This window comes from Leptodactylus fuscus, chromosome 1 (assembly GCF_031893055.1).
Source record: "Leptodactylus fuscus isolate aLepFus1 chromosome 1, aLepFus1.hap2, whole genome shotgun sequence".
NCBI lineage: Eukaryota > Metazoa > Chordata > Amphibia > Anura > Leptodactylidae > Leptodactylus > Leptodactylus fuscus.
Window position 1 is genome coordinate 206,315,538 of NC_134265.1, and position 288,358 is coordinate 206,603,895.

Here is a 288,358-nt window from a genome sequence, read left to right on the forward strand (position 1 = left end):
TACTCACACACAACTACTGCATGGATGGACACTTGCACTGTGCACAAACACATGGATCACATGCGCACATACATATACACGAACTACACATGTGAATGCACACATGCATACATACACATGGATCACATGCGTGCACACACATGCATACATATACACGGACCATACACGTGCATGCACACACACATACATATGGATCACACGCATGCACACACACACACACACACACACATACATACACACATACATACACACACGCACTGACAAAACACGTCTGGTATCCTTAGTGGCTGTTTGCACACCACAGTATTTTTCACGGGCCTCTGGCCCATGGATTTGGCGGTTCCATAGATTTCTTTGTGCATAAAGCTGTGATTTTTGGCAATTATGGATCAGATTTCCAGTGGAAATGGGGGACTATTTTTCCTAGATGCACCAGGAGGTTCTGGTAAAACATTTCTTTTGTAACTCAAACTTTATTGAAATTTTTTTTTTTTTTATACAATAAGAAAAGAAAAAACAATTACAAGGTACAGGGCGAACACCCGCCCTGCGAACAGAAAAAGCACACAGTGCAACACAAAATACAATCATAGAAGAAAAAAAAAAAAAAAAAAAAAAAAATTAAAGACAAAGAAAACAACATAGAAAAAAGGGAAAAAGGAAAAAGGGGGGGGAGGAGGAGGGAGGGGGTTAGTGGGACAGATGGGTGGGGGAGAGGACTAAATGTGGGGGGTGAAAGGGTAGGTAGGGGTGAGTGTGAGCAGTCAGGAAACCAGTGAGAGCGCTCGTCAGGTCATCCATACCACAGCCAGTTGGGAAGGACTCGGGAGCAACCACTGGTCAAATACCTGAGACGAACAACAAGAGCATCAATCAGAGGAGGGGTCAGAACCCAGAAGCGTCCGGTACTCTGCAGACTGTTGAAACCTGAACCAGTAGAACCAGGTTTTGATGTACGCCTCAGTCGTGCCATGCAGGAAAGACGTGAGATTTTCCATGCGCATTATCTCGTTGACCTTCGAAATCCAGAGGGAGAGAGGAGGAGGATCCACTCGTTTCCAAAAAAGGGGGATACAAGCCCGGGCAGCAAGGATCAGGAATCTAAGTAGGGAGCGCTTAAAGACCTTTACAGAAGACTCACAATGATTAAGGAGGAACAGGGCAGGGCCCAAATGGTGAGAAGTTTCAGTAAGCTGGAGGGTTATCCGCTTGACCCCCTCCCAGAAGGACGAAAGGGCAGGACAGGACCAAAAAATGTGTAGCAGTGTGCCTTCCTCATCGCCACAGCGCCAACATAATGGGGAGACCTGAGGAAACATAGCATGGAGTCTCGTAGGAACCCTATACCATCGGGACAAGATTTTGTAGCTGGCCTCCTGGTGGCGAGAGCTGATGGAAGCAGTATGAGAAAGGCGAAAAATGCGCCTATGCTGCTCCTGAGAGAGGGAAAGGGACAAATCAGATTCCCATTTCAGCAAGAACGGCGGAACAAAATCCTCTGGAGGTTCAACCAGGATTCGGTAAGTGAGCGAGAGGGAGTGGCGAAGGGGGCCAGCACCAACACATATCTTCTCCAAGGGGGTAGGTTCGACGCGGAACACTGCAGGAGCAGGGAGAGAATGTAAAAAGTGACGAAGTTGCATCCCCCCGCCAAGCATCCAAAGGGGGCAGCTCAGGAGGGGCCTGGGAATTCAGAAGTGTAGTCCATCCCCCTGCGTCCTGGAAGTGACAGGCACGGAAAATCCCATGACGGCGCCAATTACGAAAAACTCGGTCAAACATTCCAGGTGGAAAGGCAGGATTGCCCAGCACTGGAAAAAAAGCGGAATCCTCAGGGAGGAGAGTGGAGCGAACAAGGCCTCTGGAACAAATCCGAAGCGTGGGACCAAGGGTAGGGTGAGAAAAGAGAGATGACAATGAGGAGGAGTCTAACCACGGGGCAACCTGCAAAGGGATCGGAGAGAATGCCTGTTCGATGTAGACCCAAGGTTTAGAAACAGCATGCCTACACCAGTCCACGACACGAGTCAGGTGAGTAGCCAAGTAATAGGACTTCAGGTCCGGAAGCGATAAACCACCGCAACTCTTGGGACGAAAGAGAAAAGCCTTGCTCACTCGGGCGGGTCTGCCCGACCAGATGAACTTCAGTTGGACGGAAGTGAGGGATCTAAGAAAAGACAGAGGGATGTGAATGGGAAGCGCCTGCATCAAGTAGAGAAGACGAGGGAGAATGTTCATTTTAAAAATCGCGCATCTCCCGAACCAAGTAAAGGCTCCAGCGGACCATCGAGTACAATCAGCCCTGATAGACGCCAGAAGTGGGGGGAAGTTGCAACGAAAGAGATCTTTCGGCTCCGGAGTAAGATAAACCCCCAAATATTTGAGAGAAGTGGAGGCCCAATGAAAAGGGAAAGATTGACTCAAGGAGGTAGCCGCCGAAGAGGGAAGGGTCACATTAAGGGCTTCCGACTTCGAAAAGTTGATTTTAAAATTCGAAAGGGTCGAGTAAACCTGAAAGGCGAGCATCAGAGCCGGAAGAGAGACATGCGGGGAGGAGAGAAAAAACAGCAAGTCGTCTGCATAAGCCGCCACTTTGTATAAACGGGAAGAATGAGCAGCGCCTGAGATGTTCGGGTCGGCTCGAACCTGGCGGAGGAAGGGTTCAAGAGTCAGGATGAAAATGAGAGGCGAGAGGGGGCATCCTTGCCTAGTACCATTTCGGATAGGGAAGGATTGGGACAATAAACCGTTCACCCTGACCATCGCTGTAGGGAGAGAGTATAGAGCCATGATCCAACTCATCATGCGATTTCCAAGGCCAATATGTAACAGGGTCTCTTCCATGAACCGCCAGTTGACCCTGTCGAAGGCTTTCTCAGCGTCAGTTGAAAGAAGCATGAGAGGAGAGCCCGATTGTTTAGCTCCATACATGAGGTTGATAGCTTTGGTAGTATTATCTCGAGCCTCACGGCCGGGTAAAAATCCAGCTTGATCCGGGTGAACAATATTTCCCAACAAGGGCGATAAACGGGTCGCAAGGATCTTGGCTAAAATTTTTAGGTCAACATTAATTAGCGAAATGGGGCGGTAGTTAGAGCACAGAAGAGGGTCCTTTCCGGGTTTGGGGTTAACCGCTATGTGAGCACAGAGGGAGTCACGACAAAGGGCCGAGCCATCGGTGAGAGAGTTGAAAACTTTCAACAGTCTGGGGCGGAGTTCAGGGCCAAGTTTCTTATAGTATACCAAGGTAAAGCCGTCTGGGCCTGGGGCCTTACCCGTTGCCATACTGGAGATAGCTAAAGAAATTTCCTCTTCAACAATAGGAGATTCCAAGGCCGTCAAGTCCTCTAGGGACAGCGACGGGAGACCAGAGGAGGAGAGATAAGAGCGAATGCGATCTCGGAACTCCGTTTCAGGGAGAGGAGAAGGGCCAGAGTCTACAGAATACAAAGAGGCATAGTAGTCCCGAAAGGCAGCCGCAATATCGAGGGGCATGTGTAATCGAGTACCCTGGGCGGAACCGATGCATGAAACATAGGTGGAGGACTGCTGAACCCGAAGGGCCCTAGCTAGGGAACGCCCGCTCTTATTTCCGAATTCGTAAAAATGACGTCTACATTTAGCTAGAGTACCCTTCACCCTATCAGTGACAAGCGTACGCAATTCTTCTCGGGCGTTGGCAAGCTGAGAATAAACATCAGGAGTGATTTGGCGTTTATGAAGAAGTTCCAATGAGCGGATCCGCTGCAGCAGAGATTCAATGCAAGCCCGGCGTTCCTTGTTCAAGCGGGAACCATGTTGCAACAGGATACCCCGGATAAAACATTTGTGAGCTTCCCACACCATTGGGGGAGCAATCCCCGACAGTTCCTCCCTCTCAAAGTATTCCCCCAACCGGGTCTTAATGTCATCCAAGATTGTTACGTCATCAAGAAGTGATGCGTTAAGTTTCCATTGACGCTGGAAGGGAATAGGGGAGGACAAGGAAACAGACAAAGTAACCAATGCATGGTCGGAAAAAGTAATGTTGTCGACTTCCGCAGCCAATAAAGAATGGAGATGTTGGTGACGGATAAAGAGGTAATCGATACGAGAGTAGCGGTGATGGACCGGAGAATAATAGGAGTAATCCCTATCTAATGGGTGGAGTAACCTCCAGGAGTCCACAAGTTGGTGGGAATGAAGATCCCTCTTAACCCTCCTGATGAGCGAGTAAGGGTGAGAAGAGACGCCAGCAGAAGAGTCCAATGAAGGGTCTAGGACCAGATTGAGGTCCCCCCCCGCCACCAGGAAGCCCTCCACAAAGCCGTCCAACAGTCCTAAGTAAGAACTAAGAGCACGACCCTGTCCCGAGTTAGGTAAATACAAAGAAACAAAAGTAAAAAGCTGAGAGGAGATACGACCCTTGACCATAACAAGTCTCCCCTCAGAATCAGTGCGAGTCTCCAAATGTTCCCAAGGCAGGGAGCGAGAAATCAAGATACTAGTCCCTCTGGATTTCGGGTCGGGAGAAGAGCTATGATATGCATGAGGAAACCAAGCATTAGTCAACTTGTATGGCTTGGTAGAGCAATGGTGAGTTTCCTGCAAAAACACAACATGAAGGTGCTTACCTTTGAGCAGATTGAAGAGTACGGAGCGCTTCTCTGGACTATGAAGGCCTCTCACATTGAGGGAGCCCACGGTGATGGAGGAAAGGCGATCAAGCGGAGGCATGGAGGGAGACGGGCTTTCCCAGCTCACACCCTAAAAAGAGAAAATAATAAAGGGGGGGGGAGGAAGGGGAGAGGACAAAGAATTGAAGAGGGCAAAGGGGAGGGAAAAAAAAAGGAGAGAAAAATAAAAAGGTAGAGGAAAGAGAGCAGTAAAGGTATGGGGGGGGGAGAAAGGAAAGGGAAAAAGAACCGAGAGTAGAACAAATCTAACTACCCCTAGACAAATGGGCCAGGGGCACAACAACAAACAGGAAGGAGTGAGGGAGTAAGAAAAGATGGGGGGAGAAGTGGGCCCGCAAGCACCACGAGTGTACCTGGTAAGGAAGACCCCATGCCCCCACCCCCAACAAAGTTGAGAGGGATAGGAAGCACAGGGCTACAAAGTGACTCTAAGGTCCAAATAACAACATTGTATAAAAACAAAGCAAAATCAACAAGGGCCATTTATAAAGCCCAGCAGGAGCAGGATCAAGAGGAACAGAGTAGCCACAGAACAAAATAAACACAGTGAAAATGTCCACCAACCACAAAACAAGTCCGAGACCACTCAATATAAAAGGATATTAGCACCGTCCTGTGAGCAGATCAAAAACCGGCGGCATGAGGGATCATGCTTCAATGGGAAGTTGAGCTGAGAGATCCGGTTGACGGAGTGGAGACCCAGGCGGATCCGGTGTTGGAAGACGTCGTGGAGATGAGTGTCGCCGAGGTCTCTCTCTAGAGGCAGCCGAAGAAGAACGCCTGGAACCGCGGCCGCGCCTGGATACAGCAGGGCGGGAGGAATCCAGAGCAAGCCAGTTCGGGACTGAGACAGGGCGCACATCCAGGGAGGCAAACAAATCAGGCAAGTCCGCCGGGAAACGGACAACAATCGAAGACGAGCCAGCACGAACAATCAAATGGAAGGGATGACCCCACCTATAGGAACCTCCACAGTCCTTAATCAGAGTCAACACCGGCTGAAGGGCACGGCGCATAGCCAATGTGCGGGATGAGATGTCAGGATAGAGCTTGACAGAGGCATTCTCAAAAGGCACCGATCCCATATCCCAGGCACACCTCAGGATATGTTCCTTGTCTGTGAAGTAATGTAGTCTACACAGAACATCTCTAGGATTAGCAGGGTCAAGCGGGCCAGAACGTTGGACTCTATGCACACGGTCCATCATGAAGGTAGCATCCAGCGGGCGTTGAGTCGCCATATTGAAAATGGTATTAATTCGGCTGATCAGATCATCCTGAGGGCCTTTTTCTGGCACTCCTCGTAATCGAATATTATTTCTGCGACCCCGGTTCTCCTGGTCATCCAAGAGCAAAGCAATTTGTTGAAGGCGGGCCTCAGAGTGGGTTTGATTGCTCTCCACCGCGGACAGGCGTTGTTCCAAAGAGGACAGTGTTTGATCAGTAGCGTCAGCCCTAGTGGAAAGTTGAGACACATCAGATTGGATCGCACCGAGGGCCTGTGCCTGGGATTGTTCCATTCGGGAAACTACAGCATCCAGGTCTTGTTTAGTGGGTAGAGCTTGAATAAGGTCCCGAAGTAGCTGAAAGTCCGCAGAGGCAATATGGGCTGCCGAGCAGGGCAGGGAGGCTGAATCCAAGGATTGCAGGTCATGTCCAGGGAGGGTGGCAGACAGTGAAGGAGGTGGCTGCGATTGGCGTAGCGGAGGAGATGGAGGAGCCATGTCATCAGTGCCAGACCCTGTAGCAGAGGTTCCAGATCGGGACAGGAAGGTAGAGATTGATGGTGAGTGAGTAAGAGAGCGGCCCGGGGTGCGGGAAGGAGCAGTAGAGGTGTTAGGACGTCTTCTGGACCTATCACAGTGGGAAGCGACCATAGAAGGTAATGAAGGTACACTCGCAGTATCACCAGGCCTTACATGAGGCGGTCACACAGTTCCATAATCAACCTGGTACCCATGAGGTGCCAAAGGAGCAATGGGAGAAGTGCTAGTTCCGTGGGGATATACTGCAGAGCGTATAACACACAGCAAGTGGAGGAAGGTGAGGAGCCCCCCCTGATGGTGGAGTAGGGGCTCAGCACTCCCTTCACACCACTGCAGCTCACAACAACAAAAGTTCTCTGTTAGGAATGTCTCTGAAGAGGGTAAAAAAGTCCAAAAAATAAAAAAACCAGCAGAGAGTACTCACAGTGTCACAGAATGTCCCAGCAGAAAGCGTCAGGATGGGAGTCAAGCAGCAGAGGGAGGTGAGGTGTCTCCCAGCCGGCCATTCTAATCAATTACTACAATGCAGAGATTAGGAAAGGAATTTACAAATGCCTAAGGTCCATCTGCAGCAGGAAATGGTTAATGAGACAAAGAATGCAGATCAAGTCCATGGGAGGAAGCAGAGGGAATTTGCAGAGAGTGGGGGAGGGGAGGACAAGGATGATATATGAGGCTCTCCGGGGGCTGTGCTGTCCACTGGTCAAGCCCTGAGACGCTGTCCTATCCCTGGTACAAGCAGTAGAGGTCAGTTACTGGCAAGTGTGAGGGGAGGGGGATGGCAGGGGTAATGCTAGTACTTAGCTGCAGATGAAGCTTCTCCAGCTGGATCTCCCTCAATCACTGATGCACTCTGCTGATATGCACGGACCCCCGTACTGCTTCTGATCTGCCAGGAGGGAGGAGGGAGTAGTGAACAGAGGAAGGCTGCTGCTGCAAGTCAGGCCGTACTGTCTCTCTTCCCTTCCGTCCGTCGGTGTGGTCATGCAGGAAGTAGGCCCAGGCGGCTTCTCCTGGTAAAACATTTCTAATTAATTTGCTGCTTGCAGAAATTGGCTTAAACAATGACATTGCCTTGGCTGTTGCATTGTCTGAGATTGTGGCCACTCTTTTAGATGGAGGCACGCGGCTCATTCAGCACTAGGATTACCCTTTAATCTAGCACTGTCTGTAATATCACTTAGGCTGGGTTCAGACGGGGTTCTTTGGTCCGGATTATGACACGACATGTGCGACATGCCCTTCAATTTTAAGCATCTGCAGTTCCCAATCTGACTTGCATTTGCTATGACTATAAACAAAGCACAAGGTCAATCACTTAAAGTAGCCAGCAGTAATTTGGAGAGCCCGTGTTTTTCACATGGACAGTTGTACGTTGCTTGCTCTCGAGTAGGTAACCCCAAAAATCTTTTCATATACAGGTATGCACCTGAAGGTAAAACCAGAAACATTATTTAACAAAAAGCACCACAATAGCTAGTTGTGTAACTAAACCAATTTTACTCTTTTGTCTGTGAACTACTTATAGATTACATTGGAGGGAGGGGGGAAGGGCTGCACGATGTTGTTAATTGGGTGTAAATGTGTAATATGTTTGTGTAAGGTGCATAAATTTTAGTTTTTATAAAAAAAAGTTAAAAAATAGTTGTAATAGTTCATACTACATAATATGTATTGAATATATAAAATCAATAAAAATGTTAAAATTAAAGGGGGCCACACGGTGGCTCAGTGGTTAGCACTGCAGCCCTGCAGCGCTGGGTCCTGGTGCTCAAATCCCACCAAGGGCAAAAAACCATCTGCAAGGAGTTTATATGTTCTCCCCGTGTTTGCATGGATTTCCATCCCATATTCCAAAAAAGACATACTGATAGGGAAAAATGTACATTGTGAGCTCTATGTGGGGCTCACAATCTACATTTAATAAAATAAGAAAAAAAAAGTTAAAATTAAAAAAAAAGTTGTTGTTCGCATCAATGTCACGACTAATTAGTAAAATGACTAAATAATAAAAATTTAAAGTGGAAAAAAGATTTACTGTAGCTCTGACAATGTCATTTACAGTGTGACACTGAAAATTTTACGTTAGCATAACCAACAATTCAACATATTTTCCGCGAGCGAAGCTGCAGGTAATCTACTAGTAGTTTATAAAATGCAAATGGAAATCTCATCTGTCCACCTATAAAATGTTAACCTGTACTATTTTTAAGTCGCATGATAAACTTTGAAGACAATCTTATACACTGAAGCGACTTTGCTAAAACCATGCAAGAAATAATACAGATTTTCCTAAATTTTTATAGTCTTTGATTGGAATAAAATTAACTTTGTTTTTGGTTGAAACAAGTTTTATTGTTTTTTTTTTTTTTTTTTATCAGGTGGAATACATTTAACTTACGAATCCTAAAGTGAAAGAAGTAGAAAGCCAAATACAACTAGGGTACCCCACCAAGTTTGCTGCTAGGCATATGATTCTCAAGACTTGGACGGCCAACCTGGTACATTGGGGCTTGGACTCTCTAGTGTAGAATACAATGATTCACCCCAAGAGGAGATATGTAATGATTTAGGACTGGAATGTCAAGGATACTGATTGATAAAATATTTCATTGTAGTCATCTGCTGAATAAACATAATATAATAGCAGTTGCATTACTTAAAGGTCAACCAGTTGTAACTCACCCTCAGGCTCAGAGTGTGGTGATCCTGGAATGGACTCTGAAATATTTGCAAATACACTTTGACCTTCACACTTATGCATATTTGTCAAAATAGATACATTTAGATAGTCTCAATGTTGATTCTTCCTTCAAGCAGACAATGATTTTTTTTACATTTCTTTATATATTTTTGTAACCAGCAATCACATAATATGCTCCGTGGAGAACTGCTTTCTTTGGTGTGTGTTTTTACCTTCAGAATATCAACAGATAAATTGCAGAGGAAAAAACATCTAAATGTTCTCCTGTGGATCTCTGTTGCTGCCAAGTGCTTGACATTGGCCCTGAGCTTGTTTAATGCAAAGCTACCATTTTCTCCTACCTTACTTTGATTGCTAGGAATTTATGCCATAAAGTGCTGGTTTTGGCCGTGTAGACAAATACCATTAGCCTAAACCCTCTCTTTTGAGATAAAGACCTAGGAAATTTATATGTGTGTGGAGATCACTATGTCTTTGTGGATTTCTGTAAGGTAGATTTCACAGAGTGAAGATATTACCAGTTATTTACTGGCATTTATAATATATATCTCCATCTGTTTTTACACTACATATACTGATATGACCTTATCTTGCAATATACGGCTTACAGTTATTTTATGAAAACCTTTTATGAACTATTTTATATATTTTCTTATTCATCAAAAATAATATCCTGTGTTATGTCTATGTTATATAGTATCTAAGCCTTATAAAACATATAGTAAGTCCAACAGAAAGACCTGTTATCTAGAGGAAGGCAAAAAAGCCCAGAAGTCAAAAGGCAATTTTCCTCATCTTAGGGGAAAAAAAAAAAATCCTTCTCAACTCCAAATATCAGAATAAATACCTGGTTAAACCTCCTATCTCCAGAAACCGGTAACCATAACGTGTGATTTTGTTACAACCAAAAATAACAAAGGTCTTCTGACTTCGGTATTCTTGGAATCCATGTTTCATGCACCAACTACTCAGTCCCCGCACTAAGTATAAAAAAGTAAATGGAATTTGTGATGAATGTGCCTTTAAAGAGGTGTCTTTGAAAAACAACATAAGTTACATGCATGGCTACAGACATGAGGCTTACAATGATTTATGGACTGGTGTGACCTTGGATTTGCCCCATTTTAAAATAAGATAAAAGGTGATATGATGGCATTTTAGATGTTTTGTCTGGTTTGAGACCAGACAGAATTTAGAATTTTTTTTATGAATTGTCCTTCTATTGTAGACAGTCTCAGTTTAGATGATCCTATGTGTTGCTGTTTTAGGTAAAAGTATGCAAAAATATCAAAATATAGTAATATATAACAATATATAAAACTAATTTGGATGTGGAAAAATACGTGGACACCAGAACCATAACATCTATGAATGCTCATTTCAAAGACAAAGCCATTAATATGGAGTTCTCGCACTTCTTCTTTTTTTTTTTTTTTTTTTTTTTTTTTTTACTAAAGGCCACCATTCTTCTTAAAGACTTTCCAATAAACTGTAGCCCTTACCTGTAAGGATTGCAACTCTGATTACTCAAGATCCATGCATTAGGTGCAAGTGCTTTCATAAATCTCCTTCGAATTTGTTCATCACAAAAACATTTATTGACATAGTTAATTTTTATGATTTATATGTTTTAGTTTATGGTCAATGTACTTTGTTTATTACAGTTATCTGTAAAGCTAGTATATCTTTTCTGCATGCTTATACTGTCATGCCTGTTTTTTTTCCTCTTGTCATTCAATAAATTCTTTTGTATTGCCAGTTTAGTTATGATGACACTATTGCACAAATATATTCACAACAGAAATGCTGTGATTTCAAAAACTGTCACTTTTTTAAAAAATTGCAGCATTTGAATTATACTTACGGAAATACTGACATTACATATAGTTATAGTAGGGACAGAAAGTCCGCAGAGGAAAACTCAGTGGCCTTTCTGTGCAAAGCATTGTGGGAAAAAAGTATTTTTTACGCAGCACTTATTGGTTGCAGGTCACTACACGGGGCCTTACCCTTGGTTCACATCTGCGTTCGGTAATCCATTTGGGGAATCTGCATGGGGATCTCCCAAACGGACTTTTGCAAGCGGTGTGCAGTGAAAGCACACGCATTCCCATAGACTATAATGGGGTCCGTGTGCTTTCTGTGAGATCTACACACAAGTCATGCAGACAGAAAAGTAGATTGTGAGCTATTTTCCTGTCCACACGTTCCCTGTGGAAATCTCACGGCAAGCACATGGACCCCATTATAGCCTATGGGGATCCGTACGGATTACTTACGCAGATGTGAACGAGGCATTAGCCTAAGGGTAAGTTTATACAGAGATTTTTGGTCGCGGCCGCCTCAGGTTCCAGACCAAAAACCGGGTAGCCGCGGCTGAAAGCTGATGCACTGCACCGGCATCCAGCTGCATACTCTGCTCCGGATTAGGCCCAATGAATGGGCCTAGTCCGGAGGAGGGAGTGTCTTCAGGCTGAATCGTGAGGCGACTCGGCCTGAAGAATGAGCATCTCAGCTCTTTTTTCTGGCAGCCGGAAGAAACGGCTCCTGGAAAAAAACTCCTGAGCGGCTCCAATTGATTTCAATGAGAGTCATCTTTTTGGTCAGGATTTTGAGGAGGATACGGCCTCAAAATCCTGACCAAAAATCTCCATGTGAACTTACCCTAAAAGCTTAAAATGATAGCGAGGTTTCCTCTCATTAGTACATACAAAGTACAATTAGCTTATAATTTTACCCATACCAAATGCAAGACTTTAAATGCATTAAATGTCAGTATATGACTAGGTGGGAAATAGCAAGCCCTGAAACTAAAGAAAAAAAAATTGAATATTCCATTTCATTTTTATAGATCTTTTAAAAAAATATATGACCCAAGGCAACAGCAGAGAAAAACGAGAGTGGATAAAATGTATTTTATTGCAAGTTTTTGCTTCCTAGTCTATAAATCATACAACTTCCATAAAATTCATTGTCAGCAATACATAGAAAATCACAGTATACCTGCTGGCTCTATTTACACACATGGATGAAGTGTCTGAGACTTGTACCTATAGCAGGCAGACAGATACCGAGTGATGAGATGGGAGAATCACATATGAAGAATAAAACAGACAAAGAATAGGTTTTTATTTGTCACTGGAGCATAGGAGCTTGAGAAACAACACCACAGTTTATTTTTTGCTGTATTAAAAAGGTGACAGAGTAGAGAAGACCGGAAAAGACAGACCAGCACATAGAGCTTAAGTGCAAGTTAGAAATTATTAACATGCCACCCCTTAAAAGCGGAGGCATTGTGGATGCATGTACATTACAGCCATAAAGGTGCTTACCACATAACTGCAGACACTTTGCTCTCCTCAATGTCCTTTCTAGCTATACTGAGAGGCAGCCATACATAGTTTTTATTCATTTATTACAGCACCATTAAAGGTTTTCTATTAGGTTTCTTTTTGGAAATCTGTATGATATTGGCACAAAAATTCTCTGTTCCTTTATAAGAAATAGAGTTATTCAGCATTTCTGACATTTTATATAAACTTTAGTTATTTTTTTCATCTAATTTTTTTAACTTAAAAAATATTTATATATGTATATATATATATTTATATATATAGATCCAAGTGTGATGGCTGTATACATTGCAATCGGCACTATTGCTCATTCATTCCGACTCACATCTGATGGCAATGAGTTAAACAGAAATATACAGGACACCCTCCCGTTACAATGGGCAATTACTCTGCTCCCAAAATGTACTGCAATCTGTGTATAGAAAGTACATAGAAACCCTCAATTACAATACTGATGTCAATATCCCTGCAAATACATATTGGTTCTTGGGAAGAAATACTCTACAGTGAGAAGGTGGTTCTCTGATGTCTGGATCAATGATCTTCACATGGCACATTTTATCGATTAAGAGCTTAATAAACTGATTCACAGAGGAAGGTTAATTATCTAGCACTAGCTTTTCAGTGATGTTACCATGAAGATCGCAATGATAGAGAACTGAATTGTTACAAGGGAAATTGACATTAGAAGGGTCTTAGCTGTGATTTTCTGTCCAAGTGAAAAGAAGCACTAGAAAGCTATTATAGAAGACAAACAATCGGTCTTTTGGCTGCCTCATGTCTTCTTTGAGACAGGGGCACGATAACCAATCTTGGTCCCTCCATATTTGCACCGTACACATCTACAAAATATTTCACAATAGGAATCCAACCTCTTTGTAGAGAAATTGGGATGGAATATGACAGGCGAATGGTAGGACGTGTCAGATGACAGAATAGTCAGAGTGAGCCGAAATCCATTACATACATATTGGAAAAGAATCTTCACAATTATGTTGTTCTACCGGTGCAAAAGCAGGAAACATACTAAGAATACAAAATAAAAAGACTATACATTTGGTCTGAAAATGTAAAAAGCAAGTTACTGGAAAGCTCCAAACTCCAGCAAACCTGCACTTGTGGGCCCCAATTTATTCAGCAAAGCTTTGCCCTCATTGAAATGTAGTCAGAAATCAAGATTGTTCACACCGTTCTCATGAGGGGATTCACTTCTTCTCTGTTTGTGTCTCATATTATTAGTCCAGACTTCCAAGTGTCAGTCTCTTCTCTGCTCCTTTTTCTCCCTCTTTTCTATGCTGATGTTAAGCTAACCACCAACAAACAGCTACAAGACAATGATAGTCCAAAACAGAAGAAAACCAAGGCTGGAGTGAGGGACCCTGAGACTTAGGCCCGAATTATTGCTGGTGAAGATAGGCTCCGGAGACTCATAAAGAGAATCATCTGGGATTAAAGAGAAAAAAGCACAAAGATTAGAGATTGTCATGGTTTGTGTTCAATTCATAAAGCATGGACTACAAGTGCATGTGATACGTGTCAGAGAACTATAGAAACCTTGCATTAGCTGGTTTACAAACACCAATCATCATATCTCGATCATCTTCTGGAAACCAAATGTTGAGAGCCTCTAATGTCTCAGTGCACTCTTTCAGGAATCTCTGTAGGTCTCCATACATTTTCAGTGTATGGCCAAATCAGATTGTTAAGCATAAGGGGGTGTTGGATAGGGGATGGCTTGCCGGCGGACAGTTTTAAAATCCATTCATTTGAATGGGTTTTTAAAGGGAACTGGAAACCGTTTTTTCTGCATGGACACAAAGTTGGACATGCAGGATTTTGTGTCTGTCCAAAAAAATGAATTGGTTTTAAAAGCAACCGCCGGCAAGCCATCCCCCATCCAGTTTCTCCAGAGATTAGGGCGGAAACCCCTGGGGTGGGAACAATGTATTACAGAGTGTCCTGGGTGTAATGTATTTATTTTAATTTGCTTATGTGTCGTCCAAAAGCAATATACACATCATGTTGATATGTCACATTGTGAAGATTTTTTTGGAGTAATGTAGTCTCACTAAACATGATTGAAAACAAGGGCAATTCCCTAAAAATGTAATTTATGTCAAATCAATGGGTTAAAAAGCCTCCCATTGATATCAATGTGTTACGCGCACTAAACGGAACCCATTGAAGTCAACGGGATTCTATTTTGCAGCGCTGATCCTTACACGAGTTATTGTGAAAGAATCAGTGCCGCGTTACATTGTGTGTATGCACCCTAAGGGTGCATTCACATGGAGGAAGTTGGCGCTGATTCTGGTGTCGACCCCGCGTCAGAATCAGCGCTGAAAAAAAAGACTCCCATTAACTTCAATGGGTTCCGTTTTTCGCACGGAACTCATTGAAATCAATGGGAAAAAAGTGTTCCATTGATTTCAATGGGTTGCGTGTAGAAAACGGAACACATTAAAGTCAATGGGAGTCTTATTTTCAGCGCTGATTCTGGCGCAGGGTCCGTCAACTTCCTCCGTGTGAATGCCCCCTTACAGTTTTTAGATGAACTTCATGTATCTTCTCAAAAAATACAAATTGCTCGCTCTCACTTGTGCTTTCTTCAGATGACAGTACTGTGTTTAGATTAGTATACTGCATATTTATTTCTAAGCCAAAACTAGGAGTAAAATTGAATATAACTGAATGGTTTCTAACACTGCTGATTTTGGATCTACTCCTGGTTTTAACTTGCATACACTAATACAACTTACAGAACAGAATACTGCTGTGTGAACGAGGCGTAAGTTCACTTCAACATAATGTGCTGTGTGACCATTCAGGGACTCTGTGCCCCATTCCACCCAGTTTAGGCTATGGTCTATGAGGTCCATGGGTTTCCGTTGGTAACTGCTTTTTTAAGCGGACGGGGTTTCTAGATTTTCAGATGCTTACGCGGAACTGAAGATTGGAATGCTAGTGTGAACCTAGCGTAAGAGAGCCTAGGGAGAGAGGGGTCAGACTCCTACCCTTTTGCAGAAATTTGTGACCAACACAAGCTCTGTTGCAATCACTTCCTTACTGGCCCTGATTAAGTGCCATTCATTGCCACACCCACCATGAGTGTGATGTCATCACTGATGAAAGCAGTATTTGTTTAAGGGGGCATTCACACGGAGTAATGTGGCGCTGATTCTGGCACGATAACTCGCGTAAGAATAAGCACTGCAAAACAGAATCCCATTGACTTCAATGGGTTCCGTTTAATGTGCGTAACACATTGAAATCAATGGGAGGCTTTTTAACCATTGATTTCATTGTGTTACGCCCGTTAAACGGAACCCATTGAAGTCAATGGGATTCTGTTTTGCAGTGCAGATTCTTACGCGAGTTCTCGTGGAAGAATCAGCGCCACGTTACTCCGTGTGAATATCCCCTAAAATTTTATTGACTGTCAGAGAAGCCAGGAGGAAGAGGGGACTGGTCCTGATCACCAGACAAGTCAGCATCTGGTTCACAGCAGTGATCAGAGACAGCAGAAGCAGCAAAGTAGGCAAACATTTATTTATTTGATTATTTATTTTTTAATACTAGCCTCTCCCCTGTCTCCATTAGACAAACATTCTTTAGTGAGTGGTCAGAGGGTTTTATGCACATTGACGGGCTGGCTGTATGGCAGATGCATAGGGAGAGACAAAGAGATAAGCAACATGTGCAAAATATGTAGTTGCTTTAGCATGTGTGGGATTCAAAAACCACACGCATTTTTTTAAAAATGCATTTTTATTTAGCAAAACAGCATGGTGTGAACATAGCCTTTCTCTGAAGTGTTGTATCATGGGACCAGATTGCGTGATTGTGCTTTACAGTCATTCTCAGTCAATATATATACGTACAGATATACATGCATATTTTTATATGCACATACATTTGCATATATATATACATACATAGGCATAGGATTAATTGATTTTTCATGTTTAAAGCGTTTTCTGTCAAACATCTTGGACACTAATATGATATATTATAAATAGTTTTGTTCAGAATTTAATTTTGCATTCTCTACCTGTAATATTTTTAGCTTTGAGGCAGTTTTACCTGCAATTTCTGCAATAATATGGGAATTAAAAGCACAGCTACACATTGTACAAATTCAGATCCAAAATGAGCCAGTCACAGATGAGGCTGTGACTGATCATGAGCTGAATATGGTAGCCATCACAGTGTATCACATCTGTTGCTTTAATCTTCCTTTGTTTTATTTGTTGGTCAATCTACAGAAAATAATGGATTATGATGGGAGCCTTCAGATATTTGTCAGCAGAGTATGGTATGCGAGTTGTGATACTGCATGAAGAGGGTTATTCTGGCCCCAGATCGCAAGAAAGGTTGGCTATAATCAGGGTATAGTTGTAAGAATTTTACAGAATCATAACATAAGACAGGCCCAGATCGAGTTGGCACAGAAAGTCAATGAAAAAGGAGGATAGAGGACTAATCCTTTGCCAACGAAAGCTCACCTCGTGTGATGTTCAGGTAGCAACATCAACTGTTAGGAAGAGATGTTTGGAAGCAAGTTTGAGAGGGTGCAAGGCCTGAAAGAAGCCATCTAGAAAACAGCCAAGGCAGTAGTGTGTGTGTTTGTCTCCATATTCTGATATTATTGCTTTAGGTATGTATTAGTATTTGTATTTAATCCCATAACGTTGGCTGTTCTCTAGGACTTTGTTATACCACCTTTTTCCATGTATCTCTAATGCATATAGGCATTTCTTTCTATTTATTACTGATCTTTATTGGATATCTGAGCTGCTCTATTGATTCTTTCGCATATTTAAGCATATACCTATAGTGGTTTGATAATATTTGAATGGCTGAATCTGGATTTTTTGTACATGGTCTATATTTTGATAATCTTATAGTAGCATTTTGAGATTTTACTTCCCTTTATTCATTTATAGCTCTACATTTATAGTTTGGGATTTTTTCATACTGTATAACAGCTAATCCATATACAATTCATACAAATCAAATATTTTCTTGCTTAGCTCTATTGTACCCTATCCAGCGTATTGATATTTGTGGCTTACACCGAATTTATACTCAGGGGAAGAGGGTTCTTCGTTATCACGACACTTTTTTCAGCATGCTTGTTTGTGCACTCTCTTTGTGATTTATGTAATATTTATTTGGGTTATATGTATTTTAATTTGTTACTGGAATTTTCCTATATGGATGGACTCTGTGGATGTTTCTTTTCGGTAGTGCATGTATATGGTTTTTATGGGACCTTGATATATTAGAGGAGTTTTGTTTTTCCTGAATAAGGAATTACATCTGAGGGCAGGTTCACACCAGCGCCCGATCTCCGTTATGTAGGTTTCTGTTTCCTGCCTGAGAAACTGGACAGGAGACGGAAACCAGCAGGCAGTTTTCAAATCCATTCACTTGAATGGGTTTGAAAAGTGTCCGCTGGTGAGCGCCCCTGAGCGTTTTCTGCTCTTCACGGCGAAACCGTTTTTTTAACTGGACACAAAGTCGGACATGCAGGACTTTGTGTCTGGTTAAAAAAAGAAACGGTTTCGCCGTGGAGAGCAGAAGACACTCAGGGGCGCTCACCAGTGGACACTGAATGCAGGTTTCCGTCGTCTGCCGACAGAAAACAGAAACCTGTATAATGGAGATCGGGCGCTGGTGTGAACGTGCCTTAAGACGTTTAACCCTTTCCCGACATCCACCGTACTAGTACGGCGCATGTTGGGTGTTTAACTATGGTTACACAGTAGACAGCCAGCGCTAATGCCTCCGATAGATCCCTAGGACAATGACCCCAAACACACCTCCAGGCTGTGTAAGGGCTATTTGACCAAGAAGGAGAGAGCTGGGGTGCTACACCAGATGACCTGACCTCCACAGTCACCAGACCTGAACCCTATTGAGATGGTTTGGGGTGATCTGGACTGCAGAGTGAAGGCAAAAGGGCAGACAAGTGCTAAGTATCTCTGGGAACTCCTTCAAGACTGTTGGAAGACCATTTCCGGTGACTACCTCTTGAAGCTCATCAAGAGAATGCCAAGAGTGTGCAAAGCAGGAATCAAAGCAAAAGGTGGCTACTTTGAAGAACCTAGAATAGAAGATGTATTCTCAGTTGTTTCACACTTTTTTGTTAAGTGTATAATTCCACATGTGTTAATTCATAGTTTTGATGCCTTCAGTGTGAATCTACAATTTTCATAGTCATGAAAATACAGAAAACTCTTTGAATGAGAAAGTGTGTCCAAACTTTTGGTCTGTACTGTACATATATTTAATTTTTATAGAATTATTTTCTATATAGTCTATATTTTAAAAAAGACCTAAAAATTCTGCATGGTTTATATGTTGCATGTGATTTCTGCTGCACTCACTTCACTGATGATCACAGTTATCATGTGTATGTTTATAAAACACAAAATCCACCAGTCACAATACATGATTATACATTTTATATACTCCCTTCTCTGCACAGGTCACACAGCATGCCTATTAGCACCAGACATACTACCATGAGATCCAAGGTTCACATCAAGGATTCTCCATATAAGTACTGTGGGCAAAAAAATTTAAATACTTACTTGTCGGACGTACGTAAACTTTCAGCCTGAGGCAAGGTTTATCCACCAAGTTTGGAGGGGTGGAAGCTAGAACATAAAATATATACACACTTATTTATTTATTTAAAATTTTTTATATGTAATACAATAAACACAACTATTATTCAAAACTTTTGTTAATCTTATACTGTATATCCTACTGTAAGGTCTTATTCCCAAGTCAGTGTTATACATCGTGTTTAAGTCAAAACTATAAGCAGGTCAAAAACACAGAAGATATGCAAATATGTCTCCATTATACATTTGTGGGAAATTATCACATACTTTATATCAGTTTCTGGTGTAATATGTATGACATAAGTTGCTAAAAATAAAGTGAACAGCCTAAAATTGAGAGCTTTTAATCTTTTTATGCATCTTATCCATTATTTTAAAAGTATGATTATTATTTCATGAGTATGGTATGATTACAGGCAAGAGATTTTTTTTAAATATTATTTGCACCAGAAGGGCAAATAAGAGCTGAAATCCATGCTACTCACTACCTCACGTAAATTGCAGCATCTACCATATATACTCGAGTATAAGCTGATCCAAATATAAGCCGAGACCCCTAATTTTACTACAACAAACTGGGAAAACTTATTGACTCGAGTATAAGCCTGGGGGGGGGGGGGGGAGGGAAATCCGCCATTGCAGATAAAAATTCTGGTCCTGTGCATTACAGTTTAGTAACTCCATGTGCCTCATAGTAATAGCAGTTAACCCCATCATGTCCCTCACATTAACCCCCTATGTGCCTCACATAACAGTTACTGATATGTGGGACATATGGAGGTAACAATTAGGTATCTTCATAATTAAGGTCCTTTATTAGTACCCCCATGTATCTCACATATTATTAACCCATATATGGGGCACACAGTGGTTAATATGAGGGACATGATGGGGTTAACTGCTATTAATGTGAGGCACATGGAGTTAATGAAATAAATTAATAACCCCAAATGCCTGACATTATAATAGTAACTCCAGCAGGTACCTGTGTGTTATACTTTCACTTTATTCTAGCTTCCTCTCTTCGAGACAGGGCAGCAGCAGGGGCCTCCCGGGCTTTCATCTCACTTGCTAGAGAAGGGGGAGTGTCCTACATCATTACTGTAGCACTAAAGGACCCCCCCCCTTCGTTTAATTTATGCAGGTCCTTGAAGGTCCTGTGCTCCATGCCTCATTTTGCCAATGCAATGCATTGGTTAAGGAACCGATCAAGGCCCCTGACCAATGCATTTGTATTAACAAAATGAGGATTAATAGTTGGGGCTCGGGGCCCACCGGGGGATTCACCGGTTCCCCGGTGGGCCAGTCCGACCCTATATGTAATTATTAATAGGTGTGCAACTTTCTGACATCAACAATGAATACCTTTGGACTGGTGTAACAATCGGTGGTCTTAATAAATACCGCAAAAGTATTCATACCCCTTGAACTTTTTCATATTTTGTCACCTTGCAACCACAAACTTAAATGTATTTTTTAGACATTTTAAGCGATAGACCAACACAAAGTAGCTAATAATCGTGTAGTGAAATGAAAATGATACATGGGTTTCAAAATTTTAATCAAATAAAAATCTGAAATGTGTGACATACAAAAGTATTCAGCCCCATGTTCTCTGAAACCCCCTAAATAACATCCAGTGCGCACAATTGCCTTCAGAAGTCACTTAATTAGTTAATAGAGCCCAGCTGTGTGTAATTAGTCTCAGTATAAATACACCTGTCATGTGAAGTCCTCAGTGGTTTGTTAGAGAACACTAGTGAACATATAGATTATAAAAACACATCCCAAGGAGCATTGTTCAATCCATCATTCAAAAATGGAAAAAGTATTCTACATCCGCAAACCTACCAAGACATGACAACCACGTAAACTAACAGATCAAGCAAGGAGAGCACTGGTCAGAGAAGCAGCCAAGAGACCCATGGTTATTCTGGAGGAGCTACAGAAATCTGCAGCTCAGGTGAGAGAATCTCTCCACAGTACAACTATAAAGTCTGGCATTTATGGAAGAGTGACAAGAAGAAAACCATTGTTAAAAGAAAAACATAAGAGGTGCTGCTTGCAGTTTGTTATAAGCCATATAGGGGACATAGAGTACGTGGAAGAAGGTGGTCTGGTGAGATGAGACCAAAGTTGAACTTTTTGGCCTAAATGCAAAGAGCTATGTGTGGCGGAAAAGTAACACTTCTCATCACCATCCCCACTGTGAAACATGGTGCTGGCAGCATCATTCTATGGGGATGCTTTTCTTCAGCAGGGACAGGGAAGCTGGTCAGTGTTGATAGATGGAGCAATCCTGGAAAAAAACCTGTTGGAGACTGCAAAAGACTTGAGACTGGAAAGGAGATTCACCTTCCAGCAAGACAATGATCCTAAACATACAGCCAGACCTAAATCCCATTGAGCATCTGTGGCAAGACATGAAAATTGTTGTTCACAGATGTTCTCCATCCAATCTGGCTGAGCTTCAGCTATTTTTCAAAGAAGAATGGGCAAAATCTCAGTCTTTAGATGCGCAAAGCTGGTAAAGACATATCCCAAAAGACTTGCAGATGTAATTGCAGTGAAAGGTGGCTCTACAAAGTATTGATATAAGGGGGCTGAATATTTTTGAACGTCACACATTTTATTTGGTAAAATTTTGATAACCATGTATCATTTTCCTTCCACTTCACAATCATCTGCTACTTTTTGTTGGTTTATCACTTAAAATCTCAATAGAATACATTTAAGTTTGTGGATGTAAGGTGACAAAATATGGAAAAGTTCAAGGAATATCAATACTTTTGCAAGCCACTGTGCCTCTGTGTAGTCTCTATTCCTAGTTTTGGCTTACAAACACTGATGCAAAACACTGATGTGTAAATATGGCTTAACAACATAAATGAACAAACTTGAGCAGATGAGCCACGATGACTGCCGAGATCACTGCAGGCTGCACTGCAGTTGCTTCAATAGGACTAGATTGATACTGAAGGCAGAAGTATTTAATTCAAATTTTATATTGGGCCATATCTAACAATAATTCTCTCAATGTGTTTATATATTGACCAAGTGACATTAGTGTACTACTATATGGTCAATGGGACCTAAATCTTCTCAGTCTTTGTGAATACAGACTTTCTCTAACCATCTTAGCAGTGACAGTCTCTTTTCTTAATTGCAAATGGATACAATCATGAACCCAATAATGTTCTATGCTTTGTCATTTGTCATGATTTCCTTATTGTGAATAGGTTAAGTAGGGACACTACATGCACGGAAAGATAATGTCACCACTAAGCTAGTTAGAGAAAATCTTTAACACTCCGCATAATATCTTAACTATTTACATTTGTAAAAATGTTTAAAGGGGCTCTATCATTTTAATAACATGTTTTTTGATATTCATATGCCTGAATAGCCTTTAAAAGGGCTATTCAGGTGCTGCTACTCTTTTTTTTAAAAGACCTCCCCCATTTTATTACATACCGGTAAAACCAATATGTAAATGAGCCTGTCTGTGCACCCTGGGCGTTCCTCCAAGCCTCCGTGACCCCCCTGCGTCATACCTTCAAACCGCCCCCTCTTTTGCTTGTGCTCCGAAAATTCCTCCTCCTCTCTCCATGTAAACACCTCCAGTGTCTTTAATCTCTACCCTGTAAATTGAAATATCGGGCATGCGCAGTAACGCTCCCTTCTGAGCACTACTACACATGCTCGAGTGCCATTTTCTTGTGTGCTTTCTTCCATTGTCCACAAGAAAATGGCACTCGGACATGTGCAGTAGCACTCAGAAGGGATAGTTACTGCCCAGGCTCATTTACATAATGGTTTTACCAGTATGTAATAAAAACAGGGGGGTATTAAAAAAAAAAAAAAAAAAAAAAAGAGTAGCAGCACCTAAATACCCTTTTTAAAGGCTATTCAGGCATATGAATATAAAAAAAAACATTATTCAAATGATAGAGCCCCTTTATGGCTAAGGCCCCACGTAGTGAGCCTCAACCAAAAAGCACTGCGGAAAAGACTACACACGAAACACAGTGAAAATTTTATCACAGCAATTTTCACAGAAAGACTGCAGAGCTTTCCTGAATCCCATCCACTTTGCAGGTACTGTAATATTTGCAAAGTGGGGCCCAGGCCTAAAGGAGTCATAAAGATTTTTTTTTGTTAGGACCAAATAACAGGATGCATCAATATACTTCTTCTTGCTGCTTCAATCCACTCATACTGATCTCTATGGGAGTGCTTTATTGCCTGGTCAAATATGCGGAGATAAGCAGCTTCATGGAGTAAAGAAGTGAGACACTAGACAGACTGTGTGACACAAAACAAATCCTATAGCAAGGAGAGAATTTTCACACAGGGGAGAGTGGAGAAGGGAGGTGTACACAGAGTGAGAACAGGCAGATGAATCATGGGAAATGTAGTTTATCCACAGATTCACTGCATGTAAATAACAGTGATACAAGCAGCAGCAAGTACAATAAAGCACAATGGAGCACAAGGGAACACTTAGTATTTAGCACTGCTGTGGTTGTATTTGCAGTTAATTTCTGGCACCTGGATAATCCCTTTAACTCTTGTCTACAAATTTAAAAGGAGGCTATATAACTCCTGTAAGGGTAAGTTCAGTTTTTTGGTTAGGATTTTGAAGCAGTATCCGCCTCAAAATACTGACCAAAAAGGAGTCTTTCCTGGGAGCCATTTCTTCTGGCTCCCGTAAAAAAGAAGCAAGATACTCATTCTTCAGGCCGAGTTGCCTCGCGATTCAGCCTGAAGACACTCCCTCATCCAGACTAGGCCTTATTCATTGGGCCTAATCCGGAGTGTAGTGTGCGGCTGGATGCCAGAGCAGTGCACCCTATCATCCGCGGCTACCCGGTTTTTGGTCCGGAAGCCGCCTCAGGTTCCGGACCAAAAAACCCGGTGTGAACTTACCCTAAGGTTACATTCACACAACCAAGATGCAAAATGGCTTTCACAACTGTTTTGCACTTGGGTGGCACTCGATTTCACAGATCCCTCATATATTCAGTGTACGGAGGGATCCATGAAAACAGAATTCACATGTATTTTATAGGTCCACAACACTGCCTAATAAATATTTTATTAGCCCTTTGTACTATTAATAAAACAACAGGATAAATGGACATATTTCTCCTCCTTTTTTACCATTTTCTGAATATTATTAAAAAAATGTAGATAATTCAAAAATAAAAGGACACCAAAAAAAAAATAAAAAAATGCAAGCATCATTTGAATAACCCACACAAACAAAAAAAGTTATAGCCTTCAACACCTTATGAACCAGAATTTATTTTTTGATGGACTGTTAACAGTGTATCAAAAGTGAATTTCTGAATAGCCCTACTGTAATGGGGCAGATTTATTAAAACAATATAATAGCAAGACTACCTTAGTGTCCCATAGCAAAGAACTAAGTAAGCAACTAAGTTTTGCATTTAAACCATCATTTTAATAATAAAAAAAAAAAATAAATTACTCCAGCATGCCCAATTATATATAAAATATAACTTTTACTTCAAAAATGTAAAAACATAGTACAGACATGGATCCAGGCACGTACAAATGATCTTGTCATTGATCCATGTCTGTACTATGTTTTTAAATTTTTTAAGTAAAAGTTACCGTATTTTTCGGACTATAAGACGCACTTTTTTCCCCCAAAATTTTGGAGGAAAATGAGGGTGCGTCTTATAGTCTGAATGTGGGGGGAGGAGCGGATTTGCAGCATGGCCGCGCTACTGCCACCGCTGGTTTTCTTCAGCGGCAGGAGCGTGACAATCTGCAGGCCCCGGCAGCTAAGACACTCCCCGGCATCCGCCGGTCTATTACAGCAGATGCCGGGGACTGTCTTAGCTGCCGGGGCCTGCAGATTGCCACGCTCCTGCCGCTGAAGAACACCAGCGGTGGCAGTAGCGCGGCCATGCTGCAAATCTGCTCCTCCTCCACAGGTCCCGGCAGTCAGTTAGCCCCGGGGCCGGTCCCCACCGGCCCCATACCTTTAGTGATGCAGGCCGGCTCCTGCACGGCGAGGCCGCAGGAGCCGACTTGTTCCGATGACAGCTGGGAGCCTAATGAAGGCTCCGAGGCTTGTCATAGATATATATTACTATCGCGGCTGGTCTATGACACTCCGCGATAGTAATGTATAGAATCTCCCATAGACGGCAATACACTTGTATTGCCGTCTATGGGACTTGCAATCAAATGATTGCAGGTTCAAGCCCCCTAGGCGGGGGATAATAAAATAGTAAAAAAAAAAAAAAAAAACACTTAAAAAAATATAATAAAAAAATAAAATAAATAAAAGTTCACCTCCTTTCCCTAGAATACATATAAAAGTATAACAATACTGTGAAACATACACATTAGGTATCCCTGTGTCTGAAAATGCCCGGTCTACTAATATTTTTATGTACAGTGAACGTCAAAATCTAAAGTGCTAAACTGCCGGGTTTTTCTCTCTGTTTTGCCTCTGAATTAAATAAAAGGTGATCTAAGCAATAAACATTTCCCAAAATGGTATATCTAAAAAGTACTTCTGGCCCCACAAAAAAAACGCCCTATACATCCCCGTACAGCTGCAGGGTCACCTGTCAATGTGGCCTTGCAGCTGTTCCAAAACTACAACTCCCATATATTAAATATTTTACCATTTTTTGCCTGAAAATTTTTTTTCCCTATTTTTCTCCTCTAAAACCTGGGTGCGTCTTATAGTCCGAAAAATTTTATATATAATTGGGCATGCTGGAGAAATTTTTTGTTTTTTTTGACTATTGCCTACCCCGTGAAACAGTCCGGGGGTTTCTCCGTGCAGCCCATTTGCTCGTAAAATAGATCCAGCAATACATATACAGGTCATTCCATGGTGGTCAGAGCTGCATATATTCTGCTTTATACATCATTTTAATAAATCTCCCCTAATGTGTACTAAGAATGTGACAGCTGTTACAAAAATAGTTGTTATATGGCCATGTTTTATTAACCAAGTAAGGCCATGTAACAAAAACCACTGGTTTTACAGACCCTGCAAAGTGAATGGGATTCTATCAAATCCACACATTGCAGCAAAATACCTGCAGCAGAACCGCTGCGATTTTCAAAACTGCAAAGTTGCAGCATGTCAATTATGCCTACGGAAATGCCTGCAGTTTCCCTATAAGTATAATTAAGCAGAAAGTCCACAGAAAACTTTCTGTGAAAAGTGCTGCTCAAAAAATATAAAAAAAAACAAAAAAACAAGGAGCCTAGAGTTCTGAGACGTTGTAATCTGTCATCATTATTAGTTAGCCATTAAAAAGGTATCAACTACTGAAGACTATTAAGTTGTTTTTTTGTTTTTTTTATATATATATTTCCTATCCACTGGCTAACACGGTACGAGAACAAACATTTTCCTTATGCTCAAAAAATAGTAATGTTTTTCTGCCACGGTTTTTCCTGCAGCACTTTTTTGCTGTTGCTCGCTACATTGGACCTTAGCCTTAAAGATGCACATGCTCCCAGCCGTCAAAATGATGTAAAAGAAATTGACATTCCCTAGACCAGGCCCTCAGCTGTGAATAGAGATCAGAATGGGTACTTGAGGCCAGGATCCCAAGTGGCGTAAATGCTGCGGTTTGGCTGTGGCAGAAGTGCCGCAACAAAAACCGCTGCATTTTACAGTCAATGCAAAGTGAATCTCATCTGCATAATGCAGAAAAATGTACACAGCGGAAATCCTGCGATTTACAAAACCGTTGTGGTTTTGTAAAATGAAGCATGTCAATTATACCTACATAAACGCCGGCGGTTTCCCTATAAGTATATTTGAAGCAGAGAGTCTGCAGAAGTTACCTTTCTGTGAAAAGCGCTGTGGGAAAAACCACAATCCCTTTCTACCGCAGTTTTTCCCGTAATGCTAGTCTAGTCTTTTAACTTTAACCGGTGAGGCAATAGCAATACCATAATGGCTAAGCCCATAGAAAACACACAGTAATAATAAAACATTTATATTTAATTTAAACCAAAAATGGTTAAAAATAACCAACAATGTAAAAAATATTGTAAGGGCAGGTTCACATCTGCGCCCGTGCGTGCTTTAAGCAATCCTGCTGGGTTTCCGTCTTCTGCCCCGATAAACTGGAAAGGGAATGGAAACCCGGCAGTCAGTTTTCAAACCCATTCAAATGAATGGGTTTGAAAAGTGAGCGCCCATGAGCATTTTGTCACACACAAAGTCCTGCATGTCCTACTTTGTGTCTGGTTAAAAAAACTGGTTTCGCTGCGGACAGGTACAAAATACTCACAGGCGCTCACTTTTCAAACCCATTCACTTGAATGGGTTTGAAAACTGACTGCTGGGTTTCCGTCCCCTGTCCAGTTTCTCGGGGCAGAAGACGGAAACTGGCAGAATTGCTTAAAGCGTGCATGGGCGCAGATGTGAACCCGCCCTAAGGGCGGGTTCACATCTGTGCCCCAGTCTCCGCTTTCAGCTTTCCATCTTCTGCCGACAGGAGACAAAAACCCAGCAGACAGTGTCTGCCTGGGAGCGCCTGGGAGCATTTTGTGGTCTCCGTGGCGAAACCGCTGCATGTCCAACTTTGTGTCCGGTTAAAATAAAAAAAAAAAAAAAAACGGTTTTGCCGCGGAGACAAAAAAAAAAAGATCACAGGCGCTCATTGTCGGACACTTTGCAAACCCTTTCAAATGAATGGGTTTGAAAAGTGACTGATGGTTTCTGTCTACTGTCCAGTTTCTCAGGCAGAAGACGGAAACCTGAAAGTGGAGACCGGGGCGCAGATGTGAACCCGCTCTAAAGTACACAGAGAGGGGAAACAACATCTCTACACATGTTCACATAAAGAAGGCCTGAGACTGTATAGATACAGTATAATTATCCTAAACATCCCCAATGGTATAAAATTATATATGCTCTAGGGGAGGAAATGCTGTCAATAAATCATCAGGGTAAGTTATAAATACATATAGCCATATGTAGCGGAAATGCACATCTAGTTGTTTAAATAAACCATAGCAATGGAGGACACAAGGAGAAAGATGTATATAGACCAGCCACACCGTGCATATCTGAGGCTATATTGCTGTGATGGACTGTGTGAGACCTTTCAATCAAAACCAAAAGTGACCGTTCCAACAATTTATGTTATAGAAGGTCTACTGTGGGCAGGACAAGATGGTCTAATCTACGCTGCCCACAAGTATAAATGAGCTGGCACCCATGAAACGCTTGTCAATGTTCCATTTGCCTTTCTGAGACTTCCTCATGGTTGACTATATTAGGTACTATCCCCTGTACACTGGGAATGCCCAACAATATTGCTTGTTCTTTAGATGCTTTCACCATGTTAAATGTCCATCACAATGTAGCCCTGTCATGCTTAGATCCTCACACTAATTTTTTTTGTGCTCCATCATATCAGTTTCTTGAACTGACTATTCAGTTACAGTTACTACACAGAAATGAGCAGCAGCAGTTGCAAGAGATCATAAGTCTAAGATCGATTGTAGTATATATTATAAAAACGTAAATTAAGCATAAGTGAATATGGGTTTTTGGCACTTGTATAATCCTGCAATCATAAAAATTGCAGATATTTGTTATATATGCTCTAGTGCCTTGTTTTTTTATGCGCCATGTCAAGTATACCCTGCTTAAATAAATTACTATAAAGTAACCCATAGACTATAATCAAAAACAGGGTTATTAAAAGCACAGCATGTGCACAATCTAAGTACTCCCTAGAGACATAATGTGTACACCCTGGGGTTCCTATACAACAGGTGAACAACCAGGGTACTAGAGTGCTAGTGTTCTTCTGACAGATGCTATGTAGACCTCCTCACATAAAATGACTTTATAAAGGAGCCTGGAGACCAGACGGACCTGTTAGAACTTTACTATAGGAAACTGACATTTACAGGTATATTCATGAACATGATCAAGAAAGATGTGAGATTATCCAGAATGTTGGTGCAGCTCTCTCCATACACACAATGAACCTTAAACCCATCAGTTAACAGGTTCCTTTAAACTTGAAATAGTTCTGTTTTCCTGTAGCAAGAGGCCTAACTTCTCATTGCCTAGTACATTTCTCCCTGTGTGTGTTCCATACAGGCCAGTGTAATTAGCAAGCTCGTTTGTCCCTTGTGATTCTGCAGCTATCAAAGTACTTAAGTAGCTGCTGCGCTAATAACAAATTAGTATTCAAGTGTCTAATTTACACAAATTTCACCTTGTCATTGCTTTGTAATTAGTGACAATTATGGTAAAGCGTAAGCAAGTGGGGCTAGCTCTCTATAAAAGCTTCCCCTATGGACGCATTTCAACAAAAGTTCTGAGCTTGGAGAGGGATAATAAATCTTTTTAGGTGGCTTTAAAGAAGGGTCATACTTCACTTGTAATTAATCTAGAGTGCATATATTAATCACAATCTATAGTGGGAGTGGGATATTATATGGTATCATATGGCTGAATTCAAGAATCAGTCCAGCAATTGGGCAGCACATGGATTGTGTCAGCCTTGGGCAACAGAACCCAAGTGGGCCCCTTTGTGCCACAACCCATGCAGTGGCAGTGTTTTCCCCTAAAAACCGCTGCAAGAAAAAGACAAACAAAAATTAGGTGTAATAATGAAGATGTTCTGTAAAATCTGAACCTTTGCATCACAACGATAGAAAACCATGGGTGATATCTGTAGTTATAATTGATTGTTTCTATAGTTAATATTTGCTTGTACCTTGTTAAAGCAAATATAATTAACTTTGTAAGGTAACTTATTACAGAATAACGCCTCTTACTCTACTTCCTAGGCTCATTTTCTCCTACCCGACTCACTGAATTCATTCCTAAATCTGTCTTGAAAGACAAGATGGTTTCATGCTGCTCATAGAAATCTGTTTTGTTGTGGCAATCATTAAGAAGAAATGACCATAGTCTAAGGCCTCGTTCACATCTGCGTTAGTAATCCGTTTGGGAAAGTCTGCATGGAGATCCCCCGAACGGACTCACCAAACACACTGGCAAGCAGTATGCAGTGAAAGCACACAGACCCCATAGATTATAATGGCGTCCGTGTGATTTCCGTGCGATGCCATCACGAATCATGCGGACATGAAAGTAGATCATGAAGTACTTTTCTGTTCACATGTTCCGTGCAGACACCGCGCGGAGAGTACACGAACCACATTATAGTCTATGGGGTCCGTGTGCTTTCACTGCACTCCACTTGCAAGTGCGTTTGGTAGTCCGTTTCAGGGGGGTCCCTGTGCAGACTCCCCCGAAAGGATTACCAACGCAGATGTGAACGAGGCTTTACTTGAAGGCAAAACACATACAGTTACTTGTGTATGAGAGACATCATAAAGGACACTGCAGAGTTCTTATAGGTGAAGCTGCGGTTTCTGTATGGTCTTTCATCAGACATAACACTTTCTTATTAGAGATGAGCGAACACTAAAATGTTCGAGGTTCGAAATTCGATTCGAACAGCCGCTCACTGTTCGAGTGTTCGAATGGGTTTCGAACCCCATTATAGTCTATGGGGAACATAAACTCGTTAAGGGGGAAACCCAAATTCGTGTCTGGAGGGTCACCAAGTCCACTATGACACCCCAGGAAATGATACCAACACCCTGGAATGACACTGGGACAGCAGTGGAAGCATGTCTGGGGGCATAAAAGTCACTTTATTTCATGGAAATCCCTGTCAGTTTGCGATTTTCGCAAGCTAACTTTTCCCCATAGAAATGCATTGGCCAGTGCTGATTGGCCAGAGTACGGAACTCGACCAATCAGCGCTGGCTCTGCTGGAGGAGGCGGAGTCTAAGATCGCTCCACACCAGTCTCCATTCAGGTCCGACCTTAGACTCCGCCTCCTCCGGCAGAGCCAGCGCTGATTGGCCGAAGGCTGGCCAATGCATTCCTATGCGAATGCAGACTTAGCAGTGCTGAGTCAGTTTTGCTCAACTACACATCTGATGCACACTCGGCACTGCTACATCAGATGTAGCAATCTGATGTAGCAGAGCCGAGGGTGCACTAGAACCCCTGTGCAAACTCAGTTCACGCTAATAGAATGCATTGGCCAGCGCTGATTGGCCAATGCATTCTATTAGCCCGATGAAGTAGAGCTGAATGTGTGTGCTAAGCACACACATTCAGCACTGCTTCATCAAGCCAATACAATGCATTAGCCAGTGCTGATTGGCCAGAGTACGGAATTCGGCCAATCAGCGCTGGCCAATGCATTCTATTAGCCCGATGAAGTAGAGCTGAATGTGTGTGCTAAGCACACACATTCAGCACTGCTTCATCACGCCAATACAATGCATTAGCCAGTGCTGATTGGCCAGAGTACGGAATTCGGCCAATCAGCGCTGGCTCTGCTGGAGGAGGCGGAGTCTAAGATCGCTCCACACCAGTCTCCATTCAGGTCCGACCTTAGACTCCGCCTCCTCCGGCAGAGCCAGCGCTGATTGGCCGAAGGCTGGCCAATGCATTCCTATGCGAATGCAGACTTAGCAGTGCTGAGTCAGTTTTGCTCAACTACACATCTGATGCACACTCGGCACTGCTACATCAGATGTAGCAATCTGATGTAGCAGAGCCGAGGGTGCACTAGAACCCCTGTGCAAACTCAGTTCACGCTAATAGAATGCATTGGCCAGCGCTGATTGGCCAATGCATTCTATTAGCCCGATGAAGTAGAGCTGAATGTGTGTGCTAAGCACACACATTCAGCACTGCTTCATCAAGCCAATACAATGCATTAGCCAGTGCTGATTGGCCAGAGTACGGAATTCGGCCAATCAGCGCTGGCCAATGCATTCTATTAGCCCGATGAAGTAGAGCTGAATGTGTGTGCTAAGCACACACATTCAGCACTGCTTCATCAAGCCAATACAATGCATTAGCCAGTGCTGATTGGCCAGAGTACGGAATTCGGTCAATCAGCGCTGGCTCTGCTGGAGGAGGCGGAGTCTAAGGTCGGACCTGAATGGAGACTGGTGTGGAGCGATCTTAGACTCCGCCTCCTCCAGCAGAGCCAGCGCTGATTGGCCGAATTCCGTACTCTGGCCAATCAGCACTGGCTAATGCATTGTATTGGCGTGATGAAGCAGTGCTGAATGTGTGTGCTTAGCACACACATTCAGCTCTACTTCATCGGGCTAATAGAATGCATTGGCCAATCAGCGCTGGCCAATGCATTCTATTAGCGTGAACTGAGTTTGCACAGGGGTTCTAGTGCACCCTCGGCTCTGCTACATCAGATTGCTACATCTGATGTAGCAGTGCCGAGTGTGCATCAGATGTGTAGTTGAGCAAAACTGACTCAGCACTGCTAAGTCTCTGCATTCGCATAGGAATGCATTGGCCAGCCTTCGGCCAATCAGCGCTGGCTCTGCCGGAGGAGGCGGAGTCTAAGGTCGGACCTGAATGGAGACTGGTGTGGAGCGATCTTAGACTCCGCCTCCTCCAGCAGAGCCAGCGCTGATTGGTCGAGTTCCGTACTCTGGCCAATCAGCGCTGGCCAATGCATTCTATTAGCCCGATGAAGTAGAGCTGAATGTGTGTGCTTAGCACACACATTCAGCTCTACTTCATCAGGCTAATAGAATACATTGGCCAATCAGCGCTGGCCAATGCATTCTATTAGCTTGATGAAGCAGAGTGTGCACAAGGGTTCAAGCGCACCCTCGGCTCTGATGTAGCAGAGCTGAGGGTGCACAAGGGTTCAAGTGCACCCTCGGCTCTCCTACATCAGAGCCGAGGGTGCGCTTGAACCCTTGTGCAGCCTCGGCTCTGCTACATCAGAGCCGAGGGTGCGCTTGAACCCTTGTGCACACTCTGCTTCATCAAGCTAATAGAATGCATTGGCCAGCACTGATTGGCCAGAGTACGGAATTCGGCCAATCAGCGCTGGCCAATGCATCCCTATGGGAAAAAGTTTATCTCACAAAAATCACAATTACACACCCGATAGAGCCCCAAAAAGTTATTTTTAATAACATTCCCCCCTAAATAAAGGTTATCCCTAGCTATCCCTGCCTGTACAGCTATCCCTGTCTCATAGTCACAAAGTTCACATTCTCATATGACCCGGATTTGAAATCCACTATTCGTCTAAAATGGAGGTCACCTGATTTCGGCAGCCAATGACTTTTTCCAATTTTTTTCAATGCCCCCAGTGTCGTAGTTCCTGTCCCACCTCCCCTGCGCTGTTATTGGTGCAAAAAAGGCGCCAGGGAAGGTGGGAGGGGAATCGAATTTTGGCGCACTTTACCACGTGGTGTTCGATTCGATTCGAACATGGCGAACACCCTGATATCCGATCGAACATGTGTTCGATAGAACACTGTTCGCTCATCTCTATTTCTTATGTTTCGGTCAAACCTGACCAAGGCACCATTTTGAGGAGGATTGACGTCCCCTGTAACTAGATCCATTGGCAGCAATACATTAACCTGACAGCTAAGACCCTAATGAAAGCTCCTTGGCTTGTCATTATAGTACTTCTATTACAGGTTGCACTATTTTTAAGGGGTTAAAATGTAACAAAAACTATATAAATTTGGTATCGCTGCAATCGACTCACATAATACAGATATCATGTCATTTTGGCTGCACAGTGAACGCTGTAAAAAACAAAACCTACAAGAAAGTCATGCAGAAGCAGTTTTTTTCTAATTCTATCACCTTCTGAATTTTTTCCCTGGCTCCTCAGTACATCACTAAATCGTACCATTATGAAGTACAGTTTGTCAGATTGTTAGAACCTACATACAGCTATGGCTATGGTAGGAAAGGGTTAAAGACTTATGCCAGTTCCATGGTATTGATTGCCTATATTCAGGATAGATAATAAACAAGAGATCGGGGGGGGGGGGGGCCTAACGGAAAGAGCCCTGCTGACCAACTGTTTGAAGGGATCGTGGTGCTTGTGTGCTCCCTTCATTTCTATAGGACAAGGCTGTAATTACATTGCACAAGTGTTGTAAAACAGATGGCGTAGATTGTAAATACTGAAGGGGCCCCTTTAAAAAACTGGTTATCAGGGGTCCTGGGTGTTGGCCCCCACTGATCTAGGTCATCAAAAGCAAGTAAAGGCAAATTTAGAGGGAACTGAGGGGTCTATGATACCTTTACTGTTGTCTCCCTTGTAAAGATAACACATTGGCACTAATCTCTGCTGCCTGGAGAGTTCAGTACAGTGACCTTCACAGGCAGCAGAGATGTCAGAGGTGTATTTGCTTTTCAAGGGAGACAGCCGTCACGGAATCAGCCTTTCTCTAACTGCTGTCAAGATTCTGCTGGATCCTGACCATTTCCAGCTGGCCATAAGCCCACTACTTCTCTGGGCCCTGTTACTTGTATATCTCCTGCACAACACATATCTCTATAAGAAGACCAGTGCTGGAGGAGAAATCTACTGGATACACTAGATACCAAGTACATAACCCCTTCACTACCAAAGATCACCAGAAAAGATAACCCCTAGACCACAAAGAAATTAATCCCTTCACTATCCTAGACCACCAGATACATTAACCTTAAGACCACCAAGGAAATAACCAAATAAAATAAGGTTAGATCACCAGCAAAATTACATTAACCTCTGCAACACCAGGTATATTCACTACTTCAGGAATATTCACTACACCAAACCACCAAGTATACAGTCATTGCAACCTTAAACGACTAGAGAAATGAAAGGGAATTCCCATGGTAAGAAGTTATCGCCCGTTAGTAGAATAGGGTATAACTTGAACAATCGATGAGACACTCACAGATCAGAACAGGGGAGTTTTGAATGGATGGAGCAGTGATCAATGGATGGACACTACTCCATTCATTTCAATAAGAGATAGCTGAGAGCTGTATTTCAGCTATCTCCGGTGTTTTATTTGTAATAAATAGAGAGGTATAGGTCCATCCCAACCTCCACTCCATTCAGAACATTCTCCTGCTTTTCTAATCAGTAGGGGTGTGTCCACATTATCACACAGATAAGTGAAAAGGGCGTTCCCATTGTAAGAAGTTATCGCTTGTCCACAACTGGAGATGGCCAAAGAATTTTTTTTTATATATTATATATACTCTTGGGTGGTTGGGTGATTTTTGGATCAAATGAGTTTTTCACAAATTGGAGTTTAAATTGGGTTAACACAGAGTGTTTGACATTGTCAGGGCTCCCAGGACTCTATTCACCCCATTTGAGCTCTCTAAGTCAAACAAAGCTGAAATTCTATCAGAGTGACAATAACATGTATGTCTTTGGGAAAAAGGATGGTAGGCAGTGGATACAAACTGCACCATTCACCAATTTTAACATTTAAAACGCTCCTATAATTGCACAGTTTTGAGGAAACATGATTGGCTATGTTTTTTCATATACACATGGAATTTATATTGGAAAAAGCAATGGTTTTGCGGGCTAGAGCAAAGCAATGGTTTTGTGGGATAGAGTGCCAGTTGGTCACTGTTACTATTATGTTTGTTTTGTATATTTTGTACACCATATGGAAATCATCAAATGTAAAGCACCATGGAATTAATGGTGCTATATAAATAAACAATAATAATAATGATAATAGTTTTATACTAAAATTATCCTGTTTTGGGGACTTCTGCAACACGTTTCAAGAAAAAAATAGTTTTTTGCTCGCTTTATTTTGTTGTTATTATGCCAACAGTGTGGCAATGGCAGCTACAGAATTTTCTGAAAAATTCGTGGCAGAAGAATAAAGATGTCATAAATAATGACTTTATGGGAGGATATGCCACAGCAATGTAGCGTTAGAGGTGAAGGGGCAACAGCTAGAATTTCAAGAAAAATGTGTGGTACACAGTCACTGGCCTGCCAGGTCAAAAGAATATCTAAAAAGCTACTAAAGATAATTATCATCATGTTGTAGGAATGAATTATAATCGTGTTGGAGAAATAAATGAAAGACGGGTGCAGACGTGAAGTATTGACTTAAAGAAAAAAATGGTGGTCTGCATACAAACTGCTTGCTCATAGGAAACGTGGAATAGCTTCTGTAATGGAAAGGATTCTCTAATGAGAACTACACTTGAGAGTATGAAGAGAACCTGGACTGTCCTGCCTGTTTTTGGGACTTGATAACTGCAACAGGTTTGTTAATTTGTTATGGTGTGCAGGGTGAAAAGTGGTGAAGGAGAATTTAAAAAAGAATTTTAAGAAAAAAAATTAATCAGCCTCCACCTCGACTTTAAATATCAAGATCATCTGCATCCAAAGGAAACTATTCCTCCTCCTCCAGTCTAGAAGTTCTAGGTCCTAAACCACAACGAGCCAAACCCAATTCTTTATCTTCCTCCAGTTCCTTTTGTACCACCGCAGAGAAGTCATGGTGACCAAAAGGTAGACGTTGTTCTTCTCTCATCTATTGTTTTATGAGTGCAGGAATTACCTGTAAGGTAACCTATAAATTAAGCCCTTCCCGCTCTGCACCATACTATTACGTCAAGTTGAGCATATAAGTAATGGTCGGCTCCATAATTGTATGGTGATTTCACGCTGCAGACAGAGGAGCTGGTCTCAAGTGTATTACAAGCACCTTTAAATTTAAAAAATAGGTAATTTAAACAAAACAAAGTGAACAAACATGTTAGGTATCCCTATGTGCATTAAATTCTGCATGATCCAAAAATAATGTTTTTTAACTCATCACAAAGCACAAATTAAAGTATTTTGGTTACCTCGCCTCCCTCTAAAATAGCAAATGAAAGTTATCAAAAAGTCTTACATACCAAAAATTGGTATCAATAAAAACTACAACATGACCTGAAAATAAAGAGCTCCATCAATACAACAGTAAAGAAGTTACAGACGTCAGGATACGATAACCGCTTGCAAATTAATTTGAGAAATATTCCATTTTACTTAGTAAAAGCTGTAAAACATAATAAAAGCAATATAAGTATAATAAGTATAATATCACAGTCATCATAAGGACCTGCTGGACAAAGTAGCCATGTTATTTTTAGAGTTAACCACAAAAACAAAATGCAAAACTAATCATAGGATAGTAGGTTTTTTCATACGGACCCTCCAAAAATATTAATACAATCTAATCAAAACATTATATGTAGCTCAAATTGGTGCCAAATGAACCTACAACTTGTTCAAAATACCCTGGCCTCCTTCAAGAACTTCAAAAGACAAGGCACTTCTCTTATGAAACGATTTAAAATAACATTGTCCGAGTGGTTTGTTGCATTCAATAACCATTCACTACCGTCTGCTGCTCAAGCTCCATGTGTTCTTCAACTTGCAGTTATGAAACAAGGGGAGAGTGGAAGCAATGACTTTCTCTGGAGGCAGAAAAAAAGTACCAGTGAAGAGGAACCGTGGGAGGTGGATGGGCCCTGCCTGGTCCGGCATTAAAGGCCTGGTGTCAATACTACCACCTGACCTTGTTGAGTTCCTGGACTGCGATCACTGTCTCTCAAAAAACTGACCCAGTGGGCCATGAAAGCCATGTATTGTCCATGCCTATAATTACTACTCCATGTGTCGATGGTGGCATGCAGCTCTTCCCGCCTCGACATATACAAGGAGAGGTCCACATTCTCTGACATAATGGCAGCTAGGTCTCCTCCAATGAGGATGAGTGCTATATAAACTAAGAGTATACCAATGATTGTACCGCCAATAACTTGGCCAGGTACGAATAAAAGTTGCAGACCAGCCAGATGACAAGGCGCATATTGCTGTTTCCTGGATACACATTCCCTTACTGACGCCTGACTATGGAATGGAGAAGGAGGAGGTGAAGATTAAAATAAAAGACCATGTGCTAGGAGTGGATGTGGCTTGCCTGCAAAGAAGATCAGGATGGTCTCGCCCGCTTTGCTTGCCAGATCATTTAGCCAAATGACCTGGTGGTGCCATTTCATGTAAGTACAGAGAGACCTAGTTACTACATTTGTGCCTGCACTGTCATTGATTATTTTCTGCTTACAGAAAAAGACCTGGTCGAGAAAAACAGAAATAGTGTTGCCACCCATATTGTTTTTGTTAATATTTGCAGTGGCAGATAGGATAACAGCAGCACAACCGATTCATCCTTCACCTAACTTAGCCTGTCCCTTGTCTTGTTTCTTCTAGTCTTTTTACTGTATTGCTTATATTATAGCGATTGATAACAATTCTAACACTGTATATATTTGTTGTTGTGTTTGTGTTTTGTTTTTTCTTTTTAACTAAACTCTATTTGAAGACTATTAAAAAAACAAATGAGGTTTGACACTCAAAGGGTGACCTGGCCAGTGAAAATTAGAGTAGAACACACTGCGTCACAGCCGACTTGGATTTTAGGAGTGACAATAGCAGTTTTATAAAGTTAAAAAAAAAAAAAAAAAAAAAAAAAACACTATTGCAAAAATAACCCTTCCCTCTGTAGGCATTTTTCGTTTTTGACTCCCCACCTTCCAAACACCATAATTGTTTTGGAAAAAAAACATATTTTTGTGTTCACAAAGTTATATGAGGACTTCACATTTGCTAGACAAATTGTACTATGTCATGGTACCATATAAAGTGGAATTGGTGGAATTGGCTTTGTTTTTACCACATTTACTGTGCAGCCAAATGACCTGTCATCCATGGGTCGTTTTGATTCCGGTGATACCAAATTTGTACAGTTTAATTTGCGTTACAAAAAAATCCAAAATCCATATTCTGTCACCCATAGCTTTTTTTTTTTATATATATATATATATATTTCTGTGTATGTGCATACATAAGGTAACTTTTATTTGCAAGGCTAGATGTACTTTTTAGTTACACTATCTTGGGAAATGTCTATTGCTTTGATCACTTTTTATTAATTTTTAAAAGAGGTGAAACATCGTAAAAATGGCAGTTTGGCTATGCTCCTCCCCGCATGACAAAGATAATTTTCCTTTGTTTATTATGCAAGTTTCTAGACTGGGAGTTTTCAGACGTAGGGATATCTAAAGTGTATATGCTTCACTTTATTTTTTCAACTTTTATATGTATTTATTAAAAGAGCGTGATTTAAATTTTTATTCATTTTTATTTATTTTTTTTATATTCTTTTACTGAACTTATTAGACCCTCTAGGGGAATCTTGAACCCCATGAGATCTAATCACGAATGCTAATGCATTGCAAATTATCAGCATTTGTATTACAGGCTACATAGAAAAGCTTGTAATATAACTGAATGCCAGACTAGCCTTTACTAGGCCCTTGACGGTCATGGCATTGGATTGCACCCACATGACGCCTTGGTTAGCTTTGACTGAGGTGCTGGGGGCTTTAATGCCGATCAGTGTGGGCACTGATTGCAGGCATTAGTGCGGGGTCCCGATGGAGTCACAACATCCGCTGTACTATTACGATGAGATTTTGCACTGAAAGAGTGACCTATCCACTGTAAGACAAGTAACACACAATGCACTTTTGAAAACAAAAACTTAACACAATGAGATTTTGAACTTAAAGGGTGACTTGGCCAATGTATGTGTAACAAAGTAAACACTACAGTTACAGTACAGTGCATATCTTCTCCTATGATTTTTCTGCAGATCTATTTGTTTAAAATGTATTAAATCCAACTAAACTCTATTCCAGGGTCATCCTTTGCTATAATTTTGTAGTACCATATTATTAGCAGTGGGCACTCTCTAGCATACTCTGTTAAAAAATATCTATACTTCTTCCTGTGCAGTATCCTCAGCACTAAAACCTTTTCCCCCACCAGTCATGATTGGCTAAGGGACTGTCAGGCTTTGCCAGAAGTCCCTCTAGGTCACACAGAACATGTGATCCTGCTCCTCTACTACCTTGTGTTACTTGTGTCAGCAACCATTTTAGATTGTTTGAGACAAATCAAAATACTTTTGATTTTGTTGGAAACCAGTTCTATCATCTCTCGCAACAACACATAACCACTGGGTGACTACACACAGATACATTGGGAAAACCACTTTGTGAAATCATGTTGTATTTACAAGATGTTAATTTCAGGACACAAATCTGTGAATATCCAGCTATTGTATTGCAACAATTAATTTTATTTGTATTATAGTTTCCCAAGGTTAACTATCATATGAAATATTATTACACTACAGACCACCAGGAATAGATCAATAACTGAAAAGAAATGTATGGTGACACTAGGGAACTAAATGTCTCTGTACAGTATTTTATATCAATAGTATAAAGCCAGGGTGGCCTGGATAGCACACTGACCATTCATATGGTCGTGAGTAAGGGGGCTTAGTTCCCCAGTCATACATTGCATTAAAATATCCGCCGTGGACATGCTGCAATTTCAAGAACTGTTGTGTTTTTGTAAGTGCAGATTGTCAATTATACCTACAGAAACATTGATGTTTTCCATATAGTTATAGTTGAAGCAGAAAGTCCATATATGAAAACTCTCTGGACTTTCTTTGCAAATTGCTGCGCGTAGAACCGCGTTGTGTTTTCGTCACAGTTTTTCCTACATGTCTTTTGGGCTGCTTCTCACTATGAGAAGTCTTAGCCTTAGAAAAGAACCACTGAAACTAAGCAAACAGCATTTACTGCCATGAATTTGCTGCTATTTATCAGAATGATCTTAGGGATTTTCTACTCTGCCAAATACTGGGAAAAAAAACTTCAGAAACCTGTTATCGTTCTGCAAAATATAGACTTTTCTCTCATATACTATTATACTATTTTTTTCAAAACCAACAGCCAAAGCTTTCTTGCAAAGACAGCTGGATTCTAAGCAATGATCTAAAAAGTCTTAGGAATATTACCGTAATTTTCAGCATTAGCTGCATGAACAAGTGACCTTGTGTGTAGGCTGCTCTGTGACGTTAGCGTTTTACATGATTTTCAGAGGCCAATCCTGCAGTGAATAAAAGACTAATCTTTTTCAGCTGTACAATGACATTTTGTAGTTAACTCAGGCCGTTTTATTTAACAGATCATTTTAATTGATCAATCACTGCCATTATAAACATAGGAGTCCTGCTATTGTGGTTCTTTGAAAATTGTGTTCTGCTTTAGAGTACTCCCATTACTATGCTTTCTTTAATAGTCTTCAGAAGAGAGGATTTACGCTGAAAACATTTAGCTAGACACCACAAGAGAACTGCATCCAAAAATTACGTCCTTGGCCTATAATTTCAGTCATGCACCTTATGCCTATGAGGTTTACTCAGTGACTGAAGGACGTGTTACTTGCTCCCTTTCATGTCTGCTAAATACAATTCTAGCAAGCAGGCCTAATTTCTGATGTTCCGCCTGACTTGAATCCTAACTGGTCTAGCAGTAGCAGTATGGATCTCTGCTGTGCTCATCATATCATTTTAATGTCATTAAAAGAAGAACATTAATCGAGGGACTGGTGCAATTGTAAGGCAAATTAGTGGAAAAGACATAGACTTACAAAATATAGCCTGCTATACATGCTAAAATATACTGGATCTGTTTGGTGCAACTCCAACTCTTTGTAGCTTTCAATAACTGTGCTCCAGATACACCTCACAGCTCCCCCCCATCATACACCTCACAGCTTCCCCCATCATACACCTCACAGCTCCCCTACAGCATACACCTCACAGCTCCCCTCCATCATACACCTCACAGCATCCCCATCATACCATCATAGACCTCACAGCTCCCCTACAGCATACACCTCACAGCTCCCCTCCATCATACACCTCACAGCTCTCCTCCCCATCATACACCTCACAGCTCCCCTACAGCATACACCTCACAGCTCCCCTCCATCATACACCTCTCAGCTCCCCTCCATCATACAACTCACAGCTCCCCTCCATCATACACCTCACAGCATCCCCATCATACCATCATAGACCTCACAGCTCCCCTACAGCATACACCTCACAGCTCCCCTCCATCATACACCTCACAGCTCTCCTCCCCATCATACACCTCACAGCTCCCCTCCATCATACACCTCACAGCTCTCCTCCCCATCATACACCTCACAGCTCCCCTACAGCATACACCTCACAGCACCCCTCCATCATACACCTCAGCTCCCCTCCATCATACAACTCACAGCTCCCCCCATCATACACCTCACAGCTTCCCCCCCATGTTCTGTGTGGAGATCTGGCGGCAAGCACACAGACCCCATTATAGTCTATGGTGTCCGTGTGATTTTACTGCACCAGCACTTGCATTTGGTATTCTGTTCGGGGGTCCCCATGTGGACTCCCCCTGACAGAATCCAAACGAGGGCTTAGTTAGACTCTCTACTGTCAGGTGGGTTGTCTCAGACATTTCTCCTATATTTCAGGACCATCTACCTTACAGTATAGAGCCTAATAGCATATTGGGTGCTGAAACTATCAGAAACGATTGCTTAAGAATGGTGTAGGCTAGAGAAAAAATTCCAACTGTGCTGGAATTCGTGAAGCAGCACATATTGGATAATGCATATAGTTGGAGTTGATAAAGTTCTGTCTTCAAACAAGCTGTGCACCTGTTGACATCACATGACCGCGGACTGATTTTTAACCCTTTTCTTGCCAAGCACGTAGCTGTATGTCCTCCCAGGGTGTTACTTGTCTAGCCGAGGACGTAGCTACTACGTGCTTACTTCTAATGCCCATATCTCTGGATTCGTTACAAAGATAATTTTAGATTCATTTTAAAGATGAAAATCTCATTCTTAAAATGATACCAAGTTCTGCATGTTAACCCTTACTGTGCCAAAGCGATTCACTATTGAAAACGCTATTGGTATGTGAGATCTCATTGAAGATCTCAATTTCCGACAGCTATTTTAACAGCAATTCGCTACAAATCTGTAAGGGCTATTATGAAGAACTTGGTATCATTTTAAACATGAGATTCTCATCATTAAAATGAATCAAAAATTATCTTCACAGCCCAAACGAGCCCTGAGATTCAGGTCTCCTCTCCCCCTTCCTATCTCGGGAAGTATTAGTGAACTGTAACAGGAAGGGGGAGGAGGAGCCTTGCAGCGTGCACAGAGACACAGAAGCATTTTCTCTGTCTCTGTGCACAACCTGTATGTGACCCCGGGGGGGAAGGGGGGGTAGAAGGGGCTTTAGTCCCTATTTCCCCATCCTGTCAATCAGAGAGAATACTATACTTTCTCTCTGATTGTCACATACAGGTATAATATAATTTCCCCCTGAGCTTTACTAAGATAAGATAATCCTTTAATAGTCCCACAGTGAGGAAATTTCAGTATGTTACAGCCGCATATTAATACAGATACAGGATAATACACAGTAATATATTACGGAAGTAGACACCCATAAGCTGAGAAGAGAAGATATACTATGAGTCCATAGCAGCTAAGGAACAGAAGAAGAAAGAAGGAAGACCTCATAATCATTAGTTTTCTGTACGGAATGATCTTCGCTTGCTCTGATGTAGATTATACAGCCTGATCGCGGTTGGAAGGAAGGACTTGCGATAGCGCTCCTTCTCACACTTGGGGTGAAGCAGACGGTCACTTACAGTGCTGCCAAGTGCCATCAAGGTCTCATACCTGGGGTGGGATTTGTTCTCCTGCATGGAGCTCACCACGGACAGTGTCCTTTTGTCACCCACCACCTGTACTGGGTCTAGAGGGCTCCCTAGGACATAGCTGGCCCTATGATCAGCCTGTCAAGTCTATTTCTGTCCCTGGTTGATATACTGCTCCCCCAACAGGCCACACCGAAAAAGATGGCTGAAGCAACCACAAAGTTGAAAAAGGCCCTAAGAAGTGGTCCCTGGACTCCGAACGCCCTCAGCCTCCTGAGCAGATAGAGTCTGCTGTGGCCCTTTCTGTGCAGCACATCCAGGTGATCTAACCAGTCTAGTTCATTATTGAGGAGCACACCCAGACACTTATAGGTCCTGACTATCTCAATGTATGTCCCTTGGATCTCCACTGGGGTTGGAGCACTTCTCCATTTACTAAAGTCCACCACCATCTCTTTGGTCTTCCCAGCATTAATCCTGAGATGGTTCTGCTGGCACCATTCAACAAAATCCCAGTTTAAGTCTCCGTATTCCCTATTGTCATCGTCAGTGATGAGGTCTACTATTGCAGAGTCATCGGAGTACTTCTGTAAGTAACAGCTGGATGAGTTATGCCTAAAGTCAGCAGTGTACAGTGTGAAGAGAAATGGGGCAAGAACAGTACCTTGTGGTGCTCCTGTACTACAGATCACAGTGTCAGACACACAGTCCCAGGCTCTCACATACTGAGGGCGGTTTGTCAGGTATTCTAGTATCCAGTTGGACAGGTGATGGTCCACACCACCAAGGTTCATCTCAATAGCCCTGGCTGAATGGTGTTGAATGCACTGGAGAAATCAAAGAACATTATTCACACATTGTTTCTGGCTTGCTCCAGGTGAGAGAGAGCTCTGTGAAGAAGGTGGATGATCATTTACCCCAATGCCCGGCCGATAGGCAAACTGGAGGGGGTCCAGAGCGGGGCACACTAGAGGTTGTAGGTGTTTCAGGACCAGTCTCTCTAGGACCTTCATCAGGTGGGATGTCAGTGCTACAGGTCGGTAGTCATTGTAGTCCATCAGGTTGGGTTTCTTTGGTACTGGTACCACACAAGATGTTTTCCACAGTTGAGGTACCACTCCCAGCTTTAGACTCATATTGTTCATGTGCGTAATAATACCACACAGCTGGTCTCCGCTCATTTTAAGAACTCTTGCGCTTATCCCATCAGGTCCTCCGGCCTTGTCTGCTTTAATCCTCTTGATTTCCCTACACACTTGAGACTCCTTGAGGATCAGATAGTCAGATTGCAGTTGACTGCAGGTCAGTGGGGATTGGGTCTTGGTGTGTGAGGGGAGGGGGGTTGACTGACATGCTGGCGAAGGGAGAGTTGGCTTGGAGTCAAATCTATTGAAGAATAGATTAAGCTCGTTAAGCCACTTCCTGTCACCTTCTATCTGAGTGCCAGCCTTTTGTTTATGTCCAGATATCACCTTCAGACTATCCCACACCTTCGAGACTCTAACTTTCCCCATCTGTAGTTCCATCTTCTGCCTGTAGTTGGTTTTCCCCTCTCTGATCAGTTGTCTCATCTGTTTTTGCACCTCCCCCAGGCCATTTTTGTCACCAGATCTAAAGATTCTCTTTTTCTTCTTGAGAAGAGCTTTAATCTCAGAGTTGATCCATGGTTTGTTATTGGAGAAACACCTCACCTTTCTAGTTGATACCGTGCTGTCCATACAGAAATTAATGCAGTCTGTTATGCAGTGTGTGAGTCCCTCAATGTCACCTGGAAATGAGTCTTGAAACACTTCCCATAATGATATATTAAAACAGTCCCTCAGAGTCTCGGCACTTTCCTCTGACTAAATTTTCACTGTACTGGTAACACCTGGTTCTCTGCGCACCAGTGGAGTGTAAGTGGGTCTCAGATGTATCAGGTTGTGATCCGAACTGCCTAGAGGCAGATGAGTTATATGCATCCCTTACATTAGCAAAGACCAAGTCCAGCGTTTTGTTGTCTCTTGTGTGGCAGGTTACATACTGTGTGAAACCTGGTAGAGTGGATGCTGGAGAGACATGGTTGAGGGCATGGGGGTGAGATGATTGCAGCTCGCTCACCACAGCATGGAGAACTTCACAGGCAGCGTCAGCTTTAGCGGAGGGGGGGGGGGATATATGCAGCTAGCACGATAACATGTGATAGTTCCCTTGGCAGGTAATAAGGTCTCATGCTCACAGCTAGTAGTTCAATATCCTTTCCACATAATTGTTTCTTAACTACAATATGTAGTGGGGTATTACTAGTGAGGTACAATACTAGTGGGGTATTCTTATGTTATACACAACCAGGAAATTTATTGGCGCTGTCACCAAGACATTTACCATTGTCCAGGTCACAGCACCAAAAAAAAAGTCGCACCAAACACTTACACAACATATACACAAAATCATGAATAAAGTTTACATTTCACCCAATCCCTGTCCTGTCTATACCTGAGCTTTCTAGAGTAAAATGCGCCTCTAGCGATATCCGTAACACGCTAAAATAATAGTAATAACGATTATCACTAGAGATTAGAGATGAACGTATAGATTACTAAAATTTTTATATGGGAATGGAAAATATTTTTATGTAAAGTCCTATTTAATTTGCATGCACAAAATGGGATGGCGCATTTCTGCCAATTTTGGCATTTCTTTAACACCCGCCCCTGTAAATATATACATGTGTGGTATGTATGAACTCCTCACATATTGAAGTTTTTTAGAAAGTACATTTTGTTTGCAGAAAGGGATTGCTTGAGTCGCACTTCAGTGGCAAATTTGAATTTTTGTGTAATTTTTGCTTGTAATCTCTGTCTGCCGCAACGTTGCATGAAGGAGGTTGTATATATGAAACATTAAGTTGTGTTTTTATATACGGTATGCTGTGTAATATGAAAAAAAGTTACATTTTGGTATCACAGTCACAGTTTGCTAGGTGCAGTATAGCTTTTTAACATATTAGTGAATAACAGCAATCCTGCCTGACTTCTGTATTCGTGGTTTTGGGAGCTCTTGTAGTTGATGTTTGCAGTGCATATCGTATATATACACATTGTATACACCATAAGCTATTATTTTAAATGTATTTTGTATATGAATATGAGATTGAACATGAGTTTTAGGTGCAAATATGTGTTTTAGTGCATTTTTTCAAAAAATTATTTGTGTTTGTCACAAAGCTGCATGAAGGTGGATGAGGCTATCGATGACCCATTAGGATATTTGTAATCTTTAGGTTGTCCACTTTCAAAAAATGTATAGGGTTTAGGGGTTCACTTACTTTTCATGGTGTGTAATCCCTACATTTTATAGGATGATACTTTTTTAACACTTCCAGCTTCAAAGCAGATTTTTGTTCCTTCCAGTTCTGGTGATTTTCTGAAGACACGTGCATGCCGGTGTAGGCCATAGTGATATGAATTAACTGCACATGTTAAACTCTTATTTTTAGGAGGTTTTGTGCATATAATTTATTGCTTGGTTTCCACTTTTAACAACTAATATACATTTATTTGCACTTTTTCATAAAACATTCACTTTAAATAAAACTTGCATGAAGGTGCCTGTACGTATATAGTACCAAGTGGCATTCTGACAATGCTGCAGGTGTCTACTTTAAGAAAATATATAGGTATGGGGGGGTTGGATGCTTTTTTAATGTTGCAATTTAGCTTTGATTTATCCATCTCAAAACTGTGAAAATTGCTCTGGCTACTGGAGGTGCAAAATTTCCAGAGACCCTTGGCAGTGAAAGGGTTAATCACTGGTGGTAAGCAAAATGAATGACAGCAAGCAAAGATCTAGAAAACCGTGAGGAATTGACACAGAAAGTATATTGAAAAACTGTATATCTTTTTATTAGACAAACAATGACATTTATTTGCTGAAACTGGTCAACCCCTTGCAGATTTTGCTGCAGTCTTTTTATCCAAAGTCAAGAGTGGCTACAAAAGGAATGGGAAATATATAATAAGTACTTATACTTCCTCTTTCAAGTCAATCCTCTCCTGACTTTGGGTTAAAAAAATCTGCCGCAAAATCTGCACCAAATAAAGCTGCGTTTCCACAATGTGGGGCCTCAGCTTTACAGAGAACTATGAGCCATCCTTAAAAAGAAAAAGTGTCTAACTTCTAGCAAGATGCACCAAATCTAACACAAAGTGCATAAGTGTGGGTAAAGTAGCACATATTATGACTGCCTGGATTGAAATTCCGCCGTCTAAATTTTAGACAGCATTAGTAAATGTGGGCCATTATAACCATTGCCTAGTTTTCATTTCCGAGGTCTACAGTGGTGAAAAGGACACACATCCAGTACCTTTCCCTTAATTCTCTATGCATAGTTGCAATTACTTGCATTCCCAGGTGAGCAACAGCCATTTTATAGATTATTAATGGACATTAGTAGGTCCTGTGGAATGTATCGGCAGTTATTTCAATAATTCACATTGTATTTATAATGAGAAGAATGATAATAAATATTAACTTCTATCAACTAATAAAATAAATCTGAAAGTGTCAGAACCATGTATTTACAGTATTTATTAAAATGAACCTGTCACTGGTATTTTCTTCATTAAACCCACAGCACTGTCAGGCAGGGTATGAGATATCCTCTTTAGCTTTCCTTCTTTTATGTTAACATCATCCCTCTACCAAAAAAAAAGAAACACAAAGAAGTCAGTATGAAAATTAATTGAGAAGAGTCACTCTGGCCTGTTTTCTAAGGAGGTGATCCACACTGAGAGTCTGGAGTGGGTGATCATTTCAGATACTGATAGGTATCATGGTCCTGGTTTACCGTAACCACTTCTCGCCACAGGCATTTAAAGGGGCTCTATCAGCAAAATCATGCTGATAGAGCCTCACATATGCGTGCATAGCCTTTAAAAAGGCTATTCAGGCACCGGTAAAGTTATATTAAACTACCCCCCCCCCCCCCCCCCGTTTTAAAATAATACCCTAAAAAAGAATGTGCTCTACTTACGGATCGTGCACGCTGGGCGGGCATTCACGGTGTGTCTTCATCTTCTTCCCCGCCTCTTCTTCCTCCGATGTCTTCGGGTCCCGTCCTCCTCCGGCGCCTGTTCGCGGACACTGATATAAAAAAAATAGCCTGGGCGCATGCGCAGTAGCACGCGGCTTCTACTATGGCTACTGCGCATGCGCCCAGACTATCACTGTCCGTTCGCGAGCGCCGGAGGAGGACGGGACCCGAAGACATCGGAGGAAGAAGAGGCGGGGACGAAGATGAAAACACACCCTGAATGCCCGCCCAGCGTGCACGATCCGTAAGTAGAGCACATTCTTTTTTAGGTTATTATTTTAAAACGGGGGGGGGGGGGGGAGGGAGTTTAATATAACTTTACCGGTGCCTGAATAGCCTTTTTAAAGGCTATGCACGCATATGTGGGGCTCTATCAGCATGATTTTGCTGATAGAGCCCCTTTAATTTTCATTTTTGACTACCCTCCTTTCAAACTCCATAACATCCTATTCCATAGGATGTACTGGGAAGCTGGAAAACAAATTCAGAATAGGATGGAATTGGAGGTTTGTGTGACTTTCTTACGAGCTTCGTTTTAACGGCATTTCTCTGTGCAGCCAAAAGGACATGTCATCTGTATTCTATGGGTCAGTATGATTCCAGGGATACCAAATTTATATTTTTTATTTACGAATTAACCCCTTATAAACAATCCAAAACTATATTATACCTATATGGAAAATGCCAGCATTTACATAGGTATAATTGAAATTATGCAATTTACAAAAACACAAGTGTTTTTGAAATCACAACATTTACACTGCAGATTTTTTTACTGAAATCTGTGGATGAGATTAGCCAGAACTCCATCCACTTTGCAGGCAATGTAAAACACAGTATTTTTTGCCGACTGCAGAAACATGGTTCTAGGTGGTGTAGAGACCAACATCACATCAACATGTGGAATTATCAGGTGGACTGGTGCTGATTACTACCCGTTTCCCCGAAAATAAGTCATCCTCTGAAAGTAAGACATAGCAGAGGTTTTGTTGAATTGCCTAATATACAGCACTCCTCGAAAGTAAGACATCCCCCAATAATAATAATCTTTCTGCGCAAAGATTGTATGAAGAAAAACATTGCAGCCGGCTGAACACTGTGCGCAATGTTCCATGTGCACAGGTATGTCGGCTGCTGACGCCGCTATGATACGCTGTATCCACTTTTTCTGCTGCTGTAGGATGATCTGGGAGATGCCCGCTGTGCATACACTTAGCATCATATGCAGCGGGGGGTCCACTCTCCCAGCTCATCCCACAGAAGCAGGAACAGTGGATACAACACACGGTATCACAGCAGAGGCAGCAGCAGTGTTTTTCTTCATACAGACTTTGCGCAGCAAGCACATCTCAGCATAGCGCAGTGGTGGCCGCAGCACACAAAAATAAAATAAGACATCCCCTGAAAATAAGACATAGCATAAGTTTAGGACCAACATTTAATATAAGACATTGTCTTATTTTCGGTGAATCATGGTATTACAATGAACAATGAATGCCCGTCCCTGTCCCACTAATATAAATTATGCCCCGTATATTAACCCTTTAAGGGCCGAGCCAATTTTTATTTTTTGTGTATGTTTTTTTCCTCCCTACCTTCTAAGAGCCGTAATTTATGGCTTATTGTTTGTTTGGATAAATTGTACTTTGTAATGGCACCATTCAATATCCTGTACAATGTACTGTGAAGCTAGAAAAAAATTCAGAACGAAGTTGGAAAAAAAATGTTTTTGTGCCAATTTCATATGGGTTTAATTTTTACGGCATTCATTGTTTGGTAAAAATGACATTACCTGTATTCTGTGGATCAGTACACTCACAGTGATCAAATTTATATAGTATTTGTAATGTTTTGATACCTTTTAAAAAATGAAAATATTTAGAAAATAGAAAAAAAATTGTGCCACTATGTTTTGACACCTGTAATTTTTTCATATTTACAAGCAAGGAACTGAGTATGGCACCTTTTTATACAAGAGTACATGACATTTTTACTCATACCATTTGAAGGAAGAACTGATGATTTCATCACTTTTTATAAAAAAAATTTTTAGGAGGCAAAATGTTGAAAATAAAACGGCTATTTAGATTTTTTTTTCTCCACTATGCCTTCCACTGTATGGGATAAATAATTTAATAGTTCTGGTATTTTTGAGCGTGGGGATCAAGACCCCCTAGTGAGCTTGAAACCTAGGGAGTCTGATCACTCATACTATTTACTGCAATATTAATATATTGCAGTGAATAGTAAAATCCATTGACTTCTATTTCACGCTGCCATAGGCAATGACAAGCCTGGGAGCCTTCAATAGGCTCCCGGATGTCATGCCAATCAATCACTGCCCTCCAATGATGTTCCGGAAGGTGGTGATCAAGTACTGTGCCTGTGCACAGTAGCCTGTGCACTTTAGATGCAAGTTATTTTTTTATAAAATGGTCAAATAGTGATGTATATGGGAGTTCTTATTTCAATAAAACATAAATTCTAATAAATGATGTGTTTTTCTTTAAAGACTATTACTGCTTTAGAAATAGACAGCTGTTTTATTGACAACATCCATTACTAAGGTGGGGCTTACCCACCACCACCTACAGAGGTACTGGGAAGAGCCAGATATGGTCTAGTATGTGACCATCTAGAGATGTGTTAAATTAAAATGATACAAGGTTAAGATACTCTGAAATAGTGCATAGTGACGCTAGGTTCACACCTGCGTTCAGGGTCTCCGTTCTATGGTTTCCGTCTTCTGCATGCCAGAAGACGGAAACCATAAACCGGGTCCGGCCGTGAGTGGCGGTGAGCGTTTTAGGCTTTCCGCCGCAAAACCGGATTTTTTTATCTGGACCCAGAGTTCTGCATGTCCGACTCTGTGTCCGGATTATAAAACCCGGTTTCGCAGCGGAGAGCGCAAAACGCTCACCGCCGCTCACGGCCGGACAGCTTTCTCACCCATTCAAATGAGTTTTAGGCAGGAAACGGAAACCTCAAGTACGGAGTGCCGGCGCAGATGTGAATGATCCCTAACTCAATATAAGCACACTAGCATACAACCATATGCAGTGTAAAAATAACAGCTGGCCCCTGGTTCTACAGATTTAGTGAAAATAAAAATATCTATGGCAAATAAGTCATTCATATTTTGGAGAATCAATGGTAAATAGAACTTTTTAAGACCTCATATTAGGCAGGATTCAACCATTTAGTCAAATCAGTTGGTCATAAACATAAAGTGAGAGATTTACTAATTCTATATAATAAATAATTTAGACATTGTAGGCTTAGACTAGATAGTCATAAAAATGGGTCAGATTCATCATAACGTTATATTCAGAATGACGAATTTGGCAATTTATACACTCTTGTCTAATTTTGCAATTTTGTTTGTTGCTAATATGTTATGCCAAATTTTTGGTGCATATTGTTGCCTTACATCTCTATATTCTCATGAAGTTATGTCCCTTAAATTCAGAGGTTTAGAATCTTCTAAGGGACTTGTTTTGTGGGCATATACTGTGTACAGATAAGTTTCAATGAGTGTCTAGAAGTAGCTAGATTTGGCATTATGAATATTGACAGAATATACACCATAATACCTTTTACGACTAAGCATGTTATCTCATAAGAAAATAATGTTCAGTCATATATGTGCAGTCACAACTATTCTGTTCATTAAAGGGAGACTATCAGCAGGAAAATCGGTATTAAACTAATGGCAGTACTTTGAAGGCTGGTTCTGCATTAAAGCTCCATTTTCATGAAAATCAGCCTCTTAATCTAATACAAATTAGCTGAAAAGGCGTTTAGAGGCGTTTCTTTTCCTGCAAGGCATTTGTTCTCTTCTCTAGGTAACCAACCCTAACTGCAGGTATATGTGACAAAGTGGAAGATGTCACTCAAGCAATGTGGGGCGGACCTGGCAGCAGTTAGGGGTGGATATCTACAATACAGAGGGAAACAGAAGAAACGCCCATAAGCCTTTTTCAGCTAATTTACATAAGAATAAACTCCTTGTTTTTAAGAAAATGTAGCTGTAATGAACAACAAGAAAGGCATTTTTGGAAAGTGTAGAAGCAGCCTTACAAGGTATAGTCATTAGTTTGTTTCCAGTTTTCGTTCTACAGACTTCCTTTAACATAGTCTGTATTAGTGTATTCTAGTGTATAATGTAGTTGGAAAGTACTAAAATAAAATACACTTTAGAAAAAAATCAGGTTTACTCCCATCATTATGCATTCAACACAGACAAAGTAAAAGCAGAATTTAGTGAAAAGGAAAAACTAAAACATTGCATAAGTACTAAAATTCTTTACTCAGTACTTAGTTGAAGCCGCTTTGCCAGTCATTACAGCCTCTCACTCTTCTATGGTATGATACCACAAGGTTTGCACACCTGGATTTGAGGATTTTTTGCCATTCTTCTCTGCAGGTTCTCTCAAACCCTGTCAGGTTGGATGAGGAACATGAGTGAAGAGCCATTCTCAGGTCTCTCCAGAGCTGGTCGATCAGGTTCATATCAAAGCTCTGGATGGGCCACTCGAGGACATTCGCAGAGTTCTCAGAAAACCACTCTTGTGTTGTCTTTGTTGTGTGCTTAGGACCATTGTCCTGATGTAAGGTAAACCTTTGGTCAAGTTAGTGGTTTAGATACTAAGAATATGTCTCTACTTTGTTCCATTCAGTTTTCCCTCAACCCCGACCAGTCTCCCTGTTCCACCATGTTTTACTGTAGAGATACTATTGGGCAGATGATTGGCAGTGCCTGGTTTACTCCAGACATGATGCTTAGAATTGAGGCCAAAAAGATCAGTCTTAGTTTCATCAGAATGAAGAAGAATCTTGGTTCTCACATATTCTACATGGGTCTGCCTGCTTCTTGCACAGTACCATGCATTCATTTAACAACAGGTAAATGTGGATTTTTTTCAGTGATGTGATTTTTATTTCAGTCCTTTTGCAGTGAAATATTTCGGATGGGATATTATGTGTCTTTTACTGAGAGGCTTCATTTTGGCCACTGTGCCTAAAGTTCACATTGGTGGAGTGCTGCAGTGATGGTTAACCTTCTGGGTGTATCTCCCATCTGCACACAGGATCTTTGAAACTCAGCTAGAGTGACCATTGGATTCTTGATCACCTCCCTTACCAAGGCCCTTCTTTACCATTACTTAGTTTGGTGGAACAGCTGACTCTAGAAAGTGCTGGTTGTTCCAAACTTCTTCCATATTAGAATTATGGAGGCCATTGTGATCTTGGGAATATACAGTACTTTTACGTGTAACTTTCAGTACCTCACTGGCTAACATAGAAAGGAAAGGTAAAAAGTAAACCACCTTGGCGCCTCTGTTGCACAGCAAAATGTAATGGGTAGACCCTCAGAGGGGCTGGAATCCCTTAGAGCTATAAATGTAAGCTGCAGATCAGCACTGTGACCACCTGTCTGGATAGACAGTGGTAAGGAACAACAACAATAGCAGAAAAAACGGTATCACTTGAGTGCTGCTATAGGAAATAAATGGTACTGCAACCAGAGTAATGTGAAAGTAATTTCAGTTTTTATTCCACAAGACTGATCATAAAAAGGCAACGCATTTCAATGCCATCCTAGCGTCTTCATCAGGCCAACAGAGGCAGAGTAAGGTGGAGGCATACTGGCTAACTCAATTTCATTTCATATTGACTTCGATATAGCCACATGCAATTTGTCATTTTGGAAGAGCCAGACAACCGTTGATCTGTGGGAGTCCCAGGTGTCAGACCTCCACTGATAAGGATGGATCATCAATAAGGATTGTACAGATTATTATAATAATGGAGATTTGTCTGTAATATTTGTTATTTTTTATGTATATTTAATGAATGTATTAGAGTTCAAAAAGTTTATTATTTTAGTTTTTTTTTTAAGGATAATTTAACTGATTATTTTAATATATACCTACGTATGTCCTGACAACTGGGTATGTTAAAACACTTGGCTTTTTTTTAATGGACTCAAATGGCAGAGATCAAAGACCACTGCTCAAGAATCTTCAGCGCCATAATATTACCATTATGGCACTATGCAGGAACATGCTTCTAAGAAAAATATGTCCGTGGATTACAGCATAACTGTCAAAAATCATTCCAGTACCCAATTATTTGCATATCACAGGAAATATATGCTGGTAGAGACAGTATGTGAGAAGTGATCCCATGAACAAAAAAAAAGTCCCTCTAAAAGTGGTGCACATTTTATATGTAAAGAATTTATGTGACAATCTAAAATTTATTCATGGAGTCAATTAAAGAGAACCTGTCAGAAGAGTGAATACTATATTTGGATTATTCTGCTGTAAAATTTTTATATCAGATATGGTGGATTATTGGACATTTATAGCAAAGTATGTAATATTTTATTGCAACAGTATAGAAGTATGAGAAAGACAGTCCATTGTAAGATAATGCAAATATCACTGCTTTTACATCTACAAGTGCCATGATTATTGGTGGAGTAAAGAAATTTGTAAACACCACACTAACACAGGTGTAACTTGAAGCTCCTGTGATCCAATGCAAAATCTGTGGTGGGGCCCCTACCTACCTTGTTTCACTTTGAATATGGTATATTTTATGTAGCAGAGGGACCACTGAGACCCCCTCAGGGTCATGGATTCAGTAGCAATTGTTATCACTGCAGTTCCTAAAGCTACACCCCTGGACACTAAACACTATACAGGGTGTCCGGAAAGTAAGTACAGAAAATTAAAGGGTGGACTGTAGCTGGTATATGAAGCGTTTTTTAGTAATGAACATATGACCGGAAATGTACCGTTGTGGCACTGCCGATTTCTTATCCCTCGCTGCGCCATGTGAAAGGAGAAACGAAGAAGATTTTTTCTTGTGGGGACATGTCAAGTCGATTGTGTACACAATGCCTCTGCCAACCCACGAAGAGCGCATGAACCGCATCCAGGCTGCGTTCACCGTGGTGAGGGCCAGGCCTGGAGTCTGTGAATGGGTGCATCAATCCATCTCCAGCATTGCACTGCTTGTATCGAGGCAGGCGGCCAGTACTTTGAGCAATTCTTGTAAATAAATAACAGTGATTAAACTGATTTCCCATTAAAGCGCTTTCTCTTCTTCGTTTCTCCTTTCCTCTGTCTACAAGTTAGGCTTCATATTTAGCTTGAAGCATATACTGTAGATGCTCTTCAGTTGATCAGCTGCTACCTCTGCCAAGACCCTGTAGAAAAAGAGTTTTATGGGATGGGCGATATATGTATGTAATATCTGGGGATGAGTATACATTGGCGCAGATAAACTAAAATATATGCACCGGAATTGTGGTGTAATTTGAGCCATAACACTGGGGTAAATGCTTTATACCTCATTTTTAGAAGCTGCACGAAAATTTTGCCCACTATGCCAAATTTTTGTACCAACATTTGTTGGAAACTAAGACAACTAATAAGTGGCGCAAAGCTAGACTAGACAGCTTAAAAGTACACCAGCGTTTCAAACAGTATCAGACAATTTAGAAAATCTGGTGCAGTTTAGTCTAACTGTACTGTCTAAATGTTATACAGTAATAGATTATCTGCCCCCAATGGAGTGATGATTGGATTCTTGATCACCTCTCTTACCAAGGCCCTTCTTTACAATTACTTAGTTTGGTGGAACAGCCAGCTTTAGAAAGTCATGGCTTTTCCAAGCTTCTTCCATTTTAGAATTATGGAGGCCATTGTGCTCTTGGGAACATACAGTACTTTTAATTGCAATTTTCAGTACCACAGTAAAATTCTGACTGTCTTAAGCCTTCTCATCATACTATTGAACATACAGGAATACAACTAATTAGATCACAGGTTCATTTAATTTTATATTGACTCCTATATAGCGATATGCAAATTTGTCAATGTTCACCAAACATCATATTATTGTCAAAGTGATTTCCAAGACTCAGATATTAATGACCTAGCCCTAGGATAGATCATCAATATCAGACTGGTGGCCTCCTGACACCCGACAACCCACTGATCAGTTGTTGGAAGAGACCGCAGCATTTAGATGATACACTGTATGGCAGCTGTCACTAACTTGCCATTCACTTGCAGGGGACTGAGCTGAATACACTCCATGTGATGAATTAACTTGAGATCACTGTGAACTGGAAGAGCCAGAGGGCTGCTGTCACTTCAATTAGCTGATTTGTGGGAGTCCCATGTGTCAGACCTCCACAGCATAGGTAAGCATAGGTCGTCAATAAGAATTGTACAGTTACAGCAATGGAGATTTATCTGTAATATTTGATATTTTTTAATGTATATTTAAAGGGATTCTATCATTAGATTCTCGTTTTTAACTAAACCCATGTTGGAATAGCCTAAGAAAGTCTATTCTTCCCCTACCTTTAGAATTCTTATCCACACAGCTGTTTGGTAGATATCCTGGTTTTAATTGTTATGGTAAAGAGTCTCACAGGAATATGGCCGATGGACAGTCGGTATTTTTTGATGAAGACGTGCGGTGATGTGGGAGAAGACGCGAAGAAGAAGATGGAGGGCATCACTGGAGAGTTTTAAAGCAGCACAGGGGACGCTCTATGGAAAGTGCCCTGCGCTGTCTGGAGACTCACTAGCATAAAAATGAAAACCAGGATATCTACCTAATGGCGGCATGGAGAATAATTCTAAAGGTAGGGGAAGAATAGGCTTTATTAAGGCTATTCCAACATGGGCTTAGCTAAAAATGGGATTCTAATGATAGAATCCCTTTAATGAAACGTATTCAGAGTTCAAAAAATAAATTGTTTATGGAAATTAGTTAAGTTAATTTAACTGATTATTTTATATTTCAATTTATACCCATGTATGTCCCCACAACTGAAAATTCAGAATCTTCACAGCTGTAATAGTAAAATTATGGCACTATGCAGGAACATGTTTCAAAAAATGGCCGGCGATTGCAGCATAATTGTCAAAAATCATTCCAGTACGCAAAAGAGAATGACTCTCTAACAGCTTCCCATTTTTTTGGGTTTGTTTTGTGTTGCATAAAATATAAGTAATCGCCCTCCTAACAGGTCATCTGTAATATATTTGGAATGGTATAGAATCCCACGGGGTGTATGATTGACAGGAATAATAATGACCTGAAAGACTTTCAGATCAGCCATATAAATTTAGGTGCATATAAGATGTCAAGTTATTCTGTATGTCTTTCACACTCTGTACAACTGAACACATGCTATATCTTTATAGATTATAAAATTAGTACAATTCTGACTGTCTTAAGCCTTCTTATCATACTATTAAGCCTCCTTATCATACTATTAACCCTTCTTATTATACTATTGAACATATAGGAATACAACTACCGTATATATTCGAGTATAAGCCGACCCGAACATAAGCCGACCCCCCTAATTTTAGCACAAAAAAACTGGGAAAACTTATTGACTCAAGTATAAGCCTAGGGGGGAAATGCAGCAGCTACTAGAAAATTTCAAAAATTAAAATGGCCGGAGTTTTTGGGTGCAGTAGATGCTGGGAAAGGGGAGGGCGTGTTTTGGTTGTCTGTCTGCCCCTTCCCTGAGCTTGAGGACTGTTTTTTCTTCACCCACTTGGAATTCAGCCTGGCTGAATATAGGGGATCTGCAGTGCTCCTATTAACCCCCTTCCCAATGGAACAGGAGCACTGCAGATACCCTATATTCAGTAGACCGGGCACTGTCAGACACAGGGATACCAGATGTGTATGTGCTTCACAGTAATTTTCTACTTTTGTAAGTATTCTAGGGAAAGTGAGAGTGATTTAGAACTTTTATTTTTTTTTAAATCTTTTTTTTTTTTTTTTTTGCAATGTGTTATGTTCTATACATTGATATTGTGGCTGGTCATAGACCTCCCCCCCCCCCTCCTAAAAAAAAATATATATATATATATATATATATATATATATATATATATTTTTTTTTTATTTTTTTTTAACTGACTCGAGTATAAGCCGAGGGGGTTTTTTTCAGCACAAAAGCTGGGCTGAAAAATTCGGCTTATGCTCGAGTATATACGGTAATTACATCACTTTAGAACAGAGGTACTCAACTACTTATAGTAAAGGTCTGTTGACCAGGGTCTGCCATCAAGTCTGAGCTGAACAGCAGCTGGACACATCCAGTATTTATGGTATTTTTCGGACAAGAAGACTCATCTGACTATAAGATGCATAAGAAAATTAGGAAAAAATCATGTAGCATTATACTATGAGGGGGCTATGAGGGAGTTTTATAATGTGCCTGGTGGCACAAAGTAATATTACACTGTGCATGGGGGCACTAAGGACCAATATACTATGGCAGGGGGAACTAAACAGTTATATACTTACATGAAGGTTTCAGATCGCGGTCTGTCAGCTGAGTATCCCTGCTTTAGACTAAATTCTACAAAAATAATTCTGTCACCAATATAGCAGGATATCTAGTGTAGTCACATGGTAGTATCTACTACTTGTAATCTATATGTCATACAATGTGAAATTTAATTCTGTTGTGTTATCATATGAATATTCATTTCTAATAAAATAGCTTAATATGTAAAAACATTATAAGGTCTCTACTCTCTGCTGATACTTACAAATATAATAATACTCATGTCCAGGACGAAACTCGAACCCCAGAGAGAAAGGCGTAAACAGCTGGAATTTCTCAGAAAACTTCAGTGGTCCATTAGGAGAATCGGGTCGGTTGCACTCCCACCTTTTGAACCCCTTCTGACGATGGTCACAGGAGGCATGGCCATCATAATTCACCATGTAGAGTATATAGCGCTCCATTCTATCTGCTGGGAGTGAAACCTCGTAATGGGGGCAGTAAATATCCAGGTAGTCATTGATACTCACATCCACAGTATAGTCACCATGATGAAACCTATAAGAAATAACAGCAATGTTTTAGCAGCAACATCATCATGTTGATTCATTATGGTAAAATACAGAAAAAACTAAAACAGAAGAATAATCTAACGCAGTAGAAGGCTTATTAGTAGTTTTTTAGGGTCTCTAAAGGTAAGGCCCCACGTTGCAGAAACTCGGCATTTGAGGGGGCTCGGCATTTTTGACTGCTGTGAAAAAAACCCACTGTATTTTGCAGTACAACAAAGTGAATAAGAGCCTGGTTAATCTCACCCACACACTGTGCAAAAAAAGAGCTGAGGAAAAGCTGCATTTTCAAAATTTGTTTTCAGTAAGTTTTTTCCGGAGTGTTTTTACCTGGTTTCGGTACGTGGGGCCTTAGCCTAAAAGTGATAACTAAGACTATGTTTCACATGGAGGAAAAAAAATAGTGTATTGTCCCTAGTCCTATACCAAAGGCAAAGATAAAACAATTTGTTGGTCTCTTCTAGGTTTATCATTTGTTATATGCTTTTTTTGCTGAATATTAATTATAGAACAGAGTAGTATTCCCTCTAATAGCAAAATATAATGTTACAGTGAATAAAATCGCCTACCAGTAATTCCCATTGCAACCAAGTGCATAGACCATCATTAATTCATAGTAGCTGTGACTTATTGTGATCTACTCTTGGTTCTCCTTGCAATAACCATGAAATAGTTGCAGTGTGTACCTGAAAATGTCATGATTGTAGCCACATAAGGCATATAGCCTAGCATGATACTATAGTTAGCACTAAGCTCCTCACCTTGAAAAGAGTTCTTTAAGGCTATGGCACATTCCTATAAGTGTAAGTAACCATTGCTCATTTATAGTTCAGTGAGGGAAATGTCAATAATTCATTATTCTATATAATATCACAGCTCCCACGCTGTCTTCACAAGCACCCTTTGGGTACATTTGCCATGTGTGTTTATATTATGTCACACACTGCTGTGTCTGTACATTTACAGTCAGGTGCAAAACAGATGTTATAGCACTGGGTAAAAATAGAAGCAGTTTAATCAAACTAGTGTATAATGCCACGCTTTGCCATGCAATATTTTCCCCTTAAAGCAAAATATTAATATAGTCCCCATTGATTTTCATCCCTGGCGTTTTAGGTGATAGATAGTTATATCCATTATACAGGCTACACCTACTGAAATGACAAATCAATGTTAACAGAACAATAAGGCAATATTTAGATACAAACTTAGAATGTATAGGACACATATGTGCTAACTATCAATAGCTGACCACTGTATCCGGTGAGGTGCCACCAACTCAAACATATCATATTCTATGAGTGCTCCTCTGACAGCAGCAACCTCTAATCCGCTAACACAATGACTCGTTTTGTGGTTGGATTTAGGAGCAAAATAAAAGATAAATTTATTATTTATTATTATTCATTCACTAGAGAAAGTACCCAGTGAAGGGGCAACACGGTGGCTGCATGGTTAGCACTGCAGCCTTACAGCACTGGAGTCCTGGGTTCAAATCTCACCAGGAATCTCGCCAGGAACAATATCTGCAAGGAGTTTGTATGTTCTCCTCTCATTCTACAAAAACATACTTAAATGAAAAAAAAAAAAAAAAAAAAGTACATTGTGATCCCTATATGGGGCTCACAATCTCACAATCTACATTTGCAAAAAAAAAAAAAAAAAGAAGAAAGTACCCAGCGTTGCCTGGGTATAAAGTGTGGGTGGAAAGGATTCCACAAAGTCAGGAAGATCACCTGACAACCATAACCCACTTTAAGGGTTATGAAAACGTATGCTGAAAAAGCATAAAATGTAACAAGCAAAGATTTCGGTAAAGTTGCAGAGAAGTAAACTGAGGTAGACACTCTACAGACATACTAATTGGGAATGTAGATTGTGAGCCCTGTATTGGACAATGATTGACAATGTTTGTAAAACACTGATCCATCAAGTCCAACCTATAACCTTACAGCAGGGGTTCAATCGATCCGTATGCACGGTTCATTTTGTGTATCAGTAAAAAAAAACATATACCTATGTCTTGAATTTGGAAAAAAATCATATTTGATTTATCACTAAAGAAGTTTCGGTGAATGTGCATATGAAAGTGGTGGGTTCGGTACCTCAAACAAGGTTAAGAACCACTGCCCTACAGTGTTAATTAGAGATGAGCGAACACTAAAATGTTCGAGGTTCGAAATTCGATTCGAACAGCCGCTCACTGTTCGAGTGTTCGAATGGGTTTCGAACCCCATTATAGTCTATGGGGAACATAAACTCGTTAAGGGGGAAACCCAAATTCGTGTCTGGAGGGTCACCAAGTCCACTATGACACCCCAGGAAATGATACCAACACCCTGGAATGACACTGGGACAGCAGGGGAAGCATGTCTGGGGGCATAAAAGTCACTTTATTTCATGGAAATCCCTGTCAGTTTGCGATTTTCGCAAGCTAACTTTTCCCCATAGAAATGCATTGGCCAGTGCTGATTGGCCAGAGTACGGAACTCGACCAATCAGCGCTGGCTCTGCTGGAGGAGGCGGAGTCTAAGATAGCTCCACACCAGTCTCCATTCAGGTCCGACCTTAGACTCCGCCTCCTCCGGCAGAGCCAGCGCTGATTGGCCGAAGGCTGGCCAATGCATTCCTATGCGAATGCAGACTTAGCAGTGCTGAGTCAGTTTTGCTCAACTACACATCTGATGCACACTCGGCACTGCTACATCAGATGTAGCAATCTGATGTAGCAGAGCCGAGGGTGCACTAGAACCCCTGTGCAAACTCAGTTCACGCTAATAGAATGCATTGGCCAGCGCTGATTGGCCAATGCATTCTATTAGCCCGATGAAGTAGAGCTAAATGTGTGTGCTAAGCACACTCATTCAGCACTGCTTCATCACGCCAATACAATGCATTAGCCAGTGCTGATTGGCCAGAGTACGGAATTCGGCCAATCAGCGCTGGCCAATGCATTCTATTAGCCCGATGAAGTAGAGCTGAATGTGTGTGCTAAGCACACACATTCAGCACTGCTTCATCACGCCAATACAATGCATTAGCCAGTGCTGATTGGCCAGAGTACGGAATTCGGCCAATCAGCGCTGGCTCTGCTGGAGGAGGCGGAGTCTAAGGTCGGACCTGAATGGAGACTGGTGTGGAGCGATCTTAGACTCCGCCTCCTCCAGCAGAGCCAGCGCTGATTGGCCGAATTCCGTACTCTGGCCAATCAGCGCTGGCCAATGCATTCTATTAGCTTGATGAAGCAGAGTGTGCACAAGGGTTCAAGCGCACCCTCGGCTCTGATGTAGCAGAGCTGAGGCTGCACAAGGGTTCAAGCGCACCCTCGGCTCTGATGTAGGAGAGCCGAGGGTGCACTTGAACCCTTGTGCACCCTCAGCTCTGCTACATCAGAGCCGAGGGTGCGCTTGAACCCTTGTGCACACTCTGCTTCATCAAGCTAATAGAATGCATTGGCCAGCGCTGATTGGCCAATGTATTCTATTAGCCTGATGAAGTAGAGCTGAATGTGTGTGCTAAGCACACACATTCAGCTCTACTTCATCGGGCTAATAGAATGCATTGGCCAGCGCTGATTGGCCAGAGTACGGAACTCGACCAATCAGCGCTGGCTCTGCTGGAGGAGGCGGAGTCTAAGATCGCTCCACACCAGTCTCCATTCAGGTCCGACCTTAGACTCCGCCTCCTCCAGCAGAGCCAGCGCTGATTGGCCGAATTCCGTACTCTGGCCAATCAGCACTGGCTAATGCATTGTATTGGCGTGATGAAGCAGTGCTGAATGTGTGTGCTTAGCACACACATTCAGCTCTACTTCATCGGGCTAATAGAATGCATTGGCCAATCAGCGCTGGCCAATGCATTCTATTAGCGTGAACTGAGTTTGCACAGGGGTTCTAGTGCACCCTCGGCTCTGCTACATCAGATTGCTACATCTGATGTAGCAGTGCCGAGTGTGCATCAGATGTGTAGTTGAGCAAAACTGACTCAGCACTGCTAAGTCTGCATTCGCATAGGAATGCATTGGCCAGCCTTCGGCCAATCAGCGCTGGCTCTGCCGGAGGAGGCGGAGTCTAAGGTCGGACCTGAATGGAGACTGGTGTGGAGCGATCTTAGACTCCGCCTCCTCCAGCAGAGCCAGCGCTGATTGGTCGAGTTCCGTACTCTGGCCAATCAGCGCTGGCCAATGCATTCTATTAGCCCGATGAAGTAGAGCTGAATGTGTGTGCTTAGCACACACATTCAGCTCTACTTCATCAGGCTAATAGAATACATTGGCCAATCAGCGCTGGCCAATGCATTCTATTAGCTTGATGAAGCAGAGTGTGCACAAGGGTTCAAGCGCACCCTCGGCTCTGATGTAGCAGAGCTGAGGGTGCACAAGGGTTCAAGTGCACCCTCGGCTCTCCTACATCAGAGCCGAGGGTGCGCTTGAACCCTTGTGCAGCCTCGGCTCTGCTACATCAGAGCCGAGGGTGCGCTTGAACCCTTGTGCACACTCTGCTTCATCAAGCTAATAGAATGCATTGGCCAGCGCTGATTGGCCAGAGTACGGAATTCGGCCAATCAGCGCTGGCCAATGCATCCCTATGGGAAAAAGTTTATCTCACAAAAATCACAATTACACACCCGATAGAGCCCCAAAAAGTTATTTTTAATAACATTCCCCCCTAAATAAAGGTTATCCCTAGCTATCCCTGCCTGTACAGCTATCCCTGTCTCATAGTCACAAAGTTCACATTCTCATATGACCCGGATTTGAAATCCACTATTCGTCTAAAATGGAGGTCACCTGATTTCGGCAGCCAATGACTTTTTCCAATTTTTTTCAATGCCCCCGGTGTCGTAGTTCCTGTCCCACCTCCCCTGCGCTGTTATTGGTGCAAAAAAGGCGCCAGGGAAGGTGGGAGGGGAATCGAATTTTGGCGCACTTTACCACGTGGTGTTCGATTCGATTATGGCGAACACCCTGATATCCGATCGAACATGTGTTCGATAGAACACTGTTCGCTCATCTCTAGTGTTAATCATGAGGAAGGCATAAAAAAAACCATGAGGGAGCCTTCACACAAAGTTTACACTCCGCTCATTCTGAATGTAAACTCATTCAGAATGAGCGGTGTTAAAACAGATCCCATTGATTTCTATGGGTGCCGGCATACACGCGCTACCCATTGAAATGAATGGGAGGCTTTTTTACCTATTGCTTTCAATGTGATACGTGTGTAATTATTATTATGTAATACAAGTACTTTCTTCTGATAATGGCTGATAACAGAGAACAACCGTGAGTGAATGCTGCAATTCTCTGATAATGTATTTTGCTGAGGCTATAAAAAACGAAGGACATGTGAGCCTCTCTTGGCTAATACAGGTTATATGATGTGCAATGGAGGAAGAGGCTGGATGTGGAAGCCAGTTCTAAAATCTTTGGACGTGCCTGATTTATCTATGTTTGGTGCAGACTGGTCCAGTCATTTGGCCATGCATAGGCATGAACAGCCAACAGTCATCACCGCAAAATCTTCAAAATCGCAACTTGTCCACAGTGCTTATTTTTTTGCAAGGTATGGATGGCATTCGCTAGAATCCCATCCAACTTGCAGTAACAACATTGTGTTTTTTCCCCATGGGGCCTGGCATTAAATTGGGTTTTCAAGAGAGTTTTTGGGGTATTAGGGTGCATTCACACTGAGTAAACGCTAGCTTATTCTGAACGTAAAACACGTTCAGAATAAGCGGCGTCTAAAGCAGCTCCATTCATCTCTATGGGAGCGGGGATACGAGCGCTCCCCATAGAAATGAATGGGCTGCTTCTTTCACTCCGTGCAGTCCCATTGAAGTGAATGGGGAGTGCCGGCGTATACGGCAAGCTCTGCTCATGCCGGAGGGTACACGCCGGCACTCCCCATTCACTTCAATGGGACTGCACGGAGTGAAAGAAGCAGCCCATTCATTTCTATGGGGAGCGCTCGTATCCCCGCTCCCATAGAAATGAATGGAGCTGCTTTAGACGCTGCTTATTCTGAACGTGTTTTACGTTCAGTATAAGCTAGCGTTTACTCAGTGTGAATTCACCCTTACTGAATTTTTTTCACTGAAGTCTCCAGAATCATTTTGTCACATACGCAACAAAGATCATGTCTTTGTTTAATAATGTATCTTTACTTCAGTAAATGGAAAATCAGCTTTCATTTTATGGCCAGGAATTATATTTCCATCATTTAATAAATGTATACCACACAAGTATTAGAAAGCAATAGTAGATGATTTAGCTTACTAGCACTCATGGGCTTGAGTGCGAACTCAGCAGTGTAGTGTCATAAAGCGACTTTCCTGAAAATGCTCATTTCTGCATACAGGCGGCCCTCAGGAATTAATTTCACATGAATATTAGAAGCACCCATGCCTGTCTATGAATATTTCATATATTTTACCCTTACAAACAGAGGGGTTAATTGTTTGGTTTTTCTCATTGCTCAATGAAGGCGAGAAGAGCGCAATCTCAATTTCTTCACAAGTACATCTGTCTCCCATGTGAACACCTATCTATTCTTACAGAAATTAATTGAAATATCTTGTAAGATTTTCCGTGCATGAATTTGACAAAATTTCTGTGTCCCCCCTGTTAAATCCCAGAGCGGGATGTTGACGTTTTTTCACAGCAGGGCTTCCTCACCAATTAATTTGAGGTTTCTACCCATTGCACTTCCAGTTGGATAAATCTGCCTTGCTAGCAGAGATGTGTCAGGCCTGTCGCAACAATTCTGTTTTGAGTCTCTGACAGGTAGAGAAAAAATCCGCCCTAATTACCTGCAAAAACAATTGTTGACTACACACTGCAGCGGCTGGTACTCTTAGGATAAAATGTTTTGCTCAGGGCTCTTCTGAATGGATGCCAGCCTGAGACAATGAAAGAACAGAGAAGTTAATACAGATGTCCCTGGTGGGAGATGGAAGTGTGTACATACTGCAAAAACTCGGGACAGGCATGTTGCCTTTGGGACAGCTAGTGTGGGTGTGCTTGTATGTTGCTGGAAGAAACTGCTTAAATTAACTTGTCAAGCCCCAGAGTAGCCCTTGAGGGATTTTGATTCTCACATAACCACTGCATTGGGAAACATCATTCTTCATGATTTCAGGTTACTTTATAAAGACATACATTTATGACTCTATCCGGCCCCTTGCTACACTGTAACTGTGCCATAATCAGTGAAACCTTTTTGCGACAGCACACAAAATTGTAGTGAGAAGTGGTCACCTAGGTGGTTCAGGCTTTCAAAGACGAGGATCGGTATACTTAGTGGTTTACACAACATTGTAGTCTATGAAGCATTTCCCAAAAAGCTATGATTCTGATAAAAACCACCCAAGTCTAGGCCTTGAAAAGGTCATCCTTTGGAGAGTCTTCACTTAATATGGTTTGGATTTAGACAAGTTAGTACAGTTAAGCCGGGTTCACACAGGGTTTTCTGGTGTGGAAACTGAGGCAGAGGCCGCCTTAGTTTCCGGACCAATAAACAATGAATGGGCCTAGTCGGGAGGAGGGAGTGTCTTTAGGCAAGGCAAGGCGAATCCGCCTGAAGAATGAGCATGTTGCTTCTTTTGTTCGGGAGCCGCAACAAACGGCTCCCAGAAAAAAGAACTGACCGGCTCCCATTGATTTCAATGGGAGACGTTTTTTTGGTCAGGATTTTGAGGCGAATTCGGCCTCAAAATCCTGACCAAAAAACTACGTATGAACTCAGCCTTATATGAGGAACATCTGAAACCAGGCATACTTGGGGATAGGGGATATCTTTAAAAAAAGAAAAAGAAATAAGAAAAAAATACATAGAACAGAAATTATTGATAATATTCAAATTTTTTGTTTAGAAATTGAAAATAGGGACGCTTTTTCAGCACTGAAGCAAGTATACATTGCCTAATTCAGTCGAAAGACAATATGGGAGCATTTTTTTATACCACTTTTCTGAACGGACTAATTTTTACTAGCCCAAGTTCAGTTTTGGTAAATAAGGTAAACAACTATCTAAACTTACATATGGCTAGGTTCACACCTGTGTCTGGTTTCTGTTCAGGGATTCCATTCCCCATTCCACTTAAAAAAGCAAGCAGGACTTTTCTCTCCACAGGTGGACCCCATTATAGTCTATGGGGTCCGTGGGTAAATGCTTTTAAAGCGGATTGGGTGTCTGTTTTTTGGGTCCCCAACTGTCCAAAGAATGGAAACTCAAACACAGGTGTGAACCTAGCGTAAGGCTAAGGCCCCACGTAACGCACAGTAAAAAAAATGCAGCTGTAAAGACAACGGCAGAAACGCACTATGGCTTTTTCCACAACACTTTTCATAGACAGTCCACAGAGTTTTCCTATTATACAAAAACCACCAGTGTTTTCCTAGGTATGATTACACGCTGCGCTTTACAAAAACGTAACGTTTTCTAAACTCCTAGCATTGATGTTGCGGATCTTTTTCTGCAATGTGTGGATGGGATTAGCCAGAATCCCATCCACTTTGCAAATATTGTAAATTGTGGCATTTTCACAATGTGGGGCCATGTCCTAACAGGTCACTTTTGCAAAAAAGTGCACTAGGCAAAAGCAATAGAAAAATGTCAAACCAATAAAAAAGGCAAAATAGAAAAAAATGCACAAGAATTCTGGCCTAAACCACAATAACAAACTGGCCCATGTGTTTAACCTTTTAGACTACAATAAATTAGCAGTATCAAAGCTGGGGCAGGAGCACCTTGAGCTGAGTCTTGTTATTTATTGTTGCTTTATTTTTGACCCCTGCATTTTATATAATAGTCTTGAAATAGTGCCTACAAACCCAACTGCTACTCTGCACGGAATCGAGACTACCTTTTACTGAAAATGTTTCTTAAACACCAATATTTTTGGCAACAATACCAACTAAAGCATTGTGACTAAAGTGCAAGCTGTACAATGCAGGTTTCAGTTCCTTCCCGCTTTGTCATAAATGCCCTTCTACTGGATAGTCATGGATTACTGAACCTATGGCTTGGGATAAGGAGGATTTCTCATACTAAAGTCAGTGGGTGATATCTTCCTGACTGCTGGGCTGTTCTAATTGATACGCAAATATAAACAGGAAAGGAATTAACTGCATTCAGTCTTCTAAATCTGAGCACTCCATCCCCCTCATATATTCTGACTAGATTGACAGGCGTAAATGGTACGCCTGTTGTAATATGTTTGCAAGAGGAGACAAGTGCGGGAAGCGCTACAGGAACGCTTGTCAGCTGTCAGTCTCTTTTTAAACAACTCAAGACAAAACACTGGCAGAACCCCCTCTGTGAAGTCAGTGGTCGGGTCACTGACACTTCAGCTGTGAAGCATGGAGAATAATTCATGAACCTCTAGAACACCAGAAAGTCCTTCACAATACACAGAGCTTGATGGGAGACTTCATAGCACCAACCCCAGTGGCATCCAACACTTCACTGTACTGTGACACTAGGAGTTACTAGAACGGAGGACCAGGAAGACCCATCAGCCAATTTATAAAAAAAAAAAAAAAAATTAAAAAAATGCCTTATGTGGATATTTTTAGAGGATGACTCAAAAAATCTGATATTAATGCCATTCATGTGAGTTTTGTGGAAAATAAATCTACTTGAAGACATACAATATCTGTGATATGTGATCTGTGTAGTCATTACATTAGCTGTCCTCAACTCAACATTTAGCTGATCTATAATATTTTACTAATACAGTGCTTTTTTAATATATTTTAATTGAAGGAAGGGGCAAGGATGGCCTTCATGTATACCCATCTTTGTATACTGTATTCTTCAGTATTTTGGTGAGGCTTGTACCTAAGGACAGTATAAGGCTGCAGATTATCACCTCTCTGAAGAAACATTTATGCCAAAAAGTTACTTGTCTCTCTTCCTTGTGAAGAATTCATCCGTCTGATCTCTATTTAAATGGAGATTGCTCCAGCTAACAAAGAGAGTCCCACTGGGCCTGTAAGTGGCAATTCTGCACGATGGGTAGGATCATATTGATGGCCCCTGGAAATGCAGCCTGATAGTGTGAGCAGATACTGCAGCATTTAATAGAGAAGGGGAGACACTTGGAGAATGAAAGCAGATGCAACATTTAAAGGCACAACGTTCCAGACATATAACTGTAAGAAGAAAATGCAAAATGCTAACCTGCCTCAGAGCTGGAATACATGCATTTAAATGAAGTGTCCATTCACTGCAACACTTCAGTTCCCTTAGGATTTTTTTTTAGGAATTTCAAAGTAAGAAATGAATGGGTAATCATTTTTGAGAATCTCTATTAGGCACAATTTTGGCATTAGCTGAGACCTGCTTCTGTTCAGTATTCTTTAACGTTTCAAGTGATTTTTTTTAAATCAATGATAAACAAAATAAAAACACTCTAAAAAAATGTTTAATTGTGGGTTCAGTAGCAAAATCTGCCTGGCTTTTATGCTGCTAAATGAAAGATTCTCCATATAAAGCTAGCGTTATCCATATGTCTTAGAACAGCCATTACACGCACTGTAGGTTATGACACAGCAGTCACAGTATGTCCATGTAACAGCTCAGGAAATTCTCTCAGCAAGTTCCCTTGCTCTCTAGTGATGGTGCTATTGGCATCTATCTACATGCCCTCAGCAATATGTGTAGTGAGTAGACCTCAGCACCTGCCTGTTATGTATGTAGCCACATAGACTAGCTCATGTAGCAGTCAGGGAGTTGAATCAGTCTGGCAATGAACCTCCCATCTCATTATTACCCTCATCAGCTCTCTGATCACATGGGGAAAAACACTAATTAAGGGCAGTGCTTTTTTATCCTCACAATCCGGTAGTGCCAACCCTGCCCCTGGCAAGGTAACTTTTAAAATGTAAAATTAATACAAGAGAACAATTTACCGGGGCACTTTTGAAAACTCCTCTTCATATTAAAGTCTAGGCAAGGAGCAAGGATTAGACATAATTTGCATTTAAATCAAAAACTCTGAGCTCCTTGCAGACTGACAAATTTGTTAAATTACCCTTTATTAGATATTATAAATTGTACACATTGGGAAACAGATGAAAGCAGATAAAACGGGTTGTTGAGCAGTATATTTACCCGCGCGTATTGTCTCTGTAATTCCCATATTTTGTCTCGTGTTGGTAAATCAAACATTGGAAAAAAATAAGCTGAGCTTTTACTATTAAACCATGAAAATCTAACTAAAATATTGGAATACCAAGTAGCAATCCGAGTCTTCAGCATTACAGCCTTTTCTAAATAGAGGGTGGTGGCTGGGAAAAACTTGGTCTCCTGACAGAGGTTTTGTACAAGTGCATGTTCCTGCTCAAAGACAAATCGCACAGATGACCGTAATAAAGCCACAGTCACGCTGTGCTGTTCACTCACAGTAGGCACTGAAATGCACAGACAAGGCAGGCCCTTTACTGTTTCCTGGTGATCACAAGTCGCTCTTCATCTGGACAGAAGTGTTATTTTTAATAATGTGCATCCAGAGTATCTCCCCTCTGCTCTGGGCCTTTTATTTTGTCTTCACATAAAGCAGGAGATGAACAGAAGAAAGAGCAGAAAGCTGACATTTCCATGGTCTTTTGTTGAGGACCATTTAGCTGCCTGCCTAGGTTTTTTGCTGGTAAATGGCTAATGCACATGTAGAATGCTTTCAGCTCAGATAGGGCACTCTATCTTTGAGATCCCTTGTTCTTTCTAGCAGTCCATTCATCTCTAGAGGAATGTGATATGGATGTCCCTTGGATGGATTACTGATACAATTCTCCTTGTACGTGTATTGTTTTCATCGCCGAGATGCAATGCACAGACAGGCTGTTGTTAAACAAGAGGAACAGGGCAAATCAACAAAGAAGGTTTCCTTTGCAAAAACAGGAGGTGGTGTACATCAGCATGATATCGCCCAAGAAATCTTAAGCTTCACATAAAGCTATAGAATGGGAGGATTCTTGTTTCCTTCATTTAAATGATACTTGTCTGGCTTGTGCTCTTTTCTTCTGAGGAAGCTCGGCAGGCTCTTCCTGAATGAAGAGGGTTAACGGGAGTTTCCTAAGCTGTGTGCATTTCTTGTACCTCAGCTTACAAAATGTGAGTGTGAGGTAGCAGCACTACATAAGTTTAATTGAGCAGTATTGGTTTTGGATGGTTCACAAAATAAATAGAGCCCCCAGGACTGTGCAATAAAGTACAGTATGAACTATTGATTAAACGTCATCACGAATTACAGCAGCGGAGCCCCTCAGCTCCTCTACAGATGACCTTACTGATAGAACCAGCATCTGCCTCTTTTACACATGCTAAAGAAATATTTTGTGTGGGATTTGATGTGTGTCCCTCGCTTCATTAAAGCTGTCAGCTCTTGGTGTGAAGATATATAACTGAGATAGCAGACACCTTGTAATTTGTTTAAGACCAAGCGCAACAGAAACTCTCCTCTGGTTGACAAGATGGGGCACGTCAGGGGGTATTTCCAACCCCATGGGATCTGACCTTAGAAATGAATGATCAATATTGTAAATGGTCCCACGAGATGGAAGGAAATGGGATGTGACCGGTACAAGATATGCTGCGTTAGGGATTATATACTTGAAGCACTGCAAGGAAATAGAGAATTTAGAATGGCATCTCTTTACTTGTTACTGAGACCATATCTCAGTAACAGCATACATTTTCTGAATTTTCCTAAAAGATCAGTCCCTTTCCCCAACAGCCCTGCTAACAATATTGACACGGCATCATTCTTTCATTGCTGACTGCTCTCTTGTGCTGAGACATCATTGTTAGGATGCAGTGTCTGCTTAATAAGACTCTTTCCAAGTAAGAAGCGGGAAAAGGGCCTTTTGTGAATGTGGAGACCCAGATCATTGCAGAAGAGAGGATTACAGGTGCTTGCAGACTATGAGTTAGCAGATAGAGCAGTCATGAGCACATTGTGGGTGCCAAGACTACCTTTTAAAGCGGGCAGATGGCCTCATGCCCAGATTAAGCTTAGACGAAGCAAAATATCTTTTTATGACTCGAGTCCAAAATACTGCATGAGGTAGTGTGCTCAGCGGAGAATGGCGGGTGCTCAGAGACACATTCGCTAGTAAGGTGACTACAGGAACTAATTTCTGATGCTCCTTGAGAATAGACTTTACCTTTTATTTTGTGGCCAATTTTCATTTCTAGATGCAGATGTTCTAAAACCTATTTATTTCCTTCCGTCTCCCACAAAGAATGTGCATAATTGTACATTTAAGGCACTGGTTTGTATTTTCGAGGACTCGAAGTGGCGTCCTTCACACTCAAACACAAATATTCATCAAGAACATGCTTAGTTGCTTCTGGTAACATACTATTTATCTCAGTGAGGCCCTGCTGAAGGTAGCACTCCCAGAGCTGGATCTAATCAGCCAGTACCATTGTCCACAAGACAAGGTGTAATTACAGAGCACTTTGGAGAACATCTCTGTCACAGGTTCAGAAATACCACGCCATTTAGCAATTTTACACCCACCGCCCCCTCCAAAGACAACATGGCCATAATTTTACTTGTGTAGCAATTTAAATATTATTTACTTTCTCTCCTCCTCTTTGTCTTCAATTTATTCCATTTGCAGCCCAGTTAAGACCAAATACTTTTCTGCTCTAACAAATTGTTTTACTTTATAATCGACTTACTGTTTATTGATTCAAGAAGAGCAAAAGCTCATTTGGTCTAGGACAAACATGAACTAAATCTTTACTTGCTGCCCACAATTTAGAATGGTATATTTACACGGTAGAAACACACTAAGATGTTTAAAAGCATGATGTGAATACATATATGTATATTAAAAGATAAGTGACATGAAAGTTTTACACTAGAAAACCATTTTTTCCCCAAAGGTCATAATACTACAGGGGGGCAAGAATAAAACCTTCACTTAGATAAAGCTTAAAACTAATGTAATCTAAAATTAAAAAACAACAACAACAATATATTCATTCTTACAAGCAAAATTTACAAAAACAAATAGAAACAAATAAATGATTGAGGATAGAGTTCCATGTCTCATAGAGTGTTTTAGCCTTAAACCCTTAAAAAATTACAAGGTGTGACAAAAATTTAGTTCTGTAGAGAGTTATAAAAAATCTAAGTTTAATCAAGGAATCACAATAGGTATCAATTCATATGGACTCTTCATTTGCAAATAATATCAACAAAAGCAAAATTAATATTACTAATAGCAGAACTGTATGTATAATATAATTTATTAGATTTAGTGTTATCTATATGACTGTTAATTATTTTTATTTTTCTCTGGTGCTCTAAAAAATAGAGCAAGATGGCCTTGATTAAGTGAGCTTGCAATCTAAAGGGTTATTTGAAGTATGAGGATAGCTTTTCAGTTTTATTTTTTTTAAAAAAACAACAAAAACAACAATGAAAAACAAAAAAAAACACGCTTACTATACAGATTCTAAACCGCGGTGTGGAAAGTAAAATACATGTCCGTAATGCAGACCCGCAGACAGTAGTATTTTTTAAATCAGCTACATGTTCAGACCTCATCGTCCTGGGCGGATGCCCTAAACATGGTAACAACACTAAGATATTACAGCAGCAATACTTTAATTTATAGTCGCTTTGTCAAATGTCCAAAATACCAAACACCACATGAATAGAAAGCAGCGCTTTCTGGAGCACCAGATTAAACAGGTGGATTTTGAAAGAGGACACAGTTTGGCAGCTGTGCACGCAGCAGGTACTGGAAGAAAGATTATAACCAAAATAAGCTAAGCCATGGAAAGACTGGTCAGCGTGCTATGAGATAGAAGGACATGAATAACAATAGCCAGTGGAGAGGAGGAACCCAAAAATCCCCAGCTCTCACAGTTTTCAGAGCATTGGCAACTTGGCAGAGTGACAAAATACTGCCACTTACATTGTAAACAATACCTGGACTATGAGAGGTGACGGAAAGGACAGACATTAGCAAACTGAAGACTGGCTCGCTTTTATACTGTCATCAATTCCATATTCCATCTGGGCATTTTACGACTATATGGGAAATACAGATATTTACAAGACTGAACACACGACATGCTTATTATAATAAGACTGGCAACATATCAAGCATACCTTTAAAATATTGTAAAGGCAACTGTCAAGTGCAAATGATCAAAAGTCACAACTGTGTAACCATTATGACTAACAGCAACATTCTAAGTATTATATTAAAATAATATGGACTATATATATATATATATATATATATATATATATATATACATTTTTTTCACTCAAAGATAATGATACTTTATGACATTTAAACGTACTGAAAATTCAGAAACATACAGAGCTGACCACAGGACAAGTCCATATTGTCCGTCTAGTGTAGTCTTACATGTTTATCACAGGTATGAAAAAAGTGATTTAAAAAATCCAGCACTGTTTCTCCCTATGTTGGGCACTAAAGCCACAACAAGGGACCAAATTCTCCCCTTGACACAAAGTAATGACTGGACATGTATATAATAATGTTAGATTGCAGGAGCTTCCAATTCTAGCATTATAGCACAGCATTGCTGTAAAGTCACATTAGCAGTTAGGTTAATATCACCACTTCACTGCCTACACTATACTCCTATATTGCATGTCTCTAAGAACATTTGGAAGTATACTCCTTTTAGCTGCACTAGATGGCTGCAGTCCATCACAGCAGAATTTATCATCCGCACAATGCCAAATCTTAAAAGGAAAGGCACTAGTGAAGACTTATATGTCCTGTATAAAAATAGAGCAGTGCTGTTGGTTAATGGCAGTACTACAACTTCTTTTAACATCTTGTATTTCACATATGTTCAAGTACTTATGTACTGTGTATGCTCTTGAATTGTGCATGTAATCTCATAGTTAAATTAGAGTTGTTGAACTATCCTTTGGTTATGGATTTTGGTAATATTAAAGCATACATACTTGTAAGATAATATGAGGCACATCAGTATTGCATTAAAGTGAGGGAAATGTCATTATGATGTTACACATACATTACCGGTACATAAAATTGTGTAACACTACAAAGGACACATGTTGACCTAGGCTCTGCTTTTATTGTAATCTACTATACTTACCTTCCATAAATTCCAGTATGATTACTGGTTTAAGAAATCGCTTAATAAGTATGAAATATCATGTGGAGAACAGTATTGTATTGACAACATTCTGCACTATAGACAATGTACATACATAATTATCATATAAGGCTATAATTGTCTTAATACTTGCATAAAATATTAGATCTAGGCTTAATATTATGATATATACAGAATATATAATATAAGAGCTAACTGAATATTTGGGTTTTGTAATTTTTGGATGTTACCTATAAAACTTTCATAGCTTTCAGCTTATAAATTCAAGGAATTGGAACAGACTTTTCTTAATATGCAGCGATATTAAGGAAATATTAATACTGCTCTAGCCCAGTATCTAATAACATGAGCCAAGGCGAAGTAGCTTGTTGATGTGCTGGCACCTAGAACAATTACTATACCTGTCCTTCACTCCCTATGCCCTTCTAGATTATATATCTTCCTGGAAAGTGTACAGTTATCTTCAATTGCACTTTCAAGAAGCTACCACTTATTGCTGCAAATAAACATAAGTAAACATTATAGTCGTCAACACGCCATCACTTATAATTTGCAGGTCAGAATATGACAATAGTGCTACATTGCCGTTTATATATCTTTGCTGCACTACTTGAGTTATGTATTCTCAGGAGCTGGTTCTCATCTAATTGGGTCACTCACAGATAAAAGTATTAGTTATAGTACTATGAAGGCACTTGAAGGGTTAATATTTTGGCCTTTACTTTCCTGACAGAGATGAATGGAGCTTCACCACATTTCACTCCAAAGGGATGTTGAACTTGACAATTGACTACTCAGAGCTTTCAGCTCCGTCAGCTACTATTAAGGCTCCGATCCTAGTTAATTGGGTGCTTCATTAGGGGCATTCGTTACTGCAAGCTCCATCTGACAACCTGAGCATCTCTTTCTCAGCTCTCATGTAAAGAGGACACAGACAAGCACCTGATTCTTCCAATTTCTTCTTCACCCTCTCCCCTATGCTCCCCTCCAAGTCTACCTCCTCATAGAACTGCTGATTCTGTTTCCTACACTTGAGCCTGACAAATGAAGATTCCCTGTTGGGTAAGAAGAAGGCTCCTGGTATCGCTCATTTACCAGAAATTAACCCCTCCTGTGCGCACATCCGTATACTGTCATTCTGCCACAGTACACTGTGTCACCTGCTGGACTAAGTCCTGCACAGCCTCCTGCTGGGCACTTTTGCCTGGCGAGTTTACTAGTTTTTGGATCTGATCCAAGAATGAAGCCGTTTAACCATCAGGGGGTTTCTCCTTCCTTTGTTTCTTACTTTCGCAGTTTTTGTATTTGCAATCGTAGGGAAATTGCAAAGGAGAAAAACTAATCTTCTAACCTCCATTCTTTTTATCCTCTTATTCTGTTTTGTTTTCTTAGAGGCAAACAACCCTCCACCCCTCAGCCGAAATTCAAATTCCAAATAAAGGATTTGTCACAAAAGTTCCTGCTATACGTATGAAAAAGGTCTCTGTGTGTAAGCATGGCTTTCCTACTATATGAAAACTCTGGAGACACCTAAGTATGACAGCAAATATCTAGAGAACACCTTGGGCCAGGGATTAATCGGTACAGAATATTTAGCTAGGATGATTAACCTCAGAATGAAGATTCGAGCCCAGAAAATGCAAAACTGGTGAGCGTAGAGAAGCAATACTGCAGGGACACGCTTCCCCAGAGGAGCGGGAATCAGAGTGTAAGCAGCAGGGTGCTGGGTTTCATAAGTAGCAGAGAAATATTCAGAGAGGAATGGGCTTGCACAAAGATGTGTAACTGGGTAGAGGGAGGGGGATGGTAGGAATCCTAAAGAAAGCCTGGAATAAACCCCTTTGGGGACCCTCCATACACAGCCATGTAAATTATTTAATTTTGCCAAACTGCTGCACCTTTCTGCATCATTAATGCCTCCTTTTGATCTGTGGTAATGATGTTCCCCGAGTGCTGAATATGAATGTAGCTCAGCCTTAGTGAATCAGCTAATTAAAAAAAATGGGAGTTTGAAAGAAGACGACCAGAAAATATAAGTGTTAGAGGAAAAACACGCCGAAACAAAACAACAATATATAAAGCAATGAGGAAACTCAGACTACTATTAGTGACTCCTGCCTTAAAATGAGATATTTCACTCTCCGAAAAGGAATATACGTTGCTGATAGGATGGGTGAGCTGCGCCGGGGTTGACAGCAAGGTCAGGTTTGAGGGACCCATTAAATGTATTTGTGTCAGATCAAAACAACAACTTTAATATCTATTTATTTCACCTGTGAACTCAATTTCTGTCTCTTGGACAACAGCGTCCAGTCATGTGGAAAGATTGTGAGCGATCCTAGCGCTGTGAAGTAACTTTGGAGCAGCGAGGTCTGTATTGCAGCTAAATATCATTGTGCATTGATGTTATCCCAACCTTGAGAAATCCACTAACTCTACTGGCCTAATCTGTACTGATCTACACAAAACACTAATGAAAATCCTAGTTCCACCCTCCATTAATCACTCTATGCTTCTAAAGTCACATGCTCTACACTACTCGACTCCTCTTCTCTTCTTGTCCACCTCTTGTCCAAACACTATATCGATTTGTATCATGTAAAACAAAAGCATTTTATAAAAGGTGAAACTTTGCTGCAAATTCCAAAAATGAACACAATATCTGCCGAATTTTCCAATAATTGTGCTTCAGCAATTTCACTGTTGCACATAACTTTCCATGTGTATTGGCTGTGCACATGTAATGTTGCTAACAGCTGTGACCCAAAGTCTGCAAACCATTAATATGTAACCTCTTTGCCCTTATACCCAAAATGATCATTTTGGGAACAATGAGTGCTCACTTTTATTGTGCAATAGTCTAGTTAAAGCAAAGGAGGTATATTTCTAATTTACAATTTTTATTAAACTAAATTAATACTATTACGATACTCCTTCAGCGCCTGCACCAAAAGGAATTATATCAGAAGTATAAAACAATATGCAAAATGTAAGAAGACTGTACACAAAAAAGCTATCCACCTCTTATTGAACATTTTCCCCTAAATACTAGAGTTGTATGTGACATGAACAATCTGCAGCTTTGATGATAACCGTTCTTTGTCCCAAACATCATAGTTTGATATAATCTAGTAGACTTTCGCTTTTTCAAAAATGCCAGACAAATGGGTGGGCAAAGTCAATCCTATAATTTAGTCAGAACAACAATTTCAACAAATTTGACAAATTCTGCTCTAAATTCCCCCACTTAAGCATAGCTTCAGCTTAATTCTTTCCATAATTTCAGATATTAGAGGTTTCTAGATATTTATACAAGGTGCTTATATAATAAAAGAAATATCAAAAACCCTTACTGTCACTCTCATTTACTCTCGTCTTACTAATGGGTATTCCCCTTACTAAACTCTCCTCTCTAGAATCAAACTCTAAAGCATCATCCAGGCTCATCTATCAGTCTAAACACTACACCAATGCCTCTGGTCTGCGCCAGTCACTGCACTTGTTGCATGTCCACTGTAGAATACAATATAAACTTATCACCCTCATCTACAATACTCTCCATGGTGCTGCACCTCCCTACATTATCTCGCTCACCTCTGTACACCGCCTATCACATGCTCTCCATTTGGTCAATGACCTAAGATTATCATCCTCTATTGTTAGAACCTAGGGCTGCGCGATTATGACAATTAACTGGAGATTTACACTTGATTATGATTATTAAACAATTATTTCAGCACACCCGCTTTTTACATATCATACCTCCTATTTATATGTCACACTATGACACTGAATTCTGGTTTTCAGTAATTCATATATCATCAATCCCGATTCTATAGTGTACAGTTAATGACTTACCCTTTGGCCAGTGGGCATGTGAGACAGGATGACATAGATGCAAAACAATGGAAATAATCATTGTAAGTAAGTTCACAACAATTAAGTGAACTGACTTTCGATTTCGGTTACTTTTTTCAATTACCGGTACTTGCCCAGCCCTATTAGAACCTCACACTCCCATGGCCAGGATTTCTCCCAAGTTACACAACTTCTCAGATTAACTTCCAACATCTACAATTTAAAGCACATTCTAAAAAACACATATCTTTAGGCAGGACTAACACATTTTCTAATCCAACATTTTTGCAGTTTCGATCCCAAAACGAACCCTCCTCTGTTCATTTGTACATTATCCCATAAGGCATGATGCCTTTATCAGAATGTAACTCTGTATGCCCAGGAACGTTGGATATGCACATAAAAAAAACATTGGCTGGAGCCCGGCTCATATACCATTATTTATTTGTGGAATCAAAGTAACCTTTTTCATAAAAATGGCTGTTGCACTCTATAAGCACTCCTACCTCTTGTGTCAACCTCTTCTACTTCATATATTGCAAGCGCTTGTAAAAAGGGCCCTCACTCCTATTGTGTGAAGTGATTTATGACGAACATGAACCCTATGCCTTGTAAAATGTTGTGGAATATGCTGGCACTACATAAATACAAAACCATTATTATTATGGGGTCAGCACCGGCTGTTTAGAATTTTTTGGATGAACAAACCTGGGATTTGCAAAGGTAAAAATATATCATCCATACATCCATAATAATAGAGGAAATGTAGAAAAAAGCACAACTCTATCTATTATAGGTTTTCTCTGCAGGTTCCACTTCTGCTTATTTAACCCCTTCCTGGGTCATTCCGTGTCAAGTGAACCAATGATTTTTCCCTCTATATTTTTAATTCTTTTGAGATTTTGTCATTTGGTAATAGTGTGTCAGAGAATGCAAAATGTGAAGAAAAAAAAATTCTAGAATTTTTTTTGGATTTTTAATTGATTTTCAAAGTTCAGAAAAAGTGCGAATTTCAGTGTTTCCTGCCTTTACATTTCTCCTCATAACTTAGGCTAGAAAAAAGATAGAGAAACAAAATAAACGCCATTCTACTCAGAATTATACAGGCTTTCACCAAATATGTCACAAGCGTATCTTTGTTAATATTTTACCCATGTGAATGCAAACGCAAAATTTTAAAACGCATTTCCGAAAAAAAACGTTTTATTTAAAAATTTCAAAAAAATGCACATGGGCCTGCTATGCCCTTAGCCACATCTGTACCAAAATTCAAGTTGGGATCGCGATGGGATAATATTTTAAAATACAACTATTACAGTGTCATTCCGAAAATCTTGAATTCAGATCTGTTCAGCCTGTGGTCTAAAATGACAGTGAAGTCCATGAAGTGGTAGAAGGCGGCACAAGATTGGCAATGGATGACATAACTGGTTATGTGACCTGTGAATATGATCGGCGCTGGTGGCTGGCTACTGTACTCTCCAAAGATTGTGAAAATTAAGACAATAAAATTGACTTTTTTGCATCCTTCTGGTCCAGCACCATCCTTTTTGTATCCAAGAAAACCAGACATTTTACAAGTCAACAAAAATCAGATATTAACTCAGGTGGAGCCTAACACCATGACAGGCCGTACATACTCTTTGACACAAAAGGAAATGGCCATTGCTAGTAAGCGCTTATGGACAAGATTACATTTCACTCACTAGAAAGGACAAATTGATGATAAAAGGCCAGTAGTTTAAAAATGTCCTATTAATTGTTTGATTGGTTCATATTTTATGGAATGAGGATTTATCTACTGGACTATTTTTCTTAATTACATGTTTAGTGATATAATAAAAAACAATTGTTACATGTAGAAATAGGTGTTATAAATATTGGTTCTTGTACTCTTGTTAACATATAATTAGGATGAGACTATTTAGAAAATCGCACTTGAGGATATGAGCAGCTCTTTTCTTTCGGTTTGTTCAATGCATTCAGGTTGAAAATGCTGGACAAGTTGTGTTATGATGATAAGATGTATTTATTCTGGCACTTATGGGATTTGTTTTTTGTTTCTCTTTATTGTTGCATATAAATGTTGAATTCAGCAAGTTGTAATTTGAAAAGAAAAAAGGAAGAAGCCCACACAAACATAAAATCAGATGATTCAAGGCTTAAAAAAAAATTAAAAAAAATTGATCCCAATTTGGTCCCAAGTTGAAAACCTGTACAAATACGGTATAACCAAGAACACAAGTAACACAAATGCATTTTTTCACAATTTTAGAACATACATTTTTTTCACAATTGCGCATCAAAATTTTGAATTTGATTTCTCCAAAACAAAATATAAAGAAACCTCGTCTTGTGACATATCAAATGAAAGCCGGTACCGCTCTGAGAAAAATGATGCCTCTCCCACCTATTTATCTTAATTCTAGCCCAAGATATGTTAAAAAATGTAAAGCCATACCAGGCCAAAATTCACACTTTTTCAAAACTTTAGAAGTCTATAAAAAATTAACTGATGAAGAAAAAAATTCAAAACTTTTTATTTGTAATTAACTTAAGTTGTACTTCATAAAAAATAAAAATAAAAAAAATCTAAAGACGTCAGGTAAAAAAAATATTCCTATTTGGATCACTTGATATGGAATGACCCTCCTGTGTATTTTTTTATTTTCGTTTTTTGACTCCCCGCCTTCCAAACCCCATAACTTTTTTATTTTTCCATTCACAGAGGCATATGAGGGGGTTAATGTTTGCAGACAAAGTGTTCTTCATAATAGTACCATTAATTATTCTGTACAATGTACTGGGAAGCTGCAGAAATATTCAGAATGGGGTAGAATTGGAGAAAAGGTGCATTTGTGTGACTTTTTTACGGGCTTTGTTTTTACGGCGTTCATTGAGCAGCCAAAATGACATGTCATCTATATTTTATGTTTCAGTAAGATTCCAGAGATACCAAATTTATATTGTTTTATTTGCATTTTAACCCATTAACAAAAATCCAAATTTTGCAAAAAAATAAATAAATTTAAAGTCGCCATAATCTGACACCCATAACATTTTTATATTTCTATGTATGGAGATGCAGAGGGCATCTTTTTTTTTCAAGGCCAGGTGTACATTTTAGTTATACCATTTTGGGGGAAATGCTATTGCTTTGATCACTTTCCATTCAAATTTTAATCAGAGGCAAAACAGTGAAAAAACAGAAGTTTGGCACTTTTAATTTGTTTTCACGGTATGGGAAAAATATTTTTACAAGTTTACAAACCGGGTGTTTTTGGACACAGGGATACCTAATGTATATGTGATTTACAGTAACTTGTTACTTTTATATGTGTTAGGTAAAGGCGGGTGATTTTAATTTTTCATTCTTCTAATACCTGGATCCAAAAAAAGAAGCACATTAGATTGCAACTATGAAGTATCATAAAAAAACAAATATGGTGTGAACCTAGCCTTAATTACACTCGGTTCACACTAACATCGGCTGTCCATTGGAGGACCAAAACAAGACAAGAAGACTGCTAAAATAGTGGTCATGTATGGAGCCTGACAGACCCCACTGACTATAATGGAGTATGTCAGGTGTCAGTTGTTTTGAAACTGAAATAGCTGGACAAAAAAAAAAAAACTTTCTCTTTTGTCCGCCAATTTCAAGTGTATGGCGAAGATGTTAATTTAGCCTTAGTATACAGCATTTCATTATACAGTTGTTAAAGATATACAATGCTGAACATGATTATGCTTATTAGATACATATTAAGTGTGTATTCTGTTTAGTAATACATGGAGCAAGGTTTGTTCAAAGGAATGTAACAGCTGCATCTCTTTTGGTGGTCCAGCCAAAACTACGAGATTGGACATTTGTTTGATATCACAGCATGCATTATAGTCACAAGTATGTAAGGTCATGACCACTAAATATTCACTGTTAAGCTCAGAACCACAGAGATGTTGTTTTACTCAACCACATTGACTATATTTCTGTAGAATGAACCAAAACGACAAAGACTTTAACTTTTCCATCCTCATTGGCATATCAGTCCATGGCTCTGTTCTGGGGAAGACGTAACAAGTCTGCACAGGAGCCCAGTAAGTCTGGGGGCCCTATCACCTTAAGAGCAGCTAACTATTGTCTATTAGATTCTGTGTAAATGCCATAGCTAATGGACGTCATGGCTAACAACTACTGGTGGATTGTTAGAGAGGCGTAATCTCTCTGCTGAGATCTTTAAAACAAAGGCCCCTAATTTCTCTCGCACAGTGCCCACAGCTCTCTGTGCTTTCCCTGCCCTGCTCATAGACTGGCATTAGTTTTGTCAGGTTTCTTTGCTCTCTGAATAGTAGAGTATGCTCTGCTTATCTTTGCAGTAAACAAACCTGACAAACCAAATATAATAGAATAGGATCTGAGAAGATACATTGCACAGTAGATTCATGATCACTCCTTCAATAACAGAAGCCGCATTGCTAGTGAGAACAGTCACTGACTGACTGTAGGTATAAGATTTTTCTGGCATAAAGGACAGAAGTAATTTCATGTTTTTTAGCAAAGTAGAAAGTGGAAAGCTATTGTTCGATAAACGTCTGTTCTTTGGCATAGAAAAGGAGAAGTATTTTAGGTGTTTATACACCAAAAACTTTGCCTTCAAAGCAGCTGTAGGTCAGCAAAAATTGTAGCTGGAATCTACTGGTGCACAAACATACTGAGCTGGACCTCTATTTGTCTCCTAAAAGTTTCTTAGTCTTTCTTAAAGCATATCACCACATAATAATAACCTTTGTACATGAACGTCCCTTTTATGTTACTCCTAGTAGGCTGTCTATATTCCATTTACTATATGTGTTTTGAGCTTTATATTGAATTGGTTAAGAAGAAAACTGTATCATTCTCTGCATAAGTGAAGCGGGCACAAGATCAGATGTCAAACACCTTCCTACTCTTGAATAATTCTCTCTGGTGGGCATAAAAGGGCTGTCTATCCTACGAAGCATACATAATGTCCTCCAAGCCTTGATCATTCAGAAATCTCACCCAGTGAAACTGTGATCATTTTGGAAAAAGCCTTAGCGCTCAAGTTATTTCTTCGAAACATATAAAGGAAATGTTAAGTGCTTTAGCCAGTTTCATACCAAATAGCAGGAAAACTACAAAGTCTTATTAAAGAGGACTTTTGATGACTCCAGACCCATCTGTTTGAGTAGATACCCATGCCCATGAGTAGATACCCATACCCATAGAGCCCATGTAATAAGAATTTCTTAAATACTTGTACTCGTAACTCTACTTTAGGTTGTTTCCCTGTTATCCCTCCTGAATATTTATGAATAAATTAACAACTGGGTGTTACCATTACTTGTGTCAACAAGGTGTGTCCCAACACAATTAGGCATTGACAGCAATGATTGGACAGCACCCCCAACCGCTAATACCCAGTTGTCGATTCATTCATGCATTTCCAGAAGCAATAACAGAGGGACGGGACAATGAAGAGTTCTAAAGAGCTACAGAAGTGTTTTCTGAAGAATACAGGTTTCTATTATAGATGAACACTAAATTGTCTGAGGTTCGAAATCCGATTCGAACAGCCGCACACTGTTCGACTGTTCGAACTGATTTCGAACCCCAGTATAGTCTATGGGGGGAAATGCTCGTTTCAGGGGTAGGCAACATTCGATAAAATCATACTTACCAAGTCCACGAGTGACAGTCGGGCTGGATTCTGCTTGAAGTCTTCTCCCGGCGCAGGGTCCCTGCGTCCTCTTCCGGGTGGAATTCACTCTGCCTAGGCATCCGGCCTAGGCAGAGCCGACTGCGCATGCGCGTGCGGCTCTGCCCAGGCCCGACGCCTGAGCAGAGCCGACTGCGCATGCGCGTGTATGCGCGTGCATGCCTGCGCATGCACAGTCGGCTCTGCCTAGGCCGAATGCCTAGGCAGAGTGAATTCCACCCGGAAGAAGACGCGGGGATGCAGCGCGGAGAAGACTTCGGAAAGGTAAGAGAAGAACCAGCGTTGATTGGCAGAATGTATAGCATTCTGCCAATCAACGCTGGTTCTGCATCGAACATTAAACTTCGAACAGCTAGTAGTGTTCGATCGAGTACGAGTATTTCGAATACCATAGTATTCGATCGAACACCTACTTGATCGAACACTACTCGCTCATCTCTAGTTTCTATTATAATATACAAGTCAGGGAAGATGACAGGGTTTTTTTGACACTTTTTTCTTTCATCCTCTTCTGGTTTTATGTGGAAATTAAGCATAGGTAAAGAGACAATTAAAAAAATAAAACAAAAATAATTAAGTAACTTTCCTTTAATCCAGGAATAATGCAATCCTGCAATGGTATCCAGCACTTCTGTTCTGCTGCAGAATTTGTATAGTTATCTTGGCTGTAGCAGTTACATGTTCCTAAGTTGAGTTGTTATTGCTGTAGCTGGATATAAAGACCCATCAGGGAATTGAAGCATCAGAAAAGGAGTGACAGAGGAAGTGCTTAGGTAAATGTAACTTTTTTTTATAAACCATTTTATGTCAGATTAATATTTTTCTTGGTAGGACACCCCTTTATGTAAGTGAGCCCAATACATTTGCTATAACTTATATTAGAAAACTGGTCCAACACAAAAGTGACTAAGGCTAAGACTAATACTAAGGCTTGACGTCACGGGTTTTCCCACAGTGTTTTCCACAGAAACTCTGCAGAGGATTCCTCTGCGGATTTTCTGCTTCAGTTATACCTAGAGGGAAACTGATGGTGTTTCCGACGCTATAATTGACATGCTGCGATTTCCAAAACCGTATCCGCTGCATGCATTTTTCCGCAAATTGAGGATGGAATTTCCTAGAATCCCATCCACTTTGCTTTGACTGTAAAACGCCACGTGGGGCCCGGGCTAACACCAATGCTGTTAATATACTGAACCTGTTGTGTGTTGGAGCCTTTTGCAAATTTCCTTATTTTTTTGCTTCCTTGGAATTCTGTGAAAACACAGCATGCACAACACAGTGTTTTCTAGTCCTAAAAGGGAAAAACACCAAGAAAAAAAACTTCTGAAAATGCCAAGCTAAAAGAGGCAAAACAATGATGGTGTTTTAAAGGGAATGTTCATAAGGAGAAATTTGGTGGTGATTTTGAGGCAGATTCTGAGGCAGGGCCAAGGTTGTAGACAAAGAATTGTGGAGTCGAATCTGTGGTCAATTTTGTAGATTAGGACCATGACTCTAACTCAAGCTTCAATATAAAATTTTAACTTAATTATATAATACAATTATTGGTTTTGTATAATTAATTAGATGCATAGATGTTGCATATTTATTTAAATAGTAATTTAGTCATTTTTTTTTAATGAACTGGAGGAGCTTTACTGTTTCTGAGGGTCAATGCACACAGAGTTTTTTGGCGAGGATTTTGACGCTGAATCCACCTTAAAATCAGCCTCCAAAAAAGCCTCCCAACGGAGTATTTTGGCAAGGATTTTGACGCTGAATCCGCCTCAAAATCAGCCTCCTAAAAAGCCTCCCAATAGAACTCTATTGGGAGGCTTTTTTTGGAGACTGATTTTGAGGCGGATTCAGCGTCAAAATCCTCGCCAAAAAACTCAGTGTACGTTGCCCGTGACTGTCCATGGCTGTCAGCTATTTATGAAGCAGAAGCAGTCAGAGTTGGAGTCAGCCTATCATCCTATTCATCATACTGTTTTTTACAGTACTAGCAAAGTGAATCTCATTTTGTTTAGTCTCATCCACACATTAAGGGGAAAAAAGGCTATAGAAAAGCTTTGTTTTCATAAACACGCATCTTTTTGAAAAACACAGCATGTTAATTTTAACTGTGGAATAGCAAGGGTTTTCCTTATATATAAGACCAGGGTCGGTTTAAGATAAACTGGACCAGCGCAAAAATAAAAGCAAGGCCCCAAATGCTGATATACCAACAACACCATCATAACTCCAGTGGCAGTCCCTTTAATAACTTCCCTCTTAAGCTCACACAGAACTCAAATGTCCACCTTTGTACTTCCTAAGGCTAAAGCTTCACCTAGCGGGCGGCAGCTGAAAAACTATGCGGTAAAGACTGAGGTGGAAATGTATAGTGTTTTTTTTCCACAGTGTTTTACATAGAAAGTCTGGAGAGTTTTCCTCTGTGGTCTTTCTGCTTCTATTATACTGTATCTATATGGAAAACACCAGTATTCGTAGATATAACGGAAATGCTGCGATTTATAAAAACAAAACAGTTATTTTGGAGCCTCGTTATAAATAATAGTCCCTGTGTATATTGCCCATTATTAGAGATGAGCGAACACTATTCAAAACAGCCGTTTCATTTCTATGGGAGCGTGCTATTCGGAACGGCCGTTCGCTCATCTCTACCCCTTATCAATAATAGTAAAATACCCCCTTATAAATAGTAGTTGCACCTCATAAATAATAGCCCCATTAACAATACCCTCCCTATAAAGTTTTGCTCTTATAAATAAAAGCTCCCCCATTAAAATAGCCGCCTCATATACCGTATTTTTCGGACTATAAGACGCACTTTTTTTCCTCCCAATATGGGAGGAAAATGTGTGTGCGTCTTATAGTCCGAATGCAGCGTGTGCAGCGTCTGTGTCCCGTCTGTGTGAATCAAAAGGAGAGCAGCACGGTGCCTGCCTGCTCTGCCCCTCCTTCCCTGTCTGTGTCGCGTCTTTGCAGGAGCGAGATATGAGAGGCAGGGAAGTAAGGGCGGGCCAGACAGGTAAAGGAAGCGTGGTTTCAAGCTTGCCGAGAAAACCACGCCTCCTTCTCCCGTCTGGCCCGCCCCTCCTTCACTGCCTCTCAGATCTGGCTCTGGCAATGAAGCCACACAGACAGGGAAGGAGTGGCGGGCCAAACGGGAGGAGGAGGCGTGGTTTTCTCGGCAAGCTTGAAACCACGCCTCCTTCACCCGTCTGGCCCGCCCCTACTTCCCTGTCTGTGTGGCTTCATTGCCGGAGCAAGATGTGAGAGGCAGTGAAGGAGGGACGAGCCAGACAGGTGAAAGAGGCATGTTTTCAAGTTTGCTTAGAAAACCACACCTCCTTCACCCGTCTGGCCCGCCCCTTTTTCTCTTCTTGCATAGCTTCACTGCAGGGTGTCTCTTTCCATCCATGGATGAGATAGATTAGATATAGATAGATAGACAGAAAGACAGACAGACACAGACAGACAGACAGACAGACAGACAGACAGACAGACAGACAGACAGACAGACAGACAGATAGATAGATAGATAGATAGATAGATAGATAGAGATATATGTTCAAATCACCCCCATATCCCTAGAATACATATAAAACAAAAACATTACTGTGAAACACATACACATTTGGTATCCCTGTGTCCGAAAGCCCCCGGTTCTATTTACATTGGTGAAATATTATATTATTAGGTTATTAAATATTTCACCAATTTTTTTTCCTTAATTTTTTTTTTTTCCCTATTTTCCTCCTCTAAAACCTTAGTGCGTCTTATGGTCCGGTGCGTCTTATAGTCCGAAAAATACGGTATATAATACTTTCCCCCTTTTAATAGGCCTTTTATAAATAGTTCCTTCCTTAAATAAATAACATTCCACCTTATAAGCTTACCTCTTATAATAGTCCTCTCTATGTATAATTTATCTGCATAATACCTCCCATATATTTAATAGTTTCCTCCCTTATAAATATAGCCCCCTGATACATAGAAATCTCCTCCTTATAAAAAACCCCATATATATTACAGTCTCCCCCATTTTAAATAATAGCCCCCTTGTATATTAGTTCCTCCCATGTATATAGACTTTGATAATGGAGAGACTGACATACATAAGGGGGGACCATTACATATAAGGAGGGCTATTACAAGAGGAACTGTTATATATAAGGTGGCTATTATGTATAAGGGAGAAAAAAAAAATATATATATATATATATATATATATATATATATATATATATAATGTATAAATGGGGAACTATTATTTATTGGGGGCTATTATTTATAATAGGGAACACTCTAATATATAAGGGGTCAATAATAGTCCCTTATGAATAATAGTTTCCCTTTATATAAAGTAGTTCCCTTATATATAATAGTGCCACCTTATAATAGCCCCCTCACCTTATTTGTAATGGTTCTCCCCTCATAAGGGGGTACTTCTATTTATAATGGGGCTATTATAAGGGGGGACTATTATTTGTAAAGGTGCTGTTATTGATAAGTGAGGAACTATAATATATAAACGGGACTACTATAAGGTGGAACAATTGTATACTGTAGCCCCCCTTATACATAATAGGTCATCACTTATAATAACCCCCTTACAAATAATAGTTTCCCCTTATATATAACAATAGTTTTTTCTTACAATAGCCCTCCCTTATATTTAATAGTTCCCTAACTATAAATAATAATTCCACCATAAATAATATTTTGTCCTCTTATCAGATGCACAGCACGCCGATAAAGCTGTGGAGCTCCCCAGATACAAGTAATCTGCTGAAAGCCTGATGCTTCCGATCCTGAGCACCCCTTTGGGGACGAGGTGTGTCCTGGGCAATTGCTCAGTCTGCACCCCCTGACAATGGCCCTGTATAAGACAAAGCACAAAGCCAAAACTCAATTTAAAAAAATGGCAATGCGTTTTCACTGGATTTTTTTGGATTGTTTTTAAGAGGTCTTAGTCTGAAATTGTTTCTGTAAAAAAAGTTAAGGTCCACTACTGCATTTGGAAGCATTTTTTAAAATATTTTCTTACAGGATGATATAATGGTGTCCCAAAAAATATGCACGCTAGCGTTCAGGTTTCCTCTCTTCAGGTCCTCCGGGATTCAGTTTAAAATCGGAGGAGAGCAAAGTCCTGCTTGCAGGGGTTTTGTATCCACCCAATTGAAGCGCCCATTGAGCAAGAGGTAGAAGTATAAGTGTTTTCAATATATTTCCTATTCCTTTTGTAAAAACGCAACAATATCTGCAACAAAACAAGCTGCATTTCTGTAGTGTGGGACCTTAGTCTAAATGTAAAATAATGATTTCAAATTTCTAACTACAGCTAACATGAAGGTGCAGGATTTATAATTCAAGAATGTTAAAAATTGTGTGGCAGTAGCCAGTCTGTGTCCTAGCTAAAATATACAGAATTTTACCATAGAATTGTATTTCAGCCAACTGAATCCAAAAACAAATTATTATTATTTCACTACGATTTAAAAAAAAAAAAAAAAAATTGGCATAACGTAAAGCACATCATAAATTTTAACTGATTAGTCCGATGTGTCCCATAAAATGATTTGACAGTGTTTTCACTTCTTTTTGGAAAATAGTCACATAAAAACAGTGCAAATATTATGCTTATCAAAGTCAAATTAATCATCTTTATTGATTTCCCTCCATATAATACACCATAGACTGAATACTGTTGTAGCTTCATGCGAGCCTCAATTCCCTTGTATTGGCGCACATGTTAATAATGAAGAAAAATGTCTTTTAAATTGCACTCACAAGTTGCAATCTGACAGCGCAGCCTCATTTATTTGCCCTTAGTGAATGTACTTGAGAGATTTGTTGTGTTTCCTGTCAGCCTGGACACATATACATTTACTGAGAACAGAAAAATAAATAATAATGTTCAGAAATCTCCATAGTGTACTCCACTCATATTTTTTACTGTACATCACAAACACTCCCAGGTCTAGCACCAGCTGCTGCCACTCACATGGGTCTCACCTATTAGCATGGATACTTGTTAGCTAAGCTGTGAAACTAATCAGAATTGCCATTAATGAACTATTTTCAATTCATGCATTTTAACCTGCCAGGCCCTCAGTCTTCCACGTTTTATAGCTTCACCTGGGGGATTACAGAATATATTCATTTATAATGGATAAGGATTAGATTGATGAGCACAAAACTTGTACTTTGTGTAATTTTCCAGAGACCTCATCATTTTCTGTATGTGTGCTGGTGCTTTTATTATGTAATGTTTACCTGAATTTAACATTACTATTCTTGGATTAAATCCATATGTGGATTATTGCACCCTCTACTGTAAACTGGAAGCATCTCAGGAATAATAGATAAAGATATAAGGCCATCTGCTTATACAGGAGTTGGAAAGGACAGCATTTATGTTGGTGTATTATACTTAATTCACCCATTCCATTTCCTATAAGAGATTGACTAGAACATTTATGTAGATATCATTTATAGATAACTATATATTCTTTAGCGTCACATGAATTTCGAAGGGATATGTGTAAAATTTTGCCCTCGTTGAAGCAGCCTGACAAAGGAAAGAGCCGCCATAAATAAAATGTTCTTGCCCAAGTTAACAAGCCTAAATGTCACTTTAGAGAGGGCACATTAGGCCTTCTGGCAGTGTAAAGCAGAGAGTAATAATTCCTTAGCCTGTCCCTCTGTCTGTCAGGGATCCCAGCAACCGACAATCATGCTCTTCCTTACCTCCCTCTCCTGATTTTCCATTCCCCTGCTGCCTCTCACTGCCTCTCAATGCCTCTGGCTAAACAAAGATCAGAAATGTTAGATCTTTCTTAGCATCTCCTGCCAGCACTGTCAGCGCCTGCCTCCAGAGGACCCACACTCTCTGTTATGTAAACACAGCACATACTCTGTCAAAGATTAAAAAAGAAACTCATTTCCACATAAAAGCTTTGACTGTGCCAGTCGCGGGCTTAGTGGCATGTTAGAAAGTCTAGAGGTTAAACTTGGTAAGAGAGGCAGCACGAGAGAAGGCGGGGTCTGCTTTATCAGCTCACTCTTCGTATTTCCAGCAATTAACGTCTTGAGCACTGAAGTCTTCTTATTACTGTTCATTACATCCACTTCTTATAACAACTAAAGTCATTAAGCAGGAGCAGAGGCCAATGCCAAGATGGGCATGTCAAATCATATTTATGGCCTCATGTTCTATTGCCATAGCTATCTAGACCCTATAGTTTGTAACATATGCCAGAGTATTCCGAGCTGCCATACTCCTCAACCTCAAGGAGCATCCCCGGCTTCTTATCAAACTGGGGAAAGCACATTGCCGTTACAGATGAGAACAATAAAGACGCATGGGTGCTATGGGCCTACTCTGGGCATTCACAGAAGAGACCATGTGTTTTATTTGCTTACATCTTTCTCTTTGGTGTCCTTAAAAGGAATACAACTAGTGAATTACATCTCTAGAAAATCCAGGGACATGAAGTGTGCAGATGCCACACAGCAAAAATGTGATGAACGTATTTTATAATGAATAGAGATGAGCGAACACTAAAATGTTCGGGGTTCGAAATCCGATTCGAACAGCTGCACACTGTTTGACTGTTCGAACGGGTTTCGAACCCCATTATAGTCTATGGGGGGAAATGCTCGTTTCAGGGGTAGGCAACATTCGATCAAATTCTACTTACCAAGTCGATGAGTGAGGGTCGGGCTGGATTCTTCTCCCTGCGCAGCGTTCCCGCGTCCTCTTCCGGCCTTGAATTCACTCTGCTAGGCATCAGGCCTGGGCAGAGCCGACATGCCCGCACTACAAGCAGACATGTGCAGTCGGCTCTGCCCAGGCCCGATGCCTGGCAGAGTGAATGCAGAGCCGGAAGACGCCGCGGGGAAGCTGCACGGAGAAGACTTCTAAAGGTAGGAGAAGAACCAGCGTTGATTGGCAATGTATAGCATTCTGCCAATCAACGCTGGTTCTGCATCGAACTTGTACATTCGAACAGCGAGTGGTACTCCATCGAGTACGAGTATTTCGAATACCGTAGTATTCGATCGAATATCTACTCGATCGAGTACTACTCGCTCATCTCTAACAATGAATATTAGTATGACTTTTTAAAGGATAAAATATATTATTAACCAGTATCATATTTTTCTATTAACTACTAAGAGATCTTTTTTTCTCTCTCTCTCTCTCTCTCTCTCTCTCTCTCTCTCTCTCTCTCTCTCTCTCTCTTTCTTTCTTTCTTTCCTTCCCATTCATAAAGCTACCAATATGGATGAGGGAAAACATTTATAACACAGCAATGCAGCTTTCCCATTAATAGTCACCCAAATCACTGTATGACATATCCCACCATATAGTTTTATGTTTCCACAATATACCTTTCATTTTCTTTATATTAAAAGAAAAAAAATAGAAAAAAAATGCAAATTTAGAAATGAGTTACTGAGAAATATGCCACCTGCACAAATAAAAGGGGTCCTTCATCTTTGCCAAAGCTCTTAAATATACCACCAGGAGTGAATGGGGCAGGTCTGCTCCATATCACTGCATACAATTTTAATAAATTATTACATACCATTATTACAAAAAGATGAAATATTACTTGTTTTGGCAGATGTATAAAAGCATATTAACACGTTCCTTTCTTTTTTACAAAGTGAACCATAACTGTCTTTAGCCTCACTAAACCGAACAAGTTCTACTTAAAAGATGGCAATTAAAAGTTGTGTTTTTCTGGCACTTTTAGCCATGATAATGAAATTGAAATGCTGATATATCATGAGTGTATTAACCATTTTGCAGAATATTCCAATAACCTTGCATGTGTTGTTTAGTTTACTTGGGATTCTCAGACTGATATCTATTTAGCCTGATAAACGCTCCAAGATGAATTTTTAGGGTCTGTAAGGGCTCGGTCACATCTGCGCCCGAGAGTCCGTTCTGCAGGTTTCCGTTTCCTGCACAAAACAGGGCAGGACACAGAAACCTGCCGGCATCTTTCCAAACCCATTCATTTGAATGGGTTTGAAAAGTGTACGGCCATGAGCGCCGGTGAACGCCGGTGAACGCAAAACCGTTTTTTTTAAACTGGACACAGAGTCAGACATGCAGTACTCTGTGTCCGGTTAAAAAAAAAACGGTTTCGCCGTGGAGAGCTCACCGGCGCTCATGGCCAGACTTGACTTGTCAGGTTTCCGTCTTCTGCATGCAGAAGACAGAAACCTGATAACGGAGTCCAGATGCTGGTGTGAACCCAGCGTAAGGTTCATTGTTTTGTTGTTAAAGGGGTATTGCAATGAAAAGTATTTATCCTCTATCCATAAATTGCTAATTGGTGATGGCCTGACTGTTGAGACCCAGACCAATCCTGACAATGGGGATGTTTTACCTAGCTGTGAAGGCAGCTGCTCCCTTGGATGCACTGCTACATTCCATTCACTTCAATGGGAGGGCCTGAGACTTCAGGCATTTCCAGTGCTCTGAGTGAAATGACTTGGAGCAGGGGTGCATCTGTATTTGGCAGTCTTCAGAGTGGCTGTATCTCCCCCCTGTTAAGATTGCAGGGGGTATCAGCAGTCACCCCCACCGATCAGCAATTTATCCTCTATTGCATGGATAAATATAGTGGACAAATATTTTTTGTAGCATAATCCCTCTAAAGTCTGTCAGACCAAAATTGAGATATAAACTTTTTTGTAAGGCTGTCAGCACACAGTTTCAGGACCACTGCTCCATTCTTGTAAAAATCGTCCTTTTATCTCTATGCAAATTGGCAGAAAAGGGCTTTAGAGGCATTGCTTTCCATCAATGGACTTCACTAACTTCTGCTCAGCTCCACCATCGCTAGTGACTGATATCTCTCTCCCCTACCTCTGTACAGAGTAACATGTCAGTCAACAACCATAAACCTTTTTTCTGTTCTTCTGCAGCCCTGTAAGGCACTATGATTAGTTTATATCTCAATTTTGTGCTGACAAGCTCCCCTTAAGGATTTTCACCAATTACAAACCAGTGAGAGCCAAAGCCAAAAATTATACAGTGAGATAAAGGACCTTGTAATGTGCTCAGATATGAGTAAAGTCAGTGCCATGTAACATGGAGTAGCAGATACATACATACATAGTAGACTAAAGGCTCACAAGTCCTGATGCAAAAGCTCAGCTTGGACCTTGGACCTGCGCAACTTCTACCACCAGCCAAAAATTCTGTTCAATTTATAGTTTCCGAACACAAAATTGTGGAAAGATCTCTACATTTGAATCTTATGGACTCACAAGAGCTTGGTGGCTGAGCATAATATGACAATTAACAGGGAAATTAGGGAAAACAGGGAAATTGACATTGTACCCTGTACAAAAGTGAATAAAATGTAACTGAGATCAGTGATTAAAGACATTGAAACAGCTCTACCAAGAATTAAAGTAGTTAGTGACAGAGACAAATAGCATAGGCTACTAAACAGGACATATCACCAAGTGCAAAATCTTAAATAACCTGATTGGTGCTGTAGCCCTGATCAATTAGTTTTTTTGCTTTTTTGTTAATCCATCCACCAGTTCCAAAGATATGGTAACCTTCTCTCTTCCCTGAAAATATAAAAAGCTACCACCTACTCGAAGAATAAGAGCTACATACACTCACCGGCTACTTTATTAGGTACACCATGCTAGTAACGGGTTGGACCCCCTTTTGCCTTCAGAACTGCCTCAATTCTTCGTGGCATAGATTCAACAAGGTGCTGGAAGCATTCCTCAGAGATTTTGGTCCATATTGACATGATGGCATCACACAGTTGCCGCAGATTTGTCGGCTGCACATCCATGATGCGAATCTCCCGTTCCACCACATCCCAAAGATGCTCTATTGGATTGAGATCTGGTGACTGTGGAGGCCATTGGAGTACAGTGAACTCATTGTCATGTTCAAGAAACCAGTCTGAGATGATTCCAGCTTTATGACATGGCGCATTATCCTGCTGAAAGTAGCCATCAGATGTTGGGTACATTGTGGTCATAAAGGGATGGACATGGTCAGCAACAATACTCTATAGGTAGGCTTTGGCGTTGCAACGATGCTCAATTGGTACCAAGGGGCCCAAAGAGTGCCAAGAAAATATTCCCCACACCATGACACCACCACCACCAGCCTGAACCGTTGATACAAGGCAGGATGGATCCATGCCTTCATGTTGTTGACGCCAAATTCTGACCCTACCATCCGAATGTCGCAGCAGAAATCGAGACTCATCAGACCAGGCAACGTTTTTCCAATCTTCAATTGTCCAATTTCGATGAGCTTGTGCAAATTGTAGCCTCAGTTTCCTGTTCTTAGCTGAAAGGAGTGGCACCCGGTGTGGTCTTCTGCTGCTGTAGCCCATCTGCCTCAAAGTTCGACGTACTGTGCGTTCAGAGATGCTCTTCTGGCTACCTTGGTTGTAACGGGTGGCTATTTGAGTCACTGTTGCCTTTCTATCAGCTCGAACCAGTCTGGCCATTCTCCTCTGACCTCTGGCATCAACAATGCATTTCCGCCCACAGAACTGCCGCTCACTGGATGTTTTTTCTTTTTCGGACCATTCTCTGTAAACCCTAGAGATGGTTGTGCGTGAAAATCCCAGTAGATCAGCAGTTTCTGAAATACTCAGACCAGCCCTTCTGGCACCAACAACCATGCCACGTTCAAAGGCACTCAAATCACCTTTCTTCCCCATACTGATGCTCGGTTTGAACTGCAGGAGATTGTCTTGACCATGTCTACATGCCTAAATGCACTGAGTTGCCGCCATGTGATTGGCTGATTAGAAATTAAGTGTTAACGAGCAGTTGGACAGGTGTACCTAATAAAGTGGCCGGTGAGTGTATAATCTTCTGTCCTATTTTAAACAGTTGGATGGATTAAAAAAAATTGTTCAGGCAATGGCAATGAAATGGGTAATATCACCTAACATTTTGTATTTGGTGACAAGTCCTCTTTAAGACTGATTATAAGGTGATAGGTGCTGCTATATATCACCTACCAATCTATGCATGGCGTATGTCCATTTGGTGTAAACAGATTACAGGTGAGAGATTATCAGATATTTGATACAGCCACAAAACATAAATCTATATAAAATGACATGTTGGTATATATATCTATCTCTAAATGGATAAGATTCACCCTGATGCTTCATGTTCATTTACTGTCTCCAGGTGTATAAAGCTCAATAGCTTAGTTCATCTGATACGCACTAAGCATTTTGGTGTTTTATTTATCAAAATCCGTTCAAGCATTCCAATTCCTTTTTGTGTTGATGCAAATTAGAGTATACTAGCCAAGAGGGTGGTTTATCTGGGGGCCTGGTCTCTGTGTGCTGTATGTCATGCCGTGTTACTGCCCACTTGGCTAGTATACCCTAATCTGCATCAACACTAAGTGGGCTTACATGTTTGGAATGGCTGAACAGATTTGGATAAACAAAACAGTAATATGCTCAGGGTGACAGCACCAGATGATATATATTATTTGGCTTTTCAGCCCTGGTGACAGGCCATCTTTAAAATATTCAGCATTAAATGAATCCCTTTACTTACCAGGCTCATTCTGAAAGCCACATATATATACAAGTAGTTTCAGTGTCACACTTACCGTATATATTTGAGTATAAGCCAAATTTTTCAGCAAAAGCCTCCCTTGGCTTATACTCGAGTCAAGCAAAAAAAAATAAATATTTTTATTTTTTTTATTTTTTTTATTTTTTTTTTTGGGGGGGGGGGGGGATGGTCTATGACCAGCCGCAATAGTAATGTATAGAATCCCCCATAATATAGTGGGGGGAAAAAAGAAGAAGCTTTAAAAAAGATATAAAGTAAATAAAAGTTCTAAATCCCTCCTTTCCCTAGAATGCATATTATAGTAGAAAATTACTGTGAAACACAAACACATTAGGCATCCCTGTGTCTGAAAGTGCCCGGTCTACTGCATATAGGGTATCTGCAGTGCTCCTGTTCCATTGGGAAGGGGTTAATAGGAGCACTGCAGATACCCTATATTCAGCCAGGCTGAGTTCCAATTGTGTGTGTGTGTGGGGGGGGGGACAGTCCTCAAGCGCAGGGAAGGGACAGACAGACAAACAAAACACCCCCTCCCCTTCCCCAGCAACTACTGCACCCAAAAACTCCAACCATTTTAATTTTGGAAATTTTCCAGTAGCTGCTGTATTTCCCCCCCCACCCCCCCGGCTTATACTTGAGTCAATAAGTTTTTTTTTGTAAAATTAGGGGGGTCAGTTTATATTCGGGTCGGCTTATACTCGAGTATATACGGTATATTCACTCTAGTTGATGCACAAAACGGTAATATCTGTAGTGCATATCACCAGTTGTTCTATAGTATTTTCATACATAAGATCACATAATTCCCATATGACAATGGATTTGGGGTTGTAGAAATGAAAGCAGCAGAACATACTGTATTGTAATTGTTCTTTCCCCCAACTGAAGAGCTTCTTGCTTTTAGATTGTTTAAGTAAACTCCATTTACCATCCACAGACAACATAGAAGCAAGCACATTTAAGTACAAAGATAAGAATGTAATATACAAATAAATGATGTGTATAAATGACAGACAACTGCTAAGGTAAAAACAAAAATAACATGGGGAAAGTTGTCCAGGTAAAGACATGCATTCTCTCCTTTAATATGCTAAAGTCAATGAAACTTTAGGATAACCTGAAATATTATGCAAGAAGCCTACTACACCTAATTTACACCTTACTTTATCTTTTAGCCTGGCAGCAACGTTTGAGGCTACTACTGAATACACCACTTATCTGCAGCACAACTTCCCTGTGAAACCCTGCGTCTCCTCAGTGAAGGCTATGTATCTAATATGCATGAGATTCCAGTAACCGCATTTACCATTAAGGCTAAGGCCCCACATAGCAAAACACTGAAGAAAAAAACCACTGTGAAAATGCATTGCATCTTTTTCCATAGAGTTTTTCATTGTGTTTTTGCTGCATTTTTCTCAGCGGTTTTCTTTACTTTCTTGAGTTTTTTTCTACATTGTATGAATGAAATTAAACAGAATGTCATTCATTTTGTAAAATGCGTTTCCATGTTATCAGTCCTTAGCCTAAAGGGGATTTCCACTAATATTGAAGGCATTTCATTAGGACAGGTCAGTCAGTTTAGATCTGCGGGGGTCTGCCAGCCATTTCTAGACGATGTTTACCGGTACATGTCAGGAGCAATACTGCTCACTTGTTGTACAATGTGTAAGGATAGCCATCAAAATGACCAAGATGGGTAACCCTTTTGAAATGGCCACATGCTTGAATCACCATGTGGTCATAGGCAAATCATTTCATAGGACCAGAATTAGGTGGAGGAAAACTGAGCAATTGTCCACGGCCCCCAAGGTGGCGCCACATCTGATCTAAGTGGATTTTTTAGCTGGTGTTTCATGAAGTTGATCGGATTTTCAGCCTGTAAAACCACTTGACTCTTTACAAACTTTGCAGAATTTTGAGCTTCCCTTCCTGAAGGACGCACCATTTAACCAGCTTTGTCTCTTCTTGTAGTTTATTTTTTATATAGGCAATTAAACAGGAGGGGAATACAGCAGCAGAGACAGTGTGAGAAGAGCATAAGGCAACCCACAGCTCCTGCAAAAGACTAGCCAGTCTGGATAACTTTGGGTAAATTGACAATCTAGGGAAGCCATACATCTGAAATACACCGTCTGATGAACATTTCACCAAACAAAAGGGCTTTGTCAGGAAGCTGGACATAACTATGGAGTGGAGCCTTATCCTCTCAAGAGAGAAATACCGCCATGGTGTGGACAAAGAGGCCTCAAGCCATATAGGTAGTGTAATGGAAAATTAAAAATAAAATTATAAAAAATTCTTAAAAATAAGTTTTGATTAATTTAAAAAATAGGCTGGATTTGGTGACACATTCCCTATAAAGGTTTTATTCTATACCATCATTATAATAGCTTCTACTTCTGAATTGATAGAATAATGTCTATATTCTTCCGTATATTGGATAACCATGTTAATTTCCCTTGCTTTGGTTTATTTTTACACAATGTGCTAGTTTGAGAGTATAATAAATCTAAACCCTTACAATTGCACAGCAGTTATTAAACTCCCCTTAAAGAGATTGTCTAGGATAAACTTTCTTTTTATATTAGGCCAGGGAAGGAAAAAAAAAAACAAAAAAAAAGTACCCACATGTCCCTGGAGCTCTGATTGTTCCCAGAGCAGTCTGGTCCTGCTACACCAGTGTTTTCTTACGGAGGAAGTTGCCATCGCACTGTAATGTTCCAGGTCCCTTTTCCTAAGGCCGCTGATTGGCCTCAGTATACGGCAGGGACTTCCACTGGAAGAAAGTATCACAGCAGCAGAACAGGATTGCGCCATAGACAGGTGGGTATATTTTTTTTAATGTTTTTCACCTTCCCCAGCCTAATATTAAAAAAAAGTTTATCCTGGACAACCTCTTTAAACATTCAATTTGTGTTCCTGATATTCACCTACTTATAGGTACTGTGATAGTACTATTGTACATCAGCAATTATGACCGTTGTTTGTCATTGATTATAATTACTTTTATGCATTATATATTTCAATACATACGGTATATATATATATATATATATATATATATATATATATATATAACATATTTCACAACCCAATAATAATTGAGTAAAAAATACTATATGGCTATATTGAATTTTCAGCACCAGATAGTAATGAACACACAAGCGTACCCAGAATGCCAGTGCTAACCCCTACTTGTATATAGCTTGACATCCTCTGTTCTGGATCAGCACTGTGAAATATGAAAAGATGGTTGTCTACTCCAGAAAAGTCAGAAATCATTATAGCATCACTTGCAGCATAAAAACCGCCACATGCTGCGCAAACATTTGGTCTTATTTCATGATTTCTGAGCCTCAAATAATGACTGCACTGGGGAATTCAAGAAGCAATTGGTTGTTGAGATCATAATTAAACAATCACTCATCTAATTATGGAAATCACAGCATCATAGGTAGTAATATTCAGCTTACATTCTGTACTTCCCTCACTGCAAGCAATGGTTGCTGGATTGTAGCAAGACGTATATCTCACTTCTCTGTGACACAAAATCACACATCACCCAGCACAAAGAGACAGTGACAGTTCTTGTGGAGTCTCTTGCATCGTACAATTTAGCTATTTACACGTAATATTACCTCAATACATCACATTAATAATACTTACGCAGACTGTTTTCTCTCCTAGTACTAATACAAAATACAATAATAGTAAATTACATAATGAATACTAATTTGAAGGTAATTGAAGTCTCACATATACACACATATACCGCTTGCTACAATAATATTGAGATAAATTTATCCTTATTTTGGTAGATATGACAGTGGTTATCAATTAGGATATCATAAAAGATATTACTGTTGTGAGGCATGAAAGTCTACTGGAGGTAAGTATTAGTTGGGAGAACCTTACGAGATTCGCCCAGCAGTTTCATTCAGACTGAACATGGCCAAACCGGATGTGTTATTCAAGAGACCCCAGAGTATAATTAGAGGAAACATAACAAAAAGTTTTAGGGTCTATTCAGACCACGTTTTTCACATCTGAAAAAAACGAACGGAAACAGATGGCCATCCATTTACATGGACATCACAGGAACGGATCTGTGTAGCAAGAGGACCTTTCATCAGATTGGGCACAGGCAGTTCTATATACTGCTGGAAAGCTGACAGTGCACTGAATTCAGCGCACTGTCGGCTTTCCCGATCTGTGCCCCGGGTAAAGTGCTATTGGTCCCGGAACCGTAGCTCTTTACAGTCAGAAGGGCGTTCCTTACAGTCAGTCAGGTATGTCCTTCTCCACAGCAGCGCCTATCGCACTGTACTCCCCCCTCCCTCTGCTCACAGGGCTTGTCCATAGACGAGTATTATAAGGAGGGGAGGGGGCGTTCCCCCCTGCTCACACTGTGCAGCGCGATAGGCGCTGCTGTGGAGAAGGGCATCCCTGACTGACTGTCAGAAACACCCTTCTGACTGTAAAGAGCGACGGTACCAGGACCGATAGCGCTTTACCCGGGGCACAGATCAGAAAAGCAGTATATAGAACTGCCTGTGCCCAATCTGATGAAAGGTCCTCTTTAAAGGCGAGGTGGTCGTTTATGTAAAGTAGGAATTTTAGCCAATACAATTTTCTCCCAATCTATGGACAAGTACCTAAACACCAATAAAATACTCTTCTCAATCTCTGGTATACACCATACATTGAAGAAGAGTAGGAGTGATCACATACGGTATGCACAAGTCTTTCCATTCACTTATAAAGAAATAAAAAAAAGAAAAAAACGTTGAGGCTGTGAATGGGGTCCCATTCTCTAGATCACATACAGTACAGACCAAAAGTTTGGACACACCTTCTCATTCAAAGAGTTTTCAGAATTTTCATGACTATGGAAATTGTAGATTCACACTGAAAGCTTCAAAACTATGAAGTAACACATGTGGAATTATATACTTAACAAAAAAGTGTAAAACAACTGAAAATATGTCTTATATTCTAAGTTCTTCAAAGTAGCCACCTTTTGCTTTGATGACTGCTTTGCACACTCTTGGCATTCTCTTGATGAGCTTCAAGATGTAATCACCTGAAATGGTTTTCACTTCACAGGTGTGCCCTGTCAGGTTTAATAAGTGGGATTTCTTGCCTTATTAATGGGATTGGGACCATCAGTTGTGTTGTGCAGAAGTCAGGTGGATACACAGCTGATAGTCCTACTGAATAGACTGTTAGAATTTGTATTATAAGAAAAAAGCAGCCAAGTAAAGAAAAATGAGTGGCCATCATTACATCTTTGGTAACGGACAGTTAAGGACAGGCACGGAGTGTAAAACCACGCACCCGATGTCCATTTAAATCAATGCAAAATGTCACGAACACAGCTAGTGTCCGCTGCTAATGTCCGCACAAGATTTTGAATGGACATTAGCAGCGGACACTACCTGTCGAACACCAACGGTAGTGTGAACGCTCCCTGATAGTACTCTACCTTAGACTGGTACTGTCATGAGGTGGCATTGCTCACAGCCCAGTGACGATGCTGAGCTTTAAGGCCCGACCTTCTCACAGTGGGGAGAAATCAGTGCCAAAACTGCACCGATATTTCCAGAAACGTGGTGCATACCTGGAAAGCCAATAGTGCGGTGAATTCAGTGGACTGTCGGCTTCCTAGCGGTATATAATACCGCAAATGCATTAGAACATGAAAGCTCCTCTTTAAGATTTGTGTCTGTCCTGATCAAACAACACCTATTAAAGCATGCCAAATCATTCAGATGACATTTCAACATAAGCTGCCATATGTCTACTTGACAGATAACTATTTCTGGCCATGGTATTCCGCATTTTTAGCAGCTTTTCCCTATGCAGGCTTCATGTTGGATTCTCAGTTGTCCCTGAGTTACAAACGTGCCTCACCCGGCCGGCAGTGAATTAAAAGCACAGGCGGCACACGGGGGACACAGAGATGTCCCCCATACACCGCCCTTGCATGGGCTGTGTTTCCACAGCTCCTTTCATTAAATATTCTATATTTTGCAGCCTGGACTGTCGGCCTGCGCATGGGCCCAGTGAAAGGAATGGGTCAATGTGCTATCCGTGAAATTTTTAGATAGTAAGTATAGTATTAAAGGGTGGTACAGAATTTAGGATCATCTCCTAATCACGTGAAATATGCTGGTGCCATGTCAGTCAGTGGACAAACTGACCAATGACACTTTATCAGTTTTATCCGATGTCTTCAAAAACATTTGCGCTATACTCGTATTATACAATCTCAATGATTATGTGAATTACATGTGTGATGTCAACACCCTCTGCAAACTTACACATCTATTAATATTTATATGAGAATAAGGTTTCCACATGTCATGTAAAAAAAAAAGTGACAAAAGAAAGCTCCATCATGCTTTTTACATGGGGGGGGGGGGGATTAGAGAGGGGCAATTAATCAAAAAATAACAATTCAAAAGTCAACTCAAATAATCATTATAAACTTGTTCATATGGATTTTTTTTTCAGTTATTTTGGTCCATGCCATCCTGTCTCACACTGCCAATGCCTAAAGTATATATCACTAGCTATACATTATCCAATCAGGGAAGGCTGATATGTGAATAACAGAAACCAATACTCAGTGGCAAGGCATAGCATGTAAATAGAGGAGTGTCCTAAAATAACCGTTAATTTATTTGTAATCAAGGTAAAATGGAGATCCATGTGAGATGGAGGGTGTTCCCTCTACATCTGCAGTTTAATGTCCGTTGCTCTCATCCTCAGCCTCACATGACCACTGAGACTGATTAGTAGCTTCAGCTGTGGTAAGGAGCCAGTGATGTATGTGAGTGATGTCACCGGTCCTTCTCCAGCAACTGCTGAGGCTTCTGATTGGTCTCAGTGGGTCATGTGAGGCTGAGTTCTTCTTGTATTGATGTACCAGTATGAGAATGAATTGACACTGGTGGCTTCCACACAGGTTGCTCCAAATTCATGAACAATTCCTTAACAAGAGGGCCACACGGCGACTTTGACTGCAACTCCTGACCAAAGATTGCTGTGTTGCCCTGCAACTCCTTCACTTGTGGTCACTACACGACTCCATTCAGTAACATAAGTGAAGGAATTGCAATGTAATCTTTGGTTGTGCAATGGGATGTATGACCAAAGTCACTATGTGACCCTAGCCTTAAATATTATTATTATTTATATAGCACCATTAATTCCATGGTGCTGTACATTATTATATTAATTTCATGGTGCTTTACATTTGAGGGTTTACATAAAGTACTCAAAATATACAAACAAATATAATACTAACAATGACCGACTGGCACAGTGTGGTCCGCGAGGGCTTACAATCTATGAATAAATTAGATGCATATCACTCCAGAGCAATGGGAGAGAGTTATGTAAGTTACTAAGCATAGTGGACTAGTAGATGGTAGATCCAATAGTATTGTGTATGTCTCTTCCCCTCTCCATAGACTGTGAGGCTGACAGTCCATTTCTTCTTTGAATATGGATTAGGGATACTTAATACACTTGAAGACAATTTCTCATTTTGTGACAAATCCTGACATCTAGGAGTTTTTTCAATATTTTATTTGTTTTCAGCACACCAACATACATGGAAATTAGATGAAAATAATTAAACAGCTTTTTAGTCGCAGACCTGTGTAATTATGCATGAGTGAAGAGCAGGACATACAAAGCAGCCTGATAAATGGAGTAATAACCACTTTTCATTAATAAGGTATATTAAAAAGTTTATTTTATTCACATGTACTATTTATTCATGAAATTTTGTTTTATACTTGGAGGTAGGCTTTAAAAATGAAGATATTATCCTACAGAAATCAATGACATTTTGGCCTCACTGATGTAATTGTTGTGAACAATGTCAAGATGACTCTTCACTGAAAAGGCCTAAACCACCATGGACTGGAGGGGATCTGTTAGCACAGGAGCCACAATTATTTAACCCCTTAAGGACACAGCCCAAAAGTATGTTAAGGAGCAGGCCTATTTTTTCAAAATTTACATGAGTCACTTTAAATGGCAATAACTTTGAGACGCTTTAACTTACACAAGTGATTTTGAGATTGTTTTCTCGTAACACATTATACTTCATGTTAGTGGTAAACACTAATCGATATTTTTGTATTTACTTATTAAAAAAATAGGAAATTTGATGGAAATTTGGAAAAAAATGCAATTTTCAAAAATTGAAATACTCTGCTTTTCAGGCAGATAACCATATCACTCAAATACATGAATAAATATTATCTCCCATATCTCTGCTTTATATCGGCATCATCTTTTCATTGTATTTTAATTTATTTTGGACGTTACAAGGCTTACAAGTGTAACAGAGATTTTCCAGATTTACAAGAAAATTCCCCAAACTAATTTTTTAGGGACCTCTTCAGTTCGGAAAGGAATTATAAAGGCCCATATAATAGAAACCCCCATAAATCACCCCATTTTCAAAACTGCACCCCTCAAATTATTCAACGTTGAGGAATCACAGCTTTTTTTGTTGTAGATTTTGTTGCGGTTTTTTGAGCCAAAGTCAACAATGGCTGCAAAAGCATTGGGAAATATAAAGGAACTACTTATACTTCTCCATTCTGCTCAATCCACTCCTGGCTTTGGCTCAAAAAATGCAACAAAATCTGCAGCAAAAATAGCTGCTTTTCCTTAACGTGAGGCTTCAGCTTTAGACTAAGGTCACAGGCAGTAGCAAGGCATTGCGGTTTTTCCCACAGTGCTTTTCACAGAAAGTCCACAGAGGTTTCCTGCTTCAATTATACCTGCCAGCCTTTCAGTAGGTTTTGCTGACATGCTGCGAATTCAAAAATCACAATGTGTATTTTTCAGCAATGTGTGGAAGCAACTCAGCAACATGTAGAAGGGACCCCACTTTTTACAGTCATTTTTGCAGTGACTGTAAAACGTGGGACTTCTGCCACGGCCAAACCATGGCATTTACACCAGGCACATAATGCCACAGATGTCAGTGCGCTAATACCACCAATCTCCAAGGACATGAAAGATCTTCTTTAAATGGTCACTAACTTTTCAAGTCTCAAACTAAGTCTCATGTTATATATCATGTGATTCTGGACAAAAAGTGATGCACTTTCATTGGAAATGTTTCTGATTTTTGCCTCTTACAAAGCTCTTGAAAGTTTCTGCCATTAGGTGTCTCCCTTCTACTTAGTTTGTAGTTCAAGGAAGTCCATTCCCTCTTTCACATCTCAGTGAGTGTAGAGGGCAGTCTTTTTCTCTCTTCACCATCTAATATGTAACTATGTAATGGAAAGAGGAGGGATTGATTCTCCTCACAGCCTGCACAGAAATGTCTGCAAACTGTTACTGTGTGCAAAAGATTCTGCAAATCTCACAGCTTTCAATGTAAGAAAAGTCTAAGTACTATATTACATATGTACTTCTGCCTGCTTGTGTGGTTACAGATAGGACATTGTTTACAGGCAGCAAGTGGCTTTCCTGACTGTGTTCATAGTTTGGCTTTGGCATGTACTTATATGCCAATGTTCCGGGATCTCTTAAATTATGGTTACTTGAACTTTTCTCAGTAATAGTATACAGTGGCTTGCGAAAGTACTAATATTCCTTGAACTTTTAAACATTTTGTCACTTTACAGCCACAAACTTAAATCTACTGTATGTTAATGAGATTTTAAGTGATAGACCAACACAAAGTAGCCAATAATTGTGAAGTGGAACAAGAATGATACTTAGTTTTCAAAATTTTAATCAAATAAAAATCTGAAAAGTGTGACGTGCAATAGTATTCTATTGCCTTCAGAAGTCACTTAATTAGGTATAATCAAGGTTTGTTGAAGTTTTATATGAAACAAAGCAAATGCAAAACAGAACACAGAAAAAGGTGTAAGTAACATAACTAGCAAGTGTACTGATGGATGTACAAGTCGAAAAACAGGCCACATAAGGGAAGAACAGGCATGAGAAATGAGAGAAAAGGGGGAAACAAAAAGACCTCAAGGGGGCCATAAGTCACTTAATTAGTTTAATAGAGTCCAGCTGTGTGTAATCTAGTCTCAGTATAAATACACCTGTTCTGTGAAGGCCTCAGTGGTTTGTTAGAGAACACTAGTGAACAAACAGCATAATGAAGATCAAGGAACTCACCAGACCAGTCAGAGTTAAAGTTGTGGAGAAGTTAAGAGCAGGGTTAGGTTATAAAAACACATCCCAAGCTTTGAGCTTCCCAAGGAGCACTGTTAAAACTATCATCCAAAAATGGAAAAAATATTCTACAACTACAAACCTACCAAGACATGACTGTCCACTCCACCTAAACTAACAGATCTAGCAAGAAGAGAACTGGTCAGAGAAGCAGACAAAAGGCCCATGGTCTCTCAGAAGGAGCTGCAGAAATCCACAGCTCAGGGAGGAGAATCTGTCCATAGGAAAACTATAAGTCGAACATTCCACAAATATAGCCTTTATGGAAGAGTGCCAAGAAGAAAACCATTGTTGAGAGAAAGACATAAGAAGTTCCATTTGCAGTTTGCCACAAGTTATACATCCTGGGTCTCTTTCTGAGGCCACTGATTGGCCTCAGTGGTCACGTGACCACTGAGGCCAATCAGTGTCTTCAGCAGAAGGGATCCAGGATGTCACAGTCAGTGAGCAGTTTCACTTTGAGAAGACGCAGCATGACCGGCCCACAATTGGAAGATTCCGGAACACAGAGTACAGGTGAGTATGAGGTTTTGTTTTTTTTGTTTTTCACCTCCCCTAGCCTTTCTGGTTGTAAGGTGACAAAATATGAAAAAATTCAAGGGGTATGAATACTTTTGCAAGCCACTGTAGTTATTCCTGACAGAACATTTTCAGTAATTGATAAGAGATGGAACAGACTGCTTCTTCTTGTGTACATCCAAAGACTAACAGATAAATGTAAAATTTGTTTTAGACATAATTCGATTTGGAGCAGAAGAAAACTGATTAGGATATCAAGGCTTATGCAGCTATAGAACAGACTGTCCAGTAAGACTCTGCAGATATTTCAACTTCAACTACTGAGGACACCATGGGACATTATACTGTGCGGAGGAGCAACTATGGGACATTATACCTTGTGAAGGGGCCACTGTGGAACATTATAGTTCATGGAGGTCATTATGGGACATTATAGTGTGTCGAGGGGTCACTCTGAAATATTATACTATGTGCAGGGGCCATTATGGGACATCATACTGTACGGAAACCACTGTGTAACATTATACTGTATGGAGGCCACTAGTTGACATTATATACTGTGTGGAGGGCCATTATAGTGTGTTTTTAGGCATTTTACCATGTGGGACAGTAAAGGGGGCACTATATTGTGTGAGGCGGTCCAAGTCAAAAGTTTGCTATGGGCCCAGTCCCCTGTGTATATGTATAGATAGATACTTAGATAACTAGATATAGATATAAGATTACAATTATAGTGCCTTGACAGAGTTTAAGACAATGGTAAAACAGGGACCTATCAGCTTCTTAACATACCATTCACTCTTGGTTACAGGTAACTTTGACACTGCTGTCTACTGATCCAAGCCACTGACAGTAGAGAGTGGAGAACAGAAATTTTTCTCTGTGGGATGCATAATATGACTTTATACTATGTTTATGGGCCACTCAGAGGACATTATTCTTTGTGAGGACACAAAGCAACAATATACCATGTCGGGGCCAAAAAGGGTGTCATATCATGTGGGGACACTAATAGGACATTGTACTGGTGGGCATTAAGAAGCGTTATCCTGTGGGAGCTCTAAGATATCATTATAATGTGTGGGGGGACATAAAGGATATTATACTGTATGAGGGAAGGGTGGGAAGGAGTGGCACTGCCAATTCTATTTTGGCAAACGAGCTGGTGACATTATTTCATGTGAGTACGGATAGACCTAGTTTCTACCTGTGTGCATGCATGGCCATAGCTAATTTTCTGCTCGCAGATTTTGCACCTTGCCATGGGGTTTATCATTTGGTAAAGCAAAAAAAATTCCCATTTGGTAGGTTACCCCATATAGCTGCTGCCGCCAACGCCAACAGTACGTATTTGCCAGTGTCACCTCACCAGTGCATGCATTAGACCTATCCTAGGAAGGTTTTTTGGATGTTGGAGCAGAACATCAGATGGAATTATTACTATTGCAGCTGCCAGCACCCTCTTCCTGTGATGAGACCCTGTAAAATTGACCAGATTGCCAGATCTTATCTGTAATAAAGTCACCATCGGAATTAGTAATTTCATCATCTTCTTTTTTTTGACACGTCATGCCAATGGTATCCCCTTACAATCGTCACCCCTAGTGCCCCTACCAGCACGGCTATCGATATCAAACCCCCTGTCACTACTATGTCCACCACCACCACCACCAACAGTCACGTCTGCCACCTCTGTCTCCTCTACATCCAAAAAATATTGTCTGTTCTCAATCGACTCAACAAGGAGAGGAAGAAAAGGAAGACCTGAACTAGGAAGAATATCTGAGCAGATGACACATAACTACTAAGGAATGAGATCTGTATCAGTGAAGACAAACATGACATGGTTGACAATACAGAAAGGTAGCATGGTAAATTAAGTGTTACAAAAGTAGATGAGGAAGACGAGGAATGCACAGAAACCTGACTCTTTAACTGTGAATATTTGTGTTTTATTGCTGTCATAACTCATATTTTGCTGTGAGTGAATTGAGCACAAACGTAATCAAAAACGTTATCTGTATTCTCAGGAAGTACAACCCTGCAGCTACTGGAGGTGCTGCCAAAACCAGAAGTAGACTATTTGAAGAAAATTAAGAAAGTATTGAGATTTAGCCTTGAAAGTGTAACCTGGCCAGTGGGTATTAGACTATAACATACTTCATAAGTCAGCTTGGAATTTAGCAGTTATTAATGGCAGTTTTTCTGCATTATTTAACAAAAACACTACTACAAAAAAAAACATTAACAAGAAAATGATAATTAGCAGTTCAAGGATGACTTGATCTGTGAGAATTATCAGTGAGTGAGACTAGAACACACTGCATAAGTCAACTTACATTATTTTTACAGTGACAAATAATGGCAGTTTTTCTGTATTAGGGGGTGTTCACACTACCATTGGTGTCCGACAGCTAGTGTCCGCTGTTAATGTCCGTTCAAAATCTTGTATAGGAATAATCTTTGTAAAAATGCTGCATTTTACATTACCTTAAAAGTGGATGTGATTCTGGCAGAAAAAATTCTGCTGTAGAAAAGCTGCAAGCGTTTTTGAAAGTCGCAACATGTCAATGCTATCTAACGGAACCTCTGCTGTTTTCCACATAGATATAACAGGGGCAGAAAGTTTGCAGAGGAAAACTGTGGACTTTCTGTGAAAAACGCTGAGGAGAAAAAAAGTGATGTGTTTCGTAGCAGTCTTTTCTGCATTGTTTTTCGTCTGCAGCTTCCTATGTGCGACCTCAGCCTTAGATAGTACAAAAGTGGACATCTGAATTGTGTGTGGGCATGGGGAGGTAACTATTTGGGGGTCAGAAAGGAAGTGTTATTAAAGTGGCTTTTTTTGCAGCATTTATCTGAGTGTGAGGCCTTAGCCTCAAAAGAAATCCCCTCAAAATCATTTTGAATATAAGGATGGAAGCCCTGTGACCTGTATAAGTGCTACCACTGCTTCTACTATTTCGGTGGCAATGAATTACTCAATTGACTTACAGCTCAAGCAGCCTACTTTTTCTTTTAAGCAACTAAGAAGGGGTATCTTTCACAGCAGTTAAGTAATCCACATATTATACACTTATTACACAATTTTGCTTACTTCTAGAAAACGCATCCTAAAAACCGCAGGATGCAAATGATTTGAAGGCAAGATATTTCAATACGTCAACAGTAGAGATGAACGAACAGTAAAATGTTCGAGATTCGAGATTCGTTTTGAGTAGCCTCTCAATATTCGACTACTCGAATCGAATATCGAACCCTATTATAGTCTATGGGAGAAATGCTCGTTTCAGGGGTAGGCAACGTTCGATCAAATTACACTTACCAAGTCCACGAGTGAGGGTCGGGCTGGATCCACCGAGCAGTCTTCTCCTTGCAGCGTCCCCGCGGCGTCTTCCAGCTCTGAATTCACTCTGCCAGGCATCGGGCCTGGCCAGAGCCAACGGCGCATGCCCGCACTATAAGCGGGCATGCGCAGTCGGCTCTGCCCAGGCCCGATGCCTGGAAGAGTGAATTCAGAGCTGGAAGGCGCCGCGGGGAAGCTGCACGGAGAAGACTTCTAAAGGTAGGAGAAGAACCAGCGTTGATTGGCCGACTGTATAGCATTCGGCCAATCAATGCTGGTTCTGCATCAAACTTTTACATTCGAACAGTGAGTGGTACTCGATTGAGTACGAGTATTTCGAATACCGTAGTATTCGATCGAATACCTACTCCATCGAATACTACTCGCTCATCTCTAGTCAACAGCAGATCCAATGTACTGTGGGTAAAATAAAAAGCTTATGTGTATACATAACACAGGAGACTGCAGCACAAAACACTGGCAAACTCATAAAACCCTTTCTTCTTCAACTTCTTAAATCACATGGCTGTTATTTTAATCGCAGAGACATTGTGCAAAGCCATTAAATGTTTCATTTCAAGAAGTGTCAATAAGATCAAAGGAAAAGGCAAAAAGAAAGGCAGCTACAAGATTTGGGTAAATTGCATGGTATGTTTTGGTATGAAGAGAACGTCTACACTAGTTGAATACTTTTGCATATTAAAATTGTTATCTTTCTGCTGCAATATATTGTAGAAGACAATTTCACTGAATATCCAGTCCATACAAGGGAAACAAATGCAGTAAAATGGTACCCCAGTGTGATAACTTAGGAATCTAACTCACTTCTGTCATGGCATTAGTTTCCTGAATAGGACTGTAGATTTCCCACTTGCTTCTTAGCAACAGACTACAATCAGACACTGTTACTAGAGTGCATACACATGCCATAAAGCACTAACAAAGCTGCAGTTTGTAGTCCCCACTTCCCCTTATTGAGTGAACACTATGTATTCGGAAACATTATTTACAGCAACTATTCAATGTATACTGAAACAGAAGGCCCTCGAAGGCCATTGCTGGAATTATGGACCCCATTTTGATATGTTGTCTGAATTTCTGTATGTGTAAGATGGTGCCTGAAGCCATGAATCATCATGACACATGACACATGTGTGGCATGTCCAAATAGAGGAGCCCAGATGAAGATGCCCTGCTGACTCCAAGGAGTAGCTGAGCATTTGGACATGTCTCATGGTTTATATCTGCTTCAGTATGATAAGATTATGCTTAAATAAATGCCTGACACTCCATCACACCTTATATGTGTGTGTATCGTGTCACTACACTTCTCCCATCATGATATCATTCATCTGGGAACATGTGATACCATTGCCCGAAGGGTATTAGACTCTCCTGTGACATTACTTGGTGGAGAATTAAAGCAGGCATCTAGACAACTCACCTGGCTGCAGGTCACCAGCATCAAGACCCAGGAAAGACCGAATGTGTCACTGCCTGTCTCATGCCTGTTGTTTAGGTGCGGGATGAGATACTAATTGCCATGCCCTAATGAGTGTTTTCAGCTTGCTGTTGTACATGTGCTTTACTGTTTTAGGTCTTGTCTGTCGTGTTGTAAACTGAAAAAAGCTTTGCCATCAATGTGCAGATATGATGACACATGGCACTTGATGACAATTTGTGGAATGTGTTTTTGTCTAATTTTTAACGTTGATTTAGACAAATTTCAACCATAGAAACAACCTAGGAAAACAGGTCCCAGAAATATGTCTTTAGTGGATTGTTGGAATTGTGGGTGAAAGGACATTATGTAATGAAATGTCCTAAAATCTGTAACCCTAAGACTCTCCTAACCCCACAATGAATTGTTGGCGATCCTATGAATTGCCACTGTGAAACACAACCTCTTGACATGTCTCCAGGTCCCCAATTGATGACTACTGCAATATGCCATGATACTGGAGAAAATATCTTTTTTTTTTAAGTTGACACAGGAGCAGCCCACATGTAGAAAGAGCATGTATCTGATGATTTGGGACTCGGTCGCAAGGGGACAGAGGGGGCAGATTTTGGCGCAGAATCTACGTCATAATCCGCCCCCTCACAATGGTGGTCTATGGAGACCGCTAGCGATCTTTTTTCCGTGGCATGTTACTAAGCGAGCTGCCCTTTGTTCAGGCGGATTCCGCAGCTCATTGAGCCGCAGCGTCCGCCTAGTGGCAGCACCCTCCGGACTAGGCCCATTCATTTTGGGCCTACTTCGGAGCGGGAAGCCACAACTGACAGTTGCGGCAGGCGTATTTTGGTCCCGATTTTGGGGCGTATTTTGGTCCTGCGTCAAAATCAGGACCAAAATAAGCTATTCCGTGACTGTGTGAACTAGGCCTTATTACCTCCAGAGTATATATCTTATCAAGTGGTAGAGGGAACAATTGTAAAGTTGCCATTAACTAAGCCCATGAAGCTTAACATGCGTGATGTCAAATCTATTGTAGCTCGCGTGCTGCTGAGTTCTGATAGTCCTTATAATTTGTGGGGAACTGATGTTTTAAATGCTATGCAGGCTTCCATAGACATTTCTCCTGGTATCCCACAGATTTGCTCCCCCTTGACAGAAGATACACTTTACACACTTTCCAACTAAAGGAAACTGTAAGTGTGCAGAAACACTCTGGCTACAAGATGTCCCTTCTTATTTATGGGTATCCTCCAAAACAGATGTAAGTACATTACCTGTCACCCCTGTAACAGTCCATCTGAAACCTGGTATGTCACCACCTCATGTACATCAGTACTCACTTAGTCAGTCTCAAGAGGAAGCCATAGCAATAGACTTGAAAGATCTGTTAGGTAAAGAACTAGTAATCCCTATCAAGAGCCCTTTCAATACCCCACTGTACCCAATTCAGAAAAAAGCCCCCCAACCTTCCAAATGGTACATGACCTGAGAGTGGTAAATGCTGTATCTGTGATTAGTACTGTTCAGGTGCCCAACTCCTACTCCTTGCTTATTCTGGTACCTTTGCAGGTTCCATGTTTTAGTGTCACTGACCTTGCAATGATTTTTTCAGTGTACCTTTTCATAAGTACTCCTTGGCCTAATTTGCTTTCTCCTTCAGAGGGCAGCAGTGCACTTGGGTTGTGTTACCACAAGGTGCCATTAACTTCCTTGATATTTTCTCTCCAAAGTCATGGTATTTCAGAAAAAGGGCCACAACAAAGCCCCCACCCCACAATTCACACTGAACGGCTCCACACTGGAGAAAACCAACAGCTACACCTACCTTGGGCTGGAGCTCAGCCAATCAGGAAGCTTCAAAACAGCAATAGAAACCCTGAAAGCAAAAGCCTGCAGAACCTCCTACGCCATCAGAAGACAACTGTACCACCTCAAACCACCGGTGAGGGTCTGGCTGAAGATATTTGACGGATTCATTGCCCCGATCCTTCTCTATGGCAGTGAGGTTTGGGGCCCAGCCACCACCCAGACCAGCCAAAATGGGACTCTAGCCCAACAGAAACCTTCCAACTGGAGTTCTGCAAATACCTGCTCCATGTCCATCGCAACACCTCCAACATGGCCTGCAGGGCAGAGCTAGGGAGACTCCCCCTATGGCTCACCATACAGAAGAGGGTGCTAGCTTTCCAGGCGCACATCCAGGGGAGCAACCCTGACTCCTACCACCACCAAGCATGACTAAGCCACAGAGACCTGAGCAAACCCAACACCCCCCAACCAAACAACAGTCAAGCACCAAACCAAAAACACCAACAGATGATAACCAAGGCTGAAGTAAAGGCGACCACAGAGGCAAACAGAGAGCGGTACATAGAGGAATGGAGAAACAAAATAAATAACTCCAAGAAACTCACCGTGTACTAATCCCTGCAAAGGGACTACACCATGGCCCCCTAACCTGGAGAGAATACCCCACCCCAAACACAGACAAGCCGGTACAGACTGAGCGCCCACAACCTAGAGATGGAGAAGGGGCGGCACAGGCAGACATACAAGCCACGGGAGAACAGACTGTGCCAACACTGTGACCAGAGGGCCCTAGAAGACAAGACCCACTTCCTGCTACACTGCACCAAATACTCAGCTGTGAGGGCCGTCTGCCACCAAAGACTCTCTGCCCACATCCCAGACTTCACATCTGCAGACGAGAAGAGGAAACTCTACATCCCTGGCACACCGACCTGACTAAAAAAACTGAGCCATGCCTTGCGGGTTGCAGAACGCCTCTGGAAGAAAAGCCACTCCCAGGAAGACTTCCTCAGTTACAAAGAGGCAGTTCTCACATTTAAGACCACACTCACCTCCACAAAGCAGGTCTACTTCACCACACTCATATCTGCACTCTCTCGCAACCCCAAACAGCTATTCTCCATCTTCAACTCCCTCCTCCGTCCTCCTGCCGCCCCTCCGACATCACCTATCTCAGCTGACGACTTTGCCTCCTACTTAGAATTAAAATTGACACCATGAGAGACAGTCTCACCCTAATCCACCCAACTGCTCACTGCTCCTCATCCTTGACCTGTTTCTCCACCATCACTGATGAAAAACTCTCCTCCCTAATCTCCAAATCCCACCTCACCTCCTGCGCGCTTGACCCGATCCAGTCACATCTTATCCCCAAACTCACTGAAGTCATTACTCCGGCCCTAACTCATCTCTTCAACCTATCCCTAACCAATCCTTCCCCTCAGCCTTCAAACATACCACTGTCACTCCTATACTTAAGAAACCGTCCCTCGACCCGTCCCATCTCACTGCTCCCGTACGCCTCAAAACTGCTTGAGCAACACGTCCACTCCGAACTCTCCTCCCATCTCTCGTCCAACCTGCTCTTTGACAGACTTCAGTCAGGCTTCAGACCCCGGCACTTCACTGAAACTGCCCTAACAAAAGTCACCAATGACCTTCTAACTGCCAAAGCCAAGCACCATTACTCTGTCCTCCTCCTCCTTGACCTCTCCTCTGCCTTTGACACAGATGAACAATCCCTCCTGTTAGAAATTCTCTCATCCCTTGGTATCTCAGACCTGGCCCTTTCCTGGATCTCCTCATACCTCACCGACCGCACATTCAGTGTCTCCCACTTGCACACCACCTCCTCACCTCGCCCTCTCTCCGTAGGTGTCCCCCAAGGCTCTGTCCTAGGACCACTCCTGTTCTCCATCTGGGCCTGGGCCAACTCATAGAATCTCATGGTTTTCAATACCACTGCTATGCTGATGACACTCAAATATACATCTCTGGACCAGATATTACCTCCCTGCTGACCAGAGTTCCAGACTGTTTAGCAGCTGTAGCCTCCTTCCTCTCCTCCCGATTTCTCAAACTCAACATGGAGAAAACACAGTTCATCATCTTCACCCCACCCCGTATGGCCCCTCCACCTGATCCATCTATCAAAGTTAATGGAACCACAATTACCCCTGTCTCACAGGCTCGATGCCTTGGGGTAACCCTGGACTCCAACTTATCCTTCAAGTCACACATTCAAACCCTCAACACTTCCTGCTGCCTCCAACTCAAAAACATCCACCAAATCCACTCCTTCCTCACCCTGAAACTACTAAGATGCTTGTCCAGGCCCTCATAATCTCCCGCTTATACTACTGCAACACCCTTCTCCATGGACTCCCAGCTAACACCCTCGCCCCCTCCAGTCCACCTTAAACTGCGCTGCTCGTTTAATTCACCTCTCCCCCTGATCTTCATCGGCTGCTCCCCTCTGCCAGTCCCTCCACTGGCTACCCATAGCCCAGCTAATTGAATTCAAGCTACTAACGCTAACATACAAAGCCATCCACAACCTGTCCCCTCCATATATCTCTGAACTAATCTCGCGCTACCTGCCCACACGTAACCTCAGATCCTCCAATAGGACCTACTCCGCTCTGCTCTCATCCGCTCCTCACACAACCGTCTCCAAGATTTCTCCCATGCATCCCCCATACTCTGGAACTCACTACCAAGACACATAAGACTGACCCCCACAATCACAGGCTTCAAGAAGGCCCTGAAGACTCACCTATTCAGGAAGGCCTACAACCTCCAATAACACTATCACCGCACTGCCATCTGTACAGTCTCCCCCTCTCCTTCTGTCTCTACCGCCCTTCCCTCATAGATTGTAAGCCTTCGCGGGCAGGGCCCTCTACCCCACTGTGCCAGTCGGTCATTGTTAGTATTATATCTATCTGTATATTCTGTGAACTGTATGTAACCCTCAAATGTGAAGCACCATGGAATTAATGGTGCTATATAAATAAACAATAATAATAATAATAATAATCCTACTGGGAGAAGAAGAGGCCACTGTGGAGATTGCTGCCCAATACGTGTCCAGCTGTCACCAAACAAGAGGAAGATGAGACGCATGGACTATCAAACCACCCATCCCCCATGGACTATTAAACTCCCTAAGCCCCTCCATCACCTGTCTACCCAAACGCCCCAAACAAAAACGAGGAGACCCTGAAGACACTCAAACCCCCAACCCACGAACCCTGTACCCATCCCCCTCCACCACCCCAAACCCTCTTTCTGCTTTAGCAACACCAAACGTTCTATTCTTTGGTAATGCTAATAAAGCTAATTTGTATCTTATATCTCTACTGCTCTACAAACTGCATTGTGGAACTGGCACCCTACACACCCAGATACATTACTCCTACAATTCACTGATGATCCTATGCTGTATTAATTCACAGCAATGCAAGGATGAAACTCTATTTTTGCTGATATTCCTTGTAAACAATGGTAGCAAAGTTTCTAAGAAGAAGTTTCAACTGTGCCCATAAAGAGTTACTTTTCTAGGCCATTGTATTTTATAAGGTACAAAACATCCAACACCTGAAAGGATGGAGGCAATTCAAGAAAATCCTGTGCCTGATACTTCAAGGACATTGAGAGAGTTCCTAGGCCTAGTCAGTTACTTCCATCCTTGGATCATAAATTGCACTGAATCTATGCAGCCTCTACATCAGGGGTCCTCAAACTTTTTAAACAGTGGGCCGGAGGCAGAGCAGGTCGCACAGACATCGGGAGCGGTGCCCTCCAATATGTAAAGTGAAGTGCGCTCCATGGCCTGGCCCGAGCTCCCCAGGAGCTTCAGTATAAATGCACGCCTGCCGGCGTTGTCGGCGGGGCCAGACAGAAGTTCTTGGCGGGCCGCAGTTTGAGGACCCCTGCTCTACATGATTGCTTGAGGTTGGAAAATTTTTGTCTCACACCAGATTGATTACAAGTATTCCATCACCTCACACAGACACTGGCCTCAGCCTCAGCACTTATATAATACCAGACTAAACACAACCTTTCACACTGTTCTGTCATGAATCAAAAGGTAGAGCTAAACGTGTTGTCACATAGAAACATGATGGTTGTATGAAACCATCAACCCACTAGACCACACTAGTAGATAGTGTTGCTCAAGCTCTACCAACCTGATTCAGAGCAGTAGCAACCGCTGCGGAGGTCCAGAAGTCAGAGGATTCAATCCTACAACATCCTCTCACATTGCAAGTCCCACATGCAGCTGAAGAACTCTTACACACCATAAAACTCAAGCATCTTTCACAGGCAAGAATTACAAAGCAAGAACTTTCACTGTTAAGTCCTCACATTACACTTCAAAGGTGTACAGTTGTAAACCCAGACACTCTCATGCCAGGGGATTTAGAAAAGGAGGGAGGAGTAGATGGGGTAGAAGAAATTAAAAATTGTAACCCCACAACAGACCATGATTGTCACAAATTGATGATTGCTGAAACAAGGGGACTGTCAAATGTAACTGAAACAACATTGACTAACCCTGATATTGATTATTTTAAAGATGGATCCACGTGGTGGAATGAAGAACAAGGACATGGATATGCAGGAATCCAGAATGTTAAATTAGTTGTGCAACAACCACTCCAATCCTCTGCATCAGCACAAGAGGCGGCACTGAGGGCTCTCATTGATGCATCTACATTGGAGAAAGGACTGAGAATTAACTGCTATACAGATTCCAGGTATGCTTCTTGTGTTATCAGAAGATGTGAAGAATTTATTGGAGATCCTTGAGCTACCAGCAGAGGTAGCCATAGAAGATGATCTACAATCTGTGGGGAATGCACAAGCAGACCAGGCAACCAAAGAAGCAGCTGCTACTTCACTGCTAACCATATGTTTTCCAACAGCTCCGGATGTGCATTGCTGCAAGAATTATAAGCCCAGGTAACGCATTAAGACAAAAAGGTATGGCAGGAAGCTGGTGCGGCACCAGCAGCAGGTAAATGGCAAAACCTGTCTCTAAGAAGTTTATATCCTATGATGTCCCATGGGCTAACATTCATCAAAAGGTGCCATGAGCACTTTTGTCCTACAACATTGGCTTGCTCCAGGAATTCCAACTCTCTTTGACTATTCTGTTCAGGGTTGTCCTGATAGAGATGCTGCAGAATGTTCCAACTAGGTAACAATGGCTCCTGGGCTGAATGAAGACCAGTTTCCCCTGTGTAATTTCATGGGATAGTACCCAGTGATGACAGAAATTGAAACAAAGCATTGGGAAATTAAATAGAAGGCCCTAAAATTGCTGGAATTAAGGACTACATGTTTATGTTTGAATTTCTATATATGTAAGATGGTGCCTGAAGTCATAAATCATTATGACTCATCAAATTATATGGCAAGTCCAAGTAGAAGACGCTACACCTAGATGAAGACACCCTGCTGAATCCAAGGAGCAACTGACCACAAAGAAAGATGACGCCAAATTGAACACATCTCATGTTTTATACCTGCTTTAGTATGATAAGCGGCCAAGTCTCTGCTCTGTGGGCATTAAGGCCCCTGTCAGATTTGACTAAGGCACCATTTTCCCCATATTGGGGAATATCGACAGCGCCCGGAACAAGATCCGTGGCTGGCGATCTGTTGTCATGACAGCAGGAAGCCTATTGAATGTTCTATCCCATTTCTCAGCCCAGGAACTGGAGGCACTCCAGGTTTTAGAAGAATTGCTGTTAGAACAACATGGACATGAGATGAGTAAATTTCTTTCCACTGCTTAGAAAAGATAAACCACATTTCCGCTCTTAAACTTAAACCCACATGTAGACATCTTTGTAAAATCTATATGTGAATCAGGTCTCTCCAGTCCTAATAAGAGAAGTTTTAACAAATTAACACATGATCAACTTCTAGCCCTGAATGAATTGAAGGCGATGAAACACGTGGTTTTCAAACTAGCAGATAAGGACGGAAATGTGATCGTATGGCTGATTTCAGCTTAGGAAATAGAGGCCTTTAGACAACTTCATGATGAGAGATGCTACAAGAAACTTGATTCTAATCCAACTTTGGTCTTCAAAAAACAATTGGAGGAGATACTGGAACTGGTTCTCTAAAATCGTACTATTCCAAAAAGTACATATGATGGTGATCGTACTGACCCACAGAATAAAAGTAATATGTCATTTTCACAACATAATGAATGCCATAAAAATGAAACCTATATGAAATTGCTGAAAATGCGGGGTTTTTTTTTTCCAATTTCACCTCATTCTGAATTTTTTTCAAGCTTCCCAGTACATTGTACAGGATATTGAATGGTTCCATTACAAAGTACAATTTGTCCTGCAAATAATAAGCCATCAGTTATCACTGTGGACCAGAAAAAAAAATATGGCTCTTGGAAGGTGAGAAGGAAAAAACAGATATCTAAAAACAAAAATTGGCTCGGTCCTTAAGGGGTTAATCCAATTGTGTTTACATTGACTTCCTCTATCAGGGATCTACATAAGCCCTTCAACACATTGCCAACATTTTTTTGGAAGATGACATGTTTCTAGCGATGGCCGATGTTGAAGCATTACATACATCGATTACACAACAACATGGACTACAAGCAGTATGTTTTTACCTTTTGAACAATGAAATGGATCAACAGCTTATGGAACACATCCTACACCTTTTGGAAAATATATTAACGCACAACTCTTTTGAGTTTACAGACCGATTCTCTCACCAGACCCAGGGTGTGGCTATGGGGGCAACATATGTTCCCTCATATGCCAACCTTTTCCTTGGGTACTGGGAGAGAGAGGTGGTCGAACATCAAGCCCAATAGGAGGGGGGGGGGGGGGTAAATGGTGGCCTGGATGCAATATCAGTATTATTATTATTTATTTATATAGCACCATTAATTCCATGGTGCTTTACATTTGAGGGTTTACATATGGTACACAAAATATACAAACAGATATAATACTAACAATGACCGACTGGCGCAGTGGGATAGAGGGCCCTGCCCGCAAGGGCTTGCAATCTATGAGGGAATAGGGATAGACACAGAAGGTGAGGGGGAGACTGTTCAGGTGGTGGTGTGGTGACAGAAGTGTTATTGTGGGTTGTAGACCTTCCTGAATAGGTGAGTCTTCAGGGCCTTTTTGAAGCCTGTGATTGTGGGGTCAGTCTTATGTGTCTTCGTAAGGAGTTCCAGAGTATGGGGGATGCACAGGGGAAATCTTGGACACGTTTGTGTGAGAAGCGGATGAGAGCAGAGCAGAGTAGGAGGTCTTTTAAGGATCTGAGGTTACCTGTGGGCAGGTAGCAGGAGATTAGGTCGGAGATATATGGAGGGGACAGGTTGTGGATGGCTTTGTATGTTAACGTAGGTAACTTGAACTCATTTTGCTGGGCAATGGGTAGCCAGTGAAGGGATTGACAGAGGGGAGAAGCTGATGAAGAACGTGGGGGGGGTGAGGTGAATTAAGCGAGCAGCACAGTTTAAGGTGGACTAGAGGAGGGCGAGGGTGTTTGCTGGGAGTCCATGGAGAAGGGTGTTGCAGTAATCTAAGCGGGAAATAATGAGGGCATGGACTAGCGTCTAAGCAGTTTCTGGGGTGAGGAAGGAGCAGATTTGATGAATGTTCTTCAGTTGGAGGCGGCAGGAGGTTTGAGGGTTTGAACGTGCAACTTGAAGGATAGGTCGGGCTCCAGGGTTAACCCAAGGCATCTGACCCGTGGGACAGGGGCAAGTGTGGTTCCGTTAATTTTGATAGATGGGTCAGGTACGGGGCTGTACGGGGTGAAGACGATGAACTCTGTTTTCTCCATGTTGAGTTTGAGAAAGCGGGAAGAGAGAAAGGAAGCTGCAGCAGCTAAACAGTCTGGAACTCTGGCCAAAAGAGAGGTAATGTCTGGTCCAGAGATGTATATTTGGGTGTCATCGGCGTAGCAATGGTATTGAAGAGAGGGCGATGTGAGGAGAAGGTATGTGAGTGGGAGATGCTGAATGTGCAGTCGGTGAGGTATTAGGAGATTCAGGAAAGGGCCCGGTCTAAGATACCAAGGAATGAAAGAGTTTCTAACAAGAGGGAGCGCTTGACTGTGTCAAAGGCAGAGGAGAGTCAAGGAAGAGGAGGACAGAGTAATGACACTTGGCTCTGGCGGTTAGAAGGTCATTAGTGACTTTGGTTAGGGCAGTTTCTGTGGAGTGATGGGGTCTGAAGCCTGACTGTAGTCTGTCAAAGAGCAGGTTGGACGAGAGATAGGAGGAGAGTTCTGAGTGGACGTGTTGCTCAAGTAGTTTTGAAGAGTACAGGAACAGTGAGATGGGGCGATAGTTGGATGGAGAGGACGGATTGAGGGAAGGTTTCTTAAGTATAGGTGTGACTGTGGCGTTTTTGAAGGCGGAACTCAAGGATCCATTGGTTAGCGATAGGTTGAAGAGATGAGTTAGGGCTGGGGTGATGACTTTAGTGATGATATTTTGTTTGTTTGGCAGTGTACAGTTGGAAACCTTCATGGCACATTTTAATGACAACTCTTTCAACATCAAGTTAAAGAGGATCTTTCATGACTTTGGGCACAGGCAGTTCTATAAACTGCTGGAAAGACGACAGTGCGCTGAATTCAGTCAGAAGGGCATTTGGAGAAGGAAGTTCCTGACAGACTGCCAGAAACTCCCTTCTGACTGTAAAGAGCTACGGTACCAGCACCGCTAGCTCTTTACCAGGGGCACAGATCGGGAAAGCCGACAGTGCACTGAATTCAGTGCACTGTTGGCTTTCCAGCAGTATATAGAACTGCCTGTGCCCAAAGTCATGAAAGGTCCTATTTAATATATAACATCACACAATTAGATTTCTTGGATTTCAAGATCAAGAATGATTCTAGGAGTAGACTACATTTCACAATTTACTGCATAGTAACCAGTGTGAATTCAATTTTGTATGCATCATCTGCACTCCCTAAACATGTCATCAAAGCCATTTCCACTAAACAATTCATTCGAGCCAGGCATATCTATGACATAGATTCTGAGTTTGAGGAACAGGCAGCAGACCCGACAGCATTATAAATTGATGGATTATTCCAATAGTGGCATAGAACATGGGTACAAAAGGGCTAAAGCTAGAAATCGCAAAAGTCTCTTGACTTTTAAGCGACAGGATACGAAACCCTCACAAATTAGACTCATCACTAACTATTATAGTAGATGAAAAGAATTTACAAATATTTTTGGTCGATATTGAAACAAGAGTGATTTGAATTTGAAATTACCCAATAAAGAAACAGTATCAACTAAGCATTTTGGTCAGAAGTCACTATATTTCATTTCTATCCCAATATATTTTTTCAAACAAAGTAATAATAATAATAATAATAATAATAATAATAATAATAATAATAATAAATTGTATTTATATACCGTAGTGCCAACATATTCCGCAGCGCTGTACAATTTGTAGGGTTCAAACACAGACAAAAAGATACATTACAAAGAAATAGTCATTTCACACAATGGCCCTAAATGGGGATTCTCTTCCTGCGGAGGATGCTCAGCCTGCAAATTCATGGTCAAAAAGGACACATTTATGGACTCACAAAGAACCAACAATAGCAGTCTGAACTGCAGAAGCACAGGAGTAATTTTCTACTTTGAGTGCCCCTGTAGGCTGATTTATATTTTGGAGTGACCTCTCATGAATTGAAGGTACAGATTCTCAATCATGTATGGGACATCAGAAAAGCCATTGAAACATCAGATGATCCTTTGTTACTCAATATGAAACGTGGCTCAACATTACAAGGACTTCCATAGAACAAAAATGCTCTGCTTACAGGTAAGAGAAATTGATCAAGTGCACTTGGGAACTAGAGGGGGTGGATGTTTCCTTTGACGCCTCAACCAACACTGACTGCAATCTTTGGGATGAACCATCTCTTATCCCCACCTGTGTATTTTATATTTTAAAAATTTTACTTTAATTTTGTTTTTAAAAAAAATCCATGAGGTGGGTTTGAGTCACATTCTGAATCACTAGCTTTATACACCCTTGAATATGACATGGGGCTTTATTTTTGGGAATATTGGGAATATGTATTTTGTTTATTTCCCCGAAAATAAGTCATCCCCCGAAAGTAAGACATAGCAGAGGTTTTGTTGAATTGCCTAATATAACGCACCCCCCGAAAGTAAGACATCCCCAAAAAAACATTGCAGCCGGCTAAACACTGTGTGCGATGTTCCGTGTACACAGGAAAGCCAGCTGCTACCGCTGCAATACACTGTATATACTGTTCCTGCTGCTGTAGGATGAGCTGGGAGATGCCCGCTGTGCATACACTAAGCATCGTATGCGGTGGGGGGTCCACTCTCCCAGTTCATCCCACAGCAGAAAGAACAGTGGATACAACGTACGGTATCACAGCAGTGGCAGCAGCCCGCTTTCCTGTAGATATGGAGCACCACACACAGCGTTCAGCCGGCTGCAATGTTTTTCTTCATACAGTCTTTGCACACCAAGCAACTCTCAGCGTAGTGCAGTGGTGGCAGCAGCACACAAAAATAAGATAAGACACCCCCTGAAAATAAGACATAGCATATCTTTAGGACCACCATTTAATATAAGACACTGTCTTATTTTCGGGGAAACATGATATCTACTTTATAACCTTTGCAAAATAATTCATGTTTTCTATCTCTTATTGAATGGTCACCACATGCTGCTTTGCATGAGGACCAGTAACAATATAAATACATTTATTTTATATATTTTCAGCTTACCTCCATTTATATGCTAGTAACACCAAATATCTATTTACATTGCCATAATCGGAATGGAATATTGAATTGGATCTCTAAAGAACAGCAGATTTGTATTATAGTTGGACAGATTTACTAGTTCACCCTTAGCCACATCTTGTGTTTTGTCATATTATTTTATGCAGTATTCTTTACATAAATAAAAAAATTTAATTTAAAACATATTTTTTAAATATAATTTTTGTTCACTTTATTACTCATTATTTATTGCACAATGTTTTTTCTAATTAATTTTTCTAATTATTTTTTCTAACTAATATTTTAACGCAACATCAGATATTTATGCTTCATATCTATCTTATCTCAATTTGCACTTCTTTCTAGCAAGTTTCTTTTCTTGCTCAATAACATACTGTGGTAGAGTGGAATAATATAATGGAATAATACACAGTAAATCACCTTTGTATGATATAATGTGAATACATGATTATGATTGATTTAATAGTCATGTTATTTGATATACACTACACTAAAGGCTCTTTGTAATTAATATCACTTTATTATCAAACATATGTCTTTTTGTATCTTTGGTATAACAATATTTCTTTTATATTTGAATAGATTTGTAAAAGGTCTGCTCTCCATGGAAGCTGAGCCCTTTTACATTGAGATCTGATGAAGGGGTGCGTGTTCTGTCTCGCTAAACCCCGAAACGCATTATCCTACTGAAAAAAGCTTCTACATATACACTACTGTGTTTGTGACTTGAGGAATGCGCCTCCTGGCTTTTTTCACTGTACCAGTGTTTTGCACCAGTAACTGACACCAACAACATAACGGACTTGGCTGCCAGTCAGTCCACCAGGGTAGATTGCAACTCTCACACAGACCACTGCGTCTATACATTGTATTTTAGACATCCCTAGACCTTGGGAGCAGTTAAATCTTCCAGCTCAGATTGGAGGATTTGGCTGCTATACCACATTGTTTTTATATATATCGCCCCAAAAAGAGCGCATCTATCTATGTTTTTTCCTTCCATCACTGGATTAGATTTGTAAGTACAGAACACTTTAGCCTGTCTGATATAACTTTAGTGTCTTTATATATAATATCTTTAGATTGATGCTACATATACGGCCACTAATAGTCCCTTAGGTTATATTACTTCTTGTTTGTAAGCCTTAATGTGTACATCTATTGAACTATATCCTGTAGGGCAGTGAGTTACACATATGACAGAGCACAAGTTAAACTGCTGATTTGTGTCTGTGTATAAAAGTGCATGTGCGCAACTACATGGTTTATACGTGTTCCCACGATACTTACATTGCAGGTGCCTGGTGTCCCCAAAAACCATCCGGATGGTCAGTTGGTGATTAGGTCAGTATTATTATTGTTATTATTGTTTATTTATATAGCATCATTAATTCCATGGTGCTTTACATTTGGGGGTTTACATACAATACACAAAATATAAAGGTAGATATAATACTAACAATGAACGACTGGCAAAGTGGGGTAGAGGGCCCTGCCCGCAAGGGCTTACAATCTAGGTCAGTGTGATCACCTGCTGGGGACACTTTATACATTTGGTGTAATGACCTACACCTCACAGCCCCCTGACAAACCAGGGCCTTTGGTGACTTGCTATTAGAGTCATAGATTATTATTGCACAATATACAGACAAGCAAGCAATTTTTATACTAGATGCATATATGAATAGTGGAATATTGTCTTATCTATGTTAATTTATATATGAATTTGGATATTATTATACATACATATATTTATTTTCATTAATTAAATGAATATACATATTGTTTTCACTGTGTAAAATTTCATTACCTATGTAATAATAGTACTATTACAATAACATATACGCATTATTGACGGTACTAGCACCGTTGCCCTTTAGTATATCCATTGATGCACTACAAATACTAATTCTAACTCGTGGCAACACGGTGGCTCAGTGGTAGGCCCTGCAGCGCTGGAGTCCAGGGTTTGAATCCTGCCAGGAACAACATCTGCAAGCAGTTTGTATGTTTTCCCCTATATGGGGATCACAATCTACAAAAAAAAAAAAAAAACTAATTCTAACTCACAATCAAGTATGGATATGTATTTATAAGTTGAAATTATTTACAGTGTTTATGGTGCTGCGATTACTAAGGTAGGGTTCACATTACCGTTGGTGTCCGCTCAGAAGGTGTTCGTTAAAAAAAAAAAAAAAAATGGACACCTATCATAGCGGACAAAAATGGACAGACGGTATATGTCCGTTGACCATAGACCTGAATGTTAAAAAAAACCGGACACTTACTGACGGACACATATATATTCATTTTTATGATTCTGGAATTGTCAGGATATACAGGATAATTGTCTAGCATACATTTGTATGACGGTATATCACCCCCCTTTCCCTAGAATACATATAAAAGTAAAAAATTACCATGAAACACATACACATTAGATATCCCTGTATCAAAAAACGCTTGTTCTACAAACACATAAAAATATTTTTCCAGTGAATGCCATAGAGAGGAAAAAAATCTAAAGTTTTTTCGCTGTTTCGCTGCTGATAAAAATTTAAATAAAAAGTGATCAAAGCTACAGACATTCCCCAAAACTAAAAAGTACACGTGGTCCCGCAAAAAAAGACACCTTATACCTATATATTAAAAAGGTATAGGTGTCACAATATGGTGACTTAAAGAAAAAATTTGGATTTTTGTTAAAAAAATTTTTTGATTAAAATGTAAATAAAACGATAGAAATTTGGTATCCCCGCAATCGAAGCAAAACATAGAATACAAGTGACATGTCATTTTGTCTGCAGAGTGAACGCCGTAAAAACGAAGCCTGTAAGAAAGTTGTACAAATGCACTTTTTCTCCAAGTCCACCCCATTCTAAGTGTGCTTCCAGCTTTCCAGTACATTGTACAGAATAATAAATGTTACCACTATAAAGAACAATTTGTCCCACAAACATTAAGCCCGCATAAAGCTCTTTGAACGGAAAATAAAAAAAGTGATGGGGTTTGGAAGGCCACAACTCGATCAGGATGAGTTAGGTTTTGACCTTATATATGTGTGTATAAGAGACACATGATCCTACTGCCAGAATACTATTAGACTCTCCTGTGACGATACCTATTACCAAAACTACCCTCTTTATCACTGGGTATAACTTGATTGATGGAAGACTGAAGGCATAGGTAGTAAACTTCTGTACCAATTTCACTGGTGCCATCAACTGGATGTAGATGCTATTTATGGTACTTGTATTCTGCCCTGCCAATGAGGAGAAGAAACAGCTATTGCAATGTGCTAATGGCCATAAAATTGCCCTCTCTCTATTAGGATGATACAGATTTCATACAATCTACCTTTATTCTGCCAACAGCAGGGAAAGCAGGTGCAGAGACGGCTCTATCATGCTAATCAAATGGCTTGCAGTTGTGCAACCCACTTCATAAATGTGATAACATTATATACATATTGATGAATTACATCAAGTAATCATTCTTCAAAGGCTGCTGGGGGTCTGTCCTTAAACAAATACTCATTCCAAAGACAAAAGGAGCCGCTGCACTCTCTACAGGACCCATTCTCCTGCAAAGAGTTTTCCCCCCTCTGAAAGTCTCCAATACCATGCTCCCAGCAGAGAACTATGGCTGTTGGTGGTACTCTATCCTACTCTCATTCACAGGGGTCTAGAATATTGGCTTATGTAAAACAATGTATGAATTCACTGAGAAGCATCACTCTATCCCGCTGCTTAAACAATGATGGTCAAGCAACAGAATAAACATCCTAATGGACCAGTTGTATAGAAAAATTTAGACAAATTACAACCTTACATTCCTTGGACTTATCATTTCTAGTATTGATGTCTACTCCAGTCTGCTGTTAGTACCACACTGACTATTCTCAAGAGCTATATTTTGGTATCGCATATTGTAATATACATGTCATCTGCTCAAAAATGATGACCACCATAGTGAAAAAAGAAGCACCTAGCAGTTATTCCTCATCCATTAGGTAGGTTATTTTAAGACAACATATTTACATCTGTAGATCTGCAGCACATTGCATTTTCAAATATCATTTGACAACTATTTTTTAACCCAGCATCCCCTCATCGGGATGCCGTGTTTCCTTTGTGCTCATACCGAGTATCTGCTACCATCCTCTGCTCTATCGGAGTTATAATAATAACTGAGCTATTACTTTGCGTATTGATATATTCCCCAGCTGATTGCTGGCTCATCCTCTCCCTGTTCCAAGCTGCCTGTTAAGCTCCTTTAGTCAATAGCGGTTCTAGTTTTCATTACTCCCTGGAAATGTGGCTGCTGCAAGCTCATCCGTCATTCAATTACGTCCCATTTCAGTCCTATCATACACGTGTCATAAACTTGCTTAGATCAAAACTTCTGTTAATTCTATGTGCCTCCCTAGAGTCTATGTACGTGCCATGAACAGTACCACCAAGCCCTGTGTGAGCTGTATTGCATATGAAGAACTTGTCCTTTTATGCTGCTTAACATACAAGTCACTATCCCCAGGAAATAAAGAATATGTATATAAAGATCAACAGGTATGATCACTTACCAATCTTATTCTGACTCATTGCTGCACTGTGGCAGAGTAATACTCCAGAGCTGTTTACAGAATTCTGCTGGTTTCTTCCAAGCTTTCCTGCAGAAATTCTTATATATGTTACCTATTTCATTTCTGGGAGGCACTATACAGTAATCACATGTAGAAATGCCCCAGTCAATAAATCTCCCAGGATGCAGCACAGCAGCAGAGCACATTGGTATAAAAGAATCTCAGTTAACACTACGTTCACATCCGTAACTGGTATCCGCCCGTTGCGAAATCTGCCCATTGGTATCTGCCCATTTCCACCCGTTATGAAACCGTATAAAAATCAGAGTCAAACAGTTAGTAGTTGGAGATATAACTATCAGCATAGTGCTGCATCATTCATGTGAAAACCTGCATAAAAGTAAAGTCAGCTCCAGTCTATAAATAATAATGTAATTTACAACTAGCACAATGCAACAATTTATATACAAAGGAAATTTTTTCTAGATGTAAACCTTTGCTTGTCAACTGAAAACTTACATATTCAAGTTAGAATTCAAATTAACCCCTTCCCAACATCTGCCGTAATAGAACGGTGGATGTCGGGTGTTTAAATATGGCTTCTCTTTCTGTTTTTTTTTTGCCCTTTCCAAGCGGAAACCACACGGACCCCATTGTAGTCTATGGGGTCTGCCGGTTTCCTAAGGTAACCCCAAAAGGACCCCCCTGGATTTAAACCCCAGCGCAGATGTGAACCTAGCCTAAGAGAACCATGTTCATTCTTCCTCCCCCCTGTGCTGTTTTTGGCTATAAGTCAGCTGGTAGCAGCAAAATTTCCCTCTCACCCTTTCTGCAAAAAGACACAAAGATTTTCAAAGGGGTTTTCTTCACAAACAAAGCCATATTTAACCCCTTCCCACCACAGCCATTTTTTGTTTTTTATTTTTTACTCCTCACTTTCCAAAGGTCATAACTTTTTCTATTCACAGAGCAATATGAGGGCTTAAAGGGGTATTCCCACGTCGCATACTCACCAGTCTTTGTTGTTGAAAAATCTTCTGTCTCCCGGCTTTGTTGCGTCATTCGTGGGCGGGATCACATATGCAAAGCCAAGTGGCGAGATGCCGCTGGCCCTGCGTGCGCGCTCATAGACCAGTCTAGCCTTCACAATGCGAATACAGACCCGACATCCGCCTCTCTCTATTACAGCGGGTGCCGGTCTGTATTCACATTGTGAAGGCTAGACTGGTCTATGAGTGTGCAGGCAGGGCCAGCGGCATCTCGCCGCTGACTGTGCATATGTGAATACAAACCCGGCATCTGCTATAATAGAGAGGCGGATGCCGGGGAGGGTTAGACGCCGGCACAGATGCACAGACGCCGGCACTTGTGCCTGCAACATCGCTATGCTTCTGCCCTGCATGAAGCCAGCAGCGGCAGAAGCGATGCTGTTATTCCGCTCCTGCCGCTGCTGGCTTCATGCACGGCAGAAGCATATGTTGCAGGCACCTGTGCCGGCGTCTAACCCTCCCCGGCATCCGCCTCCCTATTACAGCGGATGCCGGTCTGCATTGGCGGCCCCTCCCCCCCAAAGGGTAAACTACCCCCCCTCCAGGCTCGTTCCCGTGCACTTAGCCCCTCCTCCCTCCCCCCTCAGAGCAGCAGATACATCACCTGACTTATGTCCAGATAAGTCAAGGGATGTGTCCCAAAAAAATGAATAAAGTGATATAGCGGCCAAACAAAGCAGTTTTGCTGAAGCAATGTATTTAGGAAAAGTCTTACATTCACATTAACAAACAGTATAGATAGGAGCCTTGTGATGGGACAACCCCTTTAATTTTTGCAGGACAAATTGTACTTCGTAACGGTACCATTTAATATTCTATACAATGTACTGGAAAGCTGGAAAGAAAATTCAGAATAGGATGGAACTTTCTTACAAGCATTGTTTTTTCTGGGGTTCATTGTGAAGCCAGATGACACATCACCTATATTCTGTGGATCAGTACTATTAAGGCGATACCAAATTTAGTTGTTTTTTTTTTTTTTTTTTTTAATTCACGCCCCCCCCAAAAAAAAAAAAAAAAAAAAAAAATGAAACATTGCAAAAAATAAATAATTTCCTTGAGCTCCCATAGACTTACACTCGTACCTTTTTCATATTTCCATCTGTAGGGATTTGGGTAATTATGCCACATATGGCATATAAAAAGGAAGAAAAAAAAAAGCCTCACAACCAAAAATACTGAAAATAAAAAAATATACAAAAAACACGGTACACGGAAATAATAAACCTCCCGGAATAGATCAAATGAACTATTGCAAAAGAAAAAATTATTTCAGTACTCAAAATATGTAAAAATTTAATAAAACATAACTTTTAATGTAAAAATATACAAAAAATACAAAAAAAACACAAGAACCAAAAAAGTAATAAAAAGACGCACTTACAACATGTAATGACAAGTGACACAAGACACGACTGGTATCTGGTTGCCTACGCGTTTCGGGCCAAAGCCCCTTCCTCATGGCAGTGTGTGTTTTTTTGTATATTTTTCCATTAAAAGTTATGTTTTATTAAATTATTACATTTTTCGAGTGCTGAAATATTTTTTTCTTTTGCAACATATGGCATATAGCCTAGCATGACACTATACAGTAGTTATCACTAAGCTCCTCACCCTGAAAAGAGTTCTTTAGAAGGGGTTGGCCACTTTCAGACCAATATTAAGAAACAAATGTTATTGTTTGTACAATAAAAAGATATACAGTTTTCCAATATACTTTCTGTATGAATTCCTCACGGTTTTCTAGATCTCTGCTTGTTGTCATTCATTCTGTTACTTCTAGTGGATAGAAGCAGTCCTTGGTCATGTGATTTACGGTCCATGGTCATGTGATGAGGACACAGGTGTACAGACGATTACCAGGCAGATGTCCGATTATTGTGCTGTGATTATAACGAGCGGCACCTGTGTGCTCATCACATGACCATGGACCGTAAATCACATGACCATGGACCGTAAATCACATGACCATGGTAGAGTTTTATCCTCTAGAAGTAACAGAATGAATGACAGCAAGCCGAAATCTAGAAAACCACGAGGAACTGATACAGAAAGTATATTGGAAAATTGTACAACTTTTTATTATACAATCCATAACATTAGTATCTCAATATTGGTCTGAAAGTGGACATCCCGTTTAAGTTTGTAGGCTGGGCATTTTTCAGACACAAAGATACCTCATGTGTATGTGTTTTTCTACTATAAGCCTTCCAGGCAAAGGGAGTACAATTTGATTTTTTTTTAATTATTTTTTAAAGTAATTTTTAGAACCTCTAGGGGGTCTTGAACCTCAGGGGGTCTGATCATTAATACAATGCACTGCAATGCTAATGCATCGCAATGCATTGTTAAATTGAGGTGCTTCTATTAGAGGCTGCCTAGTATAAATCTGAATAAGATAAGTATATCTGGAAACTGTAGAATTACCTGTACAAGGTATGGTGGTTAAGTTTAAAACCAATTTACTGCTGACAGATTGTCTTTAAAAAAAATTTTTGGGTTTGAAGATGGGTGCCTATTCTAGTTATGCTTGATCCCAGTCAGCCCATTCCTTTTCATTGTAATGTCTGCCCAGGAGGCAATAGGCTCCAGGCAAATTTCTCTCTAATGGTGGAATAGGGTACTTTAATCTGTGCAGAATATTCCTGAGACCATTCATTTGTATAAAGAGTACTTTTTGTAAAGTATTTAGAGGAAGTGTCTCCCACCAAATGTTAGATGACATTACATATTATTTAACATCATAAAATATATGTCTGCTATCTATGCAATTCAGAAGGTAAATTCACCAAAGCTCTATCTGCACATAAGGCTCCATGTATAAGGCAGAGCTGCATGCAGGAAGGTTGAACAGAACAACACTATTCAAAATTTGGATCTGGAGGCACTTCATATACTATTGAAAAGAGCTCTGTGAAACATTGTGGATAGCAGATCGTGGAGCTAATGTGCTACTGAGTTAGTTTGGCTTAAGGTCACCTCTGACCTCTACTTCCAGAGATCTTCCCAATTAAAGGGGCTCTATCATTGGGAAAAGTCATTTTTAGCTATGCACATACTTGCATAGCCTTTAGAAAGTCTATTCCACATGTACCTTTTGTATGTAAATTGCCTCATTGTCATTTTTGAATAAATCCGTTTTCATTCAGATGCTAATTAGCCTCCACCGTGCACTCCGGAAGTGTCTGTGTGCACCCTCTGCTATTCTGTGAGAGTGCAGAGAGTCTGCTGATGATGACTCATCTCCCTGCTCTCATACACATAGAGAATAGCAGACAGTGATCACAGACACTTCCGGAGTACATGGAGAAGGCTAATTAGCATATGAATAAAAAAGAGACTTATTCAAAAACTACTGATCCAATTTACATACAAAAGGTGTGAAATAGCCTTTCTAAAGGCTACGTAAGTATGTGCTTAGCTAAAAAATGACTTTTCAGAATGATAGAGCCCCTTAAAGTATCAGCTAACCAAGTAGGTCAGGGCCATGGTGAATCACTTCAAAGAAATAGGCAAGATTTGGGGCTACACAGTGGCTCAGTGGTTAGCACTGCAGCCTTGCAGTGCTGGAGTCCTGATGTTCAAATCCCGCCAAGGGCAAAAAAAACATCTACAAGGAGTTTGTATGTTCTCCCCGTGTTTGCATGGATTTCCATCACGTATTCCAAAGACATACTGATAGGGAAAAAAAATGTACATTGTGAGCTCTATGTGGGGCTCACAATCTACAAAAAAAAAAAGGAAAGAAATAGGGAAGATTCATAGCATGAACACAGGCTAAAATCAGGTAAGACACAATGCACATACTAAAAACTTACAGGGATTCAGGACTGTTAACAGAATGGACCAGAACATTCAAATAATAAAGGCCGATGGTCACAGGTAGTAAAGTAAGCAGGGGTTTAACCGAAACCTGTGGGCCACAGGTAACAAATATGTAGACATAATGGAAAGACATGCATCCAAATATGACAGGCACATACTAAGACATAGTTCAGACATGTCACAAAGAAGGACATATACATCCACATGGCAGCAGAGATGCATACATGGCTAAAGGATAATGCATCCTCAAAGGAATAATTAACAGGACAATGGGGGAATTTTCAACACCAGTCTTCATAAGCCCTAGGCTGACAAAAGGTGTGCCTCTGCCAAGCCTTGTGCCTAGAGTGGAATCTATGCTACCTCATAGCTGACGTACATTATCAGCATCATTTAAGACAGTTTTATGTTGTACGTGATATGAAATCTGCGGTGGCCAAATGGGTCCCAAGAATGCACTCGCCATACCCCCTTTTTCAAGAAAGTGGCATGGGTGGCACAAATTTATTTTGCAGCTAGAGCTTAAAAAGATTTGTGATTTTTTTTTTTATGCCAGGAAATTGTCGCAGATTAATTAAACTGCAGAGAACTGTTAAAGCTGTATTACTGAGAACAGTCACAATTTTTTCCTGTTGGATTCATATAAATTATGCGGCTATGTTGATATGCAATAAATTAGATGGGAAATAAGAGGTCTTATAAGAAATAAGATGTGGTGTCTTATTGGTTGTTAAAAGTAACAGCTCCACGTTTTATTCCTTGTAACTATGGTGAACCAACAAGACAAAATAACAAGTGTATTCATTTTTGTATTCTGTTGCAAAACTCTTTATTTCTTCAGGTATGTTCTTTTGAAAAGATTTTAAAAAAAATTGTCTCACTGCACAAAAAACACACAAAGATACTAGATGTTAACCTGCCACCTTTTGATAAGTAGAAAATGAAAAAAGAATTAACTGCGCTCAAGCATTGTTACTAAGTTATCTACAGCATATAAAATAGCATAGTGCACCAACCATGACACATAAAATATGAAAACAAAAAGCTAGCCTGTCTCATAGTTTCAGCCGCTGGGCCCTAGCAGTCTGAGAAACAATAAAATGCTACATTGTGTCAATCAAAACACATATATTTATATTTGCAAGGTGTCCCAAAGTGTTTACTCAAGATATAGGTCAACTAGCAAGCAATATTGCATTTGGATATAAATTCGCTGATGATATATTACATATTGTGCAAATGCACAGATTGTTTAATTTGGAGCACACACCTGTGACATTGATGGTATATGCTTCTTCTCTTACTGATAAAGTCAATTTAGACAGTACCATCATTTAGATATACGCATTAAATACATCCTTGCACTTATCTCGGCCCTTTTAATATGAGTGGTTAATATATATATATATATATATATATATATATATATATATATATATATATATATATCTCGTTTCCATAAGACTCAATGAGTCACCAGTCAAGTGCTGATCTAGCATATATTTCAGTGCGCTTTGCTCCTGAATTTGTATACACCCATATGTTAAAAGTCTCTATAGCCATGCATGATGCCAGGTCTATACTCTGATGATGCTGTTGGTCAGGCTCATTACTGTAAGGGTACTCTTGTCTGTGTCAAGATCGATACTGGAATCGTTTCAAGACCTTCCTGAAGAGCTCCATTCAAGGCTTTCTACTCTTCTAATCAAGAACTGAAATCCACCAAATAAAATGAATCAACTGCTTCCCACACACCACATCACATGCCGCCAACCATTACAATACAGTCTACTAATTAACTGCAAAGTACTGTATAGTGTAGAAAATGAAGCTATATATATGCTGTATGTGCATGGCCAAATCTACTGAGGCAGCTGTTATTAGAGCAGCAACAAAAAGTTCTGGGATGCAGACTATTGGTCAATTAACGTTTGACTACTGATCTGCACCAAGATACACAAACCTACTCCTTGGTGGTCAACAACCTGCCTTGTGTTTACACTGTCTTGTAGAAGCCTGCTGAGACTAGTAGGTCAGTAGGGCCAACAAAAACACACTGATTTCCTTAGATGGGTTTTAATGTTGTGCAGATTAATGTGACCTAATTTGGCGTGAGATATCAGGGTCTCCACTTCACAAAGCACAATAGCAGCCTGGGCTCCCCCTCCAGGCCCTTTCATCGCTATTTAATTCCTTTCGCTTTCTCCATTCACTTAGAGACTAATCAGATTAAATCTTTTTCCAAAAGGTGCTCTCTGTCTCTCTCTCACTGCGTCTCATCCTGCTCTTCCTCTGCCCCCTCCTCTATTGCCATCTCAAGAAAACTGATTTTGGCAGCCAGATCGTTAGACTGTTTTATGTCTTTGAGTCCTATTACCTCATCCTGCCTGTTGTTATTCACCCCCTCAAAGCCACTCTAGCTAGTCATAGATGCCCTCTCCTCCTTGCCACTTCTGTGCTAGACATCACCTGAATTTAGGTTTAAATGCCATCTGTAAATCCCGACACGGCAAGAACTAAACACTGTAAATATTCCCACAGTTAGAGACTGTAAAGAAATCTTTCCACTGAACTCCTTGCTTCTATTCCTTCCAAAGTACTTTTACCTCATCCACTTTAGAGCCACTTTAAATATTATATTAGGAAAGTTTAAGCAATTCCCTAATACAATGCATTCATCACTCTGACTAATAATAATAATAAGCCAAAAGGACTGTAATGAAGTTTTATTTTCCCAATTCCCTTTCAGGTACCATCAGCAGAATACGGAATACTTATACCAGGGGTTGTTAAGTTCTGATGGATCACATACATGGACCCAAAGTTGGCCTGGATGAAAGTTCTGATTAACTGATACACTGCCATCTCCATGCTGATACTTTTTGGAGCACATGCTTCGATTCATCACATATTGCTTGTTAGAAGTTGAACCAATAAAATAATCCATAACAGATACAATTTTATCAGGTATCAGTAAGCTAACAGCCTACAAAAAAATGCTGTATTTAAAATGATAGCTAGTCCACCTGCTAATACATGAACTAAGTGCTGATCCACATGACGCTAAAAAAGAATTATGTCTCTCTTTAAGCAGTGCTGAATAGTGTCACTGTATCATAATAATGTCCATTCTGGCCTCATGACAGAAGAGGCAAATGAAAAACATATTCACAAAGCCAGTAAAGGGAAATCTGCTGCATAATCAGGCCTTTCACCCACAACGGACACCAGCCCCCCCCCCCCTCCCCACTCCCAAACCCAGCCTTCTTAAACCTAAGTTAAAAAAAATGATTGAAATTCAATTGGGTCGAGATCTACTCACAAATGCATTGGACACGGCCCTCACTATAAACCAGGATTGTATGCAGAAGCAGTGAGGGGGTAATGAATTATTCAGAAGCCCCTGTCTTTCAGAATTATACTGTGAAGAAAATAAATGGGAGATTATACATGTATATACATACATGTACATTATATTGGCATGTATATTTATGAATAGAAGGGAGAATGTGAGGTCTAGCAGTATGGATGTATAAAGGATGCAGCATAATGTGCCAGTGCAAGTTGTTTGTGCTCATCTCTACTTTTCCGTTGTAAGCTTCTCTTCTCATCTCTAACTGGTATCCCCTAAATGCATTATATATCGCAGAATTCCACTAATACAATAGAGCATGAGTGGTGGGCTTTGACCTGATTTCATATCACTTCATAGAAACAGAAGGCTGAAAAGTGCACAAAACCCACATACTGATGGAGTGACCGGTTTCATTAAATTATACATATGATTCCTCTAGGTGGCTATTTTCTCTAAATGCTATATTGACCTGCTTATATCCTTCCTTAGCCATTCAATATTGGAAACAGTGTCACTACTGTCCAGTTACAGTTTCTGGAAACCAGAAGCTTATGGAAAATCACAGCATATCATAATTGATATAGAAAGATCGGCGCAGAAAGTCCACAAAGAAAAACTGCAGACTTTTTTTTTTTTTCAAATGTAGGGATCACAATGTACATTTTTATTTTTCATTTTAAGTATGTCTTTGTAGAATGGGAGGAAATTCACGCAAACATGGGGAGAACATACAAGCTTCTGGTGGGATTCAAACTCAGGACTCCAGAGCTGCAAGGCTGCAGTGCTAACCACTGAGCCACCATGTTACTCTGAAAACCGCAGCCTTTCTGTGAAACACCCTATGGAAAATCATTATATGTTTCCAAAGGCTAAGGCTAGCGAGCCACAGCCAAAAAACGCTGCGGAAAAGACCAGGGCGGAAACACATTGCGTTTTTTTCTGCAGCGTTTTGCACAGCAGACTTTCTGATTCTATTATACCTGCCAAATGCCAGCGTTTTCCTCAGGCATAATTCACATTCTCCAATGTTAAAAAATGCAAGTGTTTTTGAAAAAGTACTCTTTCTGCTGTAAATTTGTTTTGTGTGATGTGTGGATGGAATTACCTAGAATCCCATCTGTTTTGCAGGTAATGTAGAATGCAGTGTTTTTGGAACGTGGGGCCCTGGCCTTAAAGAGGAAATTCCCAACCACTGAAATCAGCAGAAGTCAGGAGAATGAGGCTTCTTCAGTGCCCTGCTTGAATGGAGCAATGGTGCACCAATCCATTTACTTCTATGCAACTGCTAAAATGCTATAATGACTGTTAGGCTAACAGTGAATACAGAATTCTGACTATCTCTCTGTTAGACACATAAGGCACTTGGGGGAAACCAGTTTTGTGATAGCTGGTGGTCCGAGAGGTTAGAACCCCACCTTTCAAGCAGTTAGTAAAAAATCAGACGTTACATTTCATAGTACCATATAAAAAGCTCCATGGCAACACTGATCACAATTTAAGTAAGCTGTGGAATACCTGAATAGCATCATAACTAATGTTTTATGCTGTCAACCTTATCAATCCAGGACCACTGTGCTGATTTAGTAGATACTGTACAGTTTCAATGGATCTCACTTGATAATTTAGTGGGAATAATTACTAGAAGACAAAATTATATTTATTTAAGATTATGTCAAGATTATACTAGTAGACAAACTGGCTATAATGAGTGGACACTCCCTTCAACCATACTTTATGGTTAATAACTAAGGCCAAACTCACATCTGTGTTTGAGGCCCGATTAGGAGAATTGTCACATTAAAAAGTGACACAAATTACGTATGCCGCAATGGAAGCCCAATGGACCACAATATAGACAATTGGATCTTTTTGGTGTCTCTCATTTTAAATATCCAGTGCGCTTATAATAGAACAGAACAACTAAAGACAGTTCTGATGTGAGTGAAGTGATATAATGTTTTTTAAGTTTACTGATTTTCAATTCTTTGAACCAAACAAAAAAGTGACAACACATAGGTCCAAGCTTCCAATAAAAGTGTGGCAGCTACTGTGAAATAATACTTCTTAAGAAAGCCGATGAATGTCAGTGCTAAAACAATGAGTCTCTAGTGAGTGACTGTAGGTACAGTTATATGGACAGAATTAAGTCCACAAAGAAGTTTGTAGGGAAGAGTAACAAACAAAATAAAATAAACTGTAACCTTAATATAAACCTCAAACTGATAAGGATTACGCACAAAATGAACAAAGTCTACATTTAGAAGGGAAACGGTAATGGCAAAGGATGTGCGATCAGGATGGGAACATAAGAGGGAAGAGAACATAAGGGGGCAGTAAAAGAAAAGGAATGACCTATCATACCTGCAAACAGTAAAAGTAAAGAAGAGGAATGCCAGGTGTGCAGACTCCAGGCTGGAAGCCCCAGCAACTCCTGTGCCGAATTGGGGAGAAGCCTGAAATGTTGTTGTCTACAGTATACTATTAGTTCTCCAAATTCCTGTTCTGTTTCTTAATTCAGCCTACCTGGAAGAACTCTAATTGTGGTGAAAGTGAGCGATAACTGTAATAAGGTATCATATGGTTTAGATTGTGATATTTTTACATAGAACAACATTGATGCCAATTTAAGGAATAGCAAATGTCAGACTTATGACATTATCCTATTTATTGAGAATTCTATTGGAGTAGGCAGTATTAAACTGTTTTATTTTTGAATTTATGAAGAAATAAAAATGATTTTATACAGTGCAATACAAAGGAACCAATTACAGGCTGAGGTTATCCAGGGAAAGTTTGTTTGAGTGATTTTTGAACAGTATGTATGCATTATATTGGAGTAGAATATACCTTGACATGCATCTACAATCTTGCAACATGGGTGGTATGATTCCACTAATATACATAATAAAAGCTTGATTATGTATCAGATATGCAAATCACGAAGGCTTTGTTAAAATTATTATCTCTGAAAATACTATTTAATAGAAAATTAATGTAATTAAATCAAATTGTGATGTTTTATGAAAGAAAAACTTAAGTTTGATTGATGTTAGTGATCTAGACCTTCTACAAGGTTACATTTAATAGAGTTGCCCAGGATAATATCATGTACAGTACATCATTCACAGTGGTCACATGGAAGTGTCATGGCTGAGGGTAGTGATTGGCTACTACATTTATGTGAATAATATATGTGATGTCATCACTGCACTAGAAAGGACTGACAGAGCAACGGTGTTGGAAATGCAGGGGATTTAATAGATAAGTAATGGTTATTTTATACCTTTGCCTACATTTAGACAAACCCCAGATGACCAATTTAATCCTTTGGCAAGATATAAAGTAACTGGGTTTTGTATGCTGCAGTGAACAGAACATGGAACACATTCTAGTTAAAATATAAGACATAAAAATGCTAACAGAAAGGATAAGTACATTCATAAACACGGCAATATAGATGAATCCATATTTGTCGATATATTTATATGCATGAACCGTGATCACATTTTTCAAAACAATGTTGGGAAACAGATCAGTGGAGCTAACACTTTACCTGGCCTCAAATAGTCTCCTCACTGGAACAGACATGCTACCCTGCAAATGCTGCTTTGTGAGTATTGTTTAGCATTCAGCAAATGCTTCTTCCTTCCAACTCAACCATGACGCCATAATAATGCAATCAACACTGAAAAGGGAGATGGAGAGTTTGCTAAGTAGTTTTCTCCCAGTCTTGTGGGGCAATATTTTGTTACATCATATCAAAAATTGCAGCTGTGACATTTCTAAGATCATACAGTTAAAGAAGATTTCTCTTCATATATTCTTTGGTCTGTGTCTTTCCTATATGAAAAGTAAATTAAAAAAATTTAACTGTTAATATTCATTTTTAGGTACTCCCATATTTTAAAAGGGTTATGCCAAAAAATATTTATCATGAATCCATAGATTGCTGAGCAATGGGAGTCTGACCACTCAAAAAAAAAAGATTTGCAGAACAATATCTAAAAGTAAGTAACGGTATGTTCACACTGCCATTGTTACAGCCCATTGCTCTCATCCCTCATAGGATGAGAGCAACTGACATTAATGGTAGCAGAGTGATGGACATGCGTTTGTTCCCATTGGCTATAATGTAAAGAAAATAATGAATGCTTCCTTTTCTCATGTTAGTTTAATTTTGCAATGGAAAAAAAAGTCCTGCAAGCACAACTTTTTCTTCCATCAGAAAAGGGAAAAACGTGACAGAAGTAAACTTCCATCATGTGTCTTAGGCTGCGTTCACACGGAGTAACGCACTGCTAATTCTGACACGCAAACGCGTGTCAGAGTGAGCACAGTAAAACAGAATCCCATTGACTTCAATGGGTTCGGTCTTATGCGCATATCACATTGAAAGCAATAGGTAAAAAAGCCTCCCATTGAGTTTTACTGTGCTCACTCTGACACGTGTTACTCCGTGTGAACGCAGCCTTACTAGGAGGTGAATGCAGATGAACACCAGACAAAGGGGTCTTTGTCTGCATCTATCGTTTAATGTCCATTGCTGTCATCCTGTGGGATGACAGCAACAGACATTAAATAACAGTAGTGTGAACCCACCCTAACAAAGTTTACTTTTATTTCAAGCTGGTCATCTTTTGTGCACGTCATACAAGTTGAGAAAGGACACATCTATAGCATTATGCAAGCAACAAAATTAGTGTAGCTGTACCACATTTTTTGAGTTATAAAACATCTTAATAATACAACATTGACAGCCATATAGCAAACTGTATTTTAGTGGCTACTGGAGATGCAGTCTCCTTTCAACATCCTTATATTCTACACTACAGTCTCCTCAACCATGCCTATCCAGATTCATCCCACTCTATCCAATACATTATTTAGAATTAGAATCTTATAATGTTTGCTACCTCCATACCTGTGCGATCTATCTATTCCTCTAAATCCACTACTAGGTCCTTTACTACTCTATATGTAATGGTACATCTAAGAAAAATCAATAAATAATCTAAAGATAATACAAGGCATTCAAATAAAGGGAGTGGAAGCAAAGTTTTAAGTGTGTCAGAAGAAGCTACAAGGGGGAGGAAGATATAGGAGGTAATTATTCCTATAAATGTAGAAATTCAATTGATCCGGTTCCAAATTTTAGAAACTGTTATAATAGCAGAACTAAGAAGAATTTGAAGAAAGAAATGATAAAATGGGAATGTCACTCAGTAGATACAGTACCACATGGAAAATATTAACTTCTATAAACCTGACAAATTCTTATGGCACAGTATTATTTTACATTGTGGTATTACATAACCCCCTGTTGTCCATTTTTGAACTAAAACCCCCATTCATTCCCTTCAAATTAACTAGTTTCCCCTTCTAACATAAAGATCAGTATGATAAACTCCAGTTACTCCCCTAAGAGTCTGCATATAGTCTTACAACATTCAGAGATGTGAGATGTGCTTATGATAATTTACATCTGTTGAGGTGTCTATGAATGTATTCACCTGCATGTCAATACTTCACAATTATGTATTCGTGCTCTTTACTATATACCGTATCTTACCTGCTCCCTAGTTATTTATTCCATATTCCCCTTAGAAATCTTATGAGGAGTATTATTTCAATAGGAATATGAAGTGATTATGATACAATACAGACACAGTTATAGATGACAACTTATCTAAGGTGTGTACACATTGCCATTCAGGATAAGAGAACAGGAAATGGTGGAGCAAGCTTTTACATGAAGAATGACGCTTATTTTAGGGTATGTTCACATGGCGGAAAAAGGATTCCACGTGTTAACATAAGGTGCAGCTAGCCGCGATGGAATGCCGATGCAGTGCAAAGAGCATCCCGTCGCGGCATTCAGTTCCGGATTAGGAAAATGGGCCTAATCAGGAGGAAGTCTCGCACCGCGGAATCCGCGGCAAGATAGGTCATCACACTTCTTTTTTACACTACTAGCTAGAAAAAAGAAGCAAGTGGCTCCCATTGAAGTCAATGGGAGTTGTTTTGGCAGGCAGATTTTTAGGCGGACTCCGTGTGAACTAGCCCTTAGGGTATGTTCACACAGAGCTTTTTTGGCAGCGGATTTTCACACGAAATCCGCCTCAAAATCCGCCTGCTAAAACGGCTGGTAGCGGAAAAAAAAATTCCGAGGCTCAATCAGTCATGGCATCTGCAGCTCAGACACACTCCTGTTTACGCCCATTCATTTGGGCCTAATCCGGAGCGGGATGCCGCGTGGATGTTTACACAGCGGAAACCAAATTCCGCCATGTGAAAGTACCCTAAGAGTCCTGTATTTTCCCTTGTAAATTGAAGACACATAAACTGCTAAATTACAAACACACATTTAAAATTCCCAATCAAAATTTTTAAAAATCTGGCAATGAGGGGCTGGAATAGAGACATAATGCCTGGTATTGTGGCACTGTTGCTGTCTTAAGGACACCTTGGCTGGCATAAATGGCATTGTGGCTATTATGAAAATATCTACTTGCTTTCAGTGTCAGCCTTAAAAGATAAGACTGACCCCACGGGTCTCCATGCCTACGGTATTTGAACAACTGTGAATTGCAGGTACTTCTATGAGGGTCCTGATCTCAGATATTTATAGGCTTTCTTTGGCGGGGTGGACTCCCAAGGTCCACAACTATATGTCTAGATGGTCTGGGCCCTTGGGTAGGCAGACCTCACCTGGTCAAAGGCAGATTATATGGTCTCGTCTAGAGATGAGCGAACAGTGTTCTATCGAACACATGTTCGATCGGATATCAGGGTGTTCGCCATGTTCGAATCGAATCGAACACCGCGTGGTAAAGTGCGCCAAAATTCGATTCCCCTCCCACCTTCTCTGGCGCCTTTTTTGCACCAATAACAGCGCAGGGGAGGTGGGACAGGAACTACGACACCGGGGGCATTGAAAAAAATTGGAAAAAGTCATTGGCTGCCGAAATCAGGTGACCTCCATTTTAGACGAATAGTGGATTTCAAATCCGGGTCATATGAGAATGTGAACTTTGTGACTATGAGACAGGGATAGCTGTACAGGCAGGGATAGCTAGGGATAACCTTTATTTAGGGGGGAATGTTATTAAAAATAACTTTTTGGGGCTCTATCGGGTGTGTAATTGTGATTTTTGTGAGATAAACTTTTTCCCATAGGGATGCATTGGCCAGCGCTGATTGGCCGAATTCCGTACTTTGGCCAATCAGCGCTGGCTCTGTTGGAGGAGGCGGAGTCTAAGATCGCTCCACACCAGTCTCCATTCTGGTCCGACCTTAGACTCCGCCTCCTCCAGCAGAGCCAGCGCTGATTGGCCGAATTCCGTACTCTGGCCAATCAGCGCTGGCCAGTGCATTCTATTGGCGTGATGAAGCAGTGCTGAATGTGTGTGTTTAGCTCAACTACTCCACCAGCGTAGTTGAGCTAAACACACACATTCAGCACTGCTTCATCACGCCAATAGAATGCATTGGCCAGCACTGATTGAAGCAGAGCTGAATCTGTGTGCTTAGCTCAACTACTCCACCGGCGTAGTTGAGCTAAGCACACACATTCAGCACTGCTTCATCACGCCAATAGAATGCATTGGCCAGCGCTGATTGAAGCAGAGCTGAATCTGTGTGCTTAGCTCAACTACTCCACCGGCGTAGTTGAGCTAAACACACACATTCAGCACTGCTTCATCACGCCAATAGAATGCATTGGCCAGCGCTGATTGAATCAGAGCTGAATCTGTGTGCTTAGCTCAACTACTCCACCGGCGTAGTTGAGCTAAGCACACACATTCAGCACTGCTTCATCACGCCAATAGAATGCATTGGCCAGTGCTGATTGAAGCAGAGCTGAATCTGTGTGCTTAGCTCAACTACTCCACCGGCGTAGTTGAGCTAAACACACACATTCAGCACTGCTTCATCACGCCAATAGAATGCATTGGCCAGTGCTGATTGAAGCAGTCTCCATTCTGGTCCGACCTTAGACTCCGCCTCCTCCAGCCGAGCCAGCGCTGATTGGCCGAATTCCGTACTCTGGCCAATCAGCACTGGCTAATGCATTGTATTGGCGTGATGAAGCAGTGCTGAATGTGTGTGTTTAGCTCAACTACGCCGGTGGAGTAGTTGAGCTAAGCACACAGATTCAGCTCTGCTTCAATCAGCGCTGGCCAATGCATTCTATTAGCTTGATGAAGCAGAGTGTGCACAAGGGTTCAAGCGCACCATCAACTCTGATGTAGCAGAGCCAAGTGTGCACAAGGGTTCAAGTGCACCCTTGGCTCTGATGTAGCAGAGCCGAGGGTGCACAAGGGTTCAAGTGCACCCTCGGCTCTGCTACATCAGAGCCGAGGGTGCGCTTGAACCCTTGTGCACACTCTGCTTCATCAAGCTAATAGAATGCATTGGCCAGCACTGATTGGCCAGAGTACGGAATTCGGCCAATCAGCGCTGGCTCTGCTGGAGGAGGCGGAGTCTAAGGTCGGACCAGAATGGAGACTGGTGTGGAGCGATCTTAGACTCCGCCTCCTCCAGCAGAGCCAGCGCTGATTGGTCGAGTTCCGTACTCTGGCCAATCAGCGCTGGCCAATGCATTCTATTAGCCCGATGAAGTAGAGCTGAATGTGTGTGCTTAGCACACACATTCAGCTCTACTTCATCGGGCTAATAGAATGCATTGGTCAATCAGCGCTGGCCAATGCATTCTATTAGCGTGAACTGAGTTTGCACAGGGGTTCTAGTGCACCCTCGGCTCTGCTACATCAGATTGCTACATCTGATGTAGCAGTGCCGAGTGTGCATCAGATGTGTAGTTGAGCAGAACTGGCTCAGCACTGCTAAGTCTCTGCATTCGCATAGGAATGCATTGGCCAGCCTTCGGCCAATCAGCGCTGGCTCTGCTGGAGGAGGCGGAGTCTAAGGTTGGACCTGAATGGAGACTGGTGTGGAGCGATCTTAGACTCCGCCTCCTCCAGCAGAGCCAGCGCTGATTGGTCGAGTTCCATACTCTGGCCAATCAGCACTGGCCAATGCATTTCTATGGGGAAAAGTTAGCTTGCGAAAATCGCAAACTGACAGGGATTTCCATGAAATAAAGTGACTTTTATGCCCCCAGACATGCTTCCCCTGCTGTCCCAGTGTCATTCCAGGGTGTTGGTATCATTTCCTGGGGTGTCATAGTGGACTTGGTGACCCTCCAGACACGGATTTGGGTTTCCCCCTTAACGAGTATATGTTCCCCATAGACTATAATGGGGTTCGAAACCCATTCGAACACTCGAACAGTGAGCGGCTGTTCGAATCGAATTTCGAACCTCGAACATTTTAGTGTTCGCTCATCTCTAGTCTCGTCTTCATGTATGAAATTTAGGGAGACACAGTATAAAATACTTATGGAGATGGAGAAGGGGTGGCACAAGCAGACGTACAAGCCGAGGGAGAACAGACTGTGACCAGGGGGCCCTAGAAGACGAGGCCCACTTCCTACTATACTGCACCAAATACTCAATTGTGAGGGCCACCTCCTTCCAAAGGTTCACAGCCCCCTTCCCAGACTTCACATCTGCAGATGAGAAGAGGAAACTCTACATCCTACTGGGAGAAGAGGAGTCCACCGTGGACATCGCCACCCAATACGTGTCCACCTGTCACCAACTGAGGGGAAGATGAGACCCCAAGGACTTTTGTACCCCAAACCACCCACCCTTACACCCATCCATCCACTCTACGCCTGCCCCATTGCCCCTATGCCTAACCCTGAACACTGGAGGGTTATAGATTGAACTGGATGGACCTGCATCAGTTATGTTATTATGTTACTCATGGCAGCCACATATGTCACTTTCACAACATGTTTGTCAAATTTAATAATCCAAAGATGTCAACAAACGTGAACTACTACATTCAGAGATGTCACTTGTCAATCAGTTTTGGTGTTCTTTATTCAGTAAATATGCCTTTGCAGTAATGTATGTAACGTGATACATTGTGCTCACTATATGTCCCAGTGTCACACTGCTATACTGGTTGGCTAGTAAGCTATTGTATTAATAGCTATATAACTTTACATACAACATGGACCTAGTAGCATTGTGAAACTGCGGCGCTGAGATATTAATATGAAGCAGTTTGGGGAAAATATGTGCATGAATCACTGTAACGCGCCATGTAGCAATTTGGGAGGGAATTATGCAATAATGATATATAAGAACTATTTTGAGGAAAAAACATTAGATGCGACTGCCTAAAGTAGAATATAGATGGTTCTGGAATCATACTTTGTCACTATTTTATAAGCAACATTAAAATTAGTCAATAGTATTTTAAAAGTAGTATTTTCTGGCTTTATTTAAGTAACATGGTCATATGTGTTAGCATAAAGCTAACATTAATGTGCAGATTGTTCAAGATTGCAATATGTTTCCTTAAACGCAGCCTCTAATCTTTTTATAGCACAGACTGCAGGTGGTAAAGAATTGCCTATACCAACTACTGAGGGCCACAGAGTTCTCCAATAATGTGCCCTTTTCTGAGCAACTGTGGGACTATCTTCATTTTGTAGAAGACAAATGTCAGGGATGTGCAAGGACAATCGAATAACCTACTATGCCCTCATCTGTATGAACGCATTCCCCCTTTATCATTATATTCAAGTCAAATATATGACTAGAACTTATCACCACTTAATACTGAGCCTCATAAGAGATTTACTAACAAAAGAGCTTATCTTCTTCCCGTTGTATAAAATTTGTATTGTTTTTGTTTTGAGAATACTATATTTTATTGTTCTATATACATTCTTTATATTTTATTTTTCTTTATAAATGTATTTATAAATTAGGGTTAATATGTTCAATGCGGTGTGTGTCTGTGTATGTGTATTTTCATTGAGAGTGCATCCGTCTCAATTGCTGTTTAATAATAAAAGTAAAAGAGGCTTTGAAAAGACGTTGGAAATCCCATCGGACGACTTTCTAACTTCAAAGGCAGCTCAGTCATTCCCCTCCCTGTTGGCATTGAGTGAGCTTTGCTTAGCATCGGGACCTTTCTAATTGGCTGATGGCAGAAGGTTGAAAGGCCTGTGTACTTAACAGAGCCCCTTAAAATGGAATTCCACTAAGGATGTGCTGCTGGAACACAGTGAAGGAGACAATACCTATCAGAATTCACTTCCCACTAATCACAGAGAATATATACATAGAAATCTCCAGATAAGCATACGGCATGAGTAATATAATCATCTTATGATTTGTAATTTCTTCTAAGAACTTCATATTATCGCTCCAGTTTCCGATACTTGATATGGAACATAATTATAGGCTACTAAAGCTGTATTCTTTTAAATGTAGTAAAATAACGGCTTTATTTAAGAAACCCTTTATCCTAAAGATGTAATCATGATAGAAGAGCTTAACAGGGAATTCACTGTGTTAATAGGTGACAAATTTCATCTATAACTAGAAATTACAGCAAATTCAGCTGTTAGTTTTTATCAATGGTACTTTACTTTGCCTCTTTTAGAAGAAAATGCCTTTGTTAAAGACACACATACGAATATGACCTTCATCCTGTACACGTCCCTGTGCGGATTTACCTTAATTTTAAACAGGCTGACTTGTAATGCAGGCCTGCATGTTAATCGGCACAGCACTATTGTATGCATTTTTACACAACAGAAACCTACTGCGCCTCAGCAACTGGAAAACAGCTGCTATTTATTACACATCGGGTAAAAATGACAGGCTACATGAACAAATTCTTTTTAACATTGCAAGGATACAGAGGCAAAGTGCTTCATTGATATTCCTGGTCATATGTTCGGCTTTATCAGCTCAGTCATGCAAAGCTTCATATGTACACAAGTAACATACAGGACATATAACAATGTGTACTGAGCCATGGCACACTAGAAGATGGACTTTAAAACACACACACAATCTATGAGATCGCCTCCACTTGTTACTTCCATCTGTTACCCAACAGTTCAGAATGACATGTTGTTTCATAATACTATATAGCAATAAAAATTGATAAACTAGTATATTCAGGACTGGCGGGGCAAAGGCGGACACACACAGCTAAGGAATCCTGTGCGAGAACAGTAATAGGCCCTTTGTTTTCTAGTATCTTGCACAGAGCAGTCACTTATGTCTCTCTAACAATTCACCTGTAATAGTTAGCCATGAAGTCCATTACCCTAGGCAGGAACTCGCAATCTAATAGACAGCAGAAAACTGGGATCCCTGGCCTACTAGGCTTCTGCGCAGCTGCACAGGTTTCACCAATGGTACCGTATTTTCCGGACTATAAGGCGCACATAAAAACCTACGATTTCCTCAGAAATCGTAAGTGCGGCTTATAGTCCGGTGCGGCTTATATATGGATGGAAGCGGCGGCAAAGTCTGCGTGCCGCTTCCATACATACATAAAAGGCACCGTAAGGGTGCATTCACACTACAGAACGCCGACGTGTATCACAGCCGTACACGCCGGCGTTACAGCAGGGCTGCCGGACACGTCCTATTCATTTCTATGGGAGCCGGCATGCGAGCGCTCCCCATAGAAATGAATGGACAGACACTTCCCATTCATTTCTATGGGAGCCGGCATGCGAGCGCTCTATGAATGGAAAAAAGCAGTCCATTCATTTCTATGGGGAGCGCTCGCATGCCGGCTCCCATAGAAATGAATGGGAAGTGTCCGGCAGCCCTGCTGTCACGCTGAAACAGAACGTGAAACTTACCGAGCGGTGCAGGGCGGGCGGGCGGGCATTCAGGCCTCCTCTTCCTCCGATGTTCCGTCCTTCTCCTCCGGCGCTCGCTGATAATGGTTGGGGCGCATGCGCAATATCATAATGCTTCTACTACGGCTACGCATGCGCCCAGGCCATTACCAGTTAGCGAGCGGCGGAGGAGGAGGACGGAACATCGGAGGAAGAGGAGGCCTGAATGCCCGCCCACCCTGCACCGCTCGGTAAGTTTCACATTCTGTTTCAGGCTTTTATTTTAAAACGGGGGGGGGTAGTTTAATCTAACTTTTACGGTTGGGCTCTATCAGCATGATTTTGCTGATAGAGCCCCTCCTCGCCTGCCGAGCGCTTCCAATAGAAGCGGCTGGCACGCGGGGGGTTAAGCGACCGCTGGCAAAGTCTGCCTGCCGGCGCTTTCAATAACATATAATGCGCACCGGACTGCGGCTTATAGTCCGGTGCGCCTTATATATGAACCGAGACGGACTATAAGGCGCTCATGGGAAATGCGGCTTATAGTCCAGTGCGCCTTATAGTCCGTAAAATACGGTATATCGGTCCTGGATGAGGGGATAGATTGACAAATTCTCTGGTGCAATCAATGCTACAAAAATATTTTCCCAGTTCTATCAAATAAGTGGCAGATTTTCCATTACTGGCCCACCAAGAAGGAGCTTTCAGCTGCACTTACATAAATGGTTACTTGGCATACAGTTGCTATTGGTATAGCTACTACAACATGACATGGGTACATAGAAAGCAAAAAGGTAGAGGACAAATACTTATCACAAATATTATTACACATTTTTCTTATCTTATTCCTATTTCTTTTGTTAAAATTTTAATTTCACATCTATTCCATAAGTGTATTTTATATGTTACTATATTGAATTAAAATTTAGAGCAACTGTTCTCCGAATAATTTCCATTTTGACACAAAAGTATGTGAACACAGCACCTATGTGGAGTTAATATAATATATATAAATAATTGTAATATATACATAAATGTGTATTAGAAAGCTCTTAGTTTTGCCTTTCTTTCCATTCCTTCCTTACACAGAAGAACAGTAAGACCTTCAAGTATGTTTACATCAAAGACAGTAAAACTATTTACACAGAGTTTTGTAACTGAGAGTCATAGGCGGCTGAACAATTATAGCTATGTTATAGATAGGCTCATGTGAAATGCTTGATGTAGGTATTTATAACACCTTTTTAAACATATTGTGATCCTACCTAAAAGGCAGTTTTTACTGTAATATAGAATATTGAACTGACATAAACATGAATATGAGAAAAGCCTAACTGCAAGCTTCAAAGAAATCATGTCAAAGAGACAAGTAAAACAGTAACATTAGATCAATAAGGTGTGGTATCACAATCATATTCAATGTGTACAGAAAATAGCAGGTGTAATGTAATGTAAGAGCCAAGCATGGCAACCACTTTTATTATCCTTTTACACGAGTGGCAGAAGTCAATGGTTATTCAATCGCACATCAGAAAGTTGTGTTTTATTGAATAAGATGAAATCGCCCATGTATTGTTAGAACTAAGATCATATTAAACTATGAGACAGGCCAATAAATGCCTATTATAAAGAGCTTTTCCACATATAAAAACTATTTATATAGGTCCAGAGTCTGCATCCTTGCATGCAGCATTAGGAAAGAATTATACTCTTAATTATTTAGGGTACATCATTTTAAAGGGGTATTCTCATCTTAGACATTTATCGGATGTCAGAACTTTAAATATAGCATCAACTTAGGAGCCTCTCTGATCACAGGCATAAACCCTTTAGATGCCTAAGTCAAACTCGACTGAGACATCTGTTCACTGGTGGTATATGGGTGCCACTACGAGATCCAGGAGCAGCCATCCATTTCCATGACACATGGGAGCCTACCGAAGATTTCCAGGCCTGTCATTACTATATATATATATATATATATATATATATATATATATATATATATTTCAGGCAGCCATAGTGAATTCATTTCTCAATATACTGCATTACTACACTACAGTAAATAGTAAATAAATAATCAACCTACTTTCCCTAGATTGGAAATTTAAAAAAAAAAAGATAAGTCTAACACGAACATTAATCATACCTGCATCTGAAAATGGCTGAAAACTATAAACATATAAAACCATTTTTGCCTCCCCCAAAATGACTAAAAGGTGGTATAACTATGAATTACAGTCTATTCCATAAAAAATGCCTCACCAACTTCATATAGGGAAATATAAAAGACATTTCAGTTGTAAAAATATGGTGTTTGAAAGACAAAAATAGCTGCATTTCTGCAACGTGGAGCCTCAGCCTAAATGTGCTACATTTCTCAGACATTCTGCAACATCTGATAAGATTGGCACAAATTACGCCAGCCCAAACTCCAGCAAAATTGACTTTAAGGCCTTACCCCACATATCAAAAAGCAGCTAAAAAATGCTGCAGAAAAAAAACCTAGCGGAAATGCACCAGATTTTTTTGCAGCGTTTTTCATTGCGTTTTTGCAGAGTTTTTCTCTGCAGATTTTCTTCCGTTTTCAAACCTATAGGAAAAATGTGAGCACTTGTGTAGTTATACTTGACATTCTGTGATTTTCAAAAATACGGGTGTTTTTGAAAACCTTTTTTTCTGCAAAGTATGGATGAGATAAGCCATAATCACATTTACTTTGCTGGCACTGCAAAATGCAACAGTTTTTACCTGTTGCGGAAACGTAGTGCTTTTTGCCTGTTGTAGAAACTGTTTTACAGTACAAGTTAAGAGAATGAGACAAAAAATTAATCTCATCCACATATTATGTAAAACAAAGCACATCAGTTTTAGGTGTGGAGATGCAAGTATTTTGCTTGGTGGAGCAAATTAGATTTTTATTAGTAACTAAAAATGCTTATGTGCCTATAGATATTGTCGTTACTTACTTGCAGGCTCACCAGCAATTCATTCTGGAGGTAAAGCTTCTGTATATGCAAATGTTACCTGACACCTATTTGCAAATTCCTAAAACTGTATCAATACTGATTTTGTTTCACTAATAACTTGCTGCTCAGTCCTTGCATCAGACTGTTTGTCATGTATGCCTTCTCAGTAAACTGGTAACTGGCCCCTGCCTTGAACTAGAACCCTTTTAGTTCCATGAGCCAAGAAAACCTGTTCCCACAGCAGCAGTAAGAGGATGTTTGTTTGAGGCTCCTGCAGGATTGCTGACAAGATGGAACGGAGAGGGAAAATACTTGTATACTTCTGTGCCTATATATATTATCTCAGTGTCTATATAATAAACTGTTTAGAGCAGGGGTCCTCAAGCTTTTTAAACAGTGGGCCGGAGGCAGAGCAGGTCGCACAGACATCGGGAGCGGTGCCCTCCAAATTTAAAGTGAAGTGCGCTCCATGGCCTGGCCCGAGCTCCCCAGGAGTTTCATTATAAATGCACGCCTGCCGGCGTTGTCGGCGGGGCCAGACAGAAGTGCTTGGAGGGCCGCAGTTTGAGGACCCCTGGTTTAGGTGGTTAAATCATCTAGCCAGTAAGTATAAATACAAATAGACTAGCTGATGCTAGGTTCACACCTGTGTTTGGGTTTCCATTCGGGGGGTCTTAAAGCGGACCTAAACCTAATTCACTTAAAAAAGCTTGCAGACCAGATAGACTATAATGGAGTCTGCCCAGTTTCCACCCGGAAACCCCGAACAGAATTCAAGTGCGTGTGAACCCAGCCTGACACGTTTAGAGCTGTCTATCTGTATGTAGGACAGTGAGTCATGTACCGATCATACAGGGGGTGTGGGGGTGAGAGTCTACCCCTGCTCAGGTGCGCCTTTGGCTCCAGTGTCAGTGACCACATATACTTAGTAGCTCAAACCCATAGCTTAAGAGCATTGCCCAAATCCTTTTGTACAAGAGTGGCAGAGTCATTCTTGCCATTGTACAAGCTAGTCAATAAAATTCAGAACACTTCCAGCTGCCAATATTAGGTGTCATTCTGAAAGGAAAACAGACCAGAGGGTGCTATTACAAGTATCAATGAAACCTAGGGGAAAAAAACAACAACAAATGAACAATCTTTTATTATCTACCAGAATATGTACAGTCCTATGAAAAAGTTTGGGCACCCCTATTAATCTTAATCATTTTTAGTTCTAAATATTTTGGTGTTTGCAACAGCCATTTCAGTTTGATATATCTAATAACTGATGGACACAGTAATATTTCAGGATTGAAATGAGGTTTATTGTACTAACAGAAAATGTGCAATATGCATTAAACCAAAATTTGACCGGTGCAAAAGTATGGGCACCCTTATCATTTTATTGATTTGAATTCCCCTAACTACTTTTTACTGACTTACTGAAGCACAAAATTGGTTTTGTAACCTCAGTGAGCTTTGAACTTCATAGCCAGGTGTATCCAATCATGAGAAAAGGTATTTAAGGTGGCCAATTGCAAGTTGATCTCCTATTTGAATCTCCTCTGAAGAGTGGCATCATGGGCTACTCAAAACAACTCTCAAATGATCTGAAAACAAAGATTGTTCAACATAGTTGTTCAGGGGAAGGATACAAAAAGTTGTCTCAGAGATTTAACCTGTCAGTTTCCACTGTGAGGAACATAGTAAGGAAATGGAAGACCACAGGGACAGTTCTTGTTAAGCCCAGAAGTGGCAGGCCAAGAAAAATATCAGAAAGGCAGAGAAGAAGAATGGTGAGAACAGTCAAGGACAATCCACAGACCACCTCCAAAGAGCTGCAGCATCATCTTGCTGCAGATGGTGTCACTGTGCATCGGTCAACTATACAGCGCACTTTGCACAAATAGAAGCTGTATGGGAGAGTGATGAGAAAGAAGCCGTTTCTGCACGTACGCCACAAATAGAGTTGCCTGAGGTATAAAAAAGCACATTTGGAGAAGGCAGCTTCATTTTGGAAACAAAAATTGAGTTGTTTGGTTATAAAAAAAGGCGTTATGCATGGCGTCCAAAAAGAAACAGCATTCCAAGAAAAACACATGCTACCCACTGTAAAATTTGGTGGAGGTTCCATCATGCTTTGGGGCTGTGTGGCCAATGCTGGCATCGGGAATCTTGTTAAAGTTGAGAGTCGCATGGATTCCACTCAGTATCAGCAGATTCTTGAGAATAATGTTCAAGAATCAGTGACGAAGTTGAAGTTACGCCGGGGATGGATATTTCAGCAAGACAATGATCCAAAACACCGCTCCAAATCCTCAGGCATTCATGCAGAGGAACAATTACAATGTTCTGGAATGGCCATCCCAGTCCCCAGACCTGAATATCATTGAACATCTGTGGGATGATTTGAAGCGGGCTGTCCATGCTCGGCGACCATCTAACTTAACTGAACTTGAATTGTTTGTCCAAAATACCTTTATCCAGGATCCAGGAACTGATTAAAAGCTACAGGAAGCGACTAGAGGCTGTTATCTTTGCAAAAGGAGGATCTACTAAATATTAATGTCACTTTTCTGTTGAGGTGCCCATACTTTTGCACCGGTCAAATTTTGGTTTAATGCATATTGCACATTTTCTGTTAGTACAATAAACCTCATTTCAATCCTGAAATATTACTGTGTCCATCAGTTATTAGATATATCAAACTGAAATGGCTGTTATAAACACCAAAATATTTAGAACTAAAAATGATTAAGATTAATAGGGGTGCCCAAACTTTTTCATAGGACTGTATTTATCACCATTTTATATTTCTACCTCTACCACGGTGGCTCAGCGTGAAGCACTGCTGCCTTACAGCGCTGGTGTCCTGGCTATGAATCTGAGCAAAGGTGACATGGCATAGAGTTTGCATGTTCTCTCAATGTTTGTGTGGGCTTCCACTGGGTACTCTGGTGTCCTACCAATTAGCTACAAAAATATAATGGTGGTCCTAGCATGTGTTGCTTATGGTACCTAAAAATCCAGAAGAGAAAGTAAGACCAAGTAACTCCTGAATGCGCTTTGTGAATTCTATAGAAGTGCAAACAGCAGCTCAATGGGGAGAGACCAACAAGTTATCAACCAAAGCCAGCAAACATGGGAGAATTAAAACCTACTGGCTTCATTATAAAGTCAAGTGAATATCAGGCCTTACCTTGTGTGAGTATTGTAGCTGCTATCACAATGAATTGTATGCATATGAGTAAAGTTAGGTTTTGATAAAGTTGTGTAGAACACAGAGAAGGAAATTAATATACCTTTTAAAATGCAAAAGTGGCAAAATAAGTTTTATGCCACTAAATTGCAAGTATAAAATACCTAATTATAGAGAATATAGAAGACAACAAATATATTACACATGGAAAGCATACTGACCCAACAAATTAAGAAGAAAATTCTCAAGTGGATTTGGCAAATTGCTAAAAATTATGTTATAATGACTACAGTAAGCTACAAGGGAATTCACTCTAACAAGATATGCCAAATGGGGCAAGATTTACTGGACAAAACTGCAATTCACAGCAAGATAGAGAAGCTGAAGCAGAAATAATTGCAATTTATAGAATTAACCTAACATGGTTTCTAAAAGGAGAACAACACCCTAATGAAGAAAAAAAACTAAAATAAGTTACAGTGTATGATATGTCAGATCATGGTCTTGACAACGGCAGACACAATCCATAAAACATATTTCTGCTATGTTTTCTCAAACCTGTTAAATTTAGGGGAGACAAAGCTGATATATTACTACTACCATACATCAAGTTGGAGCACGGTGTTTCCATAAAGCAATGTACACAACTGTGATATGATAAAGCCTGTATTCTATACAGCACATACAAAGTTAAAAAAAAAATACACAAAATATATATGGAAGTCCTGTGTATTTTTATGTATTAGCCACCAATGTGAGATGATTGTCTCATTAAAGGTAAACACTATCCAATCTGCAGGCAGTATGTGATAAATCAGAAGGAGCTGAGCAGATTGATGCACAGGTTGTGGGTAAGGCATAACTATCATTTATTTATTGTTATCTCTGTTCTTTTTATGTTGAGAAGCTAGGGAGGTGGTCCTATCAATGACTGACAGCCATCTCTATGCACAGTCATAGAAGGGAATCTGCCAATCACTGATTGGACTTTTGGGTGAATATGCCCTTACTCTAATATGTGCTCAATTAGGCCTAAATAGGTTTTGTACAGTATACTCCTTGTTTAAACACAACATACAACCCCCCCCCCCCAACGTACATCTGACATAGTGACAGTGTGATCCTAACTTACAGAGAAACTTTCACCACCTCCAGCAAAGCTAACTGTTTACATCAACTGCTTCTGCACTGATGCCAGCACAGTTGGAGTTTTTTCTCTAGCCCCCACTGTTCCTAAGCAATCAATTCTGTTTGTTTTAGTGCCTGATATTCTATTTACACACGGCGATGTCCGGAGGCAGAGTCAGGCAGGAGCAGGCAAGGGGTGTGATTCTGAGCTCTGACACTGGCTGATCTGAATCACAACCCCCAGTCTGACACTGCCCTTCTGACATTACAGAGCCTAAATAGCACATTAGGCTAACTGCACTTGATGCTTGGGAATAGTGGGGGCTACAGACAAAATTCCAACTGTGCTGAAATCAGTGGCGCAGCGTCTATTAACAAATACTAAGAACTAGAATTAGTGAAGGTGGTGAAAGGTCCTCTACAACTAACAGTTTTATACTCTCTTGGTCCAAACTCTAATTATTATTAGTAAGTTTATTAACCAGGAGGTGGTCTACATGATCATGACATATGGAAAAAAAAAAAATTCTGAGAATCTAAGCCAAGTACTCCCTATACAACTAAATGTCACCAAAACATCCCAACACTATGATCATATGATGCTCTGCACATTAAAATGACAGCAGAGAGAGCAAGTACCTCTTGAAGACATGGCATGAAAGAGCATGGATACACTTACCACAAGTTGAGAACCAAAGAACTAGAGTATACTTCTGTAAAATGTGTAAAATGTATCAAGAAGATAAAAAGGAACATTGAAAATAAAGTGTACCCTAAATGTATTTGCTTTGCAGTTTATTGTTACCTATAAGGGCCCCTTCACACTGAGTAAATGCGCATGTATTTTGACGTGTATTTTGATGTGTATTTTGACGTGTTTTTTACACATGTAAAAAAAAAATGCCATTGAAGTCAATGGGAGTCTGATTTTTACACGTGTATTTTGCCAAAATACACGTGCGTTTACTCTGTGTGAAGGGGCCCTAATTAGTATACATTTCAGAATGGAGGGAAAGGGAGCCCTAGATCACTTATCTCCATGTAAAAATCTGCTAAATCATCTACATACAAGAATGAATGCTCTATCTATAGAATTAACGTTTATAAGCCATGGAATGCTCCTCTAAGCAGTAGTGTTTTTTGAACACCTCAGTCAGTGTTAATAAAATACTTTTCATAACATAATCATTAAAAAGCTCTGAAAAAAAGACTATAAAAACGGAGTAATGCATGTGCTTCTTTTGTCACAGGCTTCTCAGAATACAGTGTAGCTCAGGGTTGTGCTACATAACAAATGTAGTGAACTATGCATGATTCCAGGAAAGCCAGCGCCTCTGGTCGTCTCACACCAGTGATCGTGCTAAACTCTTCAGGATGCCAATAACTCTGCTTTAAATTGGTAAAATAATCGATAAGCTTGATAATGTAGAACGGCATATAGGGGTCTGCCGAGACCAGAGCTATTAATTACACACACAGACGTGTTTTATCAAACTGAGACTTCAATAACATATTAACACACTATGTCCTTTTAGGTAGTGGGAACTGGAACTAGCTCGACATGTATATCAATATATAGCGTTCTCCAAGAGATGGACTATGTATGTACTGGGACATAGACTGAAATATGGATTCATCCCTGACATTCCATTATAAAGTTCACAGACACATGTTAGTGTTGCAGAAATCATTACAACCTACTACTACTACAAAATAAATATTTTCCATGTTTTATTATGAATATTCATTTGTACATGCTGTGTTTGTCCTAAGGGCATTAAAGAGCACCTAAACTCTCTTGTGTAAGGGCAGCTGGTGACCACACTTAATTCCTATTCTTCTGTGGATACAAAGGTAGTCACCCCGCAGTCTACAAAAACCATGTGTGATGCATATTGATGAAAGCCACCAGCACTTCCACCCCAGCATTTCTCCTGGGAAAATGAAAGCCCAACTCGAACACTGAAATTTATTTTCAATACTTTCTCTTCTATAGTTTTGTATGCTTCGATTGCCTACAGTTTTAACAATGAACAACATCCTGGAGTTTTCTTTGACTATCATATCATGAAACACAGTAAGAGGAAAAAACTATTAAATATACAACTGAAAAGTTATGCCCTAGTGTTAAGAGTAAGTTCATATGGTTTTGACCACTGCAGCAATTTCTAGTATTGCTATGCCCTCCTCTAAGGATAGATCTTGAATATTCAAGGCTTGGAAAACCCCTTTAATTGACTTCACACTTATACATGAAGTAATAGTCTTTGTCTATAGCCTAGAACAGCGTTTCCCAAACTGTGCTCCGTGGAGCACCAAGTGCTCTGCAAACCATCTACAGGTGCTACGCGATATGGCGATAACAAACGGTTAACAATAAAAAAAATGGATAAATGTGAAGGGTTTCAAAATTAAAATACTGGTTCACATGCACTCCTAATATTCTACCGACGCGGCACTATGGTCTGTTCGGAATATACGAGGCCGGCGGCTTAATACATCGGTCTCTATTCGCCGAACAAACTGTACTGCCGGAAGGAAGTGCTTTAGTCATCTTTCACGCTCGTATTGTACGGTCACTTGATCCTTGCTGTGTCAGTTTAGTTTGTGCAGTATTTGCAGTTATTCAAAAAACATTCCTAATTTGGTAGTTCAGCAATGGATCCCTGGTTGAAGACTGGATCCTTCAGAAAAGCAGTTGATACCACTGACACTGACCCTCCAGTAAGAGCAGCTGCTTCAACATCCAACAGGAATGTTTAAATATGTTAAAAAGTTAAAATATGGATGTTGTAATTATCCAGAACCAGATTTGGGTGATACGACTTTTCAATTGCAGTGTTGAAGAGATGACTGATGGTGAAATAATTCGACAGGCTGAAGAGTTTGTGGAAGAGTTAGTGATGCCAAATGCGCCAGAAGTGTTCAACAAACTGCCTAGCACTAGTTCTTCTTCTGTGAATATCATGTCCACAGGAAAAAGATCAGTAAAAAGGAAATACCATGATTCCTACTTGGAAATTGGATTCGCTGAGACCAGTGACCACAAACCACAGTTAAGTTAAGCTCCTTATTTTTTAACTGTGGCTGAAAAAGAAAAAAAAAATTTATAAAGTTAAAAGAAAACGTAATATCTAACATCAATCCGTTAGAAATCCCCCCCATTGTTAATATCGCTCGTTATCTTTGGCACTTATGTAGGTTTTAGGTAAAATATGTTAAGTGCTCCCTATAGAATTTCTGTCCTGAACAGTGTTCCGCGACACAAAAAGTTTGGGAAACGCTGGCCTAGAACATTTAATAACATATATGTTAATATTGTGAACAGCTGCAATGGGCAGAAGAGATTTCATTGTTTTAGCAACGCTTTTACTCTTCTCATCTGATACTGACAGCTGGGGGTTTTTTAGTTAAATTTCACAAGTAGAATTCACCTTTGAAATTTTGTGAAGTATCCTTAGGGATGTGTGTACCACAGTCTGAGAAATCATAGTATGGCTTTTATCAATGAAAGGTTTCCATAGTGTCAACCAAGCACAGTGTTCAATACTAAAGAGCAGTGAAAGACTCTTGCTGGACACAGAAAACTGACAAAGAGCATTACAATGTGTGGTTCTAGTCTAGTACCTTTAGTGTCAGTGTAGTAGCGTAGAGAAGAGAGGGGACTATGTAGCAAATATCAAAATAGGCTCCTGTTATGGCGTTGGTTTATATGGCTACAGGACTGGTACAAGGCTCTTTTCACTTCAAGATATGGCCTTCTGCATTGTGAATTGATCTTTAGTAAACTGAAGTGGGCTTATGACGGCTGCCCTCACTAGCAAAATGTTAACCCTATATGATACCAAAAAAAAAAAAAGACAGCATATAACAGCTTGAGTATTTAAAATCAACTATGGCATATATACACTGGCATTTCTATTGTCATATTGTCATATCCAGAGTCAGTCAATAGTTTTCTTACAGTTGTGCTATGCTTCACAGACTATATAACTGTCTTTGGACAACAGTGCTTGTTAGATGAGCCAATTAATATTGGTATAATTTCCACAACTGCCTATTTATCAGTTATATTGCTCAATTTCTCAATAAAACATCTGTTAAAGCTGTAATAACTGGAGGCTAGTTATTAGAATATTGACCTGTATTTTGGAAATCACCCAATAATTGATGCAGCTTTGTTTGTATGAAAGATAATTGGCAAACAATGGCTATTAGAGGATGAATCAGATATTAGTTCTCGGATTATGGAATATATCATTCCTGACTTCCCAATTTTTATCTGAGTTTCTCAGCAATGAGAATGTAAAGGGCAGAATCTCCATTATCTATTATTAGTTGCTTATTCAGAAGTTAACACTGTAGGGCAAGAGTGATCCCATGTTGAAATGGGAACATGATCTTCCAAAGGTTTTTACTTCGGAAGAGTGGAATAGAACCATTGGATGCTCAAACAGGATATCCTGATGTATTCATTATGAAGAATCCTTCAGGAAAATACTGTTAGGATAGTATCTTATGCCGGCAAAAATTAGCCATGTTTTTCCTCAGCATTTGAGTGCATCCTGGAGAAGATGTAGTTGCTTGGGAACAATATTACAGTATTACTAGCATGTGGTGAGAGTTTCCTAAAAGAATTCTGGAAGAAAGTCTACAATTTCATTTTTCAAGGAAGGCTAGGTTCACATCTGCAGCGGGCTCTCATTCAGGTTCATCGGAGGACCCCAATGATGAAGACCACTAAAACAGCGGTTACACATGGACATAGAAAAGTCCTGAACTGACTATGATAATGTCCACCGAGTGTCCGCCATTTTTAAACTGAAAGTGTCGGGCACCCCGCGAAACCCATTATAGTCAGTGGAGGACTTTTCTCTCAAATGATTTTTGACAATTTTTGTGACTGAGACTCTGGCACAGATGTGAAGTTAGCCTAACTGGTTCTCTCTTAGCTATAGACCGGAAATGGCTCTGTCAATTAAGTCATATGAATTAGTCATTTCTGAATATCGGCATATGGTTTTGAATATATTCTTGTTTGCAAGATTTTGTATTGCAAAAATGGGTAGATTGAACTCACACCAACATTATGTTATGAAACATGTACCCTGAATCAACATATGCTCTATGAACTTTCATTTCATAAGGTTTTTAAAAGGATATTGGAATGGCAGTCCTGGATGTGAAGTATTTATGCTTAGGAATATGAGGGTCATTAAGACTAGGCTTATTGGATATTAAATGCATAATGTGCCACTCCCAATTTAATATATTCTTTTTTATTTTGTGCCATGTTATAGTTATTTAGTAGTTTGGTATTGATATGCTTAATGACATTTATTCTTAATGTACAGTTTGTTGATTTATTTAACTATTTATCTCTCTGTATTTTTTTTTTATTGTTTCAGTGTTTCATGTTTGCTATCATCTCTTGCACCGTTGTTATCTTTTCAGATTTTATAGTAACCTGCCCAATAAATTCTAATAAAAGGTACACATTTGAGGGGAAGGTTATATACTAGCCACCAGTGAGGAGCATTGGCCAATAGTAAATTTATATAGCTTTTTTTTTTATTACTGTAAAGCCCAAAAAAGTATCTAGTGGAAAAGAATACAGGAGCAGAATTCCAACCTGGTCAATGGGACAGAACATGATTTCCTTAAATATATTCATTTTATGTCAGGTAGCTGGATAATAAATATTGAAATGCAATGTCTGGATTTCTCTTCCCAATAGGAATGTTAACATAATAGAAATCTGAAATTGGTGGGTAAATCCACTTTTAAGTGAATTTAGTTTCAACAAGTAATCATAAAACTGTTAAAACTTTCAGCTATGCCAACTGGCACTGCCAGTCATATCTTATCCCTGCATTCAGCTGCCAAGATAATACCACTTTAGTATACAAGTGAATTCTGAAAAAAAAAGAATTGCCTTCTACTAAGATTTCTGTAATAATTTGTTATTTGTGTTATTAGAAAGGGCCAAACCTAAGTGCAAATTGGTTTGATCATAAAAGCTATATATTTTGTCTTTTTATGAATTTTTATTTTCAAAAATATTTATTGTATTCAAAAATACAAGGTAGAGGCAGAGAAAAGGACAACAATAAAAACATTACATAACATAGGATATAAATAGTACAATACAAAGTTGCAACAACCAATCCTAAGTGTTAAATCCCATAAAATAAAAGGGATATAAAGGTATATAACTGGCAACAACAACAGAGGAGGTGCATAGTTGGTCACTTTATCGGTCACTGGGTTTAGGTGGGAGATTGATTGTGGATTCCACACGAGAGACTGTAATGAGGCCAGGGCGACTAAGACTGATTCTTAGGCCAATATAGGAAGTCCTCATTATAGATGGCATAGAGTTGTGAAAGCCTAGCAGCAACGTAGTATTTATAAAGATTGGGAACCAATAGGCCACCCAGTTTCTTGTGGTAATGCATGGTCCATCTCCTGATCCGCATACACTCATATGCCCATATGAAATTAAAGTTTTTTTCTTTGTAGGCCAGTTAACGGGGTTGGAAGGGTACAAAAGTAGTAAAGACTGCAAAGTAAAGCGAGTTGGGGGTGGGGGTAAGTCTTCCACCCGACTCCTGTTTTTGACATTTGACATCCAGTTTCTGATGAGCTCTAAATTTAGAGGCTAACCGTTTATCAGGTTTGTTTTCAAATGTATAAAATCTTGCTTAGGTCAATTGGATAGCCTTATCTGTCCTACGTGTGTGGACAGAATCGAGCTGAAGTTTGACATCCCTGATACATTTAGCTAAATAGCAAGAGGGACATAGTTGATTAGCTGTTTCTAATTTTAACAGTTTGTGCTCTAAGTGTGCCTGCACTTTAGACAGCTCTTTTTCAGGTGAGAAACCTTTGCAATAAGGGTACCCCTAACCGTGGTTTTATGAGCAGTCCAATTAATAGCTGGGTCGATGTCTGATGCATTATTACAGTTGTGCTAAAAAGTTTACATACCTCGGAAGATTTTTTGGCCGGAATATGAATGATAACACAAAAACTTTTTCTCCACTCATGGTTAGTGGTTGGGTGAAGCCATTTATTGTCAAACTTCTGTGTTTTTTTCTTTTTAAATCATAATGACAACCAAAAACATCAAAATGACCTGTGCAAAAGTTCACATACCCTGGTGATTTTGGCCTGATAACATGCCCACAGTTGTCCACGGATCTACGGGAAAAGGTAGTTGAACTGTATAAAACAGGAAAGGGATAGAAAAAGATATCCAAGGAATTGATGATGCCAGTCAGCAGTGTTCACTGTGATTGACAAATGGAAACTCAGGGGCTTTGTAAAAACCAAACCATGGTCAGGTAGACCAACCAAAATTTCAGCCGCAACTGCCTGGAAAACTGTTCAGGATGCAAAGAAAAATCCATGCATAACATCAGCTGAAATACAGAACTCTCTGACTGTTTCAAGATGCCAGAAGAAAGACATTACTGTGCAAATGCCACAAATAATCTCGCCTTTAATACACCAAACAGCACAGAGACAAGCCTCACAACTTCTGGAACAAGGTAATTTGGAGTGATGAGACAAAAATCTAACTTTTTGGCCAAAACCATAAACATTACATTTGGAGAGGTGTCAACACCATTCCTACTGCAAAGCACGGAGGTGGATCACTGATGATGTTGGGATGTTTGAGCTTCAAAGGCACAGGAAACTTGGTCAAAGTTGAAGGAAAGATGAATGCAGCAAGTTATCAGCAAATACTGGAGGCAAATTTGCATTCAACATCCTGAAGCTGCGCATGGAATGTACTTGGATGTTCCAACATGACAACGATCCAAAACACAAGGCCAAGTCGAACTGTCATTGGCTACATCAGAAGAAAGTGAAGGTTCTGGAGTGGCCATCTTAGTCTCCTGACCTCAATATTATTGAGCCATTCTGTGGAAATCTCAAGCACGAACATACAAGACAGCTCAGGAATTTACAGGAACTGGAGACTTTTTTGCCAAGAAGAATGGGCGGCTTTACCATCTAAGAAAATAAAGAGCCCCATCAACAACTACCACAAAAGACTACATCAAAAGACTTTTGATGTTAGAGGGGGCAATACACGGGGGTATGGGGAATGTGAGTATTTGAACAGGGTCATTTTGATGTTTTTGGCTGTCATTATGATTTAAAAAGAGAAAACACAAAAGTTTGACAATAAATGGCTTCAACCAACCACTAATGATGAGTGGAGAAAAAGTTTATGTGTTATCATTCATATTCTCTGAAAAAAGGCCAAAAAAAAAAACTTTTAGCACAACTGTATATACAAAGAATTTGGTGAGAATGTCAAGAGATCAGATTTAATGCCAATATCAGGCTATATGAACTTGTTTAAATGAAACTGGGATCGCGTCTATGATAAGGTGTTGCCAAGCACATTATGTGTCAAGCAGACCATAGAATTAGTGGACATACTGCTTTATGAAGACAATCCCTCTTTAAATGGCAGAGAGCTGAACACCATGGGTCCTACCATCATTGCTGATGGTAGCAGGCTCTGACAACCATTACAAGAAAATGTAGCATTACATAGGAGACAATTAAATGAATGGCTATTCATGAGATGTACAGTAGGGCTATGTCTAGAAGAAGAGCATGACTCAGTGGAGGTCCATCCTACTAATATTATAAGTGTGAAAGTTTGTGTGTTTGGATGTTTGGATGTTTGTGAGTTTGGATGTTTGTTCCTCAATCACGCTAAAACGCCTGGACGGATTTGCGTGCAATTTTCCACAAACATAGATTTCCCTTAGGATTGAGTCATAGGCTACTTTTGGTGCCACTAAACAACATGGCTTCCTAGCAGGAGACTCACAAAAGCAGGACTCCTAGCCCCAGCTATAGACTCACACACACTGCCTGGCATTTCCTGCCTCAACCTGCCTGCACACTTCTTACTGTCACCTCAGGAGTAGCCCTCACTCTACTCACTCACATTTACATATAGCTTTCCACTATACACATCACATTGTCTGTATCACGACATACACAATACAACACATCACATTGTCTGTATCACGACATACACAATACAACACATCACATTGTCTGTATCACGACATACACAATACAACACATCACATTGTCTGTATCACGACATACACAATACAACACATCACATTGTCTGTATCACTACATACACAATATAACTCATCACATCTCATTTGCTAGCCCACCAAACTTTTTAAAGCACTTTTACAGTTTCACACGTCTGTGTCCGCCCAATTCTCAAATCACCGCAGACGAAGTCGCGGGTAAAAGCTAGTAAACTATAATGCCCATATGCCCCAGTAGGGTGTATGGTTATAATAATCTTATAATAAAAGAAGAGCGCCACTCAGTTATTAATATGGATCAGCTAAAACTGTTTTGAAAGATGGGGGGGTTGCAAGAGAAACAACATTTTCCCTTTGTTATTATAGGTGTTACTAGCATCTGCCCGTGACTTCATCTGCGGGTTGGTGTTGGCGCTGAGCCGCTTATATTTAGCCAATTGCTGTTGTGGATGATCAGCCTGCTCCCGCGTCTCGGCTCTGCTACATCGCAGCATATGCACAGCATACTCAGTTGTATGTACATCTCTGCATATGGAGAGCGTACTGAGCTGTTCTACAGCGCTGCCTAAGCTCTGCTACATCTGGCCATTTGGATTATAGGGGTGTTCTTATGTCAGTGTCTGAGCAGCTTCTGTGTTGGAATTGGCTGAGCGGATGTTGCAGAAATTTGCTGCAGTTCGATCGGCCTGCTCCCGCGTCTCGGCTCTGCTACATCGCTGCATATGCATAGGATACCCAGCTGTATGTACATGTTTGCATATGGAGAGCCTATAGAGGTGTGCTACAGCACTGCTTAAACTCTGCTACATCGGGCAATTGTGATTACAGGGGTTTGGTTATGTGACTGTCTGAGCAGCTTATGTGTTACAAAGGGCTGAACGGATGTTGTTGAAATGTGGCAAAGTTCTCCCCCCTCCCCCATCAGAACAACACATTCCCTGTAGTACTCACTGAAACTCTACAGCCGATATAGTACTCTTGCCCACACACAGCCTGCATGTTCTGTAGTCTCCTGATCTTCTATGAGACTCCATTTTCTTCAGCTTTCACACTGCCCAGCTTCATCCTATATAGCTCTGCCCACAAAATATTGTGTAGCTCCGCCTACTGCCTAGCATGATCCTGTCTGAGAATGGCTCAAGGACCTGTGATGATATCATCACAGGTCCTTTAGTGTTGTGTGAACCAAAATTCCTTCACTACGGTCGTGTAGTGACGTCATTTACCGGGATGAAAAGTAGCCTATGTTTTAATCGGGGTTCCTATCTATGTATGTGGCAAATTCCATGCAAATCCGTTCAACTGTTTTTGCGTGATTGAGGAACAAACATCCAACTTTCACATTTATAATATTAGTAGGATAAGATGCTATTATCATGTCACATGTTCAGCTATCCTACCTGAAAATAAACGAGCATCAAGTGATTGATTTTCCATATTTATAGTATCTGTGATGTCAATGGTCTGTCTATATCCTTCAAAGCGAGAGGCACTGACTGGTCTCCGGGTTATGAATGGGGAAGTTCATCTGATCATGGAATTTGACAATAGATTTTCTACCTCTTTACAACCAACACCCCAGTTGTGAAAAATGCTGACTCAGAAGGGGTGCTAAGAGATGGCACAGAGACTTATTCTGAGTAAGGAATATGCAAATAAGACCTCCTTAGTGGTAAAGAGGAATTTGTTCTAGCGCCACCTTTTGAAAGGTAGCTCCCTATACCCCAAATTCTTAGCAGGGCATGCATGGTCTAATAAGTCCCTGTACTCTGTCCCTGTACCCCTTCTGACCTCTAGACCCATATCTCACACAGCCAGCCAGTACACTCTGCACTAATAAGAAGCAATAACTCTAACATAGCTGTTTGTGGATGGAACTCTTTGTTTTGAAGAACATATTCTGGTTTGGCTGTTATTCCCAGATTATGCTATTAGGTTTTTTTTCCCATGGAAAATACTGGAAAGTTTCTATATATTAATGGTGATTGCAAATATTAGAATGAGAAATTATGCAAGAAGATTTTCAATGCAGAATGATAAATTCCTACACTTCACACCAGGGTCTACCATTAACTGCGTAGCATGTTACAAGAAAGATACATAGAATTTTACATACTCAGACAGTGCAGTAATATTTTGTTGTCATAGCAGTCCATATAGGTAATACTTTTGACAGCTGAATGTGCTTTATGGTTCCACAGACATCAAAGAGTTAAATGTTTAAGTGTTGTCACAATGACAGTAATAACATGTAGCAGGGAGCATTTTATTATTGGAACGGTGACAGCATTGCACGTAATATCATGCTGTCCACTACAAAGAAGACTTCAGACTTCACATTTCCAGACAAACACATTGATATTATGTTTGGTGGTATATAATTTAAGGCTGACATGTATACGCTATTAAACCTTAAATTGATGGACTAGCAATGTTAAGATAAGAAATGTATCTTATTTGAAAGACACAGAAATACTCCTCCTATACATTGTCAGTCTACTGCTAAAATACTGTTTTACAGTATTTCCACTATAATAATTATTGCATTTTAGGTAAACAAACTAAAACGCCTGTGATATAACTGGTATAAATGCTTGGATTTGGGGGGAAGGGGACGTGACACACAGAGCTCATTTACAATGAAGCTGAAATTTACCCTTAACACCAACTTTCTGCTGAGTTTGCTGTGAGGCTTAGTTGTAATGATTGTGTTAGGATTTCATAATTATTCTCTTAAGATTGTTACATAGAGGCATAAAACCAAAACATAATCATCTAAAAATTTCAGTAAATAAGCACTTTCCATATTTAAATGTCTCCTCTATATATTACTGCCCCATTGATACCGTCGGTGTCCGACAGCTAGTGTCCGCTGCTAATGTCCGTTCAAAATCTTGTGCGGACATTAGCAGCAAACACTAGCTGTGTCCGTGACATTTTGCATTGATTTAAATGGACATCGGGTGCGTTCTTTTACAGTCCGTGCCTGTCCTTAACTGTCTGTTCCCAAAGATGTCCGACTTTTCAAGCGGACAGCAAAAACCTACATGTCGGGTTTTGCTGTCCGCTTGAAAAGTCGGACATCTTTGGGAACGGACAGTTAAGGACAGGCACGGAGTGTAAAAAAACGCACCCGATGTCCATTTAAATGAATGCAAAATGTCACGGACACAGCTAGTGTCCGATGCTAATGTCCGCACAAGATTTTGAACGAACAGTTGCAGCGGACACTACCTGTCGGACACTGACGGTAGTGTGAACACCCCCTAAGAAAGAGGAGAAAGGATTACAGGATCTAAACAGCATCCATCAAGATTATTTACTACAACTGTCTGGATGTACTCTTCTTAATATGGCACAGCGGCATATACACCTGTTATATACCAAATGCTATAATGTAACTATGATTTCTTTGGATGTCTACAAATCATAGATGATTATGAGGAACAAGACTAAAGTTTTCAGATAGTTAGTACTTATTATCCTTAAACTTGCACATCATTTTTTTTTTTTTTTAATTTGGAGTCTTTTTATATTGCTTCCCATGTTTAATGTATGTGCCAGGAAAGTTCCCAGTGCAGCTCTTAAGTGGACCCATAGGTCCCTATTATACTGAGTTCTTGTAGCTTCCAGTTGCTCGCATCCTCTAGGGTTCACAGTTTTGATGGCAGCTATATATTACATCCTCTTCCTGGCACCCTTAGTGGCTGCCTCGATACAGGGCTCCAAGCTTGGAGCAACTTTTATCTTTCCTTTCTCACTCTTTTTCTCTGTATCTTCAAAAATCCTGTAACCAAGAAACTAGCACTATGAATTTAGCAACTATAAATCGAATGGAAGACCCTGTGGAGTTTTTTGTTCCTTTTGTTTCTATTGTAAAGCATGGACTCAAGACCTGGTTCAGCTGGTTTTCTGTGTCTACACATGTGCCTATTACCATCCCCCCAGAGCTAGGACAGCATGTCTCACCATGCGGCATGGAAGAGAAACCTACATGGAAGTGTGGACTTCTTCGTTCAAGGAGATGATTTTTGGCGTATATTGCTGATGTGTGAAGATGCTACAGCTGACAGGTATTTCTTTCTATTACTGTGGACACGTGGGACTCTGTTACAGCCTGGAAACCTACAATCACCCACCTACCCCAGGCGTTATGGAAGCTTGGCAAGAGAACAGCACCATGTATACCTGAATGGCTTCAGACTTCTTTGGGGAAGTAGAACACAGTGGTAAGGAGGAGGAGGACTTGTGATGAAGGACATTTGGGGCATTTTTTTTGTGGTTAATGGACAATAGTGCTGATGCAAGATACCGAACTATCAGCTGTGAGCAGGAGATCTCACCACCTACCAATGGAACTGCCACATGTTATCATGATAGCTGCATATGTCCCCCACCTCTGCAAAAATGTTTTTCTGCCTGTTATATCTACATGCTGTGACCCCCCTCCTCGTGTCCTCCAACCACATTCGGCTGTATTATTAACATCACTCCGCACAGAGAACTAAATGATCCTGCAGTGTGTCTGTTTCTTTTGTTTTAGTTGCTATGATTCCTAGGATTTCTCTATCTGCCATGAGCTTGTATGTGTTTCTCTCTTGTTATATACTACTGTACCATCTATGAAACTGTATCACTGAAATTTCCCCATTGTGGGACTATTAAAGGAATATCTTATCTTATCTTATCTTATAAACTGTTCTGTACCATACAAAGGTGTCCAGTAAAAAAAAAAACAACAACATATACCTACTATAATGTATACTTTTTTTTTCTAACATAGGTGCAAGGATTTAATATGCCACTGCAGGGCATCCGTCACAAAAAATCCATTTAATATATTCAATGGGAACTTTCTCACACTTATATGAAAAAACCCTTGAAAATGCAGAACAGGACCCCAAGCTAAATCAGCAAACCTAACCACCAGATCTTTGAGTTCTCCAATTATACTATACATGTTTTACAATATAATTTGTTAAAGGGATGGTCCAGCGGTACAGAAAAAAAGTATTACTAATATATTTTTGTTCAGATCTTCTTGGATCCTGTTATTTTACCCAGGTCCAAGCAGTTTCACTCTTCGCTCTGACACACACACAGAGCTTACTCCACCATTTTGTGTGTGACATGATTCTCTGTCACCTTCTCTGACTTTGCTTCAGCCATGATGGATAAGGCTTAGCTAGTGTACTGAAGCACTGTATGGAGGTGGCCCAACAGGGTACTAGTGTACCTTTCCTTGTACAGTTGTTCCCAATAAACTTCTTTCACTCTAATATTGTAATCTCTTACATATATCATCATTACAGTCACATTGGATTTGAGCAACTACTGCTTGGTGTATCATTCTTTTATGAGTGAATAATAATAATAAGTGCAAAGATTTTACATTTTATTTACTTCTTTTTCTCTGGAAAACCATTTAATATATGTCTTTGTTGGAGAAGAAAATGTAAGTGTGTAAGTAAATCTGTCTCCAGGAATCTCCACAGCCAGTCAGAAAAACCAAGGCAACTTATGTTATCAAAGTAAATAAGTGTCAGTGCATATTACACTGCATATTATCTATTTATCTGGTGTATAAAACTCTTACAATAAAGGCATGCGAGTGAACTAGCTGTGAATACTATGATAATAAAACAAGTCTATATTTCCCCTCTGTTATTGCTGAGTTTTTTCCCATCAGTCGTTGTAGTTACTAAATCATTGTAAAAGGTAAATGTAATTTGCTCAGCATTATCTATCTGGCAGAGACAAAGGGAACTTTTCCCCTATGTATTTGCTAGCGTTGCTCTTTCTACATGCATTCTTTCATTTGAGTAGTCATACAAATGTTAGCAAATTTCCAATATTAGTCTAACATTCTGAAATCCAAGCTTTCTATGCTAATATTGACCTGATTGAATCCCCTGCCTGCATCTTTTGACAGCATAGCTAGAAGAGAAGTGAGACATACATATACTGGGAAAAGACAGAATTGGTTAGGCAGACAATACAAAAGAGTAGACAGACAGGCTCCAAATAGAAAAGATGGACACACAAAAAATGGCCCATATGAAAAAAAATATGCCATTTAGGTTTGAAGAGTACAGAATACACAAAGCACAAAGGCTGGGAGTATGTCTATATAACTGCAGCTATGAGAACACTTATTTGTCACCACAGCGGAATGATACTTCTCTTATGTGTGCTCTTAGGGTTGTCATCATCCTCATCTTTATTATAGGTCTCTGGGGTATTTACTTCTACATTGAGCATTAAAGCTTAAAGAGTATTGCTAAGCATTATGCAAAAACATATACACATAAAAAAACTTCGAGTAGATTGTTTTTTTTCTATGGTTTGGAATGTACAGTGAAAATGTTATCTATGAGTGTAAAGAAGATATTATACACAGTATACATATATACAGACCTATGTACATAGGGGCCATGGCCTTCTATGCATTATATATCCTTGTGGATGTTGCTCCTTGCAGATACACATAGACAAATCCATTTTTTGATGCAGTGCACTGAATAGCATGACGAATACGAATTAACTTTCATGGACAAGTAATTTCTGCAATTACATTCACACAAGAAAGATTATGTTAAGGCAAAACCTGTAAAGCTTGTGTCTGTGTTAGTTATAAGACTAAAAATTGTTTGCTGTACTATGAAGAATTTCATTAACTTTTCCCTTTACAAACCATATGCATTATCAACATAATGTTAAAAGAGGATTTCCACGCCTAGGTTATCAGTGTATACACTGCTGCTCAGGTGCGGTCTCTTCATTACAGCAATGTACTATTGGTCAGCTTCGCTCAGTCCTCATCAATGGGTTGAAGTGCTGTACTAGGTACAGCCAAAACCATCTAGCGCCAATACGTTTGGTCCTGACGATCATGGGAGTATCCATACTCTTCTAGTTTCCCTCAACCATTATTTAAAGCGGTTATTCGGCTTATAAAAATTACTTGGTCATATGACAACATTCATTAACATAAACAAATCCCTAATATACATCACATTAGAATGATGCACCGTTTAGCTGGTTAACCTTCAAGTCACTTGACCACATCTGTGACATTTAGTTTACAGACTTCGTGCAAGGACTGAGGCCTGCAAATGAAACATCACTGTGGCATGTGACACCTCCCCCCATCACCTTGGGATCAAGCTCAGGCCCGCCTAATAGCAGTAGCTTTTCCCCCTGCCTATCACTGCAACCACACGCACAAGATTACAGAGACATTGGATACATACTGCCTCTTCCACTTTCCTATTGTGGTGGCCGCAGCATTAGGCAAGGGGATGAAGTTTTACTGGCAGAAGGCATGTCTGAGCTGCTCTATCGCTCAGCCCCTTCACCTATCACTGTAGCCAAAGGCATGACAGCTGCACGCATGACACACTCTGCCCTATTGCGCTGGCCACAATGGCATATCTGCGTTAAAGTAGACTGATAGGTTCTATATACCCTAATAGGACATATGGAAAGGGAATGTCTGATTTGGATAACCTCTTTAATTACTGTGTTAGGCTGGGGCCCCACGTTGAGAAAATGCAGTGTTTTCAGCCTAATCTCATCCACATATTGCAAAAATAAATCCGCATTTGGAAATGTCAATTACGCCTTGTGAAATGTTGGTGTTTTTTATACAGGTATAATAGAAGCATTAAGTGCACAGAAGAAAACGCGATGCGTTTCGGCCATTGTATTTTCTGCATTGTTCTTTTTTGGCTACGGCTCGCTACGCACGGCCTTAGCCTAAAGGACACTTCTTTAACTTTGTCATGCACTCTGTTTCTGTATCTCATGACTTTCAGGATATCTTCTTTTTGTCAGCACATGAAAACATTAACTTATAGACCTACACAGCTACATCCGTTGTTACAACAGTGATAAGTTTGTCATTGAAATGCGAAAGACATTAGGAAGTTGTAAAACTTTATTACAAAACATAAATAACTGTAATTTAATAAAAATGTGGAAATAATTGTATTCACCATGAAATAAAAAATATCTTTTCTTAGAACTCTGCCTTGCGACGTTCCTCTGTTAATCCTACAAGAAACGTGTGAATAAATTGACAACTGCATAGTCCTGTTCTTCTTGCCAATGGAGATGTGTCTCTACACAGCCTGGCACTGTCAGTACCAGCAGGAGAGTTCTCAATGTATTAATGTCCAGGAGAAATGATTGAAGAATTTTGCAATGCGGAGTTCTAAGAAATGATTCACCATTGTTAAGTTACAGGTAATATAAGTATTTAAGCTTTATTTCAATAAAAATGGCAGACTTTTTAACTGCTACGTCATGACTAGGTTTTCATGGTAATATACCGTATATACTCGAGTATAAGCCGAGTTTTTCAGCACAGTTTTTGTGCTGAAAAAGTCTGCCTCGGCTTATATTCTAGTCATTACAGTAATACTGTAGTTACAGACTTGGCATACAGACACGGGGGCGGATGCCGGGCCGCAGCATCGCCACGCTCCTGACAGAAGTACCGGGGCCTTCTAGCAGAAGTACCGTAAGTACTTCTATAGTTTTTTTTTTATGTAGATTGTGAGCCCCCCGTAGAGCTCACAATGTACATTTTTTCCCTATCATTATGTCTTTTTTTTTTTTGGAATATGGGATGGAAATCCATGCAAACACGGGGAGAACATACAAACTCCTCACAGATGGTTTTTTGCCCTGGGTGGGATTTGAACACCAGGACCCAGCGCTGCAAGGCTGCAGTGCTAACCACTGAGCCATCGTGTGGCCCCGTACTTCTATAGTTTGAAATGAATAGCATCGCCATGGCGATGCTGCGGGCCCGGCACCCGCCTCGGTATCTGTATGCTGGGTCTGTAACTACAGTAGCTGTAGGCTGTCGCTATAATGGTGCCACTGTGCTCCAGAGAGGTCGCCATTGCAATCGGCACCTCCACTATAGCTCTTACAGTGGTAATGCCGGAGTTCCTGAGCACTGAAGTTACAGTGGGGATGCCCTCCGCTGCAGGGAAGCGGCAGGCGCTGCCATGCCCCTGGAGAGAGGAGGGAGCGGGCGCGACCGCTCTCTCAAATGTGGCCCTGAAAAGCTGAGGGAGATCCCCGGCCATCGGAGCTGAAGGGGAGATCCCCAGCTGCCGGCAGGAGTGCGTACCTGAAGGAAGACCACGGCCACTTGACCTGAAGGGGAACTGCGGCCGGCCGCCGGCAGAAGACATGTAACATACCTTATATGGCAGACTACAGAAATTGGGAAAGTAATGTCTCCAAAAGTATTCTTCAAGTATTTATTCTGTAGGTAGCAATCCATGTGTGTCTGACTCTCGGTAAGTGTAAAGCATACAGCCCTACTCTACCCACATGTTAAATTTTACAGAAGACTGCAATCACTAGGCGATGAGGTGCACTTTATTTTAAAGGGGGGTTCACACATGAAATCATTTTCTGACATGTCAATGAGACACTACAATTCCAAGAAATGCTGTCATTGGCGAGGAAGCATAACAATGACCACTGCAGTCCCCTCTTTCTGGGAAATAGACAACAGACACACACCAATGTTGACTTCTAGCATTTCAGAAGTTAATGAAAGGTGAAAACCCTCTTAAACAATTCCATCCTTCTGAATTAGCTCCCTCAATAAGTAAACTACACGTAATATTAAGCCCAGCATCCTACGTAATAACAGGGCAGATGACTGTGACGTCACAGATATACCACACCAGTTGACACTTGCCACATTTTAGCGGCTCATATACTGCTTCTTTGTAGAACATGTACTTTATTTGCTTTGATGTATCTGACTAAAATTACAAGTATAATAATTTTCAGCTGATATTACACAACTTTAGATACAATATTAATGTCGCACAGGAAAGTACACAATGATACATGTAATATTAATGTCACTGACAGAACTCCATGTTTAATCTAATATTAATGTTGTGCTGACAGTACATAGTGTTACATATAATATTAATGCTACGCTGACAATACCCTCAGCTGCATCAACTATTAATATGGGGTTAGTAATAGATAATGATTACTTAGTGGCCAAAGCCGAAAAATACACTAATTTAACCTTTGATACAACGTTCTGATGATGCAGAAAAAAGAAAGCCCTATTGACTACGGCACTTTCAGTTTGCACCAAAATGGCTGGATCAGTAAAACAAGAGCATTAAGCTGAAACATGAAAACTAAACCTACAATGCAAAGATATATAATACATATTATTTTTACTACAGCAGCCCTCTTATAAATGTACCATTACAGTGATCAGATAAATGGGTGCAGTGTGAACACCAAAGGGATTACAGATAGAACAACCTTACGCAATGGCATTTTGGCCTTTCACTCTAGTTATACACTGTACAAAAATAATATATTATTCATCCAACCATCACTAGAATACTTGCTCCTTTCTTAGTCGTACAGTCCTATGAAAAAGTTTGGGCACCCCTATTAATCTTAATCATTTTTTGTTCTAAATATTTTGGTGTTTGCAACAGCCATTTCAGTTTGATATATCTAATAACTGATGGACACAGTAATATTTCAGGATTGAAATGAGGTTTATTGTACTAACAGAAAATGTGCAATATGCATTAAACCAAAATTTGACCGGTGCAAAAGTATGGGCACCCTTATCATTTTATTGATTTGAATTCCCCTAACTACTTTTTACTGACTTACTGAAGCACAAAATTGGTTTTGTAACCTCAGTGAGCTTTGAACTTCATAGCCAGATGTATCCAATCATAAGAAAAGGTATTTAAGGTGGCCAATTGCAAGTTGATCTCCTATTTGAATCTCCTCTGAAGAGTGGCATCATGGGCTACTCAAAACAACTCTCAAATGATCTGAAAACAAAGATTGTTCAACATAGTTGTTCAGGGGAAGGATACAAAAAGTTGTCTCAGAGATTTAACCTGTCAGTTTCCACTGTGAGGAACATAGTAAGGAAATGGAAGACCACAGGGACAGTTCTTGTTAAGCCCAGAAGTGGCAGGCCAAGAAAAATATCAGAAAGGCAGAGAAGAAGAATGGTGAGAACAGTCAAGGACAATCCACAGACCACCTCCAAAGAGCTGCAGCATCATCTTGCTGCAGATGGTGTCACTGTGCATCGGTCAACTATACAGCGCACTTTGCACAAATAGAAGCTGTATGGGAGAGTGATGAGAAAGAAGCCGTTTCTGCACGTACACCACAAATAGAGTTGCCTGAGGTATGAAAAAGCACATTTGGACAAGGCAGCTTCATTTTGGAAACAAAAATTGAGTTGTTTGGTTATAAAAAAAGGCGTTATGCATGGCGTCCAAAAAGAAACAGCATTCCAAGAAAAACACATGCTACCCACTGTAAAATTTGGTGGAGGTTCCATCATGCTTTGGGGCTGTGTGGCCAATGCTGGCATCGGGAATCTTGTTAAAGTTGAGAGTCGCATGGATTCCACTCAGTATCAGCAGATTCTTGAGAATAATGTTCAAGAATCAGTGACGAAGTTGAAGTTACGCCGGGGATGGATATTTCAGCAAGACAATGATCCAAAACACCGCTCCAAATCCTCAGGCATTCATGCAGAGGAACAATTACAATGTTCTGGAATGGCCATCCCAGTCCCCAGACCTGAATATCATTGAACATCTGTGGGATGATTTGAAGCGGGCTGTCCATGCTCGGCGACCATCTAACTTAACTGAACTTGAATTGTTTGTCCAAAATACCTTTATCCAGGATCCAGGAACTGATTAAAAGCTACAGGAAGCGACTAGAGGCTGTTATCTTTGCAAAAGGAGGATCTACTAAATATTAATGTCACTTTTCTGTTGAGGTGCCCATACTTTTGCACCGGTCAAATTTTGGTTTAATGCATATAGCACATTTTCTGTTAGTACAATAAACCTCATTTCAATCCTGAAATATTACTGTGTCCATCAGTTATTAGATATATCAAACTGAAATGGCTGTTATAAACACCAAAATATTTAGAACTAAAAATGATTAAGATTAATAGGGGTGCCCAAACTTTTTCATAGGACTGTATGTCTAACACAATGTCACTTGCCCAGAGCGCCCCTAAATATCGTATGTATGCAAACGTAAAATCTAAATTAAACAGTCTCAAAGGCTATCTATCTACACATATACAAAAAAATTAGACGGCACATACCAAAGTAAACAGATGCAAGCTACTGTGGCAATACAAAAAATATAGCAGTACTGTGCAAGACAACACCAAGGCATATAAACTGTAGAGATGAAAATCACATCACCGCTATTAATGGCACATATAAATCAGCTAATATGATCTATAAACTACACATAGAAATGAGAGCTTCTTTATTATACATAACCAATCAAACACTAAGAAGCCCAAAGTAAGAAGTCAGAAAAAAAAGCGGCAGAAATTTATTGTTTTTCTTCAGCAGCATTTTTCATAGAAAGTCTGCAGAGTTTTCCTCTGCGTACTTTCAGCCCCTATTATACTTATGGAAATGCCAGTGTTTCTGTAGGCGTAAATGATATGCTGCGATTTTCCACGACTTATTTTTTTGTGCATTGTGTGGATGAGATTAGCTAGAATCCCATGCACTTTACAGGTAATATAGAACCCAGCGTTTTCACAGCGCAGGTCCCAGGCTCAGACAGTTCTGGCTTGTCATACATGTGCACTATTTCTGTGTGATTGGGCCAGTTGAATGTCCAAATGTCTAGACCTGTGTCTGGGGAATGAGCGGCTGAGACACTGTGCAGAGTATTACACCTTTAAATAAAGTGTCCCCCTGTGACCAATCCTGAACACTGAACAATACTCTATAACTGCTTGGTGTTTTCGGAAAGAAATGCAATGCATTCAAGGTACCATAATAGAAATATTTGGTATGATTCTACTGCCCATTTAGCTTGTATCCATGATACAATAATAGAAACTGAACAAAGGTTTATCACTTATATCTAGAAATATCTATTAGAAGCAATTCAAATGGATCAGTCTATAGCAATGTTTCCCATGCTCTCTCCAATAACTGCTCTTATAGTGTCAGATACCTTTGTAATGTCAGCTACTCCTTTGTAACAATATCAGGCTGTCACTACAGAACATAATGTGACCTGTCAATCTGAGATTACAGTGTGAATTGTGAGCCATTCAACTACTCACACTGCTAGTTTTACTTGATGTGCTTTGTACAGTATAATAATAAAGTTGTAATTTCCATACATTGGCAATGCTGCTTAATAGTGTCAATTTTTGTTCTAAGCTAGTAGTACTGTAAAATAAATGAATAGAGAATTTGATGAATTGACTTCTGGAAATATTTTACAGACCGCAAGACCAGTCTGATTTATAGAAATGCATACAAATGCTATTTGTGCTTTACTAACTTGTTTGTCGATAGCGTTTACTATGAATGACAAAAACGTCAATTCTTCATTGTCATGTGCATGGGGCTCAAAATGACTTTTGTTCTAGCGGACATGTGAGTCCCATGAGTCCCACGAGTCCCTTACGTAAGAAGTTGTCTGTGATTACATTTCAGTTTTCATATATTTTTATTATTGGTTAATTATTGGACTACATCCAATTGAGATAGTACATTGAACTGGGGGATCTACTCTTGGTGGCATTAAAAGGATTAAGTCTGAGGCTAGTGACATCATTTTAGTGACATGCTCCACTTACCAAAATATTTCAGAAAAGAACAGCGTGCCAAGTAATAGGTAACACTAATCTAGAAAACAGAATAGCAAGAGTTGTATTCCCCATCGCTGCTTCCATACGTTGGTGAATATAGCCATCATGGTCAGTTTTGTGTTGGCATTGGTCATTTTGGTAAAAGTGGTGAAACATTTAGTAACATAATGACAGGTCTTCCTTAAGAACGTTATCAAGCTGTTTATCAGAAATATGATATTGGAGAAAAATGATTACTTTAAGTCCTGATTTAAACTTCTTACTTTGCCACATTTTATATTGCCATGTTACTTGTTATATCAAGGTAAGGCATATGACAGAATGCAAAAATATTAAGGCTGCATATTTAAAAAAAATATATTTTTTCCTAGGGAAAGGGACTTGGATGATTTGAGGAGTGAGTGGATAAATGGAGATGAGATTCAATGTGGATAAATGCAAGGTAATGCATTTGGGGAGTGAAGAATATTCATGTATCCTCCACATGAAATTAGACTGTATTAAGTGAATTGTTGATGGAATAGGATTTGGAAGTAATTGCAGATAATAGAGTTTGCAACAGCACACAATCTCAATCAGAAAAAGCCAGCAAAATGGTTTCCTGTACTAAAAATGATACATTTACAAGAGGAAAGTATAATTTTCTCTCCCTCTGTCAGGACTTTAACTTTAATATGGAGTATGGATTTTGGGCCCAATTAACAAGCGGGCATTGAAGCACTGAGAGAGCACACAGACAGGCCAAAATAATAACAGGGTAATGGAAGAACTTAGTTACAAAGAAAATCTGCAGTAAGACATACAAGTCCATTCCAACTTGAAGAATAAAAAAGAAATCCCTGCTACTTTTAATCAACAGACCACAAGTAAGACCTTAAATCAACCAGGAATAAATGAATACAGGAAACACAATTTTACTCTATCAGAGGGAAAATTTCATCTTTGTAAGAACATTTTCCAAATTATACATCACCTTCCAACGTGCAACAGCCTTGAAAATAGTTGGGCTAGCTTTATAATGCAGGAAAAAGCAAGCCCACATTTTATAGATCAGGAAAAACAAAAGTGAAGCAGAAAGTAATTAAGTAACATTAAAAAAATGTCTATTTTAGTTAAAATTAATAAAACAGTTATGAATATATATTATATATATATATATATATATACATACACATTCAGGCTTCAGTGGAATCTCCCTTTACTTTACTAAGGACTTGAATCAAATACGGTAAAGGTAGAGACCTGTGGACAGAGTCTTTAAGCAGTATAAGTCAGGAAGATCCTTATTAAGGAATCGCGCTACCACTGGGAACTGCGGTACAGGCTCCTTTAAACTATAGCTACAGCTATGCTACCCTAAAAGCAATGCTTCAAAAGTAAAATACGTCCATATATTTGTCATTCAGTGGCCTCAGAGTATTTATAGAATCCAATATATGTATGAAATCAGAGGTATTATGGAGTTGGTGCATGCAGTAGAGATCTCATGGTCTTGTAATACAGCCAGGTTATGGCTCGGTATACAATTTACCTGTAATAGAATCATTTGCATAAGTCGCTTCCCTGTAAAATCCTAATAAAATAATATTTATCTTGAATATTGTTAAATACTAAAAACATAACATATTGCAGTTACTTGTAGCAAAAGGTTAATAAACTTTCTAAAGTCTCGTGCAAATAGTTGTACTATGAATTTACATATATTGCATATATCATGCCGTTACTTAGAGCTGATAGAGAATATAAATTCCTGAATAGCTATGTTTTCCTACTCGCCTGCAGTCTTTTTTTCTACCATTTTAATAAGTAGGTGATGAATTAATAGGCATGATATTTTGCATATGGTTCAAACAAGGCCTTATTTACACAACGTTTTTGACAGAAGTCAGATTTTTTTGGATGTCCACAAAAATGTGAACAGACGTACTGAAATCTATGTGTTCTCAAAAGAGCCTTGTTACGGATGTTGTAAAAATGGCCATTGTGAATAAGCCCTACGCAAGGTAGATTTATACAAGCTTTGTATTGGTGCAATGTTTGATGCCCCATTAATAGGTGTTCACATTTATAATAGACTTGTGTAAATGACAGAAACAATTACATTTATCTTGCAATTCACTGGTGTAATTTACAGGGTTTTTTTCTGGATTTTTTATTTTTTTTCTCATATATTTGCAACATAATGTTTTGTAAAACTGCCCCATGTTACTACAACACCCACTATGCCGAGCACTGCTGCATGTAAACAGATCAACAGGACAAAAGAGGGGTACAGAAGCATCCCCCTTACTGTGGTTGTAGCCTGTGCAATGTAATGTAATGGTATATAAGTCAACCCACCAGTATGAGGCCACTGACAATCTCCTCATCATAGATGCAGTGAAATGTAATTATATTTATAAGTATAAATTAATTATAAATGATATTTAATTTATACTATAATGGGACATAAAATGAAAGGTTACTTTATTTTTTGTTGAGGGCTGATAATATTTGTCACAATAATAAAGCAAATATTGGCATTTAGGAAACAGTGAAGCGCAGGTACATTAAAGTCCCGACAGCGCTGAAATCAAAGAGATTTGGTAAGTGATAAATATTAATTAAAATGAGCTGAAATATAAATAGTAACTACTATGATGTTTGATTTTTGCCAAACACAATACACAAGCAAAATACTAGTTTACTAGATGTCACTGAAGGTGTAGAATAAGATGGAGTCTATCCAGAATATTATGTGCTTGGCATGCTATTAAAACATTCAATAAAAGGAATAGAACAAACCTGAAATGATTTTACTATTTGTAAGGAATAATGAATGACAGAGGCATCCTGCTAGCAAATTGGTTAAATTCTCAACAATACATGGTATATGTATATCCCATCTAAATAATCAAACCATGCCACCAAATGCAAAATAGGTGCTGTACATCTTACAGTACTAATGTCATGTAAAGAAGTCACTGCTGGGCCTCTGGATATAACCCTCACAAAGCAAAAGAGCACAGAATATTTCATCTTAAAATACAACAAAAAAAAAAAAAAACCTACAAAAGAGTTCAGAGATTTTCTCTTGCATAAAGTTTTGATACAACCTGGATTTCTGTAATTTATTTATTTTATTTTGCTTACTTATTTGTAAGGGAAGTTACATTTGCAAAGGTAACAACCACTAACAGCAGTCAATACACTTCATAAAGGAGAAGTCCACCTACAATGCAGATTTCTGTTCCGTCGACAAGCTGTCAAACCACAGATGACCACTTCTATAGGCAACACAATAGTTTCATACAGCAGTTGTCTGTCAGGGATGGCTAAAGGCAACTGTGACCACAGGACCACTTCTTGCTATTGAAGGAGGTTCTACTATTGATATTTTGGGCATCAAGTTTTTGTATATACATAAGGATGTCAATGTACCAACTAACATACTGGCAATTTTAATTCTGCACTGAATTGCTATCTCATGCCAAGCAGTGCAAATTCGTCCGAAATGCCGACATACGCCCAGGTGAGAGCTGCTTTCCCATCATTTATGTTGGCAATTGACCAAGAGGCTGGCACTCTGACTGTTCCATTACTAAGCTAGCCCCCTTCTTCGCCTCAGCTCACTCTGCAATGTGTTACCCTAGACCAAGGGTCAGAAAACTTCAGCTCTCCTGCTGCTGTGAATCTACAACTTTCAGCACGCGCCATTCACTTCTAGAGCAGTTCCAAGAACAGCAGAGTATGCATGCTGGGAGTTGTAGTTTTACAACAGTTTGAGTGCCAAAGGTTGCCTACTCTTGCTCTAGACCATGCATGCATATACCATATATGAAGGGTTTACTATATATTTTTTTTTACTAGTGACATTTTTTTTGGTGTACCAGATTGGAGAAAAACACTGCCAAGATAATAGAATTTTGATTAGAAGGTGGAACTGTGGAGAGAGAGATACAGAGACAAGGTGTGGGTGAGGAATAAGAACCAGACAGGAAAGAAGTGGGCGCCAAGAAAATTGTAGTTTTCGGGTCACAGAAAAACTAAGGCTGGCCATAGATGCCTGTTTGCCCGAAAGATATTCCTCATAACCCTCTCCTAGACACATTCAACTTAGTTCTGCCAGGTGTGTATGTGTTCCCATCAGAAATTAGGGGAATAAGCCACTGGGCATGGTTTATTTATTTAGCGAAAGGTTATTTAAAGCAAGAGCACTGTATTTCTTATCTGCATACAGGTCCCCCAACATAAAAGTCCTATAGAATGAAAAGCCACAGGATGAAGGGTAAGCCCTCGTTCACATCTGCGTTTGGATTCCGTCCAGGGGAGTCCACATGAAGACACCCCCCTCCCCCGAACGGTATACCGAACGCAAATGCAAGCGGTATGCCAGTGAAAGCATCCCCATAGACTATAATGGGGTCCGTGTGCTTACCGCCAGATCTCCGCAGGGATCATGCAGACAGGAAAGTAGTTCACAATCTACTTTCCTGTCTGCATGATTCGTGCGGGCAGTGCAGACAGCACACGGAACCCATTATAGTCTATGGGGTCCGTGTGCTTTCACTGGCACACCGCTTGCAGTTGCATTCGGTATTCCGTTCAGGGGGTGTCCATGCGGACCTCCCCGAACGGAATACTGATTGCAGATGTGAACAAAGGGTAAGAGGTTTTTGCCACCCAGTCTTCAGATAGGCCAAGGCTATAAGCTATTTTAGAAAGATGCTTTATGTTACCATATTGGGACGCATGAAACATCACACATTAATCCATGAAAAAGGCGAGTTAGAATGGTCACATTTGGTTTCCTAACATTAACATTTCATCAGTGGGTCTGATTCCAAGCAGGGCACCTTATTTACTCAGTTTTTATGTTTTCAGGTTTTCTAGCTACCGATGTAAGGTGGTGCAAATTCAAACCTTGAACAGTTGACTATTTCAGAAAGTGTCAATTGGTTAGGATAGATGCCAGAAGAGTGAACCCAGCATGTTAGCAGCATACATAGTGGAAGAACTAAGAAAGTTTAGGTTGTAAATTGGCCCAGTATAGCCGCATGTTGCAGTGTTATAGTGTGTACTGTGTACCTGTTGCTTTGACTTGTGCATTATGTTGTAATTTAGTTAGCATGTGTGATATTGCTTTAACCCCTTCCCGCCAATGGCACTTTTTGACTTCCTGACCAAGCTCGATTTTTCAAAACTGACATGTGTCACTTTATGTGGCAATAACTTTGGAATGCTTTAACTTACCAAAGTGATTTTGAGATTGTTTTCTCGTAACACATTGTACTTCATGTTAGTAGTAAATTTTGGTTGAAATGTTTTGTGTTTAATTATGAAAAAATAGGAAATGTGGTGGAAATTTTGAAAAATATGCATTTTATAACGTTTGAAATGATGTGCATTGCATACAGATAGTCAGACTGCCAAAATTATATCATAAATCTCATGTCCCAGATCTCTGCTTTATGTCGGCATCAAACTTTAGTCACCCTTTTATTTTTTATGGACATTATAAGATTTACAAGTGAAACAACAATATTCAAAATTTTCAAGAAATTTCCAAAACCCATTTTTTAAGGGACTAATCCAGTTATGAAGGGGTTTTGAAAGACCCCTGTATTAACACCCCCCCCCCCGTAAATCACCCCATTCTCAAAACTGCACCCCTTAAATAAGCCAAAACAACATATACCAAGTATTTCAACCCTATAAGTGCTTAACAGGAATTAATACAAAATGGAGGTGAAATTTACACATTTGATTTTATTTTACTAATATTTTCGTTTAGCCCTAGAATTTGCACATTCACAAGGGGTTAAAGGAGAAACCGCATCCCACAATTTGTTATGCAAGTTCTCCGGACTACCATAGTACCCCATTTGTGGGTGTAAACTAATATATGGATGCACAGCGAGACGCAGAAGGGAAGGAGCGCCAAGGAACTTTTAGAGGGCAGAGCTGGCTGTGATCAGTTTCAGGAACCATGTCGCATTTACAAAGCCCTTGAGGTATCAAATCAGTGGAAACCTCTAGAAAGTGACCCTGTTTTGAAAACCGCACCCCTCAAAGAATGTATCAAGTGATGTAGTAGCATTAGTAACCCCGAAGTGAATATGTAAGCTGTGCGGAGTAAATTGGGTACACCAAATCCCATTCTATTTTCCCACTAGCTCCTATGACACGGATGGGGAAGAGGGGCATTCTGGGGATCAGCGCTGGTGTATTATCTCTCATAAGCTCTAAATATGGGGGGTCCCCTGAAAACGCTCACACAGCTTATGCATTTCCTTCTAGTCGCAGCCACTTATGTCCTAATGATTTGGCGACTTTTGGGGTTTTTGTCTTCACATTGTACAAGCTAGATTTTTATTTTTATTTTCTGGCAATGTGGCCATATGAGGGCTTGGTGTTTGCGGTATTAGATGTACTTTTCAATGCCACCATTTTGGGGCCTGTAACTTATTGACTACATTTGATTAACTCTTTCTGGGTGGGATGTAAAAGGAAACATCAATTCTGGAATTGCTTTTTAGCATTTATTTTTTTTCCCGTGCAGAGTACAGCATAAGTAACATGTTACCTTTATTCTGCGGGTCGGTACGGTTACGGCGATATCTCATTTATATGATTTTTTAATGCGTTGCTATTTGTGCAGAATAAAATTCAATTTAGGGAAAAAAATCTATTATTTTTGTATCGCCATCTTCCGAAAGGCATAACATTTTTATTTTTTGTTAGACAGAGCTGGTTGAGGGCTTATTTTTTGCGGGATGACCTCTGCTTTTTATTGGTACCATTTTGGTTTTCATCTTACTATTTGATTATTTTTTATTGAACTTTTGTAAGGGAAAGGTGGTGAATAATCATTATTTTGTGCGGTTTTCTACGTTTTTTTTTTATGATGTTCGCGGTTCGGGTTAAATAATGTTTTAATTTTATTGTTCAGGTTATTACGGACAAATATGTAATGTTTTTTTTCTATTTTTCTTTATTTTACATAAAACATTGTATATGGGAAAAAGGGCTTTTGGGGGCTTTATTTCTAATTTATTTTAAACTTATTTAAACTTCTTTATTTTTACTTTTTTATAACTTTTTTTTTTTCTGTCCCCATGGGGATTGAAGCAGTGATCTGCAGCTCTCTGCTTCACTAGATGTACGCTGCAATACACGTTACACATGTATTGCAGTGTAGAGGAAGCTGTCAGCCTGTGTAGACGCACGGGGATGACGGCTTCCTTTTTGGCAGGATCAACCAGGTACGTGGAGGGGACGGCATAGGGCAGACCCGGGGTCACTGATCAGACCCCGGGCTGCCCATTACCAACACTGGCACCCCCCGAAAGCATTGCGGGGGTGCCGATCGGCACCATAATATACCGAAACCCCTGAGATGCCGGCGGTCATGTTAGACCCGCGATCCCGGACCCGCGGTTCCGACCGCGGGTGTTACAGGGCATTGACAGCCGTAACATACGGCTGACACTCGCAGGGCATGGTGCGCACACAGGTTCTGTGTGCGCACCATGCAGCCTCCATGGTACTACGGCGGTTTGTGGGAAGTCCTTCCCGTACTATTACGACAGATGTCGGGAAGGGGTTAAGAGTGTAAGTTCATTGTGTGGTCAGTTGTTCTTGTAGCTTCTGGTGACTGTATTGTGTGCTGACTCCTTACAGGTAAAACAAAGTTGTGCCTATGACTTTCACCGCACGAGAAGTTGTAATACTTTACTGTTTTAGGATGAAGCCCTATGTAGCGATTTAGAAAAGTGGAAAGCAGTGTTCTACAGTAACTGCTGAGTGAATGGGGTTCTGGTTAATCCTATCCACACATTGCAGAAAAAAAACACGAAAGTGACGTTTTCCATATAGGTATAATAGAAGCAGAAAGTCCACAGAGAAAAACTTGGTGGACTTTCTGTAAAATGTGCTGCAGAAGTAAACGCAATGCGTTTCCGCTGCATTTTTTTCCCACAGTTGTGCCTCACTACATGGAACCTTAGCCTTGCATTTTTTGTCAACCCAGTTGAAATTTGCTGAACTACAAACATTTACTGCAGTAAAAAGGAATCAAAGTGAGAAGTCAGGTGTTGCATGTGTACTTTCTCAGCCAGATGACATGCAGGGGTCTGTGTGAGGAGAGTGTGGTCAGGTGCACTGAGCAGCCATATTGTCAATGCCCCAATGCCAGAGAGTGTCCATGGGCACCTGTTACACCAGCACCAATAACACACTACCAGTTGTGTAGTACAACTCATATGTTGATTGGTTCTCGTGAAATATTCCCCAGCCTATTTGCCAATGAATACGTTACCACAACTAGTGTTGTAAATGTTTATATTCTTGGTACATCACTGTTGATAAAGTTAGTAATACTACTTGAGCTAACATACAGAAATAGTAAAATAATGGCCTTGTAAAAAAAACCAGTTTCTCCATACTTCTCTCAGTGATTATTATGTATACACATCTTGTGCCTATTGTATGTGGAAGTGCTGTAGTCTAACAAAGGGCCATTATCCTTTCATTCTGCTCCCAAGTACTTTTGCTGTCCGGGTAGAGCCCTGCATCTTACTGCAAGGACCCAGTTTAAATTCTAGCCTTCACTTGTATATCACTTGAGATCCAGCTTAGCGGGAAACCTCATTAACAGATAATTAACAATCATGAACGAGCCCTACACAACACAGCCTAAATGGATATTCCCAACACTTAAAGATAAATAATGACCATTGAAAGCAAAAGAAACCACAGGCCTTTTATACAGAAAGATGCTGGTCAGGCCAACAACAAGCTAAAGACGTTGTATTTCGAAGGCTTGCCATTGTTTTCTTCTGTAGTCCTTCTGCAACTAGACACATTGGAAGGAGAAAACTTCAATGTCTCTCAAATTTTATCAAATAAAATACTTCAGAGACAGGGAATGTGAATTTGTATGGACATTGGGAACGTTGTATTCAAGAAGAAACTCAAGAGGCCTGAGAAAGGTCTGCTGGTGAACAAGACATTAATGCTCTGCATCCATCTATCTGTGCTACTTGTCTTTTTCTTTTTAAAACAAAGTGCAGTCTAGGTAGAGGAAGAATGTGGGTACATAATTGGTATCTGCAGGAGGACCAATGAGAAGTCAGTCCAGGCAATTAGTAACAGCGCTACTTTGTTTTCTCCAACATTCTATACAAATCATTTCTCCTTGTCTCACCCATGGTAATGGCACGATGGTCACTTGACAATTGTCACATACTATTGGTTGTAAACTTGGCCTCAGAGGTAGCATACAGGATGCTTGGCTGCTACAGTACACTTATGCTATCTGTATTATGTGTATTATTTTATACAAAAAACACAATGTTGTAATCAGGGTTGTAAATTACAAGGTATATCTGCGTCTTCCTTTATTGCTTTAGGTCACTAAAAGGAATCACCCATCATGAACACAGATGTTATCATCCTCTCTTCAAAGTATCATAACTATGACAAGGGCTGGTTGCCTAAAATGTATCTTTGTGAAGCTTTATTGCGATCTGTCCAAACAAGGAAAAAGGACAGGTACAAGTAGAGGCATAACTTAATGTTCCTGGACCTTGTATTGGGACCCCTAACCACCTTGTGCCATTCAGAATAGTGGTATATTTTATACGGCAGAGGGTCCTTTGGGACCCCCTCAGGGTCCAAGGTCCAGTAGTTACTGCTACCTCTGCATCCCCTCTACACCCTTGGGCACAAGACCCCTCCTTCAACTGATTACTTGTACATATCTACAGTCTGAAGAGCTTCAGTTAAACAGAATATGTCATGTCTATTCACATTTCGGATTAGCACATACTGGTATTGCCCATAATTTTAGAGCATCATTTCTTAGAACTCTGTCTTGTACTGTTGATATTTTTGGCTAGGTTCTCACAACAGAATTTGCAGCTGATTTTCAACCGGAGTTCCTCGTCCTCTTTCTATGGCTTTCCCTATTATTTTATACCAGATTCAATGTCCTCCAATTCAATTTAATTTTGTAGAGCTTAGCCCTCAGTGAATGGATTCAATAGCCTGACTGATCAATGACAGCATAGACTTAAAGGATAGAAATAGTATGTAGGTAGGTAGACAAATAATTATGTCTCTACAATAAAACGCTAGTAATTTTATACAGTATACTAAGAGATATCTCCAAAATAAGTTCTATAGTAATAATTTTACAATGGTTTCAATCTGTACAGCCATGACGTATAGTAGAAAGAGAATCCCTTTTTCCGTTTCTCATTAGTACAAAACAACGACTAAGTTTTAAGCCGACCAATATTACCAGAACAATTTAAAAAAAAAAATTGAGAAATCAATTATCAAGTGATGGGTATTTCCATCAGAGCAATCCTGAGAAGATTTCCCTCCCTGGTGGTCATCGTCATCATACCTAGTAATTGTTCTCCGGAGAGTCATGTTTTAGATACCATAAATGTGAATTAGGTGCAAAATTAATACCAACAATATACAAAAAGCTTTATCGGTTTTTTTTTTTGGTTTTTTTTTAAAGCACATTTACACCAGGTAACTGTTTTAACAATAGTTGTGCTGTGTAAATGGGATTTAATTCATATGAAATTATCTTCCTCTCCTGAGCAAATCTTCTAGTCCCTCAATAGCAGATTGTTTCCAGGGAAGGAAGAACATTCTAGTGAACTGGATGGGTTGGGAAAGTAGATGCTAAGTAGACATGTTACACACATGTACAGCTACTAATAAGCAATAGAAAACATTCCTAACAAAGAAGCCTCTGAACAATATACTGTTGTATTTAAACTATCACCTACACTTTATATTACACACCAGTATCATATTCAAAAGGGAATAAAACTAATAGTGTTAAAACTGAGCTCTAATATTCGTGTTTATTTAGCATAGAGAATGGACAAACATTTGATAACGCAGTGTACAGAATTTGGAAAAACAATATCCCGACCACTAAGAAGACAACTGGGATTTATTAATAATAATGTTTACTTATAGTACACCAACATCCTCTGCAGCACTTTCATAATATTCTTACAACTTATTTTTCCTCTATGCAGAAAATCAACCAAATGTCTTTTTGCAGTTAATATTTACAAGTAAAGCTATTTATAACAAGCTCAATAGTAAATTGGTTATTCCATTACATCTACTAATTTCTGTTAACATGAATCATTTTTTCACAACTGTGCAATGGACATCAAAATCCTCTAACCAAGGAGGATGTGAACAGTATGCAGAAGATTTTGTTGATGATATTGTTTAGTCCATTTTTCACTGCCAAGTGCCATCCATTTTCCTGGATCTCCAATACTTCTGAGTGTATAGTGATCCATGAAAACAGGCAAAAATACGCCATGACCTATATTTTGATGGTCTGTGGCTATGGACCATCAAAATAATGATCATTTAAATAGCCCCCATTCAATGACACTGAAATTAATGCCGCCGTTTGTCATAAAAACGGACATCACACGGCCATTAATGATTGTTGTGTAAAAGTATCCTTACAGCAAGCACCCAGGTTTCTGCATGTTGCAATTACATGAATGGACCTGATTTTCAGTCGCAGAAATTTTTGCCACAGAATCTGCATATGTGAGTGCAAAGCCAAATTCTATTACTTAGCCCACATTGGATTTAGATTGATACCCAGGGGTGTATCAGAGCTGTTCTACTTTCCAAGGGTCTACAATTGCTTTTACCCACATAGAAACTCATAACAGCAAAGTGATACAACCTGCTCTTTCAATACCTGCTGACCGGAATTTTTAAGTGGGGAAATATTACTAATATATTGAACCAGAGAACTCAGTAACAAGAGAAAAATTTTGCATTAACTTTTGTAAATTTTTGTATTTTTTTTTTTAACATATTTATCTAGAACCAGATAAGAAAGCTAAGAACAAAATTCTCATTTTAATAAAAGATCTTTTTATAGCCTGCAAATTTATTTTCCTCAGATTACCTTACACTTCAGTCAGTATCAGCAGGGGGCGTAAGCAATGCACACTGCATAAAAACATGTAGCAAATTTTCAATCCTTGCACTTTTATTATTATTTTTTTCCATTTTCCTAATGTGGAAATGTCCCCAGGTGTGATGTGAATGAATCTTCCTGCTGGAGAAACATGATTGACAACTTCCTATACTGAAGCTGAGAGCAAATAACGCTGGCAGCGGATCAAAGGAAAGTGTGTGCTGCTACAAAGACAACAGATCTACAGAGGAAAAGAAGGCGCGAATTAGAGACTGTGACTATGGTGGGGTTACAGGGCAATCTAGCAACTAATTGTCTGGTGTGTATGGTTTCCAGACTCCATGTACGACTCAAGCATTAGCAGATTAGCTGAAATGTCATAAAACCTATTGTTTATGCTTCTCAGCTCTTCTTAGCAAATTCACATATGTAGCTCCTAAGTAATAATAACATGTCATTTTAGAGGAAAATTATTTGCCATATATCTTTTTACATGAACAAAACTGATCTACTGCACTTACATGACACACAGCAATATACAAAATCGCACAAATATTACCAGATAAGTAATACTTAACCACATAGGTAACACATCTTTAAGAGATCTAATTCTTATATCTATCACTATGATGAATATATATCCAGAGCAAGTTAAGCTCTCTTGACATAAGATTTTAGAATGTACCCTGTGGTCCCTGACACTCATCATTATAGCTGCGGCTATAGCTAAACATGCATGCTTTGTCTGTGCACCCATCATTTATACATTTTGTCCCATGTGTATGGGAAACACTCAATGAACCGCAAGACTTAGAAGATTATTACCCATCTAGCTCTATGCTGCATCTTCCCTGTTGGCAACCAAAATAATTAAATATCCAGGGAAGATCTGTGGTGTATATACTCTGTGCATTATTTTATACATATAGTATATTCCAACATATAATTCCTATAGCTCAAATAAAAGCATAAACCAAGTTTCTAGTCAGTACAGTGACAGCATTGTACTCCATAGTGATCTAGATGGCCTTCAATTTACATGACTGATACAGTGTTAAGGAATTTGTTGATGACTGAATGATACTGCACCAGTTATGGTATGCAATGTTCCATATCGATGCTGAACATTTCTTAGATGTTAAGTAACTTCTGTATTTTATGGAAGAGACATAACATCAGGGCATTGCAATATATCTTCTTATATTCAGACACAGTTGTGCACAATATTAGCATTTCGGAGGAAGTGGGTTTTTTAAAAATATCTTATTAAATATTATCATTAGTAATATTCACAAACCTTAAAACAAAGAGCAAGTACCTCCTTAATAAAATGCAATATAAAAGGTGACTGGAGCAGCAGTAAGATATTTTTCCATAGAGTAAACTGAAACTTTTTTGAAACAATTGAAATGTTTTCATATTACTCTATGGAAGAAGAAAACACAAGTGAAAAAACTGGAGCTACAAGGAAAAACTATATAATGAAATCAGACAGGCTGGTGAAAAGATGGGTCAAATGACTGGGAATATCCAAAAACAAGAAAAAAACAAGGAATGTTTATGTAAAATCTAGATATAACAGAATTTCCATGTGTTCAAGAGCATGCTAGTAAGTCTTACATGTATTACTGCTGTCATTGGAAATATAGGTGTCATGTATGATGAGCACATTTTTTATTTTCTTCCTACCTTATTATATATGAACCATATATGAAGAATATATATTACATTTTAGTAGAGATTTCCCCATGTGAAATGATATTGTAGTGTGTGAGGATAGAAAAGGTTTTATCATTCGTTTTATGCATCTTAATTCTGATGTAGATAGTAGCCTATATACTAATGAATGGTATCCTTGCTGAGCAAAGAGGACAGCAAACTATATTCTGTAGGCTTTGCAGCTACAAGAACAATACCCATCACAGATTATATATTATATTGAAGACAGCAAGTATGCGTATGACCATAGCCACAATCTTAGTATCTATAACATGGAAAGTTACAGAACAAACACAGAAAATACACTTTTGCATTATTCTAGCCTTTAAATATAGATAGATGAAATCCAGAACTCACAGTGAAAGATAGTCAATCTAAAGCTAATGTATAGAAAAAAAAATAAAAAAATAAATAGCCGGTCCTTACAGAAAAAGTTAGATTTTCATGTGCTATAAGACATGATCTGTAAGTCCTAAAGTACTTGTCATGCATGCCTTCTTTAAGTATTCTAAATAGAAGGAATATTGAGGAAATCCAGAAAACACACCCACATGTTACATGGCAGATGTTTCTTGTGTCATGTATTACATATATACCAAACCAGCTGTATATGAACCATATCTGTGGATTCAGAAATAGTACTGTCAGACAAGGTATGGAGGTATTGTATTTATACACACAACACATTACAATTGAAAGCCATGTGAATACAAATGGACCACTATCCCACACACAAACTACTAGAAAAAAATAGTTGCACCTTCAGGCATTCTGGTTGGCATGTCTCATTTGCCCAAAAACCTGGAACAGAAGACACAAAGAGCAAATACTGTTGTGAAGTACTAGGTGGCCAGTGATGTGCACTCTGTGGTATCAAAACCGCCCTTATCAATACCTCTGATCACCAAAATATGCTCACGCAGAGTTTGTGGATGAGGTGTAATTCTTTTATGCAGTTTTTGAAAAGGTTTTGGCAAGGTTTTTCAGCCTCCCATTGGCGTCTGCTGAAACAAAAGCGTGGATTTTGCAGTGCTTCGACACCAAAATTGACATGTCACTGCTTATATTCTTTGGTGTGGTTTTGAAATACCTCATAAGGAAAAGAACGGGCCTATTGAACAGTCAGCATAGTTTCTCATTCAACTGAAATGGCCTCTTCTTGCAAGAAAAATCCATGCGGACTTTGGTGCAGAAATGCTGTGTGATCAACCATATGTTTATATACTGTATGTTCTTAGCTAAAAGACTGAGTGGTAACAGGACCATATATGTAATAAAAATGTAAAGAGATGTGATTAAATCAATTGAATGTGAATCCCTGTGTAAAACTGACCTAATGTTTAGGGTCTGACACCATCCCAATTACGCAGTTAAGCAGATACCCAGGTCTATGTCATTACTTCTGATGTTCTCTCCTAGTAAAGAGGAAGCTCAAGAGCATCACATTGGTCTACTGAAAAAGGTATTGCAAATAGGCTCAACACAGAAATCGTGTTCATACAGAAACCACAAAAAACTGTATGTTCTGACAGCAGATAAAACCAAACTGGATGCTTAGAACCACATTGCTGTATTCTAACATTACAAGACCTTTGGCTCGATAAAGCAGCAAAGCCTATATGTTATATAGTGTTGGTGAAAGAGAAAGTTTTTACAAACATCCATTCTGGCATCCATGTGCTGTCACTGAACTTTCTGGAAATTTGCTCAGTGGTGTGGATGGTTAAGGCAAAACTCACCAGATGTTGAAGACCATGTATCTTCAACAGGGCGCTGCTTTGGGATAAAGTATTTCTTTACATAGGAAAAAAAAACTCATCGTAGCCCAATATAATCTGATGATTTGTGCAAAGCACCAAATATTTAAATGTTCCAGAGACTAGAATTGTAAATGACTAAATAGGCCTGTTTATGGACAGACAATGACAGGTAACACCAATTCATTGACTTGACTAGCCATACTAGCTAGGTAGAAGACTACTGTGGATGCAGTATAACAGGATGCACAGGCTAAATGTCTCCTTACAATTGGGAACAATGGCAGCATTCATCTGTTATAGACTCTTCATATACGACTGCACATTGTATATAAGTATCCCTTTAATAGTGCTGATCAACCAAGAATGAAGTCATTTTCACAAGTCACATATGTTTTAAGGTTTATTGAGCCTTAAGTCCCCTGATAACTGCAATTTACATTCTGAGACTGGTTGGTTAAAGTACCCTCAATACAATTCCCTACAATACAATCAAGCACAAATCTCAATAAGCCCCATATAAAGTGTAGTGAGTGTGATCCACATAAGATGGAGGTAGTATTAAATAAGCCATTAATATGAGTTAACTCATTGGTAGTTGATCTAAGTCTTTGAAGGAAACCAATCCGACTTGGCCAAATGACATGTCCCAAAACATCTGAGGTAACCTCCACCAATATTAGATTATAGGCTGATCTAAACAAGGTGATTTGTTATCGAGAATGAATGTCTTCCCGATAAATCAATATCAGCGTTCAAACTTCTTAGACAAGCCATGTGATACATTATATACAGTAAATAAAAATATAAATATCTCTATCTATCTATTTATCTATATGTGTCAATTACAAATAAATATTTGAAGATATTATTGTCATAGGCAGAAGACCAAAAATGGAGAAGAGGGACTAAAAAGGGGGGATTACGGTAATAGTGTATGAACTATTTTAATTAGATAATTTTCTTTTTGGAATGATTTTTGTAATGTTTATATGATGATGTCAATAAATAGGATGAAAGGAGTGCAGGACATGTGACATGATCTCAAAGGGGGGGGGCAGGATTTGGATTCTTTGTAAGATTTTAACTGTAAAAAAATACTTTATAAACATGATTTAACATGAGCAAGAAAATGATATATCACAAGCATACCTTATTTATATATTTTATATATTTAGTTTATAAATTATATTAATGCAAGGGGATAAGAACATTATAGCGTACATATATACATATAATGTGAAGAATATAGTCCCAAATATATCTATAAATATGATTCTATGTGCTTCTGTCTGTTATTCTGTTATGTTACATTCTAAAACAATTGAACAGAAATAAACATATAGATTTCATTTATATACATGGACCGATGAACTGGTTATTGAGTTCCATTTTTATTTTTTTTTCAAAAACACAGAATTTTTACAAAAAAATGTACAGCTACAACTACATGTTGTATTTCATAGATTTTCTAGTGGAAATCTCAGGGCTACAGAAAAAAATTACAGTTTAGGATGAAATGTTCTCTTTTTTGTTTGATTTATTGGATTTTTTCCTGAAAACTTGTCCGGAACACTCTGAGTAAGTAAGCAATGCTATTTTTACAGATCGCTATCAGTGTGTTAAATTATGTGAGGTGCTTAATCCTCTCAGACTGTTCTTTTTCATTTAATAACTCAAGCACTTGGAAAGAAGCCGGCCGGGTCTGGAAATGCTGAGCTACAAAAAAAAAAAATTGTCGATCTGCGCCAGACCTGGGATCCTTTAAGAATTTTAACATATGTTGAGCATTTAACTGAACAAAAGAAATATCTTAGGCCAAAAATACAGTCACAGGCAGAAAACCAAAACTGGGAAAAGGGACTAAAAATGTGGAGTAATGCATCTAATAAAATCCATATGTTAAGAAATCAGCAGAGCAAAGGGGACTGCTGTGGACAAAGAAGCATAGCCCACAGTCTCTCAACTGGAACACTGCATTGTTTCTATGAGAGCATACCTAGCTAGTTCTAGATTTTATATAGCAAAGGCAGAAGTTTTTACAACATTCCTATAACATGATAATTATACATGAGCAATAAGTTTAAGAAAGTTATCCTCACAGCCTCAGTTCTGTATAACAACAGGAAAGGTTTCTTTCAAAGTGTGGCTAGAGAAATCTTCTGCATCTACACAGGTTATATACTACTTGGAGTCTCAAAATGCAGTTATATTTTATATACCTAGTCATATATATATATATATATATATATATATATATATATATATATATATATATATATATTCTCATCTGAAAAGAAATGATGAAGAATAATTTAACGTTCATTCTCTCATTCATTCCTGCCACAACTGACCATGGTTCTGCTAAATATTCATTCACTGCTTTGGGAAATGCAGCAGTCCATTAAGTAGAAGTTTCACAGTGAAAACTAGATGAAGCAATGGCACCTTAGATATGTGCTTTATGTGTATAGAGCTCCCCTCTTATCCCAGGGTTTAGAAGGTGGCTATAGGACACATAAAACAAGCTTGACCCTTCCTTCTAAAATCAGTCATTTCAGATGACATAAAACAATATGTAACAGCTCTCAGCACACAATTTTTGGAAATGGCACACCTTATACAAATACTGAGGCCAAATAAAAACGCAATACCTGATATCACCCCTTATACAAGTGTAAAAGGCAGCGTGTGCTCCACACTACACACTAGATGAGGATACAATACACATGTCAACTTACTATGCGCTGTACACATTGGAAAATCACTTTGTTCCATACGCCAAACTGAAATGGCAATACAGTAATACAGTATAATGTATTTTCTACACACATTAATCACAGCTTGCATCCACAGACACCAGAAAGTCCCATTAACACGTATTACCATCATTTACCAAGCTGCCGTGGGGAATACTGCGATGTACATCCCAAATCTACACATTATACTCATGGCATTGCTTACTACATGACAGATGGAATCACCTCCATATTATGGAAACCTCATGCTATACATGAATGGACCCACCGTCACCTCATGCATATCACTGTAGGGTGAATGACTGCCAAATCATCCAGTGAACTACTATTGTCGTATCTGCACAAACTACTGTACAGAATACACGCCATGTCTGTCCTGTCCACATTATATGCATGGCTACAGCAATATCTTACAGTGTCTTAGCACTTTGTATAAAGTTACTCTTTGTGTGTAGACTCTAAAAAGGGATTGTGAGTCCCAATAGATATAATAATAATACATTTTATTTACATAGCGCCAACATATTCCGCAGCACTTTATGAATGTAATCATTGGCCAACATTGTGGATTTGGAGTTTTTACACTTTGTTTTATGCCAGCTCAAAGTGAATACACATATATGATTGTATTCTATTGTGCAATGAAAGGATACAGTCAAAGAAATGGTAAAAATGCCATAGATGGAAGGACATCTTGGAGAAACACTATTCATATGGTCACATGGCGTCAACATGGATATGGCGTTAAGAATGGCACTGTGCACATAACCTGACATACACTTCAATTTATGTACATATAACATAGAACCAGAAACACGTCATCCATGCATAGACTGTACATACATAACTGCCATAGACATTGTTCATGGTTAACACTACACACCATGGTGCTCATAAAATGGTCATACTTACCAGTGGTTCATGAAATCCATAACTAGAACTTCTCAATTATATGGGATGCTCACATGGACAGAAACATATATCTCAACAGACTCAAAACAGCTATGTCAATCATAGTCTACCATATACATAAGACTTGAATTGCTAAAACATACGAATGTCATGCAAACTAAACACGGAAATAAGCATGTAGAAAAATCACTACTATGAAGACTTGTAACAAGTGAAATTAGATAAAGCGCATACAATAGATCCAATATGTAATGTACCATGATTAGGGATCATACATGCAACGCTCACACTTGTTACATAGAGCGTACATATATCCGTCATGGCAATACTTGAGCTAAAGTTTAATTATCAATGAAGGGGCAGAAAAGACTAAACTACACAACAATCTTGCACAGATCATATGCAGATTAATAAACTGCATAACACTTATACACACTGAACATAAGTCCAAAAAACAGTTTATAGCAACAACTAGGTCATATGACTTATTCCAACCGTACCATTTTCTACAACCCATTATCTCATTAACCATGTAAATGGGATTCACACTGAATTCACATACTGCTATGCCATTGTAAATGCCAAACAGACTTGCTGACAACTTGTAGAGTTTGGTGCCTGCATATTTGGGCAACTGAACTCATAATACAATACACTTTATATGTGCCACCCCATTCTTCATAATATGCACTCATCATGTTATCCAGTTACACATAAACTACAATATGTACGCCAGCTTATACTACATAATAAGCATGATGTATGCCAACCAATACTACATAATATGCACTATGCATGCCAAGCAATTGAACATAATACGTACTCTGCTTGCCAACCAATACAACACAGCACGCACTATGCATGCTGCTATGCCAGCTGCCCCCCAAACAGCACCAAGTCTAAACACACATTGGTTACAAATGGCTGGTGGTTATTTTCATGAGATATGCTTGTAGCACATAATGATCCTGGGCATTAGGGGAAGAAGCCTCAGGTCCCTGGAGTTTCCTCCACGCAGCATCTGGAGCAGTGCAAAAAGCAGATAGTCTGCCCAAGTTCAACATGGCAAGTCACATAGCGAATAACCGCTTGGCCTGTAGCCAAGACTCAGGGGCAAAAAGACTATACAGGAAACTTAAGAAAGTTCAAAACTATATTCACATTGGGCAGACATTTCTGCAACAAAAAACAAAAAAAAAACACTGTTTCTGCAAAAGGTTCATGGATTTGAGCAAGTCCCAGAATGGGTTTGTGGGAGACATTTCTGGAAGAAATCTGCCCTGTGTGAACTGACTCAGTGTCCAAAACCATGAGCGAAACTGCACAACTGTTACCTTTTAGGAAATCCCCATCACCAAAGTTTACGCCTTGTCCTAGTAGATAAGAAGACATCTAGACATTCAAGGGATCTTGTGAGACTTCTAAGTGATAGACTAGAGCTTCTCACATTTAATGTAATGTTACATCTGCTCATTCACATACAGAGCTCATGTATTATTGTGTCTATGACAGAAGTTAAGCACTACAACCCCTACTACTACTACTACAACAATAGTGCAATGGTCTCCTTTGCTTGTACAAGGGGGCGTGGCCAGGGACTAGTAATATCACAAGAAATGGAGACTATTGTAAGAGCAATCACTTGCTGTGCCTTGTGGCTATGGCATGGATACAGCACTCTGCCTACCATGTGCACATGAGGTAAAACGTATCCTTCCAGGTTACTACGTCACAGTAGGATAAGATGTGTCTGCACTCCTTGGTATTGTCTCTGAGGTAACGTGTGAAGTGTCTTACCACTTACCAGACAACTGAATAACTGTCTTAGACTAGCAGCAAGTAGCTTTCCTCATGGGCTGCTCTACTGTGTCTTACAGAGAAAGTTTCCTCACCTCACCTCATCTTGTTACTGGCCACCTTCTTACCTGGGGTTACTCTTGTTCCAGTAGACTGCGTACCGGTCTGATATCACTTTGCTGGGGTCATCTGTCCAGACACAGACCCAGATCAGGGCCCCCAGCAGCAGTGGGACCAGGGGCCCCATACTCGGGGTCCAAGTTTCTTTCTGCACTCACAGCGGACACGGCGCTGCCATGGTCGGACACTATCCTGGAGAAGTGCTGTAAGATATGGCTAGAGCTTGGTACCACGGTTAGTTGAAGCAAGTCACTTAGTCACTTTGTGCCAGCTCTCAGCTCCATGCCATGGGGGATCTAGCTTCTACCCCAATAGTCGCTCGGGCTCTCTTCCTCGCAGGGACACAGTGGCTTTCAGTCAGGCCAGGTGCAAGGAGCAGGCTCCAGCTCAGCTCAGCTTCACTCTCCGCTTTCATGGTCTAGAGCCCAGGAGGTGACAACTCCTGAGCTCAGGCTGAGGGACCAGTCAGGACATCCTGCAGGCTCAGAGGGAAACAAGAAGCAGATCCTGAGGCAGAGTCCACACAACAGGTATGCAGAACAATGCTGAAGCAAAGTAGCACACACACTGCTCTAGAGAGGACTCTATGACTGCTGCGGATCCCCAGCCCCACTACTGCAAGTGCCAAATCCCTGTCTTCTCACTCCATCCAGCACACATCTCCCCTCCCTCCCTCCTTGTGCCTCCACACCGGCCAGCCCTCTACTCTCCTCCCTTACGCTGCATCACTGGGTGTAAGTGAAAAGCAGAACACGCTCCATTGTGGCGGACAGGACCTAAGAGCTCCCTCTGCTGGCCACTTTGCAGAATGTTCCTACAGGTATGGCTCTGTTCACTCTGTGCAGCATGGAAGAATTCTTTTGGCTTTTCTTTACAAATCATCTTAGTGATTCTGATTTTCACTAATGTCAGACACATTCAAAGTGCCTGCCCACCATAGAAAGACCTTTTACACTTCCTATGTAATGTACAATGGAAGTAATGTATTGCTTTACCTACCTGGTGATGATTCTGATATATATCCATTTTATGGTAGGAGGTAACAGGGTTGGAAGCTGAACTCTCCTCCTATTCTTTGCACAAGGCTTCTGGCAGTAATATCAGATATCCATTCTTGGGAACCAGCCGACTACAATATAAAAGCAAATCTCTCAAGTGTAGTGGCTTGTTGTCAGCTTTCTGAGCAATCCTTCACTGCAGAATACTGAAGGCAAAGTGTGCACAAAGTTACTGAACATATTCAGTGCAATACAGCAGATTGATTAAAACCAGCGTATGAATTTTTTTTGACAGCTATGTGTTGGAGACTCTGAATGAAGACTTCATTGCATACATGAACATAGCCTAACTTCATATTTTTCCTCATTATAAATTGGTCTGATGCTGCGCCGCACCTCCCATGAGGCAACCTGAAGCGAGCGCTTCAAGCGGCGCTATGTCAGGACCCCAGGGAGGGCGGAATTTTTGATTATCTAAGCCAGTCCAGGACAAGCTGCCACCAGCCTCCCCTCACGCTCAGGCAGAGAGCAGGTCTTCTCCGTGCCTGCTCTCTGCCTGCGAACGGTGCTAAGCCCCACCCCCTTCACTCCACCACGCCGCCTTCGCTCCGCCCCCTCCTCCCAAAGGGGGGGCGGCTTTCTGTTGTTCACCTTGGGCGGCGAAAGGGGTAGGTTCACCCCTGGTCTGATGTACAGTATAATTGGACATGTTCTTTACAAATTTGCTGATACCTGTATGTACCACAGTTACACTTGTACCATGCTGTTATGATGGTATCACTACATGCCAACCAATGAACACTGAAGCCTATACCTATGGTGGCAAACCTATGGGTGGCATGCCAGAGGGGGCATTTAGAACCCTCTTTGTGGGCACGCACGCTGTCACCCCAGCCAGGCTCCTCGAACATTCACTAACAGGGAATCCAGGACAGCTATCCCAATACATATAACATCATTCATCAGCGCCAGCACTTAAGGTGGAAGAAGGAGGTCACCCGGCTGCTCTTTGTCGTAGAGCAGTTATGTACAGGAGTATATTATACTGTGTGGGGGCAACTGTGGAGCATATTGTACTGTGTGAGGCCACTGTGGAGAATATTATATTGTGTGCAGGCCACTGTGGCACATATCATACTGTGTGGGGCCACTGTGAAGCATATTATACTGTGTGGGTGCCACTATGGAGCATATTGTATTATGAGGGGGCCACTGTGGACCAGATTGTACTGTATGAGGATCTTCACTATTTATACTACACATTATTTGTTTTATAGCAGACGTGTGAGATTATTACAGACTGTATTACAGACGCCCCATTCACACGACAGTATTTTGCGGGACACATTCATTTCAAAGGCGGATGTTTGGGGTTTTTTTTGCAACTTGGTGTTTTGGATTGCAAAAAAAAAATAGGACATGTCTTTATGTGGATCACATTTGTGGGCTAGCGATCACGGCTATGGTCGCGTGAATGGGGCTTTATTTTGTTTTTCTTTTAGGACAAAAGATTTTTCTTTTTTCTAAAATAAAACCTCAGTATTAAGGTTAAGTTGTCATGTTTGCACTTTGCGATAAATTAGTGAGTTTTGGGTTTGTAGTTTCGGTCTCCAAAACATTTGCCATCACAGACACATACCATACATCAAGCGCACTAAGCAGGGAGAAACACCTACTGCCCGGAAACCCAGATGCGCGTTTCGGCACGCAGCCTTCGTCAGGGGGTTTCGGTTTCCAGGCAGTAGGTGTCTCTCCCTGTTTAGTGCGCTTGTTACACCATTAACATGGGTAAGCTTTACTATATCCTATTTGGATGTTTACATGCTGATATTGGGTACCCTTATTTGAGCATAGCCATACTCTATGTTTTGTGTTGTTGAAACTGTTCATGCACTTATGCTTCCTATTACTTATATCCTTGAGGTACAACACTTGGGACTATATCGACTCTGTACTAATGCACTATATTTTATTAGAATGATAGTCCATCTTTTATGGTGTGTCATAGGATAGACAGGGATTTATTCCATCTTGGCTCTCTACTGACCCGTGGTTACTGTGCATGTAATTCCCTTTCGTGTATGTCCCTTTATTTATATTACTAATGATGTTGATATATTAAATAAAACTATTTTTTGGTAAATTTCTACTACAGTCTAGTTTCTACTCTTTTTATCATTAAGTGTTATACTTACCTTTTGTTTGTTTGATATGGTTCCTCATATGGTAAGGACACAAACGCTGTTAGGGATTGCCCAACTGATTAGGGGATGTTTTACATTTCATATATATCCTCTGTTGTTTTTTGTATGCTCTGTTTATTGATTGTTTCTCACTTGAGTAAATGCGCCTGGACTGAAAAATGGGCAGGAATAGAACCTGCCCTAAGCTTCACAACAAACGTCTTCAGCCCTAACATAGACTATGAAAATTGCAGTCATGTTCATGGGATTACAGATACAGTGTTGGCCAAAAGTATTCTGCAATTCTGTCAGATAATACTCAGTTTCTTCCAGAAAATGATTGCAAGCACAAACTCTTTGGTATTAATATCTTCATTTATTTTGCTTGCAATGAAAAAACACAAAAGAGAATGAAAAAAAAGTCAAATCATTGATCATTTTACACAAAACTCCAAAAATGGGTCGGACAAAAGTATTGGCACCCTCAGCCTAATACTTTAGACAAAATAACTGTGAACAACCGCTTCGGTAACCATCAATGAGTTTCTTACAATGCTCTGCTGGAATTTTAGACCATTCTTCTTTGGCAAACTGCTCCAGGTCCCTGAGATTTGAAGGGTGCCTTCTCCAAACTGCCATTTTGAGATCTCTCCACAGGTGTTCTATGGGATTCAGGTCTGGACTCATTGCTGGCCACTTTAGAAGTCTCCAGTGCTTTCTCTCAAACCATTTTCTAGTGCTTTTTGAAGTGTGTTTTGGGTCAATGTCCTGCTGGAAGACCCATGACCTCTGAGGGAGACCCAGCTTTCTCACACTGGACCCTACATTATGCTGCAAAATTTGTGGGTAGTCTTCAGACTTCATAATGCCATGCACACGGTCAAGCAGTCCAGTGCCAAAGGCAGCAAAGCAACCCCAAAACATCAGGGAACCTCCGCCATGTTTGACTGTAGGGACCGTGTTCTTTTCTTTGAAGACCTCTTTTTTTTTTCCTGTAAACTCTATGTTGATGCCTTTTCCCAAAAAGCTCTACTTTTGTCTCATCTGACCAGAGAAAATTCTTCCAAAACGTTTTGGGCTTTCTCGGGTAAGTTTTGGCAAACTCCAGCGTGGCTTTTTTATGTCTCTGGGCAAGAAGTGGGGTCTTCCTGGGTATCCTACCAAACAGTCCCTTTTCATTCAGACGACGACGGATAGTACGGGTTGACACTGTTTGTACCCTCGGACTGCAGGGCAGCTTGAGCTTGTTTGGATGTTAGTCGATGTTCTTTATCCACCATCCGCACAATCTTGCGTTGAAATCTCTCGTTAATTTTTCTTTTCCGTCCACATCTAGGGCGGTTAGCCACAGTGCCATCGGCTTTAAACTTCTTGATGACACTGCACACGGTAGACACAGGAACATTCAGGTCTTTGGAGATGGACTTGTAGCCTTGAGATAGCTCATGGTACCTCACAATTTTGCTTCTCAAGTCCTCAGACAGATCTTTGGACTTCTTTCTTTTCTCCATGCTCAATGTGGTACACACTAGGACACATGACAGAGATTGAGTCAACTTTAATCCATTTCAACTGGCTACAAGTGTGATTTAGTTATTGCCACCACCTGTTAGGTGCCTCAGGTAAGTAACAGGTGCTGTTAATTACACAAATTAGAGAAGCATCACATGATTTTTCAAACAGGGCCAATACTTTTGTCCACCCCCGTTTTTATGTTTGGTGTGGAATTATATCCAATTTGGCTTTTTGACAATTCTTTTTGTGGTTTTCCATTGAAGACAAATTAAATGAAGATAATAATACCAAAGAATTTGTGATTGCAATCATTTTCTGGAAGAAAATGAGTATTATCTGACAGAATTGCAGGGGTACCAATACTTTTGGCCAACACTGTATAAATAGGTTAGTGTTCTAGGCGTTACACAAATGGATAGCACACTGACAAAAAATATGTTTGTGTGCATGAACCCTAAGAAAAAGATATATATAGCCCTGAACAAATCAGTAAGATACTGTTAGGAGCAGGAAAAGTCTTTTTGCTGCTTCATGTTCTTACTCTGTGGGTGGTGGCGCCTACCATCCGAATCTGGGTTTGGTTATTGCCTAGCCTTCCCTGGGTGAAGGGTGAAACTGCTAATTGTTATAAATATTTATTTATATCCAGGCCTTCCATGTTGACATGAACTGTAGTTATGATGTGGGAGAGGCAAAGAGTCTTGTGCACAACCAGTGTACAGAAATACCTATTGTGGAATAGGGAAACAGCTGTTCTTTATCTGCTATACTTGCTTTAGCAAGTTATTCAAAACTCTGATAAACTTATTGGCATTTCTGTATTTTATTTGTCCCCTAAAAACTGTTTCACATTTAGCATCCATATTACAGCTGCATCACCTAGACCTACCATAGTTCTTTTGAATAAATATTAGGTTCTGTTCAAATTACATTTTTTATATCCGTTTAAGAGTAAAGCTCCAAGGGGTGTCCCGCAGCAAAAAAGTTCTGCAAGAAAAACTGGTGGCAACACATTGCGGTTCTTCTTGCAGCACTTTAGACAGAAAGTTTGCACAGGTTTTCTCTGCGGACTTTCTGCTTCAATTATACCTATGGGCGATGTATTGACAGGCTGCGATTTCCAAAACTGCGTCAGTTTTAGAAATTATGCACGTCTACAGTGCGTGTACCATCCATTTTGCTCTGTCTGTAAAATGCCAGTTTTTTATCATGGCATTTACACTGCGGGCAAATTGCAGCATTTACACCACATGGGCATAATAGATGCAAAAAACAAACACAAACAGATGCAAATGACTGTTCATCCTTTTACATACACATCAATGCTAAAAAAAACTGATCCGTTGCTGTCACCTGGTATCTGGATCCGAAGTATACCATACTTTTGTGTCCTTCCAAAGAAACTGATCCATTTCATTTTAACACTATGTAGACTGATGACCATTTATTTGCATGCTTTTGTCTCTGTTTTTTTGCATCCATTAAACTGATATTAAATAATGTGATCTAAATAGAGTCTGAAGGCTGAGGCCGCAAGTGTTTTTGAAATTGCAGTATTTCCGCTGCTAATTTTTTATTTTTTTTTGCTATGTGCGAGTGTGTGGATGGGATTAGGTACTGTATAAAGCCACATTTTTTTGCCACAGTGTTTCTACTGCGGCAAAATTGTGAGGTTTACGCTATGCAGAGCGCCAGCCTTAGGGTTCATTGACATGGAGGAAAATGGTGAGGAATTTGGTGTGGAATTTCAGCGCTGAAAAAAAAGCCTCCCATTGACTTTAAATTCCACTAGTGGAAAAAAAAGCTAGCAGAACCCATTGAAAACAATGGGAGGCTTTTTTTTTTACAGCGTGGAAAATGCCACACCAAATTCGTCACCATTTTGCTCTTTGTGAATAGACCCTTAAACTGCTTTCCTCCTCATCTTCAATATGACTGTTGTTTACAAAAGGGCTCATGCACACGGAATTAACGCAAGCGTATTTTAGCATAATACACGTGTAAAAATAACACTCTCATTGACTTCAATGAAATCTATTACATGTGTAAAAAATGCATCAAAAACCTCATTTCAGCGCTGAAAAAAAAGCCTCCCATTGACTCCATGTTCCTTTTTCAAAAAAGGAACCTACTGAAGTCAATGGGAGGCTTTTTTTTTTCAGCGCTGAAATTCTACACCAAATTCCTCTCCATTTTCCTCCATGTGAATGGACCCTTTGCCTATCTTTATTAGCAACCTTTTCTTCCCTCCAATCCCCTTTTCATAGACTAATATGTAGAAAGAAATTCATTAAAGTAACTGAAAAGTGGGGAAGAAAATATTTCTTTAACCCCTTCCCAAAATCCTCTGTAATATTACCAGTTCATTAGTTCACTATTGCTTATGCTTTTTATTATGTATATCAACACACAGCAAATTGTCTTGTCTTTTTTCTTGTTTTTGTATTATTGTTTAGCAGCTTCTTTGCTTTTGTTTGGTTCAAATGTTTTGGTATTCATTCTCAATACAGTTGAGTTAAAAAAAAGGGACATTCCAAGAATGCCACATGGCCATCAAGAGGGGGTTGGATCATTGTGAATCAACAAGGGAGGATTTGGGGATGTGTAGAAAGTTTTGCAATGATTTGTAAAAGTTCAGGAAAGAATCCTTAGTAAGGCCTCATTCACACATGTAAATCTTTATTTTTCTTTATTATATAATTATCTCACACCACACTTGAGTTTGGCTCACAACCAATGACCAAAATGCTAATTTGTAAATAAGGCTTAAAGAATGAATGATAAGAAACCAGTTCTCATATTGGTAACCAAATTATGTAGTCAAGTCTAGTCTTGGTCTCCTGCCGTGCAATATAAATGGCCTATAAAGGCCTGCAAGCATCCTCTTGTTATTTAGTTGTAAATAAAGAGGCAGATTGTTGAACAGGTACAGCAGGTGTGGAAAAGTGTTAATACATTAGGTTGTAATGTCACCTGCAGGGCTGTGGAGTTGGTAGGTCAAACCACTAACTCCGACTCCAACTTCTTCTCTGACTCCGACGCTTTTTAAATATGGCTGACAGCCACAGTCTTTCAAAAGCAATAAAGAATCTCTAATTAATTAAATTCAATTAAAGTAAATATGCAACAAACTATACATCTATTGAATTAGTCAATATTAATAATTGTATAAAATAATTTCAAATAATTAATCATTTTATTTGGAAGCCAGAATAGTTTTAAATAGAGCTCTTTCCACTCTAAGCCCCACCATTTACTCAAACAGCAGTTTATGACCACATATGAGGTATTTCAGCTTTCAAGAGAAATTGTGTAGAGCCGACTTCACATGCGGGTGGCCATTTTTTTGTGGCCACTTACGCGAGCAGGCACAGTATGCTCTGTACTGCATAGAACTACAGGAGCGTACTGTGCATGCTCGCGTAAGCGGCCACAAAAAATGACCGCCCGCATGTGAAGTTGGCTCTGCCCGTGGGTCGCCCCCCACGCGCTAGAAGAAGACGCGTGAAGAGGCCGTTGCTGAAGAAGATCGAGGCGGCACTGGAGAGAGTTCTATCACAGCATTGGGGATGCCCCCAGTGCTGTTTGAGCACTGGGGCCCGCCCTCTGTACTGCAAGAGAACTAATTTGCATACCATCAAAAACCGAGATTTCAAGTGAACGGCGGCGCGGAGAAGACATCGAAAGGTAGGAGAAGAATAGCCTTTTAAGGCTATTGCTACGTGTTAGTCAGAAAAAAGGGTATCCAATAATAGCATCCCTTTAAGCTACCTGGATCCAAATTCAGCATACATCCAAGTGGCTTCACAGCAGGCTCTAGTGAAGAAGTTTTTGGGTCCCATAGATCTGTCTCCCAATGCAGTGTGAGGTTTAGGTTATTTGTTCTGCCACTCTGTGGTATCTGCCATTTCCTGCAGTTCTTGGGTATTGCTCCAGCAGAGCATTTCACATTTTGAAAACTATGAATAAATAAATGCAAAAAGTATTCATCAAAGTTTACCACGACATGAAGTTCAATGTGTCTCAAAATCACTTTGGTAAGTTAAAGCGTCTCAAAGTTATTGTCAACTAATGTGAAATGTCAGTTTTGAAACGTTATACCTGAAGGGTTAATGTAAACCACCTGCTACAATAACTAAAACAACTATTTAGTTGCCATTGAGGTTATAGCCTGCACCTAGGCATTTGCTATAAATTTATCTTCAGGAAAGGTTTGGCTATTGAAGTTGGTATTGTCCATTCTGGAAGACCTTTTCAAACCCGTGTCGTAAAGCAAAGTATATAGATTTTTCTTAGGCTATGACTGGCATCTAACAATGTTTTTTCCCTGCATAGTTAGGGTAAGTTCCTACAGAGATTTTTGGTCCGGAACCTGAGGCGGCACGTAATTTTGCTTACGTGCCAGAATGCGAGCGCGTTAACTCCATGTGAACTGACCCTTACAGGGTATGGATATTTCTTAGACCGAGACCCCAGAATGCCAGCGAGCAAAAAATGTAATATATGTAGGTCCCATGACTTACATTTATTACAGTTAAACAAAAGATAATTAGAAATAAATGTTATTTAAAAAGATGGAGGGGGAACATGGGGGACTTATAGTTAAAATATTAATTTATCCTGGACAACCCTTTTAAGACATGTGTCATTTTATAAGGCAATAACTTTGAGAAGCTTTGACTTAGACAAGTGATTTTGAGATAGTTTTTTCATGACAAATTGTACTTCATGTTAGTGGTAAACATTGATCAATATTTTTGTATTTATTTATAATGAAAATAGGAAATTTGATAGGATTTTGGAAAAAAAAATATAAATTTTCAAAATGTAAAAGGCAGGGCCGGTGTCAGCATCAGCACCCAGTGTACCCGGACAAGTGTCGGGGCTTAAGCACCTGAGGGGTCCACTCAGCAGTGGCATAGGGTTCAGGGATCACTGCCAGCTGGAAATGGCCAGAGCCCCAGACCACCATGATAATGGTTGGGGAAAGCCTGGTTCCCCGACTGCTATACATACTGCTAATGGAGAGGGGCCTAGCGATAACCAGGCCCCTTTCCATTAGATGCCAGCCCAGGGGAGGTGATTAAAAATAAAAAAAATACTTATACTCAACTGTCCTGGGCTCAGCATCCACTCCAAAGCTGTTCCAGACGGTAACTGAGGTCTTGCTAGCAAGGCCTCGCTGCTGGGGCCTGTAATTGTGTATAATAACAGAGTATAATAATAGTACCAGCTCTGGGGGAAAGGCAGTCTTGGGAGCATATAATACTGTGTGGAAGCCACTGTGGTCATATAATACTGTGTGTGGGGCACTATGGGCATATAATACTGAGTGGGGGCCACTGTAGGCATATAATGCTGTGTTGGGGAAACTATGGATATATAATATTGTGTGGGGGCCACTGAGTTGCATATAATACTGTGTGGGGCAACTACAGAGCATATAACGCAGTTTGGGGGCCAATGCAGATCATATAATGCTGTGTGGGGGCCACTGCAAAGCAAATAATGCTGTGTGGGGTCATTGTGGAGCATATAATGTTGTGTGAAGGCTATTGCGGAGCCTGTAATGCTGTCTGGGGTCCACTGTGGAGCATATAATGCTGTGTGGGTCCACTGTGGGCATATAATGCTGTGAGGGGGCCACTGTGGAGTATATAATAATGTGTGGGGGACACTGTGGAATGGCACTATTAATAGTATCAGGCCCTTTTCACATGGTGGAATCTGGCACTGATTTTGCTGTGGATTTTGCACCTAAATTAGCAGCAGATTCCTCCCTTGTTCTGTCTATTATTGAAACTAATTGGATCAGCTGAAAAAAAAAAAAAGCATCCTGCTGGATCTTGCCACAGATTATGCAGCTGCTTCGGAGGTCACATCTTGAGACTCCCCACTGGTTAGACTTATTCATTTGGCCTAATCAGCGGTGGAAAAACACAACAGAATGCTGATGGTTAGAGAAGAGCGAATAGTATTCGAAACTAGAGTTTCAAATACCTCGCTCCCATAGGAATGCATGGGAGCGGCCAAACTCCAAAGGGTTAAGCGCCGGCCGGCGGCGCCGGTCACTAACATGCATTCCTATGGAGGGAGGTATTCGAATCTAGTATTCGAATCAACTCTACTGATGGTCTGTTCTGTGATCCGGGTGCAGCAAATAAAAAAGAATTTGGGGCAGATGTCCACCTCAAATTCTTCTTGAGGGTAAGTTCACACAAGGCTTTTTGTTCCGGAACCAAAATACAGGTAGCTGCGACTGGATGCCGGTGCAGTACACTGGCATCCAGTTGCGCACTCCGCTCCCGATTAGGCCCAAATGAATGGGCCTACTCAGGAGGGAGTGTCTTCAGGTGGATGTCGCGAGGCAAATCCGCCTTAAAGAATGAGCATCCCACTTCTCCGGCTGCCAGAAAAAAAACTGATCATCTCCCATTGATTTCAATGGAAGCCGTCTTTTTGGTCAGGATTTTGAGGCGAATACGGCCTCAAAATCCTGACCAAAAAAACGGGTGTGAACTTACCCTTTTTGATGTCCAAACAGTTTCTACTTCAACTGGAGTGGACTGTAATACAGTCTATTCCATATGTCACACACAATTTCAATTGTTTTTTTTTCTGCAGTGTGCATGAGTTATTCCAAAAGGGGCCCACTTTTATTTGTCCTTTAACTTATTTTGGACGTTAGAAGACTTATAAGTATAAGGGTGCATTCACACTGAGTATACGCTGACTGATTCTGAATGTTAAAACGTGCGTATCACATTGAAACCAATAGGGAAAAAAGCAGCCCATTCATTTCTATGGGGAGCACACATATGCTGGTTCCCATAGAAAGCAATGGGATCTGCTTTGTACATGCTGATTCTGAGCGTGTTTTAACGTTCAGAATCAGTCAGCGTATACTCAGTTTGAATGCAGCCTAACAGCGATTTTCTAGATTTACAAGAAAATGTAAGAAAGAAAGAAAGAAAAATCGTTACACAATTTCTCCTGAACACAGGAATACTGTAAGGATTGGAGTCAGGGTCAGGCAGTGCAAGGTGACACAGCTGGGAAAGCAACACTGTGCAACTAAGGACAAAAGGGGTCGCAGGCCCTGCAGCTATAACTATGCTGTAATATCTGAGATGAGGCAGACCCATGCACTTCCTAATTGAAGTGCGCCTACCACGGCTCCTAACCTTCTATCCGGCGGCTAGGATAAGGGGGGAGGAGGCCCTGAAAGTCCTAGGGACTGGAGTCACGGGGTCACACCTAAACAGAAAGCACAGTGTAAATGCAATGCAAAACAAAAGACAAAACAGCATGGAACCAGGGAGGACCACAAGTCCCAGCAAGACACAGAAGAGAAGGCGAGGTCAGACGAGCAAGAGGTCAAGCCAGGAGATATAATAAAAGGTACCAAATCAAAAGACAAGGGATAGTCAAAAATACAAGCCGGGTCTAAAAACCAAGAAACATATGGAATACAAACAGACAGGGAAACAGACTGAGCAGGGGGACCAGGAAACCCAAAGTGAATGGCTGGCAAGGATCCATGCCTGGGTGGAGTTTAAATAGCAGCAGAGAACACACCTGATGGCTAATGACATGGAGCCTGAAGGTAAGGAAAAGATTAACCCTTAATGACCTAAGCACACCCAATAGAACTCCTAACACGTCTCCCAGGGAGACGCCGCGCAGCAAGGAGACCGCGGCGACTCCGTATCCTGACAAATAACCAACATGTGGTTGTAAACTGATGTACAGGTGCATAGTGGGGCTCTGAATGGAAATAGTGCGATTTATCTTGTGGATAAAGAGCACCTAACGTACAAGTACAATGGAAACTCCCAAAAAGTGACGCCATTTTGAAAAATACACCCTTCATAGAATTTATCAAGAGGTATGGTGAGCGTTTTGACCTCACAGCTGTTTCATAATGTTATTAGCATTGGGAAGTAACAATGAAATTTTTTTTTTTTCCAATAAATCCTCAATTTAGTAGCAAATGTTTCAATTTTACAAGGTGCTAAAAAAAGACAATTTTAGTGCAAATTACTTAGAATTCTGGTGCATTTTGCTTAGCAAATCTCCCTCAATTGTTGCGTGTGAATTGGAGAAGCACCTGTACAGGCAATAAATGCTTCTCAGAAACTGAAGAGAAGTGCTGTCAGTTTTGTATAAACATAACATCAGTTTTTTTGTCAAAATTCATAGAAAGTCAGTAGGTGTAAACATGGCATCTGTTAACCTTTTCTAACACAGGTATTTGTCTAGATGAACATATTTCAAGTGGTATTAGTTCAGTGCAAATATATAATATGATTAGTAAATAAAATATTGTTAGGGGATGACTTAAGCCTTGACATGATTAAGTTGACTAGAAAGTTATTGACAATTTAAGTGTGCTTGAGTACAATTCACCAAATGTATTAATAAACAAACATATTGTCTTTTAGGAAACGTTCACATTATGTTTGTTACATATGTTTAGTTGAGCCATTTAACAGATGCAAAAAGAGAGGAACACAGGTAGCCAAGAATTTTCATAAAGTCAGTGTTCAAAAAAAAGATCTCTTACATTTTTTTGTTAGACACATGGTATATGATGTCTGTATGCCCAACACAAAAAAAAATAAAACAAATGATAACAAATAATTTATGACACTGTTAGCACCAGTCTTAGGCTGGGGCAGTCACTGTATAGTAGATGGGATTCTAGTGAATCCCATCCCCACATTGTGGGAAAATATGTGGACTTTCTGTGAAAATTGCTACGGGAAATAGCGTGATGCATTGCAGAACGGTTCTTCCTCCAGTGCTTTTTTTTTGCTAAAGTCCTACATAGCATTACATAGCAGAGAAGCGCTGAGGGAAAACTGCCGAGGCAATGCATCGCGGTTCTTCTCGCAGCACTTTAGACAGAAAGTTAACAGAGGTATCCTCTGCGGAATTTGGTTCAATTATACCTATGGGAAAACCGCCATCATTTCCATAGATATAATTGACATGCTGCAATTTCCAGTATCATGCCAGTTTTGGAAATCACTGTGTGTCTGCAACACAGTTTATATCTCAAAGTGGTCATAGGGTTCGCTAGAATCCCATCCACTTTGCTCTGACTGTAAAATGCCGCTGCATTTCCGCCACAGGCAAATTGTTGCATGTACGCCATGTGGTGCTAAGCAGAAAAAGGAACCCATTGAAGTCAATGGGAGGCTTTTTTTTCAGCGCTGAAATTCCACACCAAATTCCTCACCATTTTCCTTCGTGTGAATGGACCCTCAAGCAGATCTGCTAAATAGGTGTTAAAAATGTAATGTTAATGATCTCTAAGTCAAAAAGTAAAAATTAATAAATTGAGTGCCTAAAAGTGGAGCGTGATGGCCACATAACCTCTAACCACATCTACTCCCGGTCTTAGCTCTTCTTTAGCAACTACACCAATGAAGAATCCATAGCAAACTCTCTTCAAGGTTGCTTATAATAACAATAATAAAAACAATTGAAACAAAAAAAAAAATAGATTTTTCAGAAACTTCTGGAAATGCCCCATACTCCTTTTAACCACTTCCAGACCACCCATTGGGTTTATACATCTGGACGGTGGTTGCTTTGCTCTGCAAGGATGTAGCGGTATACATCAGTGAGTGCAGTATACACTGCTATGGGTACCGCCATGAGGCAGCTGCCCTCTGACCCAGCTGTAGTCCTCCTGCAACTGGAGCTAAATACACCATCCCCAGTTGCAGAGGAAATCAGTCTTTCTAACAAAGAAAAAAGTGATCAGATGTCCCTAAAGGTCTATTATGACCTTATGGGAACACAATGTAAAAAAATAAATGAATAAAAACTATAGAAAAATAAAAAAAAAAGTCAATAAAATAATACACCATTAAAAAGCCATTATTTAAAGGTTATAGCCCCACTCCCGATGACAACATACAAAATAAAAATTGCCATAATGGAGAGGAAAAACTATTTTGTAAAGTTTTTTAGTAGCACTATGTGTTATTAAATAGAAAGAAAAAAAAGTGAAAAACAGACAGAGTTTCCCTCCTATTTTGTTTATATTTTCCAGGATATAAAAAAAAAAATTAAAACACATGCAAAAATAAAAACAAAGCCCTATGTGTAACCGAAAAAATATGCAGAGATAAGTTGAATAATCCAAATGATAAAATTTTTACATCCCTAAAAACCGCACATACTAAAAACACTAAAATGTGTCTGATCCTGAACCAGAAATTGGCTCAGTACTGAAGTGATTAAAAAGTGACGAGAGTAGTAAAAAGTTGCAAATAATTGTGCAAATATTATGTGCGTCATATTTACCGACTTTCATACCACAAAATGCAGCAAATAACTTTGATTTCACCATTTGTGAAGATACTATACCATATTCTGCAGAGCTTCCAGGAGAGAATACATCAATGAACAACATATCACTGATGCTTGGTTCACACTAGCGTTCGAGCCTGTCTGTCCCAGATTCCGCTAAAAGGCTACTTAAGTCCTGCTAATCATTTGTTTAAAGACCCCCCCCCCCCCCCTTCATTTTAATGAATTACCTTTTAGGCTGTGTTCACACATCAGTATGCCATCCATCGGTTTGAATTCAGTTTGACACTTTAAAACGGACTGATGCACATACTGATTGTATACTGATACCTTTTTATGCTGATAGCAAATGCTGTCCGTCCCCTAGAGGACAGATAAGGGGATTAAAAGTAGCAATTGTAAACAGAGTAGAGATAAGGACATTTATTATATGAGATAAGGACATTTATTATATCTCCTTATCTCTACTCTGTTTACAATTGCTACTTTTAATCCCCTTATCTGTCCTCTAGGGGATGGAGAGCGTTTGCTATCAGCATAAAAAGGTGTCGGTATACAATTGGAAGGAAGCGCTACTACGCAGGCGCGGGATTTCACGAGAAGAAGCCGGAAGAAGACACGGAGAAGAGGGCATTACTCCAAGAAGACAGAAGAGGCAGGCGGCCCCGAAGATGACGTCGCACCGTGCACCCCCGCCCAGGGTGCACGTTCAAGTAAGTTTTGCATATATGTTTTTATCCTTTTATTTAAAAACGGGACCGGGGGTTAATATAAGATTTACGGTGCCTGAATAGCCTTTTTAAAGGCTATTCACGCATATGTGGGGCTCTATTAGCATGATTTTGCTGATAGAGCCCCTTTAAAACAGGGGGGTCTTTTAACAAACGATTAGCAGGACTTGAGTAGATTTTTTAAAGGCTATTCAGGCATATGTTTATCTAAAATAACGAAAATCCAGTGATAGAGCCCCTTTAAAATTGGTGGAGAAAAAAAGTCCTGCAAGGAGGACTTTTTCTCCGCCATTTTTGGATCCACAGGTTTCAATGTGTAACTGCTTTTTAAGCCGATAGAGTTTTCCGTATTTCGGGTCCCCAAGAGGAGCTGAAGGGATGGAACCCGAAAGCTAGTATGAATTCAGGCATTACTCAGGGACTTTAGAATCTTATGCATATCCTCCCCAAGTAAGAGGGTTATGGCAACACTAAAAAACAAACTTTGGATATCACTGAATAAAAATAAGTGTGCCTAAAATCTAACTTTTTTTTAAACCATTAAAATATTGTGTTTATATATAATTACACCGAATAACTGGCCACTAGAAAAGACCCCTCTAGTCTCTCAGTGGAGTGTTATTGAGTTATACAGTAGTCATTTATATTAAGAAATGCACTCTTTATTCTGTTGAAGAAACTCTATATCTATGTGAGTTGCTTGCAATAATAACGTCACTGACCACTAAGGGCTTCAGCACAATTCACTGCCTATCATTTATTATAGCAGTATATTTACAAAGGGGGAATGCAGCAGTCATACTGTTTGATGTAGCAGTATAACTATTAATTACTAATTGTCCCTACATTCCACTTTCTCGCTTCCTAACAAATTCAGTCCTGTTTCTGTTTCATATACAGCTAATCATCAGGGGATCTAGTACAGGGAGCGTACACACGTGGTCAAAATTGTTGGCACCCCTCGTTTAATGAAAGAAAAAAAACACAATGGTCACAGAAATAACTTCAATCTGACAAAAGTAATAATTTATAAAAAAAATTCTATAAAAATGAACAAATAAAAGTCAGACATTGCTTTTCCACCATGCTTCAACAGAATTTTTCTAAAAATAAAACTCATGAAAAAAGCCTGGACAGAAATGATGGTTGCCGTAACTTAATATTTTGTTGCCCAACCTTTTGAGGCAATCGCTGCAATCAAACGATTCCTGTAACTGTCAATGAGACTTCTGCACCTCTCAGCAGGTATTTTGGGCCACTCCTCATGAGCAAACTGCTCTAGTTGTCTCGGGTTTGAAGGGTGCCTTTTCCAGACGGTATGTTTCAGCTCCTTCCAAAGGTGCTCAGTAGGATTTAGGCCAGGTCTCATAGAAGGCCACTTCAGAATAGTCCAATGTTTTCCTCTCAGCCATTCTTGGGTGTTTTTAGCTGTGTGTTTTGGGTCATTATCCTGTTGCAAAACCCATGACCTGCGACTGAGACCAAGCTTTCTGACACTGGGCAGCACATTTCTCTAGAATCCCTTGATAGTCCTGAGTTTTCATTGTACCCTGCACAGACTCAAGACACCCTGTGCCAGATGCAGCAAAGCAGCCCCAGAACATAACAGAGCCTCCTCCATGTTTCACAGTAGGGATAGAGTTCTTTTCAAGATATGCTTCATTGTTCTGTCTGTGAACATAGAGCTGATGTGCCTTGCCAAAAAGTTTGATTTTTGTCTCCTCTGTCCATAGGACATTCTCCCAGAAGCTTTGTGGCTTGTCAACATGTTGTTTGGCAAATTCCAGTTTGTCAGATTTAAGTTATTTCTGTAACCATTGTGGGTTTTTCTTTAGTTTTGTCCACGTGTGTATAACACGGTGTTTGCCATTGCACAGTGGCCATATGAGCCGGCTATCTGTTAGCTGCTTTTTGAGGATAGCACTTTTGTAATATCCTCTTGTCCCATGTACCTTGTCACATGTGTGATCTTATATGTTCAATTCCAATGAACTTCACTTCATAAGTTCTTCCTCCATGATGTGACCACATGTGTTTCTTGTTTTCTCTTAATGGTCCCCACATGGTCCAGAATCCCTCCAGAATTCATGTTTGGCTTTTCCAACATAGTTTAATGACAGCTACACTTAGCCATGTGTATTATCCCCCAGCTCTTACAATTGATAAATTCCCTGAATGGGTGATTTTTTTTTACCTGTGCTACAACACCTGAAGTATTTTTCTTATTAAGTGAAACTGCATGCTTTGCAGTCAATACATCCCTTGATACTTTCTTCACCACTTCTCCTTGGGTTTCGTAGTGAAGTGGCTATGGACACTGTCTCGCAGATTTCAGCCACATTGAAATGTGATCATAGGTTTGGTTGGCACTATGAATTTCAAGTCCTCATCTATTTTAAGAATGACCCAATACTTCAGCAAAAGTACTTCATACTTTGTTTTACAGTCAAAAGTTCCAGTGATGCCACTATTGCAGTCATCATTGACTCTGCTTTGTGGTGTCAGAAGCACCTGACGTTCTGTCATCATGGCCATTTTGCCATTTTAGTTGTCTATAGTAGAGATTAAGATTCTTTACCCAGCCAAACAAATAACAGTCCCTTATTTAAGATAATTCATTTGCTGTCAAAGTATGTGAGGATAAATTGACTACATTAATGGAAGTCTCTTTTCTCTAATTGGACCCTTCCTTGATCCATTGGTCTGTGGTGGTGTCATCTTTGTATTGAGGTTATTCAATAGAATTAGGAGCTATCTCCCTAATATTGGTGATTACTGTATAATCCAATAATAATCCACTGAGAGACTGGTGATTACTAGTGTTCAATTATTTGGTGTGATTTTATATAAATATGAATATTTAAATGTCGAAATAAAAGTTAGATTTTATACGCACTTGTTTTTCTTCAGTAATCAAATGACATACTATAGAACAGGGGTAGGGAACCTTCGGCTCTCCAGCTGCTGTGATACTACAACTCCCAACATGGTCCATTCACTTCCATGAGAGTTCCAAGAACAGCAGAGCAAGTGTGCATGCTGGGAGTTGTAGTTTTGCAACAGCTGGAGAGCCGTACGTTCCCTACCCCTGCTATAGAACATTCCACAATTATGAAAAAATTCCAACATACAGAAGAAGTGGGTCGTTTTTGGACTTAAAGTGTACCTCTAGTTATAAAAACTTTTCAGAAATGAATAGGTCAGGTTAATATATGAAACTTTCTAAAATATTTTACTAAAGAAATGTTTTCTACTCCACTTTTTAGGAAGTTAAAGTGGACCTTTCACCTCCTGGGGCATATGCAGTATGATACACCACTAGAAAGCCGTCAGTGCGCTAAATTCAGCGCACTATCGGCTTTCACATTCTGTGCCCCAGGTGAAGAGCTATTGGCCCCGGTACCGTAGCTCTTCACTGTCAGAAGGGCTTTCCTGACAGTCAGTCAGGAATGCCCTTCCTCACAGCAGTGTCTATAGCACTGTATTGTGCTTACCACCTTTGCTTACCACCCAGCGATGATGCTGAGCAGTGAGGAACACCCCCCAGTACTCGTCTATGCATGAGTACTATCAGGAGGGGAAGGAGGCGTTCCTCCCCGCTCTCACAGTACAGCGCAATAGACGCTGCTGTGAAGAAGGACGTTCCTAACTGACTGTCAGAAACGCCCTTCTGACAGTGAAGAGTTACGGTACCGACACTGATAGCTCTTCACTGGGGGCACAGAACGTGAAAGCCAATAAGTGTGCTGAATTCACAGGAAGATTCCACTTAACCCTTCGCATTTCCATAGAGATTTATGTAAGAAGCTGAATATGGATACAGATGTAATGTAAACACACATTCCGTTTGAAGATAAGGAGTCAGAGAACAGCTTATAAGTGGCAAAGGAAACAGTTCTCCTTAATAAGATATACTACAAGGTTTCATATATTAACCTGTACTATTCATTTATGAAAAGTTGTTTATAACTGAAGGCACGCTTTAAGGACCAAGTACATTTCCAAGTCATTCTCAGAAAATTACGTACAGAAAATTTTAAAAAATTAGCAATTTGGAAAATATGAATTTTTCAGTTATTAAGATGGGGTCCCATTGAAATATGTTAAAGACTTATAAGACCTTGCATGTCCTGCTAAGAATTCTAGGTAAGAAAAATATGAATAAGACCTCTTTGGTGAAAAAGGGGAACGTGCAAGTTTTTTTTAGAAGCATTATAACTTTAGTCCTCTCCATCAAGCTCTAAGATTGGCCATGGCATTTTAGGGGGTAAAAACAGTCAGGATCAGCATTATGTCTGTTCTTCACTGTTGCAGCGTATACTACTGGCTGCCGTTCCCAGATGTTTACACGCAGTAACATTTTGATGCTAGTTTCATAGTTATAGTTCATAGACTATAATGGGGTCCGTCGGCTTTTGGCTGATTTTATACTGAAATGGCAGTTCCCTCTACAAAGGACATTTCTCTCTGACAATTTTGGATGGGATCTGCTGCAAAGTCTCCTAGGGAGCTCATCCCCTTATTAACTAGTTAAATACACCACAAATAGGAATGGTGCTGTTTTACTGTACATTCATATAGGTTAAATTTCTTACACAGGCATACTGATGTAAGTATTGGACAATTATTATAAGGCTGGCATAAGAGTGATTAAGGTAAGGTAATTTTTCATTATTAATTACTAGTTTGACAACAGTATTATAATAAACCTGTGCAATTGTGAACACTGAATTATGAATAGAACAGAAATAGAGTATATATTTCTCATAGTTCTCTTTGGGTACTATGTAATAGCTGAAGATCCACTTTCTGGTATCTAGAGATGGGCGACCTGAATATTCCAATTTGTTAACCAAATAAATGGTAACTTGTCTTGGACAAACTAAAATGGTCACCATATGTATTGCACTTTAAAAATACATAGGAGACGTGTCTTGTGAGCATTACTGTGGCACAGTGATAGTGCATATACAGTGTATACAGTTGTGTGGGCTGGAACATAAGGCATTTCAGTGATGGTGGAAGTAGGGGATGGATGTGTTATGAATCATTCCATGATACAGAGCACTGAGCACTGCAATGACAATATTAGGCTGGGTTCACATTACTGGATATCCATTATGATAGTGTCCGTTAAAAAAAACTAAAAAATGGACACCTTTCATAACAGACATTAACAGATATTAACAAACAATAACTTATGTTAAATGGACACATTAGCATCAGTCACTGTTAATTAGTCTCCGTTTTTATACTGTCTGTTTTTTTGGGGATTGTTTTGTTTCTGTTTTCTGAGCATGCACAGAAAAAAAAAAAACAGTGATAATGGACAGTATAACAGACACCTGTCCGTTACTGTCCATTGCCCATAGACTTTTTAAAAAAAAATAAAGGACCCTTGACATCCATCATTAAACAGTTTTTTTTTGTTTTTTTTTAATGGACACAAGTCCTGCATGTAGGATTTTTTGTCCGCAAAAAACCTGCACGTGACAGATGTATGGGTGTATAATGGACGCTAACAGTCACTAACAGACACAAGATAAAATCCCATTGAAATGCCCTAACCACCCCCCCCCCCATCCCTCCTGACCGTCTATAGACTAGTACTGGGGGGGTTCCTCATTGCGCGGCGTCATTGCTGGTCGGTAAGGAACGCCCCCTCTGATAGTATAGCGATATGGGCATACTATCAGGAGGGTCTTTCCAAGCTAGACTGTCAGGAACGCCTTTCTGACAGTGAAGAGCTATCAGTAATTGCACAGATATCTTTTCCCTCAGGGCGTAGAACGGGAAAGCTGACAGTGCTCTGAATTCAGTGCACTGTCAGCTTTCTAGCAGTATATAAAACTGCATGTGCCCAAGGACATGAAAGGTCCTCTTTAAAAGAATTTAAGAGTGCTCAGGCATCTCTGACACCGCTGCTTCAGTTATATTTATCTGGTTTTTACCATTCTTGAGATAAGTGGGGTATTTACATATGAGTGACTCATTTACCATAACTGCATGTTAAGCCAATCAGAAAATTGTAAAGGAAATATGCACACACACGCACATATTTTCACGGGGTGACCTAGCAATGTGGATTATATGTATACATACACCTAGGTAAAGCATTGATTGTATTTGTGTCAGGTCATCAATATGCAGTCAGATGTCGTGAATCATAATAATGCTTTACTTGTCTTTTGCATTTAAGTGTGAAGTTGCAATGTGGTCCCTGATCTGCAGAGCCTTCAACCTAATTTAGCAGAGAAAGGATTTGTTTTGAAAGGCTGACTCAAAGGGAAAGATTCGCAAAGCAGTGAAAAATAGAGTTATTGCGATAATCAATTAAATAGTTTCACAAAAACACAGTTTCCCTTTTAGGAACTATATTTGTAAAGTGGACAGAAAATGATTTCCTTAAAGTAGAACCAAACATAAAAGAAAACATATTCTGTAGAGAATGTTTTTCGCCCTTGCCCTTGAACATCAGAATGCATCTGTTTAATCAGAAAATCATTTGGGTGAATAATCTGCCCTGTCAACAGCAATGACTATGGCAGAAGACTTTCTGACACCTGTAAAAGTTGCAAATCTTTGCTTCCATTTCATATAGAACCGTTCTCATGTGAAGGAAGAGAAAGAGTGAGCGAAAAGACAAATCATGTATGTGAGCACAGAACAGGAGTAAGGCAAAAAAACAAGGATGTCACAACAGCTGGCAGAAGAGCAACATTAGTGGCTATGGGAAAACACTGCATAATAAAAATACTATAAAAAATAGAAGAGATAATAAAAACAAAATGAAGTGACTGACCAAAGAGAGATCTAAATAGTGGCTATTCTTCTAAGTACACTTGCACACAGGTTTCTAAAGGAGAGAAGATGAAGATCTAAATACAGATCTTGTGTGGATGTAGGCTTGCTTACTCTCTAGAACCATATCATCACTTCCAGGACTCCCTGTTCTTCTTGACGCTGAAGATAGTTCTTAATGTCATTGGCTGTATGTTTTGGGGTTGTTGTCCTGCTGTAGAATAAATCTTGAACCAATCTGACTCCTGATGGTATTACATGATGGATAAATATCTGCCTGTATTTTTTAACACTGAAGAACCAAATCCCCAAGTCCATTGAAACTTGCAAAGAACCTCAACCATGCTCCAATGGTTGCCTGCAAACTCTTATCATTATTGCTCTAAAGCACTGGTTCACACCAGCGCTTGATTTCCGTTTTCAGGTTTCTGTCTTCTGCAGACAGAAGACGGAAACCTGTCAGATCGTGTCTGGCCGTGAGCACCGGTGAGCGTTTTTTGCTCTCCGCGGCAAAACAGTTTTTTTTTTAACCGGACACAAAGTCCTGCATGTCCAACTTTGTGCCCAGCTAAAAAAAAAAAAATGGTTTTGCCGCAGAGAGCACAAAACACTGCTCACGGTGCTCACGGCTGGACACTTTTCAAACCCATTCAAATGAATGGGTTTGAAAAATGACTGCAGGTTTCCATCTCCTGCCCAGTTTCGGGCAGGAAATGGAAACCTGCATAACGGAGACCCGGGGTAAATGTGGTAAATAAAAAGGTCCCATTAATTACATAGACACCACCAAAACAGATTATGTAATTACCTTAATATATAGATCACAAAACATGAATCTAAAATTATCTTCATAACCCAAACAAGACCAGAGATATGGGCAATAGAAGTAAGCACGTAGTAGCTACATCCTCGGCTAGAAAAGTGACACCCTGAGAGGACGTAGAGCTACATTCTTGGCAAGAAAAGGGTTAAGGTTAGAGACGAGCGAACAGTAAAATATTCGATATTCATTATTCGTTTCGAATAGCTGCTCAATATTCGACTATTTGATCGAATATAGAACCCTATTATAGTCTATGGGGGAAAATGCTTCATTTCAGGGGAACCCACAATTCGACTCAGGAGGGTCACCAAGTCCACAATCACACCCCAGGAAATGATGACAACACCTCTGCAATGCAACTGGGACAGCAGGAGAAGCATGCATGGGGGCATCTAACAAGCCCAAGTCACAGTTTTACCCCACCATCTCAGCCTACATCATCAACACATCATCAACTACACACTTTCTACACTCAATTTTTTTTTTATCAAAGTGGGAAAATACCTGGAAACATTCTTTCTTCCCCAACTGGATGGAAAGAAACCCAAATTTAAGCTAAACAAACATTACCAAGCACCCCTTTAAATCATGTTGCCCATGACAACCACAGATGGAATAGGCAATGGGAAATCCAACAGTACCCACCCTGAAGTGTCATTGTGGATGTGTGTGTGTGTGTGTGTGTGTGTGATGTGGTAAGACCTTCCTAAATTCACTTTTCTGGCCCTTAATGTGAGCCCTTCCAAATTAAGTTACAGACCATTAAGCTGAGCTACCAGTAGAGATTGAGGCCCTTTAGGTGACTTCAGCCTTTTACCAGCAGAGTTTTAGGCCCTTTGGGTGAGTTGAGCCTTGCACCGGCAGTGTTTTTGGCCCTTGGAATGAGTAGAGCCTTTAAAAAGCAGTGTTTTGGCCCTTTGAGTGAGTAGAGCCTTGCACTGGCAGTGTTTTTGGCCCTTGGAGTGAGTTGAGACTCCAACCAGCAGAGTTTGGAGGAATGAGGGTGGATTGAGACTCCAACCAGCAGAGTTTGGAGGAATCAGGGTGGATTGAGACTCTAACCAGCCGAGTTGGGGAAAATGAGGGTGGATTGAGACTCTAACCAGCAGAGTTGGAGGGAATCAGGGTGGATTGAGACTCTAACCAGCAGAGTTTGGAGGAATCAGGGTGGATTGAGACTCTAATCAGCAGAGTTGGGGGAATCAGGGTGGATTGAGACTCTAACCAGCCGAGTTGGGGGGAATGAGGGTGGATTGAGACTCTAACCAGCAGAGTTGGGGGGAATGAGGGTGGATTGAGAATCTAACCAGCAGAATTGGGGGGAATCAGGGTGGATTGAGACTCTAACCAGCAGAGTTGGGGGGAATCAGGGTGGATTGAGACTCTAACCAGCAGAGTTAGGGGGAATCAGGGTGGATTGGGACTCTAACCAGCAGAGTTTGGGGGAATCAGAGTGGATTGAGAAACTAACAATCCGAGTTTGTGAGAATCAGGGTGGATTGAGACTCTAACCAGCAGAGTTTGGGGGAATCAGGGTGGATTGAGACTCTAACCAGCCGAGTTGGGGGGAATAAGGGTGGATTGAGACTCTAACCAGCAGAGTTGGGGGGAATGAGGGTGGATTGAGACTCTCACCAGCAGGGTTGGCGGGAATGAGGGTGGATTGAGACTCTAACCAGCAGAGTTGGCGGGAATGAGGGTGGATTGAGACTCTAACCAGCAGAGTTGGGGGGAATCAGGGTGAATTGAGACTCTAACCAGCAGAGTTGGGGGGAATCAGGGTGGATTGAGACTCTAACCAGCAGAGTTAGGGGGAATCAGGGTGGATTGGGACTCTAACCAGCAGAGTTTGGGGGAATCAGAGTGGATTGAGACACTAACAATCCAAGTTTGTGGGAATCAGGGTGGATTGAGACTCTAACCAGCAGAGTTTGGGGGAATCAGGGTGGATTGAGACTCTAACCAGCCGAGTTGGGGGGAATAAGGGTGGATTGAGACTCTAACCAGCAGAGTTGGGGGGAATGAGGGTGGATTGAGACTCTCACCAGCAGAGTTGGCGGGAATGAGGGTGGATTGAGACTCTAACCAGCAGAGTTGGGGGGAATGAGGGTGGATTGAGACTCTAACCAGCAGAGTTGGGGGGAATCAGGGTGGATTGAGACTCTAACCAGCAGAGTTAGGGGGAATCAGGGTGGATTGGGACTCTAACCAGCAGAGTTTGGGGGAATCAGAGTGGATTGAGACACTAACAATCCGAGTTTGGGGGAATCAGGGTGGATTGAGACTCTAACCAGCAGAGTTTGTGGGAATCAGGGTGGATTGAGACTCTAACCAGCCGAGTTGGGGGGAATCAGGGTGGATTGAGACTCTAACCAGCCGAGTTGGGGGATATCAGGGTGGATTGAGACTCTAACCAGCCAAGTTGGGGGGAATCAGGGTGGATTGAGACTCTAACCAGCCGAGTTGGGGGGAATCAGGGTGGATTGAGCCTAGTAGGAGCAGAATTTTGCAAAGCTGATGGTGCAGGAGAAGGAGGAGGAATTGTAGAGGTTGAGCACACACATGAAACTTCATGTCAGGGTGCTTAACACAGGTGGACAGGAAAATGATGGGTCTATCCAGTGGCTGTTCATTTTGATCAGCGTCAGCCAGTCAGCACTGTCAGCTGACAGCCAGCTGCGCTTATCCGTAATTATGCCACCGGCTGCGCTAAAGACCCTTTCGAAAGCATGCCAGCGGCCGGACAGGACCTCCGTTGCGTACAGCACAAGTTACAGCCACAAATCCAACTTGGAGACCCAATAAGTATAGGGCGCAGAGGGATCGGAGAGGACAGGGCTGGGGTCGGCCAGGTACTCCCGCAACATGCGCCTATACTTGACCCTCCTGGTGACACTAGGCCCCTCAGTGGCGGTAGTTTGGCGAGTGGGTGCCATTAATGTGTCCCAGACCTTGGAGAGTGTTCCCCTGCCGGGTGTGGACCAGATGGCAGTTGTTAGCCTGTTGGAGGAACTCTCCTCTCTGACGCCAATGTGAGTTGATGGAAACATCTCCATCATATTCTACACCAGTTGCTTGTGGCAATCACTCATGTAACTGGCGCTCCCTTCTACCGGAATAAAATTAGAAACATTTTTATACCAGGGGTCGAGGTTTGCAAAAATCCTGATGGAGATGAGGGATTCTCACATCACACCGAGGAGCGGGATTGTGACACTCACGAGTGCGTCGTCACAGCTGACCCATATGGTTGACTCCTCAAAGACACGCAAGATGTCGCATAAGTCTGCCATCCATGGCCACTCATGGTGCAGAAACTTCGGGAGCTGACTATGAGGAACCCTTGGGTTTTGGAGATGGTACTCCATCAAGGGCCTCTTCTGCTCACACACTCTACTCAACATGTGGTATGTCGAGTTTCAGTGTGTGGGGACGTCGCACATCAGCCGGTGTTCTGGCAGATGGAGGCGTTGCTGGAGGCTTCGGAGCATAGCAGTGGCTACTGTAGACTTGTGAAAGTTAAATTGGGGTACGTTTTTAAAAACCGTTGCACCACTAAATTGAACACGTGGGCCAGGCAAGGAACGTGTTGGAGGTTGGCAAGCTCCAGAGCCGCTACCAGGTTCCAGCCGTTATCACACACGACCATGCCAGGGCCCAGGTGCAGCGGCGAACACCATGTTGCCGTCTCATCGAGGAGGGCATCCCTCACCTCGGAGGCAGTGTGCTGTCTGTCCCCCAAGTTGATGAGCATCAGCACGGCCTGCTGATGTCTCCCCACACCAGTGCTGCAGCATTTCCAGCAGGTAGCTGGGGTCAATGTGATGGCGAAGGAGGAGGAGGGTGGTGGTTCAGAGCCCCTGCCAGGAATGTTGGGTGGGGAAATAAGGTAGACCGCCCCAGATTGTGACCCGGTCCCAGCCTCAACTACATTCACCCAGTGTGCCGTCAGTGAAATGTAGTGTCCCTGTCCGCATGCACTTGTCCATGCGTCGGTGGTCAAGTGGACCTTTGTGCTAATCACGGAACTTAGGGCCCATCTGATGTTGCATGACACGTGCAGGTGCAAGGCGGGGACGGCACAGCGGGAGAAATAGTGACGGCTAGGAACAGCATAGCGAGGTGCCGCACTTGCCATCAGGTCACGGAAGGCCTGAGTTTCCACAAGCTGGAACGGCAACATCTTCTGGGCCAGGAGTTTGGAGATGTACGCGTTTAAGGCTTGTGTATGGGGGTGGGTAGCGCTGTATTTTTGCCTGCGCTCAAAAGTCTGGGAGATGGTGGGTTGCTGTGAAGAGGCGCATGATGGTACAGGAGAAGGAGCTAAGGCAGGAGAAGGAGTTGAGGCAGGAAAAGGGGAGGATCTGGACTGCAGCACCAGCACTGGCAACAGTGGTAGAGGCAGTGGCAGCAACGCCAGACGACGATTGTCCTGCGTTTGCTCTCTGCCACTGAGCCCAGTGCCTGCCTTCCAAATGACGGCGCATGGCAGTGGTGGTAAGGTTGCTCTTTTCAGAGCCCCTACTCAGTTTCAAGTTGCAGAGTGTGCAAACCGCAGTATATTTGTCTGCCACACAGACATTAAAAAAATTCCACACCACCAAAGACCGTGGCCTCGATGGGGGAGTTTTTCTAGGCTGGCTACAAGAGGGAACATTTTCGGCCCTGCTGGATGTGGCCTGGCTTCGGTGAAGCAGCTGTCCTCTGCCTCTGGACATGCCTCTGCCTCTAGCCACCCTCTTTGGTGCTGCGCTTCCCACCACATCTACACTGCTCTCCCCGGTTGACATCCACCTTGTCCAGGTCGGGTCAGTGTCCTCATCGTCCACCACCTCCTCTTCCAATTCCTCTGATGGCTCCTCCTCCTCTTACACACTGACGATGGCGATGACGTCACTGAGGGCCGATTGCTGGTCAACAACAACAGGAGATAACAGATGCTCCAGTGTTTGGACATCAGGACACAGCAACTCATCTGTTACCTCCGGTGATTCAGGACGTGGTGGGACAGTGAATGGACCCCAAAACAGCTCCTGGGAGGTGGGAAAGGTGGGATTACTTTGATGGGAAGATTGGGAATGTTGTGAGGAAGGAGGACCAGACTGTTGGTTAGGAGGAGGAGTTGATGTAGAGGCTGACTGGCTGGTAGAGAATGTGCTGGAAGCATTGTCCGCCAGCCATTGTAACACCTCTTCCTGGTGCTCGGGCCTGGTTAGGGTTGTACCCTAATGTGGCCATCAAGCCAGGGACTGTGGGGAAGCGCAATGCTTGCTGCCACAGAGCAGTAGGCACAGTAGATGCTGTTGGTTGAGCACAACCTTGTTCCACACCTGCATTTCCACACCCCTGTCCTCGTCCCCATCCCCTTGTGCTAGCCTTACGCACTTTCTGATATATACTAATGCCCTTTTTATGGTCTATGCAATGAGAAAAGCTGGTTTGCACCTATATAGCAAGAACTAACTGCTCTTTATTCCTGCTGTTTTATGGGGGGACACCCCTGAGAAAAGCTGGTTTGCACCTATATAGCAAGAACTAACTGCTGTGTATTCCTGCTGTTTTTTGGGGGGACACCTCTGAGAAAAGCTGGTTTGCACCTATATAGCAAGAACTAACTGCTGTGTATTCCTGCTGTTTTTTGGGGGGACACCCCTGAGAAAAGCTGGTTTGCACGTATATAGCAAGAACTAACTGCTGTGTATTTCTGTTATTTTGTGGGAGACACCCCTGTAAAAGCTGGTTTGCACGTATATAGCAAGAACTAATAGCTCTGTATCCCGGTTTTCCACCGTCCATGGAAAGCTCGACTCCTCTCCCTGCAGTATGTAGCTCTGAAAAGAGCTGTTGTTTTTCTTCGCTTTTACCCTGCCTACTAGAAGCTAATGTCTATCTAGCCCTCGGCAGATATGTTTCTCTGCCTTTCTCTCACCGCAAATCTGACGAATATGGCGGCGGTCGTTCTTATGAATGGGAGGTCACGTTTTAGGCAGCCAATGGGTTTTTTCATTTTTTTTTCAATGCCTCTGTTGTCGTAGTTCCTGTCCCACCTCCCCTGCACAGTTATTGGTGCAAAAAGCGCGCCAGGGAAGGTGGGAGGGGATACGAATTTTTACTGCGTATGCCGCGCGGTATTCGATTGGAATCGAATACCTCAAACGGCCTGATATTCGATCGAATATCTATTGATGAATTTTTAATCTATATATGCTATAAGTGTTTTATTATAAGATTTGAATTAAAATTTTATTATATTATTATTATATTACTAGCTTTTACCCGCGACTTCGTCTGCGGTGATTTGAGAATTGGGCAGACACAGACGTGTGAAACTGTAAAAGTGCTTTAAAAAGTTTGGTGGGCTAGCAAATGTGATGTGTTATATTGTGTATGTAGTGATACAGACAATGTGATGTGTTGTATTGTGTATGTCGTGATACAATGTGATGTGTTATATTGTGTATGTAGTGATACAGACAATGTGATGTGTTGTATTGTGTCAGACAATGTGATGTGTTGTATTGTGTCAGACAATGTGATGTGTTGTATTGTGTCAGACAATGTGATGTGTTGTATTGTGTCAGACAATGTGATGTGTTGTATTGTGTATGTCGTGATACAGACAATGTGATGTGTTATATTGTGTCAGACAATGTGATGTGTTGTATTGTGTCAGACAATGTGATGTGTTGTATTGTGTATGTCGTGATACAGACAATGTGATGTGTTGTATTGTGTCAGACAATGTGATGTGTTGTATTGTGTCAGACAATGTGATGTGTTGTATTGTGTCAGACAATGTGATGTGTTGTATTGTGTCAGACAATGTGATGTGTTGTATTGTGTATGTCGTGATACAGACAATGTGATGTGTTGTATTGTGTCAGACAATGTGATGTGTTGTATTGTGTATGTCGTGATACAGACAATGTGATGTGTTATATAGTGGAAAGCTATATGTAAATGTGAGTGAGTAGAGTGAGGGCTACTCCTGAGGTGACAGTAAAGAGTGTGCAGGCAGGTTGAGGCAGGAAATGCCAGGCAGTGTGTGTGAGTCTATAGCTGGGGCTAGGAGTCCTGCTTTTGTGAGTCTCCTGCTAGGAAGCCATGTTGTTTAGTGGCACCAAAAGTAGCCTGTGACTCAATCCTGAGGGAAAACTATGTTTGTGGAAAATTGCACGCAAATCCGTCCAGGCATTTTAGCGTGATTGAGGAACAAACATCCAAACTCACAAACATCCAAACATCCAAACACACAAACTTTCACACTTATAATATTAGTAGGATTATTATATTTTTTACACAAAGAGATAAAGCTCCATTGTTGTTTATTGGGGAAAAAAAAAATATTTTGTGGGCTATCTTTAACCACTTAAGGACACAGCCTAAAAGTGCCTTATGGACCAGGCCTCATTTTTCAATACTGGCATGTGTCTCTTTATATGGCAATAACTTACAGAAATGATTTGAGATTGTTTTTCTCATGACACATTGTGCTTCATGTTAGTGGTAAACATTGATCAATATTTTTGTATTTATTTATTTAAAAAAATTAGGAAATTTGATAGAAATTTTTTTAAAAAGTCGCAATTTTCAAAATGTGAAATGCTCAGCTTTTCAGACAGTCATACCACCCAAAAATATATTAATACATATTATCTACCATATATCATCATCTTTACCCATCCTTTAATTTATTTTGTAAGCTAGAAAGTTTACAAGTATAACAACGATTTTCCAGATTTACAAGAAAATTTCCCAAACTAATTTTTTAGGGACCACTTCAGTTTTGAAAAGGTATATATACTAGAAACGCCATAAATCACCCAATTTTCAAAACTGCACCCCTCAGATAATTTCAAACAGCATTTGGGAAGTTTGTTAACCCTTTAAGCATTTCATGGTAATTAAAAGAAAACTGGAGTTGAAATTTAGACATTTCATTTCTTTTCAATAATACATTCATTTAGCCCTTTAATTAACACATTCACAAAGGGTTAAAGGATAAAATGCATCTGACAGTTTATTATGCATTTTTTTCCAAAAACAGAAATATCCAACACGTGGGTTAAACTGATATTTGGGCACACGGCAGCACACAGAAGGGAAGGTGCGACATAATTACATTTGAAAAAGAAGATTTTGCTAGAATAGTTTTCAGGTGCCATATCTCATTTACAGAGCCCCTAAAAAGTACCAATACAATGGAAACCCCCAAAAGTTACCTCATTTTGGAAACTACACTCCTGACAGAATTTATCCAAACGTGACCGTACAGCTGTTTCACAGATTTTATTAACATTGGGATGTGTAAATGAAAAATTACTAAAACATTACTTTATCCCCAAAGTTTTCATTTTCACAAGTGGAGAAAGGAGAAAATACACACCAGTTTGTTACACAATTTTTCCTGAACAAAAAAACACCCCATGTGTGGTCGTAAACTGCTCTATAGGAACATGGTGGGGCTCAAAATAGAAAGAGCGTTATTTGGCTTTTAGAGGGCAAATTTTCTGGAATAGTTTTCAGTTGCCATGTCACATTTGCAGAGCCCCTAAAGTACTAGTGGAAATCCCTGAAAGTGGCCCCATTTTAGAAACTACAACCTCAAGGAATGTCTCAAGGAACATCATTTTGAGCCTAAGAGTGCTTAACAAAAATTAATGTACAAAGTAAAAATTTAAATTTTTAAAGAAATATGCCATTTCAGTGCCCCATACGTTGTGCCCACTTTGTGTCATCAGAGACTTGTACTCCTAAAACTATTAAGTGGGCTATACCGGGTACAAAAAAGTTATATATGTGAATGTAAAGTGCTGCTTGGGCACACAGCAGTGCTCAGAAAGGAAGGAGGTGACAGTAAATTGGAATTCCCCCACATTTGTGGGGGCTCTGCAAATGTGGCATAGTTGGTCCAAAAAACAACAATCTAAGTCTGTACTCCAAAATTCATATAACATTCCTTCACATCTGCGCTCTGCTGTGTGCCCAAACAGCAGTTTATGCCCAGGTGTATGGCACTGTTGTAACCAGGATAATGTACTTAATGCCATAAGTGGGTAAAAACTGCTGTTTGGGCACAGCCAGCACAGAAGGTTTCTTGGAGCACAGTTTTGTTTTTGGACATCATGTCACTTTTGCAGAGCCCTTGAATTGGCAGTAAAATAAAATCCGCAGACCCTATTTTGGAAACTACACCACTGAAGGGATTAATCAAGTGGTGTAGTGAACATTTTTAACCCTTGAGTGACCATTTCAGTGCATGATATGTTGTGCCCAGCTTATGTCAGCAGAAACACACACTCCAACAACCATTAAGTGAGTATTCCGCTCTTTCCATCAATTTATATCCACATATGACATTATGTGGATATAAACAAGTGACAAGTATGTTATCATGGGTACAATAGTGTCAATGTGGACATAAATTGCGGTTTGGACACACAGGAGGGCAAACGCAATTGCAACGCTGTGCAGTAAAAGCACACGGACACCCATAGACTATAATGGGGTCCATGTGTTTGCTGCCAGATATCTGCAGGAATCATGCGGACAGGAAAGTAGATCTGCCCCTGTTTACAGCATTTGCCATGTGGTAAAAATGACACATTAACCATATTCTGTGGTACTGCATGATAAAAATAATACCAAATTTATATAGCTTTTTTCAATATATTTACAAAAACTCAAAACTGTGTAATATATTACAATTTCTTTTCATTGCTACACTGTGACACCGTATTTCCATGTATGGTGCTGTGTAAGGATTCTTCTATTAGCAAGGCAAGTTGTATATTATATTAGTAACATTTTGGGGAATGTTATGATTTCTAGTCAATTTTTTGGGGAGGTCAGACAATAAAAAAATGTCAATTTGCACATTTAGGCTAAGGCTCCGCATCGCAAGCCACAGCAAAAAAAAAAAAAAACAAGCGCTGTGGGAAAAACCGCAGCAGCGCTTTTCCATTAGACCTAACTGCAACGGTTTTGGAAATCGCAGCGCGTCTAACGTATATTTCTACAATATGTGGATGGGATTTATGGCACATCGGGCATCTAGAACCAAAAAAAGTATTTGTAACTCACCATAGGAAGAATATGCAAATCTGACTTCCATGATGTAATTAGGATGTCAGTGCCTCAAGTGTGCACACCAATAGAGCGCTCTGAGTGAGAATGTGCAAGTCTAACTTCCATGATGTAATTAGGAAGACAGAGTCTCAGTCAAACACACCTATAGAGGGCACTCCCTTTAACATCATGCCGACCTTCTCAGAGGCCTTTGTTTGCAATGATGTTGGGATTATACCTAATACAGTCTTCTCAGCCAAGGAAAGCTGTGTCAACTAGACACTTTCCACACTCAAAAAAACCTCTATGAAAGTGGAAAAATACCTGGAAACCTTCTTTCCTCCCCAATTGTATGGACAGAAACCCAAATTTTAAGCTAAAGAAACATTAGCATGCGCTCATCACAATCCCTGACTTGATAGCTGCATTAAGCAGGGTACCACACTGAACAGGACCGAAGCACCAGGAACAGGTGTTACAATGGCTAGCGGATAATGCTTACAGCTACTTATCCACCAGCCAGTCAGCCACTACCTCAAGTCCTCTTCCTTGCCAAGGGTCTGGTCCTCCTTCCTCCCAACATGCCCAATCTTCCCAGCACAGTCACATTTCCCCCCCTCCCAGGAGATGTTTTCATGTCCTTTAACTGTCCCTCACTCTGTCCAACCACTTCACCAATCCCAGGAGCTACCAGACTTTGTGTGTCCTGATGCCCAAACACTGGAGCATCTGCCATCTCCGGGTGATTTAGTTGTTGTGGACCAGCAACCCGTCCTCAATGATACCAGTGCTGGGGCTGTAGTCCAGACCACCAGCCAGGTCACCTCCACATCTGCCTCTGACACTTTGGGGAGTTTACCTTCATCCTTCCCTTTTCCTGCCACTGCTCCTTTTGCCTGTACCATCATGCCCCTCTTCCCAGCAACTCCCCATCTCCAAGGCCTTTCATCGCCGGCAGAAGTACAGCGCAACCCACCCACATGCCCAAGCTTTCAACGGTCTCATCTTAAAACTGCTGGCCCAGAAGATGTTGTTGTCCCAGCTTGTAGAGACTCAGGACTTCTGTGACCTGCTGGCAACTGTGACACCTCGCTATGCCGTCCCTACTTCTCCCGATGTGCCGTCCACGCCTTGCACCAGCACGTGTCCCATAACATCAAGCGGACGCTAAGTTCCGCGTTTTGCACAAAATTCCACTGGACCACCGACGCGAATGCATGTGGCCAGGGATGCTACATCTCAATCACAGAACACTAGGTGAATGTAGTTGAGGCTGGGACTGAGTCAAAAACTGTGGCGGCCTGCCTTGTCTCCCCGCCCAATATTCCTGGCTGGAGTGCTGAAACACCACCCTCCTCCTCCTCCACTGCTGTTAAATCGACCCCAGCCATGAGCTGGAAATGCTGCAACACTGGCGTGGGGAGACGTCAGCAGGCCGTGTTGAAGCTCATCAGCTTGAGGGACAGACAGCACACTGCCTCTGAGGTGAGGGATGCCATCCTGGATGAGACGGCAATGTGGTTTTCGCCGCTGCACCTGGGTCCAGGCATGTTTTCGTGTGTGATTATGGCCGGAACCTGGTAGCGGCTCTGGAGCTTACCAGCCTCCAACATGGTCCATGCCTGGCCCATGTTTTCAACTTATTGGTGCAATGGTTTTTAAAAATGTACCCCAATGTTCTCTAGCTACTGGTGAAAGTGCGGCGCTTGTGTGCCCACTTTAGCAAGTTTACAGTAGCCGCTGCTAGCCTCAATACACTCCAGCAACACCTACATCTGCCTGAAGCACCAGCTGTTTTTTCGAGGTCACCACACGCTGAAACCCTATATAACCTATGTTGAGCAGGGTGTGTGAGCAACAGAGACCTTTGATGGAGGTCCAAATCCAAAACCCAAGGGTTCATCAAAGTCAGCTCCCTCAGTTTCTCAACTATGAGTGCCCATGGATGGCAGACTTATGTGAAATCCTATCCCATCCTTTCCACTGGACATTTTACAAACTCACTAGAACCTCTATGAAAGTGTATAAATAATTGGAAATCTTCTTTCCTCTACATTAATATGGACAGAAACTTAACTTTAAACCGAAAGAAATATTAGCATGCGCTCATCACAATTCCTGATTTGACAGCTGCGTTAAGCAGGGTGCAGGATACAACACAGACCAGGCCTGAGCACCAGGAACAGGTGTTACAATGGCTTTTCCACCAGTCAGTCAGCCACTACCTCCAGTCGTGTTCATACCCAAGAGTCTGCCCTCCCAACATGCCCAATCTTCCCAGCAGAGTCATCCCACCCTTGCCCCCTCCCAGGATCTATTTTCGGGTCCTTTTACTGTTTCTCCCTCTTTTGAACCACTTCCCGAATCCCAGGAGCTACCAGATGACTTTGTGTGTCCTTATGCCCAAATACTGGAGCATCCGCCATTTCCTGCCAACTCTGTGGTTGTGGGCCCGCAATCGGCTTTTTTCGGCCTCAGTGGTAGAGGAGTTGGTGGACGACGAGGCCACTGACCCGACATGGACAGGGGTAATGTCTAGCGGGGAAAGCAGTGTAGATGTGGAGGCAAGCTAAGCAGGAAAAAAGGTGGCTAGAAGCAGAGGCATGGACAGGGGTGATGTCTAGGGGGGAAAGCAGTGTAGATGTGGAGGTAAGCGCAGCAGCAAAAAAGGTGGCTAGAGGCAGAGGCATGTCCAGAGGCACAGGACAGCTGCTTCACTGAAGCCAGGCCAGAGGCAGCAAGGCCCAAGATGTTTCCTGTACTAGCCACTCGCCCAAAAGTCACCCACTGAGGCCACGTCCCTCGATGGTGTGCAGATTTTTCAATGTATACGTGGAAGACAAATTTAGTGCGGTTTGCACACTTTGCAAGTCTAAACTGAGAACGGGCTCTGAAAAGAGCAACCTTACCACCTCTGGCATGCACCATCATTTGGAAGGCAAGCCCTGGGCTCAGTGGGAGAGAGCAAACGCAGGACAATCGTCAGCTGGCGTGGCCAACACTGATTCTTCCACAGTTTCCAGTGCTGGAGCTGCAGTCCAGACCACCAGCCTGGACACCTCAACATCTACCTCTGACACTTTGGGGAGTTCACCCTCATCTGCCCCTTTTCCTGCCTCTGTTCCTCTCGCCTGCACCATTATGCGCCTCTTCTCAGCAACTCCCCATCTCCCAGATGTTTAATTGCAGGCAGAAGTACAGCGCAACTCACCCACATGCCCAAGCCTTCAACGGGCTCATCTCAAAACTGCTGGCCCTGGAGATGTTGGCGTTCCTGCTAGTGGAGACTGATGGCAGTTGCGGCACCTCGCTATGATGCCCCTAGCTGTCACTACCTCTGTTGTTGTGCCATCCCCAACTTGCGCCAACACGTGTCCCCTAATATTAGTCGGGCCCTGAGTTCCGTGCTTTGGTCTAAGGTCCACTTGACCATTGATGCATGGACAAGCACCTGCGGTTAGGGACACTGCTTCTCTGTAATGACAGGAATGTAGTTGAGGTTGTAGTTGAGGATGGGCCCAGGGTACAAACTGGGGTGGCCTATTTCCTCTCCCAGCCCAAAATTCCTGGCAGGGCCTCTCTGAAAGCCTACTCCTCCACTGCAACCTCGACCACACCTGCGACCTGTAAGTGTTTCAGCACTGGGGTGTGGAGACGTCAGCAGGTCGTGCTGAAGCTCATCAGCTTGGCCGACAGAAAGCACACTTCCCCCGAGGTTAGGGATGCCATCCTCAATGCGACGGCAATGTGGTTTTCCCTTCTGCACCTGGGCCCAGGCATGTTTGCGTATATGATAATGGCCGGAACCTGGTAGCAGATCTGGAGCTTGCCAGACTCAAACACATGGCCCACGTTTTCAACTTGTTGGTGCAAAGGTTCTTTGAAACCTACACCATTGTGCCTGATATACTGGTGAAAGTATGGCCATTTTCGTAAGTGAAAAGTAGCCTCTGCTAGGCTGAAAACATTCAGAGCACACTCCTGTCATCTTTGCACCGTTGGCTGACGGAGGAAGACGAGGGGGATGAAGTGGCATTTGATGTCACTGTCCCACACGAGGCTTGAGGGGAAGTTTGGCGGTATATTTATCGATAGTATTTGTGGCCAGGTGTTTGGATAGAACTCCATTAATACGAGAAATAATCCTGGGTAGAGGGTTATGTTGTAATGGGGTGTAGACCTCAGCATCAGCTAGCTGTCTCTTAATTTCTGTAATATACTTGGACTTGTCCATAACGACGATAGCTCCGCCTTTATCGGCTGGTTTTATAATCAAGGAATCGTCATTAGTCAGCTGTTGTAATGCTATCTTGTCGTTCTGGGAAAGATTGGACACACATTTCAGTTTATTCCTCTCAACACTATTTCTGAAATGTTCTAAGTCTTTCTGAATCAGTGAAATTACTGTTTCAACAGCAGGAGAATTTTTTGGAGGGCTGAAGGTGCTTTTAACCGATAGGCCTAGCTCTTTACATGACACTAGACTTGGTGTATCCTGTGTATCAATAATTCCAAGGGATTTTGAAAAATGAACTTTTAATCTAAGTAGTCTGTACAGCCTATGCATGTCCAAGTCATGTTGAAAAAGGTTGAACCCATATGTGGGGCAAAAAGACAAGCCCTTTTGTAATAAGTAGAGATGAGCGAACAGTGTTCTATCGAACACATGTTCGATCGGATATCAGGGTGTTCGCCATGTTCGAATCGAATCGAACACCGCGTGGTAAAGTGCGCCAAAATTCGATTCCCCTCCCTGGCTCTGCCGGAGGAGGCAGAGTCTAAGGTCGGACCTGAATGGAGACTGGTGTGGAGCGATCTTAGACTCCGCCTCCTCCAGCAGAGCCAGCGCTGATTGGCCGAATTCCGTACTCTGGCCAATCAGTGCTGGCCAATGCATTCTATTGGCGTGATGAAGCAGTGCTGAATGTGTGTGTTTAGCTTAAATACACCGGTGGAGTAGTTGAGCTAAGCACACAGATTCAGCTCTGCTTCAATCAGCGCTGGCCAATGCATTCTATTAGCTTGATGAAGCAGATTGTGCACAAGGGTTCAAGCGCACCCTCGGCTCTGATGTAGCTACATCAGAGCCGAGGGTGCGCTTGAACCCTTGTGCAGCCTCGGCTCTGCTACATCAGAGCCGAGGGTGCGCTTGAACCCTTGTGCACCCTCGGCTCTGCTACGTCAGAGCCGAGGGTGCGCTTGAACCCTTGTGCAGCCTCGGCTCTGCTACATCAGAGCCGAGGGTGCGCTTGAACCCTTGTGCACCCTCGGCACTGCTACATCAGAGCCGAGGGTGCGCTTGAACCCTTGTGCAGCCTCGGCTCTGCTACATCAGAGCCGAGGGTGCGCTTGAACCCTTGTGCAGCCTCGGCTCTGCTACATCAGAGCCGAGGGTGCGCTTGAACCCTTGTGCACCCTCGGCTCTTCTACATCAGAGCCAAGGGTGCGCTTTAACCCTTGTGCAGCCTCGGCTCTGCTACATCAGAGCCGAGGGTGCGCTTGAACCCTTGTGCACACTCTGCTTCATCAAGCTAATAGAATGCATTGGCCAGCGCTGATTGAAGCAGAGCTGAATCTGTGTGCTTAGCTCAACTACTCCACCGGTGTAGTTGAGCTAAACACACACATTCAGCACTGCTTCATCACGCCAATAGAATGCATTGGCCAGCACTGATTGGCCAGAGTACGGAATTCGGCCAATCAGAGCTGGCTCTGCTGGAGGAGGCGGAGTCTAAGGTCGGACCTGAATGGAGACTGGTGTGGAGCGATCTTAGACTCCGCCTCCTCCAGCAGAGCCAGCGCTGATTGGTCGAGTTCCGTACTCTGGCCAATCAGCGCTGGCCAATGCATTCTATTAGCCCAATGAAGTAGAGCTGAATGTGTGTGCTTAGCACACACATTCAGCTCTACTTCATCGGGCTAATAGAATGCATTGGCCAATCAGCGCTGGCCAATGCATTCTATTAGCGTGAACTGAGTTTGCACAGGGGTTCTAGTGCACCCTTGGCTCTGCTACATCAGATTGCTACATCTGATGTAGCAGTGCCGAGTGTGCATCAGATGTGTAGTTGAGCAAAACTGACTCAGCACTGCTAAGTTTCTGCATTCGCATAGGAATGCATTGGCCAGCCTTCGGCCAATCAGCGCTGGCTCTGCCGGAGGAGGCGGAGTCTAATGTCGGACCTGAATGGAGACTGGTGTGGAGCAATCTTAGACTCCGCCTCCTCCAGCAGAGCCAGCGCTGATTGGTCGAGTTCCGTACTCTGGCCAATCAGCGCTGGCCAATGCATTCTATTAGCCCGATGAAGTAGAGCTGAATGCGTGTGCTTAGCACACACATTCAGCTCTACTTCATCGGGCTAATAGAATGCATTGGCCAATCAGCGCTGGCCAATGCATTCTATTAGCGTGAACTGAGTTTGCACAGGGGTTCTAGTGCACCCTCGGCTCTGCTACATCAGATTGCTACATCTGATGTAGCAGTGCCGAGTGTGCATCAGATGTGTAGTTGAGCAGAAATGGCTCAGCACTGCTAAGTCTCTGCATTTGCATAGGAATGCATTGGCCAGCCTTTGGCCAATCAGCGCTGGCTCTGCCGGAGGAGGCGGAGTCTAAGGTCGGACCTGAATGGAGACTGGTGTGGAGCGATCTTAGACTCCGCCTCCTCCAGCAGAGCCAGCGCTGATTGGTCGAGTTCCGTACTCTGGCCAATCAGCACTGGCCAATGCATTTCTATGGGGAAAAGTTAGCTTGCGAAAATCACAAACTGACAGGGATTTCCATGAATTAAAGTGACTTTTATGCCCCCAGACATGCTTCCCCTGCTGTCCCAGTGTCATTCCAGGGTGTTGGTATCATTTCCTGGGGTGTCATAGTGGACTTGGTGACCCTCCAGACACGAATTTGGGTTTCCCCCTTAACGAGTATATGTTCCCCATAGACTATAATGGGGTTCGAAACCCATTCGAACACACGAACAGTGAGCGGCTGTTCGAATCGAATTTCAAACCTCGAACATTTTAGTGTTCGCTCATCTCTAGTAATAAGTCCATTTGGGCTGGACTTAGAATCTTAGAAGATATATTAACCACTAGAGATTCTCTTTCATTATGTGGGGGAGTAACAATGATTGGGGATGTTATCCCTACCTGTGATCTTGTGGCCATTATGGAAGAAGAAGAAGGTGTGATATTTTGTCTTCCCCTTCGTCTCGTTGTTCCTCTGGAAAATTGACCAGTAGTTCTACTTCCGGAAGACTTATTGCTCGTGATGCTTGAGTCTGAGGTATCTGGGGAGGCAAATCTTTGGCGATAATTAGAGCGATTCTCAGGATACCCCTCCTTCCACCTATAGACCCTATCGGTCCTATAATCCTCCTGATCCCTAAGGAATTTTTTCCTTTTCTGCGCCTGAACTTCTTTACGAAACTGTGATAGTGTATTATCAAGCTTCTCCTTCAGGGCAGAAAATTCACCATTAGGACATGAAGAACTTAACTGGAGCTCAGCTCCTTCTATCTGTTTTTGCAGTGTAACTATGTTTTTCTGCAAGTAGGTAATAGTTAAAGTCATTAAATCAAATGAGCACTTGTTGAGTATTTGCTCAAATTGTTTTTTGTAACTCAAATTTTTATTGAAAATTTTTTACAATAAGAAAAGAAAAAACAAGTACAAGGTACAGGGCGAACACCCGCCCTGCGAACAGGAAAAGCACACAGTGCAACACAAAATACAATCGAAAAAAAGAAAAAATAAAATTAAAGACAAAGAAAACAACATAGAAGAAAGAAAAAGGGAAAAAAAAAAAAAAAAAAAAAAAAAAAAAGGAAGGGAAGGGGGAGGGGGTTAGTGGGACAGATGGATGGGGGAGAGGACTAAATGTGGGGGGAGAAAGGGTAGGTAGGGGTGAGTGTGAGCAGTCAGGAAACCAGTGAGAGCACTCGCCAGGTCATCCATACCACAGCCAGTTGGGAAGGGCTCGGGAGCAACCACTGGTCAAATACATGAGACGAACAACAAGAGTATCAATCAGAGGAGGGGTCAGAGCCCAGAAGCGTCCGGTACTCTGCAGACTGTTGAAACCTGAACCAGTAGAACCAGGTTTTGATGTACGCCTCAGTCGTGCCATGCAGGAAAGACGTGAGATTTTCCATGCGCATTATCTCGTTGACCTTCGAAATCCAGAGGGAGAGAGGAGGAGGATCCACTCGTTTCCAAAAAAGGGGGATACAAGCCCGGGCAGCGAGGATCAGGAATCTAAGTAGGGAACGCTTAAAGACCTTTACAGAAGACTCACAGTGATTAAGAAGGAACAGGGCAGGGCCCAAATGGTGAGAAGTTTCAGTAAGCTGGAGGGTTATCCGTTTGACCCCCTCCCAGAAGGACGAAAGGGCAGGACAGGACCAAAAGATGTGTAGCAGCGTGCCTTCCTCGTCGCCACAGCGCCAACATAATGGGGAGACCTGAGGAAACATAGCATGGAGTCTCGTAGGAACCCTATACCATCGGGACAAGATTTTGTAACTGGCCTCCTGGTGGCGAGAGCTGATGGAAGCAGCATGAGAAAGGCGAAAAATGCGCTTACGCTGCTCCTGAGAGAGGGAAAGGGACAAATCAGATTCCCATTTCAGCAAGAACGGCGGAACAAAATCCTCCGAAGGTTCAACCAGGATCCGGTAAGCAAGCGAGAGGGAGTGGCGGAGGGGGCCAGCACCAACACAAATCCTCTCCAAGGGGGTAGGTTCGACGCGGAACTCTGCAGGAGCAGGGAGAGAATGTAAAAAGTGACGAAGTTGCATCCCCCGCCAAGCATCCAAAGGGGGCAGCTCAGGAGGGGCCTGGGAGTTCAGGAGTGTAGTCCATCCCCCTGCGTCCTGGAAGTGACAGGCACGGAAAATCCCATGACGGCGCCAATTACGAAAAACTCGGTCAAACATTCCAGGTGGAAAGGCAGGATTGCCCAACACTGGAAAAAGAGCGGAATCCTTAGGGAGGAGAGTGGAGCGAACAAGGCCCCTGGAGCAAATCCGAAGCGTGGGACCAAGGGTAGGGTGAGAAAAGAGAGACGACAATGAGGAGGAGTCCAACCAAGGGGCAACCTGCAAAGGGATCGGAGAGAATGCCTGTTCGATGTAGACCCAAGGTTTAGAAACAGCATGCCTACACCAGTCCACGACACGAGTCAGGTGGGTAGCCAAGTAATAGGACTTCAGGTCCGGAAGCGATAAACCACCGCAACTCTTGGGACGAAAGAGAAAAGCCTTGCTCACTCGGGCGGGTCTGCCCGACCAGATGAACTTCAGTTGAACGGAAGTGAGGGATCTAAGAAAAGACAGAGGGATGTGAATGGGAAGCGCCTGCATCAAGTAGAGAAGACGAGGGAGAATGTTCATTTTAAAAATCGCGCATCTCCCGAACCAAGTAAAGGCTCCAGTGGACCATCGAGTACAATCAGCCCTGATAGACGCCAGAAGTGGGGGGAAGTTGCAACGAAAGAGATCTTTTGGGTTCGGAGTAAGATAAACCCCTAAATATTTGAGAGAAGTGGGGGCCCAATGAAAAGGGAAAGATTGACTCAAGGAGGAGGCCGCCGAGGAGGAAAGGGTCACATTAAGGGCTTCCGACTTCGAAAAGTTGATTTTAAAATTCGAAAGGGTCGAGTAAACTTGAAAGGCGAGCATCAGAGCCGGAAGAGAGACATGCGGGGAGGAGAGAAAAAACAGCAAGTCGTCTGCATAAGCCGCCACTTTGTACAAACGGGAAGAATGAGCAGCGCCTGAGATGTTCGGGTCGGCTCGAACTTGGCGGAGGAAGGGTTCAAGAGTCAGGACGAAAATGAGAGGCGAGAGGGGGCATCCTTGCCTAGTGCCATTTCGGATAGGGAAGGACTGGGACAATAAACCGTTCACCCTGACCATCGCTGTAGGGAGAGAGTATAGAGCCATGATCCAACTCATCATGCGATGTCCAAGACCAATATGTAACAGGGTCTCTTCCATGAACCGCCAGTTGACCCTGTCGAAGGCTTTCTCAGCGTCAGTTGAAAGAAGCATGAGAGGAGAGCCCGACTGTTTAGCCCCATACAGGAGGTTGATAGCTTTGGTAGTATTATCTCGAGCCTCACGGCCGGGTAAAAATCCAGCTTGATCCGGGTGAACAATATCTCCTAACAAGGGCGATAAACGGGTCGCAAGGATCTTGGCTAAAATTTTTAGGTCAACATTGATTAGCGAAATGGGGCGGTAGTTAGAGCACAGAAGAGGGTCTTTTCCGGGTTTGGGGATAACCGCTATGTGAGCACGCAGGGAGTCACGACAAAGGGCCGAGCCATCAGTGAGAGAATTGAAAACTTTTAACAGTCTGGGGCGGAGTTCAGGGCCAAGTTTCTTATAGTATACCAAGGTAAGGCCGTCTGGACCTGGGGCCTTACCCGTTGCCATACTGGAGACAGCTAAAGAAATTTCCTCTTCAACAATAGGAGATTCCAAGGCCGTCAAGTCTTCTAGGGACAGCGACGGGAGACCAGAGGAGGAGAGATAAGAACGAATGCGATCTCGGAACTCCGTTTCAGGGAGAGGAGAAGGGCCAGAGTCTACAGAATACAGAGAGGCATAGTAGTCCCGAAAGGCAGCCGCAATATCGAGGGGCATGTGTAATCGAGTACCCTGGGCGGAACCGATGCATGAAACATAGGTGGAGGACTGCTGAACCCGAAGGGCCCTAGCTAGGGAACGCCCGCTCTTATTTCCGAACTCGTAAAAATGACGTCTACATTTAGCTAGAGTACCCTTCACCCTATCAGTGACGAGCGTACGCAATTCCTCTCGGGCGCTGGCAAGCTGAGAATAAACATCAGGAGTGATTTGGCGTTTATGAAGAAGTTCCAATGAGCGGATCCGCTGCAGCAGAGATTCAATGCAAGCCCGGCGTTCCCTGTTCAAGCGGGAACCATGTTGCAACAGGATACCCCGGATAAAACATTTGTGAGCCTCCCACACCATTGGAGGAGCAATCCCCGACAGTTCCTCCCTCTCAAAATATTCCCCCAAACGGGTCTTAATGTCATCCAAGATGGTTGCGTCATCAAGAAGTGACGCGTTAAGTTTCCACTGACGCTGGAAGGGAATAGGGGAGGACAAGGAAACAGACAAAGTAACCAAAGCATGGTCGGAGAAAGTAATGTTGTCGACTTCTGCAGCCAATAAAGAATGAAGATGTTGGTGACGGATAAAGAGGTAGTCGATACGAGAATATCGGTGATGGACCGGAGAATAATAGGAGTAATCCCTATCTAATGGATGGAGTAACCTCCAGGAGTCCATAAGTTGGTGGGAATGAAGATCCCTCTTAACCCTCCTGATGAGTGAGTAAGGGTGAGAAGAGACGCCAGTAGAAGAGTCCAATGAAGGGTCTAGGACCAGATTGAGGTCACCTCCCGCCACCAGGAAGCCCTCCACAAAGCCGTCCAACAGCCCCAAGTAAGAACTAAGAGCACGACCCTGTCCCGAGTTAGGTAAATACAAAGAAACAAAAGTAAAAAGCTGAGAGGAGATACGACCCTTGACCATAACAAGTCTCCCCTCAGAATCAGTGCGAGTCTCCAAATGTTCCCAAGGCAGGGAGCGAGAAATCAAGATACTAGTCCCTCTGGATTTCGGGTCGGGAGAAGAGCTATGATATGCATGAGGAAACCAAGCATTAGTCAACTTGTATGGCTTGGTAGAGCAATGGTGAGTTTCCTGCAAAAACACAACATGAAGGCGCTTACCTTTGAGCAGATTGAAGAGTACGGAGCGCTTCTCTGGACTATGAAGGCCTCTCACATTGAGGGAACCCACGGTGATGGAGGAAAGGTGGTCAAGCGGAGGCATGGAGGGAGACGGGCTTTCCCAGCTCACACCCTAGGAGAGAAGAGGAAGAAAAAAAAAAAAAAAAAAAAAAAAAGGGGGGGGGAGGGAGGAAGGAAGGGGAGAGGACGGAGAATTGAGGAGGGTAAAGGGGAGAGAAAAATAAGAAGGTAGAAAAAGGAGAGCAGTAAAGGTATGGGGGGGAAAAAGGAAAGGGAAAAAGAACCAAGAGTAGAACAAATCTAACTACCCCTAGACAAATGAGCCAGGGGCACAACAACAAACAGGAAGGAGTGAGGGAGTAAGAAGAGATGGGGGGAGAAGTGGGCCCGCAAGCACCACGAGTGTACCTGGTAAGGAAGACCCCATGCCTCTATCCCCAACAAAGTGTAATGGGATAGGAAGCACGGGGCTACAAAGTGACTCTAAGGTCCAACATTGTATATAAAATAAAAAAAAAAAAACAGCAATATCAACAACAAGGGCCATCTATAAAGCCCATCAGGAACAGGATCAAGAGGAACAGAGTAGCCACAGGACCGAATAAACACAGTGAAAATGTCCACAAACCACAAAACAAGTCCGAGACCACTCAGCATAAAAGGATATTAGCACCATCCTGTGAACAGATCAAAAACCCGGCGGCATGAGGAATCATGCTTCAATGGGAAGCTGAGCTGAGAGATCTGGTTGGCGGAGCGGAGACCCAGGCGGACCCGGTATTGGAAGACGTCGTGGAGATGAGTTTCGCCGAGGTCTCTCTCTAGAGGCAGCCGAAGAAGAATGCCTGGAACCGCGGCCGCGCCTGGATACAGCAGGGCGGGAGGAATCCAGAGCAAGCCAGTTCAGGACTGAGACAGGGCGCACATCCAGGGAGGCAAACAAATCGGGCAAGTCCGCCGGGGAACGGACAACAATCGAGGACGAGCCAGCACGAACAATCAGATGGAAGGGATGACCCCACCTATAGGAACCTCCACAGTCCTTAATCAGAGTTAACACCGGCTGAAGGGCACGGCGCATAGCCAAAGTGCGGGATGAGACGTCAGGATAGAGCTTGACAGAGGCATTCTCAAAAGGCACCGATCCCATATCCCAGGCACACCTCAGGATGTGTTCCTTGTCTGTGAAGTAATGTAGTCTACACAGAACATCTCTAGGATTAGCAGGGTCAAGCGGGCCAGATCGGTGGACTCTATGCACACGGTCCATCATGAAGGTAGCATCCAGCGGGCGTTGAGTCGCCATATTGAAAATGGTATTAACACGGCTGATCAGATCATCCTGAGGGCCTTTTTCTGGCACTCCTCGTAATCGAATATTATTTCTGCGACCCCGGTTCTCCTGGTCATCCAGGAGCAAAGCAATATGCTGGAGACGGGCCTCAGAGTGGGTTTGATTGCTCTCCACTGCGGACAGGCGTTGTTCCAGAGAGGACAGTGTTTGATCAGTAGCATCAGCCCTAGTAGTAAGTTGAGACACATCAGACTGGATCGCACCGAGGGCCTGTGCCTGGGATTGTTCCATTCGGGAAACTACAGCATCCAGGTCTTGTTTAGTGGGCAGAGCTTGAATAAGGTCCCGAAGTAGCTGAAAGTCCGCAGAGGCAATATGGGCTGCCGAGCAGGGCAAGGAGGTTGAGTCCAAGGATTGCATGTCATGTCCAGGGAGGGTGGCAGACAGTGAAGGAGGTGGCTGCGATTGGCGTAGCGGAGGAGATGGAGGAGCCATGTCATCAGTGCCAGACCCTGTAGCCGAGGTTCCAGATCGGGACAGGAAGGTAGAAATTGATGGTGAGTGAGTAAGAGAGCGGCCCGGGGTGCGGGAAGAAGCAGTAGAGGTGTTAGGACGTCTTCTGGACATATCACAATGAGAAGCGACCATAGAGGGTAATGAAGGTACACTCGCAGTATCACCAGGCCTTACATGAGGCGGTCACACAGTTCCATAATCAAACCCGGTACCCATGAGGTGCCAAAAGAGCAGTGGGAGAAGTGCTAGGTCCGTGGGGATATATTGCAGAGCATATAACACATAGCAAGTGGAGGAAGGTGAGGAGCCCCCCCTGATGGTGGAGTAGGGGCTCAGCACTCCCTTCACACCACTGCAGCTCACAATAACAAAAATTCCCTGCTAAGAATGTCTCTGAAGAGGATAAGAAAGTCCAAAAAAAAAACAGCAGGGAGTACTCACAGAGGTAGCAGAATGTCCCAGCAGAAAATGTCAGGATAGGAGCCAGACAGCAGGGGGGGGGGGTGAGGTGTCTCCACTTCAGGCAATGCAGGGATGCCAGGCAGCAGGTAGATCAAGGGCCCAATACAGTGAAGCCTTCCAGAAGGAGCAGGCTGTACGTCTCCACAGATGTTGCAGGAGGATCAGGAAGACCAGAGGAGGGACACCAGAGGACCTCGCCGAGCCAGGTCACTGAAGAGCAGCAGGCAGGGTCCACAGGAGGCAACCACCTACAGAGAAGCCAGCCGGGAGGTGGGCCGCAAATCCAAGATGGCGGCCTCAGCGTTATGAAGAGGAGGCAGCGCTGCAGACGGGGAGACCGGCAGACGGAGAACACCAGGAGGCACCAGAGGATCTCCACCGGGATGAAGAGGGACCGAACAGACAGACAGGTAAGCCGCTGCAGTCAGGCCACCGCGCAGATTTGGAGGAGCCGGGTAGGCCGCGAGGCCAAGATGGCGGCCGGACGCAAGCAGTGTAGTAGGCCGCAGGATCCAAAACCGCCCGGGACCACGCAGGAGCTGGCAGAAGGCGCCCAAATTTAGCAGACGGAGGCTCGGGGGAAAGCCTCAGGGCAGCCCAGAAGTTTGTGCAGCAGGATGGCGCCGGTAGATGTAAGATGTAGAGCGAGGACACGGAGAGCTCCAGGAGATGCGTCCGCTCCCATACACGGCTAGCCACGCCCCCCTCTTGCTCAAATTGTTAACAATAATCTTTGTTATCTTTGAACAAAGTCGGTATAACCGTCATTCTGAGGCCCCTAGGGATCCTCAGACTTTTCACATATTCCGCAAGTGTAACACAATGCAATTGCATACCAATTAATTTTTTATGATCACATTCCAAGTCCCTTGTCTTAATTTCGACAGGGGCTGTTTCCAGGAAATCCTTATCAAAGGTAACACCAGCAAGGATATCTGCAGTTTCTTCCCTATTGAAAGAGAAGGTAAGTTGATCCATGGTTCTCAGGAACTTGCTGTAAAGGGTAATCTTCAATGTTCCAGGGATACAGACTTCGTCCCAGTGTAGAAGCTAGGGTCCCACCCCGTATCAATAGGCAAAAGAAGAGCTTCACACAGATGTATATGCCAACCAAATAAGTGTATTTATTGGTAGAGCTTTAGTGGAGCAAACGTTTTCGGTCTGAGTTGACCTTCCTCAGGCTCTACATAAAAAACAGTATAACATAAAATGATACAGAGATAAGATCCCAAACGATCACAAGGAATACAACAAAAAAACATAACATAACATATATCACCAAATCAAATGTATAATATTTACAAAGAACCACAATATAGTCAGAATGTGGGTGTTATCTGTGGGGATAACTTGGAAAAATATGTAAACATCAAGTCAAGGTGGATAACATGTCATATATTAACATAATGGCATATATTAAATAGTATCAAGATCCATCCCTAACCTCACTAATGTAGTGTTCAAAACAGAGTTTTTCAAGTGAGGTGTGACAAGGGACAGAAATAACGTACCTATAGAGAGGAGTTATGAATATAAAGTATCAAATGTCACAATACCTGTAAGGTATAATAAAAAGTCGCAGGTAGTTATGGTCTGGAGGTGAGTGGGGCCAGTAACCTGAAGATAGCATGTGGTTTTAATTAGACCCAAGTAGAATAGTCATGAGTTTACAAAAGACCATAGCTCCCTATAATCAAGGCTCGTTGCTAGGGGTTCCTTACCTCTGTCGACACCAGTCCGTGGCCCGCTCTCTCCGTGGAGAAAAATGACAAAAAAGAATACAATATAGTATGCGCACAGGAAATAGGCGATCCGCCGCAAGCAAGCGCGTCCGTGCTGTGCTTGTACATTCTTACCACCCTTACAGCTATAAAATACACGATATATTAAGGAGACACTGGCCCTTGCTGACTAGAGCATATCCCGAGATCCCAGAATTCCAAAATACCTTTCGAGCCTGTTTCAAACGACCTAAGAACTTGCGGGATAGATTGGTGAGAGCTGACCTCGGATCTGATATTAAACAATCTCGCCAAACATTCCTGAGCAGCCCACGAAATGGGACTTTTGCATGCCTTAGCTGTCATCAGTGCTCTAACATATTGAGGGGCGATAAAATTTACCATCCACATACAGGTCAGACTTTCCCCATCCGGGACTTTTTCACTTGCAATTCAAACTTCGTCGTTTATCTTATTAAATGTCCGTGCGGTCTCGCATACGTTGGGGAGACCACCCAACGTGTGCGAGACCGCATCAAACAACATAAATCGAATATTCGCTGTCGCAATTTACTTTTACCCATCCCATCACATTTCATTCAAGCGGGACACAGTGTCTCACAGCTCAGATTTCAAGTGCTTGAACATGTGGAGAACCCACGAAGAGGTGGTAACAGAATCTCCCTCCTTAAAAAGAGGGAGGCATTCTGGATACATAAACTGCAGACCATGGAGCCACGTGGTCTCAATAGGGATTACGAGATTCAGGCATATCTGTGAGCCAGGTGTCACTATCTGTTTAGCATTTATTCTAATTGTACATCTTTTGGGCATGTCATAACTCTTCACTTACCTGTATTTGTTCTCTTACAGACTCGCTAGGCCACCATCTGACTGACCCCACCGGGCCCGCCCATCTTGGTATCCTTGTCAACATGAATTAATTTTTGTTTTTCATTTCCATTTTTTATTTTTTGTATTTTTATTTTTTTATTTTTTACTTTTTAATTTTCATTTTTTTCATTTTTTCATTTCTTTCTCATTTTTTAATTTTTATATATTTTTTATATTTTTTATTTTTATATTTATTTTATTACTTTTGTGTCTTTCTACTTTTGTGTTTTTCTATCTTTTCACATTCACTTTTTATGTTGTACTTTTATTTTTTATTTTTTATTTATTTTTTTATTTTTTTCTCTCACCTCTGTTTATTTGTCACTTCATTTTTATTTTTATTTTTATTTTTTATTTTTCTTAGTTCTTTCCTCTCACGTGGCTTTCATTTCATTATTATTTTCATTGTTATGCGGATCTTTATTTTCATTCTTATTAAAATTCTCCTTTATTGCCTCATAACATTCCACTTCAGTGTCTGGTCTCTGTGCTAGCCTTATTCTTCCCTCAGCTTCACTGATTTCCAGGTCCTTTTATATTTTAAAACTCACCTACTGACAGATCAGATTCTCTGTTCACCTTATTCATTTTGTATATTGTTATCACGCACGAACACAGCGCACGCATGCGCTGTCCATATTCCCTCCTGTCTCTCACTCCGTACGGCTTTTTACGCAATACGCGTACTCGCGCATGCGCACTAAGACTACACCCGTACGGGTGCTTGTGCGCACGCGCGCTCCGGACGAACAAGGTCCGGCGCACTATTTAAAGATCCGCAAGGCACAGCACGGACGCGCTTGCTTGCGGCGGATCGCCTATTTCCTGTGCGCATACTATATTGTATTCTTTTTTGTCATTTTTCTCCACGGAGAGAGCGGGCCACGGACTGGTGTCGACAGAGGTAAGGAACCCCTAGCAACGAGCCTTGATTATAGGGAGCTATGGTCTTTTGTAAACTCATGACTATTCTACTTGGGTCTAATTAAAACCACATGCTATCTTCAGGTTACTGGCCCCACTCACCTCCAGACCATAACTACCTGCGACTTTTTATTATACCTTACAGGTATTGTGACATTTGATACTTTATATTCATAACTCCTCTCTATAGGTACGTTATTTCTGTCCCTTGTCACACCTCACTTGAAAAACTCTGTTTTGAACACTACATTAGTGAGGTTAGGGATGGATCTTGATACTATTTAATATATGCCATTATGTTAATATATGACATGTTATCCACCTTGACTTGATGTTTACATATTTTTCCAAGTTATCCCCACAGATAACACCCACATTCTGACTATATTGTGGTTCTTTGTAAATATTATACATTTGATTTGGTGATATATGTTATGTTATGTTTTTTTGTTGTATTCCTTGTGATCGTTTGGGATCTTATCTCTGTATCATTTTATATTATACTGTTTTTTATGTAGAGCCTGAGGAAGGTCAACTCAGACCGAAAACGTTTGCTCCACTAAAGCTCTACCAATAAATACACTTATTTGGTTGGCATATACATCTGTGTGAAGCTCTTCTTTTGCCTATTGATACGGGGTGGGACCCTAGCTTCTACACTGGGACGAAGTCTGTATCCCTGGAACATATACCTAAGGAAGAGTACACAGCAGTCTGCAGACTCTGCAAGACAAGCATCAAAGGAGCTAAGGCTGAACACGAATTGAAGCTTGCAAAAGAGGCAAAGAGTAAGGTAAAAGGATTTTGGGGATATGTTAAAAGCAAAAGAAAAGTGAAGGACACCATTGGAGTCCTGAAGAATGACAAAGGAGAAACAGTTAACATGGTGGAACAGCAGGTGGAGCTACTAAATTCATATTTTGTATCCGTCTTCTCCCAAGAAACTAATGGAAATATCGACATTAATGGTGATGGAGATGAGGGGAAGGAGGACTCCAAGCTGACTATAAGCGAAGGTCTGGTAAGAGAGCACTTAGCCAAGTTACAGGAAACCAAGTCCCCAGGACCAGATGATTTACACCCTAGAGTCCTGAAAGAGATAGCAGAGGAAATAACAGAACCCCTTGCTATAATCTTCGGTAAGTCATGGGAAACAGGAGTGGTCCCTTTAGATTGGAAAAGGGCAAATGTCCCCATCTACAAAAAGGGGAAAAGGGACGATCCAGGAAATTACAGGCCGGTAAGTCTCACCTCGATAGCAGGAAAAATCTTTGAGCAAATTGTCAAGGAACATTTACTTCGGTACCTGGATGGGAAGGCATTAATTAACCAGAGCCAGCACGGCTTTATGACCAATAAATCTTGTCAGACTAACCTGATTTCCTTCTACAACAAAATCACTGAATGGTTGGACCAAGGGAATGCCGTGGACATAGTATATCTTGACTTCAGTAAGGCATTTGATAAAGTATCACATAACCTTCTTATTGAAAAAATGATTAAGTATGGCTTTGACAAAAAATCAGTTAGGTGGATTCACAACTGGCTTAATGATCGGGCACAACGAGTAATACTAAATGGCTACACATCGAACTGGAAGAAAGTCAAAAGCGGGGTGCCGCAGGGCTCTGTTCTGGGCCCAGTACTTTTTAATATCTTTATAAATGATCTGGACGATGGAATTATTGGGGAACTCATAAAATTTGCAGATGATACGAAGATAGGAGGAATAGCCAACACTAGAGAGGAGAGAGAGTGTATTCAAAAGGACTTAGACACACTGGAACAATGGGCTGAGGCGAACAAAATGGTATTTAACAGGGACAAATGCAAAGTTCTACATCTGGGTAACAGAAATGTAAAAAACATATATAGTATGGGAGGAATAGAACTAAGTGATAGCATAGGGGAAAAGGACTTGGGCATAATAGTAGATCACAAATTCAACATGAGCCAACAGTGCGGTGCTGCTGCAAAAAAGGCTAATAAAATTCTGGGATGTATTAAGACAAGCATTGAATCTAGATCAAGAGAGGTCATTATTCCTCTGTACTCTTCCCTGGTCAGACAACACCTGGAATACTGTGTACAGTTCTGGACGCCTCAATTCAAGAAAGACATCGATATATTGGAGCAAGTCCAGAGAAGAGCAACCAAAATGGTGGAAGGTCTGCAAACCATGTCCTATGAGGAGCGGCTAAAAGAACTGGGATTGTTTAGTTTGCAGAAGAGAAGGCTGAGGGGAGATTTAATAGCAGTCTACAAATATCTGAAAGGTAGTCACAGTGCAGAGGGATCTACCCTATTCTCATTAGCACAAGGAAGTACAAGAAGCAATGGGATGAAACTAAAGGGAAAGAGATACAGATTAGACATTAGGAAAAACTTTCTGACAGTGAGGGTAGTGAGAGAGTGGAATAGGCTGCCACGGGAGGTGGTGGGCGCTCCATCAATGGAAATCTTCAAGCGGAATCTGGATAAACATATAGCTGGGATGATTTAGGAAAACCTGCACTCGCAGGGGGTTGGACCCGATGGCCCTTGAGGTCCCTTCCAACTCTACCAAAAAAAAAAAAAGACCCGGGGTCACTGATCAGACCCCGGGCTGCCCCCTACGAACACCGGCACCCCCCGAAACCGGCGCGGGGGGTGCCGATCGGCACCATGTCATGTTGACCGCCGGCATATCAGGGGTTAACACCCGCGATCGGACCCGGTTCCGACCGTGGGTGTTACGGGGCATTGTCAGCCGTAACATACGGCTGTTACCCGCAGCGCTTGGTGCGCACACAGTAATAGTACGGCGGTTTAAGGGAAGCCCTTCCCGGCAGCGCCATACTATTACGGCGCATGTCGGGAAGGGGTTAATTAAACATTTATTTCCAAGCTGATCTTGTTCTGACTTCCTGGGAGAAATTGCGCTACACATTGAAATCAGTGGGTTAAAAAGCCTCCCATTGATTTCAATGTGTATTGCCTGTAAGCCGGAACACATGGAAGTGAATGGGATCTGTTTTGAGCGCTCACACTCTGACACATGTATACATGTCTGAATGCACGGCGCGTTACTCCGTGGGAATGGAGCCTAACAGGCAGAACAATAGTTAGAATTTAACAGGTGAAAAATGGGGAGAAACTATATCCAAATTTTCATGCTTTGATTTGTGATACTACTTAAGAAAGTTGAACATTAGGTTTTAAAAATGATAACACTATTCACTGATGTTACTGATAATAATAACAAATGACATCTGGCTACATTGTGTCTCCATAAGATCATAATAATGTTCAGAACAGCAGGAGATGGCCAACAAAACGTTGATGTTGGGAACCTTTACATATTACATATGAAGATGTTTCATTGTAAGAGGATTACTATACATGAATAAGACTGTAAAAGAGCTGTGGGGGCGGTAAGAGGATTATAAAACAGATAACAGACAAAAAGAATTAGTAAATTAATAAAATATTTATGCAAAATAGTACTATAGTAGTAATGTTATTGCGAAATATATAGTGATCTCAGAATATTTAGCAGATGAGGAATTTTTATTGTCTACACAACTAAAACCTTATTAGCTCTTTGAGATCATGAGAGAAATGTTATAGCAAAATAAATGCAGAAGATTTGGCATTAAGAATTACAGATCTTTTTTGTGCTTTTTGTCCAATGCACCGTGGACTATAAAGTATTAATAAACAATATTTATAATCAACAGTACATTTAGGCTCAGGCCCCATGTGGCGAGCTGCAGCCAAAAAGCGCTTTGGGAAAAAACGCAGCGGAAATGCATCATGGTTTTTCCTGTAGTGCTTTTGACAAAAAGGTCCACTCTGCTGACTTTTGGCTTCTATTATACTTACGGTATATGGAAAATGCCTTTTGTATTCAAAGAGATAAGACAGAGGAGCCTGGCAGTGGTTTAATCCACTGTCCCCGTTGAGAACGAATACACAAATGGCTGAGCCAAGCAAGCATGTCTGTGTAGGAATATGGTGTAGGCAAACTGTATTTTATAAAATGCTAATTCTAAGATGGTCAAAGAATGACTACAATCACATCGGAGCCCCATTGTACATTATGCTCTCATTATTTTCAATGACATTCAGAGGTACTGAGCATCCTTATGATCGCAACTGAGGCTAACAGGATATAACATACCATAGAATGTTATACTTCCTTTGGGTGGTGTGAAGGGACTTCCAGGACTGTCTGACATGATAGTTTATGGGAAACATGTAAAGTAAAATAATGTATACGAACTAGTTAGTAACATAATTTAACCTTGTTAACCAGATAAGGACAGCTTGGAGGTGCATACTGACTGATCAGAGACAGACTTTAACCCTGTCATATCACATCAATAAAGATATCCATAGATGGACAGTGAGGAATACACACAGATTGATCAGTAACATCAATATGACATTCTGACTTTGTGGGAAAAACATTTGCCATTACATAAGTAAATATATAATAGCTGTCGACTATGTATGTGCAGTTTTATTCTGCTGGACCTGTCCTATACTTGTAATTCATATGATAGGCCATTCTGTCAAAAGGCCACCATGCAATACTGCATTCAAAATGTATGGCCAGTAAACAGAATAGGTACAACACTTTGCAAAACTAATATGACAGCTAGGGGACATCAAGGGGCATAACACCTACAATCAAAAGAAATCTAACACACCCAGAAGTCAGAAAGTGAGATGTAAATCTCATCGTGTAGTTATTTCTCAGGCTTACAGGATTACAGGTTTGGTCTGATTAGACGTAAATGAGATAATGTTCACCCACACATAGCAAAGGTTTCACAGGAATGTCTCTGCCAGAGTGTGACACTTCATCGGTCTGCCCGGCCGACAGATTATCACTAATCTAGCGTTTATGGAATCAACTGGGATGCTACGAGTGTGCAGGATCCACAGGACCAGCTGCAACATCTGCAGGCTAATGTGCCACAGTATACAGAACCTTTATACCTCCATGAATCCAACTGTATCTCATGTACCATGCTATAGGCAGCCCAGCAGGATACTAGAACTTCCTTTCAATTGTATAGTTTTTCCCAATAATATTGTAATATTGTATTCACTTATACATGTCATCATAACATTCACACATAGAAAAAGTTCCATTCATTTCCAACAACTCCTTCTTGCTGCATTATTTTTTTGTGAACTTGGGATATTTGTATTATTTTCATTATTTGTATTATATTGGATTATTATTTGTATATTTGCATAAAAAACAATTTTTGCCATTATAGTGCATGGAAATCTGAAATTATAACTTCACATCTGAAATTATGACTGGTTTAAACACTGAAAAATGTGAACACTATTATCATTTGAGGATTGTAATTCAAATATATATGTTACAGAATGTGTACAGGATGTTGCTATTTATTTTTGAAGTAGTTACAGTGCTATGGCGAGAATGTTATTTGACCAGTCTATAGAATAACTGAAGATCCTGACCATATTTAGTATTAGGAAGATTGTTTATCACTGAGGACTATGTTATAATGGTGTTCGCATGTTAATACTAATGACATAAAAACTACTTAGGCATTTCATTTTTTGAAAGATATTAGTTTCTGAAAAAAAAGTTTAATTTCTCTGTTTTAAACATTTCTGAGCTGTCACATGTAACATTTAAAACAGCCATGCGAGAAATGCAATAAGAATCAATTATTCTTTTCTTTTGCTTGGGCGCTCAACAGTGAAATTCTACTATAAGCATTACAGTAGCTTCAGTGTAGCCGTGAAAAACTTCCAGCAGGCTTTCAAGATACAATGTATACCCTTATTAAAATTTAATAAGACTTAAAAGTTTCATTTTTTCAACCATGTTGCTGAATTGAATTATGTTCCTGAATTGAAATGTTAAACATATTTAGTACTGATATATAATGAATAATGATTATCATTTTATTAATGCTAACTTGCTAAAGCTGCACAGAGAGGCAATTTGTTAAATGAAAAGATTTCTCAGAAACTTTTTCTAGTTCTACCAGATATACTATATAAGAGACTCTCTGTGATGTAGGGAGTCAGGTGTAGACTTGAGCCTCACTGCAGTAAATCTGTTCAGTAGAGTGAAGGCCTTAGCGTAACTTCACAGATATGACACCAGCAGTGTCCACCCAGGACTGACCTTTCCCCCCCTCTGCACCCCAACCAAGACCTCACCATCAAGCCAGAGGCAGCCCACGCAATTTGTATCCTTCACTCTTGGGTGTTCTGGGGGCTGTGCTCTTTATGGCGCCTACTTTGGGTGCTTTTTAATCACTTGGTATACAGACTTAGTAGAAGTTATTTGCTTCTTCTTGTTGGAAGTTAACAAAAGGATAGGCCCTCGTGGTTGCTTTAGAGGGGGTTTTCACATGGGTGGGTTTTAAAGTGGATTTACAATACATTTTAGGTTTTATGATGCCTGTACACTGTTATAGTTGCCCTGATTATTTTTCTGATATTTCTAAATTGGAAGCAATCAACTTTAACCTTATTATATAGTTTTTGGGAGTATCTGGTCACCGGTTTCTCTGTGGGATACATAACAGAACATGCAGGTGACTCACTTCAGTGAGGAGCATATCCCTCAGCTCAGAGATTACTATTACAACTGATGGATATCATGATTTATTTTTTATATCATGTACCGAAATAAGGTCAGGGAACTAGTCAGTGACCTCAAGCATCTGAACCTTCAACTTTAATAACCACCCCAAATGATGTATCTACAGAACAGAGTATGATTTATTCTTTTGTGTCTAGTATGCCTGGACTTGTAAAAAATTTGTCCTCACTTGCTGGGCATATGTGTAACCCACCCAGAGTTATGGCATATTCATGAAACATGTCATATTTCTCTGGATTTAGCATATGTAATAAGCAAGCTCCAGTCATAGTTCTGAGGCGCCAAAAGAGGGCTGGGACAAGGGTCCTTCAAAAAAGGTGATATATAGGCGTAGCTATGAGTGGTCTGGGTATATTGGTGTCTCGTCTACCACAAGTGGCCAGTGGTGGCAGCTATTTGTGTGGTTATACGACTGTGGGGTCATTTCACTCTCTGTAACCTAGTGCGATAGGTGAATGTAGAAGTTACTTTGAAAGTGGAGCTCCCCCAGGGCTTATGTGGTGAGTGAGTGTCCAAAACCCTGGCAGGATTACAGGGGCATTCCTATCTTAGGAGAGCAAAGAAGAAAAATCCAGCAATAGCCTATGAATAAGGAGAGTTGTGTCTCCGAAACGCGTCAGCCGGATGCCACCTTCCATTATGGACTATATCGCTAGTTTTTATCCATTTTTGTAAGATGTTTCCTAAATTAAATTAAAAGTTACGTTTTAACTGGAGGGATCGATTGCTGGATTTTCTTCTTTTCTCTTTATGTTGTACACCTCAGGTCGATGAGGTTTGATTGTCCATGCATCTCCCCACCATGGAATCACAAAGTCAGTGCCGACGTTGGTTACATTTGGGATCACCGTGAGTGGGCTATGTTTCTTTTTGTTTTTCTGACATTCCTATCTTAGGCCGGAGCACCACATAGTGCAACCCCGACAATGTAGCATATCTCTATTTTTGCTACAGCATTTTACAGTACCTACAAAGTGAATTGGATTCTAGCTAATCCCATCCACATGTTGCAGAAAAATAACTGTAGCGGAAAAGCTGCAATTTCAAAAATGCTGGTGGTTTCCATATAGGTATAATAGACTTTTCCTCTGCGGACTTTATTTTGATAATGGTTTTGAACAAAAATCTTCCCCATTTTTAGTTGTAAGCTAGTAGGAAATATTTAAAGTGCTGGAAGTAGGAGAAATAACAGAACATGAGTATATACCGTTTACTGCTAGCTTATCATTGATCTTACAAACAGCATAATGTCATCCCCTCCTCTGCCTTTGTGGCCTCATTGTTAATGTGTTTCAATGAAAAAAAAATAGTTTCCTATAAAGAGCAGGCTGCAGAACATGAGGCAACTGATAAGTAGAGTTTTCTCTTTCTCTTTGTTATCGCTGATCATCTCAGGACTTGCTTCACTAACCTGGCCTTGTTTCAGGATGTTTTTTCCTGTGAGAACAGCACACTGAAATTGAGGGGGAGGATAACCCAATGGTGTTCAAGGAGGATGTGAACTCTTTTAACAGTGATTTAGCTTAAGGTAAAGAGGGACATGCTGAGCAATATTATAATAGATTCTCTCAAGCCACGATCAGAAATATTTTACCTGATCTCACAAGAATGTGTTTCTTTGTTTCAATACATTAACTACATATATTTTTACACAAATGTCAGATTATTAATTATTTGCATAGCTGATATAGTCACAGTGCTTTTCATACATCTTGTCATAGCACTCTCTCCCTCCATGTTTTTGGAAAGAAACACACACAAACATGGGGACAAACAAACTTCATACAGAATCCAGTATATGTTATTCAATATACACACGTGTACAAAATTGTTGTTACCCCTTGTTTAACGAAAGAAAAACCCACAATGGCCACAGAAATAACTTGAATCTGACAAAATAAATGAAAATTCTAAGAAAATGAACAAATGAAAGTCAGACATTGCTTTTCGCTTCAACAGAATTTCTTTTTTTAACCCCTTCCCGACATCTGCTGTACTAGTACGGGGCATGCTGGGTGTTTAACTATGGCTCCCGGGTGGCCGCCATAGCCGCTGGGTGTCTGCTGTTTTACACAGTAGACAACCAGCGCTAATGTCTCCAGTCAGTGCCCACACCGATCGGAGGCATTAACCGCTCCAGCGCCTCGGTCACAGCTGATCAAGGCACCATTTTCCCGGCGTTGCATGAGTGCCACCATTTTGCCGATGATTGCCAGCACCTGGAGCATGATCCAGGGCCGATGTCACGTTGGCATGACAGCCGGGAGCCATGTAAAGGCTCCCAGGCTTGTCTGCAGTGATTTTCTTTTGCAGGCTGCTCTATGCAATTTATTTATTAAATATATAAATACTGTATATATAATATATAAATATATTCAATAAATATATAATTTATTGCAATGCATTAGCATTGTAATGGATTGCAGTAGTGATCAGATGCCATGGGGTTCAAGACCCCTAGGGGGTCTAATAAATGGAAAAAAAATACAAAAAAGTAAAAAAATATATAATTTTTTTTTAAAAAGTATCAAAAATTCAAATCACCCCCCTTTCCCTGGAACACATATAAAAGTAGTTAAATACTTAGAAACACGTACAAGTTAGGTATCCCCGTGTCTGAAAACGCCCACTCTACAAATCTATAAAAATATTTTTCCTGTACGGTAAACGCCGTAGCAGGAAAAAAAAGTCAAAAGTGCCAAACTGCCATTTTTTTCACAGTTTTGACTGATAAAAATTTGAATAAAAAATGATCAAAGCAAAATCAATTCCCAAAAATGGTAGAACTGAAAAGTACACCCGGCCCCGCAAAAAAAGACGCCCTATGCATCCCTGTACACACAAGTATAAGAAAGTTACGGCTGTCAGAATATGGCGACTTTTAGAAAAAAAAAATTGGCACTGTTTTGGATTTTTGTTAAGGCGTTAAATCCCAAAATCGTACCGAAACATAGAATACAGGGGACATGTCATTTTGACTGCACAGTGAACCCCATAAAAACGAATCCCATAAGAAAATTGCAGAAATCCACTTTTTCTTCAAATCGCCCCCATTCTGAATTTTATTCCAGGTTCCCAGTACATTGTACAGAATAATTAATGGCAGCATCATGAAGAAAAATTTGTCCCGCAAAGATTAAGACCTCATATGGCTCTGAGAGCGGAGAAATAAAAAAGTTATGGGGTTTGGAAGGGGGAGAGTCAAAAACGGAAAACAAAAATCCAAAAATGCCATCGGTGGGAAGGGGTTAAATAGAACTCATGAAACAGGACAGAAATGATGGTTACCTAAACTTAATATTTTGTTGCACAACCTTTTGAAGCAATCGCTGCATTCAAACGATTCCTGCAACTGTCAATGAGACGTCTGCACCTCTCTACAGGGATTTTGGACCACTCCTGATGGCCAAAAATACAAACTAAAAAAGGGCAAATGAAAATGCACAAAAAATGCTGGAATCATAGGAACCAAGATAACATGAGCTACAAAAAGCAAATTCCACACAAAATAGTAAAAAAATTTATTTATTAAGGAATCATTATCCAAGTTAAAAAAATATACCAAAAAATAGAAAAACAGGACAGAAAATACCCACACAGTAAATATACCCAAGGTGGAGATCCCATATATTTGACCTAATGGAAAAAATGATAAAAATGGGGCGCTTTATACCCTCAGTAAGGATGATCCCATGGCTACTGATCTCTCTCCAATTTGGGCGTTCGTAACGGTCCATTTTTGATGTCTAGTTAGTATTCATCTACTTTGTTAAACCCCTGTAGTATTTGTGCATGATTTATTACTACCTGTTACTTGTGTTTGGTAATTTGTTTACCATGACATATGTATTTTTCTGAGGGGCTCTTTATTATTATGCATCCTTTTCTCTATTCAGCCACCAATATGGATTTTTGTCATCTTTTACTTGTTTACGTGTTTCATTTGAGGTATAGTCCATCTTCTTGGTACTGTGCCTTCCTTTTAGTTGATTTGTGTTATGGTATTTATTCTCAACAAGAATAAACAAACAACAGCACCGAGCTGTACATAGTGAGGTATCGTCAGGTATAGATATTACAAATGCAAGGCAGGTATTACTCTCACCTTTGTTAGTTGTAAGGAATTCACAACTACTATAACAGCATTAGAACCATTTAGCAGGGTGTACCTCCCTGGGTGATGTTCAGCTGCAGGATCCGTACCACTGGATCTCCCCATGTAGAGGTTCACGTAGCTAGGCACGAAACGCCTCCATATTGTGGTCCCACGCGTTTGTATGTAGCTCTTACCCTCAAAGGTAAAGACATTATGTCGTAGGACATCTAATGTCACCCACAGGTAACACACCTTATATGGAATATTGAGAAGCATGTTGATTAGGCTGGGGTAGTCTTTCAGATGTGATTTGAGATTTATCTTGTAGGGTTGGAGCTGGAGGTCGATATATTGGGAGACATTACAGGTAATCGAACTCATCCCACTAAGCAGACTCTATTATTAATGGTAAGTCTGCTATATACATGAGTTTTTATAGGATGTTCAACTGCAGTGAGAGCATCAGGTTCTCTTGTTCCCACTGCAGGATGTATAACGACGCATGCGCACTACTGCTTCAGTGTGCCATTCCCTTCTTCAATAGCGAGCAGCTTTGTCTGCCACTGCTCACCTTGGCTCTACAGAGCATGCGAAACACGTGACTGTGTATGCGCACAGCCCCCTCTTCATTACAGTGAGCAGCCTGATCGCATCACCACTCATTGCTAAGACCCGCACATGCGCCGTATATTTCCCCCATGTGTGGCTTGATCTGCTTGCCGTGCACGGGGAAAAATGCCTATGCACAGGCGCCGTGAAGCGCTGGGAATGCCAACAGACCCTGTTGTAGCCACTAACAACGAGCATCCAAGGTAAGCTTTCTCCCATATCATTTTTATATTATTATGGGCACTACTATGTAATTAATGAATATTTAAAAGGCATGTTAACCCTGGTATGGAGTTGTATATATCAATGTTTGTATGAGAATTAGTCACACACACAGACTCAGTCTGGGTGGTGCTATTCTAACTTATTATCTGTTTATATGTGTGATAGATGTCCTGTTGGTAGAGCTACTTTTGTCTTTGCACTTGAAAAAGGCGTTATAACCCCCAAAATGTGTTGTGTGATTTTTGACATAAATAAAGAAGATTTAACGTTCTTGGGTTAAGCACGGTGATCTTGGACATACTTCTCCTGGTCTTTCTTGATTCATTTATCAACACCTCTGGTGGTATGGATCCTACAGCAGAGCATCACCCAGGGAGGAACCCCCTGCTAAATGGTGCTAATGCTGCTATAGTTAGTTTTGAATTCCTCCCAACTAACAAAGGTGAGAGTAATATCTCACTTGCAATATCTATACCTGACGGTACCTCACTATGTGCAGCTTGGTGCTGTTGTTTGTTTTTTTCTTGTTGAGCTACTCCATTGACTCCTCTGGACCTAAGCCCTGGAGAATCTGAACATCAGCGAAAAGTTGCTTCTTAACCCCAGATGTCCCAGCACCTGGAAGCAGTACCAAGCCTTGGACTCCTACTGTAGAGTTCCCTGGATCTTCAAACCGTAAATATGGATTTCATAAGAAACCGAGATCACAAACAAAATAATTTGATTGAACATTACACCCGTCTACCGGTATCTGAGACTGTTAAGACTGCTGTGAACTCTTTAACACCAAATGCTATAATTAATCATGATGACCTAAGAGACTTATTCTGGGACTTGGAGAAAGTCCTAACAGATGAAACACGGAACAACTTAGACTTTAAGTTTCTTAACTGAGCACGGTGGCTCAGTGGTTAGCACTGCAGCCTTGCAGCGCTGGAGTCCTAGGTTCAAATCCTGCCAAGGGCAACATCTGCAAGGAGTTTGTATGTTCTCCTTGTGTTTGCATGGGTTTCCTACTAACACCTCTTTGAGGAAGGTAGCTATACACCAACAGGCCAAGACAAACCCCTGCAAATTAGGCCTCAGGCACCAGTAATTGTCACAGACCCCAAACAAACCATAGACCCTGGTACATCTCTATCCATTTCTGATTCGACCTCCAATAACCTCATCCCTATCAGTAATATACCCACCTCAACTTCCATAAACACCACCTCCAACCTTCCAGATTTACCTCCCTTGTTAGCTCTGTCTCTCCTCTCCACCTTATTTGGAAACAATAAGCTTATCCTAGAGGATCCAATCAGTTTAAATTTCAACACTATCAATACCGAGCCAGGCCTTTTGGAATCAAGGTCGTCCTCCACCATGTCTACCCCTATCAATACCATAACATCTGATATATTGGATGATTCACTCTACAGCACTCCTCTATCCATTTCCCAGATTAATCAAATAATAGAAACTACCAATCCACAATATCTAGTTAATGCATCCTTTATAAGACTTCCACCAGTGCATCACCTATCATATTCAGGAAAATACACACTATACCAAAATTTCAGACTACTATAGTCCAGTTGGACTTTAACTAGATTGTTGTCTGCAAGACACCGATCTAGTTGAAACTCAGGCTGTGACTCTGTCTTGAAAACCGCAAGCCACTTCAGGCCTGCAGTTTACAAGACACCGAGAAGACAGACACAAGACGTCTGCTTCTTGGCGCAGGCAGGCGCAATGATGTCATAGCATCGTATCTCCTGCACTGAGACGCAGATGTCTTATGCACGGGTGAAGATGAGGAGGTGGCAGCTCCTTTACAGGATTGCAGGTAGGTGAGAATAACTTTTAATTTTTTTTAGGACAGTTGTGGGTATTTTAAGGGATCATTATAAGGGGGCTTAAGGGGGATTTATGAACTTAAGAGGTGTTATTTATATAAGTGCTATTGGGGGATAATTAATACAAAGGGGGCGATACAATGGGGCCAGTATATATAAGGGGGAGGTCATTTATATAAGGGTTGTGTTATGAACCAAATGCAGTAAAAGACTGATAGTCAGTCCCAGAAAAATCAGACACCCCTGCACCAGACCCCTGCACCAGACACCTTTACTATGATAAACAGCGCTGAGCATCCAGCGCCCCCAAACCAAGCCAGCTCTAGTCTCCAGAGGTTTTCACCAGAGCTCCTGATGGTGGAGATGGACACCATGGCATGAGTCACAGCAGCCACAACAGCGCGGGACGCACAGAGCACCACAAGTCACAGCAGACCCAGAAATCTGAATATCACCCACCTGAGCAAATGTAGAGGTTGATGGAAAACCAGAGGCAGAGGAGGATGCAGTAGCAAGCAGTATCCAGGAGGTGGCAGAGGTTCAATGTAGCGTAGTCATACAGTCCAAGTTAGCAACAGGAGGTAACACAGTACAAAGGGATGAGAAAAGAGAGAAGTCAGCATGCTGGGTCGGTATCAAGAGGTCACGCAGTACAAAATCGGAGGTGAAGGAGGAGTGATCTAGGAGGCAAGCAGTGGTCACAACAGGAGGAAACAAAGGTACAGAATTGGTAGGCAGAAAACGCAGTCAGGAAACAGGATCAGGAAGTCAAACAGCAAACCAGGAACCTAGAGTAAGGACCTAACACCCAGAGATTTTGAATACCCGGTGAAACAAGAGCAGCGGAATTACCAAGATATAGGCTCAGAAGTGAAGAACAGTTAACTCCTTGAGAAACGTCTGCACCTCCAGCACCTGTGAAGAGAGAAGCGGCACTTTACAGCGCAACTGCCGAGGTGCCAGCTCACATTCTAACAGTACCCCCGCCTTCTATGAGGGCCCGCCAGAGACTGTACCAGGCTTAAGGGGAAATCTGCAGTGAAAATTTCTAACCTGGTTCCCAGGAACGATCCTCTGTATCGTAACTCTTCCAGTGAAGTAAATACTGTAAGACCCCTCTGACCCTTCGTGAATCAAAAAACTTGGCAACCTAAAACTCCTGGTTCCCCTCAACTAAGACATGAGGAGGAGGATTATCAGATGGAAGGACAGGCGGAAAAAGACAGGGTTAATTATTTCAGTAAACTTTGGTCTCAACTTGCGAGACAAAGCTCTCAGCTTCAGGTGTCTAGATGAGAGCCAGACCTTCTGTCCCAAAGCAAAAACAGGACCCACAGAATGGGTTTTATTGGCAACCCTCTTAGAAACCTCCTGAGAGTTCCCCAAACTAGTCTGAACTTGACCTCAGAGTATGCACAATCTCTCAGTCTCCACATTCACCTCCGGATTGACAATAGTAGAAAATAGAGAGAAAGAAGAAAAACGACGGGGCAAACCAAAATTACAGAAAAGGTTGAATTGTTCAAGGCAGCACGATGATGATTGTTAATAGCAAACTTGGCTAAATAATTCACCCAATCTGATTGATTACTGGAAATATAATATCTCAAATATTGCTTCAAAGTCTGATTAAAGCGCTCAGTCTGTCCATTGGTCTCAGGGTGGAATGCAGAGGAAAAGGATACCACAAAAAGCTCTCCAGAATTTAGAGACAAACTGGATGCCTCTATCAGAGACAATGTTGTCAGGAATGCCATGAATCCTAACCATATGTTCCAAAAATAAGATGGAAAATGTCTTAGCATTAGGCAATTGAGACAAAGGGATGAAGTGACACATCATACTAAACCTATCCACCACTGTCCAAACCACCGTTGTTTTCCCCGGGTGCAGGCAAATCAGAGAAAAAATCCATTGAAATGTAAGCTTAAGGTATCTTGGGTACTGGTAAGGGAAGCAACTACCCCAAGAGCCTGACCCTAGGAACTTTAGCTCTAGCACGTCTCACATGCATACACAGAGGCCGCAATATCCCAGGATTTTGAAGGCTACCAGTAAAACCAGGACACTAACCTTTTAGTGCCAGAAATCCCCAGGTGACCACATAACACTGAATCATGCAGTTCCTTTAACAACTGAAATAAAAATTGGGGAGGTACAAGCAACTTCCCCTCTAGCGTTTCTAGTGGGGTCAACTGCTGATTCTCCTTGATCTCAGAGGACAGGTCTGCGGAGACAGCAGAGACCACAATCCCCTCCAAAAGTATAATTCAAGGCTGAGAATCATCAGGCTGGGACGGACAAAAGCTCCTGGACATTGCATCCACTTTAATGTTCTTAGAATCAGGCCTAAAAGTTACCAAAAAATCAAATCTGGTAATAAATAAATCCCACCTGGCCTGTGTTGGGTTCAATTCTTTAGCGGATTCAAGAAAATTCAAATTGTTATGATCAGTTAAGAATGTTATTTTGTGCCTAGCTCTCTCCAGAAAGTGTCGTGACTCCTCGAAAGCCCATTTGATGGCCAAAAGCTCTCAATTTCCAATATCGTAGTTTCTCTCAACAGAGGAAAATTTCCTGGAGAAGAAAGCACAAGTTCTCAAACTAGCAAAAGAGGCAGTACCTTGGGATAACACAGCCCCCACTCCAACCTCCGAAGCATCAACTTCAACAACAAACGGTCTACTGAGGTCAGGTTGAACGAGAACAGGAGCTTTTGTAGAAACTTGTTTCAAGAACTCAAATGCGTCAATAGCCTCCTGTGTCCAATTTAACAAATCTGCACCATTCTGGGTGAGATCGGTTAGTAGTTTTGCTATAGAGGAAAAATTACAAATAAACTTTCAGTAATAATTGGTAAAACCCAAAAATTGTTGTAATCCCTTTAAGGAGGTGGGTTGAGTCCACTATACCACAGCCGGAACTTTAGCTGGGTCCATATTGATGGCAGAGGAAGACAAAATATAACCCAGAAAACACTATTGTTGAACTCCGAAAGGCATTTTTCTATTTTAGCAAACAACTTGTTCTCCCTCAGGATTTCCAGCACAGACCTTACAGCCGAGGTGCTAGCTCACATCCTAACAGGTTCATTAGGGGAGATTATGAATAAAAGGGGGCATCATTTATATAAAGTATAATTAGGGGAGCAGTATTTTTGACAGGGGGGAATTGGGAATAATATATGTGGGGCAATTAATTAAAGGGCAATTACCTTAATTTTTTTTAATATGAGACCAGGAAAGGTGAACAAAAACCCTACTCACCTGTCCCTTGTGCTCTGATGGAACGTCACAGTGCTGTGGGAACTTCCGCTGAAAGAAAACACCAGAGTAGCAGGACTGGAATGCACTTGGAGCACCTGGAGCACCTTCTCTGGCCTCGTTTAAAAAAAGTGGTTATCCTGGACAACCCCTTTAAGGTGGCACTTGGGTTTTATTAAAGGGGCTTTCTAGCTCATTTTTATTGATTATCTATCCATAGGACAGATTATCAGTTAGAGATTAGTGTTTCACCCCTTCTTCTGATCAGACGTTTCAAGGTGCCATGGCACCTGTTTATATCACACACTGTCTGTATATAGTGACCGTGTCATCTAATTCCAGCCTTGTCATGTAGATGTGTATAGGATGAGGCTGTAGTTACATGGCCGCCATGAGATGTATGATACTATACAATATAAACAGAGAAGGAGTCATGGCGCTTACACAAATACCATGGTTCATTCAAATAGCAGGTCAGTGGGGTCCAGGGTTTTTTGAGCCCCACTAATTTTTTTTTATTGCTAACCTGGAAAACCTTTTAATTAGGAAACACATGGGGCAGTATTCATAATGTCCGTGTGTTTCCTGTATAAATAGTGCCCATTATTAATAAAGGGCGGTATTTAAGTAGGGTACACCTGAACATTATTATTCATTATGGGGTTGTTATATCCTGTGGTCTTCCTGTCCCTGCTTTCAGGATTTTAGTGCTGCTGGCCTGGCTTTTGCCTTCTTCTTGGATCCGGATCCCTACCTGTGCCCCTTGGTTCATCACCAGCTGAAATAAAAATTTTATATTAATGAAATAATGCTCTAAAAAGTTTTTTTTACCATAGGATAGAGGATAAATATCTGATTGATGGGGGTCTGTCTGCTGGGACCCGCACTGGGCCTCAAAATAGTCTCCCCCTTCCCCACTGGGAATTCAGCCTGACCACAGCGACCTGGTGAATGGACGAACCCACGTTCTCATTCACTTCGATGTACTCAGCTATCTTGTGGTTCCCCTATTAAAGAGAATGGGGGCCTTGTGGGCTCGTCCATCCACCAAGCAGAAGATGTGTGAAGTTACTTTCATTTTTAATTCCTTGTTGTTGATCTCTGATACTGAATACAAAGAATTCTTAAAAACTTTTATAACTGGGTAGCAGCGACAATAGCATCGTGTGAAGCTAGTAGCATGTAAGCTCTATTTTATTTATTTATTTTTTGGTGGGGGGGGTGCTTTACATAGTCCTCCTCAGGCAGCAAAGAAGCTTCGCTGGCTTAGAGATGTAGGCATGGGAGGTGAGAGATAGCTCAGGGAGGCCGTGTGGAGGCAGCGCACTCACCTTATTGGCAATGGCACTGCATCTGCGGTCCACTCACAAACGTTCATTTGACCTCCTCCTGGATGATCAATTAAGATGCTCTCTGCCTGTGCCCATGCTGGGCCTGCGTGTGTCATCTCAGGTTGTGCCGCTCTGCTGGTAAATTGACCTTATAGTAAGATAAGATAATCCTTTAATACAGGGGTGCCCAATACGTCAATCTACTGGTAGATCGAAAAGGACGTATGGGTCGATCGCGGGATGCAGGGATCCCCGGTGTCTGTTTGTTCACAGCGCAGGCTGAGAGTCATCTCCGGACACTGGCAGGCGGGGCTGTCGCAGCCCTCTACTGGGTCCAGGGGGCTCCCCAGGACAGAGCTGGCCCTTCTGATCAGTCTGTGAAGTCTATTTCTGTTCCTGGTTGATATACTGCTCCCTCAGCAGGCTATACTGATAAAGATGGCTGAAGCTACCACAGAGTTGAAAAAGGCCCTAAGAAGTGGCCCCTGGACTCCGAAGGCCCTCAGTCTCCTGAGCAGGTACAGTCTGCTGTGACCCTTTCTGTGCAGCGCATCCAAATGATCAGCCCAGTCCAGTTTATTATTGAGGAGCCCACCCAGGTACTTATAGGTCTTGACTATCTCAATGCATGTCCCTTGGATTTCCACCGGGATTGGACTACTTCTCCGTTTACTAAAGTCCACCACACATCTCCTTGGTCTTCCCAGCATTAATCCTGAGGTGGTTCTGCTGGCACCCTTCAACAAAATCCCGGTTTAAGTCACTGTATTCCCTATCGTCCCCATCTGTGATGAGGCCTACTATTGAGTCATCGGAGTACTTCTGTAAGTAACAGCTGGATGAGTTGTGCCTAAAGTCAGCAGTGTACAGTGTGAAGAGAAATGGGGCAAGAACTGTACCTTGTGGTGCCCCCGTGCTACAGATCACAGTGGCAGACACACAGTCCCAGGCTCTCACATATGGAGGTTGGTTTGTGAGATAGTCTAGGATCCAGTTGGACAGGTGGTGGTCCACTCCACCAAGGTTCAGCTTCTCCCTCAGTAGCCCTGGCTGAATGGTGTTGAAAGCACTGGACACCATTCAGCCAGGGCTGCTGAAGGAGAAGCTGAACCACGGTGGAGATTACACACGCAACCCAGTACACTCCTAGGCTACAAAGTACAGCTCCTGCAGTCTCCCTGTCCCTGCTCACAGGAAGGATTTTAGCGCTATCGTTGGCCTGGCTGCTGCCTTCTTCTTGGATCTGGGGAAGCCTACCTGTGTCCCAGACTTATCATCAGCTGAAGTAGCTGAAGTAAGAGTTATATATTAATGAAATAATGCTATTAAATGTATTTATCCCCTATCCATACTGATATACCCCCAATGGGCCTGAAAATTGGTCCCCCCCCCTCACCTTCCCACTGGTAATTTAGCCTGACCGGAATTCAGCCAGGCTGAATATAGGCGTGGCACTTGGTGGATGGATGAACCCACGCTCTTGTTCACTTCTATGAGAATGCCATAGATATCCGAAGTATAGCACTCAGCTGTCTGAGACACACCTATTAAAGATAATGCAACACGCCTATATTCAGCCTGGCTGAATTCCGCTCAGGCTGAAATCCCAATGGTGGGGGAAGACCAAATTCTCAGACTCAGTGGGAGCCTCAGAACATGCCTGGTCTACAAACTTATACAAATATTTTTACAGTATCATGAACTCCATAGCGGGAAAAAAAACCCTGTGCCTTTGATAAAATTTTTTATAAAAAGTGATCAAAGCAATAGACATTCCTCAAAATGGTGTAACTAAAGAGTACACCTGGCCCTGTAAAAGAAAGACACTGTAAGCATCCCTGTACGCAGAAATATGAAAAAGTTATGGGTGTCAGAATATGGTGACTTTAGAAAAAAAATTTTTAGATCTTTGCTAATATATAAATAAAACTATATAAATTTGGTATCCCTTGAATCATACTAAAACATAAAATATAGATGACGTCATTTTGGCTGCAGAGTGAATGCTGTAAAAATGAAGCCTGCAAGGCCTGAAATTGGTGGAATTGAAAAAAAACTGCCTTTGTTCGTCATTCTTAGTGTGCATTCACACGTAGGAAAATGGCTCTGAATTTTGTGTGGAATTTTAGCGTTGAAAAAAAAGCCTCCCATTGACTTCTGCTACCGGAAAAAGGAACCCATTGAAGTAAATGGGAGGCTTTTTTTCAGCGCTGAATCTGAGGCGGATTCCACACCAAATTCAGCGCCATTTTCCTACGTGTGAATGCACACTACGTAACGCCGGGCGTGTACAGTCCTATGAAAAAGTTTGGGCACCCCTATTAATCTTAATCATTTTTAGTTCTAAATATTTTGGTGTTTGCAACAGCCATTTCAGTTTGATATATCTAATAACTGATGGACACAGTAATATTTCAGGATTGAAATGAGGTTTATTGTACTAACAGAAAATGCGCAATATGCATTAAACCAAAATTTGACCGGTGCAAAAGTATGGGCACCCTTATCATTTTATTGATTTGAATACTCCTAACTACTTTTTACTGACTTACTGAAGCACAAAATTGGTTTTGTAACCTCAGTGAGCTTTGAACTTCATAGCCAGGTGTATCCAATCATGAGAAAAGGTATTTAAGGTGGCCAATGGCAAGTTGTTCTACTATTTGAATCTCCTCTGAAGAGTGGCATCATGGGCTACTCAAAACAACTCTCAAATGATCTGAAAACAAAGATTGTTCAACATAGTTGTTCAGCGGAAGGATACAAAAAGCTGTCTCAGAGATTTAACCTGTCAGTTTCCACTGTGAGGAACATAGTAAGGAAATGGAAGACCACATGGACAGTTCTTGTTAAGCCCAGAAGTGGCAGGCCAAGAAAAATATCAGAAAGGCAGAGAAGAAGAATGGTGAGAACAGTCAAGGACAATCCACAGACCACCTCCAAAGAGCTGCAGCATCATCTTGCTGCAGATGGTGTCACTGTGCATCGGTCAACTATACAGCGCACTTTGCACAAATAGAAGCTGTATGGGAGAGTGATGAGAAAGGAGCCGTTTCTGCACGTACGCCACAAATAGAGTTGCCTGAGGTATGAAAAAGCACATTTGGACAAGGCAGCTTCATTTTGGAAACAAAAATTGAGTTGTTTGGTTATAAAAAAAGGCGTTATGCATGGCGTCCAAAAAGAAACAGCATTCCAAGAAAAACACATGCTACCCACTGTAAAATTTGGTGGAGGTTCCATCATGCTTTGGGGCTGTGTGGCCAATGCCGGCATCGGGAATCTTGTTAAAGTTGAGGGTCGCATGGATTCCACTCAGTATCAGCAGATTCTTGAGAATAATGTTCAAGAATCAGTGACGAAGTTGAAGTTACGCCGGGGATGGATATTTCAGCAAGACAATGATCCAAAACACCGCTCCAAATCCTCAGGCATTCATGCAGAGGAACAATTACAATGTTCTGGAATGGCCATCCCAGTCCCCAGACCTGAATATCATTGAACATCTGTGGGATGATTTGAAGCGGGCTGTCCATGCTCGGCGACCATCTAACTTAACTGAACTTGAATTGTTTGTCCAAAATACCTTTATCCAGGATCCAGGAACTGATTAAAAGCTACAGGAAGCGACTAGAGGCTGTTATCTTTGCAAAAGGAGGATGTACTAAATATTAATGTCACTTTTCTGTTGAGGTGCCCATACTTTTGCACCGGTCAAATTTTGGTTTAATGCATATTGCGCATTTTCTGTTAGTACAATAAACCTCATTTCAATCCTGAAATATTACTGTGTCCATCAGTTATTAGATATATCAAACTGAAATGGCTGTTGCAAATACCAAAATATTTAGAACTAAAAATGATTAAGATTAATAGCGGTGCCCAAACTTTTTCATAGGACTGTATGAGAGCCGTACACGCCGGCGTTACAGCAGGGCTGCCGAACACTTCCCATTCACTTCAATGGGAGCGCTCGTAAACGCCGCTGTTACGAGCGCTCCCATTGAAGTGAATGGGAAGTGTTCGGCAGCCCTGCTGTAACGCCGGCGTGTACGGCTCTCATACACGCCCGGCGTTACGTAGTGTGCATGCACCCTAAGAATGACGAACAAAGGCAGTTTTTCTTCAATTCCACCAAATTCAGAATTTTTTTTCTATCTTCCCAGTACAACATACTAAATAATAAATGCTACCAATATGAAGAACAATTTGTCCTGCAAATATTAAGACCTAATATGGCTCTGTGAATGGAAAAATTAAAAAAAAAGTTATGGGATTTGGAAGGCAGGGAGTCAAAAATGAAAATCAAAAAATGTCACTGGTGAGAAGGGGGTTAAACACTTTTCTGTGTTTTTTGCACACTGTGCCAGTTTATATTATTTCAATTTGCTTTGGTGGAAGTACAGCTTTTTCTAATATGTACTACTTACCCCATACTACCTTTCTTGATGTTTTTCTATGTGGTATTTTCCCTATCCCCTTTTATATGTACCATATTTTCTGGCGTATAAGATGACTTTTTAACCCCCAAAACTTTTCTGAAAAGTTGGGGGTCATCTCATACGCCAGGTATACGGTACAGCAGGGGGTGGAGGAGCAGGATCACAACCTTCCTGCCGCCGCTGGCTTCCTGCAGTGGCAGGAGTTGAGTGATGCTGCGGCCCCGGTCTCCACGGCATCCGCCGGGTATGTAAAGCTAATGGCAACCGATAGGGAAGACCCGATGCTAATCCCTGCAATCAGAATGTACTTTAATTCCAGGCATTAAAACTTAACCCCCATCCCATCCACAAAGTGTAAAAACACCCCCCGGGGCCGGTTTGCACCGGCCCCATACCTTTAAAGTTCCAGGCCGGCTCCTGCACAGCGAGGTCGCAGGAGCTGACCTGTTCCGGTGACAGCCGGGAGCCTAATGAAGGCTCCCAGGCCTGTCATAGCAATATTACTATCGCAGCTAGTCTATGACCAGCCGCGATAGTAATGTACAAAAGTCTTCCATACACATTCGTATTGCCGTCTATGGGAGTTGCAATCAAATGACTGCAGGTTCAAGCCAACTAGGTGGGGGCTAATAAACTAGTTAAAAAAAAAAAGTTTAAAAAAGAATATAAAAAAATTTAAAAAAGTTCTAAATCACCTCCTTTCCCTAGAATGCATATAAAAGTAGAAAACTACTGTGATACATATACATATTAGTTACTCCTAGGTCCGAAAATGCCCGGTCTACGTATGAAATATTTTTCCTGTATGGCCAGATGGTAAATCTGGCCCCGCCAGATTGTCAGTGCAAAAAAAAAACAGTTATCCAGGCGGAGAGGTCACATATGGACACCAATGGTTTGCTTTACAACTCATCCAAATGAACGGGTTGTAAAGCAGACCACTGGCAAGCCACTGCCTGCCCAGTTTCTCCAGGGTTTAGGCTGGAAACCCCAGGGCAGACAGTGGTGGTAGTGTGAACTCTCCTTTACATAAAAGATGGTTCGGAACTGGAAAGCAAATAAAAAAAGCATTAAAGAGTATACTAAGGCCAGGTTCACACAGAGTATTTTGGCTCGTAATGTGGTACGTAGATGCTGCGGGAGCTTTTGCGGGCCGTATATGCTCCCATTGTTTTCAATGGGAGCCGGTACCGTATACGCGCCGCTATTTTCCGGCCACCGCAAAATCACGGCCGCAAAATAGCGCGTCTACGTTCCGCATTACGAACCAAAATACTCCGTGTGAACCCGGCCATAAGGGGTAAGTGTGCATTAAAGAAGACCTTTCATCAGATTGGGCACAGGCAGTTCCATATACTACTGGAAAGCCGACAGTGCGATAGCGCTTAACCCGGGGCACAGATCGGGAAAGACGATAGTGCGCTGAATTCAGCGCACTGTCGGCTTTCCAGCAGTATATGGAACTGCCTGTGCCCAATCTGATGAAAGGTCCTCTTTAAGAAGAAGTACCCCACAGAAGGGGGTAGAGGGGTAGTCTTATACAGCGAGTATATCCCAAACTCTATATTTTAACTGAAATAGTTGGGGATCGTCTTATACGCCAGAAAATATAGTACATGAATGTCTTTATTTTTGTATGTACGGTAATTAGTAAAAATGAATTGTCTTTTTAATGATGTTCTTGTGGGTATCCTTTTTTGGCTTTTTACTTATACAGTGGTATCTACTAGAATAGTTGAAGAGAACTCTGGGACAGATATCCATATGGATTCTCACAGTAGCATATGCCCAGAATAATGTTATTTATCCCATATGGTGAAATCCCATACGTAAAAAAATAGATACTACAATATGTAAATTAATGTTTTGATCACCTCTCTTCCTCCTCAAAAAAAAGCAATAAAAAAGTGATCAAAAACTTGCAAATACCAGAAAGTGTTACCAATAAATACTACAACTTGTCCTGCAAAAAAAAGTTATCGATGTCAGAACATGGTACTCCCTAGCAAATAAGTTTTTGTTGCAAATTGTCATTTCATTTAATAAAAGCAGTAAAAGATCATAAAATCGATGTATATATGGTACTGTTGTAATCATAATGACTCACTTTAACAAAAGTTACTTTGCCCTGAATGAATGCCATAAAAACAAAATATAAGCTATTCAAAACTTTACATGTTCCCCAAAATGGCGGCAACTAAAAGTACTAATTTTTTGCACAAAAGATACATTTCAAAATAAAGAAGTTATGAATTTTGGAAGACGGATCTGAAAGTATGAAAAAAGGCACCAAGTTTTAACGACTTGATCGTGAACAAATTTTCTGTCCGCATGTTCTGTGCGAAGACCATGCAGAAAGCACACGGACCGCATTATAGTCTATGGGGTCGGTATGCTCTCACTGCACCACGCTTGTCTATGCATTCGGTAGTCTGTTCGGGAGGGTTCCCATGCGGACTCCCCCAAACGGATTATCAACGCAGATGTGAACCAGGCCTTAGAAGGAAGGTGTGCAGATACCCCACTTCTCCACTTCCTTGATCTATAAACTGCCTTAACAGAAAAGATGTTTATGATGATCCAGGTTGATAAAAACCTGTGTAGCAGTGAAGAGGGAGTTATTGTATACTGTATGTAAAGACATGTTTGGCCACTAAAAAGAATCTTCCTCCCAATAGGGAAAGAGAGGTGCAGGAATATATAAGCTATTTGGCTGGCATGAAATAAGGGCTCTGTGCATTTCGAGTAATGGAAAACTGAATGAGGTTAAGGACAAAATTACTAATCTGATCATTGCAGTTTTCTCATGTAAAAGTGTTGCATTTTTGGCTCATGGGCGTTTGTTCAATTTTCAACCTGCTCAATACTTTGGAGAAAAGTAGGTGGAACAGGACAGGGAATATAAGGTGTACTGGGGCAGGGACGCCTCAGTCTGATAGAGTCTGGAGTAACGGAACTACCCTCCATGCTACAGACTGCTTATTTGCATATTGTTAGTTAAATTTATATCTCAACAACTGAGATGTGAATTCTATTATAGTTACATTCTGGTAAGCCTGACCTATAACTGTGTTGCTGTTTAAAAATGCTTTACCTTGCTGACAGACTCTCTTTCAATTATCTTAGTTATGGATGCCCTCCAACTTTTACATCTGTATTGTTTTATACGATGATTGTACTTTATTTTGTGGCCATATGGCTAATCTAGCTGCAGGCTACTATCGGTAGTGAATACAACGTATCAAGAAATTATAAACATTTAGCAAGTTTACATAAAATATCTTACAAAGATCAGCTTTTTTAAATATAAATATATTATTGATGCCAGTGACTGAAAGGATTTTCCTCAAAATCCTTCTACACAAAGATATTCACATGCATGTGATACTGAAATGTCACAATATACCCATCTAGTGGTTGCCTTGTGAACAAGTCTTGCTTTCCTGGCACCAACTTTCTTCTTCTCTATAAGACAACGCTTGGCTGCACGCGTTAATGGATTATCAGTGACTTGTGATGTGAGGATTTAGCAAAACTATTCGAAATCCCTCTGTGTTACCCAGTAGCACCTGTGTCCTGCACATCAGTTATGCACAAAAATTACCAAATTTAGTGAATTTGTGTTCGCATAGGAAAGACTCGTACAGATAAATAAGAGAGTCATATAATATATTATACATTGGGTGGGGGTGGATGGAAGAAAAGAAACTAGAAACTGCTCCTAGGTTTTTGCCCATAAGATGTCAGACATGGCATTGTACCAGCAGCATCAAAGGTTGCCCTTTCACCTGGTCCAGGGGCATATACGCCTGCTGTGTCCCTCAGGTCTTCATTACAGAGAGCAGCTCATGCAATGATTAGCACATTGTCCTCAGGGGATGTGCTACCTGCCACAAATAACACAGCTTTGTTTGTCCGAGCAGCTGCCAGTCTCTGAGGCCTTCATTATGTTACACGCATCTGTGTTTAATATCACTCAGTGCTACAAACACTTCCTAAAATGTAGACTGAGCCCCACAATCATGTATGTGCCATGAGCCTGACCTATTCCACAGAACTTGATCTCTCTCTTGGGCGTCAGATAACAGCCAAAGAGACGACTATTAAAAAAAAAAATGAAAACAGGGAAGTGGTATTTTCAAATGACCCAGAATTTTCTACTGGGATCTAATATGGAGACGTATAACATAAAAATGCAGAGTGTGACTGCAGGGGGTTCATCACTTATACCCAAATCAGGGGTTAAAGAGCAAAGATCTAAATAAATTATTACACATCGGAGAGAGACGATGAATCGACACGTGAACTTAAAGGATTTTGGAATGATTAGAAACACATTCTTACCATGCAAGTGTCTTTACCTAATCATATACATTTTATTTTACGTTGCATGGGAGTGGATATGCCCATGAGCAGCAGAAAACCTCTTAGAACTTGCCAATGAACAGATTGACTATTTCAGTGTCACACTTCTGGTATCTGAGGGAATTTTGGATTTACTTAGATGAAAATGAGGGAGTAGAATCATTTTTTTTGTTGGGGAATTTTACTACTGGTTTGTCAACCACTCTGGATCTGTGTGACCCTAGGTGGGGTTAGGGCCGGGCAATGAAACTAATTGAATTAATTTGTCATTTTAGCTTCTTTGGGCAAATTGAACAAGAAAATTGCAATTAAAGTAAAGAATTGCCCCATAAGGTTAATAGAGGAGGGGTGAGTCTTGTTGGGAGCCGTTCACTTCACTAAAAAAACCTCCAGTTAAGTAGATCACCTGGATAAATTTACAGGGTTCGCCAAAGAGGGTACATGTATGTGGAAATTTACCATTGGCAAGTCTTTGTCTTCTATTACAAAGTACCACCATTCCATTTCAAAAAGCACACAGACAGGTCTGGGATTCGGTGAAGACATGCTTACTAGAGATGAGAGAACAGTGAAATATTCGAGATTCGAGATTCGTTTCGAGTAGAGCCTCAATATTCGACTACTCGATCAAATATCGAATCCCATTATAATCTATGGGAAAAAATTGCTCATTTCAGGGTAAACCACTATTCGACTAAAGGAGAGTCACCAAGTCCACGAATAACAGGAGGAGAGTGTTTAGGAGTAGCGCTGTGCAGATAAAGCGCACGGACCCCATTATAGTCTATGGGGACTGTGCGCTTTAACTGCACAGTGCTTGCAGTTGCGCTGATAAAAAGTCAGCTCCCTCGTAACCGCAATCTGCCAGCTCTCCTGACTAGCAAAGACGAGCCTGCGGCAAATCAACGCTGGATCTGCAGCAGGCTCATCCTTGCTAGTCGGGAGAGCAGGCAGCTTGCTGTTATGAGGGAGCTGACTTTTTTGTCATAGGAATGCAATGACCAGCATTGATTGGCCAGTCAACGCTGGTTCTGCCGGAGGCTTGTCTGTTAGGAGGCGGAGTCTAAGATTGGACCACAATGGAGACTGCTGTGGTCCGATCTTAGATTCCGCCTCCTCACAGACAAGCCTCCAGCAGAACCATCGTTGATTGGCTGAATACTGTACACTGGCCAATCAACGCTGGTCAATTCATTCCTATGAGAAAAAGTCAGCTCCCTCGTAACAGCAAGCTGCCAGCTCTCCCGACTAGCAAGGACGAGTCTGCTGCAGAACCAGTGTTGATTTGCCGAATGCTATACACTATATAGCATTCGGCCAATCAATGCTGGTTCTGAATCGAATATTTACTGCGAATAGCTAGTAGTATTCAATCGAGTACGAATATTTCTAATACCGTAGTATTCGATCGAATACCTACTCGATCAAATACTACTCGCTCATCTCTAATGTTTACTAACTCATAGATTGTAAGCTCTTGCAAGCAGGGCCCTCAGTCCCATTGTGTGAAATGACGTTCTTTGTTATGTATGTGTCTGTATTTGAACCCTACAAATTGTACAGCGCTGTGGAATATGTTGGCGCTATATAAATAAAATTTATTATTTATTATTATTAACTAAAAGGAAGAAATATGCAAAGGTTGCATATGACCACATTTGAACAGTTGATTGGAAAGGGACTGCCCTTAGCCCTGCAGTCTTGTGTTTATATGGTCATCAAACTTCTTATTTGATATCTAACATTCTAAAATATATAGTTGTAGTGAAAAAAATTCCTAAAAACTGAGACAGCACTTCAAAAAGGTGTTAAAGGGGTTGGCCACTTTCAGACCAATATTGACAAACAAATGTATAATAAAAAGATATACAATTTTCCCATATACTTTCTGTATCAATTCCTCACGGTTTTCTAGATTTCGGCTTGCTGTCATTCATTCTGTTACTTCTAGAGGATAAAACGCTGACCATGGTCATGTGATTTACGGTCCCTGGTCATGTGATTTACGGTCCATGGTCATGTGATCAGCACACAGGTGCACAGATGATTACCAGGCAGATGTCTGATTATTGTGCTCTGACTATAACAAGCAGCACCTGTGTACTCATCACATGACCATGGACCGTAAATCACATGACCATGGACCGTAAATCACATGACCATGGTCAGAGTTTTATCCTCTAGAAGTAACAGAATGAATGACAGCAAGCCGAAATCTAGAAAACCGTGAGGAATTGATACAGAAAGTATATTGGAAAACTGTATATCTTTTTTATTGTACATTTGTTTGTCAATATTGGTCTGAAAGTGGCCAACCCCTTTAAGTTTAACTAATTCTATGTCATGGGACTTTTCTCAAACAAGTGACATACTTCACAGCAATTTATAGCAGCTATCCTATCCTATCCTATCCTATTAATATTATAAAGGTGAAAGTTTGTGAGTTTGGATGTTTGTGTGTTTGGATGTTTGGATGTTTGTTCCTCAATCACGCAAAACCCGCTCCACCGATTTGACTGAAATTTTCCACAAACATAGTTACTACACTGGATTGCGAAATAGGACCAGGACCAGGACCCCCACAAAACCCAAACTCACATCACTATCTCTGCAATCTCACACACTTTGGACCATAGCAAGCCACAAAATTCATATTACCCTCTACAGCAGAGGTCAGCAACCCCTGGCACACGTGCCAAGAGTGGCACTCCTGCCATATTTCACTGGCACGCCAGCAGCACAGGACCTGCAAGAGTTAAATGAAGTCCGAGCGTCCTTTCAGTGCTCTGCTAGAGCTGAGGCATAAGAACACTCCCCTTTGAGAGGGGTGCAGGAAACCCAGGGGGTGGAGCTTAATCGCTCAGGTCTCTGCCTGCTATAGTGGTCTACATCCTGCAAAGATTCCCCGAGGAGGAGAGGAAGCTGCTTGCAAAGTGAAAGTAAGAAACACACAGATCCCTTCCTTTAGTTCCTATTCTCATTAATGTCAGGCATTTGGGGTTATTAGTTTAGTGTTAGTAACTCCATGTGCCTCACATTAATAGGGACAAACCCCATCATGTCCCTCATATTAACCCCTGTGTGCCTCATATAAAGGTTACTAATATGTGAGACATATTGAGGTACTAATAAAAGACCTCAATAATGAAGATACGTAATTATTACCTCCAAGTCTCTCCCATATCAGTAACTCTTACACAAGGGTTAATGTGAGGGACATGATGGGGTTAATTGCTATTAATAAGAGGCTCATGGAGTTACTAAACTGTCATGCACAGGGCCAGACTTTTATCTACAATTGGTCCTGTACATTTCAATGGGCCCATACACATAGAACTCTTACATTACACCACTTCAAATAGAGGTAACAAAATATGTACTAATTAACCTGCAGAGTAAAAATTTCTAAATTAACAGCATTCTTTATAAAGACATATAGATAGATAAATAAATAGATAGATAGATAGATAGATAGATAGATAGGAGATAGATAGATAGATAGATAGATAGATAGATAGATAGAGACCTCCAGTGCCATGGAGAGTTAAACTTATATACAACATACTATAGCAAGAGCAGACTAATCAAATATAAAATTGTGTAGCATACAATACAGCAGGGAATCCCTTAGCACATAAATGCAAATGTTTCTCTAAACGAATAAAGATACATGAAAAGACATATATATGCAGACATTCACATCATAAAAATAACTTCCATAATGAGTGAGCCTCCTCCAAATGTTCAGGTTATATACAACAATGGCCTGAAATAAAACAGAAAACTCACAATGATTATCTTATGGAATCTGACATTGCAGTCACCACATAATGAAACCCATTAGTCACAGACTCAGAGCAGAATCCTACAGGGGCCCAGGGCAAGAATCTGTATACTTATTTAGCTCCTCCTAATTTCAATTCTACATTTATGGTTTAAGATTATTTAATGTGTGGATCCACTGTAACTCCTGTACTTTTACAGTACTGTACAGGAACATCGTCAATGATTCTAAAACTTTATTGCTTTTCTTTATACCTGGCCTCAGTGAATGTTTAGACAGAAAGATAAAATCTTTCATTTCTGATAGTGCATCAAGGATCTACATTGGTCACTAATGGGTCTTATTCAGCTGAAATTGACTTTCTATGTCACTTGCATCAAAATAATGTGGGGTCTCCTGCATGCTCAGGCCTGTACTCACAGCTGTGCACCTGCTCCTAATGCCCAGGATAAGCAAATATCCAATACCGAGCGAATGACCCCTTTGATGCCACAGTCAATAGCAACTGCGGCATCTAAGTGGTCTTGGAGTGAGGGAACTCCCTACTGGAGGCATCAGAACCCCTGCAAGGTCCAATGCCTTTACATGGCAGCCTAATGACGTGCCCAGGGCTGTCTATGTACATTCTTATTAGACTGTGACAAAGGCATGGCCTAAATGAACACCTGTCAAAATGACAGGTAGAACAATACATTGCACTAGGTAGGTAATGCAATGTATTTTAAAAGAGACCAGAAGATCACAAGCTAAAGTCCCCTAGGGGGACAAACAAATTCCCTGTTGTCCCACCAGCGGCACAATATTGGGTATTTTCTGCCCCTGTGTGCTGGTAGGACAGGCGGAATTTTAATTAGCCAAGTTGAACACCTGGCTGGTCCCTATAAGAGGGCACCAAACCCCTCCCCCTGCATGTTTATTTTCTGTCCTGTGTGAGGACAGGTGGGGAGGACTTGGTGTCCTCCTATAGGGACCTAGACTGGGACTTACCTGGTTTCTGAGGTCCTTTTCTTCTGCTTCAGCGTCTCCCAAAGCTCATCTCCATCTGTAAGGAGAAGAAGAAGATGGGAACGCTGCTACTCAGCCCCCCCCCCCCCCTCCTTTCCCCTCCTCACGTCTCTTACCTGGTTGCAGCACGGTGGCTGTCTGTCCCGGCTGTGAGCATCACCAGCGTAGCCATCGGCCGCCCGGCGCAGGCGGACGGTAGGCGGAACCTATGTTAAGGATCCTAGTTGCAGGGAGGAGAGAATTCGCGACCACACACTTCTGGTGAGGCCTCCACTTCCAGTCCAGGCGGCGGCCGGAGGTTTGAAATTCACAGGAAAATTACAGGTTTAATGGGAGGGGAATGTTAGGGAGGTGGTGAGGAGCTGATTCGCACCCCCCCCCATTCCCCCTCTCTCCAGTTTTTCGAAGTGGGAGTGAGGGGAAGAGTTTGGGGGCGGTTCCAGTGGCCCCGTCCCCTTACCTGGTGGCAGATTTAAAGGGAGAACAGGGCTTAGTTCCCTGCCTTCCTGGTTTCATTGGTGGGGCCCCTGGTCTTTGATGTTCCACAAGACTACTGTTTACAACTACTGTTGTTCGTGCTGCCATTACTGACGCTGAAAACGCTTCAACCTGGTTAGACATTTCTTTATTATTCAAAGTGTGGTTTTGTTACTCCTTATTACCCAGTAATTTGGCTTTCAGGTGAGCTTGTAGCAGTCGCTACTCTTCCGCCTCCATGTCTTCCTCCACCACTCCTCCGGGTGATCGGGAGAGAAGGAAGTCCTCCGCAAAGAGAAAGCATTTTTCTTGCTGAGAGTGTGACATTCCCCTGCCGGATGGTAAACGTATACAATGGTGTATACTGTATGGTCCTTCCCAGTTCGGATTCTGAAAGACCTTATGTGTTCCTAGGATATGATTGGGCTCGCTGCCGCTCCTGCAGGAGCCTGCCTCCTGAGGAAACTCCCTCTAGAGACATGGTGGTTTGGGTAATGGAGTATATGGTGAGTACGGTACAGAATAATAAGTGGAAAAGTGGTTTTCTCACTTCTGGTAAGTATCCTCCTCCTTTCTCTTAGGATGAGTTGCTAAAGGACGTCCGTAGCTCCATCGCCCAGCTCTCCAAGAAGCAACGCAGCGAGAGGCGCTCTGCTTCTCTTCCCTCCCTGGACAGGTTGCAGGTTGAGGATGACTCCTGCCAATCTGAAGAGCAGTCGAGTGTTACCAGCAAGCCCATATTTCATCGGGATAAAACATCAGTCTTGCTGAAGTCCATCCGGTCAAGGGACCAGGACAGAATGGGAGAAGCCTCCGCGTCTACCTCTGGTGGGCAGAGGACCTTCCATGTAGACGCCGCTCTATCTGGTATCATGGAGCAGGAATGGAAATTTCCAGAAAAGGCGCATGTTGCTTCCAGGGTATTCAAAAATATGTTCCCTGTTGATTTGGCCCAACTCGACCGCTGGGGTCCTCCACCAAAGGTGGACCTCGCAGCTGCGAAGCTGTCCCAGCGTACCATCGTTCCTGTGGAGGACGGGTCCAACCTTTAGGACTTGTTGGACAGAAGGATCGACTCTACCCTAAAAAAGGCATACTCCACCGCATCAGCGCAGTCAGGTGTGGCTGTTTCCTCTGCCGAAGTTTCAGATTTCCTCCGTGCCCGCCTAGCGCAACTTGAACAGGACATTGATGCAGGTGTGGGTAGAGACGAGATACTGGCACCCATGGGCTCCGTTCACTTAGCAGAAGACTTCCTGGGTGAAACCGCAAGACAGCAGCTTAGATTGTCATCCAAAACCATGGCCCAGACAATGGCCGCAAGAAGACCCTTATGGCTCAGACCATGGAGAGCGGATCTGCCCTCTAAATATGCGAGATAAAAACAAACCTAGCACATAAGAGGGAAAAACTAAATATAGTTTTGAGACACATAGTATGTTCCCAAAGTAGGGTCCTACATCCAAAATCGTGTCTATACCACAAACTAATAGAGAAAAAAACAAAGAAATAGGTATACAGACACTCAGAATAGTGAGGTCAAAAATAGACCAAAACTCGAAATAGGAATATACAAACTTTAATAGTATCACATTAAAAAGTTATACAAAATATATGATAACATATATGATATAATAACACACAGATAAATGTACAAAAAAGAGCACAGCAAAGAGTCCAATACTGCCCAGGATAGTTATTAAATGTAATTAAACGTGAGTGGTAAACAGAATATATATATATATACCACATGAACCAGCAAGGTAAGCTAAAACATAAGGCCAGATTATACAAATGCTACCAAAAGGAGGCCAAATTTATCCTATAATATATATAGTGCAAAGTGCAATAAGGCAAACACACAATTAAGCTAAAAGTAAAATATTATAACAACATGTAAGCATTGAGTACTTTTAGACAAGAAAAAATGGCCACAAAGTAGATTGTAAAAGACTTAATCAGCGGCAGCAGAGGTTAAACAGCAGGTCTATCATATTAATGAATGGAAGTACAGCTTACCCATGATATAAACCACATAAGTAGAAGTAGGAGTGTTACCATCCAGACCGCCATGAGGGTTCTAGGCCTGATGTCATCTTCAGCCAGGGCGGTCCCTTGGGCTTTATGGCATTTGTGTCCCCTCCAGAGGGAAGTGTTGAGCGCCTGGAACAGGTCTCCATGGGGACTGCAGAAGAAGATCTGCCTCTCTGCAAGTACCTGTCTTTCCCTCAGATGGTGGATACACCTGAAAGACGGAAGTTCCACAGTTCCACCAGAGTGGATCCTGCTGACCACAGATGCATTTCTTCCTGGCCATAACATCGGCCAAGAGGGTGGGTGAGTTGCAGGCGTTCTCTTCCGAAGAGCCTTATACCATCTTCTTCGAGGATAAAGTCCAACTGAGGTACC

The 288,358-nt window shown here is 41.1% G+C and overlaps 1 protein-coding gene across 1 annotated transcript; it reads right to left on the bottom strand.

The window, feature by feature from the left end:
- Nucleotides 1-12,046: 12,046 nt before the first annotated feature.
- Nucleotides 12,047-203,482, bottom strand: EFNA2 (ephrin A2). The gene is made up of 4 exons (XM_075283680.1): nt 202,831-203,482; nt 59,351-59,643; nt 19,099-19,164; nt 12,047-13,942 (listed from the first exon to the last, which is right to left on the bottom strand). The coding sequence occupies exons 1-4, from the start codon at nt 202,947-202,949 to the stop codon at nt 13,824-13,826; spliced, it is 597 nt and encodes a 198-aa protein (XP_075139781.1). The 5' UTR covers nt 202,950-203,482; the 3' UTR covers nt 12,047-13,823.
- Between the last annotated feature and the right edge of the window lie 84,876 nt (nt 203,483-288,358).

Bases quoted from the DNA above. Each gene is read 5' to 3' on its own strand.
- EFNA2 (XM_075283680.1), bottom strand. From the start codon at position 202,949: ATGGGGCCCCTGGTCCCACTGCTGCTGGGGGCCCTGATCTGGGTCTGT. The intron at 19,165-59,350 runs GTAAGTATCAGC...TTTATGTTCTAG, and splicing joins ACATGAGTATTATTATATTT to CTTCCACCCCTCCAAACTTG. The intron at 13,943-19,098 runs GTAAGTATTTAA...CTTTAATCCCAG, and splicing joins AGTTTACGTACGTCCGACAA to ATGATTCTCTTTATGAGTCT.